This window comes from Acartia tonsa, chromosome 10 (genome assembly GCF_053477335.1).
Source record: "Acartia tonsa isolate MP-2025a chromosome 10, ASM5347733v1, whole genome shotgun sequence".
Classification (NCBI taxonomy): domain Eukaryota; kingdom Metazoa; phylum Arthropoda; class Copepoda; order Calanoida; family Acartiidae; genus Acartia; species Acartia tonsa.
This window is the reverse complement of record NC_137269.1, coordinates 27,917,982-28,168,553: the sequence shown is the minus strand read 5'-3', so window position 1 is coordinate 28,168,553 and position 250,572 is coordinate 27,917,982. Positions and strand designations below refer to the sequence as shown.

At 32.0% G+C, this 250,572-nt stretch overlaps 6 protein-coding genes across 10 annotated transcripts; 1 reads left to right on the top strand and 5 right to left on the bottom strand.

The window, feature by feature from the left end:
• Positions 1–741: 741 nt before the first annotated feature.
• On the bottom strand, positions 742–3,269 carry LOC145329779 (uncharacterized). Its single transcript, XM_080174171.1, has 5 exons — positions 3,150–3,269; positions 2,365–2,419; positions 1,702–1,809; positions 1,240–1,298; positions 742–859 (listed from the first exon to the last, which is right to left on the bottom strand). Exons 1-5 carry the CDS (start codon positions 3,165–3,167, stop codon positions 749–751), a joined length of 351 nt encoding a protein of 116 aa, XP_080030297.1. The 5' UTR covers positions 3,168–3,269; the 3' UTR covers positions 742–748.
• Positions 3,270–4,437: 1,168 nt separating this feature from the next.
• On the bottom strand, positions 4,438–9,553 carry LOC145330673 (pancreatic lipase-related protein 3-like). Its single transcript, XM_080175333.1, has 11 exons — positions 9,421–9,553; positions 8,881–8,935; positions 8,576–8,649; positions 8,024–8,133; positions 7,416–7,535; positions 6,994–7,166; positions 6,679–6,771; positions 6,134–6,222; positions 5,589–5,703; positions 4,997–5,132; positions 4,438–4,570 (listed from the first exon to the last, which is right to left on the bottom strand). Exons 1-11 carry the CDS (start codon positions 9,497–9,499, stop codon positions 4,481–4,483), a joined length of 1,134 nt encoding a protein of 377 aa, XP_080031459.1. The 5' UTR covers positions 9,500–9,553; the 3' UTR covers positions 4,438–4,480.
• A 4,911-nt stretch (positions 9,554–14,464) lies between these two features.
• On the bottom strand, positions 14,465–42,285 carry LOC145329778 (uncharacterized). Its single transcript, XM_080174170.1, has 46 exons — positions 42,245–42,285; positions 41,333–41,419; positions 40,401–40,518; positions 40,013–40,148; positions 39,167–39,212; positions 38,580–38,637; positions 38,239–38,299; positions 37,463–37,589; positions 37,243–37,307; positions 36,886–36,965; positions 36,383–36,477; positions 35,990–36,109; positions 35,542–35,602; positions 35,226–35,329; positions 34,626–34,683; positions 34,063–34,118; positions 33,723–33,777; positions 33,371–33,436; positions 32,999–33,046; positions 32,266–32,326; positions 31,796–31,828; positions 31,515–31,599; positions 31,110–31,141; positions 30,675–30,766; positions 30,315–30,426; positions 29,859–29,891; positions 29,213–29,315; positions 28,741–28,826; positions 28,307–28,342; positions 27,940–27,992; positions 27,159–27,285; positions 26,687–26,743; positions 25,148–25,233; positions 24,787–24,850; positions 24,154–24,198; positions 23,939–24,042; positions 23,618–23,681; positions 23,088–23,154; positions 22,567–22,666; positions 21,602–21,680; positions 20,701–20,864; positions 19,383–19,479; positions 18,613–18,709; positions 18,077–18,217; positions 17,536–17,609; positions 14,465–16,483 (listed from the first exon to the last, which is right to left on the bottom strand). Exons 1-46 carry the CDS (start codon positions 42,262–42,264, stop codon positions 16,374–16,376), a joined length of 3,663 nt encoding a protein of 1,220 aa, XP_080030296.1. The 5' UTR covers positions 42,265–42,285; the 3' UTR covers positions 14,465–16,373.
• A 10,507-nt stretch (positions 42,286–52,792) lies between these two features.
• Positions 52,793–231,827, bottom strand: LOC145329777 (trypsin-3-like). 2 transcript variants are annotated; one of them, XM_080174169.1, is made up of 16 exons: positions 231,792–231,827; positions 60,195–60,274; positions 59,739–59,804; positions 59,043–59,071; positions 58,590–58,660; positions 58,157–58,182; positions 57,796–57,860; positions 57,323–57,365; positions 56,774–56,829; positions 56,326–56,383; positions 55,640–55,710; positions 54,991–55,068; positions 54,454–54,496; positions 54,114–54,159; positions 53,186–53,267; positions 52,793–53,064 (listed from the first exon to the last, which is right to left on the bottom strand). In XM_080174169.1, the coding sequence occupies exons 2-16, from the start codon at positions 60,264–60,266 to the stop codon at positions 53,022–53,024; spliced, it is 849 nt and encodes a 282-aa protein (XP_080030295.1). In that variant the 5' UTR covers positions 60,267–60,274; positions 231,792–231,827; the 3' UTR covers positions 52,793–53,021. The 2 variants fall into 2 exon arrangements, with proteins under 2 accessions (XP_080030295.1, XP_080030293.1); XM_080174167.1 differs by lacking the exon at positions 231,792–231,827 and having other exon boundaries at positions 60,195–60,512.
• On the bottom strand, positions 64,279–231,825 carry LOC145329776 (uncharacterized). 3 transcript variants are annotated; one of them, XM_080174166.1, is made up of 14 exons: positions 231,793–231,824; positions 176,356–176,407; positions 165,396–165,495; positions 164,830–164,916; positions 164,280–164,377; positions 153,363–153,460; positions 147,648–147,749; positions 142,443–142,499; positions 141,848–141,911; positions 137,087–137,125; positions 132,851–132,892; positions 132,412–132,456; positions 127,836–127,923; positions 127,051–127,172 (listed from the first exon to the last, which is right to left on the bottom strand). In XM_080174166.1, exons 3-14 carry the CDS (start codon positions 165,491–165,493, stop codon positions 127,112–127,114), a joined length of 879 nt encoding a protein of 292 aa, XP_080030292.1. In that variant the 5' UTR covers positions 165,494–165,495; positions 176,356–176,407; positions 231,793–231,824; the 3' UTR covers positions 127,051–127,111. The 3 variants fall into 3 exon arrangements, with proteins under 3 accessions (XP_080030290.1, XP_080030291.1, XP_080030292.1); XM_080174164.1 differs by lacking the exons at positions 127,051–127,172; positions 127,836–127,923; positions 132,412–132,456; ... (8 more) ...; positions 165,396–165,495; positions 176,356–176,407 and adding exons at positions 64,279–66,187; positions 68,443–68,495; positions 68,666–68,721; ... (3 more) ...; positions 75,035–75,127; positions 75,363–75,453 and having other exon boundaries at positions 231,793–231,825; XM_080174165.1 differs by lacking the exons at positions 127,051–127,172; positions 127,836–127,923; positions 132,412–132,456; ... (8 more) ...; positions 165,396–165,495; positions 176,356–176,407 and adding exons at positions 64,279–66,187; positions 68,443–68,495; positions 68,666–68,721; ... (3 more) ...; positions 75,035–75,124; positions 75,361–75,453 and having other exon boundaries at positions 231,793–231,809.
• Positions 205,752–208,752, top strand: LOC145329775 (uncharacterized). 2 transcript variants are annotated; one of them, XR_013883088.1, is made up of 7 exons: positions 205,752–206,321; positions 206,561–206,617; positions 207,055–207,095; positions 207,429–207,569; positions 207,952–208,035; positions 208,429–208,513; positions 208,700–208,752. XR_013883088.1 is itself a non-coding variant. In XM_080174163.1 (6 exons), the coding sequence occupies exons 1-5, from the start codon at positions 206,132–206,134 to the stop codon at positions 208,009–208,011; spliced, it is 489 nt and encodes a 162-aa protein (XP_080030289.1). In that variant the 5' UTR covers positions 205,752–206,131; the 3' UTR covers positions 208,012–208,035; positions 208,429–208,535. The 2 variants fall into 2 exon arrangements, 1 of the variants encoding a protein (XP_080030289.1); XM_080174163.1 differs by lacking the exon at positions 208,700–208,752 and having other exon boundaries at positions 208,429–208,535.
• Positions 231,828–250,572: the final 18,745 nt, after the last annotated feature.

Here is a 250,572-nt window from a genome sequence, read left to right as displayed (position 1 = left end):
CCCCTTCCCATTTTTATACTCAATTCAAGAATTAAGACGTTGCCTGTATAATATAATATGATATTTTCATATAATTCCTTTTATTGTAGTTTATATACTATATTGTAAACTTTTTATTTCAATTTTGCTTACAATGGATTTGTAATATTTTTCTGATTCTAAAGGTATATATTAACCCATATTTTTTAACCTGTGAAATGATAAAACTAAGATCAAAGTTTTTATTCTCGTGGGTTTAAAAAAATTGATTTTTTCAATAATTACCTGACAGAATTGAAAAAGTAAGGTGTCAAATTAAAGATCTTACTATTTTTGTTCATAATGACCATTTTCTTTCTTTTTTTTGTTGCATTTTAGTAACTTAAAATCGATTTAATTTTTTTTTTTAAACTTAAATTATTTAAAAAATAAGAGGTCTACAAAAAAAACCGATTGCATATCTGAATTCTATGAAAAATTTTACATCTACTACTTACTAAAAGAACCGGCTAGCTATAAAAAAAAAGTTGATACAGCTTCTTTAGTATTTTTATTTCTAAATATATTGAAAATCAACCAATGGTAACGGGAATATTAACACAGCCAAGTAGCAGAAAACAGTTGATGAAAAGGTTTATTGAACAAAGGGGGGGGGGGGGGGTGAGGTACTTATCTGTATAAACATCTATACTATAGTTCTGTAAGATATATAGACCAAAAAGATGTTTAATATCCTTTTTTATTTTTTTTCTGAAAAGGTTTCGTGATTTTAAATGTACAAAAATTTTTTTTTTAAATTTAATCTTTCCTGTCCAAGATTTAGATTAGAGTCCCATAGCTTAATTTCTTCTGGCTTACCAACAGCTGTGGCAGCTACAGGCTGAATAAAGAAAAAAAAATATTTTGCTTTTCAATTTTATTACCAGCTTTAAATTAGCAAAATTTGAATTTTGATGTTTAAAATCATTTTAATTCACTTTGCCTTTCCGTAAGTAACGATATGGGGGAAACCTGATTTTCTTGGATGCTATTTAAGACAGATGGCTGAAATTTGGGTTAATGATGGTCATGCTTCTAAAGACAAAGGTACTTATTAAAAAAAAGGTTTTGTGATTTTCAATATGATTTTCTCACTTTCTAATCTTTTGCTCTATAACTCACTATGTCTGTTTGTCTATTCAAGATTTCATGTGCTTCGCTTCTTATCGATTTTGATATTCTTGTTAAAGTTATCAACTGTTTTATTGATTCTTTGATTACCTCTACTTCTATTTCCTGTTTACCAGCCCTCTGCAGGATCTCATTTTCATTGACTGAAACTAAAATATTAATAATCAAAACTGTGTAAAATTAAGAATTAGCTACAGATTTCGAGCATATAAAACAACTAAATGACAACATTCATCAAAGTGAGACATTTTAGACCAGACAGTCAATCAAACTAACATAGACAAATATAGAGTGAGAGTTCTTAAATATTAAAACTGTAATATTAGTTTGATGTAAAGATAAAAATCAAATGGAAACATGTTGAAAATTGATCATCCTTTGCTAATAACATAGACCCCCATTGTCATATCCTTGCGGGGTTACCAAGAACTCAATAAAACCTATCCTAAAGTCATAAACCAACTATCCCCCATCCTTATTTTCAATCTATTTAGAAAATAAGGAGGGGGTTAAGTGCTCATCGAGGCACTTTGAGGAAAAACCCCAAATTACCTGGTAAAGAGGGAAGGCTTGTAGAGCGCCATGAAGGCAGAATATAGTAATATGGGTGATGTATAGGCACCCACATGGGCTGGTAATAATTGTAGATTGTTTCAGCATCTAAATTAGGTCAAGATAAAAACAAATTCAATTATGTTAATAGATAATGAAGGATTAGATACGAATCAGCTTATAGTGCCTAATAAAAATGACGTCCTACAATACAATTGACCAATGATAGGCATGTATACATTATGATTGACCAATGGTAAAATGTATATTTGCCTATTTTGGTTATTTGTATTGTATGACGTCATTTTTTCATAGGCACTATAAGCTGCTTCCGATAATACATTTTGCATAAACAAGAAATAAGGGGAATAGTCCCTTTCGTGGCAACGCCCCATAAGGGGCGATTCGTAGTATTTTTTAAAAATGAGGGACTATACCCGAAATAAGTTAAACATAATTAAAATCATTTGTATCTTAGGGCTCGGTATTCGGAGGTAGTGTGAAGAGTATTGAAAAAAATGCCTAAATCAATCCTTAGACTTAAATCTAAAAATTAAATAGATAATACCATTCCGGAACCTTTGTAGGCTTCCAAATGGAAAACTAAATCGACCCTCACATTTAAAAATATTATCATGATGTATGATTCTTAATCAAAATTACCTGGGTTAGGTAAAGGACTTGAAGAGCTACCACTTACAATTATTAACAAACAAACCTGTAGAAAAATTATATATTATAACATAATTTCTGATGCGTAGAAATCAGAATGTAAAAATAAAAGGTTTTAAATAAAATAAAGATTCAGTTTTGAGACCTATTTTCACTCTATATATAATATGTATTATATATCAATTATTTTCTACAAGCAACATGTCTCTACTCAAGCCTTTTTGCTGACTTTTAACTATGCTGATCTAAGGCATATATATGTCTCATGTAAATATCTTAATGCATTTTCCAACAATGAATTGATTAAGGTATCTAATTAGTATGAATGGACTTACGGACAAAGTTAGTTATAAAGCAGATGTTCAGGGATCAAAACGTACCATGTCCGGCATACTAACGGACTAGGTAAGTCATATACTAACTGCACATTAATATTGAAAATGTTAACCAAAATCAACCGTCTATCTGAAATATAAACTGAGAAATTCCTCCCAAAAATTTCAAGCGGGACGTAGATTTTAAATAATATAGTAGCTTTGTAACTACAAATAAGGATCACTTATCATCTATAAAAGCTAAACTCTTAAATCAGAAGTAAGGTAAAACGAACAATAGCTCTTGTAGAGTGTCCGAACTTAATAAGCTTAGCACTAATTTGTAAGTCGAACTAAAATTGTACATACATTTGCGTAATTACGTTAATGAAAAGAGCTATCCGGTACGGACGAACCAATGCAAATTATAGAATATCTTCGATTTTAATAAACTATACTTACCACGCTAAGTCTACTCATGATGGCAACCAGAAAAGTACTGATGCTTTCTATTTTCTCTTTTCGGGTTTATTTTTGTATAGAAAAGTATCTTATAAAATAAAGGTGTGCTTCACTTTTACAGGGCTTCTAACATAAACTGTCACATTTTAAAAAAAGTCTTGTAATAAAGCTTTCTTATTCGTTGGCTTAACATCTATTGGGCTTTTGTTGAATTTTAATTGGTTGGTTCAATAAGTTGAGTATCCAAAAGTTTTACCACTAATTGTAATCTATGAAAGAGGTAATATTGTGTATTATCATTAGGGATACATAAATTTATCAGCCATTGTCTTATCCCTTTAGATTCCTGAGTGTTCTACGCACATAATATTTTTTTTCAAAGGGGTCATTTTTTCAAGAGCAATTTTTTCTTGGAGGTTGGTGATACCCTCCTCAAAAATATTTATAATTATTCCAAGGACCTATAAGAAGCTACAATGTAAAGTAGAACCATATTGGTTTATCGGTTCAGAATAATCGGTACAGACAGACAGACAGATGACATTCAAATTCGATTATATAAAAATTATTTTAGATTCAAGAGCTGAAAAATCTAATCAATTCACCCTGTATGTTTAACATAAACGATGCTTTTGTGCGTGTTTTGATGATCGTGCGTTTGTTTTTCTCTTTGTGTGCATTGGGTTCTATTTGATATGCGCACTTCCACGGCAAACTTTCTAATATTTCTTGTAATTCACAGAATCATAGAAATATGTTATTTACTGATTTAAAAATATAAATTATTAACTTGTATTTTTACACTTTTTAGAACAAAATTATGGACGGATGGGCATACGGAAAGTATGGACGCACAGATCGATCCTAACCATAGAAAAGCTTTGCTTTTATCTTACAATTCTTGCAATGCTAAAATCTTTTTTTACACTTAAAAAAAATTATTTGCACTGCATTTTGATGGACGTTAGACATTCTGGTAACAATAATAGAATACATAAATTAACTATCCCTTATGGACGGACGGACATACAGAACGTACGGACCAATCATGGAAAAACTTCGCTTTTGAAATATAAATTAATACCATGCTTAAAGCTTGTATTTTTACACCTAAAAAACTTCATTTTAAATAGACATTTTCTAACCAACGTTAAAATAATTCTGTACAATAATCATCTATTCAAACTTCTATCCTTATAGCACATCTTTAAATAGTTAAAGGTTTTTATCTGTTTAGAGACCAAAACTTTTCATTTTGTCACACTTGTGACGAAGTAATAGTTGAAACTAAAGTCGTAGTCTATATTTATTTATTATATACAAATTTAGATTTAATTTAAACTAGGTGTATGTTCATAGAAGTTCCAATGATGGTCTTTGATATCCAAGAAAAATAACTTCTGGGATCCGGCGAATGAATCCTAGAAACAAAAAAACATTAAAAAAAGAAAGTAAGAAATGTATGTTCATTGTTCATATCTGTCTATCATTAGGTTTTTTAAAGTCTACATTTTGGTCTGTATACCTTTCTTTAGGTTTGTTTGGAAAGCCTATCATATTATTAAAATGTTTGTTTGTCTGTTAGTATGTCAGTTTGTAAGACTTTCTAAAAGTCTATGAGTTTTTATATATGTCAGATCTTATTTGATTTTTGTATGAATGCTCACAAGTCTGCCTCTAATCTATTTCTAAGTCTATGTATTTGTCTGTCTGTTTGCCTTTTTATCTGTTAACTTCATGGGACAGCTCTCCCCTCTTCTTTTGTTAAAACTCTATCTATCTATCTATAATCTATATCTATCTACTTGTGAATTTATCTAGCTTAAAATCTATCTATATAACTATACCTGTGACACGCTACCCATAAAAGACTTGACTTCATGTGACACCACCTCCCCATTGTTACAAGCTGTTACTGACTGACATTCCTTGCTTGGGAAAAGCTCTGGATTCAGGATGGAGTGTAGGAAGTAATAACTTGCTCTAAATAGATAGATAGATTGATTAGGAAAGTGATAATTGAATAGATTGATTGATAAAAAAATGAATAGTTTGATGGATAGCCTTTAGATCTTGATAAATTTTATGATTTATTTATAGATAGATGATTAGTTGGATAGATAATTATTAAATATATAAACCTTCTTTATTAAAAACCATCTCAAACCTTAGATATAAAAATAAAATAGCCTAGAACCATCACATGACACATGTGAAGATTCACTAAAAGAGAGAACTCAATCAGTTCTTCAGCTATTGAGATATTAAAATATAGTCAAAAAACCTTACAAGATTAATAATAGAATATTGGATGGTTAATTAGTGATATATAGATTATAGACACCTTCCTTCTTAAAAATTACAATAAAAACTGAATGAAATATTAAATCTTTTCAATATGATTTACACACATATGATTATTAATTAAAATATATCTACCTTGAATTGCTACAGATTTTATCTTGTAAATAGTCAGGTCCACCAAATTCACATCCAGGTTGCTGTGAGCCACCCGCAGGGTAATAATCAAAATGGCCCAAATGGGAAAGATCACCTTAAAATAGTTTTTATCTTAAATAATCATACTGATCAATGGACAGAAAAAAGACAAACAGAATTACAATTATATAAATAGTTAGCCAGACATTAGAAAAAATAGACATACAGGCTAAAGTATTGAAAAATAAACTATCCACATATTAAAAGATTTAAACAGATAAGATTTGGCATCTATGCTAACAAATCTACAGATAAACAGAAAAGTGTACAGAAGTATACACAGATAGTGTTGGATGATTCACTTCATTCAAATAACAGGCAATATTTAAAAAAAGCTAGATTTGTAAAAAATAAATAAATAAAGAAAAGTCAGATTAAATAAAGAGATTAAAAGACAGTTATAATGACTAAAAATAGACAGACAATTGTAAAGACAAATAGAAAGATGGAAAAACTTTAAAATAAGAGCTATATAAAAATTATACCTGTCAAAGGTGGAATATGAAAAGCTGTTGGTTTGATAGCTGCGTCTGAGTGAATAACATCAACAAAATCTGCTACATCCTTGCTTAATCTAAAAGGAAATGGTTTTTATCTATTCATGTTACTCTATGTTTTTAGACAATGATATCTTTTAAATTAATAAATATAGAATACACATTACACATGCAAACTATGACATAATGTCATCAATTTTATTTTGATAACATGGAACTCATTTAATTATCAGTTTGTTCATCCTGTAGGAGGGATGGAATAATATTAAGGGTGAAAGAGGGGTATCGTTAATTCAGCCCGCTGCTAGTTTCACTTTATTAAAGAACATCCAAATATGATGTAACATCCAAGTTATAATGTATCCATTTTTAAATGGTAGAAATGAGGAAGAGTCTATGCCATATGTAGAGAGTATGTAAGTTTTTCTATGATATATGAAACCTTCCTTTCCCCATGAAATCATGCATATAAATACCAATTTTAACACTACGTTCCGCGGCTTTATCAGCCTAATGAGTAGAACACTTTTTACCTGTTTTCATGGAGCTGTTCATCAGCAGGTAGAATTGGACCATCAACAAAAAAAATTCCTGCAGGGTCCAAACCAGTTACTCGAGAGATCCATCTAAAATATGTCATATGTCGACATGCGGTTAATAGCAGAAACAAACTGTCATGGATTTAATTGAGTCTTAAATTTATTAAAGGATGCGTTCTTAGGCTTATTAAATAATAATATTTAATAAGGTCTTATAGGATTTGTAACATATTTTTTCTTGATTTTTTGCTATCTTTTAACAAAAAATAAATAAAATCAAGGCTCTGTATAATAAGTTTTGCAATTTACCTCTCAGTTATTTCATGATATATTCTAGCTGCTTTTGCCATCATATGTGCCGCCAGTCCCTGGCCAACCAAATGATACGAGGTTACCGGAGATTCAGGAATCTCAGTTATGGCAGCAAAACAGCGGCCCAGATATTCGCCAATGTCAATTGCATTCATTGCAGAATCATAATACTAAAATGTGATTTTATATAAAAAAAATCAAACAAATATTGTATATTTAAAATCAAGTTTCTCATCTTTTTATTTGTATCGTTGGAACCAGGATTGTCATAACTTTAACAGGGGTGTAGAAGCACATACCTCCTACCTCTTGTATTTTTTTAGTGAATAGAGGGGGGTTCAGTGCTAAATAAAAGATTCGAGGGAGAGCACTAGGAAAAATTATACAAACATTATATTTAAAATTTTTTATTTATTTACCTCTAAAGTTTCCCAGAAGACAATTTCTCCTGCATGTGAAAGATCTGTCCAATCAACAAAAATGATATTAACATGCTTGTCTTCTGATTCCATCCAGGCATTTACATATTCAGTTTTTCCCTGAGAAATAAACATTGTGGTTACTTTATATAATGAGCAGTTGCATAAATTTTAAAAAGTTGGTTATAAGAAATCTTATATTTTTTCATTTTAATAACTGCGGAAATCAAAAAATGTGTAATAAGTCTTACATGAAATAATATATTTATTGCATGATCTTTAAACTTTAACATTGTGGTAAAAAATATTGATGATAAATTAGTTTGTTGTTTTTTTTTTTAAAAGAAGTAACCAGGCTGTTGTTACAATGGCTCAACACATATAGCATCTGATCATTGTCAGGAAGGTGATAGGTTAAAATCTCGGCTTGACACCATTTCATAATTGATGATGTTCAAAATGGTTCCTACTGCTGCTATGTCAAGTGCGCAATATAAATAGAGTAGGGGGAATGCATTGGCCCATAAATAGGAGCAACTCATTTAGAACTTCTCATATTGGATCTTAAAAAGACAAAATTACAGATAAAGTGAAAAATATATACTTACTTTACTCATATTCTCAGCAAAATCATGAGAATAAACTTTAAAAGGTTTCACAAAATCAAATATTTCTGGAAGAATTAAGTCCACAGATAAATCATTGTTTACTGTACACTAGACAATTAAATAAATAATAGGAATTGTTATCAAACAATAATCATTCATTTGTTCTTAATGTATTAATTGTCCAGTGCAGTACACTTAAAATACCACAATATTTATTAATAAGGAAAATCCAAATCAAATTATTTTTCCTTGTGTACACTTTTTACATGTTATCTTATGTAAATGAAAAATTATATAAAAAGCAAGTTGTAATGAAATTTAATTTTAAAAAAAGAAGGTAAAACGATTTGATGTTTGCTTGTATATGATTTCCAAAATGGCTTTATCAAATAGATTGTGGCTTCAAACGAAACTCATCATAGAATAAGTTATAAAGTTTCGTTAAAACCATAACCATACTCCTATGGCTGTTACTGAGATTTTTTATCTTAATATTCTGTAGATTATCAATTGCTTGTATTTTAGGCACTCTATTATTTAATTTATTTTCCTCAATATCTTGTCCCATATTAAACCAGATCTCTTCTTCGTCGTGACTTGAATAATGTAGATCAGAATGAAAATACCTAAACATAAAAAATGGTTATTGTTGATAATTCAATTCTTACATAAAAGTAAAATGATCTTTGTCTCTCTGTACTGGATATTCCACTGGACTGATATGATTCTTATTTCAAAAACTTCCAATCACTGGCAAACTTACAAATCTACTTAATTCTGGTAATTCTCAATTTTGGCGCTCATGAAATTAACAACGTGAAAAAGTTTATATTTTTTTTTAAATTATGTATTTTTACCTTAAGGTTGTGTGAAGTTTGATATTTAAAAATGTGTTGTTAATTAATCTGGGTTCTAAAAAAATATATATAATGATGAAACACAAAATAACCCTTTCTGTAGATTACAATTAGTGGTTGAAATATTTGAACACTCAGTTTTACGAACCTATCAACCAAAATTTAGGAATGGTCAACAGAGTTGTTGAGCCAACGAATAAGAAAACTTTATAATAAAACTATGGAGAATAGTGCAATAAACAGCCCAATGTCTCCCTTACCTCCTTGAATATTTAAGTATTAGATCAAAAATTAAATATCTAATTTGGGAAAACTTGGTACTACAAATTCAAAATTAATTTTCAAACTTAAATGACCAAGAGAATCAATGTTTAATTCACAATCTATTGTCTACTCCAATTACTACAGAATTCAGAATTTTGAACTAAAAGAAAAGGATTTTATTTTTCATAACCCACAGGTTGAGTTATCAAGTTTTTTTTCCTTTACATGTAAAAAACTTCTCGCCTTGCTTTAAAACCTCAATAAGAAATAGTTTACCTTTTAATTTATTATAATTTTGATTTGAATGAACAATACTGGAAAATAATATAATTCCTGCTACTGGGAGTAATCTCATTTTTTATTGGAATTCACTGTTATAATTTCTAAAAAAAAAGAAAATTAAACAACAAGAAGTACAATAATGACAAAAAAACAGTAAAAGTGAGTTACATAGATGATTTGTGCATGTTGGAATCATCCTATCGAACTTAAACTTTGCTTTGCATGAAAGTGTAGCATTTATATAACCATCGCAAAAGTCAGTTCGTCAATTTTTAAACATGTTGACTTTTAAAATATTTCTTTTTATGTTTATTTTTATGTTTTATATCTATTTACGGTATATTTTTGTTTTGATTTTTAAAATGAACTTTTTCTTATATTCTGCCACTCTATTTTATGTTCTTTTTGATATGTATATTGTATAGCTATAAATTAATGGAAGTTGTTATCCTTGTTTATGATTATTAACACATTACTAAAGCGAATAATTTATTCTTGTCTTTATATAGGAAAAGATTGTAAACTGAACTGATTATTTATAAAGAATTTCTTTATTATGAAACCTTTACTTTTCTGTTATCTTTAGTTTTCCCTATTTGATTATAGAAACATATAAATGTTCAATTTTATAATCGAGCATCAAAAGGCAGTATTTATTTTATCGTTTTATTTAACGTCATTTGAGCACAAAGCTAATCTGTAGTCCATATATGAAAGTGTAATCCCATCTGTCTATCTCTATTACAAAGTAGAATGATGTCTGTCCGTCCCTTAAGATATTGGGAACCACTAAACCGATCGGATTCTACTCTTCAGGGAATGTACCTACTGGTCCTGTGGTGGTTTTAGGCTATTTTCTTGGGGGGTTGGGCACCACCAACCCCCCCCAAAAAAAATCAGAAAATCCCCCTCAATTTTTTAAAAATAGAAAGTAGTGGGGGCACCTTAGTGGGGGTACTTAATTTTTTAATTTATAATGGCTAAGGGTGAAGCCGCTAGTGAATGTATATGTAACAAGAATCTCAATAACATTCTTTCTATTGAATTAAAATAATAATTTAACTACAGCATGTCTTTATTATGTCAGCCACGAACACCTTTATTAAAGCCATAAAGTCCACATAACCCTTGAAATTGATTTTCAACAGAATGAAAGGACTTTTGACAGGGCATACTTTTTGGGGTGGAGATAAAAAACTTTCAAAATTTTGCCAGGTTTTCACCCTCCTTCTCACCAGATTAAAATGTGACCAGTTCTTGTTTTTTTCTATATTCCTATTGAATGAGTCAGAAAAAAATCAAAACGATGCTATTTCAAAATTATTGATAAACAAAAAACTTTGTTTGTTATTCATTGTAAGCCAGGCCAGGAGGATGCTACAGGTACCTGTTACTTGCATGGGTCAGGTATGGTTGTCAACAGTTATGCTAAGGTCTAAAAAATATATTTTGTTGGCTTTTTATCAAATTCCCTTTTTGTTTAAAGAAGCGGCTGCACCTCTTATATCTTTGGGCGAATAGGGGGCAGAAAAAAAGACTACAAGACTTAGGTACAATACCTATTAAATTAAATACCTAAAACCATCTCAGAACTCAAAGCTTGCTTAAATAGAGAACTCAAGCGTTACAATTGCTAACAGAAAAAAAATTTGACTCCTATTGTTGTTGAGATAAATAAATAACCCCAAAATGGTTTTTACTTGTGTCTTTGGAATTCAGACAAATTCTAACCTGTGGAGTTTTATTATCCTTGTTATTTTGTACATTAACCTTTCAACTGTGGACATTTCCTAATCATTTATTCAATATAAAACGTGAATACTTAGGTACATTTGCTAAAAATTAAGTTTTTCTTTGTAGAAAATATATTCAGCCTTATATTTAAAAACATTTTTTTTTCAACTTAACTAAAATATCTTTATTAAAAGGAAATTTCATCTAAAGGTAACTCCTAATATAGGTTAGCTTATAAAGTAGTTTGATTACTACCAGGAAATGTGGACACATTGGTTGAAGGTTATTTTTCATTCGCTGGCTTAAAATTAAGGGTATTGTTACTAAAGCTTGATTGGTTGGTTCAAACTAACAGTGTCTAAACGTTTCCACCAACAATTTGTATTTACCGAAGGTGTAATTTTGTTTATCATCACTGGAGTTGAATAATTAGAGTAAAACCCTATATGGAGAAAGGGTTAAATAACTGTATCTCTCCGTCACAATGTCCTTGTGCCGACTCTCAATTGGATAATTGAAAGTCGAACAATTGTGTTGGAGATATTAACACAGCCAAGTAGTAGAAAAAAATTTGGTCAATGAAAAAGGAAGGGAGGTAATCATCTGTTTATACATCTATACTATAGATCTGTTGGTGGATAACAATGTCTTATACCTCAAAATAAAATAAAAATACAAAAATTTTTCATGTTTATTGGGGTCTAATCAGAAGCTAAGCCTGGTGAATTAGTGGGGGTTGGGATGTTTGATAGTGGTACTTAGACAAAATACGGGATTCTGCTGTATAATCAACTTAATTGGTCGCAAAAAGTATTCAATACCGTTAAAAAAATTAATTTACGAATGCTTAGTATCAAATTAATTTTCCTGCAGTTGTTCATCCTAATTTTATCTCATTTTTATATAAATGTTTTACACATGACCCTTGCAAGATTGCAAAAGAAAAACAAGGATGGCAACATCCATAAAAGCGAAGCTCTGAAACGTACAAACTAATATTAACACTTGTAGAGTGTAAGAACTTAATAAGCAGAATATAAAGGTATATTTATGAACTACCATTTATGAACTAAATGGTAGGTAAAGTTGTTGCAAAACTGCTTAAATTTAAGAGACTATTTCAGGACATACTTACATTTTTAGGACTTGATTTTGGCAGTGCTTCGCTATATAATACCTTGATGTAATAAAAATTAAAATTCCGAAAATCAGATAATTAGGATGATTATAACCTATACAAAATTGTCGTCAAAAAAAGTTAAAATCAACAAGTTTTTAAAGGACGTGCAGACTTTCTGGTAACGATTATAGAGTTGCTACACCTCCTGTTATAGAAATCATCATGCAAAGTGATAAAAAAATCCTGCCGAGCCGTGGTTTTAAGTTTTATAGAAAATAGTTTGGATGAAAAGTAAACATAACCGTACTTTAACTATTAAAAAATTTATTATTTTATTACTAAGGAACAGAAAGAACATAGAATTTAAAAATTGAACATGTTTGTGTAATGACAAATTTACAGTCTATACTTGCGTCATTTCAATAGAATTATTTGCATTATTAGCTGCGTAGCATCTCAATAACTTACTGTATATTATGGGATTTGAGAGTCCCATCTTTTAAATTTTGTTTTTTTATATTTTTTTTGAAGTTGTCTTGTTGTGATCAGAAATCCACCTACCCTCTCCCATTACTTTTCAAAATAAATTAAAAATATTGAAGAAGGGGAGAGGCCGTGTTTCCTGAAGTTTTTAGGCATAGGGAAATACATAATTACCATTATTTGAAAACTTTGGACACTATTACTTTGTTTCTCCAATTAACCCTTTACAGTCGGGCCCCTTGCCGCACCTTAATCAGTCGGGGGGGGGGGGGGGGCGTTCAACGCCCCCCCTTATTATCTCAGTTCCTATTAGAGCTAGAGGGCTAAATTTTTTTGTGCAAGTCCCCTGTTTGATAATGAATTTCCGACCTTTTATAAGTCTAAGTCAATTTTCGCTTCCTTCACCCTTTTATTTAACAACCTTTGTTTTTAGGTCCTTTTTTACTTAAAAATTTCAAACTGCTGTAATTTTTTATTTTTAAAGCTAGAAGAAATTTTTTTTGCAGAAAATGTTTATTTTTGTGTAAATTTTACATTAGAAATATCAAAATATAAATTTCAGCGGCCGCAGCTGTACTTGGCAGCTGCCAGCCGCCGCAGTCGGCGGTCGGCGGGAAAACGGCGGCGGATCTTCATGAAATTTTAATACGTTATGTAGACATGTAAGAAAAGCCTAAGTTTAAAATTTGAAGTCTCTAAGTCAAAAATTGCGGCCACAGGAGCCTTTTAAAGATTTCTGGAGACCTGGAGGATCAGGACCTGCAGGATCATACCTGGAACCTGAAAGTTACTTGAACACCTGTATTTCATATAAGGATGTACTACTAGAGGATTTTTTAGTATTTTGGTATGATAAAATGCTTTGTTTTAGTCAAAAAAATATTTTTGCTCTTTACCTGGATGACCCTGCCAGGTTTGCTGGCATCCTGTGCCCGCCAATATGGAGATATTCAAAAAATTCCAACTCTCAGTTATGTGTCATACCCATACTTAAAAAGTCAAGCAGTTTGGGCTCTTTATCTTTCACACACAGAAAATGAGATAGAAAAAACCGGAAGGGGGGGCGTTCAACGCCCCCCCCCCCCCGACCGTTAAGGGTTAAGAATGATTTTACCCATCTAAAGTACTTTTCCTTCAGAAGGAATATTATTTCTCGTATTCATTCGAATCCGGTGGATAGGAACCGGTTCTCATCCATACGCAAAATCTATGTCTAGCACCGTATTATATCCAGCTTTCTACGAATATAAAAATGTACAATCATAAGATTAAAACCAGTTTTTTTAGCCCGTGCCTTCGGCATCTCGGGGCTAAAAAAACTGGTTTTAATCTTATAGTTGTACTTTCTATATCCGCGGAAAGCCATTTATAATACGATGCGAGAAATAACTATTAAATTGGTATAGAATGTACGTGATATTATGACAGGGGAAAAATTGTCGTCAATTTAGGTTCCAACATGAACATTGGTCAGTTCGTTCATTCATAGGAGTGGAGGTTATGGGGTAAAGAGAGTGGATGGGAATGGAATCATTATTAAAAACAGCTGCAAATTGAATTTCATTAGATTACATATTAATCTGAAGTAAGATCCAAGTAATAATAAATCCATTATTATTTATTTGCAAACAAACAGACACTGTACAACAGTAGACTAGAATTGCTGCTGCTCCTGTTTCTACCAAAATATTAAAAAAAACATGTTTAAAAATTTGTATTGTCAAAAACTATGATGAAAATCATTTATATAAAGAAATAAATGGCACGATTTAATTATAAAGAACGTGTCCTAACTTTTATAATTTCAAAAAAAAATAGTCGGTGCTTTTAGTAAGTAGTAGATGTAAAATGATCCATAGAATTTAAATATGCAATCGTTTTTTTTGAAGACCTCTTATTTTAGGCTTTCAAAAAAATTAAGTTGGTTTTAAGGTAAAAACGCAACAAAAAAAGGAAATTTGCCATTATGAACGAAAATAGTAAGATCTTTAATTTGACACTTTACATTTTGAATTTTGTTGAGTAATTATTGAAAAATTATATTTTGTTGAAGCCCGGTGAATTAAAACTTTGAACTTTGGGAGCGAATGGGTTAAAACAAAATCACAAAATTTAGGATACGTTCTTATAAAAAAACATTACTTGAATTTCGTGCTTTTTAGAATAAATATAAAGTAATAAATCTACCTATTTTTGTTTCTTACAAAAAAAAATTTATTTCATTTTAAAACATGTCAAAAATTTGTTATCGACAATAAAAAAACATAATTATAAGGCACACAGTATATGATAGTAAATAAATTTGTACTTCGCATTGGATTTATAAGCATTTTTAAAGTTAAAGCGAAGCTTTTATACATCGTAATTCCGTACGTCCGAACGTCTGTGCGACCTTATATTCGTTACGGAAAGTTCTGTTAGAAACTTTAGCACAATATCTATTTAAAATATTGAATGAAGATTACAGTTACAACTAGGCATAGTTTGCTCAATTAGCAATTTTTAAAAAAATACTTTAAAATTATTATAGTTAATATAATTGCCCCTGTGATTCCTCAAAAAAGCAAAAATAGTACTGTAAACAAAGTCCTACAAAATAAATTCTAATACGTCAAAAATTTTGTAATTTAAATCTTTTTTCGAAAAATTCACATCGATTATTTTGTAAATTAATACCCGCTTCTAATCCATACTGAAAAATCGTTTATAACATCTTATTACAGCCAATTTTCTACGAATAATAAATAAAAAAGTTTAATAATAATACTGGATTTGTTAGCCCTAACTCTAGGCCCTCGGTGCTGATAAAACTAGAATTAATCTTTAATTTTTAGTTTTATTATCCGCGGAAAGCTGTCTAGAATACAATGAGATAAATAACTATTTCAATATTGAAAGCACCTACGCTTTATATTTGTTTGAAACAATGTTTGATTGGTTATGTTTCGCCTTTATAGATGGTTATATCCTTGTTATTTTATGACTTTGATGAAATATTTATGACTTTATTCTTAAATACGTACATTATAACTTTTTTAGGAAGCAATAAAATTTATTTATAGTGACTAAAAATATGAAAAATAATCCTCTATTGTACATTGTAAACCCTGTTTAAAAATATCAGGGCTCGGCAGCCGCGCGTCATTCTCAGGGAAATCAACCTTTTACATTTTTAAAAATCAGCTTGAAGTCTAAACATTACCCAATATGGCAATTCCTCTTTTCAAAAATTTTTCAAAAGAATCCAAACTGGTTTTATTATAAGGCATAGGCGCAGCAGACTCACAGCTGCCGAGCATTGAAACATTTAGTTTAAAATTAAAGCTTGTTTATAAACGCAATTTAGTAGCTATTTAAATTATATCTTGGGAGGCCTCTATTTACGCATATTGTTATATTTTATCATAGAACAACTTTTTTTTATAAATGAATAATATAAAATTTTGGTTTGTCTTTTTTTATAGTTCATATTTAATTGTATCACAATAATATTATTGGTACATTTTATAATTCATAACTCTTCTTTTTCCCCAAAAAAATACAGGCTATCAAAGGTAAATTTTACACATTTTTTCTAACTTATTAAACCTATTATCAAACTGACTAAATTTTAAATGATTTGTCCACGGATATTAGGTCCATCATCGGATACGCCAGGTACGGAGTAAGTAACTGTAACTTTCTTCTTTGGAATGGCAAAGAAAAACTCGTTCTTCATACCTAAAATTATTTGAGATATCTTAATCTTTGCATTTTTTTTTATCATAGGAGATTCTAATATAAATGAGGTAAAATTTATGTTCGTTGACAAACCACTGGACCAAAATGGTTCCCCTTTTCAGATGAGCTACAATATAGGGTATGGGTAGTTGCAAAATATTTTTCGGTCAACACGTAGCTTTACAAAGTGTTTTGAAAAATCAGCCATGTGACGTCATAAAAATGAGAGATTATCCATCTTTTGTTTTAGGGGTTTTCTTTCCCATTTCTCCTCTCACCCGTCATTTTTATGACGCCAAATGGCCGATTTTTTAGACATTTTGCAAAGCTACTTGAAGCAAAAACATTTAGAGGCTATAAGCAAAGCAACTAGAAATAATAAAGAGGCATAACTAAATATAAAAAATAATAATAGTAAATGTTACATGGTTCACACAAAGTGTCTAGTCAAGCACAGATTTAACTTTTCAATAAAATCTAAAATGCAGCCGTTTTTGATAAAATTAGATTTGAAAATTTTAAGTTCAATTTTCATCCACTAGGAGTTATCGCATAACCATGACAAGAAAAGCAAAGATTATTTATTTAAAAGTTTGAACAAGTTTGCTTTTATAAAGTTCTTCATAAAACCACTCCTGAAGTGAGTTAATTAATGGCCATTTTTATCAGTTGCTTTGCTAAGGTCACGGAAATTCAGACTTAAATAAATCATATACAGAGAGGTTTTATGACAGACTTTATAAAAGCAAAGTTGTTCAAAATTTTAAATAAAAAATATTTGCTCTTCTTGTCATTATTATGCGGTAACTCCTAGTGGGTGAAAATGAACTTGAAATTTTCAAATCTAATTTTCTCCAAACCGGCTGCATTTTAGATTTTATTGAAAAGTGAAATGAAGTTACCTAACCTAGGGTAATGAAATGCACTATGTCCCAATTAAGGTTCTGACACTAAAGTCAAAGCACCTTCATACGCACTGTGTGTGGGAGGTGGGGGGTTGGGGGAGTGTTTCATATGCTCGCTAGGCACTTTGAGAAAAATAAAAACGTTACCTATATAAATAGAAATCATGATAGCTTCGCACACCAGATCATAAATGAAACCGAGACCATACCTCACTGTTATTCTAAATATTAAAAAATATTAGTTGCTTCGCTTTCTAGAGTATGCAGGGGATATCAGAAAAAAATGCCCAAACCTTTCCCGACTCATTCCCTGAACAGTAAAACCCAAATTTACAAGCAATCTCTTCAAATTTGAAAAAGAATAATTCTAGAATATTATTGCACTTATTAGAGATAAAGAAGGCTACTCTGTAAAGCAGAGAAATGCGAAGTTATTACTAATGGTAGGGTTAATTTGATTTAATTTAATTTGGTTCTCCTTTCAGTAAGCTTCTTCTAGGTCTAGGGAAGGTTATGAACTATTTTGGGAGGGGATAACTCCACTCTCCCGAGAGAAATAGAAAATTTCCCTTTACAAAAAAAATACTTTTTCTTTCTAAAACTTGAAACAACCTCCCAATCCTCAAGAAACCCTAAAAACCTTATAGGCTTAGCCACTAGTAGAAGTAACATAACCAATACACCTTACCTATAAAATGGAATTCCAATATCTGAGAGAATATTGAAAAGAGCAATTTGGGACCCAAGGACAAAGGTTACGGAAAAAGTGGTGACAGTTCCAAAAGCCTGTACAATCAGTCTTGGCTCCACACACTCGCATATAATCATTCTAGATACAAAATGCATTATTTTTACGTTTCTACAAACTTAAAATCCTTTTACAAAAGTAACGGGATCTGTGTCTGTCTCTTTGTGTGTAACAAAGTTTCTCGCTAACGGCTTTATCCGATATGGTTCTTCTTTACAAAGTAGCTTCTTCAAGATAATAGGGATAAGACAATGGCCGATAAATTTATATACACCCACAATGACACACAAAATTATTCCTTCTGTAGATTACAATTAGTGGTTGAAACATTAACGCACTTAACTTGAACCAACCAATCCAAATTCATCAATAGTCTCCAAAGTTGTAGAGCCAACAAATTACAAAACACTATTAAAAACTTTGGGGACTAGTGTAATACACAGTCCATCATCCCCTCCCTTCCTAATAGAAATTACCTGCAGGTTGCTATAGACATGGATATTAGTCCAAATACAAGAATGCTCAGATTAATCAAGCGGGGTATCAATAACAGCATCCCAAAATAGCGCAAATCTAAATTAAATAATTCCTGTTAGCCTAGCAAAGTTACTCTATAACAGTTCGTGTACTTCTGTAGGTATATTTGAAGCAGCTTATAAAACCTATAAATAATGACGTTATACAGTGTGTTTTTTATGAGAACTTTTTTGAAAGCAATTTTACCCCACTTATAGTTATCAGAATTTAATGACCAATGGCTTATTTTCTTCGTTTTTTATAACCATTTACAGAACATCAAAAAAAATATTTTAGTTTGTTATTAAAAAAGTGCAGTAAAATAAAAAATTCAAAACCTAGGTGTCAACATCTAAATATGGTTTTAGCGCATTTTTCTCATGCTCAAATCTTCTACCCTTTGCAAGAATGGCTGCAAAACGCTTCAAGATTTTATTTTATAAAACAAGGATTCTTACATTCATAAAAGCGAGTTCAACGAAGAATAGAAAGGAATAAACAATCAGTTTCAACTGCAAGAAAACACTTCATTAGTTGAAAGAACGATTTTAACATGTCTGAATTTATAGTTAATAAATGTGTACCTTATACAAACAAACTAACACACATAAATAGAAAAAAAACTGATTCTTGCAAGAATATGAAGTACAATAATATGACATTAATTGAAAGATAAACCTAAAGATATTTTTTGAGTTTTTACTTTTCTAATTCCATTGCTAAAAATTACCTAAAAGTCTAAAAGTTTGAATCGTGTTAACAACATCTTGACCAAATAAATCATCTCCAATGTCCGCTACAAACTGTTTTCTCGTTCTTGTTAACACCTTAATATAATATAAAGAAAAATGCATGGATAGATGTATAAACGTTGATACGTCCGACAGACAACTAACTTTTTATTGAACGACCTTTGCCTGAAATTCTGTGCAAGATCATAAATTGCGTCTGTTTTAGGACAATTATATCGCGCACCTGACATAGCAGAAGAAACCATTTTTAACGTCTGTTTTGTGACGCGGTGTAAGCCGATATTCGAGCGGATGAGTAATGCAGTGTTTTGCTACTACATAGACTATATTTACTGACAGACAAGGAAGATAGAAATTTTATAGGACCTATAAAAATATGACGTCATACTGGCCTACCATTGGCCAATTAAAATGAATACTGGCCTGCCATTGATAATTTAGTCTGTGTATTGGCATATCATTGGTCCAGTTATAATTAGAGTAAGATAGAAATTCATATTAACAAAGATAAATGCATTGACACAAGGGTAAAAGATATATCTATGTCCGTCCGTTAGTCTGTCTTTAATTTATTTTTTCCCCCATGGAAGTTACTTTTTGATATATAAATGGATATATTTTTACTTGAATCTTACACCATATATTCATACTAGCTGCTACGCCCCTAGAGGCTTCTAGGGGGACTTGAGGAGAGAGTCAAATTTAATAATTAAACTTCTTATTTTAGATTTTAAAAGAAAAAGTAAAAAAAAATTTTGGGGGGGCGAAAAAATTTTTTTTTTGGAGGGGGGGGGGGTGTCTCATTTTTAATTTTAGTTAAAAAAATTTAAAAATTTTTTTTTTTTTGGGGGGGGGGGGGGTTGGGGGTGTCCCACCCCCAAAGAAAATAGTTATAAACCTTCCCGGGACCTATGAGAAGCTACCGTGTTAAGGAGAACCCGATCGGTTCAGCGGTTAGCGAGATCCTTCGGTACAAACACACAGACACACAGACACACAGACACACAGACACACAGACACACAAACACACAAACACGCAAACACACAGACATCCTGTTACTTTAGTATAAGGATTTTCTAATAAAGTGAAACAGTCAGTTGGATAAAATGGACGATTAAACCCCTCCCCTCTTCCAACCCATTAAACCCATTCCCTTCCATCCTACTGGATGTACAAACTGACCAATAAGTGAATTCCTGTTAGTAAGCTAAATTGATGACAATTTTTCCCCTGTCTTAATATCCACATATATTATTTATCCATTAAATTAAATAATTAGAAAATATTTACCATACCTGCCTTAACGGGCTGAACAACCGCTCCGTCCTATTGAAGAAAGTATTAATAGGATTCATGAGAATATTGCTTTTCTGTTGTAAAGTTTCAGAAAATACATTTCCCAGTGAGGCCCAGGGCATACATTCTCGCTCTCCATAATCTCGCACACGCCGTGTCTCATCTGAAATTGTGCTTGAAATAATCGTCATACATATTTAAAACTTTATCATGTTGGCACGTATATTGGACGCATACTCACCATCTCTTTACATTTTTATTATCCAATAAGAAAGATTTTCTTATCATTTCTATCTTTTTATTCGATATTTATTCTCAAATGTTATCTACTTTTTTAAAAAGTTATCCTATGAAGGATGACATCATTTAAAAAAAAACTTCACCAAAAACATTGCAGACATACGGACGGTTAGATAGACAAGTGGAACTATAAAATAGCTTCGTCGCTTTTAAAAGTTCAATTATATCAATAAATGGATGAACTGTTATAATAACTAACATATTAAATACTAGCGGCTTTGCCCTAAGAAGTATTTTTAAAAAATCATGGACGCTCCTAAAAAATGATGCAAGCATGGGAATCATTAAATCTTCTATTACCTACCCAGCTAAAAAAATTGCGAATAGGTCGCCAGTTTTCGCGAATAAATGGCGAATTCGCAAAACATATGCGGCAAAAAATTCTTTTAAAAAATAAAGGGGGGGGTGGGGTTGGGGTTGTCCCACTCCCTAAGAAAATAGTCTAAAACCATCGTAGGATCAGTAGGTATATTCCCTGAAGAGTAGAATCCAATCGGTTTGGTGGTTACCAAGATCTTAAGGGGCAGACGGGCGGTTGGACGGACAGACAGACATCATTCTACTTTGTATTATAGATAACGTGTTAAAAAATAAAGTTACCTTCAAAGAGATTAATTTTGAGTAATAGCTTATCAATCGTTTTCCCAAATACTCCTTTAGGTTCTCTGTACATGTCAATCTAAAAAAATAATGATTTCAGTATGGCCTTGAAACCGATTATTATCCGCTGGCTTAAAACCAGTTCATAGACATACTGAATAATCAAGTATCGTATCGTATTATAGTCGATTTTCAAAAATACAAAAAATAATATAATTAAAATATAATGTATGAATAGTCTAAAACCATCACAAGACTTAAATCATAAAACTAGATCTTAACCTAAAACCACCCGGAGACCTCGTAAAGCTTTCATAAAATATAAACAAATTGAAATCATAATCTACTGACAAAAAACCTTATTACTTTTTGTATTATGATTTAAAGAATGATTTATGATCATATTTGTTTTAACACAAGATTACAAGGTCTAACAATTCAGATTATTAGACGTACAGATATGACATAATTGTAGAACAACCTGTGAGAGTATGATTATTCGACAAAGACCAAAGTGGGTCAAAAATGAGCTATGTGACGTCATAAAAATTACGAAGCCCATTTTGTTCCGAATTTGTATCACTTTTGAAAAGTGCGACTCCAGTTACGTCATATTTTTCTTTCCCGAAAAAGGGAAGGGGGGAAGAAAATCTCTTCAAAAGAGATGGGGAAAACCCCCTTTTCTCTCATCTCTTTTTTCTTCCCCCCTTCCCATTTTTTTCTTTCTCCCTTCCCTTTTTCGGGAAAGAAAAATATGACGTAACTGGAGTCGCACTTTTCAAAAGTGATACAAATTCGGAACAAAATGGGCTTCGTCCATAAAAATGAGGGAATATCCATCTCTTTTTAGGGGTTTCCTTTCCCACTTCTCCTCTCATCTCCCTCATTCTCATGACGTCTCATTTTTGACACACTTTGGTCTTTGTCGTATTATTCTTTTTGTAGCAAGCCAAAAAAATAAATACCTTAGGATAAATATTAGCCATGGTACCGAAGGCACAGGCTATAAGACACAGGACTATTGGCAGCACCCAAGTCCATGGTCCTATCCGCTCCTTTTTATACCTGAAAAGTAATATTTTACATGTCAATGATATGATCTTTCTTGTAAAAATTTAACATTTAAACTTGAAAGTTTGAGGATAAGTTTAACATATTTCAACTTAAAAAAAAATTATTGACAGTCAATTATGATATTTGTCATGTTTGCAAATTCCAGGTACACTTTAATGTAATTATTTTTGTATATCTGTCTGACCTTTTAATTCGACCCCCCCCCCTTGCTCCTCTCTTTATCAAAACCTTCCTAAACTTTACCCTTACTATATTTTGTTCTATTGTTGTACATTTTACTCTAATGCTATTATCATAGTAAAAAAATGTTTCTAGACGTGTTTAAATTTGAGTATGTAGATTTTTTAATAAATCTTATAACAATTTAATGTTTAACAATTATAATGCTAAAATATAAGTGAAAAAAGTTGACCTGATTTGATTTCTTTTCTCAATCTTTTGTCCAAATGGAGTTGAAAATGAAACCAGTTGTCGTTTTTCTGAACAGAAACAGGGTTATGCCAATCGAGGGTAAATTATTAAATCAAATTTAATAACTGTGGGTTAATTATATAGATTAATAACTTTTGAAGTCAAGGTAAAACATTTATTGATTAACTGTTCTTGCTAGAATTGACATACAAGCCCCGTAGAATATATGAATATTATTTTCTAATAATTCAAAAAGAAAGAAATCCAATGAAAAATGGTCAGTTTTCAAAAATCTTTTGACAGACAAAAAACTATACCCTACAACTTTAAAAGAAAATATCTAATTACTACATAGAACGATTGAAAATGACTTATGTGCTTTTAACCAACAACAGATTAAAATCTGACACCATTATTTTGGGAATACATTGTTTTAAGGTTCTTTGAGGTATAAAAAGGACAAAACCTTTTTTTTTTAATTTGTGAAAAAGGTCAAAACTATATGCCTTTTTTTTAAATGCATGAAAATACCTAATTCATCCCTCCAATCTTGTTCCATATTGGTTAGATTCTCGTGATTCTTCTCAGTTTTAAACTAAAAATAATATAGAGTAGATTAATTTTTAATCAGAAGAATATCAAAATACACACAATCTTATTCAAAACTATCAGTTAGTGTCTTTAAATGCCAGCATACATATACTGTTACCTATACGTAATTGTTACAATTAACATACGTTTTTATTGATGGAAAATCGTTATTTCAAATTTAAAAAATCAACAGACTCAACAATCCAAAAAGCATATTTGCTATTAAAAATGTAATTTAAAAAAGGCTACAAATATAATTACCTTTAAGATCAAATACGATACGATGTATGCAAAAGCAGCTGCCATAGCTAAACCAGAAGCTATTAATGACAGCTTCCAACCAAGCTTCTTCTCTAATTGAACCTGTTTTCAGCAGTTAACACTTTAACAATTAAAAAAAAACAAGAATCTACTGCAATATTTACTATTTACAAATGATGTTTTTTTTAATTGTTTTTATAGTTAAATTGTTTCCTTGACTAAAGGTAGAGCATCATCAAAAACTCGAGTCAATTCATCAACTGGAAGAAAATTATAAAATTAATTCATCTAACATTGCAAATTGCAGAAGTATTATTGACAAGGACAAGTTTTATACATTACATCACCAACAACAAGATAACAAAATATGCCCATGATTTTGGATGGGTGGTGGCGAAAAAAACGCATAAAAATGTATCACCCATTTCTCTGAAAAAGTATAAAAAGGGGGTGGGATAAATAGGTCCCCTCCTCACCCTCTCCTGAATGATTTTCTTGAGGGGGTTTATTGTTGGAGGGAAGGTGGGTATACTTTTAAAAAATACCCCTCCCCCCACACAAAAAGTCTTATTAGGCAGGTTAGGGACTTCGGTATAACCCTTTATCTAAATGACCAGGGAGTAGTACATACATATATACCCAACCAAAATAATTACAGAACAGTTGTTTGAGCTCAACTATGAAAACGTTTTCTGATTTATTAATACATAGTTCAAAAATTAGTTGGGTAATAATGAGAGTTATAATTTAGTTATCTAGGCTGCAAGAGAAAAAACTTGGTATGTTTGGTAGACAAATATATTATACTCAAAAAGTAGCTGATTAAGTGAAAATAAAAAAAATAATACCTAAAGCTGTATTTATACTGAGTGCCAGAATTAATAGAATCAGAACCAGAAACCAATTCAAAAACTAAAAAAACAGATTAAAGGATCATAATAATTCAAAATGTATGGGGAGGGGGGGGGGGTAAGTCAACCCTTTAATTTATATTTTAGTTTAAAAAAGAAACATGCGGGGGAGGGTGCAGTACTCTCTCCAAAATAGTTAATTACCCTTCCATGGACGTATGAGAAGCTTTTCTGTAAAGAGGAACCATATGGATTCAGTGGTTAGCGGATTAGTGAGATCATTCGGCACACACACATATATATATACATCCTATTACTTTCATAAAAAAAGTTTTCAGTTTTAAATTGAAAGTTTAACCTGTCCGTTTATAAACTGTCTTCTTTGCTTTGCAGAAAAGAACAGTATTCTTTGCGGCCAAAAGGCAGAGAAAAGAACATAGATTCCTAAACAAATACATATTACATTTGACAAGATCTTAAAAATAATCATATCATATAAAAATTGTAAGCTTTTTTGCAGAGACGTCCAAAATTTTTAAAACTACATGAGTTTACCTTCCTCAACCCTCATTTCATCACCCTCAAAAAATGCTTGGAAGTCCTTGGTTTTTTCATTACTTAAAGCAAAGCATTTATAAAAGTTTCATAAAGAAGTTGTATCAACTTTTTTTTTTATAGCTAGCCGGTTCTTTTAGTAAGTAGTAGATGTAAAATTTTTCATAGAATTCAAATATGCAATCGGTTTTTTTGTAGACCTCTTATTTTTTAAGTAATTTAAGTTTTTTAAAAAAATAATTAAGTCGGTTTTAAGGTACTAAAACGCAACAAAATAAAAGAAGAAAATGGTCAGTAAGAACAAAAATAGTAAGATCTTTAATTTGACACCTTACTTTTAAAATTCTGATGAGTAATTATTGAAAAAATCTATTTTTTTAACCTCGGTATAATAAAAACTTTAGACCTAAATATTTTCTCAAACAGACATAAAAAACATGGGTTCATATATACCATTAGAATCAGAAAAATATTACGAATCCATTGTAAGCAAAATTGAAAAAAATTTAAAAATTAAAAAATTACAGAAATGGCCAATTATTTTTTTTTGTTCAGACAACACTATTGTTTTCCCTTTTTTACCCCCTCTTTACCCCCTCTTTACCCCCTTCCCATTTTTATACTCAATTGAAGAATTAAGACGTTGCCTGTACAACATAATATGATATTTTCATATAATTCCTTTTATTGTAGTTTATATACTATATTGTAAACTTTTTTTTTCAATTTTGCTTACAATGGATTCGTAATATTTTTCTGATTCTAATGGTATATATGAACCCATATTTTTTTATTTGTGAAATAATAAAATTAAGTTCAAAGTTTTTATTCTCGTGGGTTTAAAAAAATCGATTTTTTCAATAATTACCTGACAGAATTGAAAAAGTAAGGTGTCAAATTAAAGATCTTACTATTTTTGTTCATAATGACCATTTTCTTTCTTTTTTTTGTTGCATTTTAGTACCTTAAAATCGACTTAATTTTTTTTTTTTTAAACTTAAATTACTTAAAAAATAAGAGGTCTACAAAAAAACCGATTGCATATCTGAATTCTATGAAAAATTTTACATCTACTACTTACTAAAAGAACCGGCTAGCTATAAAAAAAATAGTTGATACACCTTCTTTCAGGAAAACTTTCAGCTCTTTTGAAACCCTTAAAGCATCACATCTCAAATTCAACGACACAAAAATCATAAGGTCAAACGGCTTGTTTATAAAAGGGTAAGAAGAAAGCAAAAAAGTTTCCTAAAACCCTCCAGTTATTGAAATCTTAAACTTTAGATATAAAACCCTTTACACTTCATATAATAAGATAAAAATTAAGATGATTAAAAATTACCTATAGCTACTGGGGGAAGGAAGGGCAGAAGTTTCAAAAGGGTAACCGATGCACCGCCTATAAGTAATAAAAATATCATTATTATAAGTGTGCGCTTTCACCCCCCTATTTTTAATTTTGAATAAAAACATTTTGAAAAAAAGAGATTTTGATTAAGTCTTGAAAATCATTGTTAATTACTGTTATTTCTGTAAAACTTTAAATTTGTATTAAATGTAAATTAGAAATCAATCCTTTAAATTTTTTATTATAAATCCTATGTTTAAGCTGTAAGATCTTAATAAAAGAAAAATTGATGTTTGTCTTCAATGATAATAAACAAAATTACTCTTTCCAAGGCGGATGCAAAGCTTGAACGTTACTATAGGTTGAACTTTCCTATCAAGGTTAATGAAAGTACCTAAACGAGTGAGAGCGCATGCTTTTAAAACTTTAGGTACCAGTATAATTAAAGTCCAATTTCATTTATTACCTATAGATAACTTCTTGAAAGCTCCAAATGTGAAGCTGGTTACCCTCCGTATTATCTTTTGTACTTCCCAGATTTTCTTCACTGAGGCTTTTAGTAAAGTGGCCAATTTACTCAGGGCACTTCCAACCTATTTCAATTTTTTTTTATGAATTAAATTTAAAATCAGGAGATCAAATCCTGTACAATCCCCCATGCTAACCTAAGGGAATGTAAGACCTAGAAAACCTATACTTCTAAGGTATCATAAAAATTTAGTTAACAATCTTTAAATTTGGCACCCTAGCACCCTAGAATTTAGAGACTCGTACGGTTCAGTGTTAAGCGAGATTTTAATGGACAGACAAAAAATTTGTTTAGGTTTTTAGGTTCTCATCCATACGAAAAAACTATGTCTAGCATCGTATTATAACCAGCTTTCTACGAATATAGAAATGTACAATCATAAGATTAAAACTAGTTTTTTTAGCCGTTGACTTCGGCACCTCGGGGCTAAAAAAACTAGTTTTAATCTTATAATTGTACATTCTATATCCGCGGAAAGCCGTTTATAATACGATACGAGAAATAACTATAATTAAATTCGCAATTTTGTACAAACGGATTTACGGATAAAGAAAAGAAAAACAATCTGACAGGTATTAATTATAAAAAAAAGATTCTTTACTTAAAATAAAAATCATAATATGGTTTATTTTAAAAGCAGTAAAACTTCGATGTATCTAATCTATTGTTTTAGCTAGCATTCATTAAAATTCGTTTTAATGTAATTTTAAAAACTTACTCTTATTGTGTAATTAGCTGTTTTAGTTCCAATAGCTGCGGCTGAACTAGCACCTATAAAACAATTATTTAAAAATATAAACTGTTTAGAATCCAATCTACTTATAAGTTTTTTTTTTTCGAAGGTATATTCGACTGTCCTCCTTCAAATAGCAAAGTAATTGACGGCACTGATTTATCGTTGAATGAGCTGACTTAAAATTGGTAATACTATGAACAAACTATATATCTTTTAATCTTTCGGTAAGACATATTTGCATACTTTTCTCTTTTCTTATAGTAAATCCCTTTTTAATATTATGTTACCTAGTCAATTCTGCGCTAATTATGAACGTAAATGTCATTGTTTTATTATAATTTATAATTACCTGGAACTAAACTTAGAAATATACCAGCCAATGTTCCTTAATAAAAAGCAAAATTAGAAGTAAAAATTATTTTAATTGCAAAGCTTTTCTATTATTAGGGTTAGTTTGTCTGTCCTTAATGGATATGTCTGATAATTCTTTCAATCTTCTTTAAATTAATTATTCTTACATTTTCAATCTCTATACATTTTTTTTAATGGGGATGGGTGATCGACCACACCCATTTCTATATTTTAGTTTTTTAAATCAAATTTTTTAGGGGCTGTAATCTTTGCTCTTGGAAGGGTGTTGGTACCCTTCCCGAAATTAGTTATATTTCCAGGGCCTATGAGAAGCTACACTGTAAATGAGATCCATATCGGTTAAGCGGTTAGAGATTTTTTGGTACAGACAGACATAGATCCTACCATAGGATTGACCCATCCAAGTTTTACCTGATGCCAAAGAAGTGTATATGTGCTCACAAGTAACTTCAAAATCAAATTCTTTTACAATATTCTTCAGAAAGGTTTCAACATCTCTAGAATAAGTAAAGATTATAATGTTTAAACTTTTAGTACTGAGGTGTTAACAATTTTAAAAACTACATTAGATCACCCCTCTCAAACTTTAAAAAACCTCATTTTCCCCCTCTCAAAATTTTTAAAAAACTACATAAGATTACCACCCTCCCTCAAACCTTTAAAAATTCTCATTCTACCCCCCTCAAAAAAAAGCTTTGACGTCCCTGACTCTATAATAGTAAATGTCATTATATCTGTATGTCCCTGTGAAAAGTTTTAGAGAAAGGTATTTTTTTGGCTGCTGTTATTTTAATATACAGATGGGATAATCATCTTGTACATCAAATTATTGTCCATTGTCTTATTCCCTCAAGATGACTGGGTATTTATTTATAAGCCTTACCTTACACCAGATTGGAACTTTCTGAGTTCATCAACAATTGCTCTTAAATCTCCCATCAACATAAAGTCCAAATCATACTGATCAAGAAATAAGGAACAAAGGCCTAAAAGACAAACAAAAATAATTAATCATATACTCTCTAGTTTATTGGAACACTGAAAAGTTAAGTTTTGATGTTTAAGTTTTTAAAAATTTCTTTTTAAAATAATTGAATACAAGGCTAAAAATCATGCAAACTACCAACCCATCAATTGTACGAACTTTTCCTAAATTTGTAATATACTTCAAAGATCCTTTTTTTGTTGCCATATGTGCTATAATAAGAAATTGATTAGGCCAGACTTTCCCTTTTTTCACACCTAAAAGACTTTAAACACCCCTATTGAATTCCTGAGCACGCCAGTTTGTTAATATACTAAATAGTAAGCATAGTCCTGGTTGAGATTCTAACACTTCACCTACCCTGCAACTAACGGAGCCATTATTACATACTTTGTTAGGTCAATAAAAGATAAATAGTCATATAACTAAGACATTTGTAAGTAATGATTATATCATTAAGAAACAATTAACCTTTAATCAATTATAAATCAATGGCCTCAAAATATTTAACGCAAATAAAATTTTGAAAAAATGTTTTTTTTACCTATAACTAATCCACCTAAAGCAAGGGCTGAACCTAAACAAAAATTTAATAGAGATTAATATTATTCAAATAAAATGATAAAATCAAAGGTCTGTTGTATGTATGTTATTTTGCGTAGAAATTTACATTAAATATTGCTTGCACTCTATATCTTCTTTTCGAAAACCGGGATACACTTTAAGGCGCACTTTCTGTTTTATTTTTATTGACTGATTTGAAAAATTTTAAAAAAGTTATTTGATATCAATACTTGACTTGTTATTTTGGAAGCAAAGCTACTCTACAAGTCCAAATTACCCTCTGTAATTCTTAAAATTTCTTTTCCCCCACCCTTATCTTCTTTTAAACCCTAACCAATGGGGGTTGGGGGAGGTTTTCGCTAAACTCTCTCATTTTTTTCTTTCTAGGCAACATAGTCCCTACGAATAGAAAAGCTGCATTTAAAAAAAATGTTACCTAGAGTGTCAAACATCCTGACAACCTTTTTATAGGCTCCCTCTCTCTTCACAAAATTTTGGTACAAAAATTTAAAGAAAAATCCGTGAACGTCCTTCTCATAGGAACATCTGATTTTGTATTACATTCAAACAAAATTGTTTGGATACAGGATACATTTTTTAGCCTTTTTCTACTTAGGGAAAAAGTTAAAAAATATAAAGGGTTAGAGAAAGCAGAAAGTTTAAAAGAAGAAAAGAGAAAAATGTAAAAATTTGGAGAGAAAAACAAGAAACTTAAAGAAACCTATGTTTTGAGAATTGAAAATATAGTTGATAAATACAACTACTTTGATAGAATGTATTATGAATGTAATTTCCTTCTGGTGATTAAAGCAAAGAATTGAAACATAGTAAATACTGTTAGCAAAGATATAAACACAACTACAAATAAAACTACTTCTTCAAAATCCTAAATTTATGATAGATTTAATCAAAAATAATATTTTTATTACAAAATTTAAAGACTGATTATCCCCCACCCCCACCTTTTTATTTTTTAAATAAATTGAAAATGGGGAGGGGGGGGGGGATTTTTGCAATTCCGAAATTTTCAAGGTTTACATGTACAAGTAAACCAAAAATTAACGAAAAACTACCTACTCTTTAAAAAACGTAATTTCATAAAAAGGTAAAAAAATGTATAAAAAGGGTTCAGAAGCCATTATTTTGCAACTAAGCTGCAGCTGTTAAACGCGACTGTGGCTGCTTAGCCTTATGAAAAACTGATGTAATTATGTTTAAATCTATCATTCCTTTGTTAAGTCAAGAAGCTGTCTTATTCCAGAACTGAAATAAAAGTATCAATATTAAGGAATAAAAAAGTTGCTTAACATGGCTGAAAAAAGACCAACAATTAGTATCTTTCAACCTGAAATTTCAAACAGAGAAAAAAAACATTTTTTGTTGTTTAGCTGGAATATTAACCTGTTTAGGGTAATAAATAATTTGGAGAGAAAGTTTTGGAAGGTTTTTAAAGGGGTGAATTTTTGGTTATTAATTGCTAACCTTATATCTAGTAAAATAAGTTTATAGTTTTCATATCGTTCTGCGGAATTTTTCACATAGGTCCCATTTGGCGAGTATCCTTAAAAGTTACTATTTCTGTAGATACAGGTATACTAGTATTTAGGAAGTTTATCTAAAAAGATTATCATCTTACCTTAATAGGAAAGGAATGAAAATTCTGGATAGCGCTGGAGTGGATCTTCCTGGCATCCGAAATGCTTGGATGGCAAGCAATATGGCTGAAATTGAATTATATCAAATCAAAATAAGTTATGTTCTGGTAAAGGCCCGGTTTACCAAAACAAAGATTATTTATCTTTATTATTATTATTTAATTATTTGTGAAAAAATGTGAAATATTTAAACAACAAAAAACAACTGATCAAAAACGTATTTGACAGACGGAAAGAAAGACAAAAGTATTTAGCTACTCACCAAGGTATACAGCAATTACAAGAGAGGCACAACCTAAAACAATTTTTTTTAAATTTTATAAAAAATATTTCATAACATACATTCATAGAAATGTAGTAAACAATGAAAATGACAGTATTTTAGCATGAAAGACTGTATAGTACAATTGGCTTTAACGAATCATTATTTAGGTTCTAAAATGTTCTCGATATGACATATATTTATTTAGATCAGTGAAATATTCCAGTCCCTCACCCTTTCGGTTTAAAAATTTGTCTGAGGAATAAAACCTAAAAAATGAAAAGAAAAGTCAGGGCTCGGCAGCCGCGATGAAGCCTCAAATTTAAACCCGTTTGGATGCTTTAAATTTTTTTTTGAAAAAGGGAATTGCTATATTTTGGCCAGGTTTAGAATTCCAGCTGATTTTTAAAATTGTAAGAGGTGGATTTATTTGAGGCTTACAGGCGGCTGCCTAGCCCTGCCAAAAGTACCTGAAATAACAACTGTCCAGAAACGAAATGAGACTATATCAACATCCATAAATAGAAAACCCTGAAATCAATATGTCACTGAAAATTTATCCAGGGACTTGCAGAAGGGAGGTGTGTCCTTATAGACGGTGAACATTTATGGGGGTTGATACACCCTATGACACTAAAATAACATCTTTTGGTATATATCACACCTCCCTTAAAATCATATTCCTCTCAAAAATAATTATTAACAATTATCTAGTTTATAATAAATTTTCCAATTTTGTTATACAACAAATTGACGCTGATATAGTATGATTAAGATTTGAGTAAAACACTAGAGTGAGAAAATATTAAATAACTGTATCTCCCCATCACAATGTCCTTATGCCGACTCTCAATTGAGTCATTGAAAATCAACCAAGTAGCAGGAAATATTTTGGTTGCAGACGAAAAAGGTCACCTATACATCTATCTGTTTGATAGAAAATCAAATCAGAGGGGTTTTAGGTATATCATTTTGATAAATCTTCCCATAATAACGATTTATGATTTGCATGAAAAAAGATGTTTACATTACATATTCAAATCCCCTAGTGCACAATTAACAATTAACATGATTTATCATAAATATATATTTTTCTCTAATTGTATGTTACTTATTATACATAGAAACGGCTCTATCATTTTTACAAGGGCGTACTTGCAAGGTTTTTTTTTTTATAAAAAAAAACTTAAATAATGGCTTTACCTGTAAAGTTATGGCAATAGAACACATATAACATATGAAATAGATACCCTAAACATGAAAATATACATATATGATATCAAATAATCCTTATGGTGGAGAATGTATGGGAGAAACGCGATTTCTCAGCTACTTTTCAAGATAGACTGGAAATTTTTATTAAGATTCCATGTATCAATTAATTGCCTAATTTACTTGATCCGTTGGTCATTCTCATATACTCATATTTAAAAGGTTTCTACATTTTGGTTTTCTATAATTTTTTTTTAATGACAACTGGACATTTGAACAATAATTTATACAAAATTTGGACAACAAAAAAATTAATCCCTCTTTTTAAAATAAATAAAAAAAAACAAAAAAAAAACAATTTACCTTATTAATCACTTCAATAATTTTTCCAATTGGTGTGAGATTCTTATATTTATCTTGGTAATATTCCTTAATATTAAACAAGTATGATTTGATTAGTTTAAATAGCTACAAAGATTCAATATTTATGCTTATTCAATTATCTAATATCTGTATTTGTTAGTTAATATCTCTAAGAAATAAGAAAAGAATAGTATTAATTCATATTAGTTGCTGTGCACCTAGCTTCCAAGAGCTCTGGATGTATAGGGGCAGGGAAAGCAAAAAAAATAGTTTAAAATCACCTCAAGACTTCATACAAATTGAGCATAAACTGAAAGTTTAAAACTAAAAGAACTATTCTATGATCATTTACCTCATCAAGCTGTGTCTCTTGATAATGTTTTGGTACTGTAGATTCTATCAATACTCTAAAAAAAATCATTTAATCTTTTTATTGTTCTTTAAAAATCGACAATGAATGATAAACAAAACATTACACAAAGCCAAAATAAGCTTAGCAAATTATTTTCGTCTTATTAATATCAATAACTATACTGTAAGAAAGATGCAAACTATGAATTCGTAATGATACTTAACAACAGGTATATTAATTAAAGGTAAATCCTTTTTTATCTATTTTACCATATTCCTTTTTTTTACAAATAAAACTATGACTTCCTTTTCTTTTAATTTTTAAGTTAATAATTGATTACCTAGCGCAATAAATTTTTGATAAAGCCACTTCTTTTCTTGTTAACCATGTATCATCCTAAATTTCAAAACTTTTTTTCATTTAAACATTCTTTTATAATTAATCAGTTTTATTTATATTTTTTATGCCCTGTCAGTTTGAAGCCTAACAGCCATGTGTCAGTAATGGATGTAGATTACGTGATGAAAGGGGAAATTTTGTCGTCAATTTAGATTGCTACAATGGTCCCCGTTTATTGGTCAATTAGCTGTTCAAGTAGGAGGTAAGGGAATGGGGTTTATCGTTATATTAGCCAGCTGTAAGTAGCATATTATCAGTGTATGCGAGAATATCTCACATTATTCATGTATTCTATATCCATCGTGTTAAACCTAAGCAGATTTAAGACTTAGTTTACTTCATAATAACTAGTAGTAAATTATAAGTAACATTTTTTGTTATTTATATGGACAACTGCCATACGTAGTACAAAGTTAGGTAATATTGAGTTGGATTTTCCATCTCATATTCGAAAGTAACAACATCAAAAATAAAATAAAGATCAATGAAAAAAATGTAATGTACCTTATCATCGATATGGCTCATTTTTAGTCTATTATCCAACCAAGCTACTCCATGAAATCTAAAGATAAATAAAAAAGGTTGTATCCGTTAAAAGTTTTTTTACAATGGTAAAAATTATCAATAAACATTGCTGCAATTGTTTTAACCATTTATTGCTTTATAACAACTTAAGTATTTGAAATATTACACGTCATCATAAAGTCAAAGTCACAAAATATAAATTATCAAATACTACTTAACAAACCAATCATTAGAATTCCAATAATAGCATTTACTAGATTTACTGTTACAAAATAGTTAATCTTGAACCAATGAACAAGGGATCAGACGTCTATCCTATTATATAATTGTCCTCCTTTAATGCAAAGCATCTTATAGGTCCAGGGAAGTTTTGTAACTTTATTGGGGGAGGGTAAATTTAGCCTCGCTGGAGAAAAGTCCATTTAAAAAAATTACCCCCCCCCCCTTCAAAAAAATGCATCCTTTCCTTTTCCTTTTAAAAATTAAATTGAAAGATTCCTCCATCCCCCTTCCCTCAAGTGTTCCTAGAGGCATCTAGGAGCGTAACCACTAGTTGTTAATACAATAGAATTATCTTACTTATGAGGTATAAAATGTAGAGCATATCCAATAAGAAATGAGAGTAAACAACCAGACAGAACAGAAATGTACCAGATCACAGCATGGAAAGCAAGTTGGGGAACCTAGATATTTATAGCAAAATTAGAAGAAAAAAATTCTTAGCCAAGAAGGAAGAGTTCCGAAGCATAATTTACATATTAGTAAATTTATAAGTATCACAAAAATAATTGGATGTAATAATTCTTTTAATTTATTTTCAATAAACGATAATTATTAGAGTTGGGCTATTAGAGGTATCTTAGCCATCTTTAATAAATAGAAGGATTTAAAGAACCTGTTCCGTAGGAATCCCAGTTCTTCTATATTTTCTCTCTTCTAAAGATCTTCCATAAAAACTAAACATTTCAAATTGTGTAATTTTATCAAATAAAAAATCAAGAATACAACAAATATTAGATTTAAAAAAGCTTTTAACATAAAGAATGTTTAAAAACGAAATTAAAAAAAAATATTAAAAGGGCTTCATTAATGCAGGTTATTTCTGTAAATGACAGAATTTTTGTTAATCGGGATATGACGAGCAATACATGAATATGGATATGACGAGCAATACATAAATTGTTTATGTATGTTTGCATTACAATCAATTTTCCCTTTTACTCTTTTTCCTTTTGATTCATCCTTACTTTCCGTGTTTTGTACATTTTGATTTTATTCTTAAGTTGCTAATAATGGATAGTGGATGGCAATGCAATGGAGGAAATTACAAACAAAACACTTACTAGAAAATAATGTTCGCCGCATTGAGCGACATGGATGAGGTTAGAGTTAGAGCTGCCAGAAATCTCATCTTCCATCTGGACCGGGATAAATGAAACAGGATGGATGAGGCGTCTGTATGTCTGAAACATGTGTATGCCTATCAATTATATTTGTCTGTTAGTTTGTCTATCTTTCTGATTGTCGAAAATTTTGATATTTGTCAGCTTATTAATATATCATTTTTTCCAATAAATCTGTCTTTGCTTATGTCTATCATTCTGTTTGTTTATCTGTTTCAGTGTCCATCGTTATATCTGCCTATTTGAACCTCTCCGTCTTTCTGTAGTATTTTTGAATCTATCTATATATCTATCTTACTTTGTCTGTTTGTCTATCTATCTATCTAGTTATACCTAAAAGTTAACTCTCCATATTCCTTCCATCTAAAAGTGATGGTAGCAATACTATCTATGGTCACCAGTATTGCTGTTAGTATCAGGTACACCAACTAAAAAATAAAATAAATTAGTGGGGGAGGGGGCGTCGTAGTTGTAACACAATGAGTTACAGAGGTAAGTGTTAGAGTTGAAGTCTCCTTCTCAAACTTCTCAGTTGCAATATATTCATTAAATCAATCAATTAAATAGGTTACGAATTTTTCAAAATACACATAAATAATATGGAGGAACCAAAAGATGCTAAAAATCTAAGCAGCCATCAGCCACAGACTTCCAGAAGCTGTGGCTGAAGCAACTATAATGAACCATAGCCGCAAAGGCAGCAATGTATTTGAAGGCATAGCTACAGTTCTCTGATTTTTAATCTAACGGATCGCCTTAATGAGCCAATTTTTTATTTGGGATGGAGGGGGGGTAGTATAATCACCCTACTGCCCCACAGATAACTTAATACTGACCTGTATTATACCAGCAAAAGTTTTTATATAACCAATCCAAAAATAATTCTCTGGTATTTGATTCCAATCTTTATCAAGACCTAAAAACAAACTATTATTTTAACAACAAGAATGTTCTAAAAAAGCTGATAACTTTTCAAAATAATAGTAAAGACCATGAAATCGCTACTGTAGGTACTAATTAAAATAACTCTGGTAAGAAAGTTTACAAAGATACTTTCAACCTTAAAATTTTATTTGAAATCGATAGGATAATTCTTACATTCACTTGTATAAATTAACGACAACAGCTATGGACGTACAGATCCTCATTATGGAAAAGCCTTTGAAAATTTGATTCTTCCTTATAAATATTACCTAAAGCCTGTTGCTGTTCTTCTGTTAATTGATCTTTCTGTAACCAGAGTTCTTCTTCTGGTATACTAAAAGTATTTCAATTTAATTTTGGATTCATCATAATCTATCTATCTATAATATCCTAATTGATCATACATAGATAGAATGATACGTACTAAATAGTAAAAATTGCTCTATATATCTAATTATATAGTATATATGTAATATCAATCTATAATACCTTAATTGAGCATACATAGACAATATGATACCAAAGATAGCCCCACAAGCACTCATGAAATTTAGAAGCCTGAGGAAACCAATGATGAGATCTAGTTTGGCAGGACGCTGGTAGTCGTCATCTTCAACTAATAATAAAATAGCTTTTAATAGATGTTTTAAACTACTTATTAAATCTAATCAACGACTGTTGCGTAACATATCTCGGCCCAGTTCTGAGTCATGACTTAAAATGGTTCATACTGCTGCTATGACAGGTGTAAGAAATAAATAACTATAATAGATAGGGGGAATAATTTTGCCCAAAACATGTTCAACTTATTACTATGCATTGCACAGTTAGGACTTTCAGAGAAGAGTCGTGCAATCAAAAGGTTGGTTGCTATAAGAGACATTTAAACATATAATTATTAATCATCTATCAATATTAAATTTAGATAAATAATCAGCACAAGGGCGTCCAAGCATTTTATATTGGGGGGGGGGGGGGGGGAAATCTTTATATCTTATAGGCAAGGACGTCCATACTTTAGATTTTTTTTTTGGGGGGGGAGTAAAATTTAAACTTCAAAATTTTGTGGGGTTAATCACCCCTTTAACCGCCCCCCCCCCCATTGGACGTCTTTGAATTGAATAATTATCTATCTATACAATATCCATTTATATGATTTATATGTTTAATAGCTATATCTAACCATCAATTATAACCAACTAATTATCAATTTCTTTATTAATCCATAAATCTTTTTTTCATGCTATCTATCTTTGAATGTATACCTTTAACAACATCAACTTCGCCATGATGCTCTGTATTCTCTCCCTCTTCTGAGATACCCTTCAATTCAAGATATATATTTAACTTTGCTTTTTTGTGCTTTCCCACAAAGTTCATATCGAGCACAAAACATTGTTAAAATCAATGGAAAATAATAAATAAGAAGGATAGTTTCATCTTTCACCAAAAAAATCAATACTAATAAGAGACCTAAAATAAAAAGTTATAAAACTTTCAGGACTATTAAGATTACAGTCCAATGTCCCCTTCCTCCCTGAGTTTTCCATAATACTATATTAAATCTACTTCTATTTACACCTTGTATTAGAAATATATTTTCCTTGATATTTTTCTCTTCTTGGCTGGTTAGGGTTTTCATTTTTCTCATGGAGGTTCTTCGCCTTGTAAAAGAAAACAAGAACAATTATTTGTGAGAAATTGCTAAGCAGCGCAACCTAGATGTACGGAGAGACAGTAAATTCACAGACCGTGATCAGAAAATTAATTTCCATATGAAATTGCTGAAAATTTGGATATTTTTGAGGTGTAACACTGGCATAAAACTAGTTTTGTGCTGTAACTAAAGGCTACTTCTTCCGGGTGCTATTAGTCCAGAGGCTAGTTTGTCCGAGGCTACTTTGTCCAAGATTCAGATTGAATTGTTTGTTAGAATCCTGATCCCTTGTCCTTGCATTAATTTAAACAGATTCATCAAAAGGGAAGAGGGTTAGGTATGAATTTTTATGTTTTGTAAAAGTTTATCCTAATTCTATTATTGAGTAAAGTATAAAATATTCGGTGCTTTCACTTAATCCTTCCAATTGACCATTTAAACCTCCCTCTTCACTTTACTTTAAAAATCGTTAAAGGTTCAATCAAAAGGTGAGGAAAATTGCCGAATACATTTACAGGATTAAATATAAATATTACCCAATTGAAGAATCGAGTTCAGTAAGGCCATAGTTGTTCTTGGGATCTAAACAAATAAGAATGTAAGAAAATAAAATGAAAAACTGATTCAATTGTGGTAAAAAATGTTTATCTATTGTTCAAATTTTTCATATTTTTTTTGTAAAATTTTGAATTTATATCCTTGAAATTAGAAAAAAATGCTTTCTTTTATGATCGTCACTTTAATCCTTGTATAAAAGTAACAGGATCTGTGTGTGTGTGTAAAATTAAAATGGGAGAATCACGCTAACCGCTGAACTGATATGATTCTCCTTTACAGTGAAGATTATCAAGGAAGACTCATAATTATTTAGGGGGGAGGTTAACACCACCCTTCCATTAAAAATCGCCGATAGAAAATTAAAAGTGGAAAGTTTATTCTCCTCCCCTCTATACTCATGTGCCTCTTCTTTGGGATTTGGTTTGATAAGTATTTAAATGGAATAGTTATTTTTCGCATCGTATTATAAACGGCTTTCCGCGGATATAGAATGTACAATTATAAGATTAAAACTAGTTTTTTTAGCCCCGAGGTGCCGAAGTCACCGGCTAAAAAACTGGTTTTAATCTTATGATTGTACATTTTTATATTCGTAGAAAGCTGGATATAATTCGGTGCTAGACATAGTTTTTTCGTATGGATGAGAACCGGTTCCTATCCACCGGATTCGAATGAATACGAGAAAAAGTTTTATCCTTATTATCATGTTTATTATAACAATGGGATACATTAATTTACCGACCATTGCCAACTTGCTGATATACATATTGTAAAAAAATTTGAAGAAAAAATGACGACATAGACAAGTCTTTTAAAAATCTTACCATCAATATTAAGATCAGACTTTCCATTGTGTAGGCCTCCATTAATTGTATGTATTGCAATATCTCTGGCATTAGATATCAATAACTGTTTGTAGTCGTCCTTGTTATCACTTAGAATATCACTTATAGAATCACTAACAAAATTTTAGGGATATAGAAAAAGTAAATGATTTTTGTTCAAAAAATTCTTGTCAAATTCTTAAAACTTTTTATTGGTATCCATTTGAACCCTTCTTGATTTGCTGAGTACTAAAGAGCAATAGAAATATATAAAAAGCATAAGTTTAGCTCGTTGAGAGATTTTTACTTTTACTAGAAAATTAAGGTAATTTGTTATAATTTATTGAAATAATTAAAAAATTTGTCATTTACTGATAACTATATCCCTTTTATGAACATTATTGGAATCACTGTTTTTATGAACGGGTGTTTTAACTTCCTCAATATTGGGTGCACTGGGAATAACTGTGTCGGGTTGAGTCTCATTTAACTCCTGCGAGGGTGCACTGTAAATTTTTTTATACAATTATGTATTGGTATAAAATTAGAGTTTGAGTCTCGGCACAAAACTGCCTTATTACTGACTACATTTATTGCTACTAATGACTAAACTATGGAATGCCTTAACCATAAACAGGTGATAGATATGATCAAAACTTTAGGACAAATGTCGTGCAACAAATGGGTTGGTCGTCTGTTTGGTTTGCTTTAATTGTCTATTAAACAAGGATGACAACATCCATAAAAGCGAAGCACAAAAACGGTAAGACAAACGGACATTAATACTTGTATAGTGTCAGAACTGAATAATCAAAATATAATGTATAAGAGTCAACGCAAAATTGTAAGTAAATTTGTTGAAAAACGGCTTGATTCAGGATAATGTTTATGGACATGCTTACATTTTTAGGACTTGATTATAGAGTTGCTTTGCTTATTAAATTATACTTTGTTGTCCCAGGAATCAATACACCAAAAATCAGATCAATTGGATGATCAGATCACATAAAAATTTGTTGTTAAAAAAGTAAAAAAATCACAATGTTTAAAATGGACGTACGGACATTTTGGTGATGATTATAGAGTTGATACGCTTTTTAAATCGTACCTAACTATTAAAGGAATCACCATGCAAAATTTGAAATCGATAGGACAATTCTAAACAGCTATCCGTTACGGACGTACGGACGTTCGGACGTACGGACGGACCGACCCTAATTATAGAAAAGCTTCGCTTTTAATAAATTATTAATAAAGCTTATGTTACAAAAATTAAAGTTTAAGGTCAGATAAGTTTCAATGGCAATCGTTGTATAAAACCTGGGTGATAAATTTTGAGAATCTTTTGAGGTTTGAAAATTTTGATTTTCTGTTGGAATACTTTTTTCGGCTTCATGTTCTTTTGAACTGAAATTATAAAACAAGGATTATGATATGATCATAATCTTAGTATTGCATGATTTCTAAGCTTGAAATAAATGTAAAAATAGCTAAAATATCTATGATTAAATTTTGATGTGCTTGGACCTACCCTTTCGAAATAGTTGGCTTTCTGTCAACATGCAAGGTCAATGGTTTATGAAATAATATCGAATTCTATGTTTGAAATATATCTAACTAGACTAGTAACTAGTAACAAAATGTCTATAGCTGAGTTAATATCGACAGTCTAGGTACAGTATATGTACTGCATAATCATGAGTTATGCTGACATTAATATAACTTCACAAGCTTTAACAGGGAATAAATTATAAAATTTGAATTTCTTTTTTGACCTGATGCTGGACATTTCTACCCAAAACCTAGAAATGTCATTTAACGCAATTCTAAAAATGACTAGACTATAGATACAAATAATCGTTTATTATAATTACAAGATTGGTCAAGAAAGGGTAAAAATTATTGGAGGTAGAAAAAAATTGCTCTATTATAACCCCCACCCGTAAATAATATATTTTAGGTTCATATATAAAATCAGGGAGGGAGGGGACATTGTGATGTTTGTAGATCCTCAAGATTTATTTCAGATTGGCTCAACAACTATGGGCACTTTTACTGAATTTTGATTGGTTGGTTCATTAAGTTGAGTGTCCAAACGTTTCAACCATAAATTTGTATTATCATTGGGGATACACATCACTCTATAGGCTATTGCCTTATCCCTTTAGATCCCAGATATATATTTGTTAATGTTATAAAGCGCATAACTCAAAAAAAATCAAATAAACTTACCCTTTTTCCTGATTACTCATTTTAAGACATACATTGTAAATAATTCTAAGAAAAAAAAAGGAGTTTCATCATACATCCTAAACAAATAGATAATGTGGCGTGCGCGCGGTAGGGGGGTGTCAATACCCACCTGAAATTTTATCTTGGGAAGGTAGGCCACCTGCAATAGATAGATGTAGAATATACGTGGATATTATGATATGGGAAAATTGTCGTGAGTCTAGGTTGCATACATGGACATTATATATTGGTCAGTTTGTATAGAAAAAGGGGTGGGGATGTGGTAAAGGGTATGGATGGAGATATCGTTATTTTAGCCAGCTACAAGTTTTACTTTGTTAGGGTAGATGGTAATCTGGTGTAATAATGAATCCATAAGGACATCTCCTTTTTTCATCCCTCAAATGGTTTCACACACCCCTGGTGAATCGCTGTACACGCCACTGCACTGGGTTATTTCAATAAAAACACCTGACCAATAAAATCTAGCATATTTACTTATGAGTCCTTTCAAACTTTATTTTAATTAGAAAATCAATGAGGTTCTTACTTATGTCGCAATTAAAAAGTAAATAGTGTTAATAAAAACTCTCTTTAAAGCAATATTTATTGCAACAACTCAGAATTATAATTCAATAACTGTCTCAAAATGCAATAATTCAACTATATATGAGTAACTAAACAAAGAAAAAAGTACTATTTTTTATCATTTAAACTTTTAAAATATAACTATTAAAGCCAGAAAGTAAACAAACAGTAAGTGTTGTTGCTGAATAATTTACTCAAAATGAAAGCAGTAGAGTTCACACATTACAATTAATTTACCCAAATTCTAAATAGCGTAAATAATCAACTTAGGGCCAACTAAATTTTAGAATATCAAGTTGAAGAAACTATAAAGGGAGGGGAGATTATTGTATATATATATTTGTAAAGTTAAAGGATATGGGTCTTATGGAAACATCCTGCTTTTTATCTGTGAAAAGTTTTGCTGTTTTGAAACTGCTCCAAACAGCAGCAGCAACATGTTGTGGTTTACTAGCAAAACAGCTAAGCAAATATTTAACAGCTAAACAGGGAAAGGGAGAAAAAACGACATTTAATATAATCTATAAACCATTCCTACTCCCAGTAGTAATGAGATACGATGAGTCTCAAACATAGGAATTATGGAGAAGTCTGTCATCGGCTATTGTCCTATTTCCATCGCGTCGCAAAGACATTAAACATTTAAGGGTATCATCTACTTACCCCCCCCCCCCCTCGATGATAAAAAAATGATGAGGAAAAACTGGCTCCAATTTGAGCCGAACACCAATTGTTTGCATAACATTTGTCTGAAAGTTCTAACTATATTTGTAAATAATTTGCGATGTTTATGGGCCAATGAATTACCCCTACATATAGTATTGATGTTACACGCCTTACACTACAGCAGTAGGCAACAATTCCAGTATGAACAGGCGTGCCCCTCTCCCTAACTTTATACATATTATTATTAATTTTGTAAAAACAGAATATTATTTTGTGGTGTCGCACTTTCTTCAATGCAGAATTTCAGTTTTAATGCATAATTTTACTTAAATCATTAATAACTAGTGGCTACGCCTCCAGAGGCCCTTTTCCATTTTAGTTTTGAAAGAAAAAGTTTTTATAGTTTCCTTTGGGAGGTGGTTATTTTTTTCTATGGGCGAATTCTCTTCAGCGGGCGGAGGTACCCACCCCAAATGTAGATCTAAACACACAGACTTACTGACATCCTGTTACTTTTATATAAGGATGTAAAAATAAGACAAAAAGCAAAAAGGCTACTTTATGATTTTTTATATCACAATTTTTTTTCAACTTAAACATTTTAGGATATAGTATAAATATAATTAAATTGCAACTTTAAACTTTAAAAATTTTAACTATGCGATGAACGTTTTAAAATGTATCTATCCTCGTACACAGTGCGTTTAAAGGTGCTTTGACTTTTGTGTCAGAACCTAAATTGGGACATAGTGCATTTCATTACCCTAGGTTAGGTAACTTTATTTCACTTTTCAATAAAATACAAAATGCAGCCGTTTTTGAGAAAATTAGATTTCAAGTTCAATTTTCATCCCCAATGAGTTACCGCATAATAATGACAAGAAAAGCAAAGATTATTTATTCAAAATTTTAAACAGGTTTGCTTTTAGAAAGTTCTTCATAAAACTACTCCTGAAGTGAGTTGATTCATAGCCATTTTTAACAGTTACTTTGCTAATATCACGGAAATTCAGCATTAAATAAATCATATATGGAGAGGTTTTATGAAAGACTTCATAAAAGCAAAGTTGTTCAAAATTTTAAATTAATAATCTTTGATTTTCTTGTCATGATTATGCTCTAACTCCTAGTGGATGAAAATTCAACTTGAAATTTTCAAATCTAATTTTCTCAAAAACGGCTGCATTTTAGATTTCATTGAAAAGTGAAATTAAGTTACCTATCCTAGGGAAATGAAATGCACTATGTCCCAATTTAGGTTCTGACACAAAAGTCAAAGCACCTTCGAACGAAAGAAAAATATTTAATCAGCGATTTGTTTCGATTTTAATTTTGTCATGTTTTGTGTAATTCTAATAGAACTAGGACTCTAAATAGTCAATCAAACAAAAAATAATTTTTAAGTATAATTAGTCAGGGGGTAAAGGAATAAGACAATAGCCGATATATTGATGTAAAACTCAAATGAAGATACACAAAATTACCAATTGTGTCGATTACAATTAATGGTTGAAAAGTTTGGACACTTAACTTAATGAACCAATCAATCACAGTTAAAGTTTCCAAAATTGTTAAGCCAACGAATAAGTACAAGTTATTGAAAAACTTTTGGGATTAGTGTTACAAGCAGTCCAATGTCAAATAATAATTTGTAACATTTACAATTCAATCTAATAACACGAGCGATAAAAATTTTGGGCGACATAATTTCACCATACAAAGCTTGAAATCAAAGAAATTGAACTTTTTATAGCTGACTTTTAGAGGTTCTATATTTAATGTATTTTTAGTAAAATGTGTGAGTAATTTTATTAAAAACTTGTTTCCTCTGAATATAGACTTGATATGTAATATTTTGGTGTGCATATGTTTCCGCCTATGAATCGTAAGCAAATAATATAAAAAAAATTAATACACAAACAATCCCTCTTCCCTTTTGCTTTATTCACATCAATAAACAATAAACAAACATCAATAATTAGCGAAGCACAAAAAATGATTGAATGTAATGTACACATGGACAAAATGAGTTATAAAGCAAATGTTCAGTTGTCATAACAAAAAATAAAATAAATAGAATATGCGAAAACTGAAAAAAAATCACGCCACTTTAATAACAAAACTATGTATATGAATCTCCTATAAAGTTTAAGCTGTCTATTTTCAACAGCAGCCAAGAACATAACATTTCCCCTATAGCGTTATGGACTGATGACGGACTAACAAAGTGAATTATTGAGTACCTTCGCTATTTTAAAAGTCTGTAATAATTTATTTGTTTTTATGTAATATTGCGAATATAAAACTATTTTATGCGGAAGTGAGTGAACACCTCAATATTTATTTTAATAAATAGATAAATAATGTCATTGTCGTCTAATTTATGTTTGACACAATTTTATTCAAATTTAAATATCTTCAATTATTTTATTAAGGGAAATGCGTTTTTTTGTATTTTTACAAAAAAAAACATTCATTTTGTTATTTAAGTTTCTTTGGGTTGGTTATGTTTTTTATACCTTTTTAGGATGAAGATATTCTCCCAAAAAATAACAAAGAAAATTGGTCTATGAGAAGGAAATGAAGTTGCGGGTTTCGTCCTTTTTCAAAGTAGCCTTTGAAAGGTTAGTTTAGGTTAGGTTATTGGATTGCCACGCAGGGTTAGAGCCCCGTGCAGGGGCTAGAGATATGAGAAAAGCTACCAGGGGCGTCTAAGATTTTTTATTTGGGGGAGTAAAAATTTTTTACGGGTGGGGGGTAATTTGGTTTTGGGGGGGTTAAATGGCGAAATTTCGTTTCCTTCACATGACCCAAAAATCTTTATAGAAACTATCAGTCAAGTGGTTAATGTTTTTTTCATTACAAATACACAGACGGACGGACAGTGACCTATATCCTGTTCCTTCTACATTCTATATAAGGATTAGCAGCTGGGAGTGATTATAATAGTTATTTCTCGTATCGTATTGTAAACGGCTTTCCGCGGATATAGAATGTAGAAATATAGGATTAAAACTAGGTTTTTTTAGCCCCGTGGTGCCGAAGGCACCGGCTAAAAAAACTAGTTTTAATCTTATGATTGTACATTTCTATATTCTTAGAAAGCTGGATATAATACGATGCTAGACATAGTTTTTTCGTATGGATGAGAACCGGTTCCTATTCACCGGATTCGAATGAATACAAGAAACCTCTATTATACATTGTATCGGTTCAGCAGTTATCAATATTCTTCAGTGCAGACAGACAGACACACAGACAGTAGACATCCTGTAACCTTAACAAAAATTATAGAAGAAAATAAGTGAAAATAATTATGAATGCAAAATAAATGTAAATAATATAGCCTAATAATTTTTTGAGGATGCTTTTTGGCCAGGAAATAAATCAGATTATATAATTATTAAAATACAAATATCATGATTACACAACTCATGAAAAGGGTGGCAACTTTATTCCATGCATATTTTCAACAATCAATAAATTTGGAATTTTTATATTTTTTTATTTGGCTCAGAACATAACTTTAAAAGTTTGACTTTACAAGATTAGAATTAAAATACAATTAATACATTTATTTTATTGTAAATTAAATGGTTTGCCTTAAAAAAAAATAGTGTTGGTAGGTATAAAAGATTAAAAAGATTTTTGATTTTGATAACAAATATAATATACACCTGAACTGAATTGCTTAATAATCAACTGTTTACTTTTTAGCCGCATATAGAAAGAACTTTTAAAATTATAGATGATAAATAAAACTTTTGATCAAGGTTTGAGTTTACAATGATTTTATCAGTTGCTCTCTTATTTTTTAAGGATAACCTTATTACATTTTGAGGCTAAAATTAAGAAGGGTCTAAGTTAGGCTTTTATATCACTTAAAAACTAATGTATTTTAAAATGTAAATAAAATAGACATAATTCACTATTTAAAATTGTTGTGAACTAAGGTAGTACAAAACTGTCAAATGTTTTCACTAAAAATAACAATAGGCGATCAAAAAGACAGAGTAGCCGCGTAACAATCTAAATCTGTTTTATTAAATGCATTACATACAATTAATTAGAAAACAGAGGTGAAATACCGAATAGATAGATTCAGCTTTCCCTTCAACAATTTCTAAGTGTAAAGTTCTGCATTTGGTAGCTATTATATAGGGTAGTAGATAGATTTAATCTTTTTAATGCCATTAGACTAAAAACTGAATTACTTTTTACATGCTAATTTTATAAGATAACTATGATTTAGAAGAACCAATGCAAAGCTTGCTTGGACAATGAATATGTAGCAGTTACAGGTATCTTACAGGACACACATACATCAAGGGATTCAAATAACGATAAGAGATTTCTTATTACAGCAATGACGAGAACAGTGATTCATCAATGAAGTTTGAAACCATTTATGGATGGAAAGGGGGGGGGGGTTGTACACTTTTGATATCCTAACGCACTTTACTAATTATAGCATTATAACAAATTCTCACCCTGTACTTTAATTTGCCACTATTATATTAATATTATATATCTTATATATTTTGAAGTGTTCACCACAAAATAAAATTATTCTATTTTAAACATATTTGATATGGTACCCCTGTTATCATATGAAATTATAATTAAAAGCGCTGTTGAAGCAAAGCCGGCGTGTTTTACAAGCACTATATAACTTACAAACATAAAACCAGGGATAAAAACATATAAAACATATAACAAGGAAGAAACTATACAACTGTAGCGTGCAGAAGGGGAGATGTCAACAACCCAAGGAAACAGCATTTTTTCACCTCTTAAAGTTTTGACCCCCTCCCCTCCCAATTCTTGAATTACTGTGCACGCCACTGTATAAAACCCTAGGTTTTTGATAGATAATATGCAATGATGGGACAAATCAAAAATGTATATATTTTTAGAATTATTAATTTATGACAATGATGATTACTGAAAATGAAAACACTTATAATATAACTAGTTATAGAGTAATCTCAAGATATGAAACTTGAATCATTATAAATTAGTGATAAGCCTACATGGATCTTTAGGGATAAACTGTATAAATAATAACAACACCTAATGTGTATACTAAAGTTATTGCGGGAAAACTGAATTATTTTTTACAGACCCATTAAAATCAACCTACACTTTGGAAGTCAGTTTTATGCACAGTAACATATCCCTTCCTTTCCTGTACAGATATGACTGATTAAAAAAAGTCTTACTTTATTTGAAAATTCAAAACTATTGACTCGTAAACGTATATAGTAAGTTTATTAATTACTAGCGAGTACCGCTCTCTGGCCTCTAGAAGCACTTAGGAAGAGAGGTGAGGTGATGTCGTCTCTATACATTCAATTTTTAAATTAAATTACTTTATAATAAAAAAAGGGATAGAACTTAACAAATAACTAGAAACCTGATTAAAGTAATGAAGCAATTTTAGCTAGTCTCTTATGAAAATTGTAAAATTGTTATTTTAAACATAATTTACATTTCAATGATCACTTTAATATCACAACTAACCACTAAAATAAAGTTCACAAAAATGGTGAAATTCACTCTGTACTCTATGAACAAAGTTCCAATATTCTTGGAACTCAGCTGAGTGCATGCACTCATGTCACACTGACAAAACTTGTTTTACTGTGCTTAGCTCATATATAGGCTCTGCTCAACAATAGCGTAGGGATTACGCAAAGTTTCTATACTACTCAATTCATAGATGGATACAATAACGTTCATAGAATAACGCAAAAAAGCCAAAAGCCAAAAAGTAAAAAAAGCATAAGTTTAATTATTTCTAAATATGCAATTTAGGATTTTGTTAAGTTAAGTCTCAATGAGAACAAACGTAATATTACAATCGGTGGCGTCTCTAGTATCAAGGGACATTTGAAGGGATCTGAAAGGGCAGAAGAATAGCCCAAAACCATACAACGACCTAAAACTACCTTGGGACCTATAAGAAATTTTACTCTAAAGAAGAACCATATCGGTTCAGCGTTTAGCGAGATCTTTCGGTACAGAAAAAAAAACTTACTACTTCAGCATAAAATATAAAATATAATGAATTAAACAGTTTAAACCTTGAGGTTTCTAGGGGAACTTAAAGTGAGGAATGAATTGGGCCCCCCAACCAAACAATCAATTTTGGTTTAGGTATAAAAATGGGCTTTTATTTCTATTGGGAAGGTAGAGATGCCCCCCCCCCCCCAAATAGCTATAAACCCTCCCTGGACCTACAAGAAGCTTAAAACCATATCGGTTCAGCGGTTAGCGAGATCCTTAGCTACAAACAAAGAAAGCTTAATAGTTTATATAAGAGGATAATTGTATTATTGATTATGTAAATTGCTAATTTAAAATTTAGCTGTAATGTAATTAATCATGGTTCCACCCTTCTCTGACGCATTCCTACCTAACCTAACAACAACAAACTTTCCCCCTTTTCCATTTAATCCTTCCTGCCTCCCCCCAAAAAAACCCTAAGGGGAAATGGTTTCAAGGGCTATTAAAGGGATGTACTATATTTTTTTAGGTTGGGGGAATAGGTTTGCTAAGAAAATGGAAATGGGGTTGGTTGGCTTACTTTTTGGGGGATGTGCTTTTTATCTTGTTAGTTCTTTCAATGAAAAGCCACACAAACACACACACATACACAAACACACACATACACATACATTGAAAATAGTGATGTTTGGTTAATGACGTCAAACTTGAATTTAACTCAATTTTTTTTAGACATTCAGGTTTCCTTTTTAACATTTGATGGGTGAAAAAAGTTTGGTTTCTTACAGAAGCCTGCAGATGGGGTGTGTTCTAAGTAAGGGGGATGGATATATCACCTTTTGGCCCAACACCCAACTAATAACCTTCTTGACGAGGGTCTCCACCACTCTGACACAAACCCCTTAAAACAGCTGGGATTGGGCCATTAACCCTTTCACCCCTTTTTGTTTAGAGGGGTGTCAAAATCTTCGGGCAACCTCTATCAAAATCCTTTGCACACTGGTTACTTATAAATTAACCTACTAAGTTAATTTGCTCTGTTTATTCAATTATATTTAATGTTTTGTCTAAACACGTTGAAAGTTACACAAAGAAAAACATATGAAATCTTTATAAGGCGTAAGAATGTACAATTTCAAGGGAATATTCAGATATTTGTGAATTTTTTAAAGCAAAGTTTTTTATTACTCCAGCCCGTACGTCAGTGCAGAAGGGGCGGTTAGTTCTTTTCAGTTATATTTTAAAAGCAGAAAATAATATATTCTTCATTTTTGTATTTTCATTGTTGAAGGAAAAAGGCACTTATTACATATTTTAAATGTGTGTACTTAATCAGATAATCCAACAATTAAAATTGGTTTCTACCTTCGTACTTATATTTAAGGGCAACAATTATACCATTATACCTTATAGTTCAAAGAATCATTATTTTTATTTATTACTGACGGTCAGACTCTGTTTGTTTATAGAGAAGATGCGCTACAAAAAATGTCATTTCATTTTCCAATGATTATGTAATTTTTAGGCGTGTCTGTTACTTTTAAATCGTGCATTGATTGTGAAAAAAATATTTTTGTAAAAAACAATAAGGCTTCGTTTTACAGACAGTTTCCGCTGATGTTAAAATAAAAATTACAGATTAAAACCAGTTTTGCTTAGCACCAAGGGGCTAACCAAAATTGTATTAATTTTATGATTTTTATTTTAATATTCGAGGAAAATTGTCTGTAATATATTAATCAGTTTTGAAGACAAGCTGAAAATTATATTTCAGCTAGAAGGGAAATTATGTCCACAAGTAGATTAATTAAAGAATTACAACATCCATCAATAGCGCAGCAAAAGAGTTTTCAAATATGATTCATTTTTTTTTTGTAAAAATACTGAATATAATAGATATAACATACGTGAATACTTTGACTAAAGGATTTTTTTGTCAATTTAGGTTACTACTAAAGTTCTTATTTATTGGTAAGTACTTTTCTCATGTGGGAAGAAAGGGGATGGGGATCAAAGGGGTTAGTGGGATCGGTTTATTAGCCATCAGATCGGACCATTTTATTACACTGCAGTGTACGAAAAAATTTCGCAACATCCAAGTAATTATATATTGATTACTAAATATAATCATAAATCCTTGTAAGCTAGAGTACATATGTTGTAACATACAGATTTTGACAGGGGAATGTAAAGATGTCTACTAATTTTAGAAAATTCTTCGCTAATTTAAAAAAAAATGCTATTTGCGTATATCAACCAACTTAAAGTTATACAGAAATAAGGTTTCGTGATTTTTTTTTCTAGCTAGGTTTCGTGTCTATTTTACCAGGGTGGTGGTTATGAGGTACACCCCCTTAGATCGGCACTTCTTTGATATACCCTCGTACACTACAAAGAAAAAAGGTCACACCACCTTTAACATTAAGATAGATATAAAAAAATTCGCGGCCGTCGGTTTATTGCTTGTTTTACACCCAAAGTCTCACACTACATGGCAGGTATGTAACACCACTCTTGTATTGCACCCCCTAAAGTTAAAAACCATCTACACCTATCTCGATTTAGGTTGAAGTGTGGTGTTAAATGTTTAAATGATTTATGATGTTAAAAATAAAAAATCTCATTTACAGACCCAAATAATAGAAACGCTTACTAATAATAAAATTAAATATGATAATATAAAATACTTTATTAGATTGATAAAAATCTTCTAATATGCTGTTATGTGCGTCAGTAATAGATTAATACAAGTGTTTTTCTTCTATCAATATGAGAATAACACGATTTCTTCAGTAAATATAAATGTAAATTGTAGTATTTACAGGGATCTAAAGGGATAAGACAATGGCCCGTAAATTGATGTACCTCCTCAATGATTACCAAAAAATACGCCTTCTGTAGATTACAATTGGTGGTTGAAACGTTTGGACACTCGACTAAATGAACCTACCAATCAAAATTCAAGAATAGTTCTTAAGTTTGTTAAGCTAACAAATAAGAAAACATTATTATAACCCTTAGGGGACTAGTGTAATATAACAACGCATTGCCCCTTACCTCCCTGATTATTCACGTAATTGTTTAATATATAGTACAGCTACTCAATGAGTAGCATATGTTTGTACAAAAGTCCATAATAAATTAAATACAGTCTCATACACAGCATATACACTCACACACAAATACACACGGAGTTATAATTTTATGTAAAAGCATCGCTATTATTAGACAAAATATCCCTTAATCATTTTTTGATTATATCATAATCTAATGCATCAAAAAACATTTGATTATAAAATCATTTATTTCCTTTTGTGACTTAATGTTATAGAATTTATAAAAATAAAACTTTGGGGTAAAAAAATTAAATATATTTTAAATCTTTTTTTCGCTTTATTATGATGGCGAGATATTGAAGAAAAATAATTAAACATGTCATACTATTAATCATGAATGTTATCACTTTATTGATCATTTATCCAGTTGTTGATGCATCCATTGTAAAGCAATTTGCTTATTCATTATCCATCTTTTCGTCGATCCAGTTCAGATATTTTCTAAAACAATAATGTGTTTATTTACATGTAAGGTTTATCAATATATCTGTTATTATGTTTAACTGTATTTAATGTACTTTAAGTACCTACTTACCACCTTTCTATATATCTATCTACCTACCTAAGGTTAGTATAAACTCCAGGAATGCCCTCAGTAGCACAGCCTACACCCCAACTCACCACTCCAATCAAACATTCACCACCTGAATTCATTTGAGGTTGTTAATGGTTATTTCTCGCATCGGCACTGGAGGCACCGGCTAAAAAAACTGGTTTAAATCTTATGATTGTACATTTCTATATTCGTAGAAAGCTTGATATAATACGGTGCTAGACATAGTTTTTTCGTATGGATGAGAACCGGTTCCTATCCACCGGATTCGAATGAATACGAGAATAGTTATTTCTCGCATCGGCACCTCGGGGCTAAAAAAACTAGTTTTAATCTTATGATTGTACATTTCTATATTCGTAGAAAGCTGGATAAAATACGATGCTAGACATAGTTTTTTCGTATGGATGAGAACCGGTTCCTATCCACCGGATTCGAATAAATACGAGAAAGAAACATTAAAGGATCAATTTCAATTTGGAATTTTTAGGCTGTTAAAAACCGATCTGGTGGATTTCTGGGTTTTAGCAATAATGTGTGGGTTTCCTAAAGGGAAGGGTTGCAACCTTTAGATATATACGTCTGTAAAACAGACTTGCAGACGGACTGAAATTTTTTCAATGATGCCACTCTATAATTTCATATGTCAGATATCTCTCTTGTCTGCTGCATTTGAAAAGAATCCCCATAAGCAATATATGATTCACTTGGTATGTTAGATTTACTCGGCTTTTATATGGAAAGAGCGCTGATATTGAGTTTTTTTTAACTTAAAATTAAAATAAAGTTTGTTTTAGTCTGTGCTTTGCTACTTATGGATGTTATTATTCTTGTTTTGTGAAGTACTTTATTAATTTTAGGGCTCAGCACCCGAGCACAGCGGCGTGTAAGCTTATACTCGGCTGACGCGCTGCTGTTTTAGAGCTTTGATTTTAACCTTCAACATCATCATTCTTGCAGACCATTGGCCCACCGCTATCACCCTAAAATAATAAAAATAAAAGTATAATCTGAATTTATAATAGAACTCTGGTCATTTATTGAGTTTTTTTTGAAATTCATTTGGGATAGATTTATAACCGTTAAAAGTCATTTGAATGATACTAAAATTGTTTACAGAAGTTAAAAATAAGCATCATTTAAATGGACACGACATGAACTTTAAATGTACAATTCTAACATTAAAAATATAGCAATATGAGCTGTAAATTACAGATAGACAGACCTATGGATAGACCTTAATTACAAAAAAAGCTTCACTTTTGAATATAGTTTACCTGGCAAGCATCCTTGTCCTCTCCTCCTGCACACAACATAGTACTATAAATAATTTGTAGATTATCAGTAGAGTTATCAGCGGTATCCCCTAAAATGCTTTGGAATACATTAATAGGAGTGAGTGGGGGGGGGGGGGTAAAGATTAGGTACAGTCACCAAAAGATTAATTATTTCTTTTGGATTTTCTGTTTACTTAAAGACTTTCAAGAGGTACTGTTTGACATTTGACAACACAAATTACACATTTAGGTCAACACCGAACGTTGTACTATTCATTTAAAGTTCTCTTTTGTTACACCTAAAACCCAGTTTTATACCTATTTTACAACAATAAAAAATGATAACTAAATTTTCGGAAGAAAAAAGATTTATTTAATTGGCGTTTAATAAACTATTTTGTAAATTTAGATTTGACAAAGCAGTATTGAAATTTTAAAATATCAAAATTAAGAAAAATTAACATAAAATGCTAGAATAAACACAAACTAAAAGTCAGATAAATGAAGCCATTCTTAGATTTTAAGTAACTGACATACCTGTCTTTAGGATCCCAGGGGTATCTGTGCAGCATTTTTGCGCAGGTCTCACTGTGCAGAACGCGTACTGACACTTCTCTATAATCAATGAGCGATATACTTTGTGAAAAAGGCAAATAAAGTAATTAGATTAGACAAAAAATTTTAAAAAGCTACAATAAAATTTCAAGTATATACTGTCAATTTATTTCTAAACTTTAAATAAATCACCTAAATACGTATTAGAAAATAGAATTATTTTATATTACTTACCACTAAGTACTGACATACAGGCGCACGTAATTACTATAGTTATTGAGTAGCTACGCTATGGTAATATATGTTAATGGGTTAGTGAAGGGGAGGGGAAGGAAAGAGGAGTGTAAAACAAAAGAAGTCATGGAATGTGTGAAGTGATGGGAATGAAAAGGAAAGCAAATTAGTTGCACTAATGATAATATAAAGTACGGCCACAGTCTAACATTACAGGATGACAGAAGGACAGACAGAATGAGAGAGAGACAGAAGGATAGACAGAAAGACAGATAGAAAGACAGACAAAAAGACAAATGAAAACACGACCCAACAAATATCAATTTTTTATTAAAATAAAAATGAAGAAAATTGTAAGGCATATTCAGTAAATGTGCAAGAAATTATTATATTAAACCTGAGCAGTGAAGGAACAGAACTTCCCCTAGATTTAAGATGACCCCATCCTGATACAGTACAATCCATACCCTTCATAGATAGATACATAACTGGTTAGTCAAATACAAGGATGTTTAAGGAGGGGGGGGTAGGGGTTAGGGGTTAAAAAAAATTGAAAAACCCTCCATTCAGATTTTTCACCCCACTTTACCTCCTAAAAAGCTTAGAAATCCTTGCAGAAAAATATGAATATGTGAGGGACACATTGGACTGAAATTATTTTTTGCCTCAGAGTTCTTTTCTCATTCGTTTAATTTAAAACTTTGGTATCTTTTGAAAAATCTTAACTTTCTGATTCAAACTAGAAGTGTCAAGTTTTTAATTTATATATTTTGATAATTTTATGAAAGTACATCAATTATTTGATTATTGTCTTATCCCCCAATATGTCTGTATTGGGTAAATTTTAGTTGGATTGATAATTGCGGTATTAGGCATTATGACATACAGTTAAACAAGGATGACAAGCTCTAAAATCAGACGGTAGGATAAACGAACAATAACACTTGTAGGTTGTCAGAACTTAATAAACTTGTTAGAACATTGCTTAAATATACATGAAATACTGTTCCAAGACATATTTTAAAGATTTAAGGGCTTAATCTTAAAAATCTAAAAAGAGAAAGTTGTATTCAAAATTTTTACCTCAGGGTCAAAATCAGCGGGGCATAGTGTAACATTCTTTGATACATGGTTTGTTACTCTAATAATATAATATCAATTCAATTTCAAACATATGGATACAAATTAAACAAAGACATTCATGTCCCTAAATAGCACTGAGTTGGAGCATACATACGCACGGAATTACCATATACCATCATAGAATAGCTATGCTACTAGATATAGGTGGTTAGCATGGCTAATGCTGTAGATATACACTTTAATATGGCATATTTGACCTTAAATAATTTAATAGAGAACTGCTGTAGATATGAACTTTAATATGGTATATTTGACCTAAAGTAATATTATAGAGATCAAATAATACTTTGTTGAAAGTATCTGTATAAATTTATTTACCAAAGTATCAGTGTAATAAAGTTGCTACGCTTTAATATTATACCCTTTCATTACTGTATTCTTTCAATACCTGTTTCTATTATCCGGACTGTCCAAGTCTAATTCCAAAAGGGCAAAATCATTTTTCTAGAAGAAAAAACATAGCATATTAATTATTATGTCCGCTGATAATCTTTTCTCAGGGTTTTTAATACTACTTGGTTGGAACTAAGTTAAGCATAAATAGCTTACTCACACTTTGAAAAAAAAATCTATGAATTGTTAATATTTTTTATAATTATTTTGATTTTTGTTCAAATGCAAAAAACCTGTTGTCATTATCCATATATAAAAGTAACAAGATCTATGTTTGTTTGTCTGTGTTTTTGTACCGAAGGATCTAGCTAGCCGCATAACCGATAATGTTCCCATTTGATGTGTAGATCTCATAGTTTTTGGGAAGAGGGTACCACCACCTTCCGAGGAAAAATCAACCCTAGAAATAATGACTCACCCTCATTTAAAAAAAAAATTTTGTTTTAACGGAGGGCCGACTTAAACTCACCCCTAGTTAAAGTAAACATATATGCCTCTATGAGCGTAGCCGCTATTACTATATGAGGTTATTTAAAAACAATACCTTGTTAATATCATTATACTCGGGCTTGACAATCCTTATCACTCTAAATTTTAAAACCTGGGATGATTTTTAATACCTTCATTAGAACTTATAAATGGAAAAACAAACAAAAGGATCATCTATATATTAAAATATTTTTATGTCTGGTAAAAAAAATTAAATTTATTTCAACTCTTTCCGTAAGAATATTCCAATGTCTTACATTAACTACCTTACTATTTTTGAAAGCATAAAATTAATTTGAAGATTTTTGAGCTAACACAAAATGAATGAAATTATAGTGTCATAATTTCATTACAACTTTTATAATCAAAAGATTTTAATATGAGAGATGTTAATCAAAATGTGAAAATAATTTTAACAATCGTCAAATAACAAGGAAGTTAAAACCAAAGAATAGACGTATCAACGGATTATTAGAGTATATTATTTTTATATATATATATGTATATTAATAAAATGATATAGTATACCTATTTTTAAGACTGGTAGAATCAGTAATATCAATAGTTCCACTCACAACCTTCAGATTCTTGGCCTAAATAAAAAATAGTTTAATTATTGCACAGTATAATTGTGGTAAGACTTAAGTTTTCTAAAACAATGAGCCGAAAAAAAACAACTATTAATTATTGAATTAAAACCGCGGGGGAGGGGGATGGCATAAAATGCTCTTTCCCTAATATCTGAGAGTACTTATGGCTAGACATTTTGATAAACAATTTCCGATTATGGATAAATCAAAGGAGTTCAATGCCCCCCCCCCTCCCAACCCCATAACGATTTCAGAGTAAAAAAGAAAAAAGTTTTCAATAAAATAAGACATAATTTTACCTGTTGTCCTTTCATGCAGTGAGCAGCTAAATGGAAAAATAAAATTAATGATATGTCTTAGAATTTAAAATATAAAACATAAAAGTTAACCATATTTGAATATTAAATCCTGTTTTTTTAAATTCATTAAACACAACAAGACTAACATTTTAGACAGAAAGTAAACGAATATAAACAAGAGAAAGATTGAGAAAAATATGAAGGTCAGAAAGTGGAAGAGTGAGAAAGATAAAGAGATAGAGAGACTGAGAAGTGTGATATAGAAGAGAGAGAAAGAAGAAAATATAATCCTAGTATTGGCTAATGTACTGACACTTGCCTTCTCTTCTATGTACACTGTACACTACAGTCAACTTTTAGAGTAGCATTATGAACAAAAGAACAGACACACAAACCCTATCAGTAATAGAGTAGCCTCGCTACTAATAATGACCTGTAATGACCCAACGGTCAGACAGACGTGCTCCACCACAGAAATGGGTAGACTTGGAAGAATCTAACAATCTATACAAGAATTATTTATTTTTTATATATTCCATATAATCCGTATATAAAAGTCACAGGATGTCTGAATGTAGGACTATCTCTATGCACCGAAGGATCTTGCTAACCGCTTGACCGATATGATTCTCCATTACGGTGTCTTGGGAAGGTTTATAACTAGTAAAAAAGAATAACACTAAGCTTATTACAAGAAAATAAATGGATGGGGTTTCCATTAAAGTGCCTAGTCGAGCATCAAATACCCACTCCCCCCTTATTATAAAGATTTTTTTGTTTGTTTTTCACATTTGATCAGGCCGTAAAGGGTTAAGATTCATATACTATTCTTTAAACTGTTATTTAGTATTATAAAAAAATATGTTTAGAATCAAAATATAATTACCTATCACCAAAGTTGATTTGAACAGAAACCTAAAATTATTTTTCACTTAAACTTATAAAATGAAAATATTTACAAATCCAGGAATTAGGTATAGCCAACAACCAATATAAATCTAAAACAATATTTTTTTGGTGGGGCGGTGGCCATAAAAAAAGGTCATTTTTACTATAAAGTGTAGCCCTCACAAAATTGAAAATAGATAAGCTGAAAGTACCATCGCTCGATCATTTAATACCTTGGGATTTAAATATCCATTTATGCTAAATTTTGTTTGCTTAAATAACTCATTTAATTTAGTTGTTGATTACAGATGGAACATATCAGTTGTGTATCTACTATGGATACTCCTGTAGCCTGTAGGAACTGTTTTTAAAGATTGAAAAATATCCTAAAACCATCCATAAACTTAAGTATGAATAAAATATAGCCTAAAACCACTGTAGAACCTACGTGAAGCTTCCCTCCATTCGAAAACTTAAGTTCAGTTATCGAAATCTTAGTCTTCAGACAAAAAACCTTACTACTTTATATTATGGGATCTATAATTCTATCTTTTTATCTCTCTATCTATGTATCTCATTCATGGCTTGGTAGCCTTGCCTCGTGCGCGTGTAAGTTTAAAATTTAGCTGTATGTATAAACCTGTTCCTAAATAGACAATCAATTCTTTGGCTGCCGAGCCTTGATCTAACTTACTTGATAAGCTCTTTCTCCCGGCTTGACTTCTTGTCCATTCACAATTCTTCCAACCTCTTCTTTGTCCTTCAAAAGATCAAATAAATTACAATTTTGGAGGAGGGGGTGAAGGCATCAAACCAAATCTCTGAGCACAAGCGTATGAATGATATAAAGCAAACATTGGCGTGCACAGGGTTTCACCAGAAGTGCACCAGAAAATTTCTCATCCCATTAAATTTTTAAAAAATTCTTATAACGTGCGGACAGACAAAGTAAGTTATAGGATAGCAATGAGTAACAAAGTTTTTATATATTAATAATATTTTACTCTTTAATTATCCATAATATTTTTAATCTAATAATCTATTTTTATTTGTCTTAGCCAGCTGTTTGTACTTTGTTATATATAATTCATGATTTAACATAGGCAATCAATTATTTGTCTGTCTATTATCTGTCTATCTATCTATCTACCTGGTTAGTCCACGGGTGTGACTGAGTGATTGCTATGAAGCAAAGCACCACTATCCCAAAAGTGGTATTCATTGTCTATCAAAAAAAACAACCTGAAATTTACAAACCTTAACCTTTAAGAAAACTTATATTAAAATACATTCTATATATTATAAAATTTATAGTTCTTCTGTTACAAATAGATAATTATTTTCATTTATTACAATTAAATACTCGACCAAAAAATGTGTAGGCATAACTATCTCTTTTATGATGTATAGCTATTTACCAACAAAGAAATATGATTGCAAGAAGTTATGGATATTTTTTCTGATATTGAATCACTTGTAACCTCTGTTGAACTAATTGTGAACTTATGCTGAATATATCTTTAACATTTGTGAAGGTCGTACCCGCAGGGATGCAAATAACGATTCACAAAATAAAATATTTTGTCCAACTGATTGTCATGTCAAAATATTACTTTCTACCAAAGCAAGGATTTATTTTAATTTTATTTTTTTGTATATAAATTAATTTAAAACACTTTTGACAGTGAATTTTTAAGTCTTCCTTTAGTTTAGGTTAGGTTATGTTAGGTTATCACAGACCCTGAAGGGTAGGAACTTTGAATGTTTTGAGCTTCCAACAGGCAAATAAAAAGAAACAAAATTCTAATTCTGTTACATTTTAAACATATTTTTACCCCAAGTTTACTCAGATAATAAGTTACTATTTTTGGCTACTTCAAGTTGAATTAAATTGCTGAATCTACCTTAAATGACTCTTAAATTAATTTTTAGAAAGCAGGTTACTGTTACTTTACCTTCAGTGACTCATTAGCAAATTATTTTCTTTGTAATATAAAATCGAGAAAATCCTAGTAATATCTAAAATTAATTTTAAGAAAACATTTTGAATGGGATATATTTAAACCTTAATTTGATCAATATTGATAATGTATATGAAGTGTATATAAGATGAATAATCTTTTTGGTAATAGAATTTGCGGTAAGAAGTTATTATCCCTCTAACCTATTTGGAACCCTCTTTTACAATAACTCAATTAAAATTCATTAGTTAGAAGTTTCTTAATTTATAAAATCTAAACTAAATAATTATGTTAACCATTGGCGGTCTTCAGCTTAAATTTTAACCCATTTTAAGTCTCTTGCATGCATCTTATATAAATAGTTTGTCCTTCTTTGGAAGAAGGTACCGTTACCCTACCAGGATAAATCGCCATGAGAATGATATAAAAAGCCACCCCCCCCCCTAAAAAAAATACCTAAAAGGTTGACCACTCCACCTTTCTCAAACAAATGCCGTTGAGGCCTGTAGGGGCGTAGCTGCTGCTAACATTGTATGAAGAGGTCTTTACTATAAAATAAGAAAATAACTGTATGGGGTAATGATTTCTAACAAGTGTTTTTTCCATAACATATCATCATTATTACAAGTCTCTACCTGTTAAGACGATATCAATAATAGATAGATATAAAATAGATTAACAGATAGGTAAATAGACATTAAGATAGATATATAAATAATTCAAATTATTAGCGACTAAGCCATTATAGGCCTCTAGGGGCTCTAAGGGCAGGGAGGAGAGGAAAGTCGACCCTCCACTTTTAATTTTAGTTTCCTCTCAGAAGGGTACATAAGTACACTTCCCATTAATAATTAAAACCTTTTCTGCCACTTTAGGAAGCTTCACTGTTACGGAATGAATTGTAAATTGTAATATCAATAAATAGATAGGTAAATATCTAATATTACATGGCCATATATTATTGGATTAATTCCGTGCTTGTTAGTCTATATCTCTCAAAATTGTTAAACTAAAAATTGTTTCTTCAACTTTTATGTCAAATATTTGATATTTACAAAAAGAATTAAGAGAAATATCTTGGCTGTAAATTACAAAGAGTTAAATCTAAGTTTAGATTATTACATTTATATTTATTCAATAACATTTTTTTTATAATCTAATACTGAAATAAAGTCGCGTTAGTGCAAATATTTTCAACTAGCCCTTCTCCTATTGGCTAAAAGATCCTTTTCAACTCTGCACGTAAAAATGAATCGTCAAAAAATCAATTCAACTAAAATAAACATTGGAGAAATACGTTTTTCATCTTCTTTATATTTACTGACGTCAAATATGTACATATTTTGCTACATATGTGTTTCTGTTCCTATGTTTATACATTTAAGATTAAAAAAAAAGAATAGTTTAAATCCAGTCGCTGCCGCAATTTTTTTTTAAGGATTGGCTGCAGGGCGAATCGGATCCACATTTTTAACTTTCTCAAAGCAGCAATTTATGTCTTTCGGCGATGCTTTAGGTTGTTCAAATAGTGTTGTGAGTGGCTGTGATTTGCAATAAAAGGCTGTCAAAACCTGTCTTAATCCGTAACAATCGGGTTCAACGTCCCCCCAACTCTGTTTTTTTTTTAATATGAGATATTACACATAACAGAGAGTTGGATTTTATTGAATATATACATCTTGACAGGCACAGGATGTAAATAAACTTGACAGAGCCTAAAACAATATGAAATACAGGTGTTCAAGTCGATTTCAGGTTCCTTATATGTCTCCATTGTTTAGCCCCATAATAGAAGCTCAGCTAAAGGTCTAGAAGGGGGTTATCAAGGGTTAAATCTAATGCCTTTTTATATCTTGTTGATATTATGAGTCTTTAGTTAAATACTTTAACTTTTTATTTTTAAGAAAATCTAATTTACTTCTTTGTAAGAAAACCTTTGTAAAAGGTGAAAAGTGCCTTAAATATTTACGTCATTAGAAAGAGTTCAAGAAAACTGCTCGAGGGAACAAAAAAAATTTCTCGGCTGTGATTTTTGTTATTGATTGTTTCTCCCAAACAATGTCTTGATATTACTATAGTTTACATAATGATTAGTTTATTGTTATTTTAATTCTCTTCGTCTAAAGATGGGATAAAAGAAAAAAAAAAGAATTTAATTTAAAATAAACAAAGCTGGCAACATCATAAATGCGGAGCTCTGTAAGTAAAATGGTTTCGAAAAACTACTTAAATAGAGGATTCTGTTTCAAAATTTACATTTTGAGGATTAGTTTATAGAGATGCTTTGCTTATAACATTGTACCTTATTTCTTATGAATCATTACTACAAAAATAGGAAATTCTACATTTCCAAATTAATGAAAAGAGCTGGCGGTTACTTAGGTACGGACGGACACTAATTTTAGAAAAGGTTCCTTTTTAATAAAACAGTAATTCTTTTGTTAGGAGAAATAGAAATCTCAGACCAAATTTCCTTAAACATACCATGGAACAACAAAAAACTTACCTGAACAGTTTCCAGTTCCAACAATCACATGGAATGAAAATAACCTATTACATTAACAAGTATAGGGTAAAAAGAATTCAAAAAAATATTTATTTGCTTGAAAGGTTTTGTGAATTTACAATGTCTTATGTGATTCGCACATAGTTTTTAGTGGCTTATATTTCTTCAAACAATTATTATTTAAAATTACTTAATGTTTTTTCTTCAAAAAATTGTAAGAACCCGCCTATCAACAATAGAGAATTTAATTAAAACGGCGTTATCCTCAACAATTTTGAAAATTAAAGAAAAATAAGATACTATAAATGATCTAAGAAGGAAAAACATATTAATACAGAGAATGGCAGCAAATTATTTATAGAAAGGCAATAACTGTGTGCAAATGTGCAAGTCTAGAATATTTAAATCTGTTTGCTTTTAAGGAGTCTCAGTCACTTTCCAGGGAAGAAAGGTATTTTGAATCAAATCTTTTCACACATTCTGTCATTCGTTGACTTTTGAAGGTCTAGGTTAATTTATGAATGGCTAGTTTAATGTATTAGTGTATAACCTTTTCAACCAATAAGTATATATAACCAATTTTTTTCTTCTATCCAATAAGTTTAAATAAAATTTTTTTCTATCTAATAAGTGTACAAATGTTTTCTTTCTATCATTAACCACAAACTATCGTCCATAGTCCCATCCATCAAGGCCGACTTTGACGGACACACGTATGAATATTTATCTTAGTTATAGAGTAACTTCTCTAGTAAAGTTAAATTAGATAATGTAACATAATTTAATGACTAATAGCTAATTACACATTAATTACAGATCATAATTTTATCACAAAAGAAAGGGTTTTATAATTACACATTTCTGGGGTTTCTAAAAAATATATACAACTGAATGTTAATTTACAATGAAATTTATTTAATTCAAGAAATGTATTTTTAAACACGAAAGAAATAATCCTGAACGACAGATGAAGTGTTGTTTACTTTATCATGTTTAATTTGTTTTACCTAAGGCAGAGCTTAAATATCTAAAACTCATAAATAAAAATTCTGATTTGACACCCTATAAGAATTTTTCTTAATATTCAGTCGATAAAACTTTTATTGTATATATGTTGTTTGTCTATAAAACTTTATAATTTGTGTATCTTTGAACTTCACAAAGCATTTGATAAACTAGATCCAGCGCACGGTAAATATTCCTGGCAACGGTTATCTCCAAAAATCCATGGAGGAGGATAAAACTGCTTAGGAACAGACGGTGGACTGTATAAATTATGCTTACATAAAACTTTAACCGACAAAAGGATGGCTAGAAACAAATTTCTCCAGCAAAGCTTTTCCTGTACAACCGTTAAGGTTCAAAGAGTTTGGGATATAATCATTAACAGGAACATTAAACCGTGCACTGCACTAGATTCAATAAATTTTCTGTTATTATTCAATTCTTTAGAAGTTTTACTTCTTCACTTTTCGTTCATGATTAGTTAGTTAATTTTTACAATGTCATAAATTTGTTTGATAATGATTTTATGTTAATTGTAAACAAATATTTAATTAGGTGAAAATATATTCGTTTTCATTAAAATTTGAATAATTTTTTTATTAGGCAAAAATAATTATTTTATATTTTGTTTTTATGTTTCATTAATAAATCTGTATATTTATGAGTAAAATGAAATTATGAAACAAATGCAAATTTAATATTGATTTTTTTCTTTGATTTACATATTTAAGCAAAGTATTAAATATAGAGCAAGAAATAATGTTGATTTTAAGTTCAATTAAAAGTTAAAAATGCTTATCCTATTTTAAAATAAGAACCTATTTGGAAAAATAAAACTGAATTTTGCATTTTTAAGGGATTAAAAAGGTTTTTAAACTTTTTAACTACAATTTACTTCAGACAAAAAAAAACGTATTTACAATCTTTAGAGCAATAAGTGAGTATGCGATGGATACAGCAATTATTTTAGATTTTAACATTTGACTTGTACTAAAAGGGTTTCTATTTAACTAAACTATATACATATTACATAGATATTATGATAATTGAAGAATTTTTTTGACTCAGAATGTATTGTATCTAAAATGTTAAAATTCATATGGAATTATTAAAGAAGATTTGTTTACAATTATAAATTTAGAGTTGATTAACTACATTATTTGTAAATGGCACTTATCCTTTCTCTTTTGGCACTCATTTTGATTACAGTCTTAAAGCTTTTAATAGATTTTTTCACCGGGCACTTTAAACATCGTTTTACATCTTACAAATATTTAGACTTTAAATTTGAGATATTTCCCTTAAGATTATACTTAAACTTTTTTTTGTTAATGAGAATTTTATTTTAACTTCCTACACATCAATGATTAGAAGTTAAAATGGCTGAAAGCGCGGGTTCAGAGTTGCTATGAAGTCCCTGATTGGTCAATGCAGATCCATAATGAAAGCCCTGATTCGTTGTTGCATCCTCGCTCAGTGATTTCTGATTGGTTCTCTCCGACTCGCTACAGATATTCTGATTGGTCCAAGTGACCTCACTAGGGGCAATTGTGTTGGTCCATGTGACGTCAGTCAGAGTGTTCTGGTTGGTTGGAGTAACTTTATGGTTGTTCTGATTTATCCATGCAGAATTGCCACATATAGGAGTTACAGACCTTGGGGTATTTCCACCTAAAATTAGTAAAATATATGGGGGAGATATTAATAATGTTATCTTAGACTAGGTTATAAAAGGTGAAGGGTAGTCCGCAGGAATTGACATAGCAGGTAGAGGCCCCGCAGGGAGCATAGGCGTCCAAGGGGGGGGGGGGGGGGGTAATGGGCCATTTGGCACCCCCAAAATTTTGTGAACAATACCCCCCCCCAAAAAAAATTACCCCTACCTTGGGGGTGCCGTAGGCACCCCCAACGATTTTTGGGGGGGTATTTACCCCCCCAAACCATTTTTTGGGGGGGGGGGGTAATTACCCCCCCCCAAAATAAATGTTCTTTAAAAAAAAATTTTTGGGGGGGGTATTTACTAGGGTGGGCCCATTTCACCCTTTTTTTTTAGATTTTACTGTTATCATAAGTTGTGGAAGTCATATATATGTATGATATTCCATATTCAAGTTTCAAAAGTGACTTGGCTCTTATGGCTGCCGGCGCGCGGGGGGTATAAATAGTACCCATCCCCTTATAAAACCAAAAATTTAAATTCCTTCAAACACAGGCATGTTGCATATCAAAATGACCGCATTGAAATGCTGATTACGAATCTGAAATTCGTTTTGAAAAATATTGCTCCTAGTTCGAATAAGATCTCATTAAGTACCTAAAAACACCTGATTTAGTCAAAATTGTTCATTTTAGTAGGTTATTTGAAAATCATTTCAGACTGAATCAATATTTTTCCAAACGGTTTTCAGATCTGTAATCAGCATTTCAATGCGGTCATTTTGATATGCAACATGCCTGTGTTTGAAGGAATTTCAATTTTTGGTTCTATAAGGGGGTGGGCACATTTTCAACCCCCCGCGCGCCCGTTGTTTTTGGATTAAAAAACATCTTTCGAGTTTTACAGTGTTTTATATTGGCCCAGTAACCCTTGCCAATGTCTACTAATGTGAAATTCCAAAATCGATTCACACTAGTATTTACCCCCCCCCCCCCCCCAATTGAATGTTCTTAATAAAATTTTACTGAAAATTTTTTTTTGGGGGGGGGAGGGAGTAATCCCCGCCTATCCCCCCCCCCCCTAAAAAAAGTCATAGTGTGACTCGAGCCTTGAGGTGTAATATATTTTATGTTCCTCGTTTGGTCTCCTAATAGTTAATGAAAATTATATCCTAAATGGCTTTTGATAGTTTATTTTAGGATAGGTTATATTGGTTTAGGTGATTGCCCCACATGGTTAAGCAATTGGCCCCCCACAGGGGCTAGAAATAGGAGAGAAGCTTGTGTGAAAAAAATGAAGAAACGCCCCTTAAAGAGCGTTGCCACAAAAGGGACTATACCCCGATATAGTCCAACCAGTTAAAACAGTTCTTAACCATGATAACAAAACATTTAATAGTTTGATCATGTTTTATTTGCTTGGGCCTTTATAAGGGCTAAAACCATCCCGGGGATCTATGATGTAATTGTAAAGCACTGAAGATTCCATAAAATAGATACCTAACTAAATTAAATATTTCATTAAATAATGAAAAAGAATTTCTATAGGCAATTTCTTTTGGGAGGATGTCAGGGTGTCTCAAAACTAGTTATAAAACTTACCAGGACCTATAAGACGCTTCACTTTAAAGTATAATCATATTAGTTCATTGGTTAGTGAGTTAATTATTGTATTTTTATGTTCTAAAGAATGAGATACTACTATATATTTGAATAGTAGTGGCGCCCTTAGCATCTAAGAACTCGTGTTTTCTAAAGGGTAAAAAGGGAGGAGAAAAATAGCCTAAAACCACTCAAAGGATTGACCTATAATAGTGTGGAACCATCATGGGATCTATGTGAAGCTTTCCTAAAAAGGAGAACTCAGTATTAAAAGTAATGAAATCTGAAGCTATAGTCAAATAAACCTTACTTACTACTTTATGTTATAGGATAGTACTTATTAACTTAATAGATTAGGTAGGTGCTTTTTTTACATAATTAAATTACCCCCCCCAAAATTTTACCCCCGGGGTTAATTAGTTTGGGGGGGTAATTACCCCCCCCAACAGATTTGGGGGGAGTATTTACCCCCCCCCAACAGACTTTAGGAGGGGTAATTACCCCCCCCAATCAAATTTTACCCCCGGGGTAAAAATTTTGGGGGGGGTAAAAAAAAATTTCCATTTACACCCCCCAAACACGAATTACCCCCCCCCAAAAAAAAAGCTTGGACGCCCCTGCAGGGGAGACCTTGAATGAAAGTTTAATTTTTTTATATCAAGTGTTACCTGGAAAACAAGCAATATCTGAGGCCATTAAAAGTTCACTTTTCTCTGAGCAACTAAAAATAGAACTTTTAGGCCCTGTGGGATTATAAAAATTAAATTCTATTAGAAAGTAAAATTTTATTATAACATTTCTTTAAAGTTAAAATATATTTGAGGCTTTATACAAATTTTTTAAAGCTTTGTCTTTATGAAATAATTAAATATTATGTAAATGAAAACTCACCCATCACTAAAGAAAGACTTGTCTCTGTTTTGAACGACAGAAAATACAGAAATCTCCTGTAAATCATTTAGTGTAATTAATTAACATAAAATTATTTCATATATTTTCAGAAATACTTATAAAAAGGGCCGAGAACTTTCAAAATTTTGGAGGGATAGTGACTTAGAATTTGGTACACATATTTTTACTACGTACCTACATAGTTCTAGCTTACATACATAATTACTAATATGTTGAATAATTTAAATTTATTCGTACAGGGACATCCAAGAATTTTTTTTAATAAGGGTACTGAAATGAGGTTTTTGAGGGAGGTTAACAGTGAACACCTGTTCAACCCCCCCCCCCCCCCTTAAACCTTAAGAAAAACATTCGATGCTGTGAGTATTGGTGCAAAAAATGGGGACAAAGAGGGAAGTCATTTTCTAGTAAATCCCGTAAAGGTGTGTGTTATAAGGCCTAAGAATAGTAGTAGAACGATAAGGTGCTCTATATAGTGGTATTCCCTATTGAATAGAACAATAGGGAAATTTTTTTTTTTTTTGATAACCGTACCTGGAATATCTATCATAAGAAATTTCTATCAAACGCTTTGTTTGACTCAAACTGACAAAAATTAAAAAAATATATAATTATAATAATAATGTTTTCTATAGGTACAAGGTAAAGGTTAAGAACAATCTATACCATTAAATAAAGGAAGAAGCCATTCTTTACAGGTTGTAAATGTACAAGCAGTGAACATTAAAATAAAACTTTAACAAATCATTAATACAATGACTTAGTGAAACAAACCAACACAACAAGTTACATACAGACAATTTTGAAAACATTCAGATATACAATCTATATAAGAAGGTAAGAGATTCAAAGTGGAGGTTGCATGTCATATTCTTTCTTTGCTTGTTGTGTAGTATGTCATTTTTAGTTTCAAATCCTATTTTAAAGCCAGAATATTTTTTTTATAATAAAGATTGACCAAAATATAGTTGAAAAACAAGTTAGTTTTTTGATAATGAAAGTTTAATTTACAGAAAAAAATGTTCTAAAATGTAGTTGTTTGCTGTAGTGAAATTGAAATGAAACAATGCACATTGAAACCTTCTACTTCAAAGCAAACAAACATGAAATTCCACAAACATAAAACTAATTTTTGTCACCTTGAATAAATCAACCTGTAAAGAATAGCTTCTTCATTTGTTTAATGGTATAGATTGTTCTTAACCTTTACCTTGTACCTATAGAAAACATTATTATTATAATTATATTTTTTTAAATTTTTGTCAGTTTGAGCCAAACAAAGCGTTTGATAGAAATTTCCTATTTTTTTAAGATATTCCAGGTACGGTTATCAAAAAAAAAAAATTTCCCTATTGTTCTATTCAATAGGGAATACAAATATATAGAGCACCTTATCGTTCTACTACTATTTTTAGGCCTTATAACACACACCTTTACGGGATTTACTAGAAAATGACTTCCCTCTTTTAAATTGAATTGACGGGGCTGATTGTTTACGTCACAAGTGAGGGGAAAGAAAAGGGAAGGAGGAAAGAAACCCCCTATAAAAGAGATGGGGGTATGACGTCACACGACAAAACAATTTGAAATTTGTCCCCATTTTTTGCACCAATACTCACAGCATCAAAACATTCCCATACAAAAACAACATGAATATTTAGACTATTTTGTATCAAATAATTTATTTTCACTAAATGCCTTAATATGTTGAGGACTATCATGGCAAGAATGGAAGCCAGGGTTGGCATTCATAGTGTGTCCATCTGCCTGCTGGATTATACAGGTAGGCAGCACGGTCAGTCTGCTGTTAGCATACAATCTTCTAGACGCCTAGATAGATATAAGGATGTATTAGTTTATAAGATAACCAGCTGATACACCTCCAAGAGGCCTCAAGGTGCACTTGAAGGAAAGGATGGGGGACTCTCCACTCTTAGTTATAATTTTGAAAAAGATTTTTTGGAGGGGGGGATTTTTTTAGGTGCGATTTATCTTAGGTTTGTGGGGGTACCCTTCCCCCAAGATAGTAATAAACCTTCCCATATCCTATTAGAAGCGTCACTGATAAGAAGAACCATTCCGGATCAGCGGTTAGCGAGATCATTCGGGACAGACAGACACAGATCCTGTTCCTTTGAAATAAGGATAATATCTTCAGATAGAAGAATAATATAGCAAATTGATAGATAAATACATAGATAGATTTTTCTATGATTTTGACACTTGATAAGATGAAGAAAATAATAGTACAACACAAAATATATTTTATTAAGGAAAATTATTGTAATATGATACCTATTGATCAATAATATCTTCAGTTTTAAATTCAATAGATATGTAATATTATCATACTGAAATTTGAGAATAATGGAAGGTAACAAAAAAAATTGCATCTCCTTAATAATGCAATTATGCATTCATTTTTCAGTATTTCAAAAACAAAGTTTTTTCTAAATTTCGGTTGAATCCGTCTATCCGTTTTTAATTCATTAAGTATCTCTAATATTAGTGCGCGTTAGAATCGTCTCATCGATTATGATTCTTGCAAAATACATTATTAAACAATATATTATAACTCCGAAAGTAATTCCAAATATTTGTCTGTAAATAACAAATACCTTGCTCTTATTGTAAATTGGATTTTAGACATTTCGTTTAACATTAAATTCCTGATAGCATATTAATGCACCTAGTTTATAAAATTATTTATGCTCACATTTAGAAAGATAAATAAAAGATGCCTAGAAATAGAGAGATAGTTATAACTGTATACCTGACATAGAACTAGGCTAGTAATAGCCATGACAATGCCTAATAGAATAAGGCCTGGGCCAGCCACTCGAATATTCTTGGATGTTGCAATAGGATAACTCCACTCACCCAACCTCTCCCGTACCTAAATAATTTATTATGTTTTGAAGCTAGCTTCTTTAATAAATATTTACCTAGTCAAAACAATGAAAATGTAATTTGGTCTTGATCCATTACCATTAGTATATCCAAAATCAAATATTTTGGAAAACAGGTTTTTAGGCATAAGTTCTCAAACTTTTTCAAATAACCCAAACCTGGAAAGTTCAGAATTAATATTACAGTCATGGCACCGTTATTTTTCATTAATAACTACAATGCCTATCGGTAAAAATCCTGAAATAGGAAATTATATGCATAAATTAATAATGCTTGCTGGAATCTTCTCAATTAACCAGCTTTAAAATAATTTTTTAATATACTTTTCAGTTGCAGTATAAAAAAACGACGGCGGTGTTATACTACGGAAGGTGGGAGGTTGCATTTATCCCCCCACCCCGAAATAGAAAAAAAACTAAGCTTACCTCTAAGGGTCTGAATGATATAGCTGTAAGTAGGCCTCCACCCAAAAGGAATAAAAAGGCCATGATGAAGAGAAACAAGTAACAGTAGGAGGATAAGACAAGTCCATGGATGTACACCCATCCTCTGGCTATACTCACTAGGCCTCTGAAAATAGTTCTCTATATGAATAGTGATAATATCTTAACTTATACCTATAATAACTTGCCCCAAGAGGTTTTAAAAAAAATTTTTTTTTGTGAAATTCGTAAAAGGACCAAGGAAATCTTCTACAAAAAAAAATAGGGAGGGGGGGATTTCTTGTTTTTGGAGGGGTTGGGGGTGTCCCATCCCCCAAGAAAATAGCCTAAAACCACCACAGGACCAAGGAAATCCCCTACAAAAAAAAAATAGGGGAGGTGAGGTTTCTGGTTTTTGGGGGGTTGGGGGTGTCCCACTCCCCAAGAAAATAGCCTAAAACCACCACATGACCAGTAGGTATATTCCCTGAAGAGTAGAATCCGATCGGTTCAGTGGTTACCGAGATAAGGGACAGACGGACGGACGGACAGACAGACAGACAGACATCGTTTTACTTTGTATTATAGATTATAATTTTTCCACCAATACCTCTAATTAGCATTTTTTATTCTATCTGTGCTCTTACAATGAAACAGCGTAAAGTGCCGTCATACGATAAAAGTGACCAATGAAAGGCCAGTATAAATTTTAAAATTGGTCAATTACAGTGTATATTGGCCTCTCATTGGTCAATTTTATTGTACTATAACGTCATTTTTTTCGTGGCACTTTACGCTGTCTCCTTACTATTTCTGGACAATCTCGTCCTTTAATTTTTAAAAGCGAAGCTTTTCTATAATTAGGGTCTGTCCGTCCGTCCGTTCGTTAATTTAGGCATTTAAGAATTGTCTTATCGATTTCAAACTTTGCATGGTGATTCCTGTAGTAGTACGATTTAGAAAGCGTAGCAACTCTATAATCATTACCAGAATGTCCGTACGTCCATTTTAAACATGTTGATTTTTCTACTTTTTTAACAATATATTTTTATGTGATCTAATTATCCGTTTGATCTGATTTTTTGGAATATTGATTTCTGGGACAACAAAGTACAATATTATAAGTGAAGCAACTCTATAATCAAGTCCTAAAAATGTAAGTATGTCCATAAACATTAATTTGTATCAAGCAGGTTTTCAACAAATTTATCTTAAATCTTATACTTTTATATTCTTATTATTCAGTTCTGACACTATTTAAGTGTTAATGTCCGTTTGTCCTGCCGTTTCAATGCTTCGCTTTTATGGATGTTGTCATCCTTGTTTTTTTTTAAATCATTAATCATCAAAATATATTTATATGATTTTGACAAATGACACAAATTATGTTTGCTTATGAAACATTAAGATTATAAATACATATATTTGGGGTTAATATTTCATAACTGGAAAAATCTGACAGTCTTAAAGTCAGGGCTCGGCAGCCGCGTGTCAAACCTCGGGGAATCGATCCTTTACAATTTTAATAACCAGTTGGAAGTCTAAACTCGATCCAAACATGGCAATTTCTCTTTTCCAAAAAATATTCAAAGCATTCAAAAGGATTTAAAAGGGCTTCGTTGTGGCTGACACTTGCAGCTACCGAGCCGTGCTAAAATTCTACTATCTTGTACTTTTACTTGGATGACAATACCCATAAAAAAGTGTATGAGCTCAAATATCATACAGTCAGGCTTCGTCGCGGCAGACGCGCAGCTGCCGAGCCGTGCTAAATTCTATGAGCTCAAAAATCATACAGTCAGACAAACAAACAATAATCAAACATTATAATACATTTGATATTGAGAGTTTATTTTTATAATAAAGGATTCTTATCAATAGAGCTACAGCTTTAAAATAAACGTAAGGATTTAATCAAAAATATTTATGCAAACTACATAAATTTTAAGGATTTAACTTTAGAAATGATTGACTGAAAATTTTGTGTACCTTGTTGTCCCATGAACCATTAATCCAAAAACCAGATAAATGGACTTACAGACTTCCTGGTAACGATTTAAGAGATGCTTCGCTTTTAAAAAAGACATTTTTTTAAAGATGAAAGAAAAGTTTGAAACACTACCTATATAGATGTAAACTATTTAAAAATCTACAAAATAAATTACGCAACTCAAATACAATTAAAAGATTTTCCCATGTCGTTTTCCCTATGTTTTAACCTTTCATTACCTAAAGAACAAATTACATTTTTGTCTATTTGTAGCTTGCTACCTAATTGTTTACCTAATGAGTAATATCTTTTTAAAAAATCTGACTGTCTATTCTATATCTGTCTACTTATCTAATTGTGTTTTTGTCTTTTTCTTTATATTGTCTAGTTTAATAACTATCTATCCATAATAGGATATATAAGTTGGAAGGAATTTTAATGTTAGAGGGAGATTTGAAATCTGCATCAAATTTTAAGGATTTTTTATAAAATTCGTTTTTTGTATAATTCTTTATCTAAAAGCGGAAATACAATTTAAGTTCATAAATTTTGACCAATAGGATAGGTGAGTTGGAAACTACCTGCGCTCTAATTAGTTGAATGATGTGCGACACTTAAGCTTCTCCAATCAGAGCGTAGATAATTTTCAATCCACCAATCACAGATGTCAAAATTAATTAACTTAAATTGTATTTCCGCTTTTAGATAAAAAAATATACAAAAAACGAATTTTATAAAAAAAAATCCTTAAAATTTGATGCAGATTTCAAATCTCCCTCTAACATTAAAATTCTTTCTAACTTATAAATCTTAATTTATAGTCTTTCTCCATTCTATCTATTTATTTTACTATTTGTTTGTTTTCTTTCTGTATGATATTCTCAATTTCTCAGTGTCTATGTACCCATTTGTCTGACTAGTCTAAAGTCTATTTCTCTAACTGTCTCTTTGTCTGCTATTCCTTCTATCTCTAACAGTCAGTCAGGCAGTCTGTCTGTCTGTCGGTGTGTCTGTCTATCTATCTACCTGTTATCTCTGTCTTCATCAGAATTGCTGATAAGATCTTTCTTGTCCATGATTGTTCCCGTGCTTATGATTACCATTATGCATAAAAACCTTAAAAATGAAGAAAAACACATAAATGGACAACCGAAACTTCCATTCTCCTCTCTTATATTCATGTGTCTTTGATTTTATTTTCAAATTTCAAAATAAAAAGAGAAATAATATAGCCTTAATCCTGCCTAAAGCCTAATTTTTTTTTTAACTTATTATAATCCTGGTTCCTACATCTTCCCAAAAACATTGGCAGACATACAACATACTTTATATTATGTAAAAAATATATTTACCTTTTTTAACTGTCTAATTCTAACCAAACATTTTATTAAATTATATTATCATTAATTATTATCAATAAGGGTTAACATTATGCATTCTTTTCTGAAAAAGAGTTTTTTTATGATTGTGCTTTCGGTAAATGATTTTGCTAAAAATATTTGCAACTTTTATTTACAGACAATAAAAGTAACTTTTCAAAGTGTCACTAAAACCAGCCCTGCGACGTCATAAAAATGAGGGGTTATCCAAAACTTTTTAGGGGTTTTCATACCACTTCTCCTCATTTTTATGCCGTCACATAACTGATTTTTGAGACACTTTTTAAGTTACAAAATACTATTATATTATTATATAAAAAATATAATAACTTATTTAACTTTTTAGTGCTTTCCATGAAAGTGGCTGGCGAGCCCTGAAATTCTCCTATTTGTAATTAAATGTAAAATTGGAGTAATAAATCTACAATTATAGATATATTAACCCTTACAGATCGGGCCCCTATTCCCACCTTAATAGATCGGGGGGGGGGGGGTCATATTGACCCCCCCCCCTCTATCTTGGCTTCTGTTACAGATAAAGACGTAAAACTTTTTTCTGGTGGTTCATGTGTATTTTTAGAGAAAATTACTTTTTCTAGTCATAGCAGTCAGGCCGCTCCTTAGCCGCTTTTTAGCGGCCAGCCGCTAAATTTTAAAACAGCTGTAGAGCGGCCAATTTTGCAGCTAGGATGATCAAATTTTAGGACGAACTTTTATTTTTCATAACAAAAAAATTACCTTTTCTGATCATCGCCGAAAAACGGCAAATAACGGAAACCGCCATTTTCGGCGGTTACGGCGGTAAAACGGCGGTTGGCAGCGCCAATTAATATTTTTATCTGTTTATTGTTGCTCAAGAATTCATCAAAAAAATTTATAGGTCTCTAGCTGTAATAGAAGCCACAATATTCATGATATATGTCTGTAGTAAAAGCCGGACAAAAATCGGTCATAAAGTCGGTCAGGGAGTGGTCAAACGGTCATAACACCACTTTTCTCATAAGGCCATTGATATCTCAGTATTCACCAAAAAAATTTTAGGTTTCTACCTTATACACAAAAGTCATAATGTAGAAATTAAGATTTATTTAGAATTTTTTTTTAAATTTTGGTGCTACCCAACCGACTTTGAACGGACACCACGACCGACACAGACCAGATATCCTAATAAAATCAACTCCTGCCGACGCATAATTACTAAACTTAAAAAGTCATGAAGTCACAGCTCTCCATCTTACCTACAAAAAAAATTACATTAAAAAAACTAGAGGGAGGGGTCAATATGACCCCCCCCCCCCCGATCTGTAAGGGTTAAGAAGACAACTACCTGGATCTTCCTTTTGGGAACCTTTTACGTCTGCTAGCAAATTGCTTTCTACTCTTTTGTAGCGTCTTGGCTGTGTTAATATTCTGGACGTTATTGGCTGATTTTCAAGGACCCAGTTAAAAGTCCTCAAAACGAGGACATACAGTTATTTAACACCTTCCCCTTCTGTTGTTTTATTCTAATAGTTGAGGGTAAGTTTATTTTTCCATGCCTAACACTGCAGGGCCTATATCTGCGATGCTAACACCATTCAGGGCTACCCAGTAATCAACAAACAAATGAAAAACTACCCCTAAACTTATTTTTAGTTTATGAAAAACAAAAAACGGGATGGGGGGTTTGTGCTCATAGAAAGACCATTGTTTTAGAGATACTTGGTGCCGTGTAAATGACGAGAAAACATTGCAAAATCATTTTGAATTGAATCAAATGAAACAAGATATAAAAATCCTTCTAAAAAAAGATACAAATCAAGTATACGTAGAAGATAGGTGGGTAATTAAAAATACATCTATAAATATCCTTCGATATGAAACAAGCTTTAAGTGTAGGACATTTACCCAAATAAAAATATTGTATCTAAAACATGTAATAAGTGCATTGAAAAATATTTTGCGTGCCCAAGTAACGACCTTTGAAATGTTGTTTATACAAAAATATAGAATAGTTCTTTAAACTTTTAAAATTTCATTAGTTTTAAATATGGAAATCTTACGTCTAAAGTCCCAAATAATCTATTACATTCTAAAAAAGTTACTTTAGTTTGGTTTTAGGTTTTATCACGTTTGCCTATATTTTAGAAATAATTTTCCTTTTTGAGAGAACACCCTTAAAACTTCTTTCCTTTAAATAGTTGTTGTTGAAGAGAAAATTTCAAAACAGGAATTAGTTGAAAATAAAGGAGTTAATAAAATCATGAAAACGTAAAAATCTAGGAATCGATCTAGCACCCCAAATAACAAACAGACGGACAAAACAATGTATATATTAGATGGGCATAGATAGTGGGAATCTTCACTAAAAACTTCAGCTGTCTATCTTAAATAGGAGCCGAGAAAATCACGTTTCCCCCAATTCATTAATTACGGACAGACGGACATTGTGAATTATAGAGTAGCTTCGCTACTAAAAAGTTTTAACAAAATAGCTAGCCACCTTTGAAAAAAAATACATAAAAGCAGGAATTTCCTGAAAGGAAGTAAAAATTATCTGGGAGTGATGAAATTGAGTATTATTCCTAGAAATTATTGGGATAAATAAACAATGACAAGATTTTTTGAAAAACAAGGATGACAACATCCATAACTAGGGAAGCACAAAAAAATCACGGATGGACAAAAAGACAAAGTAAGTTAGAAAGCAGATATTCATTGCTATGCAAAACTAAAATAAATTAACGAAGTATTTCTGCAAAAATGTGTTTTGATCTTTTGTAGCATAAACGACAGACAAGCTTAGTCAATTATTTATACTGGAATGAGGTATAGAGAATCTAAAAAGAACCAGCCGTCTATCGTGAAAAACAGGCGAGAAATTAACGTTTTCCTCAAACTGTTTCTTACAGACGGACGGGCTTTTCTAACTGAAAGTAAGTTTATCCATTAACCGATATGGTTCTCCTAACAATATATAAAACAGTATAAAAATAGTCTAGTGCATAGGCGTCCAGGGGGGGGGGTAATGGGGCGATTACCCCCCCCCCCCCAAACGATTTTGGGGGTACCTACGGCACCCCCAAAATTTTTTCCTTTTCCCCCCCTCCCATTCAAAATTACCCCTACCCTGGGGGTGCCGTAGGCACCCCCAACCTTTTAGGAGGGGGTATTTACCCCCCCAAACAATTTTGGGGGGGTAAATACCCCCCCCCCCCCCAAAATAAAAAATCTCTAATAAAAAAATTTTTGCGCGCTTCGCGCGCATTTTTAATACTATATATTTAATAAAATTTAAATTACCCCCCCCCCAAAAAATTTTACCCCGGGGGTAAATTTTGGGGGAGGTAAACTAAATTTACCCCTGCCAACAGATTTCAGGGGGGGTAATTACCCCCCCCAAGCAAATTTTACCCTTGGGGTAAAAATTTTGGGGGGGGTAAAAAAAATTTGCGGCGCGCTTCGCGCGCCATTTTACACCCCCCAAACACGAATTACCCCTCCCAAAATAAAAAGCTTGGACGCCCCTGGTCTAGTAAAAATCTAAATATATTGAAAATGACATTTGTATAATTCTATAACAGTATCACAATATGTAAACTATTTCTAAATGCCTACTAAAATATTTTAAATTTTACAGTCAAAACATTCATATGACTACAGTAAAGTTATACAGGCAATCTATTGCTACTATTCCTAAATCTTTTTATTGTAAGTAAAAGTTTAAAATTTTGGTTAATGAAAGAAAACGAAGCAGTGGGTTTTTGATAGATTATTTTAGGTTATGTTTATGTTAATGATTGCTCCGCAGTGTTATAGCCCTCAGCAGGTTTACAGAGGCTAGAATTAGGAGAAAATCTACTGTGAAAATGCGACGAAACCCACCACATAGTTTTCTTTGCATGTTCCAAAATTCTTTCATTAAAACTTTCGTTTGAAATGCAAAATCTTTTAAAGAGCCTTTTTGTTGATTTTTATATCTACATATTTTGTTTATTGAAATCCATTCAATTTCCTCACTTTAAAAAAAACAAATATTTGCCTCTTAACTTGAAGATAATTAATTCAGTGCGCAAAATTAAGTATTTTAGAAGTTAAAATAGTCATACCTAAGCATAAGCTGTAATCAATACTTAATTGCAAAAAAATACACCTTGCTTAATTAAATTTAAATTCAAGCAGGTTTAAGACACTGTTAATTGAGGAAGTTTTTTGGCAAAGAGGGGGCCGGGTTACTAACTATTATAATTTTTGATTTAATGAGTATTTAGATTCCGTATTTGAGATTTATTACAGCAAGCAAATATTTTTTAGCATCATAATTTTGTTTTTATTGAAATATCAATAATACAATATTGATGAAAAAGTAATTGTCTGTTTTATTAGTCTGCAATAAATTGTTATCATATGTTTGTCATTACAGCAATATAAATGGACCATCTGAAATAAGAATTTTCAGTCAATTCTTTCTCAGCAAAACATTTAAGTGACATTCTTTAATAGATTTTTTGAGTTCCTTGCTACTTTATATAATCTTTTGGTAGGGTGGAGGTAACCTAACATAATAGATATAAATCTTCCCGGGTCTTATGAGAAGCTTCACTGTATTGGAGAATCATATTGGTCCAACGGAAAGCGAAATTCTTTGATACAAACCTACAGAGGGACAGATAGAAATCCTGTTATTTTTGTATAATTATATAGGATATAAAATGAAATGGCAGAAAACATAAGCTGAAATTTATGAGTGTATTTTTGTTTACACGTTATCTCTCAAAGTAGACAATTGTATAATTTTTAAAAGCGAAGCTTTTCTATAATTAGGGTCGGTCCGTCCGTCAGTCCGTCCGTAACGGATAGCTTTTTTCGCTAATTTAGGCATGTTAGAATTGTCCTATTGATTTCAAACTTTGCATGATGATTTCTGTAGTAGTTAGGTACGATTTAGAAAGCGTAGCAACTCTATAATCATTACCAGAATGTCCGTACGTCCATTTTAAACATGTTGATTTTTTTTACTTTTTTAACAACAATTTTTTATGTGATAAAATCATCCGATTGATCTGATTTTTTGATTACTGATTCCTATTACAATGAGGTACAATATTATGAGCGAAGCATCTCTATAATCAAGTATTAAAAATGTCAGTATGTCCTTAAACAGAATTCTGTATCTAAGAAGTTTTGCAACAAATTTACGTATAATTTTGTCAAACCTTATATTTTCATATTTTGTAAATTCAGTTCTGACAGTCAACAAAAGTTAATGTTCGTCTGTCATATCGTTTCAGAGCTTCGCTTTTATGGATGTTGTCATCCTTGTTATATGACAAATATTATTTAATCTTTGGTAAAAATCCTATATATTGCAGTTGATTATGAAATATGTTTCCTCCTCTCTAACAAGACATTGAATTTACACTTACATAGTTTAATATTAGGTTTCACATATCTGGAGGGATAATGGAGTTAAATTGATAGACGCCTCTAATGATAGTAATCATGATCAAATAGGTTCTTGTTTGGTATCAGCGTTCCAACAAAATAGGAAATAATCCAGTGATTTCTCACTTTCGTATTTATGGAGAACCTAAAACCAATTTTTTAATATGTGTTAGAATTAAAAATTTTATATAGGCTTACCTACATTTAATAAAAATAAAACCTCCAACCTAATATTGCTAGTTCCAGCATGTCATGCGTCGTTGGAGAGGTATGAGTTCGATCTCCATAAAATCTGCGCCATAATTAAAGACATTAATACTTGTGCCTTCTGCTGCTTTGTGACAATAAAAGTAAGAGTAGGAATTATGCATTAGATCGACTTAGGTGTAACTCATTATCATACACTTACACAGACAAAGGTCGTGCAATCGAAGGGTTGGTTGTCTGCAATAGTTGGAATATCAATGCCATGTTAACCTATAGTTCATATCTAAAATCTAAATCTAAATACATCTATATTAATTTAAAAGGGCTTTATAAAAATATTTGTAAATATATCTAAAAATCTGTGTATAAAGCACATAGTAACATATTTTACCCCCTGTAAGAAATTCCTAACAACATTTGTTATTATCAAATTCATAAAATGTATTTAATTAACATGCATAATAGTTCAAACTTTATTTAATATTTAATGATTTATACAACGATGTTGAATTCTAAATAAATCATTAAAGTGTATTTAACGTGTTATATTTATATCTAGTTCATCTTTTTACAAAATGCTTCAGCAAAAAACGTATGTTTAAAAAAACGATAGTAAAAAATACATGAATAAGCAAAGATAGCTAGGTGAAACAAGGATGACAATATACGTTAATAGCCAAGAGGTGGTAGTCAATTTAATAAAGTATCAGAACTTAATTAATCTATTCCAGCAGCCAGCCAAGAAATTTCCCATATAGCTATCGTTTTCCACAAATAGGTGATTGGATAGAACAATGGTCGCTAAGAGAATATGGTCTGAAGAAGACAGTTGATCAATTGATGCCACGATAAAGATAGACGGACAAATTGAGTTTCAGAGAGGTTTTAAAGTTAGAAAACAATCTATCTAATAATTTACTCATATGCATTATATTTTGGAGATTTTAAAAGAAACAAAGACAGTTTGTTTGTAGCTTTGTTTGCGTTGTATTAAACATTGGTGTCATTAGGTCGATTTTTTAATATCAAACTAGAAGAAACAAGAACAATCATGTCTTTATGACATGCAATCGTATTTATTTTAAAAATACAAATGTTACGGTTAGTTTCTTCTACCACTTCGAAGATTCGCTTTTATGGATGTTGTCATTCTTGTTCAATTTGGTAGCTAATACATTAAATTATTATATATGAATAATAAATGACTATTTAAAACGTCAAAATTTAAAAAAATAATTGGTCAATTTCTAAGTAACGTTTGTCAGAAAATACTCTAGTTTAAAAGTTTGATATTGATGGTTGGGGAGTGTAAGCTTCCAGAAAAAAAAGACATAAAAATGAGCATTTAAAAATCATTCATACTGATACAAATTATTATTGATTTAAAGAGGAAGTTTTAGTTTATTTACATAATAGTTTTCTAGTGTCATAGCTACTCTATCTTATACAGACGTCCGTAAAATTCTTTAAAATAGCATAGCTACACTGTGAATACCCAACACATTGGTTCAATAGAGGCGTGCAAGAGGGGAATGTATGCACTCCCTAGGAGGTGTTCACCCCCCTACAACCCTCTACACCAACATTGATAAGGTTCCACACGGCCAAGGGAGATTAATTTTAAAAATCAACACCACCGCCCCCCCTTCACTCTAAAATTTATGAAGGATAAAAAATGTGCACCCTTTCCACGCAAATTTACAAATTTAAGAATACTTTCTTGACTTTTAAGTTAATGGGTGGACCCCTAATGGGTGTATCCACTCCCTGACACTCTTTATAAATACACCCCTTGTGTTGTCTGTGATAAACTCCCCTACACCCCCTCGATTTTGTTGAATTGATCATGGATTTTCCATTTTACAGTTTATTGTTCTATTTTTATTTTGTTGTTTCGCTACTTTTGGTTAAAATTGTTCTGGTATTTTAAAATATGTTTCAACTGCTTTTTAGTTAGTGACACATAAACAATTATTTCCTACATTTTTTGTCATTTATTCATCTACACATGTCCTTTCTCTCAAAGATAACTCATATGTGTTTTAGGAGCGCAACTGATTTATAATTCTAAGATATGTCCGTCGTCCTGAAAGATCTAAAGTTAGAATGTCATATAGATATAAAACTTATCAAGGCTATTCCTATGACAAAAAGGTATACTATTTAAGTAATACTGTGTAACCATTGTCAAAAGAGTGTTAATTGATTAATTTATACTAGCGGATTCGCCCCTAGCCTCTAGGGGCTTCGCCCTATATAGTTATGGGAAGTCAACCCTGCTGAAAAGAAATATTCAAAAAAAATTATTCTTTGTTTAATTACTCTGTGGTAAAATTAAACCCAGGCTGTGCGCTTTATGCACAAAAATTTTAATTTGTACAAATTAAACCCAGGTTGTTTGCCGTATACACAAAAATTTAAATTCGTAAAAATTAAATCTAGGTTGTTCGCATACACAAAAATTAAAATCAAAAGGAATATTTAAATTTTTTGGAGGGGGGGGGGGATTCATGGGGGCTTCGCCCTATGTTGCAGTGGTGTTCCCCCACCCCAATTACTGGGTTTTGTTTACAAAAATTTTAAAAATAAAAAAAATTTGGAAGTAGGGATATTTTTATTTTTTGGGGGGGTTGGGGTGTCCCCCCCCCCAAGAAAATAGCTTAAAACCACCAGAGGACCAGTAGGTATATTCCCAGAAGGGTAGAGCCCAATTTGATCAGCAGTTACTGAAATTATACAAAAAATGTAAAAAAAAAAATTTGGGGGGGGGTGGTTTTTTTTATTTTTTTTTGGGAGGGGGGAGGTTTGGGGTGTCCCATCCTCCAAGAAAATAGCCTAAAACCACAACAGGACCAGTAGGTATATTCCCTGAAGAGTAGAATCCGATCGGTTCAGTGGTTACCGAGATCTTAAGGGACGGACAGACAGACATCAAGCTACTTTGTATTATAGATTATATTTTCTCTTAGTATTTATTTTTTATTAAATTGTACCTATTTCTGTTTGTTATTATGCCTAATAAATCCTTTTTAAAATTCATTAATCCTACCATATAGACAGTTTTCCGTTGATAGTAAAATTGAAAACTCTGAGATTATTTCTAGTTTTTATTTTATCATGATTTTTCAGTATGGCTCAGAACCGGTAGATTTTAATCGGTTTGAAGCAATAATGGAAAAATTCTTGTTTAAAACTTATTTTTCTGTCTTTTCTTTTCTACACCTGCTCGTAATGTCCTTTCTGTATATTTTAAGTAGCAATTCTATAATATAATTATTTCCGCTAAAATCACATTAACAGTTCACATCAAATACTGTAATTCTACGGTGATATCATGAAAATAAATCTTCTAACATATTTGTACTCCTATAGGTGAATTAATAGAAAGCCTGCATCTCGACTACCCTATGCAAGCTAAGCTGCTTTTTAAGGCCATTTTTTAAAAAGTAAACATTTTCTATCAGCTTAATCTGCACCTCTTTTAACAACCCACAAACCTTTTTTATTCCAAAATGCATAGCTTTATTACAATTAGATAAAAACATACGAAATAGGTCAGTAGCCGACAAATCAACCTTCCCCAAATATAAAATTAGTGGAATGAAAAACAGGGAGGGGGGTGGCTTTTGGCTGTTTATTACACTAGTCCTCAAAGTTTTATAATAAAGTTTCCTATTCGTTAACCTAACAACTTTGGGGACTTTTATTGAATTTTAATTGGTTGGTTCATTAAGTTGCGTGTCCAAACGTTTCAACTACTAATTGTAATATGCAGATAGAGTAATTTGTGTATCATCATTGGGGTTGCACATTAATTTATCGGCCATTGTCTTATTCCTGAATGGAAAAGCAGAACAACTGAAGTACCTTGGAAATTGAGAAAGTTGAGTGTTCTTTCTCAACTGAACGTAAATGAAACATTTGCATTTTTTGAAGGAAAACAAGGATAAAAATGTGCATTCTTCATGCGGTTAGAAAAACTGAAAAATAAGCATAATTTATCCTAACAACGGAGGCCCCCAAGCATCTAGGAGTCCTACATACAATATATTTGGAGCGGGGGACATAAGTATAGCCTAAATCCATCCCTGGAACTATGCCATGCTTCCCTAAAGATAAAAAATATCTTACTATATACTTTGTACTAGAGTTGGCTCGATATATTTATCTCCCTATTGGCTAGTTTTCTATATGCATATCTATTTCTCAATAAATCTATTTTCCTCACCCGGCATTACTATCTAAAAGAAAGTAAATATTTAATAATCTAAATGATTTTAAAAAGATTTTTTAAATTTTTTTTTTTTTTACATTACCATCACCAAAGGGTTAATGATGATGATTACAATTTTAGTTTAATATTTGAACACACAAAGTGTCGCCACAATCGAATTCTTTTAAAACAGAGTTTTCTTAAATTTATTATATTATAAATCTAAATTTTCTTTTTTATGATTAGAAATTAAATACATTGATATAAGGTAAATAGCAACATGAAATTAAAAAAAGGAATTTATTTTTAATAAAGTAAAATAATGGGTCTTATCCTTCTGGGCAATGAGAGTTTATTATGGATTATTGGAGCACTATGAGTTTTAAACAAATATTTCTTGGAAAACTTGAGCTCGTTTATAGACATTTATTTCCTATATAGATCTGACATGGATCTTGAAGCAATTAAGCAGGCCGTTTTGTATATGTTAAAATTTGGAAGATTTCATTAAATAAAAGTTATCGCAAATATACTTAGTAAATAATAGGACTCCATACAAAGGACGTCCAAGAGGGGAGAGGGGTAAATGAGTGATTATCCGCCCCCCCCCCCCCCGCAAAATGAATTTTGAAAAAAGCTTGGACGTCCTTGCCTCTATGATATAAATATTACCCCCCAACCCAAAAAAAAAATATAAAAAACTTGGACATCCTTGACTCCATCTAGGGGCAGTTGAGGGTGGGGGGGGGAGGTGGTTAGATGTCTTAGATTTACATAGTTTTAATTGAAAATGAAGAAATCAAATTTGGGGGAAGAGTCACTTTTACATAGGGACAATTTTTTGAAAGTGGAGTTTACCCTCCCTCAAAATAGCTTTATAACTTCTCGGGACCAACAAGAAAGATTCTTAGCAACATACAGACAGACAGGATAGGATTAATGAGGCAGGAATCATATTTTGTAAGTCTTTAGTCACACAAAAGAATATTTGGAATCGCTTTACTTATTGGACTTTTTAGGAAAGCTTTCTTTAGAATCGGGGCTGGCTTTTAATATTAAAATTGCTGGCTTAATAAATTTAACATTGTCCTGTTAAAATCGTTTAAATTTATTACAATTTTTTATTAAGATTACCCTCAACTAATAATAGTTTTTCAAGCAAAGCAAAAATTTTACCTAAAATTATACCAAAAAAGCTTAGGTATGTGTTAAACAACGCACGTGACTGCAAACTAACTTATAACAAAATTTACTCTTATAATGTTTTTTTTTATAATAGTTGGTAATTCCTTTTGAAGCAAAATAAATTCTAGATCATTGTTAAATCACTGTGATTACTATGGTGTACATTAACAAACAATATATCATATTACACAAAAGCAAAATTTAACATTATGTTTAATTCAATAGGTATCACTAAAACAAACTAAATTCTTATATTTTCACTTTAAATTTTGTATGTTTAATTAGTTTTATTATAAGCACTATTTTGTGCTAAGTATGGAGAGGAACTTTAGAAACGCGATCGCTCACTCGTTGTACGTACTTGTACAACTTGATTTAACTAAACGAAACCCAGAAAAAAAACTTGTTTTTGCTCTCTCTCATTTAATAAATCTTTCTATCTCCACCCACCCCTCATTTACATTCCCCATCTTCCTCCTTCCCTCTTTTCTCCTCCGATATGAGTTTGCCTAAGTCAAGCTCGGCTCTCAGAGTAAATTTCATACAAAACAACAAAATAGTGTAATTTATTTAGCAAAGATTTTATTTCAAGAAGTCATTATTTGTCGATAAAAAAAAGAAAACGACAAAAATAAAATTGAATTGATAAATGGGTAAAAGACAAATTTCATAAAAAAAAGAATTTAAAAAAACATCTTTATTCTTTAAAACTCATTTGAAAACAGTTGTTTTATTAGGTAGTTTCTTTTTTTTCCATCATTACTATAATGCACTGAATATGGATAAATTTATACTTATTAATGTTAAAGTTTATTAACATTTTATTTGTTTTGTAAAATTACCTTTAAGAAGAGAAACCGAATAACTAAGCAAGCAAAAAGAAAGAAATAAATAAAAAGAAGAGTGTGTGAGAGAAAGAGAGAGACGAAGAAAGGAGCGAAAGCGCACTCCGACGAGCGAACGGAGAAAGTTAGGAGACGAAAACAACAAAGAAAGAGTAATGATATTAAATAGGGAAGGATTTACATATATGACATTAGAATGTACATCAAATTTTATGCAAGCAAGGACAATTCTGTCCCAAAACAATATTATAGTATTGATTCCTAGACAATTAGGCATGATGTTATTAGCGATATGACTATGTAAATATATCGATAAACAGCGCCTTGTATTTAAGCAATTTTATACTATATTACTTAAGATTTTGTTTTAACTTCTAAATTTACATTAATTTAAATTAGCACTGGTGCTCTAAAAGTGTTAATGTTCGCTTGTCCTAGTGTCTTAGTGTCAGAACTGAATAATCAGAACATGAACATAAAAGCCTAAATATATGAAAATCGAAACTCAATTGTAGAAAACTGCTTAAATACAGGATAATGTTTAAGGACATACTTACATTTTTTGGACTTGATTATAGAGATGCTTAGCTTATAACATTATACTTTATTGACCTATGATTCAGTATCCCAAAAAACAGATCAATCGGATAATTATATATCACATAAAATTAGTAGTTAAAAAGATAAACAATCAACATGTTTAAATGAACGCACAGACATTCTGGTAATATAGAATTATGGAGTTGATACGCTTTCTAAATCGTACCTAACTACTGCAGGAATCACCATGCAAAGTTTGAAATCGATAGGACAATTATAACATGCCAAATTAAAGAAAAAAGCTACGGATGAACGGACCGACCCTAATTATAGAAAAGCTTCGCCTTTTAACAGTATTAATATTCAAAAATAATTCTAAACTATATATTAATGATTTCTTTCAAAAGATATTTTATTTTATTTTTTGTATATTAGATTTTTGTTGACTTTTCTTGAAATCAAGAATCACATAATGTTCTCCAGATCCTAAAAAAAGCAGAAATATAAAAAAATACATACATTTAAATTTCAAAAAAGGGCGTTCTCCTTCTCGAATACTCAAGTTTTCAAAATTGAAAAATATTTCTAAGAGGACATTACCCGAAAAAGTAATGGAGGTGTATAGTAGTTCGTTCGTTTATTACTTGGGTAATATTTATTAGGTACTGCACGGTTAGGGTAAAGGAAAAAATCCCAGCTCCCTTTATTTCCAAAAGTAATGGGAGGGGGGAGGGGAAGTACAAGGATGGAAAAGGATTTAGTCAGCCCACCTTATCAAATTCAGCTGGCTGAATGAGTCCATCTTTATTAACATCCATCTCAGTCAAGACATCTCCAGCTAGTTTCAAAGCAGAGCTCTCCAAAGATCCAAATATTCTATTAAAGAGGACAATGTTAGGTCTATCATCATCGGGGCTCGGCTGCCGAACGTTTCAAGAGTGTTAGCGAAAATACTGTTGACTAGGTAGAGTTGCCGTAAGTGGAAACTAAATACTTATGACGTAATTAAATGATAATTGTAATCAAAAAAAAAATTAAGACTAATACAGAAAAATAAAGTTTTGTAAATAAAAAGTACTTTGCAAGCATAGCCTCTCTAGCATTATGTCTGTTTAGTATATCATGATACATAACCCTGAAATATATCAAAATTAAATTAAAACCCACTTGTCTTCTTATTATCTACAATAACTACAAAATTTTTAGCAAAAACCTAAAAAAAAATTGATGAGAACCACATTTTATGGCTTAAAAATGAAATATTAAATTAAAATACATATTTGATTTATTTTAAGATATCTGAAGTGTTAAATTCCCCAACATGTTTTTTAAAGAAATTATGAAATCAAAGAAGATTGGATTTCATTATGGATAATATTGGGAGCTAACAAGGACGTCCAAGCTTTTTATTTTTTTTTGGAAGAGGGGTGAGGGTAATATTTATATCATATAGGCAAGGACTTCCAAGCTTTTTTTATTACTTATTTATTTTTAAGGGTTTAAATTTAAATGTTTGTGGGTACCCCATATTAATTTGAAGGAGGGGGCAGGGGATTACCATTTTACCCCCTCCCTTCATGTACGTCCCTTGAAGCTATTTAAGTAGAACAAATTATTTAACTCGGAATTATACCTGAAAATTTCTTTGATATCCAGACTGTTAGAACCATCCTGATCCAAGCTCTGAAACTTCATGATTGTTCCCTCCGTGCCACTCAACAATACTGATCTTTTTACTCTTTCCTCTACCTGTATAAAGATTCAGTATCAAGTCACATAAGATAATTTTATATAATTTGTTTCATTTTATCATATTTAATATAATTTTATTTCCTAAACTTGTTTTTCTGTATAACCTAAACCCAGTGGGGCCAAAACCTAAAGTACATTGCAATATTATTTTTAGACCATTGCTTGTACTACATTCACAACTTACTAACTACCCTGCTAATAAACATACAGCATTTTTTAGAAAGTTATTCTTACAGTTATTTCAGTGTCTCCGTCGCTCAACTTTTGAATGTTAGTAGCTTCCTCGCCATCTCTGCTTCCACCAACTGCTTCTTCATCTATATGCAAAACATAATCAAAGGAATTATTTTTGGCCTTGAAAAGATTCTTAAAGAATAAGCATTTCTCGTTTTAGCCAACTTAAGTAAAACAAGGATAACAACATCCATCAAAAGAAAAGCTTTACAATCCTACCATAAGACATACGAACATTAATTTAGTGTCAGAACTTAAAATGCAGAAAATTGATAATAAGTCTAAACAAAGTTTTAAATGAATTTGTTACAAAAATGCGTAATGATACCTTGATACACTGAGGAAAAATCTTTTTGTACAACAGCAGGTTTCTCAGATGAAGACATGGCTACCATAGTCATAGCTGTAGTGGATGAAGTAGTAATGGTAGTTGAAGGGGTTGTCCCTACAGTAGTCCTGTCGAAATGTTCATACAGTTAGCGGCTACGCCTCTAGAGGTATTTGAGGTAGAGGGAATCTACCACCCCCATTTTCATTATTTCTCTAATGGGTGATATCTTTTTTTTCGGGGGGGGGGGGGGGAGGTGGTACCCTTTTTTTCTAAGTAGCGAAACCCTTAAAAATAATTATATCCAATGACAAATTGAAAAAGCACAAAAATAATTCAGAGAAAGTAATTTGAAGATCAGTTGTCATAAACTAAGGAAACATTTATTTGTAAAAATCACAAAACCTTTCACATGTGTTAATCATGGAGTAATTTCACTACTGATGATTAGCTAAAAGAAACAAACGGATTCGGTAAGTGATGATCAGAAATTTCGTAGGCAAAATTGAAAATTTTAAGAAGAATTTCCTTGAAGGCAGGGACGTCCAAGCTTTTTATTTTGAGGTGGGTAAAATAAGAGTACACCCCTTTACCCAGATCCTTGGACGCCTATGATTGAAGGGAAAAAAACATTTTATGCTGACAGACAATCATATGGAAATGTTGAATGACTTCGCTGCTAAACATTTAGTTTAAAATGATATATTTATAGTATTTCTGAAAAAGGATGACAAATTAGGTGAATGGGAATATTATATCTTATAATATATCTTTTAAAATATCGCTTTTCTGAAAGCTAAAACACGCCAGGCTACAATTGAATCAAGAGAAAAGTAAGTGCCGAGCTCTGGGAGCTATGTATGGTGAAATTAGACATAAAACCATAATGATTCCAGGTAAAACCAAAATATTTCAGCGGGATCTTTTTGAGAAAATTAGATTTGAAAATTTCAGGTTCAATTTTCACCCCCTAGGAGTTGCCGTATAATCATAACAAGAAAAGCAAAGATTATTTAATTTAAATTTTGAACAACTTTGCTTTTATGAAGTCTTTCATAAAACCTCTCTATAAATGATTTATTTAAGGCTGAATTTCCGTGACCTTAGCAAAGCAACTGATAAAAATGGCCATTAATTAACTCCCTTCAGGAGTGGTTTTATGAAGAACTTTATTAAAGCAAGCTTGTTTAAAATTTTAAATAAATAATCTTTGCTTTTCTTGTCATGATTATGCGCAACTCCTAGGGGGTGAAAATTGAATTTGAAATTTTCAAATCTAATTTTCTCAAAAAGATCCCGCTGAAATATTTTGGTTTACCTGGAATCATTATTTTTTTATGTCTAATATCACCATACATAGGTTCCAGAGCTCGGCACTTATTTTTATCTTGATTCAATTGTAGCCTGGCGTGAACAGCATTATCTTTAAAATTGACTTTGGGTTTTCATGTAATATGATAATATACTTGCTACGCTTTCTAAATCGTACTTAAGGATTCACATGCCAAGTATAAAATTGATAGGACAATTCTAAGATGTCTAAATTCACTATAAGGATGAATAGACCTAACCTAATTATACAAAAGCTTCGTTATTAAAAGTATACCTGCATTGTCCCTGACAATTACAGCAGAAAATATTACACTTCCCTGTGGCGCAGCAATTCCAAGGATGCACTAGAAAACAAGAGTGACAACATCCATAAAGTGTCTGAACGATTATAGAGTTGCTACGCATTCTGTGTCATACTTTACTACTACTGGAACCACCATGCAAAGTTTGAATTCGATAGGACAATTATAACATGCCTAAATTAACGAAAATAGCTATCTTACGGACGGACCGGCCCTAATTATAGAAATGCTTCGCTTTTAAAAATATCAATAACTAGTGGCTACGCCCCTAGAGGCATCTAGGGGCACTTCAAGAAAGGGAAAATAGAGGAGTGAATAAGTCGACATTTTACTTTCCGTTTCATGCTTATCAAGGATGAAAACATCTATAATCAGACGCTGCGACAAACGAACGTCAACACTGCACTGGTAGAGTGTCAAAACCTTATAAGGAGAATATTAATTTTTAAGTGCTAGTGTAAACAAAAGGGTACATAAATTTCTATGTTATTATGTTTACATTAAGATACTAATTATTTTTTTCAACATAAGGAAATTTGGGAAGAGTCCCTTTCGTAACATCGTCCAAATAAGGGGCGATTCGTCGTATTTTTAAAATGGATTTTTATAGGTTATATTGGGTTAGGTGATTGCCCCACAGGTTTAGGTAATTGGCCCCGCAGAGTTAGAGCCCCCCGCAGGTGCTAGTAATAGGAGAAAAGCTACTGTAAAAAATACGAAGAATCGCCCCATAAGGTGCCATGTTACGAAAGTGACTATACCCGGAAATTTTTAAATAAAGGTAAAAAGGTTGTCTTTCTGTTACTTAAGATCTTACTATCTGCTTGACCGATATGGTTTTCCAATTCCGTCACCCCCTTCCCCTTCCGTTTCCCTCAAGTGCCTCTCGAGGCCGTTAGGGCCGTACTTACTTAAATAAATATAAGCAAATAATTAGGACTTAATGTGTATCTATCTATTGATTACCATGTGTCCCATCATCACAAGCACATTTGACACCAGCTGTAGCATGCCACGGACAACAGATACCTGCAATAGAAAATACGGTGATTTCCTACAAAGTGCCAGTTGAGCATTTATAAACCTCAACTTATTCATTAAATAAATTGAAAGAGTGGGGGTCTTCCTATGCCTAAATTATGCAGATGGTCTAAATCCTATGGGCCAATTTCCCTAACCCAAAAAGACCTAACCTCCACCAAACTGTTTTTTTGTTGTTGTTTGGGTTTCGACTAAAAGATCACTGTGTCTTTGATGTTTGCAAAGCGTTTAATGATTAATTCAATAATTTTTATTCGTTCTTACAATAAATGTATAAAAATATCGTATAATCCAGACAACTACCTGCCCCAAGTGGCAGAGACCCATTTCATCAGCTCAAAATTGCTTTTGTTCTTTTGAAGGGACTTGGCTGTTTTTATATTTCCGACGATATTAGCTGATCTCAAATACCAAATATAAATCGGCTGGGTCCTTGTTCTGAGGGGAGAGTTATAAATAGCTTTTGCCCCCTCTATTATTTCATTTTATTGTTTTATGTATTTTAGAAGTGTTCTGTCGGTTTCATGCTTTAAAATACATGTATTTATATATTAAGGTTTCGTTATTATTCTACTTTTTGTCATCCGTAATCTTTTTGCGCTTAACTACTTATTAAAAGCGAAGCTTTTCTATAATTAGGGTCGGTCCGTACGTCCGAGATAGATTCATTAATTTAGGCATGTTAGAATTGTCCTATCGATTTCAAACTTTGCATGATGATTCCTGTAGTAGCAACTCTGTAATCATTACCTGAATGTCCGTACGTCTATTTTAAACATGTTGATTTTTCTACTTTTTTAACAACAATTTTTTATATGATCTAATAGTTCGTTTGATCTGATTTTTGGTATATTGATTCCTGGGACAACAAAGAACAATATCATAAGCGAAGCAAATCTATAATCAAGTCCTAAACATGTAAGTATGTCCATAACATTATCCTTTATCAAGCAGTTTTTCGACAAATTACTTACAATTTTACTTTGACTCTTATACATTTATATTCTGATTATTCAGTTCTTACACTATACAAGTGTTAATGTCCGTTTGTCCTACCGTTTCAGTGCTTCGCTTTTATGGATGTTGTCATCCTTTTTTTTATAACATTCTTGTTTTTAATTCTGAAATACAAACAAAAAAGAAAAAGAAAACTTACTTTTAGCACAGGAAATTATACACAGAAGATAGAAAAGTGATCGCCACATTTTTGCTTCTTACAAGATCTATATTTTAAAGTTCATCAATTTAAAGGATTACTGTACCTAATTCATATATTTTTTCTTTTAAATTCCTATTTATAAAAGTATTCAAATTTTTTTTAAAACAAAAAGAAAACGAACATCTATTTTAATCACGAGGATATAACCAAAATAACATTCGGTAGTATGAGGCTTAAAAAGACCCCCCCCCCCCTTCCCATCCTCACAAATAAGAATAGAGATATGCTTTGTTTAAACACTAGCGGCTTTGCCCCTAGCCTCTAGCTTTCATTTTTTGGTTGGGGACGTCCCACCCCCAAAGAAAATAGTTGTAAACCTTCCTGTGACATATGAGAAGCTACCCTGTAAAGGAGAACCCGATCGGTTAAGCGGTTAGCAAGATCCTTCGCTACAAACAAACAGACAGACAGACATTGTTCTACTTTGTATTATAGATTTTTGTTTATCTCCCATTGCACTGCAACATATATCAGATTCTTTGTAATAATTTTAGTATTAATCCTTATATAAAAGTAATAGGATCTTTGTGTATGTGTGTGTGTGTGTGTGTGTGTGTGTGTGTCTTTACCAAAGGATCTCGCTTACCACTGAACCTAAATGGTTCTCCTTTTCAATGTAGCTTCTTATAGGTCTTATAACTTTTTGGCGGAGAGTATTGCCATCCTCCCGAGAGGAATCGCCCATAGAAAAGAAATACAAAAAATATCTTAAGATCCGCTAGAGACCGCCACTGGCGTAGAAAACTTTTTATACCAAAAATAAATATTTCAATGGGCAGTTCTGGAACTTCACAAGTATAGAAATCATTTTAAATTTTCGCTAGAGGCCTTTCTGGGCGTAGCCGCTAGTAACTTAAATAAACTTGTTCACTGCTTACCAATTAAAACTTTTATTTGATAAATAAGTATTTTCAGAGTACATATATTTATGTATTAGCTTAATTGATAATAATTCAACTGGCAGACCTGTAATGAAAGGAATTTTGCTTACTAACAAAAAACATTTAGGAGAAAGACACTTTGCAAATCGATGAATGATTTTTATTGCATTGTATTGAAGAATCTTATTGGATGAAACGATGGACAATATATTCACATACATTCCCAATAATGATAAATTTATAATAAAATCCTAAAATAAGCGATTAGAAGAACCCCATTAAAAAAACCTAGAGGGGACAATAGACTGTTTATTACACTAGTTCCCAAAGTTTTATACTAACGCTTCTTAACAACTTTGGAGACCTTATTGAATTTTTAAGATTGGTTGGTTCATTAAATGGAGTGTACAAACTAATTGTAATCTACAAAGGTGTAATTTGTGTATTTGTTATCTGATATGGTGATCAAGATGTGCTTAACGTACTATTTGCTCTAACTCCAGAAAATGTTATTGATTTGCCATGTACTTGGAATATTATAAAGCTATAAACTGCCAAACCAAATGTATGTTTTTTATTATAAAATATTTGGGCAGTGAGGGAGATATAAGGGAACGAATATATGAAAATTGGTTGGACAAAGTTTAAATTTTTTTATGATTTTTAAGGCTAAAATTATAATTTTTCATTGATTCATATAAAAGTGAAGTAATTTCTTGTCACTTTTGAAATTGTACAGAGTTGTACATGGCTCCTGTGGCCAATAGGCTGGATTGATATTTTTATTTGCCCAAAAAGGGTGTTTTTGAAACGTCAGAAATTTTTTAAGCTGTACCTTTCACAGTAAATACAAAATGATTTTGGCTAGCTTCTACCAACAATGAAATTAATTCGGAAAAAATCACGAAACCTATACGTGTTTTTTAGCTGTCGTCGGGGGGCAACACATCGTAACCTTGACAACATCTCCATTTGCCCCCCAAATATTATTTTACATTTGTTTCGCTTGTTGGTTATACCTTATTCCTGGATTTTAGCTGGAAAACTGGTTTTTAAGCCGGCTGACGATTTATTTCAAATTCAGAAAAATATATCCTTTATTTTTAATTTTAAAAACCAGGACTCCTTGTGCTATGGTTTTAGGTTCCATGTTTGATCCTGCAAGTCCTGATACTTCAGGAATCCAGCAATCTTTATGTTAATTACAATAAAGCATTAAAAAATCAATATATGAAGTTGTAATAACTAATAAAAAAATTTATAATAAATTTTTTTTTTAACATTTATTAAATAAAACATTATAAGATTTGAAGAAAAAAAAAGTATTATGCATTAAATATTAATTTAAGTTTAAGAAACTTTAAAACATTGATTTGCTGCAAATGATATATAGACAACACAATACATAGACCGATTACATTCAATTGGATTAAAGCTTTAAGCAAAATAAAAAAAAGTTTAAGAATATAAGATGGTCCAAAATTAATTTTTTAAATATATTTTTAGTTGCTTTACTAATGAAAAAAATAAAGAAGAAAAGTTTTGATCAAAGAGATTTTCAAAATTATATCAAAAACAGATCAAAAAGGAATAGATTTGAATTGAAGTAGGTTTGCTTTGTAAAAAAGCATATCATTTTATCCTTGTACATATATAATGATGGTAAAATATTTGACAAAATTAAGGGTCTAATTATTAAACGAGGTTAATTAATTTGACCCTCGAAGTAAAATACTAACACTGACTTCAAAAAAAATCGATTTTGGATAAATATAATTGGCAAGATAATAAGATAATAGATAGGTGGAGAATATGTATCAATATGAAAACAAGTTTTATTCTTTTAAAATTTGACAAAGTGTAAAAGCCCTTCCCCCTTTTTTCTGCCTTTTACTTTTGTATTTTCTCTTTTCTTGCTTTGATGTGAAAAGTATGGGTAGGGGGCGAGGGGTTTTGTTGATACCCTGAAACTCATTGCAGCAAAAAGAAAAATATTTGTCTAAGAAAATTTAATTGCCACACCCTAGTATTTGCAATGAGAATTAGAATGTTATAACATAGAACTTATTTTCACATAGATATAATATCCTGTTTATCAAAGATTAAATAAATTTACATGATATTAAATTTGTGTATAGAAATATCCATGTTGTCCTTGAATTTCTCCAGAAACTCCAGAACATAATGTGCCTCGTTGTCCCTGGAAAAAAAAAATTTCAATAAATTTCAGCAACTGTATTTAACTGCATTTCTTAAACTATTTATCTGGCAATATGCTGCTCTGTTATTGGAGGATATACAGAAGTAGAAAATATCATAATTCTATTTTTAATCTACATAAATGATCTTAAAAACTGTACTGATTTATTTACCCTATTATTTGCTGATGACAGTAATTTTTTAATTTCTGGTAAAAACTTTACAGAGATTAAACTGAAATTAAACAATGAACTTAAAAAGATATCTGATTGGTTTAGGGGTAATCAAATGAGCTTAAATCCTGATAAAACTAAAATCATGATATTTAATAAAAATGAAAATACTATTGATTGGAATGCTCTTAATATTAAGCTAAACTTTAACAATGAAAATGAGTTTGATCCTGAGAAAATATAAATCTTAAATTATGTCAATTCAAGTAGCAATATTCCTGCAATTAAATTCCTAGGTGTATTTATAGATCCTTCTTTAAATTTTAAATATCATGTAGAACATTTACGTAAAAAGATTTCTAGATCCTTATTTCTTATAAATAGAGCTAAACATATACTGAATTTAGATAGCAAAAAAATGCTTTTTCACTCACTTATAAATAGTCATTTACTTTACTGTTTACCTGCCTGGAGTTGTGGTCTTAAATCTACTATGGAACCATTAATTAAATTGCAAAAAAAAAGGGAATAAGAATTGTTTTTAGTAAGAAACACATCTCACACACAATGCCTTTATTTAAAAAAATGAATGTCCTTCCTTTACATGAATCAGCTAATTATTTGAAATTATTATTTATGTATGATTTTATAAACAGTAAGCTACCAAGTTCCTTTTAAGGTACATGGCGTCGCCGTAATCAATTACATACCAGAAATCTTAGAAACTCTAATATGTTTGATGTTAAAAAACCGAAGTTTAAAGCTATTGAAAGATTTCCTAAGTATCATTTCCAAGAATTATGGAATAACCATTGTAATAATGATTTATTAACCCACAATCAATCAAGAAAAAAATTTATAAAAAATCTAAAAGAATCTTTGTTATCAAGCTTAACTTTAGTGTGTAACAACCCATTATGTCAAGAATGTAGATAAAATTATATTTCTTTTCAATATTGTTTGAAATCTGATAAATCAAAATCTATTTGTTGAATTTTTTTTTAAAATTTCCATTATTGCAATAATAGTGTGAGACTTGTATGCCCTAATCAATCCTTCCTATTATCATACTTTCCTCTCCAATATGATTTTATTTATTGCTTATTATCTTTTTTCTATTTTTTTGTCTTATTTATATGGCCTGTATGAAAACAATGTGTGAATACACATTACTGCATACTTACTAGTTTTTAGGAAACTGCCATTTGGGAAGAAAATTTTTTTATAAATTAACCATATCAATAAAATTTGACTGTATATATAAATGTATATAATATTCATTTAATTCATTTATTATTTTTTTCTATGTATGTACACCCAAGAATAATAAATCTAATCTAATCTAATCTAATTAGATTTAATTGTAGCTGATATACTTGTATCCTTATACTAAAGTAACATGATGTTTGTTTGTCTGTGTGTCTGTACCGAAGGATCTCGCTAACCGCTGAACCGATCGGTAGCTTCTAATAAGGGTAGCTTCTAATAAGTCCCGGGAAGGTTTATAACTATTTTGGGGGAGGGTACCACCACCCTTCCAAGAGAAATTTTACGTTCTCGATTTTAGAAAGAGAGTTCAACGCAATAGACATATTCTAAATATTAAAAAAAACATTTAAAGTGCCACAGTACATGTTAACCGCTGATCTGATTTGGTTCTCCTGTACAATGTAGCTTTTCATAGGTCCTTGGCGAGTTTATAACTATTGTAGAAGGGAAAGGGGGGGTAACACCACCCTTCTAAGTAAAATCGCCCCTAGAACAAAATTTCTCCGACCAAATAAAAAAAATAATTTGTTTTGTTTTATTTCTCTTTTAAAACTAAAATTAAAAATAAGGGGTCAAATTCAAAACCTCTAGGTGCATAGCCGCTAGCAATAACATAACAACCGAAACAAATATTTGGGACTAACAAACGCTATTTAAGGTTTTTTAAAGAGGTTTTAGACTTTAAGACATTCCAAATTTTGGTAAAATGTAATAGGAAGGAGGAGGGGGGGGGGGGAGGGAGTTATCATCTATATCTTTTAAATTCCAGTTACTTGCTGCATTACAGATTCTTTGTAGGAGAATTAATCAACCTATCCAATTGTTGTTTAATGTGCAACACGCGTTATATATTTAAAGGACCAATTATAATAAAATTCTTACAAATTAGCTTGCTCCTGAGATTCCCATTCTTCCAGGATCACATACGAATCTAGGTAATAAAATAATTAATTGTTGAATAATCCTTTTTTATAAAGCTGCAGTAAAGCAACTGTCCAATATAATGCCGTAAACGGTTAACTTTAACCAATTGGATTTAGCTTTTCAGGGAAAGTTTTAGGCTGTTTTTTGTTTCGCCCAGAAAAAAATACCCATTAAAAAAAGGCGGGAAAGAAAAATAATCCCAAATGCCAACAAGTACACAACATGAATGATAAAGGGATAAACCCTGCGGGGGACCCTAAGCATGCAGGGCTACTCAGCGACCAATTAAACAGTAGGGAGGGGGGCATAAGTACCAGTGCTCAATAAGGTAATTTGTGTGAAAGTACCATTAAATCTCTTGTTGATAAAAATAAAATATCTTACCTTCTTTTTCTGAATTCTGAATCAGACGACTTTTGATGCAACCATCAGCTTTCTAGTAAAAATATTTAATTAAGCTTTGTAAAAATCCTATGTTTAGTTATAAAAAGGCAGGGGTTAAATATCTGTAAGTCGAGTTAACAAGGTTAAACATTAATAGATATTTATTGCATACATCCACTTGTATAAATCAAACTTTTTTATTAAAGAGTGTGTAAATCAAATTCGTTTTGGACGCTTTTAAAGGTCGTCATAAGAGACTTCTATACTCCTTTTTTCTAAAAAGAAAAAAAATACTAAACTTTTATACTAGATTCTTTCAGATTTTTTAAAAAGTGAAATCTTAATTTTAGTGACATTTCACCCTTTTCTGTACTTTAGTTTGATGAAATATCATTGGACTTTGTTTAAATTACCTGAGTTGTTGCCACTACGCTTTTCATGGCAGCCTCCAAATCTGCCTTTGGTCCTGATTTGTATTCAACACGTACAATTTGGATAACCGCCATTTTTATGTCTGAAAATTAAAGATTAAAGATATTCGAATTAGATTTTTTTTAGGGGAGGGGGATCATTTTTTATCTCTGGAGGTTGGATACTCCGCCAAAATAGTTAGAAACCTTCAGTGGACCTATAAGAAGCTTCACTGTAAAGGAGAACCTTATTGGTCAAGCTGCTAGCAAGATCCTTCAGTACACTAAGACATCCTGTTACTTTTTTATAATAAAAATTAAAACAATATGAACACAATTTTATTGCAAATGCTGTAGTAAAAACTGATGAATTATTGCTGAGTTTAAAACTCAAACTAATGAAAAACTGTTATCAAACATGCTATTTATAAAAATTTTCCTGTGTTAATGATTAATTCTCCCCTAAATTATCACCCACCTCTCTTTTTATCCTCCCAAATTTTGCGTGAAAATGCGCCAAAAGATAGTATATGATGCGATAAAATTCTGCATTTGTTGTTAATTTTACAGTTTCCGCCCTAACTAAATTTTAATAAAATCAAAATTTTTGTTCCACAGCGACGCTACTCTAAAAGTTTGAATAACAACACGGTCTTACTCGTGCGCATAGTAATGAGATTTGCTTATTTTAAAGCCAATGCATTTAAGTTATTATCAATGTCATACTTAAACATGAAGCATTAAGTTCTTTTTTAATATGGCGAAGTGTTGCACCATTTTTTTCGTTACTATAACATTTTTTAACAACCCTAGTCACCTTTTTTTTGTATAAAATAAACATGAAATTATGTTTACGTAAATTGATCTTTAAAAATCTGTTTAGATATAATTTTGGAAATTGATGTAAACAATTATGTGGTGTAATTTAAATCAACAAAGTTAAAATGTCTGTCTTTAATTCAAACTATCAGCATATAATGTTTTGCTAAAGAAATAGTAGAGTAGAGTTCCCCTATAAATGAGAGCTTCTTTATTGGTCCTGAAAGTCAAATGTTGTATTTTCTATAATACGTAGCGAAAAGAAAACCTCCTATTACCCCACCCCTCAAAAAAATTTTAAATACAACAAAGGTATTGAGATGCTTAGGTATTAGACATCAAAACTAAAAATACACTTTGTAAAAATTATGATTAGTTGATTTAAAATACAGTATTTTTCTTAGAGGTCCTGGGATGGTTTAATCTTTTTTAGAGCACCTGCATGCTTTCTTTTAGAGAAGCTTCACACATATCCCGTGATAGTTTTGAAGAGTCCTTAGATGGTGGGGGCACAGCCGCTAGAATAATATGATATTTGATATAGTGTTAGTTGTGTATTGAAAGCTATTCAAAGTTGAACTGAACTATGTTCTTATCACAACATTACTATTTAATCATTCACAAGGATGACAACTTCCATACGTAGAGAAAACAACCATTTAAAACAGAACATCAAATTAGGATAGGAGAATAAATGTCCAGCAAACAGTCCGACGTCGATAAAAAAATCTTAAATTTAATGACGATTGTTAGGAGGAATCGTTACAAATACGTTATAATATTGGCCTATAGTCGTACAGACAGACGGACGAAAGAAAATACGGATAAAGTTAGTATAGAGTATCTCCGCTATCAATAACAAAGACCATAATTTTCTTACATTATTTCTTGATAACCCATTTATAACTCTCTAAATTACTTCCGATGTGTAGGCGTGTGTACATTTGTCTGTAGGGTGATGCCGCAAACGATAGGGCAATATGCAAATTCATTTACATGATAGTCTAAAGTATTTAATGGCCGGTTTAAAAAAAAAACATACTTTCTTTTAGTTTTGATTTTACATCTTTTTATTCAGTTGTTAGGGGGGTGTATTTATTATGGATGTGTAAAAGGGGAGCCCTTGCCAAGTTCAATTTAAGGGGAGTTATTATATTGTATTTACATCCCTTTCATCTAATTTTGTAATTTATAATTTAACCCGCCCTTTTAATATTAAAATATTAACCATTATTTATGAACTCTTATTGTTTGATGGTAGTAAACAAGAAAAAATATTCGCATTCTTTTAAGCACTATGTATTCATAAAACAAGACTGTTAAAATAAGTGCTTAATTGATAACACTTTACATAATAAACCAAGATCTTAAAGGATCTGACAATAAATGAGATAAATCTATCCTTTAAATTTAGATTTAAATTATTGGCGGAAAAGTTATAAAACTGTTGCTTTGTACAGCCCAATATTTAATATTAATCCATGCTAGAATATTAGAACGAGTTTTTAAACTTCGGTGGCAATGTAATTTACAGCCCATTGTCCCATCCCTTTCTGTAATTTATTTTTAACAGAGATATGCAGTTGGGGGATGAAGGGAGATGAGGGGGGGGTGTAAACACTTCTTTAGAATTAGAATTTTGAAGGCCCTCTTTCACAGGGAGTAAGGGAGGGGACAATGGATCGAATATTCAATTTTTAGGAGTCTCAGACTTTGGGTACTGGCTTAAAGGGAATGTGCAAGAATTTAGCAGTTTCTGACTGAGTTTGGGTACTTGCGCATGAAATGCCGCTACTCGTTATGTATGTTTTGAATATTGCAGACGGGGAGAAGGGATAAGGGAAGTGGGGGCAAGGGAAATAACTACTCGTTGTGTTAGTTTGGAATGTAGCAGACGGGGAGAAGGGAGAAGGGAGGTGGGGGCAAGGGGCAAGGGAAATAAACAGAATAAAAAGGGGCAGTCATATTCTTGCTAGCAGCTGGCCGGGTCCAATAATCTTGTAATATAAAAATCACACCATAAAACCTCAATATATTTCATCAAAAACAAGTTGTGATTTCACTTTACATGACGCTATGGAAATCTATTATTCAATTAACAATCCCTTTATAATTTCCTACAAATTTATTGGATTAAACTGGATTTCATGCCCTTTCTTTGATAACTCTTATATTGAGTTAATTGCCCATTGTCCCCTCCCTTACTCCCTGCCTTTTTCACCAATTTAATGTTTCACGCTCCCTTGGTGAATCGCGGTGCCACTAATGCCATACCTGTGTGGTAAGCCGAAGCGTTTCAGCTCACCGGTTGCGAGTTCGAATCCAACGAGCCCTAGCCTTGAAGTATTCTACCAAAACAAACTAGCAGGAATTAGTCATACAGAAATTATATATTTAACTGAATACATTTACAATGGATGTTTACTATATATATACAGATAGATTATAACAATAGGTTAGGTTTGAAGGGGGTGTGGGACACAAGGGCGTAGCCCACGGCGGTAGACAGCCTGTGGGGGTAGCTGTGGTAAAAGGGGAGGCAGCGCCTCCCGGTTGTATAGTTGCGTGAGGGGCGCGTGATAGCTGCGTGTCCGTGCCCCTCCCCATATTTAGCCAGGCCAGTTTGACCGCTGCGCAACGGGGTCACTTGCGGTCATGAGGTAAATGGTGATATAATGGGATTAGTGCAGAAGGCTTGTCATGATAAGCCACTGCGTAGCAATTCTGTAAACTACCCGTCCGTCTGTTGCCGTTTACCACAACCTCCCCTTCAAGGGCTGTGGGGCTCCCGAGCCACCAGGCCTTGAACCTGGGGATACGGCAGCCTCTGTCTGCGCACGACAACATCTTCCTGGGGCACAGCTCGGTGGAGGACAGCTCTGGCTATACAGGCTCCGCGGGACACTCGCTGCTCGGTCTGGCTGTGGTTGAATATCAGCATTGTCAACTCCCGGTTGGCTTCCAGCCGTGGGTTGGCGACAGCCAGGCCCCGTCGTTGGAAGTTTTGCCTTGTTTGCAGGACTAGTTCTGTCTCGGCTGGTAACTGGACACGGAGGCCTAGGCTCACTCTGGAGGCTCCCAAGGGGGGAATAACGATGGAGGAAGGCCCGTAAAATTCCATGGGGGCGCCTGCCTGGTCCAGGTTGCTTGGCCTCTTAGCTCCCACTCGGATGGGGACGGCTGTCATCCGAAGGGGACACATCGCTTCAGCTTCACCCTCTGGGGCCGCCACTTCCATCTCAGTGGCCGCTTCTCCTTCTGCAGGCTCGCTGCTGGCCGGCAGGGGCTCCATGTCAGTATCAGGATTCCAGATGGCATCCCTAGGTGGCTCTGGGGCTGGCAGCGGCGGCGGTGGTTCGTTGGGTTGGTGCTGCAGGTTCTCTTCTACAGGGTCGCAATCCTGGCCGCTAGGCTGTGGGGCGGCGGCTGCCGGCTGGTACACTGGGAGCTGTCCTGGCAGCGCCGCAGCTCCGGCGGGCAGCTCAGTGGTGTCCTCATCGCCGTCCAGGTCGCCTTGGATGTCTGTTGGAATCTGATGGGCAGTTACATCTCCGGTGTATTTGCGCAGTCGGCCTACATGCGCGGTGATTTCCGAGATCTTGGCTGTTGGAGAGGCAGGTTTGATGACATAATGGACGTCTGTGGCTTGTCTCACTATCTTCCAAGGGCCAGTCCATCTCTTGGTAATCTTGGCCGACTTCCCTGGCACCAGGCGGGGGGCCAGATACCAGACCAGGTCTCCAACTTCGTACTTTGCCGTGCCTTCGTAGGCGGCCGCGCTCCTTCGGATGGTTCCCTCCTCTCGCTGCTGGATTGCGTCGTACACGGCATGGTAGAGTTGCAGGAGAGCTTGGACGTTGGCTGGGACTGAGGCATACTCAGTGTCTGGCAGCCGGAGCACCATGTCCACCGGAAGCTTGGCCTCTCTCCCAAAGTAGGCCAGGAACGGGGTCACGCCCGTGGATCTGCAGGCCTTGGTATTGTAGGCGAAGGCAATGGCAGGCAAGTGTGGCTCCCAGTTGTTGTCGTCTCTGTCCAGGAACAGCCGCATGCCTGTGTTGAGCGTCCGATGGAACCTCTCCACCCGGTTGGACTGTGGGTTGTAGGGCGGTGGATGTGTCAGGCCAATCTCGAGCTTGGAGGCCAATTCCTTGAATACCTGGCCAGTAAACTCCATCCCATTGTCGGAGTGGATCTTCAGGGGACATCCGAACGTGGCCAGGTGGCGGTGCAGTAGGGCTTCAGCCACCGTGAGAGTGCGCTTGTTGGGGATGGCGTAGAGGCTGACAAACCGGCTGAACCCATCCTGACAGGTGAGGATGTAGCGGTTCCCGGCTGGTGTCTCTGGCAGGGGCCCCACCAAGTCAATAAACAGGACTTGCTGTGGATACCCCTGGCGGGAGGGCACGTGTATCCCTAACTTCAACCTTTCCTTGGTGACCTTCTGTACACACTCAGGGCAAGTCTGAACCATCAGGCGGACGTCACGGGACAGGTTGGGCCACCAGAAATGCATGGCGACGCGGGCAATAGTAGCGTCCATCCCAAAGTGCCCGGCCATGGGGGTCCCATGGGCCAGAAAAAACGCGTCCTGCTGGAGGGCCGAAGGCAGCAGGTATCTTGTCCTCTCTCCTGTCAGGGTCTGGTCGGTGGTGGTGAGGCAGCCATGCTCGTCGAGTCCCAGGGCTGCGAAGCGGCTGGCGTACTGCTGCTCGTCCCGTTCCTTGCCTTGCAGCTCAGCCTTAGTTGGGGCTTTGCCGTCGGCCACCCACTGGCGGACACAGAGCAAGAGGGGATCCTGTGTCTGTGCCTCTAAAACTCTGGCCGGGTCCAGCCGTGCTGCAGCGGGCCTGCCAGCTGCGGGCTCCCCTAGCTGGCAAAGGGTGTGGATGTACTCAGCCTGCTCTGCTAATTCTTCGGCGGTGGCTGTTGGCATATTATCGTCCTCCCGGCGGCTGAGGGCGTCAGCATTGGTGTTCTGGGTGCCAGGGCGATGGCAGACAGTGAAGTCTAGAGCCGCTAGCTCCTCCTGCCAGCGGGCCACCATCCCTGTGGATGTGTTCAGCGACTTCATCTGTAGCAAGGCTGAGGAATCAGTGTTGATCTGGAAACTACGGTAGGACAAGATGCCGTGGAATTTCCGAATTCCATACATGATGGCGGCCATCTCTCCCTTCCAGGACGGGTAGCGAGTCTCGGGGTCGGTTGTCTTGCGCCCCACGGCGGCAATAAGCCTCTCCTTGCCGTCCTGGCATTGGCTGAGTATGGCAGAGATGGCGCGGCTGCTGAAGTCTGTGGTGAGCTGGAACACGGCCGGTAAGTCAAACCTGGGTGGCGCTCGGATGGGGGCTTGGCGAAACTTGTCCTTGAGCTGTAGCAGCTGGGCTTCCATCTCAGCCGTCCAGGTCAGTGTCTTGGCCGTTTTCTGCCGATTCATCTCGTAGGTGAGGTCGGCATACTCTGGGATGAACAGGCGGTAGTAGCCAAAGAACCCCAGGAGCGCCAGCAAGTCCTTGGGGGTGATGGGGGCCGGCCAGTCAAGGATGCGGTCAATATAATCCTCTTGCATGGCTATCCCCTCACGGCTGAGGGTGTGGCCCAGATAGTCCACTTTGGCTCAAAACAGCTTGGTCTTGGCTGGCTTGAGGCGGATTCCTCCCCTGCGGTGGGCTTCCAAGACTTCCCGGAGCCTAGCCAGGTGGGCCCAGGTATCCTGGTGAAAGGTCAGGACGTCATCAAGATATGACTGGAGGTTGGCCGTGCCTAGTGGGTTCAGGACTCCTGCAATAAATCTGGAGTAGACAGATGGTGCTGTAGCTAGGCCAAAGGGCATCCTTTTCCATTGGTACAAGCCTCTGGGGGTGGTGAAGGCGGTGCAGGGCCGGCTGTCCTCGGACACTCGGATGGTGTAGTACGCAGCCACCGCGTCTAAGGCACTGTAGACGCGGTGTCCTCCCGCTCGTTCTACCAGCTGCTGGATCCTGGGCAAGGGGTAGCTGTCCAGCTCAAGGCACTTGTTGAGGGCCCTGTAGTCGACGGCCCAGCGGGTGCTCCCGTCCTTCTTCTTGATGGGCACCAGGGGGCTGCTCCAGGCGGAGTCTGACGGCTCTATGACTCCCTCTTGCAGCCAGGTGTCCAGTTGCTTCTCCAGCTCAGCCTCCTGCCACGGGTTCAGATCCCTAAATCTCTGGCAGATCGGCTGGGTCCCTGGCTTGAGGCGCAGCTGTAACTCTACTACATCAGTGCAGCCGGGGGTAGAGTTTGAGAAGACGTCTCTGTACTCTGACAACATGGTCCAGACTTCCTTCTTGAGCAGGGGGTCCTTGCGCAGAAATTCGTTCTCCTCCATCTCAAGGGCTGCCCACAGCTCCTGCATATCTGGGGGCTCAACAGGCTCTTGGAACGAATGAATACGAGGGGGAGGCTTGTCAGAAACCTCCAGAATGTCGGGCTTGACCAGCTCCCCAGCAAGGGGAGGCCGGCGTTCAGCAGGAGAGGCATCTCCCCCTCATTTACCACCAGCACTCGGAACACGCTGGCGGAGCCAGGCCTGTGGGCATACAGGCCTTCTGGGATGACAAGATACTCCCCAAACCTCTGTTCTGGGGCAGATAGTTGGATGGCATCCTTGGTACGGTGCCCCACTAGGCCGGTTGGATTGCTGGGGGCCCCAGGTAGAGGGGGCCAGGTGGACACGGCTGGCCGTTGATGAAGGTGTCGGCGGAGAAGATCGGCTCTGGAGGGCTGGAAATCTCGGGAAACGTCGTTGGCAGGTTCTCCAGAGGCACCTTGGGCACTGGGGGCAACCCCATGGCTAGCAGGTTGGTCCCCCTGTGGGCGTTTAACGCAGCATCCACCCAGTGCGTGCCTTTCTCAACTACACGCGGCTGCTCTGGCAGTGGGCCTGGCAGAGGCCCCTTGTAACTCAACTCTCTCTCGGCTGTCTCCCGGTCGATGGGGACGCCACGGAGTGGGATAAACTCCCCACGCACCCACAAGCAGGGGGGTTGCATGTCGAAACAGAGCCTAGTTCCGAACTCCTTGAGAAAATACCCTCCTAGGTTCAGAGGGTGTGAGAGATTCCGTACCACAGTCACGTGGTACAGATGGAGTATAAGAGTGTGTGAAACTGCCATATATAATTTATATAATTTTCCAATTACCTGAAGGGGCTGCCCTTCCTCATTAGCAGTCAGGATTTGGGTGTTGTCTGGAACCAACATGCGGCTGGGGTCGGCAGAAACTTCGGCGGTGGCCGAACCGCAGCTATGGTAGTATCGCTTACCATGGTGTGTGTGTGTAGACCGCTGGTGGTGGCTTATACTGTAGCTTCGAATCACTAGAGCTTATCAATTATCACTGGGTCAACAATTTTATATTTCTTTTTATCACTTGGTTGACATTTATACACACTTATGTGTAGTTATCACTAGGAGCTCTAGGTGTGATTCTGGAAGCACCGGCAGCAGGGAATGTCCGTCCTGCAAGGGTCAGATGGATGGCGGCGGCAGGGAATGTCCCGTCCTGCAGCGCCGCTGGTTCGAATCCCGAAAGATGGCGGCAGGGAATGGCCCTTCCTGCAGCGCCTCGGGTTCGAATCCTGGGAGGCAGCGGCAGGGAATGTCCCGTCCTGCCGTGCCTTTGGCTCAATTTCTGCTATCCGTCGCAGTGGTAGGCCTTACTTGTGTGCTGAAGCTTCGCAGCCACACATTGCCTTCTCAGGGAGACCAGCACTCAGCTGTCCGTCTCGTAGGTTTGGCCTGGGTGTCCTGGGCTTGTCCCAGCTACACTTGCCAATTTAGACTCAGTTTTGTAGCCGTCTGAGCTAAATTATCCGATTACCGTGGCTGCGCACCTAGCGCTACTCCTACACGGTACGGAAAAAACGCCGTAAACTGGCGCTTTTAGCAGGCTAAATCTGCTTGCCGTAGGCCAGAGGCCTACATAATGCGTTCAAATGATGGAAAATCGACCTAAAAAGGCCGTCTCACGGGTCAGTTGGCTTCTCAGTTGGCAGCTGACTGTCCCCTTACTTGCAAAAGGGTCCAATCAGAGGTAGAATAGGCTAATTTCTGTAGGGCTCGATTGAAACACGCTGACACCAAGATGTGGTAAGCCGAAGCGTTTCAGCTCACCGGTTGCGAGTTCGAATCCAACGAGCCCTAGCCTTGAAGTATTCTACCAAAACAAACTAGCAGGATTTAGTCATACAGAAATTATATATTTAACTGAATACATTTACAATGGATGTTTACTATATATATACAGATAGTTTATAACAATAGGTTAGGTTTGAAGGGGGTGTGGGACACAAGGGCGTAGCCCACGGCGGTAGACAGCCTGTGGGGGTACCTGTGGTAAAAGGGGAGGCAGCGCCTCCCGGTTGTATAGTTGCGTGAGGGGCGCGTGATAGCTGCGTGTCTGTGCCCCTCCCCATATTTAGCCAGGCCAGTTTGACCGCTGCGCAACGGGGTCACTTGCGGTCATGAGGTAAATGGTGATATAATGGGATTAGTGCAGAAGGCTTGTCATGATAAGCCACTGCGTAGCAATTCTGTAAACTACCCGTCCGTCTGTTGCCGTATTACCACACCTGCACTAATGCTACTGATTTTGTATAATAGAAAATACAAGCCAGTGTTATTTCAATGAATCAAATATAATACTATTCTGTGTTATTTGTTAAAATTCATAGATATTCTATTTTAAAAAATAAGAGACGTATAGTTAGACATACAGACTTATGATTACTATAGAGTAGCTGCGCTACTGATAATGTATATAGAGCGCATGTACTAGCTTAATGCTTTCACAAGGACAACTAAATTATTAAATTACCCTAAAAGCCCAAATTATACATGTATTGTAGTATATCACAAAAAGCATAATTTGAGGTTTAGGGAGTAAGGGATAGTTAATTTAGTCATAAATTTAGTATTCAATATTATAAGGTAGATACAAATGGTATTACACATGACTTATAGCTATCAATTTTTTAGAAAAGCTTAGAATCACCTCTAGGACAGGTTTCAGGCTATTGTGGGTTACATCAACTCCTTAAAAAAATATTAGTTCAAGAAAAATTTTACCTCACCCCAAAGCAAATTTATCTTTATTTTTTTTAGAACTATAGTCAAATGAAGGGAAAACCCATCAACGCTTATGACAAAACCACGTTTTGATAAAATATACATTAGTTATGAATATTTAGTGTTGAAAAAGTACTTCTTTCATCGAAATTGACTGATGATATAACAAACTAATACAACACTTTTCTAAAAGTCTAACCGTTTCAGAGGATTAAAGTAACATATAAATACTAAAACAAATCGTTTTCCTCTACCTTAATTCCTGAGTTGGGGAAAGCCAGCATAATTTGTGAAGCATTGAGTTCCAAGAAAATTTTACTGTTTGCGACACAAATTTTTAATTAATCAAATGTACTGCAATTTTTTTAATAGCAAAGCTGATATTTTATTCCTGTTGCCTGTTCGTCTATCTGAAAAAATATGATATAGTTAAAAATTGGGAACAATGAGGATTACTTTGGCTATATTCTTCTGGAATTTCTTGTGAAGATTCCCTGCATTGTTAATATTTCATAATCATAGCTATTTGGTAAAAATTATTTAGACTAAACAGATAATTTCTGTAGAATATAGATGTATTATATGATTTAACATAGAATGAATAACAAAAAGTTATAAGTAATAAACTGCGTTTCGTAATGATACTCTTCATTTACAATAACATTTTGATACTTACCATAAATTCAAAATCATTGTACATAACAATTTATTTGCAGAATTATTACCTAAATGAATACATATAAATAGAATTATTCATATTAGTTGAAAGCTTGAAAATTCCAATCTTATTGGTATTACTATGACGTCAATCGGGATAGTTTTGATAAGCGTTGCATCATTTGTCCACTTAGACAGACGTCTTCAATATTTGCGCTGCCCTAACGCTTCTGGGCTACTACCCATTACCTAAGAACACAGTAATAGTGTCTGACTGATTATGACGTAACAAAAAAAATTAGCCAATGAGAGGCCACTATAAATTTTACCATTGGTCAATAACGGCCTCTCATTGGCTATATTTTTTGTTACGTCATAATCAGTCAGACACTATTACTGTGTTTATTACCTAATATAATCTGACTTGAACTGAAGTAATAAATAAACAAAGAAAAAAACTACTCTTAACTTTACTTTTGGTTTATTTAAAAAATAAAGGGGGGATTGGAGGGGGTCAGTGTTCAACATGATATTTGTGTGAAAACATCGCTATCTACTCTAAAACAAACTTCGGTTTTTCTTTACATTTTACTAAATGAGTTTGTATCTATATTCTTCGCTACATCTAGATGATGTCATCCTTTCTATCCTATTATATTAAGTAGTAAGCGTTTTTTGTCGGTCCCGAATGATCTTGCTAACCGCTGAGCCGATATTGTTCTCCTTTACAGTGAAGCTTCTTATAGGTCCTAGGAAGTTTTTAAATTATTTTTGGGGAGGGAGTCTTCACCCCCCCCCCCCCAAAAAAAAAAAAAATATTTGTTTTACTCTTTTGAAACTCTAATTTAAAATGGGATGAGGTCGACATTTTCCCCTTTTACTTTAAGTGCCCCTAAAGGCTTCTAAGGGCGTAGCCGCTAGTACATTTATATATTATGAACTTGTAAAGAAAGTTACAAGGAAGGTCGTCTTTTCCAGAATCTTTTTTGGAACTATGTTTAACATAATTAAGGTAAATCCCACTCATCATACACAAAGTTACTCTTTTTGTGTAGAATAAAATTATCAAAGGAAAAGATTGAACACTACTGTATCACCCATTTAAGATTAATTAAGCCTATTATAGTTTTCAGTCCAATGCCCCCCCCCCCTCAAATTTCTGCTTAAGGCCGATTTGTTTGATTTGTTTTAACTAGTTTGTATTGACTTAGATAATAAACTTAAAGTAAGATTTAAACAATTAATGAGAAAAAAAACATAATACACTTATAAATGTGTTGTCTAAATACTGTAATAGTTATTTTTCGCATCGTATTATGAACAGCATTCCGCGGATATAGAATGTACAATTATAAGATTAAAACCAGTTTTTTTAGCCCCGAGGTGCCGCAAGGGGGCTAGAGGGGCTAGACATAGGAGAAAAGCTAATGTGAAAATACAAAGAATCGCTCCTTAAGGGGCGTTGCCACGAAAGGGACTATACCCGAAATATCTTGCTGCGAAAATATAAAAAAATCACATTTATTATACAGATTCACCTGGGATTTTGATGCCATCAATTTGAAGGTTGAAAAGTAAGGTGACATCCAGGGAGGTAGAGAACATTGGACCCTTTATTGCAAAGTTTTATAATATTTTATCTTGGCTTAACAACTTTGGGGACTTATATTGAATTTTGATTTATTGGTTCATTAAGTTAAGTATCTAAACGTTTCAGCCACTGATTGTAATCTACAAAAGGGGTATTTTGTTAATCATCATTGGTGATGTACATGAATTTATCAGCCATTGTCTTATTCCTTGAAATACCTGGGTGATAATACAACAATGTTGACTTTCATACAAGACTGCTAAGTATTCTCAAAGAAAGGAGGCCTCGCCAGTGGTGCATCAGCCGCATATAAACCACAAGGAAACCCACATTTTAAAACACAAGAAAATTTTTGTTGTTGATTGTTGTATTTTTTTGATTGAATTTTAACTTAAATATTTGTTTCATGTGTTCTGATAATTGTTTTTCTGTTTCATTGCAAATCACCGTTTTTTTCTGGCAAACAAAGAAAAGAATTTGTTTGCTTTGGCAGTAAAGAAGAATAATATTACTGGTCAATATATCTATCTATCTATTTATCTATCACACATCAATTATATCTATCTATCTATCAATCTATCTATCTATCTATCTATCTATATATCTATATATCTATCTATCTATCTATCTATCTATCTATCTATCTATCTATCTATCTATCTATCTATCTATCTATCTATCTATCTATCTATCTATCTATCTATCTATCTATCTATCTATCTATCTATCTATCTATCTATCTATCTATCTATCTATCTATCTATCTATCTATCTATCTATCTATCTATCTATCTATCTATCTATCTATCTATCTATCTATCTATCTATCTATCTATCTATCTATCTATCTATCTATCTATCTATCTATCTATCTATCTATCTATCTATCTATCTATCTATCTATCTATCTATCTATCTATCTATCTATCTATCTATCTATCTATCTATCTATCTATCTATCTATCTATCTATCTATCTATCTATCTATCTATCTATCTATCTATCTATCTATCTATCTATCTATCTATCTATCTATCTATCTATCTATCTATCTATCTATCTATCTATCTATCTATCTATCTATCTATCTATCTATCTATCTATCTATCTATCTATCTATCTATCTATCTATCTATCTATCTATCTATCTATCTATCTATCTATCTATCTATCTATCTATCTATCTATCTATCTATCTATCTATCTATCTATCTATCTATCTATCTATCTATCTATCTATCTATCTATCTATCTATCTATCTATCTATCTATCTATCTATCTATCTATCTATCTATCTATCTATCTATCTATCTATCTATCTATCTATCTATCTATCTATCTATCTATCTATCTATCTATCTATCTATCTATCTATCTATCTATCTATCTATCTATCTATATATCTATCTATCTATCTATCTATCTATCTATCTATCTATCTATCTATCTATCTATCTATCTATCTATCTATCTATCTATCTATCTATCTATCTATCTATCTATCTATCTATCTATCTATCTATCTATCTATATATCTATCTATCTATCTATCTATCTATCTATCTATCTATCTATCTATCTATCTATCTATTTATCTATCTATCTATCTATCTATCTATCTATCTATCTATCTATCTATCTATCTATCTATCTATCTATCTATCTATCTATCTATCTATCTATCTATCTATCTATCTATCTATCTATCTATCTATCTATCTATCTATCTATCTATCTATCTATCTATCTATATATCTATCTATCTATATATCTATATATCTATCTATCTATTTATCTATCACACATCAATTATATCTATCTATCTATCAATCTATCTATCTATCTATCTATCTATATATCTATATATCTATCTATCTATCTATCTATCTATCTATCTATCTATCTATCTATCTATCTATCTATCTATCTATCTATCTATCTATCTATCTATCTATCTATCTATATATCTATCTATCTATCTATCTATCTATCTATCTATCTATCTATCTATCTATCTATCTATCTATTTATCTATCTATCTATCTATCTATCTATCTATCTATCTATCTATCTATCTATCTATCTATCTATCTATCTATCTATCTATCTATCTATCTATCTATCTATCTATCTATCTATCTATCTATCTATCTATCTATCTATCTACATGGTCATTTGCCCCTACATATTAAAGATTTCAGTCTATCTATCTATGAATAATTTTGGCACTAATCTAGAATAATAAGACTGTTCATTATAATATATTTTTCATGTCATTTCTAATATATTTCATTATTCTTTAGAGGTCTATCCAATTTATATCTTTTTCATAAATTTATCTATCTATCTATACATTAATATATGTATCTGTCTATCTATTAACAAGTTCGGTATCATATTTTTTATATGCGTTCTAAAACTAAAAACTAAATTAATTTTATAAAAACAGCTTTGTCAAGGTTTCGTGGTTTTAGCTGTTTTGGCGGATTTCGTTTAGTTGTTATGACGACCTTTTTATCAGACCAAATGTTGATTTCTATTTGCTTGTTGTTTATACCTATTCAAACATGTCTATATTTTTTTATAATTATTTTTAATGTATCCTACTATCTATCTATATCTGTTGAAAGATGTGTTTATTGAAGCATAATTTCTACCAGACCATTTCTATTTTATTAGAATAGTGCTACAAAATATCGAGAATTTTTAATTATCCTAATATTTTATATTTAAGTTTGCAGGGGTTAGATATTTTTTCTTTTTAATTTTACCCTTTGATATAGCTACATTCTTAAATTGTAACTTACAAAGTGTCCCACGTGAAGAAGTGGGAAAGAAAACCCCTAAAAAAGAGATGGATAATCCCTCATTTTTATGACGTGACATGGCTGATTTTTTTAGACATTTAGTAAAGTTACCAAATTTACTAATTTTATGTTTAATTTAACCTTCTTACTCTGAGAAGTATCGGGTTCAGGTTTAGCACTTGTAATAATTTTTTTTCAAGAAAAAAATCAATTTTGTAACACATTAATTTGAAATTTTATTCTTTTATTTAAAGGGCAAAGAATGCCCATCCATATCTTTCTGGTAAAATCATTCTATTTCATTCAGATTTTCAATAAAGACGAAGCCCAAACTGTCCTACTTTTAATTCCTGTGACGTCATAAAAAATGAGGGATTATCCATCTCTTTTTTAGGGGTTTTCTTTCCCACTTCTCCTCTCATCTCCCTCATTTTTATGACGTCACATGAGTCAAAGGTAGGACAAATTGGGCTTCGTCTCAAACAAGTATAACCATCCTTTTCTTTGAAGTAGTAAGATGTGAGTGTCAGTGTGTATTCTGAAAGATCTCTTTAACGGCTTGAGATAGATATCCAAAATTTTCAGCAAAGTTTTATAAAAAACCTCGTAATTATCTCGTAAAGGCGGGATTCTCCTTCGATTTAAGTGATCATCTAGAGAATCCAGAGCATCACCTACTTGTAATGGGATGCGATACTCTAACACCCAAGGATATTAGGTTAAGTAACATCCGTCAAAAGAAGTCCTAACTGTGTTTGGTAGTGAGTTGCACCTGTTTATGGGCCAAGGCATTCTCCCTACTTTTACTTTTTCTGTCGCGCACCTAACATAGCAGCAGTAGGAATCATTTTTAACGTCTTTAGTTTTGAAGTGGTGTCGGTGTCGGTGCCGAGATTCTAACCTATCACCTCCGGCGACGAGTGGATGCGCTAAAACCTAAAACCTAAAGTATTACTAGTAAATTGAAATGACCTATTCCTATCATAACATGCTTTTCTAAAACTGAAAGTAATCTTACAATAACAGCAAAAAAATTATACAGTGAAGAAAGTCAAGCTATTATGATAAAATTAGCTTAATCATGAGATAACTCTTTTTCTTTAACCTTTCGTACATTTGAAAAAGATGTAAATTTATTAATGAAATGTATAAAATATTCAATTTTAGGCCTTTTCTTCATATTATGCTTCACTTAATTCTTGAATATATATTTTTCAAAAAAAAAGGTAAATGAAGTAATTAATAGTTATTTCTCGCTTCGTATTATAAACAGCTTTCCGCGGATATAGAATGTACAATTAAAAGATTAAAACCATTTTTTTAGCCCCGAGATGCCGAAAAAAGCTGGATATAATACGATGCTAGACATAGTTATTTTTGTATGGATGAGAACCGGTTCCTATCCACCGGAATCGAATGAATACGAGAAAATAATATTTTAATTTTCAGTATGGCTTCGAAACCAATTAATATCCGTTTGATAAGAACCGGTTCTCAGCATTACTGAAAAATCATGTATAGCATCGTATTTCAGACAATTTTTAAGGAATATTAATATAAAAATCATAAAATTAATACCAGTTTTGTTAGTCCGGGACTTTCCTCACTTACTTAGCCTTACTTCTTCCTAACTTTAATGTTTATTTTCATTGTTCATTTGCCCTTTTTCTAAGCTTTTCCTCTTCTAATATTCATACCTCCTTTTTAAAAGTGAAGCTTTTCTATAATTAGGGTCGGCTCGTTCCGTCCGGAACGGATAGTCTTTTTTGTTAATTTAGGCATGTTAGTCTTGTCCTATCAATTTTGCATGGTGATTCCTTTAGTAGTTAGGTACGATTCAGAAAGCGTAGCAACTCTATAATAATTACCAGAATGTCTATTTTAAACATGATTTTTTCTTTTCTTTTTTAGCAACATGTGATCTAATAAATAGATTGATCTGATATTTGGTAAATTGATTCCTGGGACAACAAAGTACAATATTATAAGCCACGCAACTCTATAATCAAGTCCGAAAAATTAAGTATGTCCATAAAAATTATCCTGTATCAAGAAGTTTTTCAACAAATTTACTTTCAATTATGATTCGACTCTTATAGACTTATATTCTGATTATTCAGTTCTGACATTATACAAGTGTTAATGTCCGTTTGTCCTAACGTTTCAGTGCTTCGCTTTTATGTTGCCATCCTTGTTTTACAATTGTTATTTGAGTTTGTCTGTTCAATTGATTGATATTTTTGTTAGATCTTGTTTTACTATTACTTTATTTGTTTATCTACCTATCTATTTTGAAATGTGTGAGTTTCTAATTTAATCAACAAATTCTTGGATTCTTATGTTCATGGTGTTTTAGTAATAACTATAACATTTTAATTAGAAAAAAAGATGACCAGCTCATACAACAATATCTTGAAAACAGACAGAGATGCAAAAAGATTAAAAGACAAACAAAAATATACTGGTCAGACAAGCAGACAGAGGGGCAGCTAAACAGTCGGTAAGCAAACTCAGAAGATAACAAATCAAAAATAAAGTTGACATACCTCCCTAATTTTGTTAAACAAATTACTCCTGATTGCATAACCCAAGATTTTATTTTTTTAAAATAAGCAATAACTAATATTTTATGAGCAAACGTACAGAAGAAAGAGCGTGTATAAATTTTTTTGGGGTGAGCAACATTTACTGTCCAATGTCCCCTCCCTCCATGTGGACGAATATAATTGTTCAAATAATCTAGCACTTTATCATAAAATCTTCTTTATTGCAGAAACACTTATTGACATTTGAACATGAATATACTTCATAAGGCAGGATGAATACCAAAAGACTTTAAACAGTTAGACTAATCAAAAACTAAAGCTATGATATCTGTATTAATAATACCAATCTTGCTATGCTTTCTTTTTGGTAAAGGTCACATATTTGCAAAGTTTTAAAATGACCACCCGGTTTTAATCTTAAGGTATGACCTTAATTAATTGCATCTTTTAACAGGTCATAACATTTCCCTTTTTCATTAGATGTTAATGTAAAATTGGCGGATTATATGAGGCTGAAGCGCGGCTGCCGAGCCCTGTTTAAAATCAAGGTATTCAAGTCAATATATATATGAAGGTGTAGAACGTAATATGTAGGGTGTATCATGCAAAACCTTATAAAATTCAATTTACAAAACTTTTGAGAAATTTACGAAATGAAATAAATTACTAAAGTAATATGATGTTTTTTTATATCGACGTTCGTTTTTGAAGCAGTATTGTTTGAATTATATGTAAGAGATAGGTTTATTCTTCCCCGTGGTATTGGATGCACATTAGTTTTCAGAGAAAAGTTTGAAATCCAATCTTTAAACCTTAGAAATGAAGTTTTCTTTGTTACTATTCGTACATATTCAGTATTCACTTGTCATTTTATCAATCTACATATAGAACTGTACTTAAAATAGACTAAAACCGTCTAATTATATAAATGTATTTATTATAAAAATTATGCACTGTATGAAATTAGTTATTATATTAATTAATCTATTTTTCTTCAATATTTCATCCACCTATACATACTCTCTCTATTCATCTATCTATCTATAATTTGCAAGTATATTAGATGTGTAATGGTACATTAAGCAAGGAAGTTGCTAAAACATTGGTATTACAATAACCCTCAACGTGTACATAACCCCCCCCCCCCCACTCCCAATAGACTTGTTTTATTTTAGAATTTCATTTTTCTTCAATTTATGTTGGTTTGATCTAAACAAAGCATTTGACACATACCAAACTTAATTTTTACCTAAATTAGCCACCTTTTTAATATCTCCAATTTCTAAAAAAGTTTCCAAATTTTAGAATCATGACTATGTATCTATTCTCAAAGGCTGGTGTGAATCAGGTGGGATATTGTAAAATATTTTATTAAGTAAAATCTCGAGGAGATATCCTATACTTTGTTACATTGCATCTTCGTGTGCTTAATCTTAGTACTATTAATTATGTGCTATTCTATTATGAAAAGAAGCAATATTTTCATTTATATGTTTGTTCATTAGGATCTCGCTTACTACTAGTCTGATGGAATTCTCCTAGTTTCACAAAATGGTTTTAGGCTAATATTCTACCTCTTTCCTATTCGTTGGAATACAGAGCCCATAAATGGTATAACAATGTCTGTACGTTCGTCCAGATGAACAGAAGGTTAGATAAATAAAGGGCAAGGACTTCCAAGCTTTTTTGGTTGTTGGGGGAGTGGAGTGGTGTTATCACCCCTTTAACCCCCCCCCCTCTCTCCCCCTCCATACGCCCTTGATACATTTAGGTTTTAAACATAAATATATATCAACTATATGTGGGTTATCATTTAATTATCTCCTTATGCGATCCCCTCCTTAGAGGGTGGGATCAAAGCATCTATTATCCTACTAAACGTATTGAGTTCTCCATTGTAGAGTCACATAGTTCTTGGGATGGTATGAGGCTATTTATCTCTCTTTCTCATCTCTTCGAATAAATAACCCCGATATGAAAAGGACACAGTCGTTAATACTTACCATAAATTGAAGTAGTGGGACAAAATGTTTCAAAAATCAGCCATGTGACGTCAAAAAATTAGGGAGATGAGAGGAGAGGTGGGAAAGAAAACCCCTAAAAAAGAGATGGATAATTCCTCATTTCTATGCCGTCACATGGCTGTTTTTTTAGGCATAATGTCCCACTACTAAATTGAATAATGCTTAAAGCATTTTAAAGCATCAAATACGTATTTCAATAGAAATCCGAGTATCTAAGTGATTTATAATAGCTGACAAAAACAAAGTTCAAATAAACTATAAATAAATAAAGGATTTCGACTTTGATTTAATATTTATGTTGTATGTAGTAAACATTACAATTTTCACATAAAAGTAGAAAAGTTCTTAATTAAAATACATAGAACATAACTAAAATTGGAAATGACGAATATGATTATTTGATCATATGATCACCGCCTTCAATATTTAAGAACTTTCTTTATATGGGATAAGATCTTTATAAAGATACTAGCGGCTTCGCCCCTAGCCTCTAGGGGCTTTGCCCCAAGAAGTTATAAAAACCGTAGTACATGTTGTGGATCTGCATCATCAAAAAAAAAATTGAGGATCTTCATATTCGTAATCTACATCATCAAAAAAAATGAGGGGAAATTTTTATATTTTTTTTTGGGGGGGGGGGCTGTCCCACCCCTCAAAAAAGTAGCCTAAAACCACCACAGGACCAGTAAGTATATTCCCTGAAGAGTAGAATCCGATTGGTTTAGTGGTTACCGAGATCTTAAGGGACAGACGGAAAGACATACAGACGAACGGACAAACACCAAGCTACTTTGTAATATAGATATCATACGAAGTGTAAGAATACCCCTTTAATAAAATTTGGGGGTTAATAACTCTTCTAAAACATCTGAAATTTTGAGCACTTCAAGTAATGGCTCAAACCAGGAGAAGTTTTTACATTTCATGCACAAAAATCCAGGTACACCCCCCCCCCCTGCAAAGAATAAAAGATTGCTGTACATATTTTATAAACGAGATATTAAAAAATAGTACATTAAGGCTTGTGAAAAAAAACGTTGCAATAAAAAATTTAAGATTATCTATTTGTTGGTAATTGTCTGTAATATGATGCTATAAGTATGGCTGAGAACCGGTTCTATTCCATAGGATTATAAACAGTTTGGAAGCCCTACTGGAACAAGGATGACCAACATCCATAAAAGCGAAGCTCTGAAACGGTAGGACAAACGAATATTTATACTTGTAGTGTGTCAGAACTGAAAAATCGGAACATAAATGTATAAATGTCGAATAAAAATTTTACTAAAATTTAAATTTAAATTTGTTGAAAAACTGCAGAAATGCAGGATAATGTTTAAAGATATACTTACGTTTTTAGGGCTCGATTATAGAGATGCTTTGCTTATAACATTGTACTTTGTTGTCGTAGGAATCAGTATTCCAAAAATCAAAACAATCGGATGATCTTATCACATACAAATTTGTTGTCAAAAAAGTTAAAATCAATATGTTTAAAATGGACATTCGGACATTCTGTTAACGATTATAGAGTTGCTACGCTTTCTAAATCATACCTTACTACTACAGGAAACACCATGAAAATTTTGAAATCGATAGGACAATTCTAACGTGTCTAAATTAACGAAAAAAGCTATCCGTTACAGACGTACGGACGGACCGACCCTAATTATAGAAAAGCTTCGCTTTTAAAAATATCTAAGCGTTGCAAAACTTCTTTTTCTTTGCAGAAATGATAAAACAAGTTTAATATTCATATCATGTATTTATCTATCATCTATAAAAAGTTTTCAATGCTGGAATTTATCTATCTGCCCATTTATCTATCTATCTAAATATCTATGTTTAAAAGTTTGTGAGGCTTATAAAAGAAAGTTTTCAAAGATTATAATTCAGTTTATTACTTGAAATTTTTGGAATATTATTTTGTCTTTTTTTTTTAAATTTTCTTCCAACTCTTTTTTATTTTTTTTTATATCATTTCATTATCTTGATCTTAAAATCGCAATCGGTTTAGATCTTAAGCTTCAGACAAAAATTCCTTACTAATTTTTTGTTATAGGATGATAGATTTAGCTTGTTATTGCGCCGCGCTTTATGAATGTTGTCACCATTGCTTCCTATACATTGTCTAGAAATTTATTGTGTTATTTTAGTGTATAAATTGAAATTACCGTCCTTTATAAATTTACTATGGTCAGGAAGGAAGGGAGGTGACAATAGCGTTAAAGTTATGGTTATCCCAAAAATTATTCCGCCATTAAGTTGCCCAAAAATTGGGGTGTACAACAAAACCATGTCAAATCTTTAATCAACTTTAATCTACTTTTAGGGTTATGTTGTTTATCATAAAGGGAGGGAAATTATATATTATTGTCCCATCCCTGAGATCCCTGTACTATTGTATTGTAGGACGTTCAACTTATATGTATTTAAGATATATTTTCACATTTGAATTGATTTCACAAAAGTATAGTATATGTGTGTACTATGTATTTCATAATGTTCCTTTATTTCATACTAAAAAGTCAACTTCAACAAATTTTGATATGCGTTTTAAAGATAAGACTTGGGGAGGGGTTGTCATCTTTCATTGGGAGGGTGAAAATACAAATAGTTAAAAAGCTTCCCTTGACATATAAGAACCCTTATTGTAAAGAAGAAACATATCGGTACAGCGGTCAGCGAGATCCTTTGCATTAGACAAAAAAGCTTACTACTTTATATAATAGGATATTACATGGACAATTGCTTTCAATGTAAGCTTTACATAGGTTATAAAAGCTATGGGCAGTGTACTGTATGTTGATAGACATTGAGGGCTTCCTGTCAAAATCTTGGCTTTCCAACAATATGCAATTTCATGGGTTTTTATCGACCATATGGCTTTAATAAAAACTGGTTGTGGCTGACATAATATCGACATGCTATGTAGTTGGGAAATATTTCTTGGAAAATATTTTTGTCGACTAACAAAGTTTTAATCCAAATTATTCATAGCCGGCAAAATATCGATAATTTACTGTTAATGCTTAATAACTAATTCCGTAAAAGTTATGAAAATTATGAAACAAAGCCTTGAGTTCCTTTTACATTCGTTATTTCCAAAATAGGGAACCTACGGAAACACAATAGCGGATTTTATTATTTTTTGATTGAAATAACAGCGCCCAATCATTTCAAATTAGCCTAGCGCATCGGCCAGCAATAGTGCACTACCGTCATTCAGTGCGCGCTCCAGCCTCAAGGGCTACGTACTGCACCTGATCGCATGGCAGGGCATTTATCCGCTTATTAATCATTATTATCAATTATTATTCATTATGTAATTATGATTTAGTTCTTTAAATCTTTATTGTAGTCAATTTAATATAATGATTAGATGGGAAATAAATAATAAACCATCACTTATAACTGCAAACATTGTGATAATGTATCTAATAAACCAGATCTTAATAACTATTTAATATTATCTGTTTTTACATTGTCAATATATTATATATATATTATTTGTTGTCCTGATGGAGGATAATTGTCCAAGATCAGGGGTTTGTCGGATCTTACGGTAAATAAATTTGAATTGAATTGAATTGAAAATCCCAATTTGCCAAAATAAAACATTTGATGATAATATAAATCACAAAAAGCAAGTAAATAGAATTATTTCTGTTTTTAAGCACAAAAGTTTTTGGTGCGTTCAACTTTTATTTTTCTTCTTAATATTTTGTTTGTATGTAGCAAAACTATATATTTATTTTTTTAAGCGAAGCTTTTCTATAATTAGGGTCGGTACGTCCGTACGTCCGTCCGTACGTTCGTAACGGATATCTTTTTTCGTTAATTTAGGCATGTTAGAATTGTCCTATCGATTTCAAATTTTGCATGGTGATTCCTTTATAGTTAGGTACGATTTAGAAAGCGTAGCAACTCTATAATCATCACCAAAATGTCCATACGTCCATTTTAAACATATTGATTACTTTTTTAACAACAAATTTTTATGTGATTTAATCATCCGATTGATCTGATTTTTGGTATATTGATTTTACGAAATGCGCCGCTGTGATTGGCTGAAATTCTGCACAACCCGATTTAGCGCACCATTAAAATGATTTAAAGATCCAGCTCTGGAAATGTCCTTAGTCTGTAAAGTTATGGAAGAAAGGTATTAGTTTGTGAAGATTCCCTGAATAGTACCAGTGAGTCTTGATCCGTCAATCTGTCAGTAATGCTATACAAAAAATATTAAAATACATATGAAATGTTTCGTGATTTTTTTATTAAATTTATTTTGATTTACGACCACTTAACATCTGCCCTTATATCACATAGTTCGAACTTTAATCCATGACTTGTTTGTTCTTCCTTTCTTATGGATGCTGACTCTCTTGTTTATTATTAAAAATGAAGCTTTTTTATATTCATGGTCTGCACGTCCGCCCGTACCTATGTAACGGTTAGCTCTTTTCGTTAATTTAGGCATGTTAAAATTATTCTATCGATTTAAAACTTAGGACATAGTGGTAAAATATTTTAAGTAAATCATCCTTATAATCAAGCCCTAAAACTGTTAGAATCGTGTAATTATGCAATTTCAAAGCAAGTTCATAAATAAATTTTATTATACTTTAAAATAAATATTTGAAAATTAATGAAACCAATAAAAAAAAAAACTAAATTATTTTCTATAAAATCTATTTATTTATTATTAACATTATACACAAAAATTAACAATATACATACAAATTAAAATAGTTAATTGTGTCTTAAAAAGATTATATTATAAAATATTATCATACTTTTTCAACAAAGGAGGGTTTAAAATTTTAAAAATTCTCGTAATTTAGGTATTAAGAAGTTTAATTTTTGAGAACAAAATTAGCAGAAAAATTTAAATTTAGAAGGTTTAAACAAAACATAAAAGTTTAATAAAAGAATCCCAAATCTTTGATTTAAACGAATGAGAAATTATGTTTTTTAAAACTTTGGGGACCAAATTTACAGTCTAATGTCCTATCACTCACCCCACCCCACCCCACCCTTCATAAACAAGGATAAAATACATCAAACCTTAACAAATCATCAACAGATATTATAATAAAATTTTAAAAAAAACTATTTTGCCTTACATTTTTTAACATTACAAATAGTTATTTTTGGATCTAAAGAATCATTATTTGTAAAATAAAATGCTGTAAATAATATAATACAATTATGAAAAAGACGACATAACAGTTTTTATTCACACAAAATATTTATCTCTAGTAAATTATTAAAACTTCATTGAAAAACAAAAACATAGATATAGGTATATCTATCTTGAATAGCAGCATACCTACATTTTTGTATTTGTTATAAATATTCTTTGGTAATGTATTGCTTTATTTGAAATGAAAGACTGTTAGATAAAAATAAAACTTTCCTAAAAGTCCATAGGTATAGCGCAGCAAAAGTTAATTGTATTTTGAGAAGCAAAGCTTCTCTATATTTGCTTCCGTCCTTACGTCCGTCTGTGCGTGAAATTTAGGCATGTTAGAATCATCGCCCTACTTCTTTAATGGTTTGTTAAGGGCCTACAGAGTGCCTCAAAATCTTGCTCTTTACCTGGATAACCTTGCAAGTTGGCTAGCATCAGGATGCCCACCAGGATGTTGTTATTAAAAGAAATTCATTTTTCACTTGTGTCTAATTACCAAATTTTAAAAGACAATCAATATCTTATTTACAGACTTTCCGAACATTACATATACAATAATACATAAATATTACATACCTAATTCATAAAGAAGCAATTAAAAAAATTAAATATGATAATATAACAACAAAAAATATTTGCTGTACTAAAAAATTATATAAATAACATTAAAAATTTTTACATAAAAAATCATTGAACCAAATATATTTTAAGTTTTCATAGAAATACTTTTCACTGCTAAACTGTTAGTTTGATCTAGATATAAAACACTTAAAACATAATTAAATAAGAACAATTATGTTGATAAGAAGCGCAGCTAATATCAATAGTGATAAAAACATATAAGTAAATTTTGCCAGGTATAATTTGAATTTAATATTTCAAAATTTAGATACGGAAACTTAGAAAGTGTCATGTGTGACGTCATAAAAATACGCCTATATCCACATCTTTTTGGAGGGGTTTACTTTCACATCTCTTCTCTCAGCCTTCCTTTTTAGACGTATTTTTATTACGTCACACATGACACTTTCCGTATCATCTTTTAAAATAGGTTAATAAAACAAAATAAACATTCATTACTTAGCTTTACAGACTAATCCCCTTTATAGAGAAGCTCTGCAACTACTAATCACCGTCAAATAAAACTACGTGTTTTTTTTTCAATGTTAATCTATAACTAATTGAAAGTTTTATTTTTATACTGCCTAAATTTAAATGAAAAATACACTAGTTTTGCCACTTTTAAAAGGCAAAATTTATTAATTTTGGCAGTTGATAATGTTTTCAATGTTTTTTTTATCAGAATCTTGTTTTAACAGTTTGTGTTGAGCCAGTTCTATTAAAATCAGTTTTATTTTGAAATTCAACATATGTAATAACAGTATTTTTTTAGTAGGGAATCAACTCTATAAGTGGTTGTGTCTGTCTGTTCTTCTGCCTGTTAGATTGTGGTGTTATGGTGGGTCGATTTACAGAAGTGAAATAACTCACTTTCCATGACCTCCCAATCACTTTATATCTGCTTCCCTCTACTTCCCTTCCTCTCCCATTCTAGCACATTTCCCTGCCCTTCTCTCCTTCTAACTTTCCTTCCATTTTCTTTCCCCTTTCCTTCCCGATCCCAAGACCTGACAAGAATGACAATTACCAAGTATATGTATAGCCAAGAACTAAATTAATTCGTAGAAATATTTCTCAATATTTTCTGCTGTTTTGGGAAACTAGCTTAGTTTTTTTCGGCTACCTCCAAAAATCTGCTAAAATTACAAGGAATTTTGTTACAGCTGACCAATTAAGAAGCAACGCTCAACAAAGAAACTGATTTAATTCCTTGTGGGGGTGAGTGTACCACCCCGTGTCAGTGTGGCCATTAGAGGAGCGCCCCCACCTCCCCCACATTCTCCTCCCCCCTCACGGCCTGCCTAGCCATTAAATGCTTCAAAAAAATTACTTTTTTGGAATGACTTTTTTGAATATAAAATATACTATTGCACGCCATTGAAAAATAAAATATCTGTAGCGTTTTCTTGAAATTTTGTTCAAAGTTGCAACGTAGAAAAGAAAAAAAAGTGGAAATACCAAATAAAGTTTGGCATACTTATGTTTTGTATGTTTTAATGTTTTTAAAGCACTATTCCTGGTTTATTGTGATAGTATAGGCTGCACCAGCTACTGAAGGGGATCTTTCTGTCCTAGGATAGATAGAATTCATAGATAAGATACATGGTTAAATATAATAGTATATAAATATATATTCGACTTTAATATGATAGATAATGATTGCCTGAAAAACATTGGCCATCACCTTTCAGCTAATCAACTAATTAAATCACGAACTTTGTCTGCAAGTCCTAACTGTAAATTATGGTAAATTTGTACTTTCAGTGTGTCAAAGCATGCATTAATTACGATAACAAATGAGTCAAATGTGTTTATAAGATTATAGATTTTAAGGGGTCAATATGATTTATGGTCTGATGTTCCATCCTTCCCTGACATAAATAAATAGACTTATGAATATATAGATAAGTAGATGGGTAGATAGATTGGTAAATACATATAAAATTGTGTACTTCAAGAAACAGACAGGTAGATAGATAGTTACAGAGAAGAGAAAATAATATAATCTATCAAACGCTTTGCTAACTTCAAAGTGCTCCAAATTTCAAACATAGAAAAATATCAGGATTTTAAACGGTTCTTAGTCATACTGAAAAGCTATGTATAATATCGCATTACAGACAATTTCCCACGAATATCAAACTAAAAATCATAGAATTGCTACCTGTTTTCATTTTGATATCCGCAGAATGTTGTCTACAATACAATAGACGGCAGATATAAAAGATAGATACCTTAAATCTGAGTAGGGACGCTTTCTTGTGAGCATAAAGTATAGAGTGATTACTATGGTTAATGCTACTATACTCAAAGCTCCAATTCCTGAAAATAATATATTGTAAAATTCTCGCAACCTCGTATTAGTAAAAATAATGAAATTGTATTATATGTATAACAGTTCTTTGATTTTCTTTATTCATTACTAGCGGATAGTGGCTTTACATATAAGTGGAGGTAAGTAGAACCTACATTTTTTATTTTTGTTTTTAAAGTAGGTAGTAAAATAAAGTTGTTAGTAATTATTTTTTTTGTGGTAGGGAGGGGGGGGGGGAGTCCATGGTTTTTTTAAAACGTACCATCCGTAATATAGTTATAAACCTTATCTGAACCTATAAGAAGCTTTACTGTATTGTAGAATCATTTAAGCACAACAGTTAGCGAAATCTCAAAATACAGACACTTGATGAGTCGACCTTCCATTTTAGTATTTAGTTTAAGAAATAAAAGGAAAACTTTTTGGTGGGGTTATCTTTTTCAGGGTACATTTCTCTTGGGAGAGTGGATTTACCATTACCCAAAATAGTTATAATCCTTCCCTGGACTTTAAAAGATTTACTGTAAAGGAATCTCGTTCTAGCAGTTAGCGAGATCTCAATCTACAGAAACAAAGACAGAAAAACATCCTGTTACTTTTAAAGTAAGAATAAAAAATTGTAAGTTGTAACTTGTTAATTAAAAGTTTTGCTAACTATAGATATAATTGTCCTTTCTTATAAATTTAGAGAAGATTCATTTCCATTCTGGAATTTACTTAGAAAATCAAACCAAATTTTAAATTCAAGAAATATTAAATAAGACCTACCATAATTAATAAATTTGTTATGTATAGAACTAGAAGTTACGCCCCTACCCTCTAAGGGCTAAGTAACCGAATAGGTAGAGAGGTGTAAAAAAATAGCTCAAAACTATCACAAGACTTAAATCTGAAAATATAATGTAAAGCTTACCTAAAATAAGATAACTAAATCGATTTAGTAGTTATTGCGATCTTAAGCTTCAGACAAAAAAAACTTACTTCTTTATATAAAAGGATATATGTAACTATTTCCAAAATATTAGTTAAGAAAGAAGGTGTATCAACTTTTTTTTTATAGCTAGCCGGTTCTTTTAGTAAGTAGTAGATGTAAAATTTTTCATAGAATTCAGATATGCAATCGGTTTTTTTGTAGACCTCTTATTTTTTAAGTAATTTAGGTTTTTTAAAAAAAATAATTAAGTCGGTTTTAAGGTACTAAAACGCAACAAAATAAAAGAAGAAAATGGCCAGTAAGAACAAAAATAGTAAGATCTTTAATTTGACACCTTACTTTTAAAATTCTGTTGAGTAATTATTGAAAAAATCTATTTTTTTAACCTCGGTTTAATAAAAACTTTAGACCTAAATATTTTCTCAAACAGACATAAAAAACATGGGTTCATAAATACCTTTAGAATCAGAAAAATATTACGAATCCATTGTAAGCAAAATTGAAAAAAAGTAAAAAAATTAAAAATTAAACAAATGGCCAATTGTATTTTTTGTTCAGGCAACACTATCGTCTTCCCTTTTTTACCCCCTCTTTACCCCCTTCCCATTTTTATACTCAATTCAAGAATTAAGACGTTGCCTGTACAATATAATATGATATTTTCATATAATTCCTTTTATTGTAGTTTATATACTATATTGTAAACTTTTTTTTTTCAATTTTGCTTACAATGAATTCGTAATATTTTTCTGATTCTAAAGGTATATATGAACCCATATTTTTTTACCTGTGAAATAACAAAATTAATGTCAAAGTTTTTATTCTCGTGGGTTTAAAAAAATCGATTTTTTCAATAATTACCTGACAGAATTGAAAAAGTAAGGTGTCAAATTAAAGATCTTACTATTTTTGTTCATAATGGCCATTTTCTTTCTTTTTTTTGTTGCATTTTAGTACCTTAAAATCGACTAAATTTTTTTTTTAAAACTTAAATTACTTAAAAAATAAGAGGTCTACAAAAAAACCGATTGCATATCTGAATTCTATGAAAAATTTTACATCTACTACTTACTAAAAGAACCGGCTAGCTATAAAAAAAAAGTTGACACGTCTTCTTTAACGAAAACAAAAATAATTGAATTAATCCATCATCTTACAAACAAACACCCTACCCTTTTTACTTAAATGACTAATAAAGTGAGTGAATAAATTTTATTGTTTAAAATATCTCCCAAAGGAATTTCTTTATTACTTAAGTTTTAACAAGTAGAATTGTGTCCATAAATAGCGTGGCAAAAACATTTTTAAAAAAATTATGCTCTTAATTTATTTAAAAAGGATGTGATTGTGTGTTTTCATGTAAGTCTTAATTTAAATAATGGAACGATACCTACATACATCCTCCAAAAAAAATAACCCCAAAATACTTTTTCTACTTTTATAAATATAGAGTAGTTGGTGGACTCCCCTCATCTCCTTACACTTTTCATGGCCTCATAGAGCGTTCAGGCTAGTAATACCTTATACAGTTAGGGAGTTGAATCCATTTTTATAGAAGCAGAAATATAATCTATGATTATGGTTTGGACCCTCTAAAACTGTAATCTACCCTTCCACTTTCCCCTCTCTTGGTGAAGATATCTTCAACGCCGATACGATTTTTGAATTATAAGATTCCACTTTTGTCTCTCTAGTTAAAGATATCTTCACCAAGAGAGGCAAAAGTGGAATCTTAAATTTCAAAAATCGTATCGGCGTTGAAGATATCTTCACCAAGAGAGGGGAAAGTGGAATCTTACATTTCAAAAATCGTATCGGCGTTGAAGATATCTTCACCAAGAGAAGGGAAAGTAGAATCTTACATTTCAAAAATCGTATCGGCGTTGAAGATATCTTCACCAAGAGAGGGGAAAGAGGAAAGGTAGATTACAGTTTTAGAGGGTCCAAACCATAATCATAGATTATATTTCTGCTTCTATAAAAATGGATTCAACTCCCTAACTGTTATACATGAAGTAAAGTGACGGACGTAATTACATTATCTAGTTATAGCGTAGCTACGCTGTTAACAACCACTAATGTTATTAATTTTAATGGATAAAGTTTACTTAATTTTACAAAATGTTTAATTTTTAAGTCGTAAAAGAATATTTATATCATTTTACTGTAGAGGGAAATTTTGCAAAAACCGGACTAAATTCTCATTACGTTTCTTTATAAATAAAATTTCAATTTAACGCTGCTCATTTGAACAATTTGATCGAAAAAAAACTTTATACTCAAAAACATATTCTATTTACTTTTAATTAAACAAATAATTTGCTAATCTCAGTCTAGAACTCTAATATATAATTGTTTGATATTGTTTAAGGCTGTTTGAGGAAGTGTAGATACTTCCACCTTCTTGCCTAAAGGTTCCTCGACCTCTAAGGGCTAAAGGCGCTGAAGCAAGTATTATTTAAGTGAGCTCACCAAGCGAAGTAGACAGTTTGTATGTTAATTGAATTCAAAACTTTCCACCTTCACTTGAAATCAAGAAGAAAGAGCATGGATACAGAAATATGATTATTTTTAAAGATCCAATGTGTAACATTCTGCCTTTGTAGGCTAGTAATTAATTACAGAAGAGAGGGGTGTACATCTTTTAACAAAAGATATTATGGCGGGTGTCCATGCTAAGTTAATAAATTAATCATTTTAAATGCTGAAATCATGTACATGTAAAAAAGAGAGATGGACTGTAATATAGTCCATTGTCCTCTCCCTTCCTCCCTGGAGACAGAGTATGTTTGAGTTAATAGTTATTTCTCGCATCGTATTATAAACAGCTTTCCGCGGATATAGAATGTACAATTATAAGATTAAAACTAGTTTTTTAACCCCGAGGTGCCGAAGTCACCGGCTAAAAACTGGTTTTAATCTTATGGTTGTACATTTTTATATTCGTAGAAAGCTGGACATAATACGATGCTAGACATAGTTTTTTCGTATGGATGAGAACCGGTTCCTATCCACCGGATTCGAATGAATACGAGAAAAATCCTTATTATTTTCATACAGGAATAAGGTTTAAACTTTGTTATTCAGAATTAAAGAGAAAGATTCAAAACAAACTAAAAACAAGGATGATAAACATAAAAAAGAGGAGCGAAAATATTTAAAAAGAAAAATAAATAAATGGACTTTGATAGAGATACTGCTATGCATAAATTTCTTTAGAATCAATATACAAATTAATTAGTTGATAATTCTATCTTAAATTAAATTTGTTTCACGTATGATTAGCACCAGTACTCAGCCATGCTAAAAAAAACATGTATAGCATCATATTGCAGACAATTTTTCACGAAAGCTAAATGAAAATCACTAAAGATTGAAACCAGTTTTGTTAGCCCGGGCCTTCGGCCACTCAGTGTTTTACTCTTTTTTTGTTATTCTCGGAAAGTATGTCTATTATACTATGCGATAGTAATTATCAAAATTATTAATGTTTTAAATTGTTACGCTTCCTAAATATTCAGTTGATGGAATCTCTATACAATGTTTAAAATGTCAAACTTACCAATATATGTTGTCATTCTAGCTGGATAGCTTCCAAAACCAGAACCTAAATACAAAGTTTTAAAATACTTAAAAATTTAGTTTAGTGACCAGCAAAATTAGTTTTCATGCCTCTTAAAATGAAAAAATATATTATTTTACTTTCATTATTACAAACAAACTTTTAAGAAATCGTTGTTTTGGAGATTCCATTTGATTATAAGAAAGTATAAAAAAAAACTATAAACCTTTTTTTTTTAAAGTCAAAAACAGGAGAAAAAGTTTCTAAGTTGCCACACTTTTAGTAGAGGTACTTTAAAAGTTTTGTTTGTGATTAACATACCTTTAAATATTCACCATTTTGAAGTTAGCTGTTTTATTTCTAAAATATTGAATTGCTTGTTTATTCGCTACTTATGGACATAATTATACTTATAGTGTTGATGCTACTTGGATGTTACCTTCGATATTGACAGGACTTAGCTGGCACGTTGTAGGCATCTGATTTAGAGTCAGTTATTATCATACTGTTTAATACTATAAAATATCTAAAACACAAAGTAGAACGATGTCCGACCGTCCGTCCGACGTCTGTATGTGTGAATCTCTGATCTCGGTAACTGTTGAGCCGATTTGGGTTCTACTCTTCAAGGAATATAGCTACTGGTCCTGTGGTGATTTTAAGGAATTTTTGATAATATCTCTATAGCTTAAAGAACGATTCTTATATATAGTAACAAAAATAAACATCTCCTGTAATAATTTTTTTATTTCTTTTTATGAAAGACAGTTTTCCGAGGATATTAAAATAAGAAAATCAAAAACTATTGTTTTTTCCCCAAACTGTACCGCTATTTGATTTTTTAAGTGGTAAGGAAGGAAAAAAACCTTTTTCTGAAACTTTCTTTATAAAGAACGTTACAAAGGTAGCCCCACGACACTCTAGCTATACCAAAATCTAAACATCAACAAACCAAGCCCCCCCCCCCCTCCCCCCCACCCTACCAAAGACTATAAACTGGGTCCCAGAGTAAAGGCTTTACCTGTAAATCATATATATTTTTTTAAACATCTCCTGTAAGAATTTTTTTTATTTCTTTTTGTGAAATACAGTTTTCCGATGATATTAAAATGAGAAAATCAAAAACTATTGTTTTTTCCCCAAACTGCACCGCTATTTAATTTTTTAAGTTGTAAGGAAGGAAAAAAAACCTTTTCTGAAACTTTCTTTATGAAGAACGTAAACAAAGGTAGCTCCACGACACTCTAGTGGGGGAGGGGGTACATTGTCTCCGCCCCCGCCCCCCCCCCCCCCCTACCAAAGGACTATAAACTGGGTCCCAGGACCCAGAGTAAAGGCTTTACCTGTAAATATCATGTATATATTTTTTTAGTTTTCCTAATAAGAATATTTTCTGATATTAATGCAGTTATTAACAATAATTAACATATAATTGTGTTTATTCTATGATTGTTTGCAGGTGATTTATTGCTTCAACGTGTGTATACAATTCTTTTTGACCAATGTTACAAGTACTTTGTGGTAAATGTTGTTATTTATTAAAATTCTCCACACCAATGGGCATCACGCAATTGGTCTGTCGATCTCCTGGTAATGCTGTGAGTCGAAGAAATTCTTTGAAAAAAATAACTTGCTTTGTTCAGAGATAGAAAGCTCAAATTCTTTTTCTATGTTACTCACAACCTTTTTACATCTCCTCCGTACATCAATTTGTCCATCGGACCGTTTGTATGGCTATTTGAGGCATGGACTTTATAAAAAGACAATTTTATTTACTCAGCTTATGCATGATATAGAATCCTAAGATTTTGTATGTTTTGAATGTCCAGTTTTTTTAATAATTGTATTTTTATGCTTAGCAACTAATGAATGTTGTAATTCATTTTTATAATTATAGCATTTATTTTTTATCAAAGAAAGACGGTCAAAAAACTGGCTATACAGGTAGACAGAGGAACAAAGTCAGATCTAGAGTACAAGCTAGTAGAGCAACTTGACTTAAAAACTTCCCCGAAAAAAAGATCAAAATCAGCCAAAGGGTTATCGAGATCTTTCGGTACAGACACATAGATGCACAGACAAACATCCTATCTTTTTTTCTGTGTGGGTTTCTTGTTTTGTAATATCTTACCAATTAATATACTGATTTTATAATTCAAGTAGAGTAGCTCCTATTGCAATAATTGAAGGCAATCGTCTTTTATAACCCAACCTTTGCTCTACTAAACTTATAAAAATGTACATAAAATGAATAATGGGCAATTTCCCTAAAAGTTTCTAGTCGATAATTTCCCCTCCCCCCCCCCCCCCCCCAAATTTGGTTTGAAATGAATTTGAGAATAAGGGAGGGTTTGTTTGTTTGTTATTTAATTTGGGCTAGGTTAGGTATTGAGCGGTACTGCAGGGTTATAGCACCACTTTGTCTCTTTTGGTTATGGTCCAATAAAGGGGTACGGAATAGTAAAAATAATTACACCCCCCCCCCCCCCTCCCCGCTTGTAATCAATTTGGTTTTTAAAACATTTGTGTGAGGGAGCGCTCGAAAGGCACTTTGCGGAAAAGCACCAAATAATGCAGCATCATTATAATAACATATTTCTTTTTATTACACGTAAAACTGTTTAATAGTCATGTTTACTTCTATTTTTTTCCAGGGAGCCAAGGGACATTGGGGACAAAGCATAATACTGGCCTTAAAGTTGCCTTTCTACCATTCGTTGGCCTAGAACTTCGAGTTTTTAGATTGGTTCATGATTTGGTCTGTGCATGATAAGTGTCAAACTTTTTTACAAGTAGTTTCAATCCTTATTTGAATCATAATTGGGAGAAACATAAATTTATCATCCATTGTTCCATACTTAAACATCCCTGATATCACCAGGGATTCAGGGATAAGATCTGATACCTATAATTATGTTTGGGAGATGGACATTGTATAGGGATCAAATGTATTTTGTGAGGAGTTGGGGTTACTAAATATTTCCTTCAGGGGATAATATAAGCCAAACAAAAAAAACAAATACGGGTTTTTACAAAATATCAGAAGTTTATTATTACTGAACAATCTTACCATTCCTCACTGTACTTAATATTGTATAATATAAGATTTGAAGAAATTCAACAAAAATAAAACATATAAGTTTACTGCATTAAGAAATATGTATCAAAACACAATATTTCATTGTAAGAAAAATACTTACTTCCCCTCAAACTGTTCATCAAGCATTGAACCCTGTCATCATCTTATTACTGAGAAAAATTGTAAATAAAGGGGTGGGGTAGTTTTTTTGCCCTTGCCTGTGTTTCCATAACCCTTCCGGGCTACCGAGTACCCAAAATATTAAGTAAAAGTAAAATAGTTAATTCTATTGTTTTTTCCTAGAAAATAAAATATAGAATGTATAACTTAATATTTGTTTATTGCTGTAAAAATATTATTCTTTACCCCATATTTTACTCATAAATATAGGGATTTCCTTACATTAAATTTTTTTTAACTTGAAGATTTTTTATAAGAGAGTATCCTGCCCTTTATCATAAAGCTCAAGCTTTGAAAGTGTACGTTTCATTTTAAATCTTTAATCAGTTTTTTAATGGAGCTTATTATTGGTGGAGGATAGGTTCAAAGCTATTTTGTGGGTTGGTAGATCAATCTTCCTAACGAAATAGCCCTTAGAAAGTATTTTCTTTTAGTTTTGATTTTAAAACTGATATTAAATGATTTTTCAGTATCGCCCATACTGGAAAGCCTTATTCCTTTATTTATGATTTTATAAACTGCTGAGGTTATATTTATTTCTCTAACAAGCTTAAGTATAATATAATAGATTTATTTACATTTTCTTTTAGTTTTTTTTTGTAAAATTATATATCTTTTTTCATAAACCTGTATTCTAAAACAGAATATTATACTTAATTTTTTAAATATAATTTCATTCTTTCATTCATTGTTACATACATGTAAAAACAAGTGTTTTCTCATATGCATTCGAATCCGGTGGATAGGAACCGATTCTCATCGATACGAAAAAAACTATGTCTAGCATCGTATTATATCCAGCTTTCTACGAATATAAAAATGTACAATCATAAGATTAAAACCAGTTAAATTTGCCGGTGCCTTCGGCACCTCGGGGCTAAAAAACTAGTATTAATCTTATAATTATACATTCTATATCCGCGGAAAGCCGTGTATAATACGATGCGAGAAATAACTATTATATGAATCATTTACTAATTAGTTTGAAGTATCCAACTTTCACTAAAATGGAGAACTCAAGTTGTTAAGTTGTACGCGAGATCTTAATGGTAAAACAAAAATATTTTTTTTTTTTTTAATACTAGTTGCATCAACGTTACCTCTATTAGACGGAAATCAGGTCAGGAAAATAGGTAACTAGACAAAGTGTCTCAAAAATCAGCCATATGACGTCATGAAAATAAGGGAGATGAGAGGAGAAGTGGGAAAGAAAACCACGGAATAATCCCTCATTTTAAGACGTCGCATGGCTGATTTTTGACACACTTTGTCAATTTAAGGAAAATAGTATAAAACCTTCCAAAAGACAATCATAAAAGGTTCCATGAAGAGTGCAACCAGCAATTTCCAAGCTAAACTTCAGACAAAAAAATCATATCATAGAATGTTAATCAAGATTTGATAATAATTGTTCCTCAACGCAAATACACTTCGTTCTGTCCAATCTCTCTCCAACTGAAATAGATAGATAGATAATTATAGATAGTAGTTAACCATAGAAACATAGTTGGTATAGATACATAAAGATATAGCAAATGTGTAAAATTAAAATATTTCTAGGACTTGTTGCTGTAACCTTAGTAAGCAGCACTGACTGAAGCCGCAAATAAGTAAAAATAAAATAATGATGACATTAATATTTATTTCAGTATAAAAAATATAGAGGTGCTCCCTATAAATCTATAAAAGGGAGTAGAAGCTACATAAAATAGTCTTAAACCATTCAAAACTTTAACCTAAAAATAATGAATCTTACACCATCTCGGTCTATATAAATCTTCCCTAATATGGATAATTCAATCGGTTCAGTAGTTAGCGAGATCTTAACTTACAAACAAAATTGATTTAATTTCGATTATAAAATCAATGTCATGACCGTTTACTTTACATTTACTAAACATGCCATTGTTTGCAATCTTTTTTTGCATGTGCAAATTGGAACATTTTACACTGTTAAGTCAAGGTTGCAAGGTTATGTAAATGGATCAGAAATAATATTTGACGCTATTCTTCAAAGTGCCTTTTTGAGCACAAATAATTCACCTTCCTTTTTTTAAAAAACATATTGAAAATAAGGAGGGAGGTTATTTATTGTTGTTGTTTGTGTTTTAATTTAGGTTAGGTTATATAGGGTAATGTGTAGTCCCGCATATATTTAAATTGTAGGGTTAATGTCCCTGAAAGGGCTAGGCATAGTGGAAAAAATTATTTGTCTGAAAAATAAGGTCGGCGTAGGTGTTTGAGTGATCGACAGACATTTTATGGGAAAGCACCTAATATTTTTAAAATGTCCAAATTTTAACAGTTTATTATTTAAATATTAAAACACAACAATGTGCAAATTTTCCGGGAGGGAGGATATACTGGGCTGTTTATTACTAGTCCCTAAAGAATTATGATAACGTTTTCGTTGGCTCAACGACTTTTGGGACTTTTATCTAATTTTGATTGGTTGTTTCATTATTTTAAGTGTCCTAGTGGTTCAACCACTAATTGTTATCTACAGAAACTTTGTTTATCATCAGTGGAGATGTACATCAAATTATCGGCTATTGTCTTATCCCTTAGGATCCCTGGTGATTTTTATACTGTAGAGTCGAGTCAGGGAATCAAGTATGGTTAAGTATCTATCAATACAACTATGCATTTAACAATCAATCCAGTAATAAAAATAACAATATTTCTAATGATTATATTTATTAAATTTAAATAGAACCACCTTCCAGCTGCATATTATATTCATTATTTACTAAATCTATGTATCTGTCTATCCATTTATCTATCTACCTATCTATTAAATTATGTTATCCTTATAATAAAATAACATGATGTCTGTCTGTTTGTTTGATCTATCTATCCATTTATCTATCTATCCATGATCCATCTAAGTGCAAATCGGGACATTTGGGTTGTAAAATGTTTTTGTGTTAGTGATGAGAAGGGAGGGGGAAGGGTTGCTACTGAATATTCATACAATTTTACAGGATAAAGAGATAGGCATTCTGTAGTTTTAAAATTGGAAAGACAATCCAATTAATAAGAGTAGATGTGGATTGCCAAAAAGATCATTATAAACATCTATCTTTAATAACACGTAAGAGAGTCATGTTCCTGATTAACATAGCTAGCAGTAATATAGACAAACATAATGTTGAATTATACATTAACTTTAAAATACGATATCATTGATATAATTTACTGATTTTTATTACAAAACTACCCTTTCTGTGTTTTCAAATATTTAATTGACAGGTGGAAAATTTCTAGTTTTTACCATTCAATCAATATCTAAAATTTATTTTGTACAGTGCATTAACCTTGAATTCCTGATATTCTACATTTGATATACTCTGACTTGTATAAAGAGAAATACAATTATGTGTAAATATAACATAAAGTAGTATTTAATTTCACTTTTTATTTTACAATGAAAAAGTATATAAAAAAAATAAAAATAAACTTATAATAGTGATTTAATATTATAAAAAAAACCTTACATATCTAATCAAATTCTACCAAAATATTAAGTACAATCGCTATTAGAAATGTCTCCGACAGCAACTATAAGGGCGAAGCTCTGAAATCAAACGGTAGTACAAACAAAAACCTGAAGAGTGTCAGAAATTAATAAGCTGCATATTAATTTTTAAGTCTAAAAATTGTAAATAAATATTCCAATATTCCAAAAATTAGATGAATAGGATAATTATATCATACAAAAAATGTTGTCAAAATAGTTATAATCCGCAGGTTTTAAAAAAACGTACAGACTTTCTTCTAACGATTATAGAGTAGATACGCTTTCTAAATCAACTATTGCATGCAAATTTTAAAGCTTATATGACAATTCTAACAGGCTTTAAAAAATAAAAATAGCTTAACGTTACGAACTGAAGGACAGACCCTAATAATGGAAAATCTTTTCTTTTAAAAATATTAGACAGAGTAAAAGAGCTAATATGAATATTCATATCATTAAACACACAGTGTCTCTGCGCATACAGGGAGGGAGGGAACAGTGAGATATTAAATATATAATGATTCTGAAACAAGTTCTCTTATTCGTTGGCTTAATAAGTTTGCGACTTTTTATTAAATCTTGATCGTGTTGTACAAATAAGCAATATCCAAACTTTTTCACAACTGAATTTAATCTACAGGAAGGAGTAGGTTGTTTAAAATCTTCGGATCCTTCATTAATCTGATCTTAAAATTATGATAACTTCTCAATTCCTAATCTTTGGCCGACAGAATAGTTTTTTGATATTTTTTTTAAAGCGAAGCTTTCTATAATTAGGATCGGTCCGTCCGTACGGCCGTAACGGATAGCTTTTTCCGTTAATTTAGGCATGTTAGAATTGTCCTATCGATTTCAAATTTTGCATGGTGATTCCTTTAGTAGTTAGGTACGATTTAGAAAGCGTAGCAACTCTATAATCATTATCAAAATGTCCATACGTCCATTTTAAACATGTTGATTTTTTTACTTTTTTAACAAAAAAAATTTATGTAATCTAATCATCGGATTGATCTGATTTTTGATATATTGATTCCTGGGACAACAAAGTATAATGTAATAAGCGAAGCAACTCTATAATCAAGTCCTAAAAATGTAAGTATGTCCATAAAAATTATCTGTATCAAGCAGTTTTTCAACAAATTTACTTACAATTTTGCTTAGACTATTATAAATTTATATTAGGATAATTAAGGTTTAACACTATACAAGTGTTAATGTCCGTTTGTCCTACTGTTTCAGTGCTTCGCTTTTATGGATATTGTCATCCTTGTTTTAAATGTAATGATTACTAAAATTAAATTTAGCCTCTTAACTTTTACATACAGAAAATTAGATTGAAAGTTCATTTAGGGTTTGAATTAACTAGAGTAGTATGCTTTGGAGATCTATATCGGTTCTGCGGTTTGCGATTTCTTGTAGAACAACCACACATACAGACTCACAGACAAACATACATTCACAAAAAAATATTTACACAAATAAAAGAAAAAACATCCTGATACTTGCTGTGCCAGACAAGCTAATTATATATTTCAAAGCACAAATCCCTGTCTCCCTGATTGCATAGTTTTATATCATCCGCTTTATTGCAGTTATTTAATAGAGTTAAAACTAGACCAACCAAAGACAACGACCTTTGTCTGAGAAGTCCTAACTGTGCATGGTAATGAGTATTAATGTCGCGCACCTGACATAGTAGCAGTTGGAACCATTTTTAATGTCTTTAGTTATGAAGCGGTGTTAGGCCGAGATTCGAACCTATCACCGCCCCTACGACGAGCGAGTGCGCTACGCGTTGAGCCACGGTCGCGGGTAAAGGAACTACCTAACCCCCCAGAGATTTTGGTTTAAAGGGGATGTCATAATTTTCGGGTGTGCTTCGCTTCTTACTTTTACGACAATAAACTTTTGTATATTGAAATTATCCTATTAATCTGATTTTTTGAATACTGATTCCTATTTCAACAAGGTACAATGTTGTAAGCGGGGCATCTCTACAATCAAGTCCCCAAAATGTCAGTATGTCCTTAAACATTATCATGTATTTAATAAGTTTTGCAACAAACTTACTTACAATTGGTATAGACTTATGATGCATTAATATTAAATTTAGTCTATTTGGTTTTGACACTCTAAAAGTGTTAATGCCCTTTTGTCGTTCCATTTCAGAGCTTCGCTTTTATGGATGTTGTCATCCTTGTTAAAGTTTAAACTTATGGTATGAGTTCTAAGGTTAGGTTTATCCAAAAAGGTTTTCCAAATGAGCAAGGACAATTATGCTCAAAAAAATTACCTATAATCATTTTAAAAATGCCTGTTCTTGAGCAGTCTAACATAAACTAATCCAATGTTCAGACTTTATGACAGAAATTAAAATATGCATAGTTATAGTAGTATGTGGAAAATATACATGTTTTATTTTATATCTTTTTTTACTTCGTACTATATCTAACTTTTTTTAAACTATCTTTTTATTAATCGATCATAAGAGGAAGAAGATTATTCAAGTTTTAAACTGATAAATTTAAATAAAGAACTTCATCCAAAATGCATCAAAAATTTACCTATCTATCTATTTAATAATCACAATATATGTCTATCTATATATATCTACTTGCTTATATAATAACTATATGTACATCTATCTGTATCTATACCTGGACACTGAGTATCAACACAGTCACAGCTACAAGTTCTGTCGTTCCATATTCGTCCTCCTTGCTGAAACATAAAATACTAGATCAAGTATAAGAACAATGGATATATGATACGTGGACAATGACATTGTGACAGGGGAATTTTCATCATCAATTTAGGTTGCCATTATAACCATCAATTGTGTTCCTCCATGGTCAGGAGTATGATGGAGTTTAGTATTAGTATTAGCCAGCTGGAAATATCATTTTATTAAGTAAGTAAAAAACTAATTATTTTATATCGATTATAAGATCTTATAAGATTATCATACCTACAAACTTTTGAAGGTTTTTCAATTGATTTGATTTTGTCTAGGCAAAAAAAATTCTTATTTTTAACTAAATAATATTTTTCCAGCCATTTTGGCGCGCTCTAACCAAACTTAAAGATAAATATCAACATGTGTTTTTTAGACAAAATTTTCTTTATCATTATTCATCATACAAATAGTATTTTAGCATATCCTTTTTAAGTTATGGTGTCAAAAAGGTACTAACATTTTAACTTATTTTACATCATAGAATTAGTTGGGACCAAATTGATAACAGGAATTACCTGGGCACAATGATATTTTTCTGGATTTTTGTCCTTGCTACAGGTACATCTACACTCCTAGGATAGATACATACATAGAAATATAGATGATAGATAGATAGATATTTGGATAGATAGCTAGATAGATATTTTCTGGATTTTTGTCCTGGCTACAGGTACATCTACACTCCTAGGATAGATAGATACATAGAAATATAGATGATAGATAGATAGATATTTGGATAGATAGCTAGATAGATATTTTCTGGATTTTTGTCCTGGCTACAGGTACATCTACACTCCTAGGATAGATAGATACATAGAAATATAGATGATAGATAGATAGATATTTGGATAGATAGCTAGATAGATATTTTCTGGATTTTTGTCCTGGCTACAGGTACATCTACACTCCTAGGATAGATAGATACATAGAAATATAGATGATAGATAGATAGATATTTGGATAGATAGCTAGATAGATATTTTCTGGATTTTTGTCCTGGCTACAGGTACATCTACACTCCTAGGATAGATAGATACATAGAAATATAGATGATAGATAGATAGATATTTGGATAGATAGCTAGATAGATATTTTCTGGATTTTTGTCCTGGCTACAGGTACATCTACACTCCTAGGATAGATACATACATAGAAATATAGATGATAGATAGATAGATATTTGGATAGATAGCTAGATAGATATTTTCTGGATTTTTGTCCTGGCTACAGGTACATCTACACTCCTAGGATAGATAGATACATAGAAATATAGATGATAGATAGATAGATATTTGGATAGATAGCTAGATAGATATTTTCTGGATTTTTGTCCTGGCTACAGGTACATCTACACTCCTAGGATAGATAGATACATAGAAATATAGATGATAGATAGATAGATATTTGGATAGATAGCTAGATAGATATTTTCTGGATTTTTGTCCTGGCTACAGGTACATCTACACTCCTAGGATAGATAGATACATAGAAATATAGATGATAGATAGATAGATATTTGGATAGATAGCTAGATAGATATTTTCTGGATTTTTGTCCTGGCTACAGGTACATCTACACTCCTAGGATAGATAGATACATAGAAATATAGATGATAGATAGATAGATATTTGGATAGATAGCTAGATAGATATTTTCTGGATTTTTGTCCTGGCTACAGGTACATCTACACTCCTAGGATAGATAGATACATAGAAATATAGATGATAGATAGATAGATATTTGGATAGATAGCTAGATAGATATTTTCTGGATTTTTGTCCTGGCTACAGGTACATCTACACTCCTAGGATAGATAGATACATAGAAATATAGATGATAGATAGATAGATATTTGGATAGATAGCTAGATAGATATTTTCTGGATTTTTGTCCTGGCTACAGGTACATCTACACTCCTAGGATAGATAGATACATAGAAATATAGATGATAGATAGATAGATATTTGGATAGATAGCTAGATAGATATTTTCTGGATTTTTGTCCTGGCTACAGGTACATCTACACTCCTAGGATAGATACATACATAGAAATATAGATGATAGATAGATATTTGGATAGATAGCTATATAGATATTTTATGGATTTTTTGTCCTTGCTACAGGTACATCTACACTCCTAGGATAGATAGATACATAGAAATATAGATGATAGATAGATATTTGGATAGATAGATAGATAGATATTTTCTGGATTTTTGTCCTGGCTACAGGTACATCTACACTCCTAGGATAGATAGATACATAGAAATATAGATAATAGATAGATATTTGGATAGATAGCTAGATAGATATTTTCTGGATTTTTGTCCTGGCTACAGGTACATCTACACTCCTAGGATAGATAGATACATAGAAATATAGATAATAGATAGATATTTGGATAGATAGCTAGATAGATATTTTCTGGATTTTTGTCCTGGCTACAGGTACATCTACACTCCTAGGATAGATAGATACATAGAAATATAGATAATAGATAGATATTTGGATAGATAGCTAGATAGATATTTTCTGGATTTTTGTCCTGGCTACAGGTACATCTACACTCCTAGGATAGATAGATACATAGAAATATAGATAATAGATAGATATTTGGATAGATAGATAGATAGATATTTTCTGGATTTTTGTCCTGGCTACAGGTACATCTACACTCCTAGGATAGATAGATACATAGAAATATAGATAATAGATAGATATTTGGATAGATAGCTAGATAGATATTTTCTGGATTTTTGTCCTGGCTACAGGTACATCTACACTCCTAGGATAGATAGATACATAGAAATATAGATAATAGATAGATATTTGGATAGATAGCTAGATAGATATTTTCTGGATTTTTGTCCTTGCTACAGGTACATCTACACTCCTAGGATAGATAGATACATAGAAATATAGATAATAGATAGATATTTGGATAGATAGCTAGATAGATATTTTTCTGGATTTTTGTCCTGGCTACAGGTACATCTACACTCCTAGGATAGATAGATACATAGAAATATAGATAATAGATAGATATTTGGATAGATAGATATTTTCTGGATTTTTGTCCTTGCTACAGGTACATCTACACTCCTAGGATAGATAGATACATGAAAATATAGATGATAGATAGATATTTGGATAGATAGCTAGATAGATATTTTCTGGATTTTTGTCCTTGCTACAGGTACATCTACACTCCTAGGATAGATAGATACATAGAAATATATTTAGATGATAGATAGATATTTGGATAGATAGCTAAATAGATATTTTCTGGATTTTTGTACAGGTACATCTACAGGTACATCTAAACTCCTAGGATAAATAGATACATATCAATATAGATGATAGATAGATATTTAAATAGATAATAAGATAGATTTTCCCCTTACTTCAAGTACATCTCTGTACACTCTTTACAGCTTTACAAAGTGTCTAAAAAATCAGCCATGTGACGTTAAAAAATGAGGGATGAAATGAAACCCCTAAAAAGAGATGGACAATCCCCCATTTTTATGACGTCACAGGGCTGATTTTTTTCAGACACTATGTAAAGATTCATCATATGAAAGATAAATAGGTAGTTACAATAAAAATAAAAAAATCATTTGTTCGGCAATTTTCAAATTTTCATCTGAATTTACTTAGAACAAGGATGACAACATCCATAAAAGCGAAGCACTGAAACGGTAGGACAAACGAACATTAACACTTGTATAGTGTTAGAACTTAATTAGCATAATATAAATTTATAAGAGTCAAAGTAAAATTGTAAGTAAATTTGTTGTAAAACTGCTTGATACAGGATAATTTTTATGGACATACTTACATTTTTAGGGCTTGATTATAGAGTTGCTTCGCTTATTACATTATACTTTGTTGTCCCAGGAATCAATATACAAAAAATCAGATCAATCCGATGATTTGATCACATAAAAATTTGTTGTTAAAAAAGTAAAAAAATCAACATGTTTAAAATGGACGTACGGACATTTTGGTAATGATTATAGAGTTGCTACGCTTTTTAAATCGTACCTAACTACTAAAGGAATCACCATGCAAAATTTGAAATCGATAGTACAATTCTAACATGCCTAAATTAACGGAAAAAGCTATCCGTTACGGACGTACGGACGGACCGACCCTAATTATAGAAAAGCTTCGCTTTTTAAAAGTAGACTGAAATTGTAAATGATGTAAAAGTTCGAAGCTGGCTAAAACTATTTTACTTTCTTACCATAACTATTTGAAATTCAGCACAGTTTTGGCGAAAATTACAGAATAAATCAAAATTTTGAACATTTTACAGAGATCTGTCCAGATATTATAATAGATATACAGATTCAAAGATGGATAACTTAAGATTATTTATGATTGTACATTTTATATCAGCGGAAAGCTGTTTATAATACGATGCGAGAAATATCTATTAATATATCTTTTGAAAATTAAATGGTTTAAAAGAACAAGAAGAAAGATTAAAAATGTACATTTTATAAAAATAGATGGAAGGATTATTTAAAAACTGATGGATTGTATAGATAGATTATATAAAATTAGATGAATTGACATACTAAATATACATAAAATATACAAATCTGCATGAATACTGCTGATATGTTAAAAATTGTCAGCCTATCAAAACTCTAAATTCAATTTGTCACCAATTTTCATAAAGGTTGTGTTAATACTTTACAGTGAACAAAGCTGATATTTAAAACTCTGTTAGATTGTATTTTAGTCTAAAATATTATGAAAATTTTGAAAAGAGGTATATTTCATTTGACTCTTTCTGTATATTTGTCAAAAAACACTAAACCAATAAAGTTTTCTTTTTAGGGAGTCTTCAATAATATTTCAAATTCTATTTGGGAGGGAAGGTAATCCCAGAAAATATGATTCCCCAGTTCGCCCCAAAGACTGGTATACCCAACAAATTTTATGTTAAAAAAATAGTTTTAGCTCTTTTTATCATTAATCTACTTCGATGTAGAAATTTTACAAAAAAAATGCATCAACTTACATATAATATGTGAGAATTTGTTAAATAAAATCAGGTCGAAAATGACAGAAAATGATTTGGACAAGACAGCCATTATTCAATCTTATTTTTTATTTCTCTTCTTTACATTTATGCTAAAAATATTCATCTTAGTTTTATGCAATTTTTCAATATTGGGTACACCTTTGGAATATTATGCTTGTATCTTATTATTCCAGGCGTCAATACACAAATCCAAATATTTGCTTTTTTAAGATATATTTACCAGCGTCGACAGCCCGCATTAGGGATATCAACCTTTTATAATTTTCAAAACTCAACTGGAAGTCTGCCAATCCGTCTTTAAAACAAACAAAAGGGTTTAAATTTGGAGCTTAGCCGCGCCTGCCGATCCCTTTAATTTACTTAAATTGACGCCATATTGGAGAAATCACACATGATTATAATTTCAAACTAACACAAGGTCAATAAAGTCAATAAGCAGCAAAGATTTTAAAATATAAATAATATAAGAATAAAAATGTTTAATAAAAAAACATAAAGTTTGATGTATAAAGAAAACATAGTCGAATACAATAAACTATAGCTAGATATAAATACTAAAAAAATAACAAACCATGTAAGATAAAATACTTTCAAGTTTTGACATCCTGACGGACGTACGAACATATCCTAGTTATAGGGTAGCTACGCTACTTACAATTACCTCTTCTTCAAAAATCTGTTCAGGGGAGCAGTCCATAGCAGAAAGTTGACAGGAACAACGACATGGACCTTTGTGGTGCTCCAGCTCTATAGACCTGCATACCTGAGTAGATAGATAGATAAATAGTTATACAAGTAGATAGATAGCTAGTTAGATGGTAGATAGATAGATTGATACAGATAGAAAGTTGACAGGAACAGCGACTTGGACCTTTGTGGTGCTCCAGCTCTATAGACCTGCATACCTGAGTAGAAAGATAGATAAATAGTTAGGCAGGTAGATTGATAGCTAATAAGATGGTAGATAGATAGATAGATACAGATAGAAAGTTGACAGGAACAACGACATGGACCTTTGTGGTGCTCCAGCTCTATAGACCTGCATACCTGAGTAGATAGATAGATAAATAGTTAGGAAGGTAGATAGATAGCTAATAAGATGGTAGATAGATAGATTAATACAGATAGAAAGTTGGCAGGAACAACGACATGGACCTTTGTGGTGCTCCAGCTCTATAGACCTGCATACCTGAGTAGATAGATAGATAAATAGTTATACAGGTAGATAAATAGATACAGATAGAAAGTTGACAGGAACAACGACTTGGACCTTTGTGGTGCTCGAGCTCTATAGACCTGCATACCTGGCTAGATAGATAGTTAGGCAGAATGATAGATAGATAGAAACATAAAGTTTACAACAAAGTTTAATCTTATAGACATGTATACATAGATGGAAGGCAGCTAGATAGATATGTAGGTCCTGGGATGGTTTTAGGCTCCCTCAGATACTAGTATGTACATTATGTAGGTAGATTTTTTTTTTGATGTCTTTTAAAAGTCCAATCAAAAAATATATTCAAAAAATTGAGAATATCTACATATTTAAATTCTTTTTCTGGCCAATCTCAATATTTTATTTTACAAAAACAAATGTAAAGAATTCTTTGATGAAATTCTTTTAAATTCAAATTGAAACACATCTTTAAAAGAACTCTTTAATTTTATCGAAAAATATTTCAACATTTCAAGAGAAAATCCACAAAGAAATTTGTTATCTTATCTTTTAACCATGATATTTTTTAGTGGTTTACTTTCATTCTTTGGGGTTAGGACCTTGAAAGTGAAATATTGGCCATGTGAAGGTTTTAGGCTATTTAAGGTTAAAGAGTCTTGACACTGCTAGTATGGACTAAGCAAACAAGATTAAATGGAAGTATCGAAAGTTTTAAAGCCAACAGATAAGAAATCATGATTATAAAACAATGGGTAACATTATAATTTACAGTCCAATGTCCCCGCTCTCCCTATAGATTTAAAAGATTTATGTTACAAATCAGCTGATCAGTACCTCATAACAGCCAAAAATATCACATTGACAGACAGAGTGGGATATACAGGAGCTTCGCTTCTAAAAAACTACCTGACAGAGACTAGGTCAACCTTGACTGATGGCTAAACACTTTTGACATTAATTATGATAATTCAAGGTTGAGGTATAAATGGATCAGATATTCAAGGCAAAATATTTTTTATTTATTTTGTCACCTAATATAAAGAAATATAAATAGTTGGATAAAACATTCTTTTTATGACTTTTGTCTGTAGGTCTAGATAACTATATTAGAGTTGGGCTCGATATAATTATCTCGCTATTGCCTAGGTTTATTCAATGTTTTATTTACTTTTTTTTTGGTTATCTGAATTCTGACTATTAACCCTTTCTTTCTTTAAACTATTAAAGGATCTTAATATTTCTTATTTCAAATTATCGTCCTAAAAGGGTTAAAATGTTTAGTTAACAGTTAAATTTTAGTTCAATATCTGACCCCATTACGCACACATCGCTAGTATCAAATTATTTTAAAACTAAGTTTTCTTTTATTTACTATATTATAAATTTAAATTTTCTGTTTTATGGATAGAAATTTAATACTTCAATATAATTTAATCAGCAGCATGAAATAAAAAAAAAATGAATTTATTCTTCATACAGTAAAATAATGGGTCTTATCGTTCTGGTCAATGGGAATTTATTACGGATTATTGGAGCACTATGAGTTTTAAACATTTATCGCTTGGAAAACTTGAGCTCATATATAGACATTTATTTCCTATATAGATCTGTCATGGATCTTGATGCAATAAAGTAGGCTGTTTTGTAAATGTTAAAAATTGGAAGATTTCATTAAACAAAAGTTCCCGCAAATATAAGTATTAAATAACCTAATTCTTAAATTTTATTAACGTACAAGAATAAATAGCCACTGCTTCTAAAATTCATTTAGTATTAAAAATGTAATATATGTTTAATTATAGATGTATAATTCAGACAACTACCTGCCCCAAGTGTTTTTCATCTGATATAATATTGCCACTGAAAGGACTCGGTTGTGTTTATATTTCCGACGCTATAAGTTGATTTCAAAGACCCAATACAAAATCAGGATAGATAGATAGATATGTATTTCAACATAAACATACAAAATGATAATAACATTTATTTGGTCCCTATTCCGAGGGAAAAGTTACCTATACTTCATACTACCTCTATTATTTTACATCAAAAAAACCCTTTAAAAATTTATTTTGTTAAACTCTATGTAAAGCCATAGTAAAAGTAAAACTTACATACATGTTTGACAGTCAGGGTCAATTATAGAGTTGCTTCACATCTACAAAAACAAGCTATTAGACCGGCTTTTCAACAAACTGTAAGAATGATTTGATTTATCCATAACCCAATAATAAGTGTATGTATACCTATCTTATTAAGTAATAATTTTGCATTAATGTTGTTTGTGTATAGTATTTGTTTATATGTGTATAGGAGTGTGTGTTTGTGTGTGTGTGTGTGTGTGTGTGTGTATGTGTGTGTGTGTGTGTATGTGTGTATGTGTGTGTGGTTGTGTGTTTAATATATTATATGTGTAACCATGTCAAGTATTTCTATGAAATAGTAAAAAAATTAGCCAAAGAAACCTACTCGGGAATTTTTCAGGGATAAGACAATGGACGATATATTGCCTAATTATGTTAAACAAATCAACTATTTTGTTGATTAGAATTATTGGTGAAAAGGTTCGGACACAGCTATTTTTTTCAAACATTAAGATTTAATAAAAGTCCACGAAGTTTAAAGCCAATGAATAAGAGATTGTGGTAATAAGTATATTTACAGGTCATATATATTTTTAGAATTAAATCTTAGAAATTTTAAACTAAAATAAATGATTTTTCGCTATAATATGTCTATTAATTATTGTTTGTATTGTATAAACGTATAGGGAACAAATATGATGGTTATTTATAAAAACAGCAAAATAATATTTGCCAACTTGTTATGTATAAAAATTATAAAATTTTAAATGAAACCCAACTTTTCATTTTCAAACTTTAAAATTTCAAATCTATATCTTCATGTGCAAAATAACATTTTTTACAAAAAGTTTTCTTGCTCTGGTCATAAAGAGACTGATCCTATTCCTATTCCACCATACCCAACCTAACCTAAAATAATCATCTTCTTTTCTTTAAAAAGATTGGGTGAATTTTTTTATACATTGTGTGTATGTTTATGTTAAAGAAATGATGGTTTTCTTGGCTTGTTTCTTCAATACAAAGCATGAATAAGGGAGGTTATACAAAACTATCAATATCTATCATTTAATTTAAACATTAAAATCTTTAGAAATATTTTGGACAAAAATAAAAAATCTGTTAGCAATTTAGTTTCAATTGACTTCGTAGGTTTAAGCAGCTTAACATAAGTAAAACATTTGACCTACGAAGTAAAATTTCTTACATATATGGATGTGTGATTTTACTTAGCCTAACCAACATAGACTGATTAAAAAGTAATATTTTTTATTGGCTTATTTAATAGACAAAAATGTATCTTGCAGTTTTAATAACTAAGGCTTAAAGTTTTTTATACCATGTCTTATAGTTGTCTTAAAGTAAACAAAAGTAAAGACATACATTACATACTTTTTCATGATTCATCCTTCCAAAATCTTTCATAATAAAGATATCACAAATGTAATTAATTTTTTGTTGCTTTTGTATCACTGCTTTTATTCTGCAGTCAATGAATGTATGTAGATGTAAATATACAATATACCCATGTATATGATATATAATAATATATTTATTTATAGATACTTCATAATCATATCACTTGAGAAAAGGTAGGATATATTGCTGTTTATTTAAATTTACCCTAGTCTTAATAACCATCACAAGACATATATAAAGCTCTTCTCAAAAGAATATAACTAGTGGTTACCAAGACTTCATACTTCTGACAGATAGCCTTACTTTTATTTTTGAAGAAAAAATAACTTTGTAAAAAGTTGAAATTTAAACAAAATTTAGGAATTTAGGATTCTCAGCTATACTAAAAACCATGTATAGCACCATTGTACAGATAATTTTCTACGAATAACAAAATAAAAACATAAAATAATACCATTTTGTTAACCCGGACCTAGGCTCGGGTTTTAATCATATAAGTTTTCTTTTAATATCTGCGGAAAGCTGTCTATAATACGGTGCGATAAATAATTATTCGTTATTTTCTTTTTTTGAGAAATTAGTGACGAAAAGACGTAAAAATAATATTTTTATCTTATCTATAAAGTAGTAAAGCTTTTCTAACTATCAATTTGCCTTAAAATAATTTTTATTTAAATGAAGATTATTTTTTTCGGAAGAGTGGATTATCAGTTTTTAAGTTTGAAGGATATTATCGGAATTGGTATTAACTCAATAATACCAACATCTGAATCAAATCATATTTTTATTTAACTTAAGGTGTAATTTTATTTATTACGTTCTCTTTTAAAAATATCATCAGACAGAAACACATGCTGAAAGACATCCTCTTACTTTCAATATTATCATTTTGAAAGATTTGTCTGTTTTGCGAGAAACCCGTTAAAATTATGATAATTTTTGCCAAAATTGTAAAGATTTGGCAAACCAGAAGGATACACACACATCCCAAACATACAAACAATAAACCTACAGACAAACAAACTAACAGACAAAGCAAGACAGATTAACAAACAAAAAGACAGACATACAAACATACAGACAGACAAATTTACATACATACAGACAAACATACATACAGACATACAAACAAACATACATGCAGACAAGTGTACATTACAGACAGGAAAACATACACACGGATAGACAAACAAACATTCACACATACAAACAAACACATAGACAAACATACATACAAACAATAACCCAACGGATAAACAGATAGACAAATTAACATACATCCAGCCATACATACAACCTAATTACATAAAGACAAACAAACATACGTACATACAGACAGTAAATATACACACGTACAAACAAACTTATATACAGACAGACAGAAATAAATTTAAAAAGACAAAATAATATACAGATAGAACAAGTCTATATTGGCAAACTAACAAACAGACAAACAAACAAACAACCCAACAAACAGACTGACTAGTATGACACTGTAGCTTCTCTTTGGTCCTGAGAAAGTTTATATTATTTTAGGGAAAGGGTAGCACAACCCTTCTAGAAAAAAATAAACCTCTTTTTTTTTCTTTTTAAAACTAAAATCAAAAGTAGGGTTAGGGGTCTTCTTTCCCCCTTCTACATCAAGAGCCCCTAGAGTCCTCTAGAAGCATATCCGCTAGCATTTATATATATTATTTACCTGTGTTCCGTTTAAACTATAGAGCACAACTTCATGGGTCACCAGTTTGGGTTTCTTCTTACTATGACATGTATACCCACTCTTCTCCAAGCATACACCTAGATACATAGATAGATAGATGGATAGATAGACAGATAGATAGATAGATAGAAAGACAGACAGATAGATAGATGGTTATAGATGGAGGGATATACAGATAGATAATAACTTTGGATTTCTTCTCCAATATACACCTAGGTACACAATTAGATAGATTAATAAAAAGATGGACAATAAAAAAGTTATTAGATAGACAGTTAGAGATGGAAAAATAGAAGGATAGAACAACAATATATATGGTCTAACTAGTTAATGGTGTGTTTTCATCCAATAATTTTTCATATATACCCTTATTATTGAAAAGGATTTTCTTTAAGAAATATAATTTAAAGATTTTAATGAGAATGACTTTATAACCTAAATAAAATAAAAGTATAAATTGGTAATTATTCCTTAAATTTAGACATAAATGCACCATGAAAAATTACTGTAATTATTTAAGGCATGTAATTTTAAAATGTAATTACATACTTTCAATGCAGAATTTAAAGTTCTTCCTCCATGTTTTAACAGGTAAAGACTATAAGACAATAATAGTAATGGATAGATTAACTATTTACATACAGGGGTGAACATTTAGAGTTAAATAAATAAATAGATGATAATAAATGAATAGATATGTATAGATTATAGGTAGATAGATATATAGATACGTAAGGCTTTATAAATGGGTAGAAAGATGAAAAATATATAGATGGATTGACACATAAACTGAAATAAAGTAAAGAGTATGCAGTAATGTATTGCATAGGTGAACATCAACATAAAATCTTTTCAATATCCATCATAGTTAGATAAAACGCCTCCTTCTCAATAAACATCATTATAAATATTACAATTGTGTAAAAAGGAATGTTAGGTTATTTTAAAATTATTTTTTTTTGAGTGTAGGCATTGCCCTACTCCCAAAAACACTTTTTTATATATCTGTCAAATTTGAGTCAGATAAAAGATTGATCTATTACGCATATCTCGTCGTACTGCCTAATGACTTTCTAGCGAATACGCCCCTAGAGGCATCTAGGGGCAGTGTGGGAGATACCCTCCACCTAAATAGTTAAAAAACCTTCCCTGGACCAATAAGAAGATTTGTTATAAAGGAGAACCATAACGGTTCAGCGGTTAGCGAGATCCTTTGCTACAGACAAAAAAAGCTTACTACTTTATATAATAGGATTGTTTGTCTAATACACTAAATTATCATTCCTAAACCTCGTTCCAGTTTTTAACTATTAATGCTATTTGTATTAGTTTTCATCAAGTATAATATAAGTTCTACATTTAGCAGAATATAAATTAATTTGAATTGTATTTAAATAGTGTCCCACTTTTCAAGGGGTTCTCATTTTAAGGTGGCCCAAATTTTTAAGGGGGTCCTTATTCAATGAAAGGAAACTACAACAATTTGTGCATATATATTATGAATATAAACTATATTCAAACTCACTCATGGGTGAAAAATACACCATTTAACCCTTTTTTACGTTCCCTTACTAACGCAAAAAAAAGTTTTAAAATGTATGTAGATTAGCTACTCTATCGATCATCGATACATTTTTAACTACCACCTGTACGTTCGTCACTCCATAAAATACTGTGAACTCAAAACAGCAAATTATGGTGTGCACTCTATAAAACGTAAAAAAATAATGAACAGAGCTCATTATCATTTAAATATTACATTTACTGAAAGTAACACAAGTATTTCTCTGTTTTATCATACTATAGTTTGTTGTTTTTTGACTTTTGTTAATTATATATATTTAACTTTTCTTATTTGATTGTGAGCAGTTTATCTAGTTTTTTATCTTCATAAATCTTTAGTTGCATACCAGCCGACATACTAACAAACAAACTTTAGCATTAGAATAGCTGTAATAATCTTTAAGCTGTTTTGATAAAATATCCAACTTTATTTCTGCCACTATGTACACAAGTAGGTAAATTATGCGAATATGTCCGAAGTTTTTTCTTCATATTTTCCCTAGTTATTATTTTCCTCAATCTCTTTTTCACTTTTCCTCTCAGTATTCTAGTTTACTAGGTGATATATCTTTGGAAAACCCCCGATCAAACATGTAAAAAGATATAGTAATACAAATCTAACCTTAAAATTGTCTAACTACGCCCTAACTTTTATTGTTAGGGGGATTATACCACTCCCTTACTCACCTTTTACAGCTTCTTTTTTCTCTTTTTTAACATTACGTACTTTTTTCTGTAAGTATCATATTATGAAACTTAAAAACATTGTTTAATATTCATAACACAATTAAAAAGTTTTGTTTTGATATGATAAAGCAATCATATAAATGTAATATACAATTTTTTTTGTAAAGGAACAGATCAACAAAAACTAAAAAAGTAGTACCATTCAAATACAACAAGATTTGAGTATTCCTGTTAAAAGTGTGTGATAGTTTATGGGCCACTTGAAAATCTGAAATTTTAAGAGTGAAGCTAGTAAAAGTGCCGGCACAGATTATGACGTTAAAAAAAATTACCAATGAGAGGCCAGTATACACTGTAATTTACCAACGGTAAAATTTATAGTGGCCTCTCATTAGTTATTTTTTTTGACGTCATAATCTGTGCCGCCACTTTTACTAGCTTCTTTATGAGTAACTTTTTTTCAGTCCTAGGCAAAACAGAAAATTTCATATAAGTTTGTTTAGTTTCTGTAGTTTTTATTTCAACATCCTTATGATAAGTTTCAGCATAATTGGTTACATTTTTTTTATAAATTTATGTAAAATATTTATGGTCTTATACCTGTATTTTTAAAGACAAATGAATAGAAAATGAACACTAAAATCAAAATATATATTCATGTCTTAGAATAATGTAGTCAAATTAAGAATAGGTTGAAAAACATTCTAACTTTAAAATACAATAACTTTGCTAACAAAAAAAAAACATAAAATGAATTATAAAGTTTGTATGTCAATGAATTTGCGGTTAAAAGCCTAAATATTTACATCTCATGGTTTCCAAATTTTAACATGAATAAAACTTTCACTTTCTAGGCAGAATCTCATTAAATTACGAAAATGAAAATCGACAAAGCCCAATCTGTCCTACTTTTGATTCCTGTGACGTCATAAAAATGAGGGAGATAAAAGGAGAAAATAAAGAGATAGGTAATCCCTCATTTTCATGACATCAAAGGAATTAAAAGTAGATAAGATTGGGCTTCGTCATAAAAATCTCCAAAAACGGTTTCAAAATGACAAAAAAAATAAGAGAGGTTTAGCTACTTCATAGAAAAGAAAAATAAATGAAACCCAACCTCCCCCATCCCCCAAAGCAAAAAGAGACTCTTTTTTACTTTCCATGATAGTTTGTTTGAATTTGGATAACCCTGATATGTGTTAACATGTAGAAATGACGACAGCCAAACAGTTTTTGTTTCTCCAAGAAATTCTTTAACAATACATTAGAATTGGCTTAGATTATAGATTCAATTCTCAAATTTGAAGCTCTTATAGTTCCCAAAAAAGTGCAAAATTTGTTGAACACAGTAAAATTGTCACACTGATTATGACGTAAAAAAAATTAGCCAATGAGAGGCCACTATAAATTTTACCATTGGTCAATAATGGCCTCTCATTGGCTAATTTTTTTTGTTACGTCATAATCAGTCCGATACATTGGCCAAAGAATCCCCAATGACGTTTTATAAGAATAATACATTTCTCTAATATGACGTAATTTTGTATAGGCACACTAAAGAGCTTTCCCACATTTTCAAAACTATTGGCTAGAGGAATTTTTTTTATCTCTAGGCCATATTTACAATGAGAAAGGGTTGAAAAAGTCCTCCACAAATAGCCCAAAAATACCCTTGACAAATAATAAATTCCCTAGAAATCTTACATAATCACATCGGGAACCTAAAGGGATAAGACAATGGCCAATAAATTGACGTACATCCACAATTTTTATACACGAAATTACTCATTCTGTATATTACAATTATGGTTGAAAAATGTGGACACTTAACTTACTAGACCATCCAATCTAAATATAATAAATTCCCTAAAGCCAACAAATAAGAAAACATTATTTCAAAACTTTTAGGACTAGTGTAATAAACAATCCAATGTCCCATCCCTCCCTCTATTCACATTTATACTCAATATCTATATATCTTTTATTGAATTAGAGACACTTTGAACTAAGCAAAGCATTTGATTAATTATTATTTTCTTTTTAAAAATAGTTATGTGAATAGAATTCCCCCATTGCCCTTTCATTCTAAAAAGTACTTCTAACAGGTTATGATCAGTCTATAGCCAATTTATCTGATATTGTAAGACAACACATAGTGGACAAGAAATGATGTAAGGAGAGTAAAAACAACCATGTCCATTCACTGAAGCAAATTAGGAATAATCTTTCAGAGAGGAAGAGAGGGAAGAATTGAGAGAGAGAGAACATGAAACAGACTGAAAAACATGGTCAAAAAAAGAATAGCTTCGCTTTTGAATAATGATCTAATACTAATGAACAATTTTTTTACATTCAGGACAATTAGGATAGTTAAAAAGTAGCTTCGTTTTTAAAACTTTACTAAATAATAAATTTTGTTTATTGACTACTTTTGAAGTATTTTCTTCCATTAGACAATTAGACACTATCATTTTACAATAAGATTAAAAAAAACAAAAAGAAAAACTTTATTCGCCTTTTAATGTGCTATTTCATTTCTTTTGGGTAATGATGTAAAACAAATCTGATTTGAAAATAATAATCATTTGACAAAATATGATTTTAGGCATACTAAACGAAAATATTTTAGATTTTCTTCTATTGAATTAGTATAACTATTTTCATCAAAAGCATTCGCTGATTTTTCGCATTATGACATTATTTTCTTTTGAAGAAAACATGTAAAAGGATAAAGCTTTTTTTTCTGAGAAAAGACTTAAGTTTTTTCTTGCCTTACAATCAAACTTGCCCTCAGCCTGAAAGGTTTCGTAAAAAGGGAGGGAAGCAAAAATTATCTCTAGTGAAAATGAAACTATTACTGTTTTTTAAAATGTTTAAATTTTATGTATCTTCTGCCTTTGTAATACTAAAATTGATAAAAATAAGATTAAATTGTATTAATTTTAGCTAAGACTGACAGAATAAAAATGAAATGAAATGTTGTACAATTAGTAAAGTGTAAAAATTTATTCTAAAAGATACTTCTAAACATAAAAGTTTATTTAAACCAGCCAAAACCTAAAACTTTTTCAACAAATATCGCTAAAAGGTTTTAATCAAGACCAACTATTACTATTAGTTATTTTAAACGTCCACACAAATAAATCTTTTTAGATAAAATAAGGCAATGTCAGCATTTTTTGTATTATTGCTCGACAACCTTGTAAGACAAGAAAGTCAGTTCTCTTCTCATTACGTTGATTAATTTTGGGTTGGAAAAACCTGAACCACTCGCACTTTCAAATATATATTTACATGGGGTTTCTACAAAATAACAGAAAACGAGAATAACAAATTTATAAAAGTAAAGCTCAACAAAATAGATGGTTAGATATAAGAACAAATATCAAATATAAAGTAACAAGACCTTTGATATTCAAACGTTATTTAGAAGTCTCAACAAAAATTCCGTTTAATTTTACCCTAAAATCACTTCAATATATGATTTTTAATATGGCCTATAAAACCTGATTATAGGGATGCTTCGCTAACAACATTTAACCTTAACGTTCTATAAATCCTTTAGTCAAATTGATTGATTGATTGATTAGCCATAGTTTCTTAGGGTTTGGACCTAAGTAGTCATGGAGTAGGCTGAAACACTTTTGTATAGCCACTAGGGCTATCAAGCTCCACGTTCAAGTACATTATGACTTGACCCGCTATCACATGAGAGCTACTCATTATTACCTCACCCTCGCCGAGTATGGCAGGTGTCCCAAATTAAGTCACCGTAATGAATGACGCTCTCCGCAGAGGAGCTTGGGATAAGGGTAGTACAGATATTATGTAAATGACTATTGAGTATCCAAACTTACTCAATAATCCCCTTCTTACACAACCAGGGGAAGTTGCGTGAATGTATTCAACTGAGAAATTTGAGTTGCCACATGGGACTAGAACTCGAACTCTCATCACCGTAACTATTTGCGTTACCACTAAGCTACGACGCCCCCTTCTTTAGTCAAATCAAGGCAATCGGTATAGTTATTTATCGCATCGTATTATAAACAGCTTTCCGCGGATATAAAAGGCACAATTATAAGATTAAAACCAGTTTTTTAGCCCCGATATGCTCAAGTCACGGGCTAAAAAACTGGTTTTAATCTTATATTTGTACATTTTTATATTCATAAAACTGAATATAATACAATGCCAGGCATTGTTTTTTCATATGGATAATAACCGGTTCTAATCCATCGGATATTAATTGATTTTGAATTAATACGAAAAAATAGATTTATCAATCAAGAAATTTGTTTGATTTAAAACACTTGAGTTTTAAAAAAGCCTATCTAGATATTTAGTTAGGCATGCCTTAAATAATAAAAACCAAACCCTAAAAATATGGCCACATTATTTGTTGGATTACAAAAACCCTAGAATGTAATATATATTTGTATTTATATCTAATTTGAGAACATTATCATTTTCTCATTTGATGAATCTATTGCAGTGAGATTCAGATCAAGCAAAAGCATATGTATCCTTATAATAAAGTAACAGGATGTTTGTGTGTCTGTGTGTTTGTGTGTTTGTATGTTTGTACCGAAGGATCTCGATAACCGCTTAACTGATCGGGTTCTCCTTAACAGGGTAGCTTCTCATAGGTCCCGGAAAGGTTTATAACTATTGTCTTGGGGGGTAGGACACCCCCAACCCCCCTAAAAAATTAAAAATCCCCTTCAAAATTTTTTTTTTTAAATTTGTTTTAGCTAAAATAAGAAATTGAATTATTAAATTCGACTCTCTCCTCAAGTGCCCCTAGAGGCCTCTAGGGGCGTAGCCGCTAGTAAAATATACAGACTTAAACATAAAATGTTGATTGTAAGATTATACTGTTTTATGTATGTACTAGCGGTTCCACCACAAGCATCAGGGAGCTCTGCATAGAAAAAAGGACAAGGGTAGAAAAAAACTTAAGACATCCTGGGACTTATGTCAATTTTCCATAAAAAAGAGAAATGAATCGGTTAAGTAGTTATTAGGTACAGAGATCTCTAGCACCTGGCAAAAATAAGGTAAAATCCAATTATAATTAAATATAAGTCTTCCCTAAAATGCCTACTTTGATTAGACTATTTATTTATTTTTAGTTTTCTTCATTTAAATACAGAAATTGCATTGTTCGTAGCCATTTATCTGTTGATATCTTGACTTGATTATCTATTTATTATTATTCTATGGAAGGCAGGGATCTAAGGGGATAAGATAATGACCTATAAATTGATGTATATCTCCAATGATGATACACTAAATTACCACTTCAGAAAATTAACAATTGGTTCTTAAAACGTTTGGATACTTAACCAACCAACCAAAATTCTATAATAGTTATTTCTCGCATCGTATTATAAACGGCTTTCCGCGGATATAGAAAGTACAATTATGAGATTAAAACTAGTTTTTTTAGCACCGGCTAAAAAAACTGGTTTCAATCTTATGATTGTACAATTCTATATTCGTAGAAAACTGGATATAATACGATGCTAGACATAGTTTTTTCGTATGGATGAGAATCGGTTCCTATCCACCGGATTCGAATGAATACGAGAAAAGTTCTTAAAGTTGTTAAGTCAAACTCAACAAATAAGAAAACATTCTTTAAAACAATTGGGGACTAGGAAAATAATCAGCCTAATGTCCCCTCCCGTACGTCCTGGTGGAAGGTAACCAAATATGATAAATTATTTGTTCTCTGTGAAAAGAAAATAATATATTTCTCATTTTATTTTCTCATCTTCAATCTTATAATAAAGTGGAGTTTTTTTATAACACAGTTTATAATACTTAGATTTTGAGACTTTTAATCAAAATTATAGAATAGATCTCCAAGTTTAAAATTACCTGATGGTAAAAATATTTGCTTTTTAAATTGTAATTCTAAACTTTTGTATAAGAAGTTTTGTTGAAGATATTTGATATAAAAAAAAATGACAATAAAAATTGATATTGCGATTCTTATTGTTTTTATATTTCTATACCTGGAAATAGAGTATTATACTTCAAATAAATCGTTACAATTGAATTAAATCAATTCTTAACAGTAGCGCAGCAACTCTGTAATTATGATATTCTGTACGCATAGTCAGTATATGATCAAACGTACAATTGGTCCTTCACTTTCACTTTTAGTTTTGAAAGTAAAAAGTAAAGTAAAGATTCCTCCTTAAAAATATTATCATTCTCTTGTTCTAAAAAAATCTTCACTTTGAAAGATCAGCGGCTAACGAAATACGCCTTAACCAACAAACAAACATTATTTTACTTTATGTACAAAAAATATCATTTATGAAATTTTAGAAAATTACTAAATGCAATCTATGTGAACTCTAAAAAATTGGAAAATTATACATGATTATAATCAACTTAATAACATGCTTTTATGCAATACTTGTTATTATTGAAGGTTTCAGTTTGCAATCATAGTATTTGATACGACACTATCAAAAGCTTTTAGGAAGTCCAGAGAAAGAAAAAATTTGGCATTTTTTTTCCTTTCCTGTTTTATTATATAAGTGCATACAATGTAACCAGTTGTACAAGTTCTTCGGAACTACTCATGTATATAAACAAGTTTGATTATAATGGAATTTTTAATGGGAAATGTGAGGAGAGGGGGGGGGGAGAAAAAAGCTAGCGAAATTGCTTCAAGCTTTTTCAGAAATAAATTCAAAGTATACTATTTATGTGTTACCTAAATATTGTTGTTGTTGTTTTGCATTGAGACTAAAAATGCCGGTTATTTTGCTTCTCATTTCCAAAATATTTCGCTGCTACAAAATTAAGAGCGCAGCTATTACATAATTTTTTTACACTATAATCATAAGGTAGTAGGTTATACTTGTATGATTTGTCCAGTAAAATCTCATAAACGTTAGGGTCGATCAATACACAATTTTCAGAAATTTTAGAATTGGTCCATGGAAGGTTTCATTCTTTTCCTCTCCCAAAAAAATTTTCCCAATAGATATATAATAGGTAAAGCATATTTGAAAATTGTAATTACATGATTTTCCTCATACTTTATATCCTAGAATGTGTATTTTTTTCACTTTTAAAAAGGCTCTAATGTTTAAATTATGATTTAGTTTTACCGATCTTAAAACATTTCATTCTTGTAATAAAACTTGTTTGTCCTTCCTTAACCATTTGGTTTGGCGTAAAATGCAACTTTTAAGTTTTGTTTTATCTCTTGTTGTAATTTCGCAGAGAGAGAGGGAACAATGGTCTGTTTATTACACTAGTCCCCAACGATTTATATTTGTGTTTTTTATTCGTTAGCTCAATAACTTTGGGGACTTTAGTAGATTTTGATTGGTTGGTTTATTAAGTTGAGTGTTCGAACGTTTCGACCACAAATTGTAATCTACAGAATGGGTAATTTTGGGTATGTACAACATTGTACAATATGTACATCAATTTTTTTCGGCCATTGGCTTATCCCTATTTATCCCTGGTAATTTCGGCATTGACATTGGCAATATTACTCAGAGATACAGGGATAGGAAAATAAACAGAATATAAATCTTGCCCCAGTTCTTAGGCTAAAAATTAAATACTTTTTAGATTGTAATTTTTGAAATTTAAAATTAAAAGTTGATGTTTCATGCCATTGTCCCCACCCTCGATTTTGCTACGATTTTTAATAGTGAAGCTGCTCTTATAGTGTGGTCCGTATTATTCTTGTTTTTTTTATATCACTTTTTTTCCTTTTTTTGTCTTCGCTTTTTTTCAATTATCCTACTATTTGTCATTTAACAAAAATAACAACATTAATAAAAACGAGACTCTGAAATCAGATTGTAGGACAAGCGAACATTATGACTTGTAATATGTAAACCCGCTAATGTGACAAAATAAATTTCGAAGGATTGTCGTTTAGACATCGAACTGAATTTTAGAGTTATGATATGAGGAGTCTTGGTTTTATAGGGTTTTTTATTTATAATTATGTTTAAAATAATTAACAACATAAAATAAAAAAATATGGGTTTTTTTTCTTCATTTTTAGTTCAGTAAAAATTTATATTCTTCTAATATCTTTTATCATACTTTTTCTTCGTGCTTTTTAAATTTGAATATTTTTTTTCTTTTTTCTCTCTCTTTTCTATTGCTCTATAACTTTTTTATTACTTCCTAAGGATAAAAGTTTTAAAGTTGAAGTTTAAAACAAACAAAATTTTGTTTACATCTGAAAAAGTTAAGATCCTAGAAAGGTAAAATTGTACAGCAACATGAACCTTTGTTGTGCTACATCTCCATAGGCCTTACCTATATACCTTGATAGATAGTTAGGCAGGGAGCTAGATATATGGAGTTCTGTAGGCATATATAATTATATATATATTGATAGTAAGGTAGGCAGAAAGATAGATAGTAAAGCATTATTTAGATCCAAATTGTATTTTGGGGTATGTGAAGTCGAAATTAATTTGAAAATTTAAATGATTCTTTGATACAGAAATTAATTTGATCTCTCATAGTATTATTATGATACAAGAAATAGAAATATAGGTGCAAATAAAATATATAATGGTTTTTGCTATTTGATTTTTAAGTACAGTGTTTTCATACAGGCCTTCTTATAACTAATAATCCTATTACCTGAGCAACGAGGAACAACAATGTGCGAAGGAAAGATATATTCTGCTATAAAATCATCAGGCTCCGGAACTTTAACTGGAACATCCCGAATCATGCATCTGAATATTAAAAGAACCTTGTAAAAGTGTCTAACTATGACGTCAGAAAAAATTAACAATTAACCAATGAGAAGCCAGTATTCACTGTAATTGACCAATGGTAAAATATATAGCGGTCTCTCATTGTTAATTATTAATTTTTTCTGACGTCATAGTCAGACACTTTTACGAGGTTCTATTAAAAAGTTAAATTTAAACTAATGAATGTCATCTATCTATCTTTCTATATACCAATTGTATCAATCTATCCACCTTTTAAAAATCAACCGCCTTTTCACTTATCGTTTAATCATCCCATCTACTAAGGATATCCAGGTGGGGAGGGGCGAAACCCTCACAAAATTTGAAGGTGCTTTGCGCTATGACTCAAAGTCCCTAGTTTTCATGACTCCCCCCTACCCCTGAAAAAAAAGCAAGGAATTCCTAGACATATTCCTATCTATCGTACCCACCTGTGAGCAGCTAATTGTGCGTCTTCTATTTCTTTGAGAGTTCTCTTATTCTTATCCCTACAGGATGCTGTATTATCTGTCTCCATCCTGAAGAGTAATTCTGCAATTGTAGATTCAATACTTGGCATAAGTGTTAATTACAAAGAACCTACTTGATGTGTAGGTGTCGGGTTCGAGTCTGAGCCATACGATGTCATATTAAATGCATTAAAGAGGTTATTTTCTGGTCAGAGCAAGGGGAATGCTTTTACATTTAAAGAGTCGGAACTTATTTACAATTCTTATTAGGAATACAGGTCTTACAATCTAATAACAATCATATATCTATAATACAAAGCAGCTTGATGTATGTCCGTCCGTCCGTCTGTCCCTTAAGATCTCGGTAACCACTGAACCACTGAACTTTTTTTTATCATCTCTTGGGGCAAAGCCGCTAGTATATTATAAAAAGACAGATAAAAATAAAAATCAAAGATTGCTTATTACTTAACAGACAATCAAGTAGAATTTGTTAATGAACAAATTAACAGAATAAACTAGCCAAACTTACAAAATAGAACATTTACCTAAATGAGAGTTCGAATCCTGAGTTGGAGCCACCTACCCCCACCTCCAATCCAAGAAGCAGGAGCCACCCCACCAACCAGGCCTCCAGCAAATTCATCACTAAATACATTGGTAAATAGACAAGTAGATAGAAAATGGATTTATTAAAAATCCAACGCTTAGTTGTAGTCAAGCCTTTTGAAAGGCTAATCAAATTACAAGATGGTAGATTACAAAGTATATTATTTAAAGTTAAAAGTTTTGTATATTAATATTAAAGATAGATTAATATCAATAGATAAGTAGATAATATGATAATGAGCACTATCAATAAACATGAAAATATGATATTAATATACAATAGGTAGATAATTTGTAGATTTTAGATATTACAGATTAAATGTATATAAATAGATAGAAAATGCATGTCTCTATAAGTCTAGAACACTATCAATAAACATGAAAAAAAGATATAAGATAGATAGATAATATGTAGATTGTAGATATATAGATATAAAGATTACATGTATATGGATAGATAGAAAATATATGTCTGTATAAGTGTAGAACACTATCAATAACCATGAAAATAAAATGTCCATAAAACTCGGATTAAAATTGGATTTTCCCTCACATTAAATTTTCTTTAAAATCATTGTTCGCTCTCCGATAAGAACGTTGGTGAAATCCCCCATCTCGCCTCTGGATCAATGATCATCCCAAACCCCTTGTTATTGAATAAAAATACTTATGCTCAGGGATAATTCAAATAAGCATAAGTTAATATAAAACTCCAATTATGTTAAACAAAATTAGCCCTTTTTTTGTTTAACATGATTGGTTTGAAAGTACAAGCCAATCAAGATCTAATAAAAGTCCTCTTTGTTTTGAGGCCAACGAATTAGAGAACGTGTTTAGAAAACTTTGAGGACCAGTATAATTTACAGTCAAACGATCCCTTACTCTTTTTGACTTGACACTGCACTTGGCTGTTTTAGAGGGGGAGGGTGGACATGAGGTATAGACCCTTTTTAAAGTATTGTAAGGGGGTTATTTACTCCTTTGTTTCTTGATGTTTGAATGGTTTGCGCAAGAAAGGGTTACGTTTCCTGGTTTGGGATTAGATACGTTTTGATGAACACTGCAGCGAAATTAAGTAATTTTTACAAATTTTTATTCGTTCTTAATTGTCAGTTGTAATCAGGGGGACGGGGAAATTGGATTTTAAATTAAGGTGGTACCTAATGTTTTTAAAACACACTATAGCTCATTTAATGGATTAATAACTTTAATTAGATTTTGGTAAATTTAAAACTAGCAGTGTCCATATTTTTAAATCAATAACCACTTTTAGGCATATACATTAATTCATCATTCATTGTCTTATCCCCATATTTTTAAATCAATAACCACTTTTAGGCATGTACATTAATTCATCATTCATTGTCTTATCCCTATATAAGATATACAGATAGTATATTCTAGTTTCTAAGTAGAACAAGGGTTATGTTGATAGAATAAAGCCCAAAATAAGTTTGACAAGCTATACATAGAAATATATTATCTGTCAGTACAAAGCTTTTCCCTTTAAATTTTGTTCTAATTTTGAGAATATTTAAACTCTGTATATAATTGGCCTTTTTGGGAGAAAATTGTTCATTCAAAAAGAATCAAATTTATAGAATAAGAGCAAGGATTAAAAACATCCATTAGTAAGGAAATAATAAATATGGGACAACTTGATAAACGTAAAAGAAAACTTAAACTGCGATTTCCATTGATGTGCAAAGCGGAGCACTGTACCCCCACTACGCCCACTTATTTCAAATTTAATTGAAAATAAAGGGGATGATAGTTTTTTTTGTAAATTTAGTTCTGATTAGGTTATATCATATTGAAAGCTGGGTAGCCCTGCATGGTTAGGCCACCGCAGGTAAGTTTCAGTGCTCGATGGGAACTTTTAAGGAAAGCACGATTAAAGATATGTAATTTTTGGTTGGTTTTAATGAATCACCCTTTCTTTCTCTGTCCTATGTGTTCTAAGAATGAATTTGGGAATTATCATTTCTCAAATTTTCTGTTAAAAAGTTATCCTACAATGTTCATAATAAAATTTTAAATTTTATTACTTAGAAGATATTTTTATTTAATTTATCTCCGAAAATTTTATGGAATTTGAAGTTTGTTTGAGGTCCAATTAGGTTTGGATGAACCGCTGATTAATTAAAAATTTTAAATCGATTTTCACCAAATAAATAAAACGTTAAAACAGCAATTTTGAAACTAACTTTTTTTTCATTTTGTACAGAACATCTTTACTTTTGAATTTCTTTGAAGACTGCAAATATGAAACCAAAACACAAAAAGAACATGGAGAAATAAAGTTAATATTTTCAGAATCAAATATATTCTAGGAAACAAGGTTGATGGTACTAAAAGTAGGAGAAAAAAGTGATGGAAAGTTATTAATGATGATTTAATAATTATTAATAATAACCATACCCTGTTTTGAAAAATAAAAGGATGATCGTATTTCTGTATGTATGCCCAATCAAGGGTGAAACGGAGGGTTAAGTAATGGGTGTTTAATCCCTCAAAATAAATTTTAGTGGGTTGTATGTTTATCTTATTACAACCATATTTATATACTAATATGACGTATTAATTTTCATAAGCAGGTTTTAGGCTACAGGAGGAGTTACATCTTACGCCAAACTTTATTCCAACCCTTGATGAAAGAACCTTGACCCGAAACGGCCGATTCTGATTTTATTGTAATTCAATCAATAAGAAACTTTTGAGAAATATTCAACCATTAACATTTGAAAGAATAATAAGAATAATGCCTTTCATCATATTCTAACAAAGATATTTCTTAGAAAATTTTCTTCATTTCAAGTTTTTTTTTTGAGGCTCCTAGAAATGGCAAAAGTAAAATATTTACAATCTCTATAATTCCTTTGTAACAATCCAATAGTATTTTCAGTATGGCTGCGAAACCGAATAATATCCACTGGATTAGAGCTGTATCTCAGCCATACTGAAAAATCATGTATCGTATTGATTTATATCCAGTTTTCTACAAATCTAAAAATGTGCACTCATAATATTAAAAACAGTTTTGTTAGCCGGTGCCATCGGCACCTCATGGTTAACAAAACTAAATTTGATATTACAATAATACATTTTTATGTCCGCGGAAAGCTGTTTATAATATAATGCGATAATAGTTTTTTCTCACATTTTTATTTTTGTAGAAAGTTGGATATAATACGATGCTAGACATAGTATTTTCGTATAGATACCGGTTCTTATCCACCGGATTCAAATGAATACGAGAAATAACTATTCTGAGTTTTAAGAACTAGGTTAAAATTCAAATAAAGTCGCAATTGTTATAGTTATTTAAATTCATTGTTAAATTCCAAAGAAAAAAATATATTTTTTTTTATTGATACATATGTAATTGTTGGCAGTTATTATTTCATTCATCTTTAGAAATCTCTGCACCATTTTACAAACATGTTTGTTAGAATCTGTATGTAAAAAAAAAGAATTGTTATTTTGGAGATATTTAGGATCTCATACCAGAACATATAAAAAATGCCCTCAAAGATTTTTAGGTATTAATCTAGCTTTTTCACACAGAAATGATATAAATGCACAACTAAATACATTCTTTGGTAGACTAGATGTTTTTATTTGGAAAACCTGTCACTGTCTGTGTGTTATCTAAGTGTATCTGTTGAAAATCTAATCATGAATCATAAAAGAGATTTGTTTTGGGTGGTGTTGCAAATAAAATAAAAATAGGGATAAATATTGTTAGATTGATTTATATAAATTTACATAAATATAAATACATAGATCAATGACGTCCAAGCTGTTTATTTTGAGGGGGTAAAAAATCTAAATATGGGGGTTTGGGGTTATTCAAGTTTGTAAGAGTAAATTATTTAATAAGGGGGTGGTGGTTAATACCCAAATTTTTGATGTGAAATGTCATAACCTCATCTGATTTGTAAAAACCAAGGACTTTGGTTTATGACTTCTTCACCCAGCCTCCCTCCCCCTGGACGATATTGGCATATATAAATATATTTGAAGCTATTATATTATTAGAATGATGTTTTGGCGTTACTGGTTGATATGAAATGTAGATGATAGACGGCTTGTTAGATCTTCAAATATGTAACATTGTTTAGGATAGATTAAGAATATCTATTGAAGAATAGGCAAGAAAAAAATATTGACAAAAAAACACTGATAAAAAAGATAAGAATTTAATATTGAGGAGGAAAACAACAATATAAATTATTTATTGTTTTTGTAGGCTGACTATGATAAAATAGAAATAATGTTAAGAAAATGGTCTCTCATCCATCATGAAAACGCTGCTACAATGAATTTACTTTTCTCAGAATCTTAAGGGATAAGACATTGGGCAATAAATTGTTGCAAGATCCAAATTAAGATAAACAAAATTAGACTTTTTGTAAAACAAAATTAAAGGTTTTAATGCTGAAGTTACTTCAACTTAATCAAGAATCAAAGTTTTTAAGCAACGAATGAGAGATCGTGTATGTTTGAAGACAAAATCACAGTCCTGTTCTTTCCCCATCCCTGTTTTCTTTCATTAATAGTAGCGCAGCTACTTTATAAATGTTATTCATCCAACACCACAATATAGCTAGTAAAGAAATAAATTCCGTGTAAGTTTTTTTTTTTGTTTTTAACAGGCTGCTAATCCGTTTTCATGAGAAAAAATTTTGTAAGTTTGTTTCAGCTAACTTCCTTTGGTTTGGATAAATAGATAAATGGTTAGAACTAATAATGTACAATTAATAATAAATTCACAATCGGCTGCTCTTTGATACAGGTAATAAGGACAAAAAAACTTAAGCGATATGGTTCTCCTTTACAATAAAGCTTAGAAATCGCCCAAAAAAAAAAAAAAATAACCCCCCTAAAATAATTTTATTACTTTTCTTTTTAAATCTGAATTTAAAAGTAGAGTGTTGACTTCCTCCCATTCCCTTTTCTAAAATGCCCCCAGGTAAAAAGAAATGAACGGGAATAAAAAGAGTGAGATATTTAAAGGCTATTGAAAGAAAGTAGAAAGATTTATTTTGACATAACTCTTATTATACTTCTGGATAGGTAGATAAAAAGATTTAGTGTAAAATACTTTTGATCAACAAAATTTATTTATGTTTTACTCGTTTTTTCATACTTTAGTTTATAATTTAAAAGTTACTTAGAAGGGGTTAGAGCATAACTTTTTTTAAAAATGTTTAAGCACTTATGCTAGTTGCTTCTCATAGCTAAAAAAGCTGTGTATAAATTTTAAGATAACAAACAGCTGTGTTCGTAAACTTAAGATACATCACATTAGGTAGAAGGAGAGATGGTGGGGGGGGGGGGGGTGGAGTAACATTTCACAATGGCTGGGGTGTGAGGTTTTAGATTAAAACCTGCCCTTTTTATAGAGCCAAGAAGTCATAAAATTCTACTTATGTATTAGAATATTGTTAAGTTTATTAGGTATACAGATAAAACTGAATCCTCCAAATAAAAATGTTAAATGCGCCAGCTAGCCAAGATGAAAATAGTTGAACATTAAATTCTATTTTTCTACCATAAAGTCATTCCATACAACAATAATAACATGTTTCCTAAAACCAACAAAAACTATTTTTAAAGCGAAGCTTAACTATGTCTGTCTATCCGGCATATGATCATAAATATAAGCACTATATGATCGTCCGTTACATTTTTTAGGCCATTAGGTATAGTATAATCATAATCAAATTTTACTAATCTACAATTGATACTAGAACTTAATAGATTGACTTAAACTTTTAAGTCCTCATTAATTTTAAGCTTCCAAAGGCAAATTCAGGATTGTGGTTACTTAAATTAAAAAATCAACTTTCAGGGAAAAAATTAAACATTTGAAGTTACATAAAGAAATATACAATGATTCACATTAGCAATGCAGCTTCAAAACAAAAATCGCCTTAAGACAAAAGTGACTCCCCAGTCCTTTTAAATCTAAATTTAATATAGAAGGTCGTCTAGCCGCTAGTATTATAGGTTTCCTTTAAAAAATATAATTTTCAAATTCTGTAAGGAATTATTTTTGTACAATCTCGTCATTTTTACCTTTATATGGGCTTATTTATATAAGATCCAATTAACTGGTGGAAAGTGGAAACACTCAAACAATCGAATTGAATATTTTCATTTCTGATATACAGCGTCTGCACAAACATACAATTTAAAAGGAAACTATCTATTTTAAAACTTTGTCTACTGTTTTAGCAAAAATTGGGTTAGAGAAATTAATTGAAATTGGTAAATTAAAAAGAGATATAAATAACAGAATACCAAGATGAACAAAGGAAATTCAAAAGCTGCTGACTGCATCCTTAAAACTATCGATTACACCCCTTACTTCTCGGGTATCTTAAATGCCACATAAAAACCTATTTCTGATATTAGTCATGGTCTCTTTATGAAAGTATTAACTCGATATAAACATAAGTCAATGAAAATATTTGAAAAATCACATTTTGAAATAGTTTTGAATAAACCGTAAATAATTATTTATTTACTTTTTAAAGCCTGTTTCAAAATTAAACCAAAGTTTATGAATGTCCTTTTGAAAAGACAACTCTGACTTAGCATATTTATGGGTTTAAAAATGGCTCAACAAACATTAAAAACTATCTATCTATCATACTACAAACATTTAGCATCTATCTATCCACCATCCTGCTTGTATAAACATCAAAAATTGATTTGATGGAAACCTTTTTGCTTTTAAAACAAATCTAAATGTATTTTTACATATATCTATGTAAAATATGAATATTTTAGGTTCAATTCATCGTTTTACTTAAAAGAATACTTTTAAAATATGTGTTAAAATCACTTTATTCATCATTTCAGTAGCAAAGTATCTCTTTAAGAGGCACCTTTATCTGTCTACAGTAAACCCTAAATACAAGTTCTTTTCAAAAACGGTTTTGTGTCCAATTTAATTATTTAGACTTTTTAATTGATAATATCAATTCTTATATGAAAAAACTACCTATCTGATTAAATAAGTTTTTTTTTCAATTATGATTCTTAGGACAATTTGACACAACGATTTTGTTCAGAAGATAATATATAAAAGAAGGCCTAATTTGTGAAATTAAATGAGTTCAAAGCTTTTTTGGCAAAGAAAATCTCATTACAAAACTCTTTATGCTTCTTAGGATCTAGAAAACCACTATTTAATTAATCTTTGATCTGGGCATACTAAAGAGATTATTTATTGACGCTCTGCTTCTTAATGTTTCTAAAAATTGTTAGAAAATAGAATTCATGGTATACTTATATCATAAAAAAGTTTTAATGCTATTACAGTGATACTATTTTTATTTGACTATTTGTATATGTTTCTTACTTTGTCCTATTATAACCTATCTTTTATACAGAAACAAGAAAAATCACATACATAAGTAGCTCAGCAATGATACTTTGCAACCATGTAAACAAATTATAATTTTTATTTCATCATTCATGAAAAATTTGTTTATAATACTATACGATGATTCCGTATGGTTCAGAACCCGTTCTAACCCATCGGATATTTTTTTGTTTTCTAAGCCACAATATGAATCAGATTTACATCTTAAAGAACAGTCTAGAAAATTATACTTCCCCTTTTTAAATAACCTCTTAGGAATATTGACAGACGTTCAGACAAAGAAAGCTAAAATCTATAAAGCCATTGATCAGAAGAATCTTCCACAATTTTCGCTGTTATACAGACAGTCGGACAGACAATGTGAGTCATAGAATATCTGTGCTACTAAAATTTATGCATCTAACAGGCCAAGAAAGTATGTTTGGCATATAAAAAGAAAAACACATACTATAACAAACACATCAATACTTATTTATGTACATAAGTATAAACTTATTGTTACATATTTTTTGTATCGCAGTTACTCTATAACTATATAATGTTCGTTTGTTCGATCGAATTGCTTGTGTCTTATTTGGAAACCCCCCCAAAAAAAGATAATCCCTCATTTTTATTGCGTCACATGGAACATTTTTGACACAATTTGGGCTTTGTCTTCTTAAATATCCGTCTAAAACTTTGTATAGGCTGTAGCGTCTGTAGCGAAGGATCTCGCTAACCGCTGAATCAATATTGTTTTTCTACAGTGAAGCTTTTTATAGGTCAAGAAAAAGTTTTTAACTATTCACTTCCCCTTTGAAATTTTTTTTTCTGTTTCTTTTTAAATGGGGGAAGGGTCGACTTTATCCCCTCCAACCTTAAGTGCTTCAATAGGCTTCTAGGGGCGTAGCTGCTAATGTATCTTATTACAAAACTGTATTGTTGTAAAGATTTAATTTGATTAAAATCACCCGGAAAATTATAGATAGATAACTTTGATGTTAATGATGTTAATAAAAGAATATAATGATTGATTATGAATCTAATTATCTCGTTAATGATGCTTTTATTCCCAGGGATGAAGGGGAGGGTGGTGGGACACTGGACATTAAATAGTTTTGCTCTCAGAAGTTTACATATTTTTATCTGTCATTTGTTAGCTTCAAATTTTGTATGGGGAGAATGAAATTTAATTGGTTTGTTCGAGAAAAATCTTTGACCAATAATTTCAATCTAAACGAGGGATATTTTGTTAATCATAATTTGAGGCACATTGATTTAACGTCCAGTCTCTTATGATTTCTGATTTATATTTATCTATCAACTTTGCTAATGATTTAGCAACATATTTTTCTGATGAAGCTTAGTATAGTGTACATTAGGTTCTCAATAGTAATCTACAAATATAAAAGAAAAATATGTATATATGTTGGTGACCTAAAATCTCTGAAATAGTAAAAACTTCAGATAAAAAAAAAATGAGTTTAAACGTGATTTTTGAATAAATTTTTTCTAAAGCTGCTATATCGTAAGTTAATTGTAAGTTATAAGGATATTCCTGCCCCGAAAACAGGCGTATTTAATTACAATATACAAACTGCAACAGGGCTCCATGATAAAGGTTAAGCAATTAAGGGGTTGATTGTTTGTAAGATGTTCTACACTTAATCATGCATTTTATAAGATAGAATATGAAATTGTCCCATAGAGATCATTATTCATACTGATATATAACTTTTTTATAAAATCTTTTTAATAGCTTTCTTAATTTTATATAAAATGATACAAGAGCATCCAAGCTTTTTATTTGGAGGGGGGGGGGGGGGGATTTAAAATTTAAAATTTTTGGGGTGGTAATATTTATATCGTATTGGCAAGGACGTCCAAGCTTTTTTTTTTTTTTTAACAAAGTAAAAGGGTCGGACTGATTATGACGTAAAAAAAATTAGCCAATGAGAGGCCACTATAAATTTTACCATTGGTCAATAATGGCCTCTCATTGGCTAATTTTTTTTTACGTCATAATCAGTCCGACACTTACTTACTTACTGTGTTCTCTTTTTTTTTTTGGGGGGGGGGGGGGAGGGGGTAAAAACTCAAAATTCAAAATTTTGGGGTGCCTACCCCTTGCCCACCCCCATTGGACGTCCTCAAAATGAAAGAAATATTAAGAGAAAAAACTAAGTAAAAAAGTTTCCAGTCTTTTCAACAAAAATGAAAATACTGAGAAAAAGACATATTATAAAAAGACAAAAGGATAGATACGACAATGACAGATGAATTAACATTGCTTTCAGTATAAAATTAATATTTCATGATTGACTTTTTATGTATAATGTCCTCCTTGTTCATTTATGACACCTTGACTTTAGAATAACATTCAATGAAATAATATATCTAATTAAACAAGGATAATAGAAATATAAGAATAGAAGCATATTCTGAACCCTTTTTTCGTCAAATCTAAGAAGGAACATTTCTAGCAGACAAAAGTATTGTTTACTTTCGACTCAAGCTGATGTGGATTCTTAAAAAATGATAGAATACCCGATAGAGAGGCAAAATTATTTTTGTGAAAAATCATCCAAAAGCACATTAAAAATCTACAAAAATAACAAAAATCATAAGTTAATTATTCCCTTTTAAGATTTTATTTAATTTTTGTAAATTTTTTAAATCGATTTTTGGAGGATTTTTCTCAAAAATAATTTTGCCTCACTAGCGAGTAGCCAGCCTAACTTTTTTTTGTAAGAATCCACCTCTGTTTGAAGCTTTCAAATTGAAGACGAAATTTTTGGACAATTAAGTCTGATTCAGCAAAGCTTTCTACTAAGAAAATATACTGTTTACAGCTGACTTTTATCTATGTGTGAAATGAAAAAAAAACATGCGTTTGTAACAAAATGTGTACACAATTTCAACCAATGAGATTAAGTTATGTACCGATGCGATTCTCCTATTGGCCCAATCAGACATTACCTCTCTTTCTTAGTACCTTTATTACAAGGATGAATCGATATAAAATTACTCGGATAATGCATCAGATTTTTGCCTTCTCTAATAAATTTGTTCTTCCAGCTAGCTAATATAACGATACCTAACATGAAACACCTTGTACTAGAGGAACTTACTGGCCAATAAATGAAGTCAATAGTAGCATCTAAATTTACGACAATATCATATCCATTCAAGAATGACAACATCCTTAGAATCGAAGTCAACAGATTAGAAAAGTCATACAAACGAACATTAGCATTTATTTAGTAGCAACGCAGATACTATTTATAAGTCTAAATGAAAATTCCTAAAATATCTATCTATATACCCATAATCAAACTACTTATACCCAAAATGGACAAATGGAAGTTGTATAGAGTTGTTACGATTTATAAATTCTTCCTAAACATTACAAGAATTATCATAAGTTGGAAACTGGTAGAACACAATTGGTAGAAAATGCAAAGATAACTTTAAAAACGGACTGACCCTAAATAGAAAGAAAGCTTTTAAAAAAATCCTACCTATAACTGTTTCTTGACTGTTTTACATGTTTAACGCATTCTCCATTTTTCTGCAATAAAAAAATTTCCATTGAATATAATCTTGATGAAAACATACAAAATAGTAAAAATCTTTTTGTGTACATTTCTCTTTTGTAAAGTTGTTAGAATTAGATTTAAGGTACCCAGTTTAAAAAGGCAGTGTCATTAATAATAATATTAATAATATTTCCCATACATTCTCAATTATACAATAGGCGAATCAAATATGAAAATATGTCGAAATGCAAAACAACAAAAAATTTTATTTATTCTATTATGGTCGTTTGCCTGTATGTCTGTCTCACAAAGTTTTTTAGTTGTATTATGAAGTAACGGAATGTATAAATGTATGTTTATAAGATATATCGTAAATGTCTGGACCAATTGGCATACATTTTTAAAGAAAGTTTTGCATTAGTCTAACGATGATTTTAGGCTATTTTGACACAATTAAAACAATTATTTAACAAATTGCAACCTGAAAAACTTCACCCTTTTGATGTATTTTTTTAGTTGTATGACCCTCCTAATATGTCTGCTCTTATATTCAATGTCAAAAAAAATACTTCCAGTGAAAAATGTACTGTTGCGAAAAAACACCTCAAAAAAGTATTAAATGTTTGCCATAATTTATTGTTAAAGATATCATTCTTGCGACCTTTGCAATTATTATACGTTTATACAAAACCGTATACAAAAGCGAATTAAACTCCTTTGGTAGGTTAAATTTACTGTAAGAATATTTGCAGAATATTCTATTTGCGTTTTTTATACTCCTTTTAAACAAAGAATGTTGACGAACGGGTGATTGCGTCATAAATTACAAGTTGTTTCGCCCCTGGCCTCTAGAGGTGGGTGTGGGAATTTAGAAAAATAGCCTATAACTATCCCAAGACAATTATAAAGCTTCCATGAAAAGTAAAAACAATTGTGACATGCAATTTTTGACATCTTAAGCTGTACATTGAGATATGGGACTTTTGGGGACGAAACAAAATACCTCATAAATTATAAGTAAGGCCTATTAATTCCTTGTAAAACTTTTTAGGGTTTAAAAAAATATTTAATTTATTTTCATATTTTTACAAGCAAATATGCTAAAAACTAGAAATAATTTTATGTTAGAGAGCATAAGCGTTATTGCTAATATAAAAAGATATAAAATATAAACGTCAACAAATATAAAATAGATTATCTTTGCTATTGAAAATGAGTGGAAAAGGCTTTTTACTTGCTTTAAGTATTATGCTTTTTATGTAAACTAACGTCTGTGCCAGTAGTCTCTAAGGAAATATTGAATTTTTAAAAATGACAATAATACACAAGTTAAAAAGATGATACTATTTAAAAAGAAGTATTTGAATTAAAGTTGAAATGGAATGTTTGACTAATCTTATTTTTAAAAATTTAAAATCACATTTTAAACTGAACGTAAATAACACATACGGACAAAACAAATGGAAAACGCTGCTTCGCAACTCAAAGGCCTTTTACATATAAAAAGGTCATCTCTAAAAAGGTTTCTTTTTATGAAAGGAAATACATAACCTTACTTTTGTTACAGGCATAAATATAAGTAAACAAGGAGGCCATCAGCCATATAAGCTGGGCGAAGCTCTGGTATCAAACTGTAGAAGATCGAACATGAACACTTGTAGAGTGTCAACAATTAATAAGCTAAATTTTTATTTAAATGAATGGAAAAAAATTGTATATAAACTAGCAAAAGCTATTTAAAAAAAACATATTTAAATGCACGTACGGTTTTTCTGGTAACGAATATAGAATTGCTATAATCGTGCAAAGTTTGAAATGAATAGGACAATTATAACCGGTATCTCCACCTAATATACAAACATTAATGATTACAGAGTAGCTTACTTTTTTATAATATAATACATATAATGATATTATCTATGGATCTTTTGGGGTGGCATTTAAACAAAACTACCAAAAAAATAATGAAAAATCAAGCTTAAACATAATCATGTTCGTTTATCTGTCCAGCTATTTTATTTTAAATTGATCTATGTATGCCAAATCTACCGTTTTGTCGCGGCTGAACGCCAAATATTTTATTTTTTAGCAATCTATAGCCGCAGGTAGCTTAGCCCTTTTTCAAATGCTAAAACAGTTTTTAAGCAAAATTTTTAACTTAAGTCCTTGTCTGCCCCCTGTTTTACATTGTATAAACACCGTTCTTCTTTATGTTGATGTTAGTTCCGGCCTTTTATTTGTGGCGGCGGCCAAATAATATTTATACGTTGTGGATAATTCTACACAACAGCTTATTAAATATTAATTTGTATTTTTACACAATGTTTTTTGTTTTGTATTTGGGAGGATAATATATACCACTTTATACAGAGGTGAATTCTTAAAAAAAAACTTTTGCCCCACTAAAATCAGTCTGCCCCACTAAAATTTTAGCGAGGCAAAATTATCCCCTCTAAATTTTTAGTTTGCCTCACTGATTTTAGTGAGACAAACTGTTTTTAGTGGGGCAAAAGAATTCACCTCAGGAGTGTTATTTTTTGGAGGGGGGGATATTTTGGAGTGTTGTATTCCCCCTTATGCTACTTCCCTTAGACGCCAAGCTATTTAAATTGCATATTTTTTTTCTATTCTGTATGAGCACTTAAATTATATTATTTGTGGATATTATAGAAAGTGGGGGTAAAGGTAAACCATATCTATATTAGGCCTAAACATTAAACAAGGCATATTTTTATTTCTCATAAAATAACAGTTTATTATGACAAATGAAAAATTTATTAATCATACATTTCTTATATTATTCTTGAACCTTTTTCAGTCCTTACTTAAAAACGTAACTTCTTAAGTCAAAATGCAACCCTTAAAATTGTATCTTTATAATTGAAACCTATAAATTTTTGCAAATTTATATAACCTCCCACCCGAGATATTATAGATTCCTCATATTTTCTCCAAATATTTCTATAATTTCTAACATAAATCTTTATATTACACCTACCCCAACTATATAATTTAGAAATTTTACTGTAAGGACCGAAAACAAACTTGTTGATGAAATATATTTGTGATGCTTATTTTCAGTGATGCGGTGTTGCCGTGTGTTTTGTGCGGCTCTGATTCGGCTCCGGCTCCGGAATAAAGTAAGCAGCTGCACATCCATAATAGTTTTTTTTATCACATATCGTATTACAGACAGCTTTCAATAGATATTATAATAAAAATTATAAGATTAAACCAGTTTTGTTAGTCCCGAGGGACCAATGGCCTGGGCTAGCAAAACTAGTATTAATTTTATGATTTTTATTTTATATTAGTGGAAAATTATTTGTAAATAGTTATCTCAAAGAAATATTATAAAAATGCACCAACGAATGTCTTATGACATAAGACTCTAATTATAAAAAATCTTAATGTTTTTAAAAGTACAAATTATCCAATTTTAGTAGGTAAAATATAACCAGTAGTACGATATTGTACTCAAGTCTATAAATTACAAGGCCAAAAAACTGTAAATCTAGGAAGGGAGGGGCATTGGGCTGTTTATAACACTAGTCACCTAAGTTTTATAACAACGCTTTCTTATTTGTTAACTTTGGGGACTTTCATCGAATTTTTATTGTTTGGTATATTAAGTTTAAACCACTATTTTTTTCAAATATTCGTAAAAATAGAGGAGATTAATATACACTATAACCAAATATTGTATACTGTACAAAATCGGAAGCTGCATAAACCTCCCACCATTTTGTTTAATGAGAGGGGAATAAAGACACTCTTGAGACGAATACCTACAGATTAAACCATTTCCCCCAATCTTTGAGTATCTATCTATCTAAATGTCATTTATCTATCAGTTTACCTAAAGTCTTCTTTTTAATCAATATTTATGGCTCTGAAATTAACTTTATTTCCCGCTTGATATAAACCAGTTCTTAGTCAAAATGTGAGAGAAAAAATATACCTCGAGTCCAACAAAACAGGAATCAATTCAATATTTTTTTATTCGCGGACAACTGTTAATAAAGCGATGCTGTAAATATATAATATCTAAAAGTATTATTGAATTTGATATTGTTTATGTACTATCCCAAAAAGGTCTTGTAATGGGAGGTTTGGTTGTCTATGGCACATTTGGCCATCTAATCATTCACTTTATTAATAAGATTTGGTTCTCGTTCTTTATTGACTATCGTTATCAGCTATTAAAGGAGCTAATTTGTCTGATATTCTGAGGCATTTCAGCAAATACTACTAGAGACTATCTCCTTATAAATGATATAGCCATCTACAGCTGCAATAATTAGAACAAGGATAACAACATCCATAAGTAGCGAAGCTCATAATTTATTAATTGACATCTGAAAAAAATATTCTTTAGAGTATGTCAAAAAGACATAAATGGAATAAATCACGAAACCTTTTACAAATTTGTATAATGTCTTTTAAAGCATTAAGCTAAGAAGAAAAAAGTAAAATCTAGGAATCGATCTAGCACCCCGATCAATATACAAATCTTAATGAAACTCAAGTAAAAAATATGTAGAATGCAAATTTACTTAATGCCTAAAAATTTCAGTCGTCTGTCTTGAAAAAGAGTCGAGAAATTTACAAAAACAAAAAAATAAAAAAAGTAAAATCTAGGAATCGATCTAGCACCCCAATTAACAAACAGATGGACAAAACAATGTATAGATTAGATGCGCATGTCATAGGAATCTTTACTAAAAATTTCAACTGTCTATCTTTAATGGGAGCCGAGAAAATCACGTTTCCCCCACTTTGTCTCTAGCAGACGGACAGACGGACGGACGGACATTTCGAATTATAGAGTAGCTTCGCTACTAAAAATGAAGAACTTACACGAATGTAGAAAAGCTATGATGTTAATAAAATTAGATTAGCAATGATTTCTTGGCTATGAAAGTTCTTCTTAGTTGCAGAAAAATGATTTATAGACTTTATATATGGTATATTGTATAAATGGGCGTGCGAGAGAGGGGAGGGTCTAATGTGAGTGTACTTTTGTACAAACTCTTTGTCAAACTTAGTTTTCTTTTTTCCCATCCCCATAGTTGGTCCATTTTAAAACCCGCTCGATTTCGTAGTTAGGGGACCCTCCTCTCCCCCCTTAATAGCATTGAATCTGTGTCCGCATATTTCCTACATGGGGTGTTCTTTAATTAAATATATCATGTTAATTTAATTACTATTTTATTACTTTTTCCTCTCTTCTATCCCAACTTACATTTTTTTTATTAGCATGTTTGGCAGTTTCCCTGATATCGCATATGGACCACAATCAAAATTTCGACTACTTATGATTCTTATTTTAGTGACGTGTAGTAATAGCAAGAACAAACAGCTAAATATTCTTATAAAGTGTATTAATTCAAGACAAGATAAACATACAATAATAATATTAAACTTTAAGGCAACTATTCACTTTTATGTTCGTGTCGTGTTGCAGAGCAATGTCTTGCTCCGAAACGGTTGACACAAGAACTAAAAGCTAAACTATAAAATACATGCATTGCTCTTAAGTCAGGAAGAAAGGGACTATACATCACATTTCTCCCTGGCTTTAACATGAACCTGGATTTCAAACTGTAATATTTCAGATTAAATATAACAATAGGTTTTACATGTTAATTATCATATATATATTATGAGTAGCGTTGAACGCTTATTAAATAGATAATAATTGATCTGGTATGACACCTGCCATATTTTTTTTTTTTTTTTTATATATATTTTATTTCCAGATCTTTAAACACTTCGTATACATTTTTTTTATTATTTTGGTTCCTTAGAACTCTTTTGTGTTTTTTTTATATTCCTTTTTTCTTTATGTGTTTTTTTTTTCTTTTTAATATTTTTTTAAGAAAAAAACATTGATTAACATATAATCATTGAAAAAATGCATTGATTAACACCTAATGCATTAATTACATAGTTATCATAAATGCATGATATAAAAATAACACTGGTTAACATATAACCATCATATTTAAGCATGGTATTATAGAGCATTAATATGAAACATTAATTTTAAACCTTTTCGAGACTACTACTGCCTCAACAAATATTAAATACATAAAATAAAATAAAATATGAATTAATACACATAAACTATAATTATTACTTTCTTTTTCCAGACGTTCTGCTCTTCTTGCCAGATTCTTCAATATCCATAGGCATGATAGCTTCATCATCATTCACTCCAAGTTTTGCGGTCTCATCACACAAGCCGTCTTGAGACATCCTTGCCTCAGTATCACCAAGCATATGAAAACATCTTTCAAATCCACTAGTAACCGCAACCGAAATCGAGGTTGCAACGTTATCAACCTCCTCCTGATTATCCAAAATCTTTTGATGCTTACGACTAACCTCCTCTCCAAATTTATCAAGCATCATCAATATTCCAGGCGTGTGTTCCATCCTCATTTCCTCCCTCACTTGTTCATCAACACGCCATTGCTGACCTGACAATTCAAGGTCCAGACAAACAGGAATGTTCGGATTTAAGGGCTGATCCATCTGAACACAAACAGGATCCCCAAACCGAGTAACCAATTTGAAATCACCTTCGAACCACTCATTTACTTTGTGTTCAGGATTAAACTTCCACTCAATATTGGTTGTCAACAAACTTGTATAGACTTTTCCATCCAACTCCAATCTAAGTTCCTTTACTACATTCTCTAAAGTGGTATCTGGATCACATAACAATATCTGCTTGGCTAGAGTCGGACGGAGACGCTTGCAGCGCATCTGCATTTCCCAGGTCAAAACTCTTGCGTCTACTTTATCATTCACCAGACTACCTGCGTATGTGGCACTCACCAGGTTATCAATTATTTCTCTTTGTCCATCCAATCTAACATAACGTATCTCAGCTGGCATCTCTCCACTGGTGATTAAACTCACCGAATTCACATTTACAATGCGTGGAATGTAGACTGATAAGTTCATGTATTCATTCACTTGAATAGAGTCAATAAACACCTTAGCACTCAAATCCTGTTCAGACTTTCCATCAAGCCAATCTTTCTGTAACTCGAGCAAAGTTGTGGATGGCATTTGCTTCAGAATAAAGCTTACTTTATTCACGACGTCTTTCCAATGTGCCAGGAGCCGGATAGCTGACACAACCTGCGTCTTCAACCTCAGATCAACGCTATTACCCACCGTTCTCAACACCGTCTGAAGGCTCATTTTACCATCTGCAGGTATGACGTCAATTTTTGAAAGTTGATGCCAATCCTCAAGTTCCCCCATATGTTTGATTATGGGTAACAATTCGCCCAACGTTTGACAGCTTTTTCTCTCATCTCCATCCAGGTATTCAATCTTAGCAAGCAACACCAAACTTGGTAAAATTTCGCAAACAAGCTTAGAGAGAAATATGGTTGCACTCAACTTATTCAAACTAGTTGTCTCGTTCCATGACAACTTTCTGTTTATAGCTTTAGAATGCTCACCAGCCGCCATCAGGTTGAGGTGTCTTGAATTCTGGCTGGTAAAGATAGGGATCCTGTCCACAGGCCAGTCTATGGAGTTGATGCATCTCCCCATCTCTAACTGCACCGACAGCATGTTTACTAAATTCAACTTAAACCTTGGTTCATTATCAATAAGACGAGCTAAATCTGCCAGTGGCATGTCCTCACTGCTCAAAAATATGTTTCTCGTCGCCCTGCCCACACTCAACGTGGGCAGCTCAACGCGCGACATTACCAACACCAGCCGAGATGCAGAGTTGCTGACCAATGCAGACACCGGTAGACCAGGTTTGACTTGATTTCCTTCATTGACAGATTGTTTGTGGCGGCCATCTTCTTCGTTGCTCAATAACTTTTGATTCATTGTTGCCGCCGTAACCAACCTGCAAAAAATACAATATAATTAAATTTCAGCATCAGAATTTAAGATCTAGCATTAAATTCTTCCTCAGTAAATCTTTTTTTATGACACCATGAACAACAACAATACAACAATGCCAACATAGGAATTATACCTAACAACAACATTAACACAATCAAAACAAACTTAGCAAACAATGGTAGTATATCTTTGAACAAATGTTCTAAACCAAACCAAGGACCTGTAACCTGTTAGAAAAATGACAACTTATGATCAACAAAATCCAACTTAGAAGCTTGTCCATTAAAATCCTCAAAATCCTCTAACCCCTGATATTTAATAGTCTTATTAAAATCAGCAATAAACACCTTTTCATCGTTCAGAAAAATCTTTTGTCCCACATGTTCAGATTTTTCATTGGCAATGTGCAGAAGTTCGAGTCCCTGCCCCTGATTCCCAAGGAACAAGTTGGCTGTCAACTTCAAAAATACCGGACTTTGCGAGCAATTTAACAATTTTATGTCCTCTACTGCAACAATCATTCTACTATATTCTTGTATTCCAACTGTCTCACCTTTATAATCCACCAGCAAATGTCCTACTGCACATCCATAATCCACACCTAACTTTACTGGAATTTCAACCGCTGTACACTTTTCATACTTAGCAATTTCTCCCAGGTATATAATTCTGAACCCATGATGCATCTGTACATTTGATCTAACTTCTGTTTGAGCACATCTAGAAATACTAAAAAGTTCCATCATCCTCTCATTCCTTTCTCTACTAGCCAAAAACATAGCATTCAAATCAAATCTAGCTTCCTGTTTTAACAAATCCCCAAAATAACTTCTAACAGCCGCCTTCGGTTCCTCTAAAAACTTGATACCCTCCAATTCTGTTACAAAAATGTTGAAATCCAGATGCTGCAAAGTAAGTTTCTCTGTTCCCATAATTTTAACTAAAATATTCCTTTCCAAGTTAGAAACAAAAAGTTGTTCATTCCACGTAGTTAAATTAAATGTATCTTGAAAAACTACCTTAAAATTACTGGCCGGTTTTCGTACTACATACGGAAAATAAGGAGAAGTTGATGTTGCCCACAAATGATTTTCTTCAAAATTCGCCACAATCGTCTTTTTATCATAATCCATAACAACATTTCCCTTGATCAAAACGGGTGTATTTTTTACTAAAATATGCAAAGTCCCAATAGCAAAACCTAAATTGAACCACATATTGTGCGCGTATATTCCCAGTGTCTTGCATTGAATATTTTCACCACCAACATCCCAGAAAGGTGACAATGTTCCATTAACCGTGAAACTGTGAACAGTTGGCAAGTCTATGTTTACTTTAAAACTAATACCATCATGCTGATACTTGCCAGAATGAAAAATCCTTCTACATTCGTCCATACTCAACTCTACCTGTTTTTCATGTGGCACGTCTAGTACGTGCACATGACTCGCGGTACCGCAAAACCAGCGCTCCAATTTTAGTCTAACCTCACAACTAATGGCTTCCGACAGTATAAAATCGGTTTCTGCTAACCCCAATAATTCCACAGATCTGACCGGTTCCATCCTATCATGCAAACAGGCAGCTGATCTAGGTTCAACATTACTTATTTGGGAACAATCATAAGCTGCTAACCGTGGATCCTGTGACGTATACATACCACCAACAATAATCAAACAATAAGTCTGCCTCACAACAACATATAACAAAATATCCAAGTACCTGACTCCTCTATCATCCTTGGATTTCTTCACAGGTACTGGTCCAGCACGTCCACTCTTTGAACTACAAGCGTCAGGCGACCTCTTGCGCATACCACGATCTCCATCTCGTCTATTCCGGTCATGTCTATCACCACCGCCGCTTCCTCTCTTGTCATCACGCTCCCGACGGTTTTCGTGGTAATCTCTTCTCCTGCAAATATTATACAAATTATTACAAATATTATTTTTTAATCAATTTTGCGAGGTTCCTAGTTACTACATCTGCTACTGAATAACGTTCTAATCTGTCTTTTTCTCTGTTTTGTCTATCCTCTTCCAATTTTTGTAATTGTACTTCATTTGTAGAACCTTTAGGACGACCTTTAACAGGAATAGTCTCAGACATTTTTTGCAGTTTTGCATTATCTAACGATCTATCTAATTCATCCTCCTCAACATCTCTACCTCGTTTAACACTTCCCCTTCGTTGTTCCAAGTTTACAATTTTACTTTGCAGTTTTGGAAAAGTGTCCTCTAAAATACTCATCCGAGATTCTAACTCTCTAGCAGATTCCATGTTAACATCCTCTACACCCAAACTGTTGTCTACTAAACTATTATCAGAGGTATAATCTCCATGAAAAACACTATCCTTACTAATAGTAGAATATGTAGAGTCTAACTTAGTTTTGTCAGTCGTATCATTCGTATCTACACTGTCAGAAATATGAGTACTTTCCAAAGTATCACTAAGATCCTCAACTAAATCATCTAAATTTTCATTATCCTGAGATACATTTGACCTTTGCTGTGACAACCCAACACCCAAAAAAGATTTCTCCAAAAAATCTGGTGTTACCTGTCCATCCTTCCGCCTTCCAACCACCTCTGGACTAGCGCCACAACTATTCTCCTCTTCAGAAACGCCTGAACAAGTTAAATTTCTCAAAGTATTGGGAAAGTCATAGTTTACTTTCAAGGTATTATCCACAGAGAAAAACTCATCTGTAATCACTAAGTCAATCTTTTCATCTGGAGTCAAGTCTAAAGTACTCTCAATAACATATATTTTATCCCTTGGTACAATTCTTACCCCTTTGTCTTTCAATCTACACTTTTCTAGGGGTTGAACCTCGAATAAACTATCAGAAATTACTTTTGTCACTAGACACGGACCCACCCATAGCGAGCAGAGTTTACGAGCTACACCAATCGTTGTGACGTCATAAAAGATATAACAATAGGAATTTATAGCTATCGGCCGACCTATCCTTTCTGTATTTTCTACCTGTAAATACTTCTCAGTTCTTTCTTGTCCAGTTCTCCAATTTTTGTCAAGGCACTCCAATAACTCTGAAAAATTCATATGTTTAATTTTCGAGCGGGTTAACGGATCAAATGAGTCAAGCGGAAGCTTAGGGTTTCTTAGAAACATCTTAAAATACGGGGAACATCCTAACCTCCGATTGAAAGAAGTGTTCATACAAAATTGTGTAGCTTTAAGTTTATAAGCCCAATCTCCATCTTGAAAACGTAAATCAGTCTTAAGAAACGAATACACCGATTGGTTGTATCTTTCACTGTAATTCGAATTTGCTGATCTTGGAGGGATAAAAATTTGTTCAATTCCCAACCTTAAACAAACTTCCCTAAAAACTTTTGATTTGAAACTTTGTGCATTGTCAGTCCTGATTCTCTCGCATAGTCCCCAAACAGAAAATAAATCAAACTTCAAACATTCAATAATTGTTTCAGCTTTAACATCCTCAATAGCAAACAACCACACATATCTAGTACAACTGTCAACTACTATTAAAATATGTTTACAAATGACTCCATTATATTCACACTCATTCAAAGGACCTAAAGCATCTATGGCCAACTCTGCCATAGCTTCCCCAGCCAAAGGAGAAAATTCTATATTATGATTATGTTTTGGTTTTTTACGTCTATTCAAACAAATGACACAATTTGCAACTGCCGCCGCTACATATTTAGACACATAGGGAAAAATGAAGTGACGATTAATCCTGCTCAAAGTTTCCAAATAACCCCTATGCCCCGCTGTAACATCTGCATGAGCTAACAAGAAAACTTTATTGTACATTCCAATAGGTACCACTACCCGTTCAATAAATTGAAATTCTTTCTGGAGCCGCATAGGTGAAGTCAGGATAATTAAACCATCTTTATAACTCAAATGTTCAAAAAATCTTAATATTTGTTTACCACGATAAGGCATTTGAGACAATTCTCTGGACGTAGGTTTGACATTATTTACAATAAATTTCCTCACCTCAACTAAAACAGGATCCTTCTCCAGGCTACGACTGAATTCTCTCGCCTTCAATCTGGATGCTATTTGACTGGCCGTCTCTGCTCCAATTCCTGCAATAAGACATAATTTAGGATCTTCCAATTGATATACAGTATCCAATATTAACTCTCCTTGTTCGTCTGTCGATAATTTAGATATCCTATCTTTACTATCCTTTAATGCAGTACGTGACAATATATCAACATTAGTATGCATCTTGCCCTGCCTATGTACAACCTCATAACTGAAGGTGGATAAAAAGTTTATCCACCTTATGGTGAGACCAACAAAATATCCGTTCTGCCTCCAAGTAGATAGATGTTTCAGTGCAGCTGAATCAGTTCTCACGATAAACTTCTTGTGTCTCAAATAACATTCAAATCTTTCAACAGCATTTACTAATGCACATAATTCTCCTTTATGCGCTGCATAATTGGCTTCATGAGTTGAACAAACACGTGACCAACACGATATCATCTTCTCTTGTCCATTTTGTTTTTGACTTAACACCGCAGACATAGCTGTAGATGACCAATCTGTATCCAACACAAATGGTTCAGTCTCCATCCTCCAATCCGGGAACGATTTACTTATTTCTTCACAGAACAATTCTCTAGTCTTTGTAAAGGCTTCCATACTTTTTTCATCCCATTCTATTTTACTACTGTTTCTGAATTTGTTCAATGGTGCCGTAATATCAGAAAAATTCTTGAAATATGAACCATAATAATTTATGAAACCAGTAAATCTTTGAATATCTTTACCTGTTTCAGGTACTGGCCAATTCTTAATCTTTTCAATATATGCTTGGTCCATAAATATGCCTTCTGCATTTATAATATGGCCCAGAAATTTCACTTCCTCTGCAAACAATGTACATTTTCCAAGATTAATCTTGAGGCCTGCTTCACAAAATGTTCGTAGTAGAGTATTCAAATGCTCCAGATGTTCCTCCACATTCATACTATATACAAGAACATCGTCCAAATAAACTAGGCAAAATGCCCTTAATTCAGGACTCAAATCCATTACTCTATCCATCAACTTTACAAATGCACTTGGAGCATTGGTCAATCCGAACGGAAGCCTCTTGAAACAATATTGCCGTCCATTAGAACAAAATGCTGTATATTTCCTGACAGATTCCTTCAAGTGCATTGAATTATACGCTGAAGTAAGGTCAATAGACGTAAAAATCTTCTTTCCTCCAAGTTTGTCAAACAGCTCACCAATATTAGGCAAAGGGTAACAGATCTTCTCAGTTATCTCATTTAACGAGCGGTAGTCCAGGACAAACCGGACTTTCACCTCGTTAGTATTTCCAACCTTCTTCTTAACAGCAAAAATTCCAGAATTAAACGGTGAATTACATTCTTCTATCACATCTGTCTCCAACCATAAATCAATCTGTTCTTTTAGTTTCTCTGCATGATGAGGATTGAGTCTAATCATCCTATTTTTGAAAGGTTGAGCTCCAGGAACCAACTGAATATCATACTCCTCCAAAGTACAAGATCCAATATCCGTAGGGTCAATCGATAACGCCTTGAAATTCTTTAAAAACAAACCAACTATTCTTCCTTTCAAAGAAACATTATCTTTTAAAAACGGAACTTTATCCAACTTCAATTTATCTTTAATAAAACGAATCTTCTTTAATGTTGTTGACACATCTTCTTTAACTCTGTTCTCTTGCAACATCGCTATCTTCTCCGCCAAAAACAAATTTCCAACCAAAGTACCAGCAGGAACAGATTTCTTAACAGTTTCAAAATTCGTGATTTTAGTCATAAGTTTACCGTTCTTTCCCACCTCAGTAATTCCTTCATTTATCAACAAGTTGTTTCGGCTACAGTAACCTTGTCTAGGAGCTATATAACACAACTGTCCTTCAGGCATATTTCCCTTAGTTGAAACTTCTACCACCACTGTACTTAATGCAGGAATTTCTATTCGATTTTTCAATGAACAAATCCATTTTTGGTCTTGTAACTCAGCTACATTAATCTCAGGTTTCTTAGTTCTTGCTTTCTCCATTTTCTCCAAAACTGTATGAACCAAATTCTTCACTACAATTTTCCGTTTAGCTACTAAATTCACACTGATTCCATGCATCTCAATCCTGTTGCCGTCTTTGGCAAATATCGTCTTCACGTTATTTTTGTTCAGCCAATGACTGCCTAGATTCATAGGTACAGTCATGCCAGAAATAACAAAGCAATCTTCTTGAAAACTGTGGCCTCCAATCTGAAATTCAACATTCCGAACAATACCATCAATCTTGATGCTGGAACCCTGCACGCCTGTTGCTTTCGAATCCGTTTCTTCAATCATACAATCAAGCTTTCTAGCCAACACTTGAGATATCAGGCAGCCTCTTGCATTGCCGCTATCAATTAAGGTCAGGATTTCCATGCCACCAATCTTCGTTGGAACGTAGACTTCAGCCGCTCCAGCCGCCATCTCAGAATCTTCATGAAACTTATAAACAGCTATCTAACTAACACCAGCAGTTATGAGGTTGTAACTATCCAATTGTCTATCAAAGAACTATCTATCTGTCTACAACAAATAACAAAATAACGGAATAAAACAAATCACTCACCGACAATATTTCATCCACCAACAGAAACGTCCAAAATATCTCTTAATCCACAATCAACAAAACTTCTCTCCGGCCAACAGAAACATCTCAAAATATCTCTTAATCCACAATCAGTAAAACTTCTCTCCGGCCAATCTAAAATATTACAAACTTTTAGATGCCAATTGATGGATAAATCACTGTACATAAGAATTAATATCGATATTAATATATATATATAACAAATTTTTACAAGACTATTTTTCGAACAGCAATATATATATAATGGTAATCAAATATTAACAACATGAAACAAAATCTTAACAACTCACCATCAAATAAATAATGATGACAGTATCTCTCAATCACCACAAACACTCTTCTCAGCCAATCTAAAATAAAATACAATTATTTTAGATGCCATAAATAAATGTTTTCACTGAACAAATAAACTTGCCACACAATAAAAGAAGTTGTATTAAGAAATATGACATGATCAAATATTATCAATCACCAAGCAAATTAATCTTTCCAAATATCATAAGTTCAATTCTTTTATAATTCAATAAAATATTACCTAACAAAACTATTATTGTCAGATTAAAACTGAGATGTATAAAAGGTTTAAAAGTCGAAATTCAACTAACTATATATCTCAATACCTGAGAGCACCTTCTTGCGCAGCTCTGCTTCTCTGCGCAGCTCAACTTTCTGCACATGGCGCGCTCCACGCCCGATAATCATTGCAGCTACCTCTCTACACCACCCCATTTTGCGCATACCAGCTCTGAGAGATAGTGCAAATTTCTTTGCAAATATGTTCACTCCCCCTTTTTCTCAAACAAAAGAGACAGCTCCCCCATATATGCGCATACCAACTCTGAGAGGTAGTGCAATCTTCTTTGCAAATATGTTCACTCCCCCTTTCTCCTCCAACAAAAGAGACAGCTCCACCATATTTGTGCATACCAACTCCGAGAGACAACCCCTCCCTTCCTTCATAGAAAGAGATTACTCCACGATTATATCTAATGCATTATAACAATTTTGCTTCATGAAATTCTAAACTTCATAAAAAATTTTGCTGAATCAACATTACTAAATCGCAATATAATTGTTTTAAAATCGACTACTTTAAATCACAATAACTGACTCAACTTTTAAAACAATTTTCCACAATTCATCAAAATTTAATACTTCTCAAATATCTAATTTCACATTTTTATCAAATTTAATTCAATTTAAAATTCAACTTAATATTTTTCAATAGCAATTTTACAAAATTGTATTCCTAATTCGTTTTTCATTTTCACTTTTTATTATTCTTATCTCTGTTAGACTCCACAACAGTCTGAAACAAAAATGAATTTTCCTAATTTCAACAAAACATAATCAAAAACTAAATTAATTATTTTGATTTCCATTATAACATAATCTCATAATTTCATATACGCTTATAAACAATATGTTATCTTTTCATAATTCAAAATAAACCATCAAAATAAATTATCACAAAATTAGAGTTGCTTCGTTCACTCTTTATCATTAATTTTGTTTTGTTGTTGTTTATTTACAATGCGCATAAATCAAAACAATGCCACGTAACAAGTAGAAAATGGAATAAGGTTTTATGATTATAATACATACAAAACATTAAAACCATAAAATGTCATCTATAATAGCATTATTCCATGCCTCGACTTCCGCTACAAGATCGTCTTCATAATCACTTGCCCCTAAACCATCGACATGCGCCACTTCCTTCGTATCCTCCCCTTCTTTCACCTCTCCTTCAATTTCACCAACCAATTTCTGTTTATCATTACTATTTTCATTCTTTTTAAAACTCTTTTGCCCCGTCTTATAAGGAACAAAAGGCTTGTTTCCCCACCGCAAAAAGTATTTTCCTTTAGGATTAGGCAACTTTTTATCTCTAATATCAAAACAATCCCTCATCATGTGACCTTTTCTGTTGCAATAATAACAAATAAAACCACCTTGAATTGCGCCAATTAAAGGAATAAGTTCAGCTGGTCCACCAAATTCATCAGCTAAATCAATTTCACATTGATTTATTTCATATGACAAATTATCTTCATCACTAACCTGATCAATAGTTACAGGATTTGACTTGGAACCAACGCCACCAACCATCGTTTTAGCCAAAGCCATCTGGTTTGTTGTACATCCTCTAGCCATTGACCCTGAAATTTGATTAAATTGTAGCCCTTTAACAATCAATTGTGCTTTAACTATTAACTCTGTCCGAAACTTCGTTATCATTCGCACTTGTCCGTCACGCTCCAAATCCAACGCAAATTGACGCATCTGATTAGCCAAAAGTGGAGATAAAACCACATTACACACTTGAGAATAGAAATCCATGAACATATCATCAGTTGGTTTCGGATACGCACGTTTCCAGAAAGATAGTATCTTATCAAAAAATGCATCAATCTTATCATTCTCATGTTGCTTAACACTCAAATACGCATCTTTACACACATTTTTCATGTCGGGTGGTAAAAATGTCTCTCGCATCTTACACAAGTACCCCTTTAATGTTAATTGTCTATTCTCCATATCAGCAGGTTTTAGTGTATAACCACAAGCGGTTCTTACACCCACACATTTATCAAACAAAATTTCCTTACACACTTGATGATTAGTCATATGATAACGTCTAGTAGTCATCCAAAATCTCTCCAAATAATCATCAAAGAAAATCACATCATCGTCAACCGCAAATTCAGGCGCATTTTTTCTGAACTGATCATCAAGTTTAGCACACGTTTCATTGTACCTATGCACATTCTCCTCCCCCTGCGAAACATACAGAGATCTATCTGGTACATAAACAAGAGATTTACACCAACTAACCTGCGATTCACTCAGTCCAGCTTCAAAAAAATTGAGCGTATTAAAATCCTCCGCATCAACCTCAGAAAGGGCTGGCCACCACATGAGAACTCCATTGTAGATATTATCCACAGCATCAACCCTAGACAATTCCCAAAGTTTTATGATCTTATCTTCATTTCCCTGCATACCACCAAAAATAGGCCGAGAACCACCAGCAAACAGTTTAGGCTTCTCTTCTGATCCTCCAAATCCTCCAGATCCACCAGCCGTCCTCTGCCACGGCATAGAGTTATTCAAACCATTCTGCTGGTTATTCGACCCATTCTGCTGGGTATTCTGCTGGTTATTCGACCCATTCTGCTGGGTATTCGAACCATCCTGCTGGTCATTCAAACTATTCTGCTGGGCAATCTTTTCAAGAATTCGCTGCTGGCCAGTCATAAACTCATCCACAACGGTCACATTCTCAGTCTTGATATCATTATCAACACTAGGCTCCACCACCTTATTAAGACGATCTTCTAAATCGTCCATCCGAGTAGCCAGTCCAGTAACCGCAGCAACATTAGTATCAACATTATCCGTCAACTCTTGAATTTTCGTCTCCAGTGGCGCTATACGCCCACCCAGCTCCGCCGCCACATTATCAATTCTAGTCCCAAGAGCATGGATCTCATTAATCAAATGCAAATCCTTCTCATCCTGAGACAACTTCCTCCACTCTTCAATGGTCAATCCCATCGTTCCAACACAAAAAATACCTGAACAAACTAAAAAAAAAAAAAGAAATAATACAATTAAAAGAAAATCTGAGCTATAGATTCGTACTACACTACTGCGCCAAAATGACGTGTAGTAATAGCAAGAACAAACAGCTAAATATTCTTATAAAGTGTATTAATTCAAGACAAGATAAACATACAATAATAATATTAAACTTTAAGGCAACTATTCACTTTTATGTTCGTGTCGTGTTGCAGAGCAATGTCTTGCTCCGAAACGGTTGACACAAGAACTAAAAGCTAAACTATAAAATACATGCATTGCTCTTAAGTCAGGAAGAAAGGGACTATACATCACATTAGGTTAGGTTAGGTTAAGTAAGATTTATCAGAGCTTTGCAAGATCACATAATGGAATGGCGCATTTATACATAGTTAAAAGGAAAAGTCCCCTGGAGTTTATTTACTTGCACACTTTTTAAGGTGCAGTTAGAGGCACAGCCGCTAGTAACTAGCGAAAGTGATGAATATATTAGCTTTTAGTACTGTTTATATTTAATTTATGTATGTGTGTCTAACAATATGCATATTTTATTTATCTTACTTATTCTTTTATGATAGAGAAAAGATGTCTGCTTGTCTTAAGATTTTTGAAAAAATGATTGGTCTATTTAATTTATGCTTTTAGCACCAAATTTCGGATTTACACGATTTTTAAAATTGATAAGGATGACAAAATCCATAAGGCGATAATATTTATCCGATACGGATGGTCAGACTTATTACTGACGGACGGACCTATCCTAGTTATAAAAAAGCTTTGCTTTGTAAAAATTTTAAATTGTTTCAATTAATGTATTTAATTATCTATCTAAATATGCATCGTATTTAATCTTTATACGTGTTAAATAAGATATTTTTCTGTCAGTTTAAAGCAATTGTCTTGAATATGGCTAAAATGATTGGGTTTTTCAGAAAAGCTTGATAAAGTACTTAGCAGCAGATATTATATTTTTGTGTATTTATAAATATTATTGCTACTATCAAAGGCTAGAGGCTCAGGCTAAAGTAAAAGTGATGTCTATAATAGCTTGTATGTGTTTTAATTCATGTATATGTAATGTATTTCATATACACATTTGCATATCATAACATAAATACTATATAAAACAAATATGTATATATCATATTAAACAAGTATCCATCACTCTAGTAAAACCGTAGCAAATCATTGTTTTCTACATAATTTTTTACAACTATCACAGCTACCCTATCATATTGGTGTCTCCGTTTGTACATGATTGCAGACTTATTCATTTTTAAAAGCAAAGCTTTTCTATAATTAGGGTCGGTCCGTCTGTACGTCCGTAACGGATAGCTTTTTTCGTTAATTTAGACATGTTAGAATTGTCCTATCGATTTCAAATTTTGCATGGTGATTCCTTTAGTAGTTAGGTACGATTTAGAAATCGTAGCAACTCTATAATCATCACCAAAATGTCCGTACGTCAATTTTAAACATGTTGATTTTTTTACTTTTTTGTTATGTGATCTAATCATCCGATTGATCTGATTTTTGGTATATTGATTCCTGAGACAACAAAGTATAATGTAATCAGCGAAGCAACTCTATAATCAAGTCCTAAAAATGTTAGTATGTCCATAAACATTATCCTGAATCAAGCAGTTTTTCAACAAATTTACTTACAATTTTGCTTTGACTCTTATACATTTATATTATGATTATTCAGTTCTGACACTGTACAAGTGTTAATGTCCGTTTGTCCCACCGTCAGTGCTTCGCTTTTATGGATGTTGTCATCCTTGTTACATCTATGGGTGTTCCATATAAGTTAGATTATTATTAAGAATATTTAACTGCTTAAAGGTTCTGTTTAAATATAGGTCAATTTCAAACTATAAGTTTCCTAAATTCATTTGTTAGTTATGGAAATACAATTAACTATGGGGCAAATCAACAAAAAATTTAGAGGCTAATTTAACAGTTTTTAAGATATTTTTAAGTCTCTAAGCCCATCTAAAAATCATTGGGAAAATAGGCTAAAAACCCCGATTGAGGGACAAAAATATCATAGGGAAACTTTATACACTTTTTAAATATAAATCATCAAAGTATTTATCTTAGAATATTATGACAATTGATGCTTAATCTTCTTTTAAAAGTAGAAAAAGAAGTAAAACAATACTTTTTAGTAAAATTAAGTTTTATTTATGCCGAGAAGATTTTAAACTTATTTTAAAATGGACTTACTCTCCCATGACAAAGATAAGATAAAAAAGAAAAACTTTTTATTTAAACAATTATGTAAAAGATCTGTAAAAAATCATTTAATAAATAAGGAAGTTGTAGATATAATTTAACAAACAAACCAAACCAAATAAAACAACAACAAAAATGTAATACAGCTTGATTTAAACAAAGCATTTGATTTTAAAGAATTTTCTTTTCTTTTTTGTTTTATTTGGTTATACTTTTTTTCTATTCTATTGAAATTGCGTTATTTTTTATTTCAAAGCTTTCAAATGCCCTACGAAGCTTAGTTATAAAGGGAACCCAATTAATTCAGCAGTAAGCGAGATCCTTTGCTACAGACAGATAGACATACCAATACTTTATATAGGGATGATTTATTAAAATGTAGAAGGGATATTAGTCTGTCTCTATAATGTAATTAAGGATCTACTGCAGTTCACGGTAAAATATTGCTGTTAACGAATATTGCCAAAAATCTATGATCTGTACGTTCAGCCGTTTGGCAGCTAGCAGCCTTTAAAATTCATAGATTTTTAGCAATATTCGTTACCAGCAATATTTTACCGTGAACTGCAGTAGATCCGTAATTAATAATATATTCATATAGTGTAGTGCTTTTTATTGACAATCTGAGTAAAATTATCTCTCGCTTAATCTTATAATAAAGTCATAATGGTTCTCCCCCCATAAATATGTTCTAATAATACAGTGAAAATTATTGAATAAATTAACTTTAAAACTTTTATTTTGTTTTTGTGTCTTCAACGTTTAATACATTTTCAAAACGGATATTAATGTTTTAAAATTAAATTTCATTTATTTTGTCGACTATTTAATAAAGGTGTTGTAGGCTGACATACCATCGATATGACGTTAGTCCAATGCCGTAATTTACATTATTTTTGTCGACTACATTGCATTTAATATAATTGACCAGAACAACAGTTAGACATCCTGTTATTTTACATTATATTTTTGCTCTTTTTACATTGCTGTTTGAAATGATATATTAATTTCTCCCCGCCCAAAATTGTGAAGAAATATTATGTATCACAAAGTTGGGGAATTAAATATATCTAGACCAAAAGATAAACTATTCTATATAGCTTGATATTGTTGGCTATTTTGGTTTTTTGCTTAAAACGGAATTGATAGGTTATTGTCTAGTGAGAAGGTAAGGAGTAACAACTTATATTTTATTGATATGGATTAGCTGGAGCGTAGAAATTTATTCAAATGTCCAATAATTTTTTTTTAGTTTGGTTATGACTTTGGTGTCAGTTAGACAAAAAATGTCAACTTTTACTTTACATTAAATATTTATCCATATTTTTAAAGTCAGAGTTGGGGTAGGTGCGATTAAATATATTCTAAATAAAAATAATTAACATAGAAACAGAAAATCTTTTATGAGACCGTTGTTTTCGAGGTTTAGTAAAAGGTAAAAAAATCAGAGAAAGGCTAACAGGTTTTTTTGCCTATTTTAGGTTAGGTAGGGATTTAGAGAGCCCTGTAATCGTTAGGAATAGTAAATATAAATAGTTCTTGAAATTCTTTACTTTCTAAATAGATACTTTGTAGTATTGTATGCATGTAATTAAAGTTAGCCGTTTGACCTAGAATTGAGCCTATAGGGTTTAACATTCAACAAATAGAATTTGTCAACTACTATTGGTTAGCATTAAATTCAGTCAAAAATACATTTAGTTGGTTTTACAAATTGAAAAGATCGGTAGAAGTGTGATAAATTAAAATTTTTACGTAATACTGGTTTCTTTTGATATGTGTAAAAAAATTATTAATTTTCTTGAAAGTAAGAAAGTGGAATCTGGTGCTAAATGAAATAGGGGATAGGAGGCAGTTTATACTGTTGTAATAATTTGCTGTTCTGATAATTATAAATATTGCAGAAGTGAATGTACAATAAAATTCACATATGTTTAGAACTATGTTTATAACTATGTAAACAAGCAAACAATAGTTTTCAAAGCTACACTCAAAGTTTACCACAAATACAGGTGTTCTAACAATTCAACAAGTAAACCTGTTTTCTATATTAGCAAAAAAAGTTTAGTTTAGTTTAATACTGACTACTTTGCTAATTGATATATACTAATCAAGGAAGATTTTAAAAATAAGATTTTCCTCCAACAGTTTATATGAATGATTAGCAACTATATACTGTGATAAAGACAAACAGCATAAGCTAATGATAGAGTAGACTTAATGTTCAATTCAAAATGCAAACAGATTTTCAAGTATTTATTATATTGGATTAAATGCAGTTTTTGAGTAAATAAGATTATATATTGATACTATATTTAGAAATGATTAAATATGTCAATAAGTCAAAACTACTGATTATTCAAAGCTGGATAGTTCTGAAGTAGCAGGATGTCTGTCTGTATATCAGGACACCAAACAACAGGATGACTGTCTGTTTAATTAATACAATGTATTAATTAACTATGCACTTTGAAGGGGTAGAATATCTGCCTATGCTAACTATCTAAAGTAGTAGGATGTCTGTAAATAGCTGTATTGGTCTTAATAAAGACTCGAACCCAAACCAGATAATGTTCTGTGTTAGGACTCTCAATATCAACTAACTTAAATATATTTTCTCTTTATTCTTTCTGAGAGCAATTAAAGAGCAATTAAGAGTAACAATTAACATATGGTCTGCAAACTTAAATATATGACATCACAACATAAATATATGACATTTACCCCCTTCTGAAACCATCCAGCTAAGCATGGTTTCACCATCCATCAGGTTGATCCAATAAACTAGGATCAATGTCTTCACTGGGTGAACCTACATCGAAATTAACCCCGGCCTCCAGTCCTTCCTCTCCTTCACCCACTGGAGGAGGAGTGTTCAGCGCCCCTCCACCAACCTCAGCCGAAACGCCCACTGTTGCCGCTATGACAGCATTACTCGCTGCAGCAGTTACAGGCCCTCCTACCGCCACCATCACAGCATCATTTACCGCTGAGGCGGTATCATTCGCAACAGCCACCTCTGCAGCAACCGCTGGCCCATCTGCCGACATTGCCACTTCCATCTCAACGCCACCAGTGACCTGAACACCTCCCGAGACCATCATCACTCCGTTGCCAGCCCCAGCACCGTCAGAAGTTCCAGCCTGCTGCAACTGCCAATATGACGCCGCCGGTAAGTCATTGTTTATTCTGCGCCGGATCTCGCTAAGCTCACTAAAAATATTGGACAGGTGCCTTTGCACTTCAGCCTCTTTTTTCGCCATCTCAGTAATAGCCTCTTGAACCTTAGTTCCCTGTCCTGCCAACACACTTTCCACTTGTTGGCTCACCTGCTGTCCCAACTTGGCTGAACTACTTTCCCAATTATCAGTCATTGCTGTCTGTACACTTTGTACCATATAAGAAGTCTTTTGCTGTGCAGTAGTAGCCACCATTTGCTGCATCTCTGTATCTACCTTCCTTATACAGTCCATTAGATCCCTCTTATGCGAGGCCAACATATCTTTAATCCGATTATGACTGTCCGTCTGCCAAAGTTTCTGTGCAGTGTTCAAACTTTTGACTGATTCTCTTACAGCTTCACGAATTTTTTCCTCAATCATAGGCTTTAGAGTCACAGCAACAGAATTACTGATTTTACCTATATCTTCATCACTGAGCGGCGCCAAGCCACGTTTGTCATTCTTGCGCTCAGCCTTATTTCTCTCAACCTCAGCACGTAAGTCTGGTAACTCCCTCTTTTGTTTAGGCCCAAGAGAATCTGCCCCAGCAGGCCGCTTGACCACGCCCCTTCTGGAAGTACCTTCCCCAGCATCATTATAAGCATTGCTGGCTCCCCTTCTGGAAGTACCTTCCCCAGCATCATCATAAGCCTTGCTGGCTCCCTTAGACCTGACCGACCCAGCAGCCTGATTTGGCACAAACTTACCAAATCTGCGCCGTCCATCACCAGAACCAGTATCTGCCACCTTTTCAGGCTTGTCCGTAGTAGGCTCAGTCCAACTGTCTATCTCCGAACCACTCTGATCACTGGGCAGACGATCCCTGGAATCAAGCTCAACTTCAAGACTCACGTTGCCAACATCGTCCTCATCATCATATCCAGGCTCATACCTGGGGGATTCTACAGCATACTGCCTCCTGTCATCTCTTCTATACACAACATGCCGCCGATTAGATCTGCCAGCTTCCAACATCTCAACAGACGGTTCACGCTCCTCCCGCCGAGGTGGGGCAGACGGCCGCTGATACCGCCTTTCGTTTCCATCTCCATTTCCTGATAATAATCAATAATTAAATATTAACATTTTAATATTTTAATATTTTAACATTTTTCATATATAAGACGACATTCAAAACGAAATACTTTACATAAATTATATTTATCAGGGATGCCAAATTTTAATTACTGTTTTCCCGATAACGCGAAAATTTGACGCAATTACACAGTCTGCCTAGACAACCAACACACAGCAATCCAATAACCACCCCAGCAGCACCCATCACCGCCATAACAAAATGCTGCCAACTATTAGTCAACCAATCAATTGAGGAATTATACAAATGTACAAACCAATCTTCTGTCACCTCTACAACAAACGCATTTGAATTAGCAGCCAATTCCGAAAGTTTAGCCTCTTCCACAGACTCCAACACCTGTCCTTTCTCTCCCTTATCCAGCAGATGCTCAAAATTCAATGGTACCTTCAACCAACTATCCTCCAGCCGTTTAGTCTGAACCAGCTGCATTCCTGCCCCCTTATTGCCTAGATATAATCCAGGTTTAACTCTCACGAATACTGGATTTTTCCTACACTCGACAACCATTAACAAGGAAACATTTTTAACTAATCTTGTGAATGGTTCTACAGCAACAATTCTATCATCCATAAACAGAGAAAAATGACCAAGATAACACGGCAAATCTGCTCCTATAGTCACATTCAACCATCTTTTTTTACATACAGACACAAGCTCCATCTCCCCCAGATGTTGTACCAACAAATTTCCGACTTGCTTGATGTTGGAATGAAACAAATTATTCTCCCAACACCCCTGTTCTGCCTGTAAAATCCTTTCCACTTGATGATAGGAAGAAGTTAACTGTAATAATAAAGCACCATCCTCCTCTTTTTTTCGCATCCAAGGAAAGAAATTCTTTTTAGCAGTTGTAATCCACAAAACTACATCAGGAACGTTGGTATGAAAATAATGCAAATCAGTCAGAAAGTCAGAAAACTCCACTTTTTTCCCCAGTTTTAATCCCAACGAAAACTGTGGAGAAATCGCCAACCAACTTTGGCCACCCTGATTATTAGCATCATCCGCCATATTAGAAAATGTAAACAAAGTTAAGTTCACAATTTCAACAGTCCGAAAATAACTAAAATAACGTCTATCTTCCTGTGATCTATTGTGAACTATCACTCGATCAAGCCCAAGCCGCAGATCAGACTCCAGACAGTGTGCCCCAATGAACTGGTCCTCAAGAAAACAACTGTTATCAGGTAACATTGAAATTTGTATATTTTTCAAATAACTTGTAATCTGAACTTCTTGAAAAGTATTAGGCACAAAGGTATTATTTAAATAAATACCATCTCCTCTGCACTGAGGGTCAATCCCATACGTCATCATATCATCATACAGGATGCTACCATTTATGAAATAAGTCAGTGACCGGTCATAAAACGCTACAGGCAACCGTCGTCCATCTATGTCTAACACCCTCTGTTCCTCCATCCTTTTACAATCTTCACTAGAAATTAACTCATCACTACTAACAACAGCTGGTGCCCCTAAATGTAGATGGCTATATTTGCCGCAATACCAGGTGTGAACCGTTCTGTCGACGTGACATTGTACCGCGGGCAAAAATCTCACTCCAACTTTTTTTAACAGATGACCGCTGACTGTTCCATTAAACTCATGCTGACCAAATACTGTACATTCTGAAGCCCTCAACTCAGGACCGTCGCCAACACACTCCTTTACTTGCACAGATATCACATCAGCACCACAAGGTAACAAACACAATCCCCAAATTAAAAAATATTTACCTGATTTAAATTTATTATTATGACCAGACATTATTAGCTGATAACTGTTCACCAATTCACCCGCAAATATCAACTGATTTAGCCTTTCATTGCAGGGCAACTTTCTACCTACTAGCTTTGTCAGCACATATTTGTTATTAAAATAATCAAATAACAATTCATGAACTCTTATTATAATATATTTTTTTAAAAATATTTATATGTATTTTAATAATATTTTTTTTTTCTCAAAAATAATTATTATCAGCTCTCCTTTCCCTACTTTCTCCGTCCTCGAGTTCCTATCTGAACATGTACCACAGGACCCCCTACCTGAGATCTTAACCTCCTCCCAGTGTCCCATAAATATTTCGCCACCCGTGATCCACTTTTCTTAATTGTAACTAATTTTTCAGGTGAAGATTGTGGCGGCGCCGTAGTCAAAAACGATTGCTCCGATGGAAGCTCAACCTCGTCAAAATTACCCTCAACTACAGGAGCAGGCACCACAGATTCATCTGTCACTCCCACCTCTACTCCTTCACCTACAGGTATAATTTCTCTATTCTCATTCTCTGAAACTCTGTCATTATCAACCTCAACCTCACTCTCCTTCTCCTGAATCTCGTCACTCTGTCTTTCCTCTGCCAACTCAAAACCATCATTTTCAGATGACAAATACACAACATCTTCACTCTCTCTCTCCTCTACAGTTTCTTTCTCTACAGGCATATTGTCAACCTCCAAAAATATCTCATCGGACGGACAAATTTCAGGTAAAGGAAAAACGTTAAAATTAACCTCCTCCCCTAGAACTTCCGTTCGAGCATGAATTTTTCGAATTTTATCCCTAGCTACAACCTGATTTTTCTTGATGGGATTATTCCCAAAAGGTGCCAACTCATACAATGCATCCGAAAATTTCTTAACCACAATAAAAGGCCCTCCATAGAAAGACTGTAATTTCTTGGACACGTCAGTTTTTACAATATTAAAGAAAGCATAACAAACATCTGTAACTCTTAATGCTTCCCTCTGTACTCTGTGTTTATTTTGAACCTCTAAATATAACTTGGATTTTGTAGAAATTCTCTTAATTACATCCTCCATATTTTTCAGAAATTCCAAATACGACCGCGAGGATGAAGATTCAGCAGACGGAACTGGTGATAGGAAATCGAGAGGAATACGTGGCTGCCGACCAAAAACCAGAAAAAATGGAGAATATCCAGTTCTAGTACTCTTGGAACAGTTAATCACCAACGTAGCCAAAGGTAATTTTTTAGCCCAGTCCTTTGTTCCATGATTTTCATCTACTTTCAAAGCAGCATACAAACTTTGATTTTGCCTCTCTACAGGATTCGAATTTGGATTCCTGGGAGGAATTAGGACAGTATCCACCCCCAATCCTTTCATCACGCCTTTAAACACATTGCTTGTAAAATTTGTACCTCTATCCGATCTCAAAGCTCTAAATAAACCATAGGTGGGTACAAAATTTTCCAATATAGCCTTTACAGTTGTTTCAGTTTTAGCATCAACCAACGGACATGTAAAAACATATCTAGAAAATAGACAAACCATGATTAGGACAAATTTAACCGTCTGTCCCTGATGATAACATGGAGTCCAAGGTCCAACCAGATCTACGGACATATTAGCAAAAACTTCACTACTTTGAACAGAATGAGTTATAGGTGAAACATGTTTAGGATTACTTCCAGCCTTTTTCAAACATGTAATACAACTTCGTATTCTCGATTCCACAAACTTGTTCACGCCAGGCATAAAAAATCTCTCATTTATTTTACGTATTGTCTCCTGCACACCTCTATGTCCAGAACCATATCCACCATGAGCTGAATCAAATATATCATTGTATAAAGAAAGAGGCACTACAGGCCTCTCGACGAAACCCCCTTCGGCCAAAGGCTGTCTGAAAATTACAACCCCCTCTAGCACATACATGTGGCCAATAAGATTGTACAATAGTTCTTTTCTGCCCGATAACTCCGCCCTCTCATAAGACGACAACTGTCTCCTTTCCAATATCCATAACCTTATTTCATTTAGGATCTCGTCCTGCTGAAGACTACTTTGCCAGACAAACTCAACATCCGCCTCATCCTCTGCAGAATGTACCTGCATAATAGAGTAGATTTGATCCAGAAATGGTGAATCATCCAGGTAAGGATCCAAAATTTTATTATCTGTCTCTCTACACTCCTGACAATCCTTCAGTCGATGATTCTTACAATCTAACTCAGTTCTCGACAAATAATCTACGTTCACATGCTTAGTCCCCTGTCGATGGATAACTGTAAAGTCAAAACTTTGCAAGAAAGTTATCCATCGATAGGTGACACCGTTTATTGATCCTTTAGCCCAACGTTTATAATGCACTAGTGAAATACTGTCTGTCCGAACCAAAAACTCACGAAACCTACAAAAGTGTAAAAAATTCTTTAATGCATATACTAATGCACCTAATTCTCCTTTATAGGAAGGATAATTTTGTTCTGCAGCATTACACTTCTTACTACAGACACCAAACACTCTCTCCACACCATCCTGTTCTTGCGAAATAATCCCTGCAAAATACTGAGAACTATAATCTACATCCACAATAAAAAGATTAGGATTATCCCATTGAGGATAGCCTTTACACATTTCAGTCTTGAACATTTCCATAAATTCAGTCCATACTCTGTTCAACTCTTCTGTCCACTTTATTATAGTGTCATTCCTGTGACTATCCAACATGCACGACCTCTTGGCATAATCAGCAAAATATCCTCTGTAATAATTAGTAAATCCCAAAAATTTCTGCAACTCCTTCCCTGTTCTAGGCTTGCCCCAATCCTTAATCCGTTCCAGATATGCAGGATTCATTTTCAATCCATCGGCACTAATAATATGTCCCAAATAATGGCATTCTCTAGTCAATAAATCACACTTATCTAAATTTAATTTCAGGTTGACCTGCCGAAGAACTTGGAACAGTGCCTGCAGATGCTCTACATGTTCCTCTGGACTTGATGAAAACACGATCAGATCGTCCAAGTAGCTGATACAGAATCCATACATACCTGGCAAGATAGACAGCACCTTATCCATCAGAGCACAGAACAGGCTGGGTGCATTACACAACCCAAATGGCAACCTGTTAAACAAATACATCCTGTTTGCTGCACTAAAAGCTGTTAACGGTTTAGAGTCTTCATCCATAGTCATCGAATGGTAGGCAGCTGTCAAATCAAGAGTACTGAACACCTTGCCAGAACCCAGCTTCGTCAAATTATCCGAGATCAGTGGCAGCGGCCACGCCACCCGCTTAGTCACGTTGTTGAGGTTGCGGAAATCGATGACAAACCTCAACTTAGCCTCTGCTCCAGGTGCAGCCTTCTTTTTCACAGCAAAGATAGGACTGGACCAATCCGAGAAACCCTCCTCAATAATGCCAGCATCCAGCCATTTGGTCAACTGTTCCTTCAATTTAGCATCGTACTCTGGATTCAAAGGAATATTTCTGGCCTTCACAGGTTTAGCTCCAGGTAACAATTCTATATTATATGTCATTAATCTACAATCTCCAATATCTGAATCATTCATTGAAAAGATATCAAAATTTTCCAAACAAATTTTAATAATCCTGGGTTTCAATTCTGGATTTTCCTTAATCATCTGGTTTTCATCTAACTTCAATTTTTGAATAATAAACTGTACCCGTTCATGCATTTTTTGCCCCGACAACTTTTCTGGCTTATCCAATTCATTAATTGTTTTATTACAGGTAACATCTTGATTATCCATGATGAAACAATGCCCCATCTTCACATTTCTCAGCAAGGTAATAGGTTTTATTGACGCATTAACCACATTAACCACACAGGACCCATCTTTCCGTGGCTGATACACCCCCTCAATAATCATAATCCCATTGCCACTTGTCATCTTAGAAGAATTAGGGGACACGTACCAAAGCCCATCATTCTTTAATCCAGTCACATGCACCACAGCGGTAGATCCTCCAGGATAAAAAATAGTTTTATCCAGCAACTTCACATTATACTTCGTTGAATATAACTCTCCAAACCCACCCCCCTCCTTTATCCCTGGCAAGGTAGGTTTAGATGGAATTTCAGAATTCATTCGTCCGGACAAAATAGGAATTTTCTGTATCTCTGCCACCACCTGTTTCTGTAAACAGGAATTAATAGGAACAGATTCCCCACAAAATTCAAACTTATCTTCATCCAAACAAATATTAATTTTATTCTTTTTCAGGAAATCAGATCCAAGATTTACCAACCTACTCGTCACCTCAGGTACATAAAATATCTCCGTAAACACAGCTTGAGTTCCAGCAAATCTAAATTTCAACTCAACATATCCAATAATATTAACTTTCTTTAAATCTACTGAATATGCTGATAATTTAGCAGGACAAAACTCAACTCCATGTTTATCAAGAATTTCTCTAGATATCAAAGAATTAAAATTATTTCCTGTATCAATAATTCCTAACTCCTTCACCGGAATATCAGCCCCAGGCACAAGAAATTCTAAATCCGCACAAATAGGCATTTTCGTTTTCTTCAAAAACTTCACAATCCCTTGAAAACACTAGTCATTATAATTAATATATCCATATATTTTAGATATACATCATTCCACTACACAGCAGTCAGCCCCTCATCTGTCACCAGCCGCCAACATACTGTTCAATTTATGAAATCCTGCACATCTCCCAAACTACCAGCATCACACAGCTACACTCCAAGTTTTTTTTTTTTATACAGGTAAGTACCTCTCGAAGTATTCAACCTTGCATAGGTACTTATCAAAAAATAATATATAGTAGATATATATATATATATATAAATATATATATATAATGTTTTCATTAACACGATCACACCTTGACTGACGAATAAACAAGACAGTAATGCTTTATAAAGTTGAAAGCAATAATGTAAATACAAGACAGCAAAATTAACTATTTACAGTACTATAGCCTATATAATGAATATGAATAAAAAAAAACGATCTATAAATTTCATCCTAGAATGAAATTTATACATCAAATCAATCATATCCATTACATAGGATATTGCTGGAAATTGTTTCTGGCTATGTCAGCAATCATAGCCTCATACTGTTTCTCATCTCTGCTCTTTTCAGAATCCACAACAGGCCCCACCTGATTGCCCCACCTATCCACAACAGGCCCCACCTGATTGACTGTCTTCTTCAGAAACTGCTCAGGTATTACCCTATTATTAGGCACTCCAGGACCCTCTTTCATTTCGCTACCGGTTGAGAAAAACTTAGCTTTGGTCTTTCCTATGCGAGAATCAGGAGCTGGCGGCTTGCCATCTCTCTTCTGCCAGCAACTAGCCACTACATGACCTTTTTTCCCACAATACCAACAAATCATAGTTTTAGCCTTCGAATTCAGAGCCCCAATCACGTTCTCAACCTGATCCCAAGGAATATCATCATCCCCTTCAATCCACGCATTATTATCGCCAATCTCAGTCCTGCCCTCCATATCAGATACATGCACTTCACTGATTACAGGCCTAGCTTTCACCTCCCTAGAATCCTCTAGCCTCAACCCTTCCATAGCCTGAGAATAACAGGACGTTACATTTTCAGGTGATACGTGTCCAGAACGAGCCCAGCTTACATAATGCTGACCTCTGCGAATCAAATAAGTCAAGAAAGCACTGTAATCTTCCAGGTAATGCATAGATTCAATGAAATTAGCCATATCTCTAGCTAAATCAGAAAACAGCAAATTCTTAGCCACATTATTATAGAAATCACGCCAAGATTGTCTAGAAATTTGACCAGGATGCATAAGCCTAAACAGACGCAATTTAGCATTGAAAAACACATCCACATTCTGACCACTCTTTTGTTTCAGGGCGTAAAAGAATTCGGTAGCCGACTCTGTATCAGCAAAGGGTATCACCAACCTTCTTATCAACAGGTAATAACCTAAAGCACTTAAGGAAGCATTAGCCTCCGGCGTAATCAACCTCCCCATCTTCTTCCCTTTGCACTCAAAAATCCTATTGTACAGGATGTCCTTGAAAAGCATAGGATCCTCCAACTTTGCGAACCTAGCAACCCTCCATAAGGATAAGAAATAATCCTCAAAATCAATGTTTCCATCCCAAAATGGAGCATCCCGCACAAAATCACTATCCCACTTGACTCCTCTTACAAGACAAAACTCCTTAAACTGCTCCTCTACAGTCTGTTGGCTTACACTACCGCCGGCCACCTTTTTATAGGCCTTAAGCACTTCAGCCCTTTCCTCAATTAAAGGAAATATATCCAACAATTGATTTTCATATTCGGTCAGACAACTCTCACGAACATTCATCCAATTTCCATTCCCAACAGGACCTAAAAACTCAATCTGCGAAAACTTCAAATGTCCAGGAGCACTTTTCCCTCTTTTAGCCTCAAAATTTGTAGAATCCAATTTAGCCTCCACACTCAAACGATTAATGAAAGATGTATTAAACGAATCATCCCCCGTCGCCTTGACTGCAGATACACTAGCCCCCATACTTGTCTCATACAAAAAACCGCTAATATCCCCATCCACTGGCAATTGCGCCACCTTTTTCTTAATAGTAGCCAAATCAACATCATAACCTAACTTCTTATGCTCATCAGAGTTCTTAAACTCTTTCACCTTATTCTCCAGCCGTTTATTCGCCGCCGTTAACTTATCCACCTGATCTTTGACAGTCGTATGCTCCTGCAACATTGCCCTAACATATTTTTTTATGCTTTCAGGCACAACGTCATTCTCCACCTCGCCCAACGCCAACTCCACATTCGCATTGGCACCTGCACCAGCATCCTCAGCCGCAGCATCCTCCTCCTCCCAATGTTCGGGAGTTCCATCATCATCCTGACTGTCATTCTCCCGAGGACGTTTAGGCGGCCGTCCACGCTTGCCTTCAGTTTTACCCCGCTCTCCTTTTTCTCCATCAGCCATATCCGAGCACTGGAACTAGATCCGCCGTGAAATTTAGATCAAAAGAGTTAAAGAATGAAATTCCACAGAAACCTGAAATATAAATCAAGTTAGAAATATAAAAATTAAAACAAAACTGTGAAAAATCCGAGATAAAAAAAATATCTCAAAAAGTGAGTGACTTCAAACTAAACACCACTTCCCCCACCCTTAACTCAGCAGCAGGTCTAAATAACACGTAGCACAATAAGACTGCGCCAAATGTGATAAAGACAAACAGCATAAGCTAATGATAGAGTAGACTTAATGTTCAATTCAAAATGCAAACAGATTTTCAAGTATTTATTATATTGGATTAAATGCAGTTTTTGAGTAAATAAGATTATATATTGATACTATATTTAGAAATGATTAAATATGTCAATAAGTCAAAACTACTGATTATTCAAAGCTGGATAGTTCTGAAGTAGCAGGATGTCTGTCTGTATATCAGGACACCAAACAACAGGATGACTGTCTGTTTAATTAATACAATGTATTAATTAACTATGCACTTTGAAGGGGTAGAATATCTGCCTATGCTAACTATCTAAAGTAGTAGGATGTCTGTAAATAGCTGTATTGGTCTTAATAAAGACTCGAACCCAAACCAGATAATGTTCTGTGTTAGGACTCTCAATATCAACTAACTTAAATATATTTTCTCTTTATTCTTTCTGAGAGCAATTAAAGAGCAATTAAGAGTAACAATTAACATATGGTCTGCAAACTTAAATATATGACATCACAACATAAATATATGACAATACCAACCATTTTGCTCTAAGATACAGCGGTTTGTACAACGGTAAATAGATAACAACCGCTAAAAAGCAAACAAAAAATAAACTTTCGCGAGTTTTAATTTCTATTGTATATCAAAAATCATTATTTACTATTCATAAAAAAATTACTTAGTTTTGATGTTTAGGCAAAAGATCTAAAAAATGGGTTTAAAACAAGTAAGACTTACAAGTTGTTTACTTGATACTGAAAAATTGTCTAACCTAAATTAGTAAAATAAAACTTTAATTTATCTATCTAAATATGATATATAAAATTCCTATCCATCTATGTAACAAAACTATTGCAATTTTTAATTCTCTATATATAACTAAAGTTATAACAAACCAATGCATATGAAAACCATGGATGTCAGCCTAGTTTTTGGGTGAATACAAAGTTTATCAATAACATAGAAATTAGGTTTTAGTGTCACAATTCAAGTTTTCCTTGTTCTAAAGGAAAGCTTTTATCAATATAATAAGAAAACTTAATTTCATCATAAATGTTGTAACATAAAATTGAATAATATATTACTTATGTTAACAAATTCTTTTATGTTGGATGGATTATTGTGTCTGATTGTCCACCTATTATTTTTTTATTATAAATTCTAAATGTCAATGCGTCTGAACATATACGAGAAGAAAAGCTTGCTTTCTGGAGCGAATATGAAAAGGAGAAATCTTTATAATGGTTGCTTCGTCCCTAGCCCTCTAGAGGAATGAGAGTGAGGTAAAGGAGAGTTCAGAAAAATAGCCTAAAACCAGATCAAGACATATAAAAGCTTCCTTGAAATTTACAACGCATTCAGAGCAGTAATTTCCGAGATATTTATCTTCATACAAAAAAAAATCTAGAAACTACTTTATGGGCGCATGCTTAATTTAATTTTAAAATTAAAACGCTTAATAACATAAACAAAGGTTGAATTACTATAGATATAATGCAATATTTGATTTGAATAATTGAAATAATTAATTAATATGGCCTTGTGAAGATGTTTGTCTTGATTGCAACTGCCTTTATTGGGGGTTATCATACAATATTATAATTAGAAATATATCTAAATTTTTATAAGCAAAGTTAAGCTTTACTACAATTATCGCCAGTCGGTCTTCATTAGAAAACGGATGCAGTGATTGTAATTTTGGTATATTAGAATATTCCTATCTATTTCAAACCTTACATAATGATTTATTTAACAACTAGGTATAACCTAGGAGAGTAAGAACGTTACAAAAAGTGCTAATTTTAATTATAACTTATTGAGTAGCATCGTTAATAAAATATATCAATATGTTCTACTTAACAAAACATCAAAAGTATTATAGAAAAACAAGATAATGATTGTTATTAACTGGAAAAAAATAGACAGATATCTACAGTAATTGGGGGATTTTTACTGAAAACATAAACTTGAACTTAAATGGTAAATACCATAGAAAAAATATATTATAAGTAATCAATCATAGGTTTAGGGTTTGAGAATGGGTCACACTGTGTCATTATAGAGACGTTAAAAAAGGTACCAACTATTAAATATTTGGTCCTTTACACTTATTGTAACAAAAAAAGAAAAACAGTTAGGATATCCAAGCAAAGATCGTGCAATAAGAAAAAGTGGTTAATATTTTATTTGAATTAAAAAAAATACTTTTTAGAATACTTATCCCTCGGTGTAGATACAAATGACTAAAAAACAAAATAATGATTGTTATTAAGTACTTCCTATTTGTCATATTAACTAGATACCCATCTGATAAAGAGACTTCATATAATTTCTTAGATTTTCGTAATTACACAGTTTGTCAAAGTCAAAAATGATAAACGATAATTAGGGTGGTGATAAGAGGAAAATTGTTTTAAATGATTTGTAAAGATTATTAAAAATTTGAAATATTTGAAATTTAATACTGTCTTTAGTACTTGACCTCAACCAATTGTTATTACAAAAAAGTAGAGTGGCTATTGTATTACATAATTATTAGACACATTGTATGAAACCATAATTTGATATGGTTTGGGGAATCGGAAATGAGTTAGCAGACAATCTTTTTTAAAGTAAAGCTTTTCTATAATTAGGGTCGGTCCGTCCGTACGTCCGTAAAGGATAGCCTTTTTCGTTAATTTAGGCATGTTAGAATTGTCCTATCGATTTCAAGCTTTGCATGGTGATTCCTGTAGTAGTTAGGTACGATTTAGAAAGTGTAGCAACTCAATAATCATTACCAAAATGTCCGTACGTCCATTTTAAACATGTTGATTTTTTAACTTTTTTAACAACAAATTTTTATGTGATCTAATTATCCGATTGATCTGATTTTTGGTATACTGATTCCTGGGACAACAAAGTACAATATTATAAGCAAAGCAACTCTATAATCAAGTCATAAAAATGTCAGTTTGTCCATAAATATTATTCTGTATCAAGCAGTTTTTCAACAAATGTACTTACAATTTTCCTTCGACTCTTATACATTTATATTCTGATTATTCAATTCGACACTATACAAGTGTTAATGTCCATTTGTCCTACTGTTTCAGTGCTTCGCTTTTATGGATGTCGTCATCCTAATTTTTGTCAATATTGGTTGTAATAGGGGGACAAAGTTACTTAAAAATCAGCCATGTGACCTCATAAAAATGAGGGAGATGAAAGGAGAAGTGGAAAGGAAAACCCCTTAAAAATAGATGGATAATCCCTCATTTTTATGACGTCACAAGGCTGATTTTTTGAGTCACTCTGACCCCCCTACTTTAAGGCACTTGGACAAATGTGTTTAAAAAATCAGCCTTGTGACACTTTGTCGAGCTACCTTTTTAGTTAGGGAACATTCGCTGACTACTTGGTATATGTCATCAAATTTGCATGTATATAAAATATAAATTGTACCTAACAGTAACATACAAAAAGCAAATTATGTTTCTTCATTAATGTAAATTTATTTAAAGTAGGTAGCAAATGTGCTTTGGTATAAAGAGGGTTATTTTAAAATTTCTGTAAAACTGGGTTTTGTGTTGTAGTCAAATGGTCTAATTATGTCAATGTGTTTCTAATTATAACCAAATGACATATATAAATGAAATATTCCATAAATATGAACAGTTTGACGTAATAAGAGCATTTGATAACAATCCATCACAAAGTCTATATATAGATTAAGCAAAAAAATGGCTTTCTTTGGAAAAAATGAAATTTTCTAATGTCCTGATTTTTTGGCGGTTTTTGTTAATTAAATAAATTACTTAAGCATTTTGCTTCTTCTGTGTTCATCCATTCTTGTTTGGGTTTTTAGTGCAATTTCCAAATTAAAACATATGGACATATAACTACCCTTTTGATGCTAATTTGAAGAAGCTCAAAGGTTGAGCCTCTTCATGTACTATATCAAACAAATTTTATTTTCTCTTTTGTATAAATGCTTTAAATTTTGTTATTATTCTGTACAAAGAGGAGGAAATTTATTGATATACTTTTTGCAGTGTTGCAATATTTAGAAAAGGAAAAATCTCTGATAGGATAAATAGGTAGATAGATGGATACTTTAAAATTCTTTTGAGCGCCGCTTCTATATTTGTAGTAACAAGGGCTACTAGCAATACAAGGAGGGTGTTAATTATATTAAACTAGCGGCTTCGCCCCTAGCCTCTAGGGGCTTTGCCCCAAGATGTTTTATCAAACAAATTTTTCGTATTTTAGATTTAAAGGAAAATTATAAAAAAAAATTTGAGGGGTGAGAAATATTTTTTGTGGGGGGGGGGGGTAGTCGACCCAACTATTTTAATTTGTTTTAAAAAGAAATTTTTTTGGGGGGGAAGGGGTTATTTTTCATTTTTTGGGGGGGTTGGGGGTGTTCACCCACAAGAAAATAATTATAAACCTTCCCGGGACCTATGAGAAGCTACCCTGTAAAGGAGAACCCGATCGGTTTAGCGGTTAGCAAGATCCTTCGCTACAAACAAACAGACAGACAGACAAACATTGTTCTACTTTGTATTATAGATTATATTGCCACTAGCGGCAACACCCCCAGAGGCCTCTAGGAACACATAAAAGTTTTTTTTAATCTATGTCAAAATCAGCTATTTACTAAAAAAAATTCACCTCTAGATGATGTTAGTTATGTTTTTTGCCAAATATCAGAAATATCCGCATATTTTTGGCGATTTCCTTGGGGAGGGTGGTGGTACACTTCGCCAAAATAGTTATAAAGTTTCCCAGGACCTATGAGAAGCTACACTTTGAAGAAGCACCATATCAGTTTAGCGGTTAGCGAGATCCTTCAGTACAGACATAAAGACGGAAAAACATCCTGTTACTTTATTATAAGGACTAGCAGCTGAAAAAAATGCGAAAAAAATCGTAAAATCGCGAATTCGTTAAAATTCGTAAAATCGCAAATTCGTTAAAATTCGTAAAATCGCAAATTCGTAAAAAAATTGGAGGGGGGATTTTTTGTTTTTGGGCTGGTTGGGGGTGTCCCACCCATCAAGAAAATAGCCTAAAACCACCACAGGTCCAGTTGGTATGTTCCCAGAAGAGTAGAATCAAATCGGTTCAGTGGTTACCGAGATCTTAAGGGACAGACAGACATCATTCTACTTTGTATTATAGATATGGGGTCCATCCTGTTATCTCGAAAAACACAAGAGGTATCAAAACAAATAAAAAGCAAAAATAATAACAAAACCGTAAAGCACTATCATGAAAAGTCTTTAAAAAAATTGGACCCTTTATGAAAAAATAAACCTAAAGTTTAGTAGTTAAAGAAATCTTAACACTAAAACAATACTAACGTGGTATTTTTAATTGCTAATATCCATAAAATTTTGTATTTGTTCGATTCAACCTATTTGTAGGAACTAACAAAAACCCGTACCTTCAATTTCCATTATTTAACATGTGTAAATTGAATTGATACTCTATATTTGTTAACTAGCTGCTACACCCCCTAGAAGCCTCTAGGTGCCCTTAAGGTTGGACGGGGAAAAGTGGACTTCATCCCATTTTAAATTTGAATTTTTAAAAGAGTAAAAAAAATAATTTTTGGGTGAAGAGGGGTGAAGACAACCCCCCCCCCCAAAAAAAAAAAAAAATAGTTTAAAACCTTCCCAGGACCTATAAGGAGCTTCACTGTAAAGGAGAACAATATCGGTTCAGCGGTTAGCGAGATCCTTCGAAACAGAAATAAAACGCTCACTACTTTATATAATAGGATAATAGATTGTCTGATTTGTTCAAAATGGCTCTTATGAATGCTGTCTCATAAATGCAATTTTATAGGCAATTTTCAAAATTAATTAATATTTATGTAGTACCGCCTGCTACTCTATTTCAAATTAATTACCTTTGTCTGACCGTCCGTGTCCTTGAAAGTTATGCATAAAATTTGTCTGTGCGAACCATTATCTTGTGACATAAATTATAATAATGGCATTTATTTCAACTTTAAGTTAGACCTCAAAAGAGCTAATAAATTTGATTTTTTGTGTTGCAATTGTTTGAAATGTTATTCCATATTATAGATATCGAAATCAAACCAGCTTTTAAAAAATCCTCTCTAGTAATATTGTCTACAGAATAGTTATTTCTTTCATCGTATTATAAACCGCTTTCCACGGATATAGAATGTACAATTATAAGATTAAAACCAGTTTTTTAGCCCCGAGGTTCCGAAGGCACGGGCTAAAAAAACTGGTTTTGATCTTATGATTGTACATTTTTATATTCGTAGAAAGCTGGATATAATACGATGCTAGACATAGTTTTTTCGTATGGATGAGAACCGGTTCCTATCCACCGGATTATAATGAATACAAGAAACACAATTAAAAATTAAAGACCCAATTTATTTTTTAATGTTTAAGCCTATTAATAAAAAAAATGAAAATCTGTGGACAACTGATTAATGGTTATTAGTCCGAGCAACAGTTGGATACAGAAAACTGTTTTGTAAAAAGATAACATTGGGAAATTATTTATGTTAGGTTAGGTCAGACGATCTCCAAAGGGTTAATTGCAAACTCATATGTAGTATGTGAAATATTTAAATTAAATGACCTCTTTCATTAGATCCTAAAGTAGAACGTTGTCTGTCAGTCAAAATAAGGGTTCCAGGACAAACGCAGGAGTCTCAAACGTCGGAGTGGACAAACACAGGAGTGTTAAAATATTAATTTAAGTAAGTATTTCTATACAGGTTAGGTTAGGTTAAGATATGAATATACAAATAAGCTCCCCGCAGAGGTTAGGCATAGAAAAAACCTAAAATATGGTTTAAAATAGGCTAGGTTAGGTTAAATGTCCACTCCTGTGTTTGTCCATTCCGACGTTTGAAACTCCTGCGTTTGTCGTAGGACCAAAATAAGCTACAGATCTCAGTTACCGAAAAAATGAGGAATGAGAAACTGTCCCAATTTTGTATAACTTTAGCGGAACAAGTTCCAATTACGTCATATTTTTCTTTCCCGAAAAAGGGAGGGGGGGAAGAAAATCTCTTCAAAAGAGATGGGGAAAACCCCCTTTTCTCCCATCTCTTTTTTCTTCCCCCCTTCCCTTTTTTTTCTTTCCCCCTTCTCTTTTTCGGGAAAGAAAAATATGACGTAATTGGAACTTGTTCCGCTAAAGTTATACAAAATTGGGACAGTTTCTCATTCCTCCGAAAAAATGAGTACTTATTTCGGGTAATGTAGACACTGGTCAAGCTGTGGTTTTAAGCTATTTTTTTGGGGGGGAGACACTCCTAACCCCCTAAAACATCATAACATGTAATCAACTTTCTTTGAATTCTCCTCCCAGGGGGTAAAACCCTTCACTGCTAGGGGGAAAGCCATTATTTTTCTTTATTGATCTAACTTTTCTCATACGGCAACTATTTAAACATTTGGTTTATCTGTATGAATGCCTATATTTTAAGTTAGTAATGTTTCAGCCCTAACTATTAACTTCTTGTTTAATATATGTAATATGCACTGATTCATTTCTATCTTTCTATCTACCTTAAATTGCTATCTATCTATCTATCTTATTGTAAGTAGTTTAGCACGCTCTCAATGCGTCTATCTATATGGCAATTTTATCTTTTTTCATTTGCTTTTATTGTTACACAGAAAATGTGCTTTTTGGAAAGCTTCTCATATGTCCATGAATGCTTTAAACTATTTTGTTTTAATTTAAAATACGGTTCAGCCGTTTCCCAGATCCTACTAGAATTATATGCACACACACACACACACACAATCAATCAAATGGTTTGGTATAGCGGATTTAAAAGATAGATATACATATAACGAAGTGTAATGACTTGAAATCTAAAAACAAGTATTGACAAAAAAAATACATTTATAGAGATGCCACGCAAATGAAAAAAGAGACCGATTATGCAATCCTAAACAGGAACAAAATTTCTTCAATTGTTTAGAAAATAAAGATACTTACAAAAAACATATAGAAAAATGTGGAGGGGGGGGGTTACATGGTAGCTTTTCATTAAGATAGTTGAGGTACCCTTCCCAAATTAGTCACCTTACCAGGACCTTCAGCTTCACCCATAGCCCCTAGGTGTAACTTCAGTCGAGAAATAAATTAATTAAAACATTACTGGGACCTGTATAAAAAGGAGAATATAAACAGTTTATTAATATGGAAGCGAAATTTGAAGAGACATACAAAAAAAATCTTTCTTTACGAATATGAAAGGAGGATATTATAAATACTCCTTAATCTTAAAAAATAGACAAAAGCCAACTGTTTTCGGGATTTAAGTGACGTAGAGGTTAAAAAATGTATAAATTTTGTTTTCAATTAAAATTGTTCCTTCCTGTTTAAAGTGCACCTGTAACTGGTATAAGAAAATAGACCACTTTCTATAAATGATAGCGTAACATGCAATTTCTACTAACAGAGCAGCGTAGCATAATAAAGTAACAGGATGTTTGTCTGTGTGTTTGTATGTTTTTACCGAAGGAGCTCGCAAACCGCTGCCCCGATCGGGTTTTCCTTAACAAAGTAACTTCTCATAAGTCCCCGAAAGGTCTATAACTATTTTGGGGGAGGGTACCACTACCCTCCCAAGAGAAATCTGAAAAAAACGAAAACAAAAAATTGAAATAAATTGAACGCAACATAGACAATTATTTTTCAAATTAGATACACCATGACATATTTCATGCATAAAATAAACAGCCTTGACTCTGAAAGATCGGGCACTTCTTACCTCCCACTAATTGCTATTTCTACCTGAGTATAATAACCTTCTTTAAAAAGGCAGTTATATCTTTGAACACAAAAATCTTTTTAAAAAACTGAGATTTAGTCGTTTGCACCCCTCTCCCAAAAGGTTTTACAGAAAATAGGCCTCACTAGAATTAGATAATAACTTGTCCTTCCCCGCTCTATCAGGTTTCATTTACCTAACTTAATACATGTACCTATAATCAGTAGGTACTACTACGCAACTATTAATTTACTTATTCTAGTTATTTTGCAAAAAGAATTATCAATCCGTTTCAATTCATTTTGAAGATAATAGAAATAATGAATAGTTAACATTTTTAGACAGGAATAAATTGACAATGATAGATATTTTATGATTATGGATAGACGGTCAGATTGATTAAAAATTAACTTTAGAAAAAATAATTTAAGTTAAGAAACCAAGAATTATAATATCATCTTGGATATATGTGTTTGCCTGTCTATTTGTTTGAAAACTAAAGATTTGAATTCAAGTTAAAATAGAGGCCCCTAGGGGCGTAGTCGCTAGTTACAAGATAAAATCATAAAATAAAGCGTTGTTTCCCAATGAAGAGCTATTTTGAACTATTTCGCAAAATGAGTTGTCTATAAAACTTAAAATAAAGACAATTTTTCCTATTTTGTTGAGAACTGGTTTTAATACAGCAGAAATAATTGGTTGTAAAGAGATATTAGATAATTTGTCATTCTCTATTTGATTGTCAAGCGTTATTCTAAAGTCAAACTGATGTTAATAACAACTCTTTCACGTTACAACTTTTTATCTAATACAAATGCATTTAAGCTTTGCTTAAAATTGCAAAACAGCACAAATAAGGTTCTTTCATTTTTAGGAAGCTTCATATTGGTTTTGAACAAGTTTTAACTGGTTTGGTCAGAGGATTAAAACCAAAATCCTATAATCTAAAGTGGTAAAATATTTTTTGTAAGAAGCTAAATATAGTGTAAACCTTTTTGGTCAGATTTTAAGAAAAGCTTTACAAATGCTTTGAAATGGTTTTATGCCACAAAGCTACGTAAAAAATTACTTATCTTGAAAATAATACGAAATATCAACTATAATAATTAAATGTATATTACGAAAATTTCATACACTAAAACTTACTGTTTCAACTTTAAGATTCTTGAGAAAATACTTTTAAAAACTGTTGAAATATCACTAGAAAATTTGAAATAAATCCTGTATAATGGTTGAGTCTTGAATCATAACTAAAGTAAAGTAAGATGGATACACATTTTGTCCATCTAGGAACATCACGGTGTCCAAACAAAACAGCTAATTTTCTAAATAGTAAATATTGAATCTCATGTTGTGAAGAAAGTTTAAATAGTTGATTTGTTTTATATTTAGTTTTTTCCTTTCTCTTAATTGAGTCCAAAAATTAAAACCGATAATGGATTTTATTTTTTTATATTGGAACCATTTTGTCATTTAGGATTTCTATCAATTATTTTTAACTGTTTTGTTTGGTATTCAAATGGCCTAAGATTTGATAAAACAGGGGGGAAGTGGATAAATTTATATGTACTTGTGTGTGTGTTTTAGTGAGGGTGTGTGTGTGTTAGGGTGAATTTGGTTACATTGGAGGCCGGTTAAAAAAAGTTCGCCAAATGTTACTTTCCCCCCGGCCGTTTACAAGGCCCAAGTGACGGGTAGTAACCTTTCCGAGGTCGAAAATTGGTTGCTTTCAATAATTTTACGGTGCAGATACAACATTACAAATATGAAATGAGAGGAAGTAGGAAATACTATGATTTTCACATTTAGGACAGAGCTGGATCTTTAAAACATTTTAGTGGTGAGCCAGATCGGGGTGAGCCGAATTTCAGCCAATCACAGCGCGGCATTTAATAAAACGCTGTGCTCTCATTGGTGGAAAATTGGCTCACACCGATCGGGCTCACCACTAAAAAAGATTAAGATATCCAGCACTGGTTTGATAATACGCCCATAATGTCCCTGGTCTTTCATTAAGACATTGTATACTAGAACCATCCTATCGATTTTAAACCTTAAAACAGGACAAACGTCTGTTTATATATATATTGTTGATTTTTCACCTTTTTTCTACTATGAAAAATGATTGTTTTAATTTCTAATCTTTTCTTACAAAATAAATTAAATTTCGGCTTAATAGTCAGATTTTTTTCATTAATAAAATTTAAAGTTTATCAATTAATTTTTATTGTTATTTATTTGTTATGATTATCGAGAAAAAAGAAAAAAATAAGAGGAAAATTAAGACATGTTTCTTATATTATAACTATTCGTCAAACAATTCCCAAGGCAAGGTTCTAATAAATATGATAACAATATATGTTGCAAAATATATAGCCGTTATGACTTTTGTCTTACTTTGCTTTTTTAGTGCAACACCCCTACTTCTAAACACCCTCCCTTCATTACTAGCGCTCCTACCCCTAAAGTATCCCGGCAGCTTTGATTATTCATGGTTTTAATAAGATCATGATACATTAATTTATCTTTAGAAGCGCAGCTATTGTGTAACTAGGATTTGTTTTTCGTCAAAACTTACGTTTATTCGTTTTTGGCATGGCAAAATTGAATGAACTTTAGTCTGAGTTATGAAGGAAAAAGAATGATTTTAGACAAAAAGATTCCTGTTAAGATGAGGCTATATAACACCTAACACATTCAGAGTCAGACTGCTTTTTAGCTAAATGTTTGTTAAAACAAAACTTTCATCGATAATTTAGGCCTTTTTTGACAGATTTACATCGAATTTAAAAAAAAATTAAATAATAATTAGGTAAAATAATTGCTTTTTTAGAATTTATTAATATTTGCAACAACAACAAAAAATATAGAGTACATCATATTTATGTTTGTATCATGAATTTACATTGACTATGTATTTATCATACTTCTTTCAGTCAAAGTCATAAAATGGGAGGGAGTAAGGGGACATAGAGTGTACATTATACAGGTCCTCAAAGTTTTAAATATTTTGCTCATTCGTTGGCGTACAAAAATCTTGATAGGTTGGTATAAACTAGCATGATTGTTTATTGAATTTAGAGTGAGCAAATTGTCTTATCCATTAAGATCCCTGATCGCTTACAAGAGAAAGGTATTAGATGAAAACAGACAAAATAAAAATGAGTAATTTCATAAGAACTAGGATGACAACCTCCATAAAAGCGAAGCACTAAAACGGTAGGACAAACGGACATTAACACTTGTATAGTGTCTGAACTAAGTAATCAGAATAAAAAAATATTAGAGTCGAATCAAAATTGTAAGTAAATTTGTTTAAAAACTGCTTAATACAGGATAATGTTTATGGACATACTTACTTTTTTAGGACTTGATTATAGAGTTGTGTCGCTTAAATATTGTTCTTTGTTGTCCCAGGAATCAATATACCAAAAATCAGATCAAACAGATAATTAGATCACATAAAAATTTGTTTTTTTTTTTTAAGTAGAAAAATCAACATGTTTAAAATGGACGCATGGACATTCTGGTAATGATTATAGAGTTGCTAAATCGTACCTAACTACTACAGGAGTCATCATGCAAAGTTTGAAATCGATAGGACAATTCTAACATGCCTAAATTAACGAATAAAAGCTATCTATCTCGGACGGACGTACCGACCCTAATTTTAGAAAAGCTTCGCTTTTAAAAAGAAATTTAATCACATGCGAGTGTTATGGTGTGATAAGTGCAGTCAATAATTTTTTTTTGATGGAATATTAGTGCAGCTACTGTAAAAAAGGTAGTTAAATAATAATTAGTTTATGAAAAAGTAATTTTATGGTAAAAGATCCATCTGAATCACATTTGAAGTTCAAAAATTTGCTTAGAGTAAAATTTTCATTTCGAAGACGACATTATTATATTTATAATATACGCAGCATTTATAACAACTTTAAAATCATCATTACCCGACAACCAGTGGACTGATTTTAAATTGGTCAACGGATTTGAATTTATTACGACCAGGACTATTTTTTTGCCACCTTGGACGACTAAATCAGTCAAGGAATAGCCGGCTACGGTATTTTTAAACTTTACTTCTATTTTATGCAATTATTATCATGTCTACAACTTTAAAATCATCATTACGCGACAACCAGTGGACCGATTTTAGATTGGTCAACGGATTTGAATTTATTACAACCAGGACTATTTTTTTGCCACCTTGGACGACTAAATCGGTCAAGGAATAGCCGGCTACGGTATTTTAAACTTTACTTCTATTTTATGCAATTATTATCATGTCTACAACTTTAAAATCATCGTTACGTGACAACCAGTGGACCGATTTAGATTGGTCAATGGATTTGAATTTATTATGACCAGGACTATTTTTTTGCTACCTTGGACGACCAATTCGGCCAAGGAATAACCGGCTACGGTATTTTTAAACTTTACTTCTATTTTATGCAATTATTATCATGTCTACAACTTTAAAATCATTGTTACGCGACAACCAGTGGACCGATTTTAGATTGTTCAACGGATATGAATTTATTACGACCAGGACTATTTTTTTGCCACCTTAGACGACTAAATCGGCCGAGGAATAGCCGAATACGATATTTTTAAACTTAACATGAAGAAAATGTGGGCCGATTATTTTAATCGGCCGAATCCGGCCGAAGTCGGCCGATTTACAGCCGGTCGATAATGAAAACAGCTTGCTAATACTGTTCCAATTTGGATACACTTTTAAGGGAAGGTTTATAAATGTCTTAGGGTTGGTTTTAGGCTTTGTTCCTGACCTCCATCAGACTCCCCAATAGGATAAGGATCAAACAACTAATATTCTAATATTATAGCTTATTTCTGAACCGATTTTAAAAAAATAAAGGTCTAGCAGCACAGTTATGGGACCTGGAAAACGATTAAAGCAATCGTTATATGCGTGGATTGAATCATAACAAAGATATTAAAAACCGCATGAAGATTTAGGGTTGGCAGAAATATAAAATTTCAAAAAAATTTTCAGATCAAGAATATAAACTTTTTAGATAATTAGCAATTAAAATCCTTATTTGTATCACAAAAGGTAATAGCTGCACTATCATTCCAAATGTTATAGCCATTTTAGAGAATATTGACTGCGTGGAGAGGGTATAGGGGGTTGGGAACCAAAATATTTTTCACTATATCTAACTTTGAAAGATACCAATAAATTATCAGATCCCTATGCACGCCACTGCCTTAAGAAAAAAAACGGTTTACGCATCTATTATCTATCTATCACTTTAAATATCCGTTTATGCAAAAATGCATTAACTGTCATGTTTAATATTTATACAATGTATTACAGTGTTCTAGATATATAGAATACAATACAAAAAGACCGAAAAACTTATAGACATACTTCATATTTTAAATTACATTCATAATAATTTTTAAAACTATTTCTCGCATTTATTCGAATCCGGTGGATAGGAACCGGTTCTCATTCATACGAAAAAAACTATGTCTAGCACATAGGCGTCCAAGGGGGGGGGGGGGTAATGGGCCATTTGGCACCCCCAAACGATTTTGGGGGTGCCGTAGGCACCCCCAAAATTTTGTGAACAATAACCCCCCCCCAAAAAAATTACCCCCCCCTTAAAAAAATTTTACCCCCCCCAAAATAAAAAGCTTGGACGCCCCTGGTCTAGCATCGCATTATATCCAGATTTCTACGAATATAAAATGTACAACCATAAGATTAAAACCAGTTTTTTAACCCGTGCCTTCGGCATCTCGGGGCTAAAAAAACTGGTTTTAATCTTATAATTGTACATTTTATATCCGCGGAAAGCCGTTTATAATACGATGCGAGAAATAACTATTATTAATATTGAATATTAGAATTGCTTTTTAAAAAAATACTTTTTTGCTATATTTTTTTAGGTGCAACTTCTCTTGAAAGGAAGAAGTTGCCATCCCATAAATCAGTTTATAAACCTTCCGGGCCATGTAAGAAGCTTCGCAGAAAATGAAAGCCATATCGGATTAGCGGTTATAACTTTCATTACACAAAGTCTTAAATAATGGATGTATCAATAACTTTTCTTTTATAGGGTTAGCTCTTTTCATTAATTTAGACATGTTACAATTGTCCTATCGATTTCAAACTTTGCATTATGATTCCTATAACAGTTAGGTACGACTTAGAAAGCGAAAACTTGCTGATTTTTAACTTTTTTGACAACAATTTTTTATGTTAGATTATCCGATTCATCTGCTTTTTGGAATACTGACTTTTATTACAACAATGTAATAAGCGAAGCATCTGTATAATCAAGTCCTATATTAGTATCATAGCAGTTTTGCAGCAAACAAAACATGCTTACAATTTAGTTTAGACTTATGCATTAGTATTCTGCTTATTTAGTTCTGACACTCTAAATGTTAATGTTTGTTTATATTGTAAAAAGTGAAGCGATTGGATTTTTTAAATTCCCTTTAGAAATAGATGAAAAGATGGATGGATAGATAGATAGATATATAGAAGATAGATGGATATAAAAGTATGATATAAATAGATAGATAGAAAGACAATGTTATAAAGGTAAACGAGGCGAATCTTTTGTATAATGTGGAAAGTTTTGGTGATTAGGAAGAATTTAAACAATTATTTTCCGTGTTAGTCCGCAGTGTACCACAGGTCAACATACATTCGTGCTGAAAATAAACTTACTACTGTCAGCCAGGAAAGTGATCCTAACTGACATATTATAGGCATTGTGTATTAATGTCAAGTGATTAGTATTGGTATCTGAATAATGTCATCAAGGTTATAAAAAAGGTATTTGATTTCTAAATAAAAAAAAATAATTGTGCATTACAAAAATGAAAACCTATACTTATAATAAATATTTCAAGTATTTGGTGACAGATATACAGTAGTCCAAGAAAGTACTCAGGTTTAAAAGTATAAGTTAGGCCACCTAGTGGAGAAATTATATAAAATTACTCTTGATTTGATTTTACTTTCTAAATGTATGAACATATATCAGGACTCTAAAGGTAAAAATAAAAAAGGAGAGTATAGTTATTTTGAGTTTTATCGCTTAATTTTGAGTCTAAAGAAAGCTTGAACCAAAATTTCAGAAAAAAAAACCTAAAAGTTGATATTAAATTTAGAATATTATTTATTGCATCGTATTATAGACAGCTTTCCGGAGATAATAAAATAAAAAATAATAAGATTAATATCAGTTTTGAAGGCCCTTATGTGCCGTAGGTCCGGACTATAGAAACCAGTATTAATTTTAGATTTTTTTTTATTTTTGGAATAAATTGTCTGTTCTGAAAACAGGATTTCGCAAATCATAGGTATTTTGGATAATACTAATTTCTTATAAAAAATCATATCCCTATATTTCAAAATCTAGGTCTCCGAGACAAAGAAAGAGAATTATTTGAGCACAGAAAAAAAAGGAATTGCTTTGTTCCAGGGAAAAGGTAGTAGGTCATAAGGTTGGTTGTCTGACAGGCGTTATTAGTACATTATATCTGTTTTGTCCAGGTTTTCTAGAGGTTGAGTATGTCCATATGCATATCGTCTTATTACTTTAAAACTTTTTGAGGTCATTCCTGTAATTGAACTATTCAGAAATGATTTAAAAACCTGTTGTACCTATATATAATGACAAAATTTTTCTATGCGCTATTACAATGATTTTTAAATCAGATTTCTAAGACGATTACGGCTTAGGCACCACTAAGTCATTTGGCAATAGGCAAAGCATCCCTATAATCAAATTCAAAATGTTAACGCGCCAATATCAAATATCTTGCATTTAAGCTGTTGAACGATTATCTTTGCGATTTTTGAATTTATTTACAAAAAAAGAGAAAAAGTATTTACATTGAATTCATGAAGTTTTTTTAATTTTAAGATTTTTTCATCATTTTACTCCCTGGTGATGTGTCTATAATATCCATAGCCAAATTCAATTTGATTACATTCCCATGCAAATTTATGCTTTATAAAGAACATTTGCATATTCATTTTCACTCACTCTCAAGCACAGGGCTCGGCAGCCTTGCGTCAGCAACCTGAAATCTGCTATAAGATTGGCGCATTTTTAACTTTAAATTTGTTGTATAATTGTAAACCTTTTTTATAAGAACAATGTTCTAATAAATTTTACTGCACACAAACGAGTATATTTTGGTGGCTTATGCACCGCTGCCGAGCCCTATTCAAACATACAACGAGTACAATAAAACCATAACTTTCCATCATTATCAATTGAGACCCCTTGTAAACTTTCTTAGCTATATTGAAATGAATGAACCACACGGCAATTAAATCAAAACCTTCAATCGGAAATATTTTCAGCATCCCAGAAAATTAGGTACTGCTTGGTCCAATCCAAGCGCTCATGAAACCTTAATGGATGAAAAAAATTAGCTTTCCATAAAATTTCTACTTTCCATTTTAAACTTAAAAGGACATTGAAAAATTGTAGAAGAAATAAAAATTTTCATTCTCATTTCTTCATCAGATAGGGAAAAATTCTTCTTTTATTTCTTTGCATATTGTAACACATCTTCCATTGGATCATGGAAAGAACAAAGTTGTAGGTTCCGTCATATTTTCACAGTAGCTTTCCTCTTATTTCTATCTACTGCGAGGGGCTCTGACCCTGCTGGGCCTATTTCCTAAACCTGCTGGGTAACCATTAACATTTACCTAACATAAAAGGACCTATCAAAAGCTACAGTGAATTACGACGAAACCCGCTACTTCGTTTTGTTTCCATGCTCCCTTCATTTTGCAAAAATTTTCGGCTCACGCTTGGACGCTCAGATGTCAAAACTTTATTTTAGTGTTTGGCCAAAATGACTTAGCAATTGTATCTGTAAGTACGTCTAATAACACCCTTTGCTATTTTTAAAATCCTAGAAAATTTTTTTTGCAAGAAAATTGCATAAATTCGCAACCTTTTTTAGAACCACTACATAACTTGAGTTTTAAAACTTTTTATATAAAATCCTTTTTACAAAAAATATCAATAATTACCCTAAATTAAACCTGAAAGAAAAAAAATCTCATTACACGTGTTAATTTGCATGTTTTAGGTCTTTTTTTGAGGAAAGTATAACTTCCACATTTTTGACAATAATATATTTTTTTAACATTTCAAAGTAAAATATAATAAAACTTAAAAGATTTTTCTTGAATTATCAGTTGAAAATTTCATCAAACATGCAATTTAAGTGATGAAAATTTAATAAAATCATTTTTTGAATGTTTAGAATTACCAATTTTCTACATTTAAAACAAAATGTTAACAAAATTTAAAAACATTCTAATATATAACTTTAAAAATCAATAACATTTTATAAAATGATGTTTTAAAAAATAAATCATTAAAAGGTATTAAAATGCATTTTAAGTTGCTTAAAATTAAAACGAGAATATCTTTTTACACTTTATTCTTTGTAATAGAGATTAATCGTCATTTGCTGAAAATGAAACATTTAATAAACTAATTGAATCTTTTTGTGACCATGTTTAAACTTTTTAATTTTTACACTAAGGTGTTTTTTAATGAAAATCTTTGTTGAATTCTCTTTTGCGACAAAAAAAGAAAGGGAATTTTTTACTATTTCTAGGTTATCTTATGTAATTTAAACTATATAATATGAAATAATTTTTAATTGTCTTTCTTTTGAGCCACAAAACACTGTAAAATGTAACATATATGCAAAAATAACAATTTTTTTAATGAATATTATAATATCCTTATATGACATTGCGTCAGAGCTTATTCTTTAGATCATATGTTCATGAAAAGTAGTCATAAACTTGGAGGGTTGCGCTATTTATTAGAATATTAAATAAACTTGAATGGTAAAAATATAAGCATAGTCTTTGTCAATTTAAATGCTTTAGGTATATTATTCGGAAAGTTAGTTAAAAAAGAGATAATTTGCTGTGTATACTGTTGAAAGACTTTCAAAAATGTAAATTACAAAGCAATCCTAAAAGATCGGGTCGTAGGCGAGTCTTAGTCGGGGGTTTTCTGATAGCAAATATTGCGTTATTGGTATACAATGTAAAAAAAAAACATTTTAAAGAAATTCTTTAAATAAAACCCAACGTGTATTGGCAGTACAAACATCTTAATGCTAGCAGACATATGTTTATCAACATTTGCAGAAAACTATTTCCACAAGAAAAATTATTCAGGTTTCTACTTCACAATTTTAAATATTTCTTTCTGATAAAATGTTTGACATATATCGTATAATCATTTACCAAAAAAATATTTTGATAATTTAGATTTCAGAGAAGATTAATCCTTTCAAAAAACTAAGACGACATTTTGCATCTTCTGTCATGACATTTTAGAAAAAAATATAAAAAACCTAAATTTAGTATGAAAACTATTTTTATCGATTTTTCTGAAGGTATTATCGTATTCTGTGGCTTTGTTATTATCATTTACTTATATCGAAAGTGCCAAACATTGTACCCTAACTTATTCATTTAATAAAAAACCAGCCGTGGGCTATAGTCGATTGGTGAAATCGCCCCCTATCGTCGCGTCCCTTTGTTTTAAATCGACCCTTAATGAGGCGATGTTAATGCCCCTTAGCATGTATAAAAACAAAAAATATAATACAATATTTATAAGTCATAGTTTTTATACCTTAAAAAAGATTAAATATGAATTAAATTTAAATCAAGCAAAACCATTCTTTAAGTTACAGACTTTAAAAGGGAATTCAAAGGTATACAATTATTATTTTCTGTATTTTATTCTGACCACACTGTGTCATACTAGAAACGTTAAAATGCTACCAACTTCTGATATGTAAGGCGCACCACACTAATTTTAAGGGTAGGAAAAGTTTTTTAGCCAGTGAACAGGCGCAACTCATTACTTTGTATAGTTATGACTTCAAGACAACCAAAGGAATGGTTCTCTACTAATCATATATCCAATAATGGGTGTTAAAGTATTGCATACCATTACAATCGGATGATGCTCTTGGGTTCTTTTGATGGTGTCTTAAAATTAAAGGAGAACCCCGTCATAACGAGGTAATGGTAAAACATTATGACAATGCATGATACGATTCTCCGGGAGGAAAGGGCATTGAACTGTAAATTACAATGGTACCCAAGGTTTTATAAACACGTTATTGTATTTGTAGGCAAAGTCCCTAGTTACTGTTAAAGCAACTAGGTAACTAAAGATAATTTAGGATGATAGAAATAAGAATTGTGGATAGTTTTGAAATTCTAAAGAAAATTTTGAAAAAAATATTAAATCATAAAAGAGAAATAAACGAGCAGTTAAATAGTCGGTAAATTTGTTTTGTGATATTTCAGATCAAAAATACCAGCTGAGTAAATTACATTTTCTGATATAAATCCATGTTAATTTTGTAATTTGTATATCCTTATAATAAAGTAACTGGGTGTCTTTCTGTTTGTACCGAAGGACCTTGCTAACCGCTGAATCGATAGAGGCGAAGATGCAAGTTATAGAGTAGCTTTGCTGCTAGAAAGTCAAGTAGATAATTATCATATATGATGATGTAAAAACTATTGCTAGAACCCACTAAATCTCAACCAAATATTTTTCTCTTCCAAATTGTCCAATAATTCTCACTAATGGCAAATTTTATTCCTAGGGCAGAATAATTTCATACAAATACATACATATAGATAGATAGACTGATAGTTAGATAGAGAGATATATGATCAATAGATAGATGAATTTAAAGACTGATTGATATATCTATAATACAAAGTAAAATGATGTCTTTCCGTCCGTCCGTCCCTTAAGATCTCGGTAACCACTGAGCCGATCGGATTCTACTCTTTAAGGTATATACCTAATGGTCCTGTGGTGGTTTTAAGCTATTTTCTTTGGGGCAAAAAAAATTATGGGCAGCACCAGAATTTTTTTTTAAATTAACTCATAGGGCAAAGCCCCTAGAGGCTAGGGGCGAAGCCGCTGTCGTATGAGCATCTTGGCTAAATATGAATCTTCACTAAAGGGTTAAATTGAACGAAAATTATGAAAAAATATAAAATATTGTTAAATCTATAAAATAATGTATTTTAGTATTTTCTTTAAAAAATAAGTCTTTCTAAAAAATTTTATAAAAATGTACACAAATTGTTATGATTTAAACCAGTTTATTTTGTTATCAATTAGGCCAGTAAACTATAAAAGCTGTCGCTGTTAAGATCAAAGGTGCATTTTTAGTTATATAAGCAGATTTTAATCAGGTATTTAAATTCAATTAAATATTAATTTCTATCAAAAAACCATTTATTTTTGATCTAATTTGAATAAGTTCTTTCTATTTTGTATATTTTAATAGGGCATTTATAAGTGATAATTGTTATTACATTATTCTAAATGTGTCTATTTTATTACAGAATTTACGGAAACCGTGTATTGTTTGTGTTACCCACTGTTGTTTTGACTGGTGCCTTACTCAATACAGGCTGTACTGACAGCTAGTTTTGCAGTTAAGTGTTTGTGTCAACAACTTGGGTCAGCCTTGGAATTGTCCTGGAATTCCCCCTCATTTGTTCAAACAAGTATGTTTTTATTTGTTATGTTGTTTTAATGAAATATATGTGAAAAAGTTTATTTATTGTTTTTGTTATTTGGCAAGTGTCCGGTTGGTCTGTTAATATCTGATTAGGTCTGTAATGCCCAGACTACAGCCGCTAGTAGATTGATATAGCTATATGATTACAATTTGATTAATAAGTAGATTGCTTTAATGCACGAAACAGATGTTTTAAGTAGTAATCTTTTGTTATTAAATCTATGTGAACTATGAATAAATAGTTAGATAGATTGATAGAATAATAGATTTTAAAGTTGGTATGTTTTTCAACCTATTTTTTTTAAAAATACAATATTCTAAGACATGAAGATATATTTCGATTTTAGCAATCATTTTCAATTCATTTTGTCTCTTGTAGAAGTGAATCAAGCAATATTAGCTTGGTCGTTTTAGAATAATAGATAAATGGACTGACATTTATATGGAGAGATATATTAGATAGATTGATAGCTAGATGATTAGAAACATGGTTTGATATATAAATTGATAGATTGAGAAATTAGTAGTTAGATGGATAGATAGATTTATCTATATAAAGAACAATAGATAGATCGATAATTATATCGATAGATATATCAATAATTCTATAAATAAATATATCGGATCTACTGCAGTTCACGGTAAAATATTGCTGGTAAGCAATATTTCCAAAAATCTATGAATTTTAAAGGCTGCTAGCTGCCAAACGGCTGAAAGTACAGATCATGCCCGCACACTGTTTTAAGCGGCATAAGAAGGCCTACAAATAATCTGGAATAGCCATAAATCAATAATGCATAATTATCTCGCAGTGCAGAGAAATGCGCGAAAAAGACCTATTTTACGCGTTTTTTCTTCAAGGAAGCTTTCCCTGTGCATGATTGGATCTTGGCTATTCTAGATTATTTGTAGGCCTTCTTATGCAGCTTAAAATGGTGTGCGGGTATGATCTGTACGTTCATCCGATTGGCAGCTAGCAGCCTTTAAAATTCATAGATTTTTGGATATATTGCTTACAAGCAATATTTTACCGTGAACTGCAGTAGATCCAATATATCAATAGTCATATCGATAAAGATATAAATAGTTAGGAAGTTAGATAAATTGATAGGTAAAATGTTAGGTTCTGGTACATAGACATATAAATTGATATGAAGAAAGCTAGATAGATGGATAGATAGATTAATGAATAAATATTCAGATAGATTGATAAATAAATGAATATATAAAATAAATAAATTGTTGGGCATATACAAAGATTGATAAATGGAAAAATAGATTGATAGATAGACAGTTGAATTGATAGATTGATAGAAAATTGGTTAGATATATTGATTACTGGTTGATTTATAAAATTGCATACAGAAATGTAGATAAATGTTTGCTTTAACAAGAATCAAACTTATCACTTTTAAAAACGTATTCGTAATTATTTTGACTGCTTCCCCCTTCATTTTTTGTACAACCATCTTATAGTAAAGTCATACATATTTTTTCTTAGTGAATTGTTAGTACCTATATAATGCTTTTTATCATACTTATTTGTTATCAAAGTTAAGTTTAAATGTTTTACCTTTAAAGAATGTTTTATTATATACTTATTTTTTTTTTTTTTTTCCAGATGCGATTGATAATGAGTATTTTTTACTTGAAACATATTTCGGAATGATAAAGTAGACTTTTTTTAAAAATTGGGTTAAGAAAGATTTATAACTGAATAGATATTTTTAAAAATAGTTACACATAATACTGGTACAAAGAGAAGGAAAAATCTTAGTTACATGCACTTGGCTTCTAAATGACATTTTACACCAAACTACTGGTTACAAGAAATATATAGAAAGGTACTGCTACTCTACATGTGTGTTGATCTGTCTCTAAATTTGTGTGTCAGAATTGTTTTCTACATTTCAAATTGCATGCTAATTCTAGACTTTTGTCCTCTTAATTTTATTTATGATACATGATTCCTTTGGAGATAGGCAAAATTTTAATTCAATGTTTTTTCTTTATCATGAAGAACGGCTTACAACTCACCACGTATTTTTAGCAAATTTTTTACTTATTCCATTTTCCAATATTTTGAGGGAGGGAATGGACATTGGGTTTATTTTACACAATTCCCCTAAGTTTTATCATAATATTTTCTTTGCTCAACAACTTTGGAGACTTTCATTGAATTTTGTTTGGTTGGTTCATTAACTTGAGTGTCTAAACGTTTCAACCACCAATTGTATATCTAGAAGGGGTAAATTATATCAATTTAACGGTCATTGTCTTATCCCTTTAGATCTCTTGGTATTTTGATACTTATTTTATAATTTTAATGCTTCTAATGTCTGTTGACTTTTTTATCATCTTTTCCCTGCGACACTTTACAGAGATTCCTTGTCTGAAAGGCAGTCATCTTGAGATATATTAACATTTGTTTCATCTACTCTTTTGCCTATAATATTAGATAGATACATTGGATGTTTGTTGTTAAATTTTTCTCAAATCAATGATTGATAGATTAAAAATAAAATTTTATGGTTTTTGTGTTATTCACAGGTTTTTGCTGGGGGGTTGCGGTTCAGCACATACACACAGACAGACATTGATCCTGTTACTATTCTGTAAGGATATCCTATTTTATAAAGTAGTAAACTTTTTTGTCTGTAGCGAAGGATCTCGCTAACCGCTGAACTAATATGGTTCTCCTTTACAGTGAAGCTTCTTATAGGTCCTGAGGTAGTTTTAGGCAATTTTATTTTTCTAAATAAGTCTGGGTATGGTTTTAGGTTTTTTCTACCCTTCTAATTTCCTTAACTAGATGTTAGGCAAAGATATATTGTAGTCTAGAAAGCTAGAAGCAAAAGTAAAATAATTTAAATTTGTCAATCTAATGGATGGATAGATAAACCAATATGTCTAATAGTAAATATATATCAAAAAATCGATAAATAGATTAAAAGGAGTCTAAAGCATAGATAGATAAATAGGTAGGTAGATAGAAAGATATAAATCTGAGGCTAGAAAAAAAATTAAGATTTGTTTCATTTTGTCAAGTTTGCCAATCCACTTGTGAGTAGTGGCCGTGGCAACTTTACAACATATACCATAATCCACTTGTGAGTGGTGGATGTGGTAACTTTACAACATATAAGATAATCCACTTGTGAGTGGTGGACGTGGCAACTTTACAACATATACCATAATCCACTTGTGAGTGGTGGATGTGTCAACTTTACATCATATACCATAATCCACTCGTGAGTGGTGGACGTGGAAACTTTACAACATATAACATAATCCACTTGTGAGTAGTGGGCGTGGCTTCCTTACAACATATGCCAGTCTACATGTTCTTAATAACCTGTAAACAATAAATGTATTAGTAGAGATGTATTTTTTGTAGGGACTTGGGTGTGTTTATATTTCCGACACTATCAGCTGATATTTAAAGACCAAATTAAAAGTCGGCACATGGTCCCCATCCCGTGGGTAGAGTTACATATATATCATGAAAATCCTTCGTAAGAATACCAAAAGTTTTAACCCAACCAATTTTTTAACCTTTGATATCCAGAATATTTTTCATGTCTCCTTGCTCACAGGATTTTTTGGAATGTTTATTGCTATTTCATGGCCACACCCTTCCCACTTAAGGGCGGGTGTAATCAAAAAAAATCCCTGACGTGAACAGTTTGCAAAATTAACCAGAGCTACGATACAATATGTCGAAACTTTTTGGTTAGAAAATAAATATTCATAATTTTTATTTTCTTAGAGACTAGACGCCTCTAGGAGCAATTTTAGTTTTTTTGGTGAGAGGTCATTTTTTTCTATGGGCGATTTCTCTTGTCATTGTGGTAGTACCCTCCCTAATAATAGTTATAAACCTTCCCAGGATCTATATTTGAGAAGCTACACTGTAAAGGAAATCCTTACCTGTTCAGGGGTTAGCAAGATCCTTCAGTAGGACAGACACAGATACTATAGCTTCTAAGATTAATAGGTATCACCTTTGATTGCCTTTAGTCCGTTTTTCTGTCTCTTACTTTAGACCATCAACGTCATATAAAATAAATTGGATTTTCTCTCTTGCTATTCGAGATTGATAGCTGCAATTTTTAAGCTGTTCTTGATAATGTTTTATAACATGTTCTTATTGTGTTTCTAAAAAAAAATATTTAAAATGTAATTGATCTCAATCTTTTATAAACATTTCATGGTTTATTGGCACCTCCTCCACCTATTCTTATTTTCAATTTCTAGAAAAAAAATATTATTTTTATTAGAAAAATTCTAGATATATTTTAACAAAAAGTTAGACCTTGTCTTGGGAGAAACTTAAAGTTTTAAACTCTTGTTCATGGATTTTAGTTTAGGAGAAAATATTAAAAATACATAAATAATGATCTAAAATATTTTGAAGATACTCTAAAAGTCAACCAAAAAGGTTGGTCTGTCTGTTTATTTATCAAATACTCCATATAAAAAAAACAAGTTGTATTAAACAGCCAGATCTACTTATTTTTTATAAAATATTTTTTTATCTATGAGTAGTGCAAAATTGAAAACAATAAATTAACTTGTTAACTCAGGGCTCGGCAGCCGCGACTATGCCGCCAAAAAGTCTTAAATTTAAACTTATTAGTGAAAAGATTGTTAGGAACAGGTTTAGCTTTAAACTGAATTTTAATATTATAAAAAGACGATTTCACTTAGGCTTTTACGCGGCTGAAACGCAGCTTCCAAGCCCTGATAAAAACAGTGAACAGTTTCTAAATGACAAATTTCAGTAGGCTAGAATACTTTTACGCTGTATCATACGGGCGGATGTATGGACATACCATAATTGTAGAGTACCTTTATCACTATACTAAAAATAATGCTTGATGTACAATTAATTTTTTCTTTGTCTTTCCAAGAAAGCTTTTCTTAATAATTAGATAAAAATTATGATTTGTAAGCAAATTCTGTATTCATCACTATCTACCTATTCATTAGATTTATTTAACCTGCCTGCCTATGCATAGCTTATATGTATTCATTTCTTTAATTCATTCATTCAACTACCTATCTACAATTTTTGTTTATCCGTTATCTATCTATAACTAACCCGCGAAGCATTTAACCATCCGCACACTGTCATACAAGTGATGGGTTTGAATAACCATCATTGCACAGACAAAAGAAATATCTAGAGTATGGAGAACGCCCTGACCTAAAACGGGCGCAACTCGTCAAGCACAGTTAGGACTTCAAGACGAAGGTAGTTTGTCTGCTTAATCATGCTGTAACAAGAATAAGTTGGTTTAGAGATACATAATATTTAAATTATACCCAATGAGTATTTCGTCCTCTAGAGGTTATTCAGGTTAGTCTATTTATCTATTTTTTTGTCTATTTATCTATTTATGCCTCTTTTTATCTATCTATCTACTTAACTAACTAACAAAGAATAATGATTTATAAATATAATCTTTATTTATCGCTAGCTTGCAGTTATACATTAAAGAAACTCTTATGTTTACTTTATCTTTCTAACCTCAAAATAGGTAATTCATCCAGATTATAACCTTTATTATTATTACGTATTTTATTGGTTATAAATCAGTTAACAAACATAAAATCACAAAAACATATAATAAAATATAAAATTTGAAAACTATACACAAATACTACATAAAAATAATTTCGTTTTCCTGCATATGATCACATCAGTCTTTTTGGACTACTCGAAGGTATTCAATTTTTGGTTTATATGAAGGAGGACAATGGCATCTTTTTCATTAACACAGGTGAATACCCCCCCCCCCCAAAAAAAAAAATGAATTTGGGGGTGCCGTAGGCAGCACCCCCAAAATTTTGGATTTTCAATTTTTACCCCCCCCCCCCCCAAATAAAAAAAATGCCTCTATAAAATAAAGATTACCCCCCCCCCCAAAAAAACTTTTATTTTCAAAATTTTACCTCCCCCCCCCAAATAAAAAAGCTTGGACTTGTTATAAAGTTGTGACTCTTGTTACAATGGATAATAGAATAATTTCTTGGATGTTACACCAGATTTTCATGTTCTCTAACTCCCCAACCACCCACAGGACGAACTTACAAATAAATGATTTCCATGTTAGCATTCTAAATTGATAACAATTTTCCCTGTCATAATATCCACTCATATTCTATATCCATTTTTGTTACTAATCATTATTTATTAGGCAGAAAGAGTCTGCCCATTAATTAAATGCCATCACTACGTACTAAGTAGTCTAAAAATAAAACTAATAAAATTTTAATTGAAATGTACGTCTGTTTGTCTAAAACCTAATGAAGGAAAAAGATTTTATCGCCTCCTATGTAAGATAGACGTCTGAAATTCTGTTTGTGATGATTCCCTATCTATACCAATAAGCATACAATATATAATCTACTTTGTCAGTTTGTATATCGGTCATGCTACAAGTGTTCTTGTTTTTTATTTGTTTTTTTTTTCTTTTTCTACAACTGAATATTGTATATTGCCATTTTGGTTTAATATTCAACGTATGTTTGACCATTAAGATCTTTACCAAATTTTTAGGGAAGTTGAATATTAGTTGAGGATTGGTTGTATTCTTTATTGCATTCCCATCCCCTTTCCCTAAGAACCGAGAGAGAAAAAAATATATCTGATATTGTGGGGGGGGGGGAGGGATGGTTATTACTTTCTACGCCCTATTAGGGGCGAAGCCACTAATAACCTTCTTAACCCTTGTTTTCCCTTTCATATTTCAGTGTTAAATTATGTAGGACCTAGGTCATAAGTGAGTTCTCTTAAAAAATAACGAATCATATATAAAAGCAAACTTCTGCTCTCCCCCCCTCCCTAAAAAAAAAAAAATTCTCACCTCCCCCCCCCCCTCTTCGACCTAAATAAAAATCAAGAAAGTGGAATTAATAGTTATCCTACAAAATAACTAGGTTTGCTATCTAATAATGTAATTTTTTTGCCGTTTTACAGAAATATTCCCAGGTCAAAAATTTTCTGGCAAGTGGCGATCATAATGAAGGATAATAAAGTATTCTTGTAAGTATTAATCATCATTCTTAGTCTTACCTATGTATATTAGTGACAGGGCCTCTAGCATCTTGGGTCAATCATAATCTACATCTATCTATCTATTTTTATATTTATCTAACTATCTATCTATTTATATATGTATATATATATTTAATTATCTATCGATCGATCTATTCATCTATCTATCTGTCTATTTATCTATCTATCTATTTATCTGTCTACCTATCTATCTATCTGACTATCTATCTATGTAATATATTGTAAAGTTGTGATTGTTAATGATCCTTATACATACTTCTTATTGTAATGATGATATGTCACAAATGGATGTAGAATATTTGTGGATATTATGACAGGGGGAAAATTGTTGTAAATTTAGGTTGCTTTTTTCACTGTTATTTATTGTTCAGTTCGTATATCCAGAAGGAGGAGAGGAAATGGTGTAAAGATCGTTATTATAGCCTGCTACAAGTATCACTTTATATATGTACAGGACAATCTGATGTAAGATCCAAGTAATGATAAATTCATTACGTCACAATAAAATACAGATATTAGAATACAGATAGAATCTACATGATTAAACTTATTTTGAAGTTATAAGTAAGATATTACCTTATTGTTAAAGAAATCTTCATTTTACATGTAATTGTTGAAATACCTAGTATAGCGATTATGGCTCTCCTTTACGAGCACGAACTGTATAAAATCTTCGCTTTCATAAATACTAAAATGCTCCGCATCCGATTTATTGCTGCTGAATTAAAACCGCTCCTAAACTTTTATAGGAAATCATTAATTTTATTGTTTAATTGACAATTTTCCTCCAACAATAAAATAAAAATCGTACAATAATTAGATCGGTTAGCCAAGAAAACATGAATTTATGTATCAAATAAAAGGCGTGATTTGATATTGAAGGATGTTTGTATTTTAAATAAAATAGAATAAAGAAAGTATATATACAAACAAATATAAATATTAGAGTACCTTAGGATTGCGACATATACGTATACAGAAACATTACTTCAAAATATTAAATAATGCATTGAATATAAAAATGCCTCTTGACTTTCACAAAGCACTTAATAAAAAATATGGAAGAAAAAATATCATAAAATTTGGTCTGGCATATATCTATATTTTGTTGTCAGGATTCTATATTTCAATACGATCCAATCCTGAGGTACTTTAATGTATATAAGAATGTACATGGTATGTAAAGTTGACTACTCCCAAGGGTGAAGCCTATTTCAGCGTCTTTCATCTATATGCACCTTTAATAATGCCAAATAAACAATCCTCCATACAGTCATAACTGGCTAAAAGATACAAATAATTAATGTATCTAACTATTGTTCTTTAAATCTTTCGTTTGGTTAATATGTCCATCTATCTTGTAATCTAGCTTAAAAAGTACGGTATACTTGTACTATATGTACATTATAAATGTTCTTATTTTAGTTGACCAGAGGCACACCCATGAGAAGCAAAGCAAGCCTACATAAACTAATTTCATTCCTGAGCATACCCCCCTAAATTTTTCACAATTACTGAAAGTCTTGTACTTTCAGATAATCAATAATGTCAGTTTCCTACAGTTTTTTCACCTCTTCTATTAGTCCATTATTACTCTTCTATTACTGAAATAATCATTATTTCTTATTACTATTAGAAACTGAAAATGGTAATATGTCGTGATTCTGCCTAATAAGAGCTTATGAACTGTCAAACATTTATCTGCTTAATGAGGTAATACATTATCAGGAAATATACGACCCTGACAATACTCTACGACGTTACCATTTAAGGATGTGCATTATTTTATAGTCAAACACCTTACAGGAAGTCCTAACAGTGTATCATAATAAGTCGAACCTGTAATGGGACAAGGCATTCTCTCACCTCTAACATTTAACTCGCGCAATGAAAATAATATCCGTAGAAACCATTTTAAAAGATATAACAAGTGTGTTAGACCGATATGCGAAGCTATTACTGAACGGATAAACTACCCCCTCCGTTTTTTTAAAAGCGAAGCTTTTCTATAATTAGGGTCGGTCCGTCCGTCCGTCCGTACGTCCGAGATAGATTGCTTTTATTCGTTAATTTAGGCATGTTAGAATTGTCCTATCGATTTCAAACTTTGCATGATGATTCCTGTAGTAGTTGGGTACGATTAAGAAAGCGTAGCAACTCTATAATCATTACCAGAATGTCCGTACGTCCATTTTAAACATGTTGATTTTTCTACTTTTTTAACAACAAATTTTTAAGTGTTTTAATTATCCGTTTATCTGATTTTTGGTATATTGATTCCTGGGACAACAAAGAACAATATTAAAAGCGAAGCAACTCTATAATCAAGTCCCAAAATGTAAGTATGTCCATAAACATTATCCTGTTTTTCAGCAGTTTTTCAACAAATTTACCTACAATTTTGATTCGACATTTATACATTTATGTTCCGATTTTTCAGTTCAGATACTATACAAGTGTTAATGTCCGTTTGTCCTACCGTTTCAGTGCTTCGCTTTTATGGATGTTGTCATCCTTGTTCTATCACACTTTCTGTGTGTGAAAGATAGAGAGCAATAACTTTTGAGATTTTTATAAAAAGACCTAAAAATAAAGGTTTTTTAATAAAAGGAGGCAAATAATACTTTCACTGACTTTTAATCGGAAATTCTTTATCAAACAGGAAAATGCTCAAAATTGTTTAGCCCTTTAGCTCTTATAGAAGCTGAGATAATGAGGGGGGGGGGGAGGGCGTTCAACGTTTTAAGAGTTAAGTGCCCCTAAGAGGGGCATAGCCACTGTTTGTAAATACAAATAATACCAACTACAATTAAACGTCAGTAAATTTTGCTGTTTTTATTTAGTAACATTATGTAAACATATCACTACTTAGAATTAAGTCTGAAAAGTTAAAAGTTAGCATAGTCTTAAAGTTACTTAGCTTTTATGTAAAACTATTTTATATAAAAATAAAAACAACATGTAACAGCTACTATATAACTTTTTATCAATTTTACTCAACATTTTTACTTAGTGTTTGTATGTAGGAAAAATGTCAATATCCATATTATTAGGCTTTCCATCAGGGAACTAAAGGGATAAGACAAGAGCCGACAAATTAATGTACATCCCCAATAATGATACACAAAATTACACCTTCTGTAGATTAAAATTAGTGGTTAAAACGTGTGGACACTCTTAATAAATCAATCAATCAAACTAAATAAAAGTTCTCAAAGTTTTAAGGCAACGAATAAGAAAAAGCTGTTATAAAACTTTGGGGACTTGCCCAATGTTCCCTCGTCCCTGGCTTAGCGTATATGACTAGCTCTTGTGCCAGAAGCCGTAAAAAAATTGCAAAAGGGACAAAAGCGTTGATAAAATGTTGAGAGAAAAAAATGATCAAACAAAGTTAAGTTTCGAATTTGGACTGCACCACACCATGTCATACTAGAGGCGTAGCGTTAAGAAGAATGATATCTATCTCTATAAATGTCGTGCAATCAAAGGCTTGGTGTCTGTAAATTCTTTATAAACAAAAACCTTAAGCCGTACAGAAATATGCTTATTTACGTTTTTTGGTTGAATTGCATAAACTTGTGAAGAAAGAAATATTTATCATTATAGAACTAGTAGCGCAACTTTTTTCAATAAATGTATATGTATTGATGTATAATCCAGACAACTACCTGTTTCAAGTGGCAGATACCCTTTTCTTCTGCTAGCAAATTGATCTTTGTTCTTTTGTTGGGTTTCGGCTGTGTTTATATTTCCGACGCTATTAGCTGATTTGAAAGATAATTCTTAAAAATCTTTTAAACAAAAGAAAAAAAAATTTGTAAAACTGAAGGAAAATTTAATCATTTTACAATATGTTAAGATTATTTTTTTATTACATTGTTTAAGTATTTAAACAAAAATTGTTAATATGATAAATTTTAGAAATTTTAACAATAAGTATTGATTTGATGATACATCTTAACGAATACCTATTTTCTAGGTACCATTTTTATAGTGCTCCTTTAAAGATGAAAATTTTAAGAGAAAATATTCAGCAAATTTCTGAACTTAATAACCATCTATATCGCACTTTGTCTGTCTGTGTGTTTTTGTGGAATTGTTTTCCCTCTGTCTTAAAGAAATATCATTTACTAGCGGCTTTGTCCCTAGCCTCTAGGGACTTTGCCCCATGAGGTAATTACATTTTTTTTAAATAAATAAAAAAATGGAGGTGCACCCAATATTTTCGAATTTTCCGAGAAAAAAATTAATTTTTTTCATTTTTTGGGGGGGGGTTAGGGGTTTACCAACCCCCAAGAAAATAGCCTAAAACTACCACAGGAACAGTAGGTATATTCCCTAAAGAGTAGAATCCGATCAGTTTAGTGGTTACCGAGATCTTAAGTGACAGACAGACGGACGGACAGACATCATTCAACTTTGTATTATAGATAAAAAAAATTTAAATGATAATAAATTGTGGGCCATTTTACGTTGTAAATCATCTCATAAAGGCGCCTGTAGAGAGTTGCACCTGTTTATGGACCCAGACATTTTTTGCAACTTTTTCTATTAATATCACATGCCTGGCATAGGTACCATTAAAGTTATAGTTTACCGATTAGATACAAGTTAGATTAAGGAAACTCTTTATTGTAACACTAAAGCAATCCAAGCAAAAACACAATTAGTCTTTTTACTCTCATTGAAAACCTATATTAATGTATATTTATAAGAAATGGGTGAAAGCGGAAATGTATTACCTAATTACCTCTAATAAGATAATACAGATACTGCAAAATTTATTTGCTAATAGTAAAAAAAAGTTGTCATATTTCTTTGAAACTTAACAATCATATTACCTTATCAAATTATTAAGATTAACAAAGAAAATTGTCATTACTTTACCAATATGAATAACTATCAATCCATAAACTTAAGTCTTAGAATAGTTATTTCTCGCATCGCATTATAGACAGCTTTCCGCGGATATAGAATTTATAATTATATGATTAAAAAACTGGTTTTGATCTTATGATTGTACATTTTTATATTCGTAAAAATCTGGATATAATACGATGCTAGGCATAGTTTTTTTTCGAATAGTTCTTATCCACCGGATTCGAATGAATACGAGAAATATTTCTCAAAATTAAACAAGGACGACAACATTTTAAAAAATTGAAGAATAGACATAATATACAAATGTAATATGATGCCACTTCTGCACATTAAAATTTGCAGTTTATCTGAAATAGCAGCTGAGTAACTTCCATTTCCTATAAGGTATTACGGACTAACTGATAATATAAAATAAGGATTGATATTCTTTTGACAATTGCCAATACTGTAAGAAATAGTTGGAACTGTGTCTTCAAAATGCCACAAAAATCTTGTTAAATACGAGAAAAGGGTGTAATCAGACAATAGGGGGAATAACAAGTATAAGAACTTAGCGCAGCAATCAAATAAATGATAAAGAAAAACAAGAATAACAAAATATCTTAGAAGAGTAGCATAATAAAAAGAAAGAATGTAATTAGACGATGGAGGGAGACATGAAAACAAAAATAAGTAGCGCAGCCATTTAATGGAGAGTAGAAAACAAGAATAACAACAACCATAAAGATCGCAGTAAAACATGTTTAATTAGTGAAAAGAATTTAATAAGACAGAAAAATGAAAGAACAAGGATGAAAACTAGAATATTAGCATGGCAATAAAATTATATATAAAACAAGGATGACAATATCAATATTAATAAGTGGATCTGTAAAAAGAATTACGCTGTATTATGGTGTAATATATCTTGCAATTTAAAATATATTTTAAAAGGACCGTTTTGTGTTTTTCGACAAATAGTAACAAACATACGATATGATATAGAGTGGTTAGGCTATTAATGAGAAAATAAGAGAGAAGGGCGGAGAATCTATCAATCAAAATCTTTTACTTTTCAATCTATTCACTAAGTGCCAATTCAGTCCTGTATCACTCTTTTTTATATGCATATTTATATAGATAGATAGGTAGTTATTTAAATCAAAAGATAGCTATGTAGATAGATAGATAGTTAGGCATAGTTTTGTGCACTAGGGGGGTGTATAGGGGTGTCAACCTAACCTTTATACTTTTAATTTGGAAGACCTGCCTACCCCCAAATGATTTAATGTGAATCGCTGTGCACGCCACTGGATTGGCAGATATAGTAATAGCTATATACTTTTCTACTTCAGATTATAGACAATCAAGGATGACAACATCCATAGAAGAGAAGGTCTGAAATGCAAAATTAAGACATACCAGACAATAAATTGCATGGTATTGATGCTCAGAATCTCCACACATAAAATCAGCATTTTATCTTTGAGAACAGCTAATAAAATCACATATTTCTTATAGTATTTATTGATCGCATCTTATTATAGACAGCTTTCAGGGGATATTTGAATGAAAATTATAGGATTAAATTCAGTTTTATTAGCCCGGACGGGCTTTCATTAATTTTATGATTTTTATTTTAATATTCGTGGAAAATTACTGTCTGTATGAAAAAAGATATATATGGTTTTTCAGTATGGCTGAGAACCGATTCTAATCAAGCATAAAAAAAACTATGCCTTTCTGAGCAGAACTGGTAGACCAGCAAAAAAAGTGAATTGTAAAGTACTTTTGCGAATTGACAGAAAAAAAATTTGCTTAAAAAATTAGCCCATGTTAAATAGTAGAAAAGAAAATAGAAATTACAGACAGACTGACCTCCGAACAGACTTCTCCAAAAAAGAGGAGCTCCACACAAAAAAAAATCAGCTGTCTATCTATAATAGCAGCTAGGTAGATCAAATGTCCGTCAGAGCATTACCGACAGACCAAAGGACCAAGTAAATTATAAACAGGGTGCTTCGCTACTAAAAATTACTTCTTATAATGATTTATATTGGAAGATAAAACTAGTAATAATATAAAATATTATTTTTATTGCTTGGCGCTTCACTCACATTTTGCAAGTCAAATATTTAATATGGTAATCAGGGCAGGAATCTAAAGGGATAAGACAATGGTATATAAATTGATGTGCATCTCCAATGATAATACACAAAATTACCCCTTCTGTAGATTATAATTAGTGGTTGTAACGTTCGAACACTCAACAAAATTAACCAACTAATCAATATTTATAAAAGTCTTCAAAGTTGTTAAGCCAACGAATAAAAATACGTTATTATGAAAACTTTGGGGACTTGTATATCAAACAGCCCATTGTCCCCTCTCTCTCTCTGTAATCAGGTATCTTTCTATCTGTGTATGTTTAATTTATTTATCTTTTTATATCTGTCTATATACCTATCTATATATCTATCTATATTTATTTATTTGCTTAAAAATTTACCAATCAAACAATTTGTAAACTTTTTATCTATCTATCTTAAAAGAATAATAGTACCTACGTAATATATCTATCTATCTACACCTTTATCTATCTATAGAAGTACTAATGTGTAAATTATCATTTGAGTGAGTGTCTCAGTGAAAAATGACTTGTCTTACCTGCCAAATGTTAGAACCCAAACCCCCCAACCTCCCATCTCTCTCTTAAGATTCCCCACTTCATACCTCCTACAAAAATTCCCCATTAAGAACACTGTAAAATACAATTATTTTAAATTAAAACCATTTCACAAAGGAGTAATCAAAATTTAAAATAGGATGTGAAGATTTAAGGCCTATTTTGGTATCCAGCAATAATAGGTTTTTAGGCCCAAGACATAGCAGAACTTTCAACCAATTAATTTTCTAAAAACTATTTATTCTTTAAAATTATGAAAAAAGGATGTAATAGTCTTTTCTCAATATATTGTCTTATTGTCTTGTTAATATTTTCTACAATTAAGGTTCAGTCGTCCGTAGCTTTTAACCAAGGACTTTAATTTATGCATGTTAAAGTCGTCCTATTGATTGGAATCTTCCTATCCAGATTCTTAAGGCAAATGGGTACATTTAAAAAAAATTGTATACTTTGAAGTCCATTTTAAACATGTTTATTTGTTTGGACTATTTTATATGATTAAATTATACTATTTACTTTATATTTCAAGTTGTGTTGCTTAGGATGATTAGGCACAATTTAATATGCGAATTTTCTATTTAATCAAGTTTCTATTGTAAGTTTTCCATATTAAACACCCTGGAAGCAAAGCAAACGATAAAGGTTTAATTAATTAAAGAATTCCTTTTCTGAAAATATTTAAAATATTATACTCATCAAACACTAAAAAGATTAACTAACCATTTTTATTTTTTCATAACTTTTTTACAGTATGTCATAAAGGGTGGGGAGATTTTTGAGGGGTCCAGAAATGTTTATGTATTGATGATAATTTCATATTCAGCACATACATATATTATAATATAGACACAGGTCATACCAGTAGAAAATAGGGTAGCTACTCTATAATTATTATATTGTCTCCGCTCCCAACCCCTTGACCCCCCCCCCCCCCAAAAAAAAAAAAACTTGATCACTTTTTTCAAAGTAAAAATGCAACAAAAATTATGTTGATGAGACAAAATTTTCACGGGGACTATTTCTGTTGAGAAAGTAACCCTCCTCCCATCTCCAAAAAAAAAGATTTTTAAAAAAATCTCTAAAAATGTTTCACCCAATCAGTCTAGCCAGTGGTTATAACAGATAGACACAAAAGGAGACATCGCAACTCCTTTAATATTACTAGTAGCTTCGGCCTTAGTCTTAGAGGGCTTTGCCCAATAATTGGTTGGGGCACTTCGCTTGTCATAAAGATATTTGTCCTTGTTTTATTATTTTTGGCGAGCGATATGAAATCAAGAAAAAATCGGTCCATATATATTTGAATCATATAATTTATAGTACAGCTTCTATAAAACTATGATATATCCGTATGTCTTGCCGTCAAACGGATCAATTATCTGCGGTGAAGATTCCTGTAAAGAAAAGGACATTGGAAAAAGATTTTTAAGGGGGGTGGGATAGGGGGTAAAAAATTAATTCTAGGTAAGAGGTAAAAAATGTACTCCGAACATTTTATAGAATGTCTTTTTTTTCGTTTTGAATGCTCGATTAATTGTCGCGTACAAACATATCATTTATGTATTTATTACGATATAACAGTTAATTGTTATTTTTTTCAAAAACATTATTATTGCGCGACTTTTGAAAAACTATTCTTTGTATTATCAATATTCTATTACTTTCTCCCTTTCACTTTAATGATTTTTTTTGTTATATAAAAAAAATTATAAATTAACATTGAAACTACGTTGTTTTGCTTTTAATGCCCGGTTATGAACCAAGTTCTTTCGTCGTAAAGATATCATAATATGTATCGCCTTTAACGAACAATTGACTAAAGTATCTACATTTGTAATATATCTGCTATGCCAGCACTAAAGACAGTCAGACAGAAGGACAGGAAGACACAACTAAGTATAAAGTAGCTTCGCTACTAGTAATTCGCTTTAAAAAAATTAATTTGCGTCTTTCTTTAGATTAAACACTTTCAAAAAATTTCCGATTCAGGAACTGAAAATACCAGTTAGATTTTATCTTAACAAAACGTTTTAAATTAATTTCATCATGGTTAAATTTCTTATAAATTTTTTGTACCTCTTCAAGAATAAAGTATGGGCTAATGTGCTTAGAATTCAACTTATTCTAATTGCTTCTTTGGTTGTTATCTTTCGTTCCCGTTCCCCCCCCCCCCCCCCAGACATATCAAAGAAAAATATTCTACATATATCGGATCAGCCGTAAGCGAGATTCTTCAGCACAATTATGAATTGTTAGAATGTATAGAATAGACAATAATACCAAGTTTGATGACGATTATACAATTCTATCATGCCTAATAATCACATTTAAAACTGTCTGCATTCTATCGAGATGCAATTTGGTGTGTTTGTGACTGACATAATTTTAACATATCGATAGTCTAATTAAATTCTAAATATATCCTCATTAAAGTGATGAAAAAACAAGAAACGCTGTGAAGACTTTGATTATAGAAATGCTGCAATTAATATAAATAAATATTTTCTAATTCTAATTTATGTCCTTTGGACTTAATTTTGATTTGGGTGCTTTACAAAACCAGCAAAAGTATACTCATTTTATATGCGTTGTTGCTCTATGTTTGTTAATGTTCGGGTTTTAATAGCAAAGCTACTCTATAACTCACCATGTCAGTCCGTCCGTCAGTCAGTCAGTCCGTAATTCTATGCGATTTTCTTGGCTGCTATTAAAGATAGAAGACAGAAACTTGATGTCAACATTCACATCATTATGGATAATAATTAACTACAAAATATCCACGGTGGTCAGACTTCTAAAAAGAAAACACTCTTTATTTCTCCTTGTCCGTATTATTTTTCATGATTTTTTATGCTTTGCTGCTAATGGATGTAGTCATCTTGTTTATAAAGCTTTGTTTTTATAGGAAATATCACCCTTGCTTAGCTAATAAGCACCAGCTTTTACTTAAACTTAAATTTGGTTGTATTCATAGAAAACTAAAACATAAATAATGTTGGCTATTTATAACATACGCAACAAAAGAAAAAAAACAACGTGTCTCTAGAAAGTCAGCATCCCATTTCATGATTTTGATAACATCTTTGCTAAAAATAATTCATCAAATTATAGAGCACATTTAGTTCTTGATGAGAATTTTTATCTTTTTTTAGGAAAATAGATAGATGGACAGAAAACAAATGCCATGAATAAATATAAGGTTATAATAATATTAGATTAGGTGCAATTCACTGGGGCTGATTATTTACAAAAATGTATTCTTTTTAAGGCTGCCAGCGGTCAAGCGGCTGAATCCTTGTTTGCGCAAAATTATAACTGACAAAAGAAGTCCTACAGGTAATTTGGAATTACTTAATTATCTCGAAGCCAACATAAATACTGCTCTATCTATTCAGGCAAAATTTTAGGTAAAAGTTAAAGATAAATAAGTATATATACAGAAAATAAAAGCCTACGTAGATCTATTATCCATCCATGTAAAAATATATTTTAGGTAAGCAAATATTGATGGATTGATAGAAAATAAAAGCCCACATTGATACCTATATAATTTGTAAAAAGAAAGATAATTAAATTGGTATATTGAAAATAAAAGCCCACGTGGATCTATTTTCAATCTATGTAGAAATATATTTTAGCTAAGCAATGAGAGATAGAAAGATAGATAGAATATAAAAGCTCAGATGGATATAATTAAGGTGAAAAAGTTAGGTAAGAAAAAAATATAAATAGAAAATAAAACCCCACGAGGACCTATTAAGCTTTATCTATCCATTTAAAAATCTGTTTTATGTAAGCAGAGATAGACAGATAGAAAATAAAAGCTCTCCCATTGATATACATAAGGTCAAAATGTGCGTATCCTTTGACTATGTATCAACCAAAACAGTAAGCAGTGTTTATATAATCTGTAACATTTAAGAAATAGCAATGCAAACGTTAGTTTTTGACTGATTATTAAATTAAGAGAATTTATGTAAAACTGTAAATGATAAGGCATGCTTTAAACGTATCTGAACTCATTAAAACAATGATTACTTTTAAAAAGGCAACGTTGAAAACAGAATATTGAAGGGGAGAGGAAAGGGTGGACATAGGTACAGTCGCTAAAGAACAACTGCACGACTGAAAGACTTGTAGTGTAGCTTCGTTACAAACGGCATATGCTTTAAACGTTTATTTTGCTCTTTATGAATGTTCTTCGCGATAATAGAACACTTAATTAGGGGCGTATAAAGAAATAGGGGAAGGTGGGGACAGGTTTAGATAAAGGGGAATGTGATATAATACAAGCTGGATTTATTTTATGAATAGAAAGATTAAAGGTGATACAAAAATAATTACCGACAACGGGCCTTTGGCCCTTAGGGCCTAACAAAACTGGTTTTAATGTTATAACTTTTCATTTAATATCCACGGAAAGCTGTCTATAATACGATGCGATAAATAACTATTATCGTTATTTAAATGATAATGTAAAAACTTTGGCTTATAATACAACAAATTTTTCATCGCAATTTCG

Bases quoted from the DNA above. Each gene is read 5' to 3' on its own strand.
- LOC145329775 (XM_080174163.1), top strand. From the start codon at position 206,132: ATGACAAACCTCAACTTAGCCTCTGCTCCAGGTGCAGCCTTCTTTTTC. The intron at 206,322-206,560 runs GTAACAATTCTA...GTTTTATTACAG, and splicing joins CTTCACAGGTTTAGCTCCAG to GTAACATCTTGATTATCCAT. The intron at 206,618-207,054 runs GTAATAGGTTTT...ATTCTTTTTCAG, and splicing joins TCTTCACATTTCTCAGCAAG to GAAATCAGATCCAAGATTTA.
- LOC145330673 (XM_080175333.1), bottom strand. From the start codon at position 9,499: ATGAGATTACTCCCAGTAGCAGGAATTATATTATTTTCCAGTATTGTT. The intron at 8,134-8,575 runs AGGAAAATAAAT...ATTTAATTGTCT, and splicing joins TAATATGGGACAAGATATTG to AGTGTACAGTAAACAATGAT. The intron at 7,536-8,023 runs GTAAGTATATAT...TTTATTTCTCAG, and splicing joins TTGCTGAGAATATGAGTAAA to GGAAAAACTGAATATGTAAA.
- LOC145329776 (XM_080174164.1), bottom strand. From the start codon at position 75,111: ATGGTAATCATAAGCACGGGAACAATCATGGACAAGAAAGATCTTATC. The intron at 72,167-75,034 runs GTAGATAGATAG...AACTATTTTCAG, and splicing joins GATGAAGACAGAGATAACAG to AGGCCTAGTGAGTATAGCCA. The intron at 66,188-68,442 runs GTAACACTTGAT...TACTAATTTTAG, and splicing joins AGATATTGCTTGTTTTCCAG to GTGGAAATACCCCAAGGTCT.
- LOC145329778 (XM_080174170.1), bottom strand. From the start codon at position 42,264: ATGAGTAATCAGGAAAAAGG. The intron at 33,778-34,062 runs GTAATCAATTAT...GATTTTTTTTAG, and splicing joins TCAAAAATTTATTGCGCTAG to AGTATTGATAGAATCTACAG. The intron at 28,343-28,740 runs GTAAAACTTGGA...CTTTTTATTAAG, and splicing joins ATACACTTCTTTGGCATCAG to GAACATTGGCTGGTATATTT.
- LOC145329777 (XM_080174169.1), bottom strand. From the start codon at position 60,266: ATGAATACCACTTTTGGGATAGTGGTGCTTTGCTTCATAGCAATCACT. The intron at 59,805-60,194 runs GTAGATAGATAG...GATCTTTTGAAG, and splicing joins CACACCCGTGGACTAACCAG to GACAAAGAAGAGGTTGGAAG. The intron at 55,069-55,639 runs GTTTAATATAAT...CATTGATTATAG, and splicing joins TCTGTTCCTTCACTGCTCAG to AGAAGTGTCAGTACGCGTTC.
- LOC145329779 (XM_080174171.1), bottom strand. The intron at 1,810-2,364 runs GTAATTTTGATT...GACCTAATTTAG, and splicing joins AAGTCCTTTACCTAACCCAG to ATGCTGAAACAATCTACAAT. The intron at 860-1,239 runs GTAATCAAAGAA...TTCTTTATTCAG, and splicing joins AACAGGAAATAGAAGTAGAG to CCTGTAGCTGCCACAGCTGT.